We start from the raw sequence: 243,793 nt of genomic DNA, 5'->3' as shown, positions 1-243,793 counted from the left end.
GGGGATGGGGGTGGGGATGGCGATGGCGATGGGGATGGCGGTGGGGATGGGGATGAGGGTGGGGATGGCGGTGGGGGTGGGGATGGGGATGGGGGTGGGGATGGGGGGGCGCCGCGCGCCGCCGGGCCCCGCTGGCGGGGCTGGGGCGCCCTCTCGTGGTGAAAGACGGGGGTGCAGCCCCAGGGCCCAGCTCCCCGGGCCGGGGGACACGGGGCAGGGGGTGCAGGTGCGGACCGGCAGGGCGGTGAGCGATGCGGTGGCTGTTCCGCCATGCCAGCGCCGGCAGAAGCGTGGGTACCTGGCACCGGCTTCTGTAGCCATATTGCATGAAAATGTATACTATTCTGGATAATGGGTGCTTCTATTGGCTGTGTATATACCACTTTCAGTCCTCTCAGCGACGACACTGTCCCAACTGTCCCAACAGAAGAGATTTTTTTCCATCCCAGTCTGAGGGACATGCTCCTCCATCCTTCCTCAGGTGGTAATGCTGCACTTCCTTATCTCTTCCTGTATCACTAGTTTTGTGGAGTTAACAAAAGCAAAGTGGCATGGTGCTTATATAATTGAATACTTCATGTTTGTTTTTTTTTCTAGTTTTTATTTTTTCCCTTCAAAAATACCTAAACTTCGAGTTTGAAGAACAACACTTGAAGTACTTAGAATAGCACAGTTTGGTTGGAAGGGACCTACGGTGATCATCTAGTCAACTCCCAACTACTCAATTCTAGTTTTATTAAAAATTATGAACAATGCATTTGGTCTGGGAATAAAACTCTTCAGCCATGACCTGAACTATCCTTGAGGCAATGTGAGAACAATATCACATACAAATGTGCACTCATATACTACTCATGGAGGTTTTTATTGTCTTGTAGAATATCTAATGGAAATGCACCTACATGTGGGTCTTCAAGGCAGATAGCCCAGATGCCCATTTAAGCTTCCTAATGGAGAGATAAAGGGGCTATCATCATTCTTTTTTGACCTGTTTATGTGAAATTAAGGTAAAGGTGCAGTGGGTTTGGGTTTTTTGTTTGTTTGTTTGTTTTTGGTTTTAGTTTTTAGATCAAGAACTACTTATAAGGAGGGATGAAGAATTTTTTCCCACTCAGCTTCCAAAGAAAGCTGTTTCAGCCATCTTGCTGAAGCATGGCCACAGTGCTGAGGTTGGACCCCAGGCAGGTACAAGGTATAGCAAGAGGTGGCTCTGCATGTGTGGCAGGAAGGAAGTGGAGCCTTTGCTGTGATATCAACCCAGAATTTTAGTCTACTGGAGGGACATATTTTCAAGAGGATGAACATGGAGAATCATGGGATCACAGGACTGCAGGATAATCTAAGCAGAGGGGACTGCGGGAGGCCTCTGGTGCAACCTCCTCTCACAGAAGGGTTAGCTCTGAAGTCAGACCGGGCTGGTGAAGGCTTCATCCAGCCAGGGCTTAAAAACCTCGAAAGACACAAAGTGCATCATCTCTCTGGGCAACCTGTGCCTCTGCTTGGGTATCCTCATGGGAAAAAAAAATAATTATCCAATTGTAGTGGTTTAACCCTGGCTGGCAACTAAGCACCACACAGTCGCCCACTGACTGCCCCCCCAGTGGGATGGGGAGAAGAAACTGAAGGGTAAAAGTAAGAAAGAAACTTGTGGGTTGAGATAGAAACAGTTTAATAATTGATTTTTTTTTTTAATTGTTTGTTTCTGAGCACAACACCATATGGTCTGAGACATCTCTTTGGTCAGTTGGGATTAGCTATCCTGGCTGCATCCCCTCCAGCCTTCTTGTGCTCCTAACCTACTTACTGGCAGGGCAGTATGAGGAGCAGAGAAGGCCTTGATGCTGTGTAAGCACTGCTCAGTAGAAGCTAGAACATCCCTGTGTTATCGACATTGCTTTCAGCACCAGTCCAAAACACAGCCCCATACAGGCTGCTATGAAGAAATGTAACTCTATCCCAGCCAAAACCAGTACGCTAATTTTAACCTCTCTTCTTTCAGCATATACCTGCTGTTTCTCATCTTCCTGTTCCACGCTGCTGTGAAGAGCCTGGCTCCTTCTCCTCAGTGACCTCCCTGTTGGCACTGGGAGCTGCTGTTAGGTCCCCTGAAGTTATCTCTGCTCAGGCTGAACAAGCCCACTCCTCCAGCTTCTCCCTATAGGGCCAGTGCTCCAGCCCCCACCAGCTTGGTGGCCTCTGCTGAACTCGACCCAGTTAGTCAATGTTTCTCCTGTATTTGGGGCCCCAAATTTGGATGCAGTAGTCTAGATTTGGTCTAATGAATGCTAAGTAAAGAGGGTAATCACTTCCCTTGGTCTCTGGCCCTGCCACTGTTCATGCAGTCCAATATGCTGTTGGCCTTCGTTGCTGCCAGGTTCACTGCTGGCTCATGCTCAGCTTGCTGCCCACCGGCCCCCAGGGCCTTCTCCAAAGAGCTGCCCCAGGCCAGGCAGAATCAGCCTGTGCTGGCGCCAGGGGCTCTTCCTTTCCAGAAGCGGGAATTTGCATTTGTCTTCATATTTCATAAGGTTGGACCATACCCCCAGCCTGTCTAGGTCTCTCTGAATGGCCTTCTCTCAACTGTATTCATTAATCCCCCCAAATTGGTGTAATCTGCAAAATTCAATTAGAAATAGATCCATGCATGTAGGCAACGGATATGGCTACATGATTTTTTGCAGACCAACATGAGCTCACTCTTTCCCTGCTCCCAAGTGTTTATGTGGCATCCAGCCTAAGCTAATACACTTTGCCTCTCAGCAGAGCTTAATAGCTTGGGATCAGGATTGTGCTAATCACAGCTAAATAGCTTTTGGTTCAGAGCACAGGAAAATTGAGCTGCGTCTGCTTCAACGTCCCGTGTGAGTGTAATACGTAAGTCCACCAAAATGAATGTTCCATTAGCTCTGGTGGAGCTCCTGAATGAGAAACAGGCAAGCATGAAAGATGCAGTGTCTTGATAAAGTGGATCTGAACTCAGCGAAGGTGAGAAAATTGGAAGTGAGAGTATTAATCAATCTGAAGTCACTTACAAGGGCACTGAAAAGAAATCATTATCTGTCATCAAAACTGAGGACATGTTATCCTAGTTGCCTGATAGAACATCATCACCGTTTGTGATTTCCAGCATGATTTCTGGTATATTGAATAATATACCCAGCAACAGCTCCCCTAGCCTTTGACAGTCTTTGGGCTGTGTGAGTGCTCATGGGCATCGACAGAGCTGTGCACAAAAGAGCTTCCAAGTGTGCTGGTGTGGCAGGTGACGGCAGCCTTGCTTCAGGAAGGAATACACCAAGGAAAGGCATGTCAGGGTCCAGATACCAGCCTATGATAACCTAAGCAGATGTTGAAAGTGCAGAACTGGGAGTCAGATGCTATGCAGGGCAGAGAGAAGCTGAACTTCAGGGAATTGATACTCCCTGAAGAGATGCCTGATGGTTTCCAGAGGACTCCAGTTAGACCCAGAAAAGTAGAGTGACTAACAAAACGCACAGACATGAAGGGAATCTGTATATTTATAGGGATGACTAGGTTAATGATGTAACTTCTGCTCACCATTACCTTGCAACCACAGCAATTTATTATAAAGAGCAGGCATTATCAAAAATTCAATAGCTAATGTTGTTAAGAGTCAAAAAATCTAAACACATAAAGCAAACACTGGCCTTAAAGTTTCATATTCCTACAGAATAGCTAGAAATGCAGTACAGTACCCCTAGAGGAGGCCTAGAAACAACTTGGTGCTACGCCATCAGGCAACCATTGCCTGAGACACACAGGAGTGAGAAGTACCTTTGAAGGAAAGAAAGTATCAGAGCACCTATTAGAGATCAGTTTTTTCTTGTACAGCTGTCTTAGGTAACTAACAGAAAGGAAGCTTTTGAGTTTGACATTTTTGATGGGATGGGTCTGCTGGGGTCACTTTGGGCCAAATGATAGACTGTTAGGAAATGTCATGAAGCAGCTGTAGAGTGCACCCGAGTACAGTGCTACCACTGAGCCCGAGGGCTGACAGCATCACAGGTAGGGATGCCACTACAGTCATTATTTTGTTATTGTATTATTTATTTTATTTGAGAACTTCACCTAACATCTGATCCCTTAAGAGAGTCTACACTTCCCGGTAAATAAAAATATTCCTTGACAATGAAAAGGAGACAGACAGCATCACTGTAAGATTATAATGGAAAACTTCACTAATCAGAACCTTCCCATTTTGTCTGTCCACGTTTTGACGTGTGTGGCAGCCAGTTCCTGCCTATTTGTGGACCACGTGCCTGGGTGGCATGCTGAACATTGTGTGGGTGCAAAGGCACCAGGCGCAGCTTCGTTTTGGGAACAGCAGTCCATGGTCAGGCTGTGCTGGGCTCTCTGTGATCCTGGCAGAGGTCAGCACAACTTCAGGGCTCTCTCATGGCCATCAACCATTCCTTTCCGTTTTGCCTTCTACATATTTGTGTAGCCAGATGATACATCAAAGAAGAGAAAAAGCAAGGCCAGTTAGCAGCAAAATCCTACAAGAAATCCTGCTTCAGGCTGAGATGTTTCTGCAGATCATGGAGAAATCGCGTCTTCAGACCTTTGGGAACAACCTCCTGAAATGACTGCTTTGGACCCTCTACCTGATTTCAAGGGAAGGGAGAACAGGAGGTGGAGGAGGAAAGGTGGGAGAAGAACTCCATTTATACTTAACTAGTATGAAATACTAGAGGTCAGAAATAAAAAGCCACTGACTTTTAGGTGGAGCCTAAACACAATACATGAGAGAAATTGCAAGATGGCAGGGAGTAGCTCTTAAGCCAGATGAAAAGCAAGTAAGGGAAGATGAACAAGATTTTCCCCATGAGTGAGTTGTCTGATAGCGAGACCAATACACTGGTGCACAGCAGAGATGAAACACAAGGTAAAAGGCAAAGCTGGTTATCAAGTTCATGAACACTAATTTAGGAAGGTGGTTTGGAAGGAAATACTTTTTGACTTTATACTCAAGGATCAGACTCTGCTAAAAAAAAAAGTGAAAATAAACTCTGGAGTAGCCACAAAAAAAAAAGGAAAAAATGCGTGGAAAGATGAGTGTTTCTGGATGAGAAATGAATACTGTCCCATATAGCTTAAAAATATCTTCTGCTTCCTGGCTATACATGGGTATTGCTGATGATCAGTCATATTGTTCACCTTCCTTTAATAAACAAGTTAAGCAGGTTTATCTCTTCTTTCAAAGTGAACACTGCTTTTCTAACTGTATTGCGAGGGCTTCTCTGAATCCGTTCTCTGCAACTTCTTGGCACCCTGCTTAAGCAGGATTAAATCAGAATCATGTAGAACCTTGCAAATAGTTCTCACTCACTAGTAACTTCCTATTTTCTGTCTCCTGTAGATCACACTTTCCTTCTTCATGGCTGCACCACACCAGCAGATAATGTTTATCAACAACCTTTATGATAATTATTATGATTATCAAATTTTATAGATTTTTGGAAGAAACAAATAAAACTCATAAAATTACATTATATGTTTACATATAGACTGTATACATAATGTATGCATATTTTATATCTTTTAATTATTTACTGTAACAATTAATAATCTTTTCTCTGACTGCAGGATGGAGGCAGGGTGCAAGGTACAGGCTTGTTGGCACTGCAGTCGGACTCACACCACCAGTCTGCCTTCAAGCCACAGCTCAGCACCCCTCATTTCACACAGCTGGCTCTTCTACTCTGCCATGATCCCCAGTAAGCAGGTGCCGGAGAGAAAGACGAGAGATCCCTGAAATGTTTTCCTTAATTTTACTTGTATCTGTTGAGGTGTCTGGAAATTGTTACATATAGACGTTTTCCTCTTTCTCTCCTGAGCATATTTCTTTGGCATTTAAATCATGACAAAGTGTTAAACATGACTCTGCTTTGCCTGTTGAACATAATGATTAATGCTAGCTCATGCCTATATTACACTCCGCGTGATATCATGTTTGCAAAGGTATTAGCTACCATTGCTTAGGTAAAACTTCTTGAGTAGGAAAATACCCTTCATAAATAAGACTGGAAATGACACATCTCTGAGCTGATGACTGAGGAAAAGCCCCAAAAAGCACAAAACTAATTCTACATGTTTTTTTTTTTTTTTCCCCAAACACTTGCCATAAAGCTCTTCCATGCTAAACAACAAAAATAAGCCCATAGCAAGACAAGCTGAAACAGTTATTTGCATCTATGTTCACCACAACAGAGCACAAGGGAAACTCCATGCTGGCATCCTTCCAGGCAAAAGCTACACAGAGCAGCTGCCTTGAAGTGAAGTATGTATAGAAAAGTAGATAAAATGAGGAGTAACAAATTACCAGGGACATATGTTTTACCTAGAAATTTTCAAAAATAAGTTCATTTAAGAATTCAGGAGTGAAATACCTGAATGACTGTCCATGCTTGTAATTTTTTCTTCAAACCCCTTTGGCTCTCACAGGGCTGGAAAGAGACCGCTGAGACCATTTTCCAGAAAGGGTCCCAAAAGGGAGCTGAGGAACTGCAGACTGGTATGTTCAACATCTGTACAGGACACTTTTACAAGATTTCTTATAAAGAATAAAATTAGAGGACACATGAATAACTATGACATTGGGCAAAAGTCAATGTGAATGTTGTAAGTACAAATCACACCCAATTGAATAGAGATATTCCTAAAGGCATTTGAATTCACTGCCAAAGGTTTTTGAGCAATTTTAATTAGTCACAGGGTAAGACTACATGGATATCTGGATAGATGGTTAAAGACAGGAAATAAAAAGTAGCAGTAAATGGTCAATATGCATATATGAATGTGTATATGGTATGTAGTATATATATATATGCATATATATGAACCCTATTCCATTCCTAAGAAGCAGTGTAGATGCAATTCAGAGTTGCACCCTGATAGTCTAAGGGCTACAGTCCAAACTATCTGATGTGACATGGCTTCAGCCTCCTCTAAGTATCTGCTTCTATGTTGCAGCACAAAAAAACTAGTAGGCTGCAACAAGACTTTTACTATCCCATACTAAATTAACTTCAGTAGGTAGTTCCTACCCCTTGCCCCAGCACAGCCACCAACCCCCCACAAGGTTTCAAAGGTTCATCTACTGTCCATGCTGTTTCTTCATCCTCTTCAGGCCAGTCCACCCTGCTTCTTGCCTTTGCATCTTCCTTCTCTTTGTCTCTCCTCCATCTGCTTCTTCCAGGTCTCTCTTCATTAGCCACCCTTCATACAGTCCTTAGAGCTATTTAACTACTTAGCAGGAACCAGCCACAGCTGCACCCTATCCACATCATCCAACCCACCGCCCCTGAAGCCAGCCCACAGCTGTATATTATCAATGATAATTAACCTGCCTTCATTCCTCTACACTTCTACAAGGCTGGTTCTTCATGGTCCCACCAAACTGGGGAGCCAGAGCTGAGGTTTCTGCACCTTACACAGCCATTTTTGCCTTTGATGTAGAGTTTTGTCCCTCTGTAGGTGTTGCCAGTAGTAATCATAGAGAAAGCCCATCTCCTGAATTTGAACACTTGGTGTCAAAGCCAGCTCTCCACACCAGCTGTTCCCCACCTGCCTCAAGGAAATAGAGGGCTGCAGTGCACTGCAGTAGTTAATACATCTACTACCCTGGGCAAATGGGGTCAGTCAGACTGCATGGCTCTGGTCGGGCTGCATGCCATGGGCTGACAGAGTTGGCATTTACATTTTAGTTAGAGGGTGAATATGTTTCATTATTGTTTTAATTTCCCTGCTTTGAATTCTTACTTGATAACCCAGTTGTTTCATGACTTCTCCTGCCCAGATGGTACGTTAAATTTTCTGTTATAATGGTGGTACAAATGCACCAAAATATATTTTTCTTATGATTCCATTAATATTTGAAATATGCATCTATAAATTTCAGTGATGGAAAGTATAGTTAATGAAAAAGCAGCATGTCAAGCTAATCTGAGCCTAAATTAAATTCTCAAAGGGCTATAAAATTCCACACCATTGGTGGTGCTAACACTAACAGCCTGGGCTGGCAACATACTAATAACTGGCTCTAGAAGACCAGGCTGGTATTTTAATCACCCAAACACTAATAGCCTGGCCTTGCTGGCATTGTGATTGTTATGGCACTAATAGCCTGGGAAAGATGGTATTTTAATCATCGTAGATCACAGCCTAGAAATGTTAATTTTTAATATTTCTGTCTTTTTATCAAGGTTAACAAGAGGTCTACTGCAGATATGATCAATTATAAAATGCAGAAATCACTATTTTAACTTTAAAAAATATCAGACTCAAGAGTCATGGCACTCACGGTACTGGACATTTTTCAGTTAGATCACCTTTTGCATCTTTCTTCTTTTTTTAAAATTTATTTTCCCTGCAGCACCTTTAAACCACAGGTGAGTGACTTGGGACAGCTGGAGTGGGCTGTGCTGAAGCATTTGCTATATTACAGTGATCTTACTACAATATCCAACTAATGCAGTCCCAGACATTTAACCTCATACGATAAAAGCCCACTCACTATTGTTGGTATTTTAAGAAATGGATTCAGATAGTCAGCAATTCAACTTAATTTTAAGTGTCACTAATTAGTTATCTATTGAACATTCATTCATGTCAAAGAGCCCACTTAGTCTTTGCTGTTACACTAACAGGTACCAGGCAGGTCACTAACAGATGGATTTTGCAGGAAGGTTTTATAGCCAAGCTTCATTTTTATCCCCTTTAATGTGAGGTTAGGAATGCTGGGGGCTGGGGAAGTGGATTAAAGAGAAAATTGCTGGGTTTCCTCCAAGAGCTTGTGGAGTGAAATCTTGCAATGCCCAGAAAAATGTAATCAAGTCGTCTAGGAATTAGAGCTCTCTCTACAAAAATTAACTGGTTAAGATTTTGAATTCCATTTCATATTTCTCTTAATGGCTGCATCACCTCTTCTGAGATTTTCCACAAAGTTAAAGCAGTCAGAGCTCCCATATAACTTCTGATCTGTGCCCATTACGTCAATGCAATACATCGCATTTTGGGGAAGATTTCAGCTCCCCTCATTGTGGTGATGGCTGTGGGCTGCATGTGGGTGATGAAACCATTTGCCCAGCCTGGAGCACTGCATTGGCACGGTGTGTTGCAGGGGTGTGTGACAGCATGTGTTTTTGGCTGCCCCCAGCCCGGTGCTGGCTGGTGGGAGCCCAGCTCTCCCCACCCTGCCACGGCCACTGTGCTGCAAGGGGCAGCAGGAGATGTGGCTTTGTGCAGCTCCCTCTGTGGGCATCGCACAGAGGCTGCCAGCACCAGGGTTGTTGTGTGAGAGGAGGTGGCCCATCTGGGGAGGAGGGAGGTGAAACAAAAGAGGCAAAGCAAGAAGAAAGTTTCTGGCTGAGGGAGGAGGTGGGTGAACTTTATAAGGTGTCAGCCTTGTGGGTGACCCATCTGGGTAGCTGGCTGCACTTCACCCATGCTGGCACCAATAAAAGTCATGTCAAACTCAGCAGCAGCAATGAGACTTCTAATTTTACCTGGTTTTCACAGCTGGGATGGTGAATGCATCAATCAAATATTTATTTTTGCTTTTGTTTTAAAATGTCTCTGGAGGGGAAATTCAGCCTTCACCTGCTTCCCACATTGGAAGCCCAGCTGCTCTTCCAGGCTCGGTTTCCAGACACAGGGCTGCCCTCAGCTGCCATGCTTTTGTGAGAAGATTGCTAATAATGCTAGCAGTTCCCAATCTATTTTTCACTCTAGGAAGGGAATTTCAAAGGAGGACTCTTGATGCCTGCTGCTTAAAAAAGATTTGAGCACTTTGTGAGAAAATCATTTTAAAACATTTTAAAACATTCTCTTTTCAGTGTCCTGTCCTACATTGCCTTCTGTCCTCACAATGCTTCCTGTGTCATCCATGACTTCATTCTCACCCCTCTATATGGATTTTTTTCTGCTTTCAGCATCTGAGATTGATAAGCAGGGCTAATGCCACCCTGCTGACCTCTGTGGCCAGCACAGCCCGAGGCAGTTGCAACCAACACGCGTGCCCTGCTTGGGAAGCAAAAGGTGTCATTCTCAGCGTGCCACTGCATTGAAGCCAACGCTTTCGGCAGCTAAACTTAGGGGCAACACGACAGCTGTGTGAGATCATTGTGCTGCAGGAGCTTAGCCAGTGGGGCAGGGTTCTGGAGACTGGCACTGCATGTTATCCTGGCTAAACAGTCTGCTCTGCCTGGTTACAATGTCCTTTTGTTTCCTTGAACTCAGAGAGGATTTCTTACTGTGACCGTGGTGAACTTTCGTAAAGCTGAGATATGATGACCAGAAAAATATGTTTTTCCTGGTCTCTGTGGTACAGAAACCAATACTGTAGGGCCAGTTTTGTTGCTTACTTATGGTCAGTACCTCTCGACCTTTCTCTAAATATTTAGACAAGTGCTCTCAACATAAGGATGTTGGCCTCCTCTGGTAAACTGCTTGTGATAACACAAATGATTTCTATCAGATGTACTTTAACATGAAACAGGCCTTGTAAGATTAATAAATCCTTTTATACAATGCTGCAGAGGCCTCTTGGTGTTCTCAGTGTTACTTTAACCTTCAGTATGAGAGAAGTCAGCCTCAGCTCCTTGGCAGGAAACAGTTTTTATTTTTTTTAATCAAAAGCAGCAAAGTCACAGTAAAGTCCAGGAATTCTCTAAGGAGTCGTCCTCTGTCTGTATAAAGCTGCAATAGCACTGTGTTTTCTTCCTGTCAATATTTGTTTTCTCTGCCTCTGCAGGTGTTACCCTGTAGACAAGCTATTTCTAGTGCATCCTGTGCAGCCAAGGACTGCAGAGGGGAAAAGGGAGCTCCAGACTCCCAAGAAATCCCTAATCTCACACTTTCAGCCAGTCCCAAAGCTCTTGGAAAGTGCTATAGCACTGAATATAGCATTTTAAATGAAGACTGCCAGGGGTTGGAACCGTGTGTTTCTGGCTGTGGGTTGCTGGACCATGGGGAGGGACAGCACTCCACACTGGCAGGTGGAGTTCAAAGCAGCAGGACTGGCAAAGTTAGAAGAGCCTTCAAGGGAAAAGTTTCTTGGTTTTCCTTGGAGGACAACCTGACAGGTTAACATGGGTGACTAAGGTGAGAGAACGAAAAAAATCTTAGCAATGCCTTCAGTGGTCCTTTTTCTGTTAAAGGTTGTATTTGAGATCCCCAGTTCTTCTGAGGTCTGCTTTGTGCAGAGTTGATGACACAAGTAGAAGTATAAATGTGAAGTATCTAAGGAGCTAAATTTTAAAATGTGTAAGTGCTAACAGCTACCTGTGCCAACATGGAAAAAAGAAACCTAACTTGGGATGCTACTGGTAGCACATAGACTTCTGAGCCTTGATGTAATCAGCACTGATGAAATTAATCTAAGGCAGTCCTACACAGCGCCAGCATACTTTACTGTTGGTAAAGGAAAGAAGCAAAAGCAGAACAGTAATGGTATTTACTAAAGCTGCTACACAGACAGAAGTTTTCATGGGCGACTTCTTCAAATTGTGAACATTTTGACACAGCAGGATAGTTCAAGCATGAAATAAATAGGTAGAAATCCTGTTATTTCTATAATTTAAGCTGAAAGAAATGTCAAAAAAAGAAATAGTGCAGCAAAGTGTCAGGAAGTAAATCTGAATTAAACAGAACAGACCATAACATTGGATCTGTTACAGGAGATACTTACTTCAAATACATGTTATGCCTTGAGTAACACCTCTTCCAAACACCAAATTTTGCCCTTCTGTCTCAGTAGCCTTCTCCACCCGATGACTACCCCGTGCCTGCAGTTTGTATTGCACTCCTGAAACCTGAGGTTAGTCAGGACCGTGTCTCTTTAAAAAAAAAAAACACACAACACACCACACACACAAAGAAAGAAAAAAACCCCCACGCTGGGAAGGGGGAGCTAAAGCCTCTGCTGCATTGGGCTGTGTGGATACAGGGTGGCTGCAGCAGTGGTCACGCATCCCTCCACAGCCTGCTGATTTTGCGGAAGAGGGGGGGAAGGATCATTTTGCGGTCCAGATGCTGTCAAACACAAGCAACCAATGGAAGAAATGGCACAATGAGCAGACAAGCATGTGGAAGCAGTTTATGAAGAAATAGTTGAATACCGAGCTTCACCCCGGCTGATGCTGTAAGTACGAGCTCAATAGCCGATCCCGTAGCCACTGCAGTTGTTTGTGGGAGATGTTTTATGGGTGTCCCTGGTGCTTTTTGCACTCACAGGTGGAGAAAGCATTGACCGTGACGTGTTTCATAGTGTATTTTGGCAAATAACTGTATTGTCTGCGTCTCTGCAGGATTTTGGGGTGACTCGCGAGCTGCAGTGCGCTGGCAGGGTGGGTGAAGCATAGGACTCTTCGCACATGAGGTTGTTCTTTCCTGATGGCTGGCTGGGCTCTGCTCTGTAGATGTGCTAGCAGACTGCTGCAGTACCACCCTCTCTGTGCAAAGGCCTCTCTCTGAATTTCAGCGCTGCCTTCAAGCACTGGGACACAATGCATTTTTTCATGCTACAGTGGCTGACTTAATTTTAAAAAATCCTAGAATTACTTGCTACACAAACTTACTTCATGCCAAGTACTCTATTCTTAATTTTTCTGATGTATGCAGTTGTAGAAAGCTTATGAAATTCCAATAGCTTTGTGTGTTACCACTGGGAGACTGGTTCATAACATAGCTCTCCCAAAGACAGTGCCAAGTATGATTTATTACTCAAAGGAATGAATATTTTCCTATCACTGGTCTGTTTCTAGCTGAAGTAGATGTATGTATTTTTAAATGTAAACATTTGTTCTCATGGAAATCCAGCATCTTGTTCTTTGGCAAATGATTTTGTGTTTTTTATTCTGCACATGCCCTAATGATCTAGTACAGCTTTAAAAACAAGTGAAAAAGCAGAGCTAGAGCAAGTTTACTGCACTGTGTTTCTCAGCAAATTTTTTTGGTAATCAGGCAAAAATTTTTATTGTAGCTAAAACTATGCATGTCAGTGGATTAAAAAACTAAGCAATGAGTATCATCCTTGTTATTGTATGAGAATATTAATTTTGCTTTCATCTAAGTACTGCATGGTGATTTGCTTTAAACCACAGAATATGATCTATTTGATGGCCTCTGTGGTTGTACCTTGACACTTACCGAGCAGCTGCAGAAACCACTACCACTGGGAGATCTCACTCCAGCAGCAGGGGAGGTAACAGCAGGGTAGCTGGGATGAGCAGCGGTGCTGGCGTGTTAAGGAGGATGAATAGTTGATGCAAGGAGGAGTCCTTTTTCGTGCATCTCTTTTTGGGAGCTGGCAGAACTGCAGCTCCTGATGCTGGTGTCTGCATGTAGCTACGCATTTCTGCCCCTATTGCAACAATGGCCTCAGTGGGGCTGTAAGGCAGACGTTCCCTTACGCTGGGGAACCCACAAGGAAGGTTTCCCGTTGATTTTGGAGTTGCACTCACCTCGTCGTATTCTTAGGGGTATTACAGCTCCATCAGCTGTTTATTTGAAAAACAACTTCTTATTGCTTGCTACCAGAAACTGAATTGTAAGAGGCCCAATTTAGCCCTTAATGAGCTTGTAACAAAATACTGCTACCTAGGGAGTGCTCCAGCAGTGAATGTGACTGCTGAGGCTGTGGTATTGTCAGTGCTCTTTCTGTTCCTTTCTCTCCTGTGGCTGGATTGTCACCTTCCCAACACCAAGCAGCATCTCTAGCTGTAAACAGGATTTCCAAAGACTGAGAGAGTAATCATTTGCATTGTCATGTGAGTGTTTTAAGAATACAAAAAGTCAATCCCACATAGAGAATTTGTGTTCCCATGCTAAAAATGTGCAGGACCGTCACGTAATTTAATTAGATAAAATTGTTTTATAGTCTGCTTACTGTCCTGTGAAGACGGTGGGAAAAGTTCAGCTCCTGTGTGCTTCCATTGTTTTCAGTAGAATTACACTGGGGTGAATTTGGCATTTTTGGGGCTAGTTCAAAAAACTTTTCTTTCTCTGTCCATCTTTCTTAATTGTTTTCCTGTTTGTCAGGCATTAATTATTATGGCCTTCAAGGCAACAGGCCCAGATTCATAAAAAAATAATACGAAGGACCTAAGATGTCCAAGTTAGAACCATGCTTGCCTGAGGGTCCCTGTAAAATCAATGGAAAAAACAGAGGCCCTTCCAGGAAAACTGATATGTTGCATACCTAAAATTAGCCAGTGGTCATTGTACTCCACAGTGTTTGGGGCTGCATGGACCTTGCTCTCAAAAGCACAGTTTCTAACATACTAGATGAGTTTTTATGTAAAAACATTAAAAAATGTAGGGTTTTGTAATCCAAAAGAGCATTTTCTTGAAGAGTTTAGATGGTGTCTAGCTTTCCAGTTTGTTCCAAGGGTTAATACAACACATGGAATTGAGAAAAATGCATGTCAGACTTTGAAGTATTTGATCTGTTGGAAGACTTAATCTTTTTAGAAATATGTTAATTCGTTCAGCAATTTTTTTTGTTATATACACAATTAGTCATCAATTATTTCTGCCTCCGCTAAGAAATAAAAGTCACACATTAATTTGGTACACTAGGTTTTCTCTGTAAATCATACTCAGATTTTTCCTATGAGTGTATATTTAATGGATATATTTGCATTTTAGTAGTCTTGAACTAAATCTTTAAATGGGGTGCTCTAGTTTATTAACATTTTTCGTCTTCTTCTTGATCAGCCCAATAGAAGACAGTCATTATTAGGAATTTTTAGCAAGTATGTTGTTGGTTGTGATGGAGGTACACCAAAGCTGTGTGAGGGAGGAAGGAAGGTTTCACACTGCCTGTGAAGAACCTACATGTGTTTACATACAAAGAAATGTGCATCCATGAAGGTCAGACTAGAAATAAATAAGGCTTAGTTGTCTTCCCTAAACTTACCTGTAGAAATTGTCTCCATCCCGGTGAAACCAAAACAAGGCAGCATTTCTGATAGGCGATGATTACACTCAGGACATGATGGGGCAGGTGTTTTGAGCTCCTCTGGTGACCTGTCAGGATGGCACAAATGTGCCCCAGGCTCCTTTCAGTGGTAAGGTTTGGCTTCTTTTTTCTTACAGGAGAATGATACAGTTGATTGCATATCCCAGTCACCATTTATTTGAGATAAGACAGCTGGTGGAAAATAGTAAAGGTCAAAGCTTTAACACTCTGGTCTCCTGTGAAGAAGGAAATACCAATGTTAGTATTTGAATTACTAGTTTTAGTCAAAGGTTCGGTGAAGCAAAGGGAACAGCTTGTACCTTGTTTTAGGACAGGCTAATTTACCTGGCTGTTGCTTCGTTAGTTATATATGGTACACTGTGGAGCTCTGCAGCATTAACAACAACATTATTGTCGGGTTTTAACTAATGTAAGCTGAGATCCTGTAGAACATGCTAGTAGCTACAGAATGGTCTGATGCTCTTCACAAGCAGTCACCAGCTGTCGCTGAGTCCTGTTCCATAAAATCATTTGCGCTATGAAAGAAATTGCTAATGTCAGATGTCTGGAGACCTGCTGGGAGAGAAGGGGAATTACAGCTGGGCTCTCAATCCTTGCTTATGCTACCTGTGCTTTCCCCATAAACTGCTCCCTATAAACCTTCCCCTTCCTTCTCAAATTTCTCCCTCCATATTGTCTTTCTTCTCTGTCCCAGCACAATTCCTACATGAATGACCACTTCTGATCAACTCTCATGAGGGTTTTTTTTGCAACAGCAGTGTCCCTGGCCAGCCCCCATCCTCCAGCAGCATCTCACATTTCTCTTACTCCCCAAGGGTGAATTTGCAGGCTCTGGCCATATCTGTGTTACTAAATAAGAGAGCTACAGAACAAATATCTGCTCAGGTCCTTAGCTCTCTCCTTTGTGCTCAGAGGTGCAGCCAAGCTCACGCCTTGGGACCAGCACAAGCATGTGCTGAGCCAGGCACTCTGTCTAGAGCAGTCCATGAACAAGAGATGGAGCGAGCTGTCCACTGGAAGGTGATTTTTGCACTGTAGAGCATTGTGAAGTCTTTTTCCAGGCACTCATAAGTAATTTTCACTTTGTCACCTTCACGTTCATATTGCATTGGCACTGGAAACACTCGCCTGGCTCTTGGCATAGCCTTGTGTTACCGCAGCAGTCCTGTGCCGTGCAGTGTCTCAGCCTAACAGTGGTAATCCACCACAGCAAATTAGATTTAAGAATTGAAGAACTTAAAGTGTTTTCTGGTTTGTTTTGGTTACTTCTGTCAACATTAAGCTCACCTCTTTAAATCATACTGGTTGTCTGATGTTTATACAATGTATGTGTATGTACATGGGGACTTCCCCCAAACAGCAGTAGCCGTGTGGAAAACTCATCACTTTGGGACATACACGATTATATACAATAAATTACTTGGTTGCATATGTTAGAAAGCACTCCCCTACTGCAGAAAAATGGATCGTTAGAGCTGAAAGAGCTTTTCCATCTCTTCTGTGATGCCATGAAAACTGATTTATTTCAGTTTCTCATTAGCTGTGACAAGGATGATGTCAGAGAAGTTGTGCATGCCCTGTCTCATAAATAATAAATGAGAAGGACCTTGTCTCCTCTTTCTTTAATGGATCAAAGTTATAGCTGGATGGAAAAGGCACCAGCTTGCTTTATGGAACATAATGGAGTAACAAAATTGCTCAGACTCATTTGAGTGTATTGATCCCTGGGGATTCTGCCTGCCCCTTTATCTTGATATCTGGCATCTCTCTCACCATGTTGTAGAATACGACTTTGATTAAGAAGAATAACGATAAGCTCTTAAAGTTTTATTAAAAACTAGAAATAAGAGAAAAAAAGGCATGTTCTTTTTGGTTAGCCTAAACTCTGTAATATAAAAGTCTTCCAAATGCCCTTTCAGTGGAGCTTCATTTATTAATTGTTAATGTAACGACTCCAATCTGAAATGTGCTTCTCATTTCTTTCTATTACAGTGCTTGCAGCGAGAGAGAGCTTTGTTGTTATAAGCTTCTCATTAATCATAATTTTCACTAATAAGGTGCTGTTTAATCAAGTAGTTCAAAACACTCTGCAAACACTCGTGAATGCAGCTTTATGATACCCCTGTTGCTTAATATAGCTGTTTGTGAATAACATTATTTCTGTTTCATATGCTGAAATGTCCATATTCAGTCCCTTGGTCTTTTTCTTTCAGTGTTAGGCCACCTTTGTAGTATTTTTAATTAGGAAAAAAAAAAAAAAGAGCATTGAAATATGTGTTTAGAAAGTAATACCTAGTATTGGGTATGTTGTGAAGTGATAGAAGAAGAGACGACAAAGTACAGGCACACCAAATCTTGGCAGAGTTCTTCTGAGAGTATTTTTCAACAACAATTCCTGTTGTGAATGCCTCCTGCTAAATAAACAGGCTACATTTCAGTGCTTTCACACTGGTTTGCAGCATTAGCAAAGGAGTTCAGTACTCTCAGCTTTTAAAAGATTTTCTACCCACTGTCTTGGCATGCTGTATGGAGCCAATTCTCTGTGTTAATCTTGCTTCTGCAACATTTGGCATTCCTAGATGAAAATTTTCAGCATAGTGTGTCCCAGTTTAGAGACAGGCCCTCCTACTTATGAAGAAGCACTTCATACAGATAAATTCCCTGCTTAAAAGCATACTAGTCATAGAGAGAAAATGCCATACCATTTGTCATCAATTTTGGCTGACAAATGGCATAGAAATGAAAATACTTCTGGTCATGTCTGTCAAACTATTCATGCTTCTATAAGTATGTAGTGATCATAAGAGCCTGTTCCTGCTGCTTTTATATAAAACTGGACTTGGAAGAACAGAAGAGAAGAAGAAAATGTATTTATTTTTTATTAATAACAGTAACTGAGAATGAAATTTGACCTTGAAACAAACACTTCAGAAGTATTTATCTGTTGGTCTGAACAACACCCTGGCACACCAGGTAGATGAACATCAGTCATATGTCTGTCCTGGATCTTAAATATTACAGCCTCCTCTTCTGCGCTTTTGTAGTTACAGTCTTACCCTGCTGATAGCGATCCAGATGCTGCTGGGCAAATTATTTTCCTGACTTGCCACTAGACTAAGGCTGCCCTGCTCTATGCTTTCCTTGATTCCTCTCTTTTCCTAAGCATCAAGCGTAGGCTGCCTCAACCACTGTGCTTAGTTGCCAGCTGGGGTTAAACCACTATGTTGACAACACAAAAGTATTCCCAACCCATAAATACAAAATCATTTCATTCTAACCAAGAAATAAGGAGTGAATGCAGTGATCTGGTGACATGCCCCACAGGCCAATGAACTTAGTTGCTCTCAGGTAAGAGGGTAGATGTGAATGTCAGAACTCAGAGCTTCTCCCCACCCTTCCCCAGCTGCCATTTTCCAGATACACAAATTAAGAAACTCTCAGTTTAGATGTCCCAAGGGATTCCCAGGGCCTGGCTGTGCACAGAGGGCTTGGATGGGATCTCCTGGAAGAGAGCCGTGCTCTGATGTCGTAAGCTGTAAGAGCCTTCTTAGGGAGAAAACTGATCAGTCTCCAAAGCTGCCACTTCTCTGCTTGCATCTCCTTTTGGAGGGCTGCTGGAGAACCTCACTGCTCTTACGATTCATTCTTACCCACTCTGGGCTTGGTTTATTCTGGGACAATTTAAACCTATATATTTTTGTGCCCACAGAATCTAATAGGTCAAATAGGACTACTGCTTTTCCTGCGCTCATTCCTCTAATAGATTTACGAAGAATAATCTCACCTTTTCTTTGCTATCTTTTCTTCCATTCTCTTTGGCTAAAGAGGCCAGTTTCTCTTAGTCTCTGCTTAGCGGACAGGCTGTTGATTCCCATGGCGGTCCCTGTGGTTTCAAGGCATGTCTTTGGGAAACTCTCATTAGCTTCTTATTATTATCTGCCATAAAGGTGGTTCTGTATCTATGATTATTGTAATAATTTTCATCTTTTCCTGCTCAACTGATAGTTTTCAATGTGGTCAGTGTTTCTAAACTTCAGGAGATGAGATTTATGCCTTTTCCTTTCTCTGGAAGACAGTTTTTCAATGGAAGATATTAGGTTGACTGCATATTTTGTTGTATTTTAACTCATTTTGCATTTGCTTTTATGTCTTTAATTGGTCTTTCCTTTCTAAAGCCTTGCACACTCTTGACATTGCACAAAGGATCTGTAGTTGCCCAGATCACTTTTTCCCAGTCATACAGTACTAAACTCTGCTTGATTTATTAAAAGTATTTCCTACTAAAACTGTGATTTTGTATTCCAGAGTTCTTGGACAGAGATGATCTCATTTCTTCCAACCACAATGAGTTAACTCCCACCTCAGTTATGGAATTTCAGTTTCTTCAAGTTTTTTTCTACTAGCCATGTCATTTGATCTCCATATTGAATGCTAAAAATAAAAAAAATAATTAAAAAAATCTACTTACCTCTGTTACAGGTTGCGCATGAGACTTTGTAAGTAAAAAGGCCGTATCTCAAATTATGCCCAGAAATCATTTGGAAGAAGCTGTTGCTGAGTAGGAGAGGCATCATTTGGTGAAGTCGTCCACCACACACATCTGCAGTCCAAAACCGACAGGGTCCATGACATCCCTGATGATGAACCAGAGCTCAGTTTTGTTAGATGCAGTTATGTCAGCAATACACACTTGCCTCAGCTAGACATCCCTCAAAGCAGGGCTGTCTGAATATCTCATACCTCCTGAAGGAGAGAATGACTTGGCAGGGTCATGATGCTATCAAGATTATCACATCATAAGCTTTCCAGTAATTCAACATGAAAAAAGTTTTTTTTTTTGCAATAACATCTGAGGACAGGCTAAGTGTTAGGAGAAGGCTTGGCTTCTTGAATGCTCCTTTGAGAGCTGGTAATATCTTCCCCTCCTTGAAAGTGCTGGGGGTATTCTGTAACTGTAGACTTGAGATTTCCTTGTCAGGCTTTTGTCAGTCAAGTGCAGATTTCTGAGTTGTAGGTCCAAGAATTTCAAACCTTGAAGAAGATACTGCAAAACACATTCATACAGTAAATAAATAAATCACATTTATGTATATCTGATACAGTTAGTGTTTTGTGGCTATCAATCTTGCCTGAATCCAAATATCTGTAAACAAAAGGGGGAACCTCCATATAATAATAAATGCTTATTTAATGAAAAAAATATTAAGTCAGCAATTGAAACAGCTTTGCTTCTTAGGACTTTCAGATTGCTTTGATAAGCAATTTCTTCCAATTTTCATTGCCATAATAATAATAATAATAATAATAATAATAATAATAATAATAATAATGAAAAAGACCCAGAACTGTCCTTAGAAGACAGAAAGTCCAACTAAAACCACAGCTGCTCCTAACAGCAGGCTAACATCCTTCCTTCCTGGTCATCTGTGCTGCAAGGTGATCAGAGAGGAAGATGCCAGGCCAGAGAAAGTGGCAAGGCTAAGCTATCATACTGATAGCTGAGGTTACACAGTGTTCAGGGAATGGTAATGCCTAAACCAAATATTCATTTTACTGATTGAAGAAAATTTTTTTTAAAGATCTGAACCCATCTGCTCCTAATTTAAAAGTTGAAGTAAGATCAGTAGGAAGATTTGAATATAGCTAAACCCTTCACCTGAAGGTAAAGTAAAAATTATTTTTAAAACATTGTGTGAAAGGATAACTTTCCACATATAAGCATTACTTATGATAATTACTAGGAGTTTGATTTACTTAATGGGTAATAAATTTTCTAAGTATATTTTTTTCTGCTTTGGGTATTTGAACACAAAGACTTTATTATTTGTGATCATCTAAAACAAATAACCCAACTCGTATGCTGATTCAGTATACTTAAGCTTGAGTTGCCTGTTAGTAGTTTACCAGGTAAGAGGCAAAACAGGTAAAGAATTCAGGTGCCAAGATTAGGTATTCAGAATTTAGGGCATAACTGACTTTATGGTAAATAGATAATCTTCCTAAGTTCATCTTTAAAATAAGTTCATTTACTGTTTCATCTTAAGTGCATTCCTGCAAAGTGCACTTCAGGGGCACCCTTAGACTTCATGTGTCTGTTACAACGGTCTTTTGTGTACAGCACTGTATAGTGCCTTTAGGTGACCGTGAAGAGCATTAAGTTTTCCTTCTATTTCAGCCACCAGTAATGTTGCAAAACAATAATCAAGGGGTAAGCTTTCCAGGGTACTCTTGAAGAAAAGTGCTGGAGGGAGATATTTTTGTAGCGAAAAGAATCATTATAGAAATCCAAACAAAATCTAATTAAAACAAAAACAAAGAGAAGGAAATGTGTAAAAGTACTCACCACCCCCGGGGAATCGTATTTTCAGAACACTTGACCGAATACTTTTTCTTCCAGCCCTGTATCAAAAAATTCAGCTACCATAATTATACTGAAATTTTAGTGGTTTTGTACAAGGGCTTAGTTCCTATCCTGCCCTTCATCTGGTTTCTTATCAGGGACTCACAAGACTGGTGTCCCACTGTTAGATAATTCATAAACTCTTGTATTAGCAAGTTTGCACGGAACAGTGTGTTCCTATGGTGGATGGCCCAGAGTAGTTTAGACCCTAGAAACTATACAGCTGCATTAGTGTTCAGCTTGGACCTAGAGTACCCTGCTTTAGAGCAAGCAAAGCTTTTGAATTAAGCTGGGTATCTCTAAATGGCATTGTATTGTGCAATCAAGTCATAATCCATATTCCTGCTGTTTTCTTCTCTGCTTAATAGCCCCATTGTTCATATGTTTTTGACTGCAGAGATCTTCAGGTGTCTGTATTATGTTTCCTAGAAAGCCTCAGTTTCCCGTTTTCATTCGAAACCCCATTACATGGTTCAGAACTGACTCTAAACACAAATGGGTTTCCTGTTTGTCCTTTTATGTGGCACCCATTGCTTTCAGTTTCAGAGGAGAGGTCTTAAAATCTCCAAGTTTCTGGAGAACAGCAGTGAGGTTTTAACAACCTGACTCTTTCCTTCAGTTGGTTTTATTTTTTGGTTGGTTGGTTGGGGTTTTTTAAGCCTTTTTCTCCAGCTGCTCTTCATTGTTGAGAAATCACTTTGAGATACTTCTATTGGGTATCTAAATTTACTTCATCAGAATCTGATGAAAGGATTCTTTATGCATAATTCAACCACATAGTCCCAGATGGTTATTGTAAGGTCATTTGAATACCACAGGATCAAACTGTGAAGTAGTCATGTTATTACAAATAATTTTTAGAGTGTTCATATTGTTGCATATAGCCATTCTTCCTGAGTCACCTTTTCTGTAAGTGAAGTATTGCAAATCTTGTGTTAAGCACATTTACTTCTTGAGAATTGTGTTTCCCTTGTTCCTTTGAGAAAGAAAAAGATGAAGCTGGCGCAGGACCTGGTTTTTTGTTGCAAGTAACTTAGTCTTATTCTTGAGAGGAAGTGTACATTTTTTTGGCCCCTGAGACAAATTTCCCTCCACTTCATGGCTTAGGGTAGCAACCAACTAATATATCCACACAGCACTGAGCTGCAAGGAGGTACTGGCTTAATCTTGAGAACCATAGGGCTATCAGCTCTGCTTAGTGCAGTGATGGTTCGTTACTGCTTTGCTGCTTCTGATTTTGGAGCCAGCAGCTGCTACGTTTGCTTGGATAACTCTAACTCTGAACTGTTTTCCAGTACGTGCTACAGATTTATCCATACCTAATCTACTGCTTACCATTACGGCCTAACTTCACCATCTGCTGCTGGAGGCTGTCATCTCTCTTAATAATAGTTTTCTCAGTTAATTAATTTCAGTGGCTGGCAGATGACCACCACACTGTGAGACAAAGATCAGGAGAGGGGGCTCACTCAGCCTGAGGGAACTACGTAACCTTGCTGCAGATAACACACCTTAGCCTTGTTTTGGGCTTGCCCTGGGCTCCGGTGCAGGCTTTGATGAGCAATGTGTCTGTGTTCTCACCCACACTCTTGCTGGTGCAGCTTTTTTCTTTTCTGAGTCTCGTGGTTTGAGTAGATGCTAAAACTGCCTAAATCTAAACCAGATGCAATTAATTCCTAGAGCACCTTCATAAATCAGACTTTTCTTAAATACTTGGTTGGAAACCTCGTTCCTGCAGTCAAGGCTGAATAAGTTCCCAGATTTGTGATTAGCTTGGCAGAGCATTCTGTGGTTTTTGACCCCTCACTCCCCATGTGGCATATAGTCACTAGCTCAGGTTTAGCTGGAATTTTCTTTGTTTATCAAACCTCCTGCTATTCTAGGAACCTATGGCAATTATGGAGCTGCTGGTCAGTGATTATACTACTCAATGGGATCTAAGAGGGATAATTGTTGCTCTTTCTATTGCTGGTGTGGCCTTGAAACGACTAGGCACAAACAACAATATTTGGTCCGGAAAAAACCAATGACGACAAAATTGGCCCCACTTTTCATTTGTTAAATATTCTTATCCTTGTACATATATTTGTCATGTTTCATCAAAAAAGAGCAACGTCCACTGTGCCAAATACATTGAAGACATCACACTCTAGATAATCACTTTTGTACAGCTACTATCAATCTGTCCTCTGTATAAAAATCAACAGGAGTGCAGCATTTTGTTCATTATAATATTAATAGCATTATTCATAAAGTATTCCTAGTATTAATGCTATCAATAGTATAAAGTGTTGGCATTTTTGAAAGCTTTTAGTTTACTTCTAATCTTAAAATTGTGTATGATAAAGCATGAAAGCTCATGTAATGTATGACATTATAAATGCAGAGAGGTGTGCATTGCTGATGGCTCTGATTTATATTTGCTAATGGCCTGGGCTACTCATTTCAGTTGAATTTTGTACACCAAAACTGTCTGGACAATAAACATATTAAGGACATACCTACTTTACTTCCAGTATTTCTAGCTCACTGGCACATTATTGTATTACACTGTTTCAGGTCCATCTCAAATTTCTGCAGAACAGTTGTCTCTGAGAAGCAGCTCTGTACATTTGTGTGGTACCTGCAGTTGTGTGATAGCCTTGAATTTAATTTAACCTTTGATAAAAATGCATTTTGAAACCAGCTAGTATACTAGTGCATTGACAGGAACAATTTGTACTTAAGAGGTCTCTGTATTCTCTGTATTTGATAGCTGGATGGTCTTTTTCTTATGATTTAGCTGCTTGCTCTGGACTGTGCATGGGTCCTCCTATTCATAGTGAGTGTGCTCTAGGCTCATTCAGGTCTACCACTACCATTGCATGGAGGCAGATTTTAATTATGAGAATTAAGCCTGTCATATGTTTCTGCCTAAATAAATCCAGGAGAAAGCCAAATTTAGTGAAACAGTAGAACCATTCTGCATTTATAGTGGTACACTGGAGATTGCAAACTAGCCCTGAGATGACACCATAGTACTTGAGGTCAGGGATTAGACCTTGGGTATATTCAGTTTCCAGCTTGTTCTGCCTCTCTCGGCACTCATTTGCCAGCCTTCAGTTTTGCCAGGTGTCCTTGCTTTTTGCCTTTTTTAAAGGATGTTTCTGTCACACTAACAGGTTTAGAAGAAGGCACGTTTATAGTTTGTGTCATAAGGTGCATCTGCCTGTATTTGCTGGCAAAACCATTATTGGTAAAACCAAAATGATGTCATATGCATGAGGTAAAGACTTGTACATTTTCATTCAATTTACAGTTTACTGAGAAAGCATTTTGGGGGGAGAGTGAAATGTCCTGAAACAAAAAAGTGCATTTCCCCCATCCCGTTTACACATGGACTCTTTGTAGCTGTGATACTGAAAGGAGCCATGATTAGTGTGAGGTGATGGAGCCACGGCGTGTCCTTGAACCTTGAAGACAAATGGTAGGTACAGCCAAGGTTACCCGTGAATGCAGCAGATGGATGGGGCATCTTGGGCTACGCACACCCTGCTAGTGACCCAGCCATGCTGCAGCTCTGGTAAGCTCAGCTTACTCTCAGGGTATGCTGCTCACAACTGCTCTCCTGCTCGAGGATATATACCTTCTGTTGTTGTGGTCTTGTTTATTCCAACAGAGGTCAGCATAAGCAATAATGGTTTTGTGATCAAATTGTGCTTTTAAACTGTATAAAACATAAATTGAGGATTAGCTACTGCTGTGCTTTGTTCACAAATTTTCTCCACTAAACTTTGGATTGTGTTCAATAATTATGATGGTTCTTGCATGCTTCCCATGCTACTGGATGGAGTATCAACAGTTTTGATTTAGTTGTTATTGCTGAGGAAAGGAACTCAGTGTATGTGTAGTTTAGACTGTATGTAGTAGACTGTGAGTTTTAGGTTGATGCCAATATTAAAAGGATGGATAAGAAATTGAACAGATAGTCAGATAACCACTAATGATTTTCACACCAGAAATTTCTGGAATGGTATTAATATATATGTATCTACCTGATTTGCAGGTAGAATTAGGTATTTGCATAGCTGTGCCTGTGGCTTCATACCTACAACTAATTACAGGCATCCATAAAAATGAAGACTGTTTTTACAGATTGACTACTAAACCTCCTTCACCAAAATTCAATTAAAGACAGACATAAAATCCTCCAGCAAAGGTGTTTCCTTTTAAAAACTAATAAAACAGACAGTAGAATATTGGCATAGGCAATGGTTGTAACTGTTTTTTCCCAGGACAGATTTATGGTTATGTCTATACTAATAAATTCAGTGACAGAATGTTCTCAGATGCTGCAGCTCTATGTCATATAAAACTACAAAGTAACCTGTATGACCACCTCAGGCACTGAAGTGTAAGGTCAGGAAGTTAAGTATGCCAGGGTCAGTCTGTATCTGGTATCTGACAGCCAAATTGGCTCTCTTTCTTACCATAGGAGACAACATAGAGATGACTGTATCAAAATCTTTCTAGGATTGTAACGTGATCTGGTAGCAAACTGACAACACCATTTGGTCACATCCATGCTGGCAAGACCAAGCTCCTTCGAGGACTAACAGAATTATTTGCCAGTATAGAGATGTCACTTCGTACTGATATAACTTGCTCTTCTGCTAAGCAAACTGTTTATTGAATTAATAATTTTTAGACTGCTTTCAGGTATTTTGGACCTATACATTTTTCGGACAAGGTGCCATTGCCAAAAATCCTAGAAGATATTTTTATTTTCTTAGGGTGTGTCAGTACCGAGAGCAAGTAACATACCGATTCATTTGAAACAAGGGGCCTTTCAGTGTCCTGGGAGAAATACAGGAATTACTGACTTACAAAGGATTTAGCTAGAGTCTTGTCAGCATGCAAGTCATGCACAGTCCTACGTGCGAAGTCATGCACAAAATTGCAATGAATTAAAAAGCTTCCCCACAGCAACATAATAAAGGACAATCTTTGAAAGGCCAAACCCAGAAATAGAATGCAGACTGAGAAAGTGTGTCACTCACTAATTATGGAGAAGCTGTCTCTTAAAGTAATAATTAGCTTTCTATTATAAACCTATTTTTTTCTTTTTCCATCCCCAAGACAATTGAAGCTGCTCAAAACACTTTAAATGTTTTTCAGGTATGATTTTACTAATGATGTTTTAGGAAGAACATATAAGCTGGCCTAGTCTTTCAACTATGGCTGCATCATGGAGTGCCATGTCCCCCCTGAGCCTGGCTTTCCACCACAGTCAGAATACCTTTCCTGGGTGCTCCCCTCTCAACTGCAGCCCATTAAGCAGCAGGGCTGCAACGGTTTTACTTTCGATGGAATCATTCATACCTGGGCAAATGAAGCTGGATTTGCATGGCTCTTTGCTTAAGTCTGTGTTACTTAAGTATGACTTAAGTGTGGAACTTCTCTTTGAATTACATGCTAGATATACATCTCAGCATCTGTAGAGAGAAAGAATTATATTGAAGTCATTTTGTAACACATTATGCTATGTTAAATTATCTGTGATGCTTTTCACAGTAAACATGCATTCCGAAGTCATCTTCAGTCTGTATACTTTGATGTTGCATTTACTAACTGAGTAGGTAAATCCCCAAGTATTAAAAAAAATATAAATATATTTAGTTCACAAATTGTAGCCTCTTTTCTTTCATACAATTTGTATTTCAATATCATGCTTTCATAGTAAATTAATTCACCTTTTGCAATTTAGCCACAGTCGCTTCTCCTTCTGGGGCAGGAAAGAGTGTCTCTTCATTACTGTTTGAAGAGAGCCGTACAAAACTGCACATTATGGAAAAACTTGCCGACACTGTCAGAAGCTCAGAGAAGGATTTACATTTGCACATATGCAGAGCAATAATGGAATACCTCTGCTGTCCTCCCAGCTCTCTCAAGTGTATATTCCTTTGGTAATAACTTTAAATGTATATTGAATGAAATGATTTCTGCTGCTTGATAGCACATGCCTTGCCTCACTTATACACTGTTCTGGTGCTAGAAAAATTCTGTGTTTCAGCTTGAAGGAAATGGTTCCCGAAGGTATGTGCAGCAAGGGGGGATGTCGACTTATATAGCTGGGAGTGGGTATTAGCTGGGAAGACTTCGAAATCCTCCCTATGGAAAGTCATTGCAAGCTAGTTAATCTCTTCCCCTAGCGGAAAACCGTTTGAATAGAAACGCAAAATCCTTCCTCATAAATGTTTTTCCCAGCCTGTTATTTTCTTTGATGGCATAATTTTATATCAAGGTTGTACTAGATATCCTGGAGCTCCCGCCCTCCCTGCCCCCCCCCCCCTCTCTTTTTTTTTTTTTTCTTTTTTTTAATGCAGATACTAATTCAAAGAAAGAAATTGAGAACTTTCCCATTTTTCAGTGTACTTACTACAGCTACATATGTTCATTATTGTACTGATTGTGTGATACTGTACTGGAGGAAAGCAGGAAACCTCACTGCTCTTTTTCAGTTCTCCATGTGCTTAGAAGTAGTGTAATGCACAAGGCAGTTTATAATTAGTACCATGACTCAGTTAATACTGGTAACTGCAACCATGCCCTCAGAGGAAATGACTTCTCCATATCCTTCAGTTCTATACTGTTTTGCATTAATGGCCCACCCCTTTTGTCTTGTGTCTCTTCTTCCAGAACTGCTAAGCTGATGTTAAGAAGTGTCTTCTAGCAGGTGTGAGGGAAAAGACAAGTCAGACCTTGGCCCTCAGAATACTCTTCCAACTGTGCCTGCTTCCAGAAAAAAGGAAGACAAAGCAGAAACAGCAGCTTCCAGAATTCCACTCCTTCTCCAGAAGATAAATATAAATCAATTGCACAAGAACATAGCCTGAATTCAGTTAAAGAAACTAAACAAGACCTCCTTGCTTTCTGAGACCTGTCCTGTTAAGTCTGTTCCTAATTCTGTGAACAATTAAGCAAGTGGCTTTGAAAGAAAAGTGGAGAAGTAGCAGATGGTGAGGCACACAGACTTCTTTGGCAGTTCAGGGGTGGCATGAACATTGAATTGAGTTCCATATGCTTGGGCTTTCTACTGTCCACTGAGGAGGTTATGAGCCACCAAGCAAAGAAGATTAAAAAATAATTTTCTAGTCTGTAAATCCAACATCTGCTTCATGTTCCTATCGAGAAGATATCAAAGAAAAAGAGACAATGGAGATCGAGGATAAGAACAGGTAAAAAAAATAATTCACTCCTGAGAGAATTTTCTGTTAGGCTAACGTGTTCTTCCTCAGAACCCCATGGTCAGTAAGTTAAAGACTTGAGTCTGAAACTTGCCTAGTGTTTGTACAAAATTGCTACTTTTGAGGGTGAAATTAATTTCTTAAGTTATAAAATCATACATAGGTGGCAAGTTCTGCTGCATTTACTTATGAATTGTCTGTGAAATTAATGAGAACTGCTTGAAAAAATCAATCAGCCCTGTGAGTAATTAATTTATAGTCTAACATTCAATTTGCATGTACAGTCAATGTTCACTATGGCAATTTTTGAAAACACACGAAAGAAAAAGTCTTCTTCCAGCAGTTGCCTAACTTTGAATTTAACATATTGTTTTACTGGGAAGAATGTATGATCTCCCTAACAACTAAAAAGCTAAGCAAGTTCACTGTGTGAACAGTATCTAAAATCATATGAGATAAATGCTTATTTGGATGTTAAAGTTGTAATTAGAAGTGTTCTTATTTGCTGTCAGTGGGCCTGCGGGAAGACGACAACCTCCACCCTCAGCCTTGCAATCTGCAGGATCCCCGCTGGTGTGGGGATAACATGCAGCCTCTGCTTTTTCCTGTTAAGAAGAGGTGTTTTTGGATTGTGTTAGAAAGTTGTTGTTAGCAACAGCTGACTGGTGTTTCAGGGTCTGTTCCACTGGCTTCCTGAGTAATTTTGTCGTGTGTTCCTATTGCAAGGTGACTGTGGGTTGGAAAATTTGGGGGTTTGAATCTCTCTCTTTTTCTTCCAGATTACTTAACTAGGCTCTTCTAATGCAAATTTTGTACATCTGGAAAACTCTGAGGTTTAGACACTGCATAAACCATCCATGCAGCAAGCTCTTCTATAATCCAGTAAGACATGAAGGTCCTTAAAGACCTAGTTTGATGATCAGCTTGGTTGGAACCAAGGAGTGAAATAGGACCAGAGATGAAGCTACAGAACTGCCAGGGACAAGAGCTGGAAAGTATGGATTGTCCTAGGCTGAGTGGCAGGGCCAATGTTCAAGCTGGAGACTGCATTGGAGAGTGGTGGGACTGGAAAAATCAGGCTTCAGAGCTGTAAGCCAGGGAGAGGCAAGCAGACTTGACACATACTTGACTTTTACATGTGAATGGCTCAATCTGTTCTGCTAAAAGCAGATTTCTTGCAGTGAGTGTTATTCATGCTGCCAACAATTTAAAATGCTATTTTTCAATATTGACATTCTTGGATACTATTAAATGATAGGCTTTGTTCCACCAAGCTCTTAAATGACAAACGTCCTGCCACGTTGGTTATGTAGGGATTTTTGCTCATTTGGTTCCATGCAGTTTATGGTTTTTATGCAAGTCTCAGTTAAATTGAGCTTCCATCAGACTATATAGTGATATTTCAGAATCTCCATTTTTTAAAAAATTGTTTTTATTTCAGTATCAGTCAATTATAAAAAATTACACATCTCAAAGATTTTCGTACAGTATTTTACCTGAGCTTCAGCTTTAATATTGATATTGTACCTGGCTATGTTTAATGGTATTCAAGTATCAGTTTTCAAATTGGTGTGCAAATTTAGGGCTTTAGATGCCTAACTTGGTGCCTAGCTTTAGTGTGCCTTTGTGCCCTTGTGATGTTGCACCAAATTAGTTTGCTTCTCAAATTTTGGTGTATGCCCTTTGTCTAGCATGCCTTTAATCCACTGCAAATATATGGCTTTTGGGGCAGAGCCAAGCTTTTATCCTTTTTGGAGGTTTTTTGTACAGTGCCTATAATAACAAGACTGCTCCCAGCCAGAGCTTCATGGAGTTAGTGATATATATAAAAAGACTGTAACTAAAGTACAGACTTCCAATCCAGGTTTTGACTTCAAAATTTTTTAGACTTTTTCTCTTCACTATATGTATTTGCTGCTATTACATTAATTAATGGTAACAGGGTTGCAATTCCTTTATCTTGCCATTTTCATTCCTGTTCCTATCAACACACAGATGCAATGCAAATATTAAAAAGAAAAAAACCCCAGAACTTCTTTTCCAGAAAGATTGTTCCAAGATTCATCCATTACATTGTAGATGGGTTTTGCTGTGATGTTACTCTGTGTTAAGCGCATGCTGCTGTTGATCTGGTTACTATGCATCCACAAAGATCTTTGGGTACTCAGGTGCTTTGAATTGGTCAATGACCTGAGGGTGTGAGTGAGTGCACTGCAGCTCTTGCAGTGTTGGAGCTCAGATGGGGATGCAGTCACACTACAGCTTTAGTTACCACAACACATCAGCTCCTAATCCAATCTCCGCTGACTGTGAAACCCTTCACTGCTGCAATTTTTTTTTTTTTTGGTGTGGCTACTTCTGTTCCATTTAGACACAAACAGGCTAATTGAAGAGAAGTTAACACAGGATTAGTTTACTTGCACTTAAGTCATACCCATATTTCAATAGAGATTTTACATAGATTATAATAGCAGACACATTGTATCTAATCAACTCTTTCCATAAGTATGTGCAAATATAAATACTTATGCATAATAAATAAGCATACAGTCTGTTGTACATCTAAAAACCTGCTCTGTAGCCTCTATAAGTATGCTGTTCCCTGTTTCACTTTCCTTAACCTCTGTAGAAGACTCCCTTGGCTTCTACATTTCCTGCTTCTCTTGTGTCCAAATATACAGAGGTATGCCAAGGGAGATGCACACCGTATCTGTTCTGCCACACTGACAGGGATGCAAACAATGATGGCATTTCCAAAAGCACCCTGTTCCCAGCTAGTGAAAGTTTTACCATTCAATTCACTGGAAGCAGTTAGAATGTCTTTATGTCTTATCCTTGCTGAAGCTCCAGACTAGCACACCCTCCATGCTGAAAATATCACAGCTGCCTTGCGCTTTGTGTCTCAGCTCCATCAAAATGAACCAAATTAGCTCAAACAGCTCAAATGGTAAGAATTTATTAAATTGGGCAATACCATATGAACCAGGGTAAGGGGCAATTATGTAAGAAGTTTCATCAGTTAATTGGAAAGAAGAGTGAAATGCAGTGGTGGTGTAGGAGGCTGGAAGTACTTGATGATTTACCACATGCTACTTTATGTAGGACAGGACATGGAAACACAGCCTCTGATTGCCAGTGAAAGATTCTGCATCTCCTGTGTATGAGCGTGTTTGGAGCAGTATTCACTTGCAGTTGTGTGACTGGACGTGTTATGTAGCCCAGGAATCCCTTTCACTTCTCTGTGTTTTCCCAGAAGAGGATGCCCTGTGTTGGTTCTTCCCCTTTTCCTTCCTTCCTTCCTATCACTTGCCCTTACATATGGCTCAAGTTTATTCCTCTGTGCCATTCATCCTTCTGTTGTCTGAAGGATAAATTGTTGCTTGTATTTCTGTATGAAACCCTGTCATGAAGGAGACAGACCTGATACAGAGGTGGTAAAGAGCTAGCATTATCTGAAGGGATATTACTGGGTATCATCCACTCTCTGATGTACAGATCCTTGCAGAAGTACTTGAAGTTGTGGCTTTTCATAATTTAAGAAAATGATGTGTCTTGTATTTCCTTCTGTTTGATATTCTAATTTTCACCATGTACATGGGGCTTTGTTCACTGATGCCTAAAAAATACTATGAAGTTTTGGAGCATGATTAGATGCAGTATTCAGAAGCAATAGGGATGGAAAAATACTACTTGAAATGTTTAACGAATGTGTAATCTGAGGCTGCTGATCTCATTTTAATTATTGAGCAAATTTTCCTCACTTATGTAGAAAGATAATAGCTTCATTAAGTACTCCGGAGTGAAAATAAGAAAAATGTCTTAAGGTAAGATGGAACGCCTCCCCCCCCCGCCCCCCCCCGCCCCCCGATAAGCTGATTACTGTGTGTCCTAAATGGAGGTAAAAAACCTAGGCCTCGATTCATTATGGTATTTAGGAACCTAGGAACCTACATTAGGCACTGAAATCAATTTTCAAATTTAGGCTCTGCTTTTTTGATGTTTCAAGGTTAAAGTGGGTGTTCTAAATCTGGCCCTTTTATTGGCACCAGAGGCCAAAAGAAAACCCACCCATAATTTAACATATTGCTTATTAAAAATGCATACCAACAGCAATTCTTGCAACACGGTAGTCACTCCTAACGCAATTCTCTAAAGAGCAATTGAGGAGTTTAAACCAAAATGGTGATAAAAATAATCTTTTGCATAATTTGAAATACCAAGCATTTTGTACTGGTATTCTGCTGTTTGTACCATCTGGAATAGAAAACCCTGTGATGCTTAGCAATTCCCATTTGTGGAGTAATGGCTACTGTAGTATAGTTAAGAGTAAGGTTAGGTCCTCTTTTCAAAGGCTTAATTTAAAGTAGCCTTAGTAGATCTAAGTAGATCTGAGAGGAAATTTTGCTTTGGCATTTGAGAAGATTTTGAAATTTAACCATCTGTTTGTGCCTTCTTGCTCTGCTCTTTATTTGCAAAGAAAAAGTAAAACAAGTTTTATAGTTTTTTTTTTTATAAGTGCTTTCCGTTAGCATTTGCTTAGTGCTGCCAAGGAACTGGCCTGAGCATTAAAGCAGATAACTGAGATCAAAATCGTTAGATGGAAATAAATGTTTCTGGTGCCTGTGTCTTTAAATCTTTTGTTTGTTTTTAGTACTATTTCAAAAGTATCCCATTCTTTTGATATTTGATGTTTAGAAATATATCAGCTTGCAAAAGGAATAAGGTAATACTTTCCTCCAGTTCTTTAATACTTGACTAAGCCATGATCACAGAGTTGTTTTCCTTAGAAACCTATAATGGCTTCACATGTGGAATGCAGAGTAGGAGAATTGATTTAAACTCACTGCACGAATCTATAATAAAATAGTTTCAGAAAAATACTTAAATTGCACGATAGATTTTTACGACAGAACTAGATATTTTGTTTGAATCAAATGCTTCACAGGCCAGAGGGTTTTTTTGATCATTTGCACTAGATAGGTCTATAGTAATTTCAGTGATTTCTTTCAAGAAGAAATTACTTTTTTTTTTCTGTTAATGGAACTATACAAATAAAATAGAAACTTTCCAGTAAGGAGTGGCTTTCCAATGACTAGCACGTGTGTCATCAGCAAATATGTTTATTCTCAAACTTCTTGAAAAGGCATTAGTAAGCAAGGATAAAGCAAGCTCCTGGCAATGACTACAGACCAATGCAATCCGTAATCTCCGGCTAATGTGAAATACACAATGTAATGTTCAAAACATCTGTTAGAAACATTTAAGGAATCAATTTAACAATGAAGGTAAGTGCTTACTCTGTCATAGGAAGTTTTGATTTCATGTTTGGCGTGCACCATCTTAAATCTAGATGTAGTTGTTGAGTCACTGCTACTTGCCTGCCAGCACTGCAGAATGTTATTTGCTGCACTGGAAGCTACTGCAGCAGGTTTCCTCTTGCATTAGTGACCTAATCATATTTGTTTCTTATCACACCACACACTTCTTTTGCAGACTCCATTCCATCTTTCTAAGCACACTGATAAGAAAGGTAAAGGCCTTGCATCCATCTCTTTCTGCTGCTGCACACTTCTCCTTAATTATTGGCAATATGAGATGGTTCTGCTACACAGAAGTTTCTGTTTTCAGGGAACTGTCACTATGAAAATGGCTTTCATTTCATTTTATAAAAATACTTTAATGTTGCAAAGACTCTTTCCATATTTTTTTTTATTTATTGCATATTGTCTTCTTGTAAGGCTTATATGACCTCATTGTGAACCAAACAGAGCACTTCTTTATAGCCACAGGAGAATTTTCCATATGTATTTTTAAATCTAAATGCTGTTCTGCTTGGAAAAGTGGTTATAAAAATGTTATAATAGGAATTTCTATACGTAGTATTTAAAAATTCTCAAATCAGTCCCAGTCATTTTAGATTTAGAAGATTTTTTTTTCTACCTGCCGTGACTATAAAATTCCCACCTGGTCAGGTCAAATAGATTTTTTTTTTTTTTTTACATTGTCACATACAAACATTAACAGTAGTTCTGCATAACAAATACACTTGTGATAACTTTAACTAGGATTGCAGAGCTTCCATAGTTCTGTATTCCAAAGAGATAAGCAAAACTAAAAATAAAAAAAGGTTGGTTTTTTTTTTTTGTTGCAAAAATCTGCAAACTGGAACAAGTACTCCCTTTTGGTGAGACAGTGTAATTTCTATATAGTCACTTCTCTAGAACATTTTTATTTAGATACCAGGAAAAAAACAACCACCAACCAACAAGCATTTACAAAGGTCACTGTCATAAGCTGTAAAAAAGATAGAGTTTGATGATAGATAATAGGGTATGTATAAATTGCTTTGTAATAAAAAGGAGATAGATATTCTGCATTCCTTGCCAGATGAGTGGCCAGGATGTTGCTAATAGAAATCAGTGTTTTAATTAATGGAGTGGCTTTAAATTCCAATTAAGTTTCTGCAAATAGGTTTCTACTGAAACTGTACTTGGAATACTTCTACTTTTTTTCTTTTTTTTTTGTAGAGTTTGAGAAGAGCTCATTTTCCCCCACTCTTTGGATCTGGTATCAGTATTGGTGTTCATTTTCCTTATTTTTGTAACTGAAATCAGTGCCTTCTCTTGTTAGGAGGCTATGACATGAAATTGGTAATTTGAAATTTTGGCATCACTGAAATTAGCAGGAGTCTTGCTTATTATCATCAATAGCAACATCTAGTCAAGAAAAAAAATGGGATGGGGCCCCAGAAGGGGCCAGAACTCCAAGGGTAACTGGCATAGCACAGCTCACGTCTTAAAAAACTTGTCTGTGGGCCTAAACCAAAATGTCCTTATCTGTTCTTCCAGTGGAGAGTTGTCCCTGGTTTACATACCATGTTGGATCATTTTCCTGAAGACTGGTGGTTGTTATAGGTCAAAACTGCACCAAGAAGCGTGACAACAGTTAAACAGTGCAGGTGATCAAAGGGCTGCATTGGAACACATGCCCTAGTCATGTTTGCTCTTGTAATACAGCGGTACTAAGAGGATGAACATCTTGCTTCTATCTGGATGGACAGAAAAACAACCCAACCCAAGGGCAGAAATAAACAAAAGGGAAAAAAGAATTAGAAAACACATGATAAAGGAGAGGCAATGAAAGTTGTCTCATAGTAAATAGAAATGGGACATTCATTCCTGCCAGTATGAAAAAAAACAGCCTCCCTTGTAACATAAGGATCAGATTTATGAGGGGAACAGGTATGGCTAATTTCCATGAGCTCAGGATACCAGCTCCTTCCTCTGTCCAGAACCTTGCACAGCTCCAGTTCTTTATCACCAGTCCTCCCAACTCCTGCCCTGCTACTACAGAAGTCACATACTAGGCAGGGTCTGTGACACATGGAGCTTACTCCTCCCAATATTAATGTTAAATCATCACAGGACATAACCTGGAAGTATTGTCTTGTCCTGGGATGTGACATGGGTTGGGGAACTTTAGACAATCACTGACAGCAGGATTGTCTGTGCCCCTGAATGTGTCCTACCATTTGAGATGTTCGGCATAGAGAGGTGGCTGTAGCTGAGATAGCTCTGTTCCTCCCCAGGGTCCCACTCAAACAGTTGTGCATGCTTCATAAAATGCTAGATCACTCCTGTGATCCCAGTGGAGAAGAATTAGATTTTGCCAGTGTGGGCTGGTGGTTCAACTGGTCTGGAGACTATTTTAGTAGCTGATATGGATGGGACTGCATCAGGTTTCAACTCCTTCCATCTTGCTCAGTCATGCACATTTGTGCCCCTCATGCCGCACTTTTCCACAGGTATCAAGACATAAAAAGATGAACATGAGAGACTGGAAGGCAGCCTTCTCATTCCTTTGGATGTAGTGTGAAAAAATCTGTGATGACAAATGTGAAGGGGATGTAACAAAACTGAAAGTTAAAACCATGAAATGATAAAAAAAATGAACAAACTCCAAAACTAAAGCAGAGTTAGATCCATCTTGTTTAAGTTAAAATAGGGCTGGTTTGGTTGTTTTTTTATTATTTGTGGTGAAAACAGGATCAGACCCACACAATTTCTAACACCTGTTCTAACAAGCTGTAGTATTAAATATAAAAATATTACTAATGAATGAAATAAGGCACGTTGCAGCACTGGCAAAACGCTTGTCTACCTCCATACTGTGTTGGATCCTGATCCACCTGACCGTAGTGAGATTTAAGCTGCATTCCACTTTAGCAGGCTCATCTTTTCTTAGCTTGATACACTTTCTGCTCATTGTATCTTTTCCCGCTTCCACTGAAACTCTGATACTTGTTGCTGCCAGGTAGCAGTTTTAATTCCCTGTCATTGAGTAAAGTCATAACTGTTTCAATTTAGTTAGGCACTAGCACTGAGAACATGTTGGGATTAAATGGAATTGTTGGCTGGTAGTGTGTAGTCCATCTTCCTGCTCAAAGTGGGAGGATCACCAATACTGGATCAGGTCAGACATGGCTAAGCCTTGAAAATACGCCAATATGAAGACTGCCTCTAGACAACCCGTGCCAGTACCACACTACTCTCTTAGTGACAGGTTTTTTTCCTGCTGTCCAGTGTGAACCTCCGAAGCTGCAGTTTGTTGCCATTGACCCGTGTTAGCAATGCCCGTGTGGGCATTGACCCATCTTGCACTACTCAGAAGAGTTCAGTGCTATTGCCTCTGTAAACGCTCTTCAGGTAGGTGTGGGATGTTAGGGTATTGCACCTTGGTCTCCTCCTCATCAGACTAAACGAGCCCAACTCACCCATCTTCTCCCTGTCAGTCGTGTGCTCTGGGCTGACTGCGTTAGTAGTCCTCTGCCGGGATCTGGAGCCGAGGAAGCCCAAGATGTCACATTCTGGTCCCAGTATCCTAGGTCCAGACTCATCAGCACTGAGCACTCATTTCCCTCGATCTGCTTGCCACCCTCCTTCTAGAGAGGACGCTGTTGCCTCATACCCAGCCTGGTAGCCACCAGCCGCTTTGAGGCAGGGCTGCGGTTGGGCCCGTCACTGATGCACAGCCCATGGCGCAGAGCTCCGCAGGCGACAAACTTGGGGGGTTTCTGCTGGCCCCCTCAGCTCACGGGGGTCGCAGGGAGGCTAAAGCTCCATGCTCAGGAGAGAGAGCACCTTCCGGGAGTCTGGAATGGCTCAGAGGCTTACCGCGCACCCTGGAAGGTAAAGCAGAAGATCGATACCAATAAATATTGACGACCAATGAAGCGACTGGCCGAGGAGTGGAAGGATTACGTTTCCTTCAGTGCGCGGCGCCCCTGAGGAACACGGGGTTTACCAGCGGTAACTGTGTGTAACCGTGTGTGCCGCATGTGGCGGCGCCCGAGCTGCCCGCCGGCCTGCCCCGCCGCACGGGGGCGCTCGCCTGCGGCGCCGGCGGCCTCATGCCGCGCAGGCCCGGGCGGCTGCGCTCACCGCCTCGCCCCAGGGCCCCGGCAGGCGGCGGCAGCGACGAGCCCCGCGAAGCGGGCACAGGGCGGCGGGCAGCCTGCCCCAACCCCAGCCCCAGCCCAGCCGCGGGGCCGCGCAGGCAGGGCCGGGGGCGGCGGGCGGGCGCCTCTCACCCCCGCGGCAGCCGGGGCGGCCTCTCCGCCGGGCCGCTGCCCCTGCCCTCCCGCTGCGGGCCGGCCCCTCCCTGCCGCTCCGTGCGCAGCGCCGCCCTTCCCCGCGCGGGGAGCGGCACGGCGCGGCAGCAGCTAACGGGCCTTTGTGCGCCGCGGCGGGCATGTGAGTGGCGGCGGGGCGGGACGGGGGGGAGGCCGCGGCCGTGCGGCGCTGCGGGAGCGGCTCCGCTCGCAGGCTCGGCGGCTCCTTCCCCCGCCGGAGCGGGGCTGGGGGGGCAGGCGCCCGCCCGCCCATCCCTGTCGCCGTGCGGGCTGCGGCGCCCGTCTCGGGCCTCCGGGGTGCCCGAGGGCGAGGGCTGGTGGGCGGCGGGGCAGGGCGCTGCCTGCCTCTTCTCGTCCGGTGACCGTCGTGTCGTTGCAGGCTGGCCCGGGTGACCGTCCTTCATGACTGCTTGGGCTGCAGGACCTTCGAGCTGCCGCCTTCCGCGGCCGTGGGGGACGTGAAGGCGCGGATCGACGCGGAAGCCGGCTTCCCCCGCGCCGAGCAGCGGCTGTGGCAGGGCGGCAGAGAGGTGAGGGGCGGTGGGCGCCGGCGGGGCGGGCAGCCCGCACCCAGCTCCCTGCTGGGCTCGCCGGGTCCCCTGGTGCCTGGGCAGCACGGCGGGTGCGGGGCCCGCCTGGGGGGCCGGGAGGTCGTGTGGGCAGGCAGCCAACCCTCGATGTGTCAGCTTCTGTCGTTCCAGCTTTCTCGAATCTTTACTTGTATTTCTTGGCGGGGGGGCGGGGGGGGGGAGCAGAAGACTCACCAGAGAATGCTGATGTGCTTTTTCTGGCTTCCGTTCAATCCTGAATTGATTTCCTACCTGCTGGCCAGCTTCAGCAGCGGGGCTGACATCGCTATGGCAGGAAGCTTTGGCAGGTTAAAAACTGAGGCCTGGGTACGGAAGGGAGAGTCAGATGAATGAGTGACCTTGCTCTGTTGACCTCAGCCTGGGGTCCCTGCTCCAGTACTGCTTGGCGTGCTCCCAGCCAGGCTTCCGGGAAGCAGGAACCTGGAGGTACTGGTGGGATGAGATGAGTAGAGGCGAGAAGGGGAGTGGGAGGAGGCTGGAAATTGGGGTTTAATAGGGCAAGGAGACTTGCAAATACATAGGCAAGAGAAGGCTCCAGGGGCACCTTTTTGTGGCCTTTCAACCTACAAAGAGGGCTTATAAGAAAGGAGAAAGCCTTTACAGCAAGGCCTGTAGTGACAGGACAAGGGACAATAGTTTTAAACAGAGAGGGTGGATTTAGATTTGACATAAGGGATACATATTCTAGGATGAGGGTGGTGAGGCACTGCAACAGGTTGCCCGAGGAAGTTGTGGATGCTCCGTCATCAGAAATGTTCAGCCCCATCACTGGAAATGTTCAAAGACAGGTTGTATGGAGCTTTGAGTGACCTCAGTTAATGAAAGATGTCCCTGCCCATGGCAGGAGGGTCGGACTAGGTGATCTTTAAAGGTCCCTTCCAACCCAAACCATTTCACGATGCTACGAAAGAACTAGATGTTAGTAGTTATATTGCTCAAGAAGCTTTTAAGAACCTAAATGGGGAAAAGAAGTAGTCTTTGAGGGCCCAGGTTTGAAACAAACTACGCATGTAGTTTATCTTTTATTTTCTTGCCTGGTTTTATGGGTATTTGATTTTTGTTCTCTCCAGGCCTTACTGATTTGGGAAGCAGAATGTCTGTATATCACTTTCTAAAATTTGTCTGGAAGTGAATATCTGAGCAGCACTCTGTCTGGCACAGAAAGCTATCTTTTGGCAGGGAATAGTCAGTGAGCTGACTGTAATAGCTATTTGGATATTTATTTATTTTTTAATATTAAACTAGAATACATATGAGGATATTTATTCTGTACTGTAGCAATTTTGAAAATTCTTTATAAACTTTTGAACTCCTGTTTATTGAGATCAAATTATTTTTTAAATTACATAGGTAGTAGAATATTCATCAGTCAATTTTTTTTCCACTGTAAGCTGCTACGTGCCATTTACAGTTGTTAAATAAAATCCAGTATCTCTTTTTCTCATAGTTTGTTACTGTGTTAAACTCTTAATGTGAATCTATTCAACCTCCTTGTTTCTGCTGGTGTTTTGGTACAAAAGTCGTCCCTGAGAAAATTAGGTTAGTCTATCCCTTTAATTCTTCGTGATGGATTACAGCATTCTGTGGATTCCTTTTGGTTTTGTGAGTCCTGAGTAGTTGGTGTACTCAGTGTAAGCTATTTTACATCTTGAGACAAGATTACCTGAAGTATAATATTTCTGTAGGAACTCAGAATGAACACACTGTTTTTGTAAGTACTAATTAAAACTGTTGTTAAGTAAAAAGGAATACAATTTTTTTCATATTAATGTTTTCAAATTATGACTACACACTATGGATTAGGACTGTTTGTTGCTTATTAAATAGATTGTAAGAATCTATGTCTGTGTAAGCATCAGCTTTCTAGTAATTTGTTTTTACCCGTCAAAGTGGGGAAGTAGTCCTGAACTTGCTATAAACGGAGATGAACATAATAATATAATTTCACATATTAAAATTTTAGTATAGTTTACTATAAATGGAAACTAATGTGAATTGGTTAAGTTTCTAATTAGCACAGTACAACTTCTAATTCTACATTTGTTACCATGGTATACAGGATAACATTTATATGACTATTTTAGCATCATATCCTATATGACTGGGACACACATATAATGTGAAACTAGAATTGCAACAAAGCTGTTATGTGCTGTCATTACTGAACAGTTTTCCCAATGGCTGTTAAGGAATTTGTTGCTTAGTTTGCCCCAGTTTCTCTGATGTTCCAGAGAGTCCGTAGGTCTGCATGCAGAGGTAATGTGGAGGTGAGGCTGTCAAATTCTTCATAGGTGTTTCTGTCACGTACTTTAGTCTCTGCTGCTTTGAGCTGATACTGCTTAGTTTAAAACTCCTATGAAATTGCATATCCGTATGTACTTTTTGGAGTACATAGACCATGTACTTCCTGGATATGTTTATTTTCTTTACGGGCATGTACATTAGAAAAGTAAGTGCTTTAGTTGTACACTTCCAGAAGTTCCCAGAACATGCAACTTTTCAACCCCCAAAATGGCAGGCCATGGCCTGCTCTTAGACAATTGTCTCTGTAGACATTTTTTCCATTTGTTTTCAGCCATTTTTTTGTCCCATTACTAACAAAGTGATACTTCACCTGAGGAGTATCATTAGGCAAAGGAGGCCATCCTAGACATTGGATACTGAAAATGCTGCTCAAACTGAATACTTGATGTTTCAGAGGATTTGTGTACTTTTAGATAAAACCAGATTTCATGGAATAAATATGTAGGAAATGAAGGGTTTTTTTGTGTGTGGTTTTTTTTTTTTAATGCTGCATAATGTTCTGATCAAGATCTGTCTTATTTTTTATTTCAGTTATCTGATGGTATCAAGATTGTGGATCTTCAGAAGTCTCAAAATCAAGTTTTTCTAAAGCTTCAGTCAAAAGGGTTGAAAGGAGGAGGTATGAAAAATACTTGTCTCTGTTTATGAACTGGAGGGTCAAAGCGTTTTTGAATGGCATGTGGAGTTAGTTGAAATTACTCTCTTATTAAAATGAGAAGTAATTATTTTTTGTCTTAAGTCCTGGGTATCCCTTCACTTGTTCTTTTCATTATGCTCCAGGAAAATTAAACTTCTCTTTTTAGGTGTCTTGGTGTTTAATTTTTTCTTTGTAAATTCATATGTAGAAATTAGAGTATTGCTGTCCTTTGGAATCAGTAAAACTTGCCTGGCAACAGCATTAATAGTTGCCTTTTTTCATATAAAATAAGCTGAATACTTGTAAGCAATTCAGATAATGGAAGGATATCTTTTCTGTAACTACTGTGAAAAAAAACTGGAACACTGTAAAAAGCTTTTGATTTCCTCTGATTTTTGTTTGTTTGGTTTTGTTTTGATTCTCTATGTTTAGTTACATTTTTGTTACAAAAGTTTCATATCTGTTGGTATGGTATCTTGATTTAGCTTATGATACCTGAATGTCTTCAGAAATGCTCTAATTAAAATCTTTAATGATTATGTTACTTGGTTGCCAGTATTAATATTCTTTTAAACAATAACTTTATTATAAGGGAATGAAGTAAATGCTAATGGGATGAGAAGGAAACCTTTCTTTTCATGCAGATATTTTATTTGGAGTCACAAAATGTTTTATTTCTTAGCCTATGTAAGCCATGAGTGTACTGGATTAGGCTTTTCTAGTGACAGAAGAAAGTTAAATCTTTGTATGTTAGCCAGAAGTTCATATTCACATCCTCTAGAACCCGTAATGGTTAGAAAATACTTATGAAAGTGAACCTTATAGTTCTGTGGCATCAAATGAGTGTCTTTCTCTCCTTCTTGATTTTTTTGCTCTGATAATTTTTTGCTGTGTGTAGGCTGTGATAGACTACATAAAAAGCTTTTTTTTTTCTTCTCTGAGCTGTTTTGTTTGGGTTTTTTTTGCCATGCAAGTATGTGGAGAAGACAATGAAGTAGCCCTAAGGAAATCTTTCATGGGAAGGAGAAACTATTGCTGGTTTTGGTGCCTAGGAACGGAATATTTTTTTTTGAGATTTTCTTAGAGGTACCACTCTAAGCAGTCCATGTCTAGATGAAGCGCTCGCATTTTTCTGGCCCACAACTCTCATGTAAGTCAATCTAAGAGATCTGAAGGCTTTAGTATCAGCCTTTTGTGTTCATTCTGGAGTCCTTCAGTTCTGAGATTTTTTTTCCTTATAGCAAATGCATCAAGGAAAGCCCTGAATTTCTAACCTCAGGAAGTGCATGGTCAGTAGTGCCAAGCACATTGGTTGCTGAAGTACTCTGAACATCACCCATGTCACCTTTGTGTTCGCTCAACACTGGTGTCTATCAAATAATGTACAATCTTTTCATATGATCACAGAATAATTTGTCTTGGAAGGGACACCGGGTCTCTCCTCCAACTTTCTGTTCAAAGCAGGGTCAGCTCTGAGGTCAGATCAGGTTGCTCAAGGGTTGATCTTGTCAAGTTTGGAAACCCTTCAAAGATGGAGACTGCACAGGCTCTGGGCTCCTGTTCCAATGCTTGACTGCCCTTATGGTGGAAAAAGTTTCTCCTTCAGATTTGTGGAACCAGCTTTGTGTTAAATATGACCAGTGCTAATACTCAAGAAATATCAGTTCAGCCTTTGATAGGATGCAGTAAGTCATGATCTCTAGACAGGGTAGTTTTTGTGACATACGTGGAGCAGCTCTGCTCTTGGATGTAAAGAGTTAGAATGATGTGTATCTTCAGTCCTATCACTTTGAAGTTACTTGTCTTGTTTTTGTGGTTCCCATAGTGAAATGGGTAGTTTAAACACTTCCGCCTGCCTGCCCAACTTAGACTTGGAGAAGATTGGTTTCTTGGTTTTAGAGAACTTAAGAAACACCCAGGCTTTCCTACTGTTAATCAGTTCACCTTATTTTGGAAGTTTGCATAATGCATGTTGACTTCCATATACTTCTATATACTGTAAAAATAATAACAGAAGTTAGAAAACACTTTCCACTCTTTCAGCTGTAAGTTGCAATTTCTTGGGTTTTTTTTCATTGATGCTATTAAGTTACCTTAAATAAGTGATACAGAAATTTTGTAAAGACAAGACGTTTGAAGTTGTGACGATGTTCTCCCAGCAAATAGATCTATCTATCCCTTTTTTCCACATTGCTGAGGATTACATGGTTGGTTTCCTTATCATATAATTGTTTATTCTATAATAAATATAATGTGTGTATTTGAATCTGTGTGCTTGATAAACATATCTATGCAGAAGAGGGGGGAGAGAGAGATTATTTACTTTATTAACTTTAAAAGGAAGTGACAGATGGGGCATCAGTTGAGGACTGCATCACTAACATTTGTTTGGAGCACATGTTTTAGAGGGTTTGATTTAGTGAGCTGCTCTTTAGCCTCAGACTGGAGTTTGAATTGAAGCGTATTGAGTCTTTCATTCTCTTAGAGAAGAAATTCATGATGCTTGGTAGTACCTTTCTGAGACTCTTTTCCCTCCTGTGCTAAGAAGCCCAGGTACCACCAAAGCTAGCGCAAGGCCTAGCACCATGGTATGCCAGAACAGGAGATGGACGCTAGATCCAAATTGTACTGAGCTTGTGCGTAGCTTTCAGTAGGATCACCACTGGCTATAAAAAAGTTAGAGACACTCTTGCCCTAGAATACTGTCCTGCTACTTAAAAAGCCGTAGTCCTTTAGAAGTTGCTGCATTTGAACATCCAGTAGTTGGGAGTATAACTGGTGCCAAGACTTAGCTCCCAAATTTTTTTCCATCTAGATATGAAACAAGATATGTCTGCTATTTTGATAAAAATATTTATAATGTATTATTACAGTTGATTTTGGAAATACAAGATTGTACAGTATCAGGCCTTGAGTTAATTTTTTTAAAAATTTAAATCTCCCATAATTGTATAATGAGGTTGTGTGTGTGTGTGTGTGTTTGTTTGTTTTTTAATCTGAAATTAAGTGCATTGCAGCATAATACACAGATTCTTGTTTGTTTGTTATTAGGTCGTTTTGGACAAACAACTCCACCACTTGTTGATTTTCTTAAGGATATTTTAAGAAGATACCCAGAAGGAGGACAGATTCTTAAGGTATACAACAAATGGTATTTTTAGCAGTCATTTAATGTGCATGACATAATACCATTAGTTTAACACTTTCCAGTAAATCTTGCAGTTGTATCTCATTAGTTATTCATTGTAATAGAGGAGATACATGTTGCCATTTCTGTGGACAAGGCAAAGTGAGTCGTGGAATTGTGTTTTGGTTTGTTTTTTTATTCCTTGTGTTTAATGTTTCTGAGTTTGCTTGTCACAGATACCATTATAATTTATAAAATATAGATAAATAAAAGATAAATAGATAAAAATAAACACAGAAGTAATAAATAAATCAGAGACTTCATGATGTACTTTGAGTGAGCTATCAAAAATATTTATTTTGCCTATTACTTTATGGTTCATGTCTGCTATAAACTATGGTCAAACCACATAGTAGTATATAAAATTTTGGGAAGGTGTTATCTTAGTGTAAGATTAGGAGAAGCTAGGGATCTTAATACAAGATTTTGCTGTGGAGTTTCTTGGTAGCTAAATACATTTTCCTTGGTGAACTATGACAGTATCACGAAGTTTCATTATTAGATTAAGAACACTTTCAAGATGGCTTTTGAGTGGCTTTTGGGAGACTTGCTCTAGAGTGATAAGCATAATGAACCCATCAGTTTTGTATGGGCTGAAAAATATTTTTAGTCTAGACATTGGTTCTCATAGTGAAAGAATGTCACAGGATTTTCTGAACTGAGGTTAGTGTTCTTTGTGGTGTTTTATCATTGGTCCAGGAGACTGCGAAGTTTGCAACATCAGGGCATGTTACGCTGTCGTGCTCTACATTTGAATGTTGAATGTTACATGTACAAGCCTAACAATGAAAATGACAACGTTGATTTAAGCACTAAAGATTTTTTTCAGTAAATAGGATGGTGAACTGGTAGAATGGAGTTCACCTCACCTTACTTTAGATATGGCTGGAGCACCTCCCCTGTGAAGAAAAGCTGAGAAAGTTGGGGTTGTTTGGCCTGGGGAGAAGAAGGGTCTGGTGAGACATTATTGTGGCCTTCCAACATACAAAGAGGGCTTATGAGAAAGATGGAGAGACACTTTATGCCAAGGCCTGTAGTGGTGACAGGATAAGGGGCAATGGTGTTAAGCTGAAAGAGGGTAGGTTTAGATTGGACATAAGGAAGAAATATTTTAGGATGAGGATGGTGAGACACTGGAACATATTGCCTGAGGAAGTTGTGGATGCCTCATCATTGGGAATATTCAAAGTCAGGTTCAATAGAGCTTTGAGTGATCTGATCTAATGAAGGATGTCCCTGTCCATGGCAGGGGTGTCGGACTAGGTGATCTTTAAAGGTCCCTTCCAACCCAAACAGTTCTATGATCTCAAGAAATACAAATAATTCCAAATTTGTTAAATCCCACAAGGGGAAAGACAGGTGCCTATAGGAGATGATTTGTCTGATTTATCATAGCTTCCTATGCTAATGTTTGAAAGTGTCATTTTGAATTTTTTTTTTTTTTTAAGAGCGTCTGGGGTGTTTAGTTCATGGTTGGATGTTAAACTTCTCAGCCAGGATGCTTCATCACATGGCTGTTAGGAGATTTATTTCCTTAGTATATGGGAGTACTAGGTTCTAACTAATTTCATTTGGTACAGATATATGTGTATATCTATCTGTATACATAAACCACACAAATACAGATGGTGTCAGGTGATGACAGTTCCTGCTGTCTCTTGGAAGGTTTCCTTTGCAACTGTGGAACTAGAAGTTGATTAATTTAGTGTGAATGCTTAAGATAAGCATATCTTCAATTGTTTTGGCAAACTGCATCCTGGATACGTTCTGAGCAGTGTCTATGCATAGGATGGGTGCTTACATTTTTACTGTTTCCTAGTACTAGTTGAATCTGTAAGATGCATTTGAATCATGAAAGGTTCAGACCTTCTTAACAATTTAGACCCAAATTTTCATTCCAACATGAAGAAATAAGGTAATTATTCCTTAATGTCCTTAGAAATCAGATAGGTATATCTAAAAGTAGAAATGTTTCTCTTTTCAACAGTTTACAAGTTAGAGTTAACAGGCTGTTATGGAGGGATTACTACCAGGAATTTTGCTGATCTGATTGATTTCACTGTTCGGATTCTTCAAATACAATGCTATTACCGCTGAATGTAGCAGATGCTCCGTGTCCCACAGCATGAATGCAAGTCTCTGACTACATTGTGGTTTCCATACTTAGTATTTAATATTTCTAGAGGCTTTGGCTATCTTTCTGCGTCTTCTTAGATGATTGCTGTGGTCAGAATTGCGTGGGTTTTTTTTAATTAAATACTTGTGGAGATTCTTTAAAAATGTATTACTTACGCTGAACTGTGGGTATATTTCTTGCTATCTCATTGTGCTTCAAAATTATGTAAAGTGGCAATATAAACAGTATGTTTTGGTTACTTGTGTGGTATGCCTTATAGACTGAACGTATTGTCACAAAGTGAAAAGTCTAGTGGATTAGGGTTTTGAAACCAGATATTGAATAGCAAGGAGCTTATTTTACTGTCAAGAGTGTGTTAGAATGCAACCTAAATATCTGCTGCTAGGTGATGTGTTTTCCTTAAGTAAAGATTCATCTTGCTAACAAGCCTTTTATTTTTATGCATAATTTAATGGAGTTTATGTTGTATGAGTACACTGCATGTGATGTGATGTATTTACATAGCTTTTCAATTCAGCTGAGATACTTCCTTATGCCAAACTTAGATACACCCACACAAACATACACACATGTGTGTACGTGTGTTTATATATATGTACATGTGAGTGTGTATCTTTGGAGCCCTGATACACTTTGATTCAGTGTAAATAGAACATTGTGTGAAGTTCAAATTCTGTAGGGATGTATAGTCGTGCTTATGTGTCTGCAGCGTATGCTGTTGATGTAAATGTGACTGGCTAGGCATACTTTATTAATGGTAGTGTTTACAGAACTAGTTTATTGACATTTTAGTTATTGGACTTTTCCATAGCTCTCACCACTACTAATACTATTTAACAAATACTCAGTCTTAATGTAAGCCTCTTTCTATTGCATGGGCTTCATTCAACAGGTGAGATCTGTTGGCTCATGATTTACAGAGTTACTGGTCAGAACCCTTTGGCAGCCCTTTGCTGAAAGGGTGTGAGAAGTGAGCACCATGGCTTTTGAATGGTTGGTTCATACTGTGAAATGTGAACTTAAATGGAATTCAGCTGATGTAAAGAAGAGTGCTGTATATTGCCCTTTTATGACTTGTTGCTTCACTGTTGTCTTACAGCTGTTGTGTGGGCTTAGCAGTGAACATTGATATTTCTGTTGTTATAATTTTTTTGTGCTGTCTTGCATTGTTTTTAGGCTTGAGCAACTCTAATTCGGAATAATATAGCAGTAACAGTTTAGTAGCTTATTTCTCAACTTTGTAACTGTTAGTGTATGGAATTTGAGCTCCAGATTCAAATAATGTTTATAGTATTTGTCTGAATACTCCTTTTATAATGATGTCTGTTTTCTTTCAGGTAAACTGGATAAAATAATTTTGGTTGGAAAGTATGAAAACAATTACACTTGAGACAATTGCTTATTATTTTCTACAGCTTAAATTGGAGGGCCATGGCTAGAACATGTGCAACATTACTACATTATACTTTGTTTTTGTTTTTTTGCTGCCTCAGGAACTGATACAGAATGCAGAAGATGCTGGTGCTACAGAAGTTAGGTTTTTATATGATGAAACTCAGTATGGAACAGAAACTCTGTGGTCGAAGGACATGGCGCAGTATCAAGGTAAACATATTTTTTATTAATTTTGGCCGTTATTCTTCAATATGCATGTGGTTCTGTGTGTGTGGGGGGTTGCTGGTTTTTTTTCCCCCTCTCTCTTTTTTTTTTTTTTTTCTCCTTGCTGTATGGAAGTGATCACCTTATTAGGTGCATATTTTGTCTATGTCCCAATATTGTTCTTTTCCAAAGCCAGTGTGGCAGTTGAAGGCCTTAAACTGTTTTCTTGTAGATTGTCAGTAGCAGCTTTCCCACTGCTTCCAGTTAATGCTGTTTGAGAAAGCCTTCATGTTCTGCTTTATTCTAAGTCCCTTCTTCCAGGGTGACTGTGTATCCTGTGGCTTATTACCCTGGGGTCACTCGATATTCCAAAATACAGGAAGAGATTTTTAGTAGAACAAATAAAGAAGGTTTAATAGGTAAGACCTAGGAAAAAAGAATTCTTGGGGTATTAGACAGTAATTTTTAGATTTTCTGTGTATTAACCTCTACATTTTGAGAGCTATCTCCAGTTCTTAATGTAAAGATGACCCTGACCCCTTCAGCGTTCTCCAGGCAGTTCTGTTTTCTTCCCTATCTTTTTCTCTCTCATACCAAACTTTGCACCATGCTGCCTGTATATTGCAAATGGAGTTTCTTGTAACTTTCAGGTTTTTATATCTTCTAATACAGCTTTGTGTGATAGAGGTCATTTATGTATTTATCAAACAAATTAGTTTGCATAATCATCCTAAAAGGCATTCAGCATGATTTGAAGATTACAGTGATGGATGATCCACTGCATCCTGTTTCTAGCTTTTTTCAGTTGTTAATTAGCTCCATTATGTCTTCTAATTTGAATTTGTCTCACCTTCTAGACACGGGTTATTGTTATATCTTGCCATGTATTCCCTTCCAGTGGAGGTTTTATTAGACCGTGTTAGTACATCTTTCAAACATCCTTTTGATAGACTGAACAGATTGAGTTTAAGCCTTGTGCCACAGGACACTTCTTTCAGACGTTTTGCTGTTTTCTGCATTATGTTCAGTTTTTCAGAATCATTCTTTTAAAATGTGGACACCAGAACTAGATACCACATCAGAATATAAATCTCTTAAGTAGCATATACGGAGGTAAATCCATCTCCTTGCCTTTAGCTTTTGCTGCTACTCTGTATCTCCCGTTCATCACCAAGCGTAATTTGATGTCAGCTTGAATCATAGCTTTCCCATTAAATTTGCACATGCATACTTTAAAGAAATACTTTCTTAGTTCTGTAAGTTCATTTCCTAGAAATTTTAAACAATAAAATGTTTCCTTCTGCCATCTTTTTAACACTTGCCTATTTATTATAGGGCCAGCGTTTTATGCATACAATGATGCAATTTTTACCCCTGAGGACTGGCATGGTATACAGGAAATAGCAAGAAGCAGGAAGAAAGATGATCCCCTGAAAGTTGGAAGATTTGGAATTGGCTTTAATTCAGTTTATCATATAACAGGTACTCTCAGTAGATATTTTAAAATGAAAATGTTGACATTTTAAATTGTTTAATTATTTTAGATATTCATCAAACATTTAGTATTTTCTCTATAGTGCATTTTAAAATTGGATTGCTGGCTAAGTTTCCTTAAGAAGCATTCATATTTCCTAAAACTCTAGAAGGTATTATTTGGATTTTGAAGGTTTTTGGAGGAGATTTGTTTCTTCTAGTAACATCAGTACTTAGTCCCTTATACTGAAATGAACATTCATTTACAATGTCATTTCAGTTATGCACTGCTTTTTATATTATAGAGGCCTATAATATAGGGTAGATATCTAAGTAGAAAATAAGTGCAAGTTTAGACTAGACTGAAACTTTTATGCAGGTTCCTTGCATACTAAGCAGTGATTTTATTTCATGGTAGAAAGGATATTCTGTAGCAGAAGTATTTACATTTACATTTGAGAGAGGTAGTGCATACTCTTTTACAAGCTGGTAGTATTCAGTCTTGAAACCTATTATTCTGGCAAAATGTTTTACCGCTGTACAGAAGAAGCATATAGCGTAAATAGTGCTTACAGTCTACATAGTTATAATAGTACAGAATAAGAAGCAAATTTTTGCTGAAATAAGATCTTTAGCTTGTGAAGTTAGCTTGTAAGACAGGATGTTTTTTCACAATATTTTATCTAGTAGAGCATGAATAAAAGCTTAGTATGTTCAGTAGTTTGATAATTCTGGGAATTTATGCTTTTAAGTGTGCAAGATTACTGTTTGCAAGTCAAGATCTGCAAATATGAATTTAATAGAATACATCTTTAGTAATTTTTTTTCTTCCTGAAAATATTGGAAAGATAGAATTACAGAGTTGAAAAAAATTATACTTTCTGTTGCTGACTGTTTGTTAGATTTCAAATAGTTGAATGACTATTTATATGTTTAATTGCAGAATAGGGGTGTGCTTGTTTCTTCCCTGTTTATAAGCACTGAATTATAAGTTATCAGAGTCATAGAATCATATCATGTAGGTTGGAAAAGACCTTTAAGATCATTGAGTCCAACCATAATCGTAGCATTTCCAAGTCCACTATTAAACCATGTCCCTAAGTGTCACATCTACACGTCTTTTAAATACTGTGGAGATGGTGACTCAGCCACTTCCCTGGGTATTATACTCATTCATTACTGTTTTATAACATTTGGGGTATTTTTCCCCCTTTTCAAAGTTGTTCCTTAAGCCTGTATTTGAAAAATGTGTTGCTTTAGGATTATTAATAGTTGTTGTTTTTTATGTATACAGATGTCCCTAGTATTTTCAGTGGTGACCAGATTGGAATGCTTGATCCCCATCAAACCCTTTTTGGATCTCATGAATCAGGCCAGTGTTGGAATCTAAAAGAAGATAGCAAGGAAATCAATGAACTTACAGACCAGTTTGCACCCTTCATTGGTGTATTTGGCAGCACTAAGGAAACATTTAAGAATGGAAACTTTCCTGGTACCTTTTTTCGTTTCCCACTTCGTCTGCAGCCTTCCCAACTGAGCAGCAATGTTTATGACAAACAGAAGGTTTTAGAGCTGTTTGAATCTTTCAGAGCAGATGCGGACACTGTGTTGCTCTTCTTGAAGAGTGTTCAGGATGTATCATTGCATGTTAGGGAAGCTGATGGAACTGAGAGGCTGATTTTTCGAGTAACTGCTAGTGAGAACAAGGCCTTGAAACATGAAAGACCCAATTCTATCAAAATCTTAGGAACTGCAATAAATCAGTATTGTAAGGGAGTTCCAAGCAATAGCATAACATGTGTGACATACCATGTAAATATAGTTGTAGAAGATGAGAGTGTTAAAGACTCACAGAAGACTTCTTGGTTAGTATGTAATTGTGTAGGTGGTCGAGGAATGTGTACTGAATTGGACTGTTTAGCTGATGACTTGAAATTTGTTCCTGCTATTGGAATAGCTATGTCTTTATCAACTAATGGGGAAGAAAAAGCGGCTGTAGCAGACTTTTCAGGAAGAGCATTTTGTTTTCTTCCTTTGCCTCCAGGTGAAGAAAGCAAAACTGGACTCCCAGTTCATGTTAGTGGTTTCTTTGGTCTCACAGACAATAGGAGGAGCATCAAATGGCGAGAGTTGGATCAATGGAGAGATCCAGCAGCTTTGTGGAATGATCTTCTTGTGGTAAATATAGTGCCAAAGGCATATACCACCCTTATTTTGGAAGCTATCAAGCGAATGGAGACTGAGAAGAATTCAGATTTTCCATTGTCAGCTGAAAGAATTTATAGGTTATGGCCAGATGAGAATAAAATCAGGGTACCGTGGAAACCGATTGTAGTACCTCTCTTTAAAGAGCTGCTCCAGCATACAGTTATTTACTCAGTGAGTAATCAGTGGATAAAGGTAGAACAGGTGCACTTTTCTGAAATGGATGAGAGTTTGGAGTACACACAGTCTGTTCTCAACTACCTCCAGAATTCAGGGAAGCAGATTGCCAAGGTACCAGCAAACATTGCTAGTGCAGTGCATCTTACTATTTCTACTGCTAAAGCTGTGAAAAAAGTGACTCCTGCTGTAATACGGCAAGTACTGAGGAAGTGTGGGCACAGTGGACCTGCTGAAGAAAAGCTTCATCTTTTAGAATTTGTGCTTTCTGATGGAGTCTACAGTGAACTGATTGGATTGGAGCTTTTGCCATTACAGAATGGAAATTTTATTTCTTTTTCCTCATCTGTGTCAGAACAGGATGTAGTTTACATAACCTCAGAAGAATATCCCAGGTATACTTAATATTTTAAATACTGTTTGTTTGGTTTTGGTGGGGTTTTTTTTTTAGTTTAAATGTTAAAACAGAGCTTCAGACTGTTACTTGCTTATAAGCAAACAGGATGATAAGCAGCAGCCTGTACAGTAATGAAATAATGCATAGATAGAATTCATTTTTCTGTATATATGTACATGTTTGTGTGCAGATGTCTCCTTTGGAAAGTTTTACAGCTGCTGGCCATTATAATTTTATAAAGAATTGTGTGATCTAGGCTTTAAGGGAACACCTCAGGGTACATTTCAAATCACCATTTTTCTGGCAATTATAAATAGGAGGAGGTTAGAAATGTGCATACTAGGAAGTACATTAAATTAGGTAATGATAAGAGTGTTTATTAAACTTAAAGTTTGAGATTGCTTCAAGCTGGTTTGTTTTGTTTTTTTGTATGTGTGTTTTGTTTTTTTTTTTACACAACATGCTTACTTTCAGTGAAGGGCTTAGTACTAATAACATACTGGTTTCAGAAATCAAGCAGATACTACCATGGTAAGAAGCGGGCTTGTCTTTTACATCTGCTCTCCCTATGTTCTTTCCAGTCCCTCTCCAATTAATTTTTTTTCTTTGCTTATTTCCCAGCTGCATCATGTTCCAATTTGGTTCACATTTTATCAGCCAAAAGAGCTTGCACTGACACTGTACAGGAGGGGATAGCAAAGGGCAGGCTAGCTGGAGTAAGTGACCTTCAGGTCACTGGGGAGAAAGCATGGCTGTTGGTAATGGACTCAGTTTGGTTAGCCTTATAAAACCGGTAAAAAAACATGTTATACCAGGCATAAATCTACTTGTTAGCTATGATAATACAGAAACTTGAAATAGTAATGCTTTATTTGCTTCTATTGTTGCTTGCAGTAATTATTTTTAATTTGAATGTCATAAATATGATAACTGACTTACATTAGGTGTTTTAAAACCACTTTCAATTTAAGAGTTTGGCTTTTTGCACATTCAAATTTGGAGCCTGCTGAAAAGGTAAAATAAGCTCTTAAGAATTTCTGTTAACACCTGTGGAAGAACAGGATTCTGTGTTGGTTTATGTATAATTAACATACCTGCTGTCAGAATTAAACTGGATAGTTATTTTTTATTTTAGGAAGACCAAAGCCCTGAAAAACTATTTAAGTGCTAATATAAAGGAAGGGAAGCGCAGGATGAGATGACTTTTGGTGACAGTAAGATGTGAAGTCCTAGAATTACATGTTGTATTTTTTGTATGCCTTCAAAAAGAATCTTTTAAGAGAGAATAGTAGGTGCAGTTTTACTTTTGTTTTTAAGAACATAAATAGATGAAAATTATTTTCTATTCCCAGTTTTAATATAAAAAAACCCAAACAACTTGCTTAGACCTGCTTTGAAAAGAACTGTAGTTGGAAAATTAGTTTCTTACTACTCTGTGCTTCTAGATGTATGATTTATTTCATTTATAAAGAAACACCCACTGAAAGCCCTATTCTGCATATGTAAGTGATTGCTTTGCATGCAACTGTTTTGCCATGATGATTACCATGCTGGTAATGGCTGTGCAGCAACATAAATGATGCTTTGCTAAAGTGTGTTTTGTTTTGTTTTGGTTTTTTTTTGATGGTGTGATAGATCACTCTTTCCTGGCCTGGAAGGAAGGTTACTTTCTGATGACTTGAAGCCTGAGGTTCTAGCTGCTTTAAAAGAAGCTGCCAAAAGCCGAGGTAATATGTCTCGTATTCTCCATATAGTGAAACAAATTTCTAATGGTTGAACACACTAGTTGTCAACTCAGGTTTAAAGTAATGTCTCTTTTGAAATTGAGTTCACATAAACAAGTTGGTCATCAAGGTATGATAGCCCATATTGTTTGAAGTGGGCATGACACAAATGAGAATTAAATCGACAAAAAGGCAAGGGAAGAAGGATGAAAATTTACAATAAAAGAATAGATACTTGCTTAGTAAGGCATGTGTTCAAGGTTCAGTAATTTTGTTCAAATAGTATTCCGCCACTCCAGATGGTCTGAATTGTATTTTGCATATGCAATAGCTATGTCATGATTTTGGCATTGTAGATAATCTCTTACCTCACAATTGCAATGACCACATCAGTGTATTTTTTTAAACCAGGTGAAACCAGCTTAAGCATCTAGCCTCAAGCATACTGTAGATCACATAATTTCATCAAGTCTTACCTCAGTCTTAATTCATAGCTTGTAGTTGTGTCCATGTGGACCTACTGAAATACTTCCTTCCAATCTTGGTCAAAAAACTTTGTGAAGAAGTTTGCTGCATCTGTAAATAAGATGCTTCTATGTTTAATTGCCTTCACAATTTATTTTGCTTCTTTTCTGTTTGGAATTTTTCTATAATTTACCTTTCCACCCTTGGGTTTCGTTTCAAATTTACCAATCAAATGCATAGTTTTGAGTCTCAGAAGTCTTTCCATGTAAACACAATTTGCAAACAAGTCACTCGTCAGCTTATTTTTAAACAGTACAAGAATATGGTAAGCTATTCTTCAATGTCTAGAAAATGTGCTTTAAGAAAAAGATTCTTATCTCTGGGTTTTTTTTTAATTTGCTCATTTAATCAGAATTCTTTTTTAGACTGAAGATATTAGAACCAGACATAGAATACTATAAATCATTGTCTTGATTTGCTTTTCTGAATACCCTTTATCATGGTCTTCAGTCGTTCAGTCACAGTGTATTTCTTCAGTCTGTGTTCTGACCTTTCCCCTTCAATCCTTTATATGTTCTCTGTTTATTGTTCTGCTTGTTCAGTTGGAAGCCTCCTTTCTCCATGGCTTGATCATTGCTTATTATAAAAAATAATAAGAAAAAAGAAAGATAATTCTGAGACAAGATGATAAATTTTCAAAGTATGGCAAAGCGCCCATGAAAACACTGAAAGAATTGGGAGTGACTTATTGCATAGTGTAAATATTTAAAATAATATAAATTGTATAGAAGATGTGAAGTCAGTGCTGAGACTGTCAATAAATATGAAGAACAGCAAGTCTGAAACTGCAATAGAGAAAACCTTTGTTCTAAAAAGCAGAATTGTCAAAGCCTTTGGGTATATTATACGATGTGTGTCATGTATATTGTTGCAGTAGAATATGATTGTTTTAGTATTTTTTTCCTGTTACTTTTTCCAGTACTGTTTGTAATTTGTTTTAATGCAGACTATAAATTGTTGAAAGTAGTGATTGCTTTAAATTGTGCATCCAAACAGTGAATATTCTTAATCTGGGATAGAACCATAAAGAAATACTGTTTATTGTAGTAGTAATTTCTGGGACTTTAAAAGAACAGAAATATATAGGGATCAAGACAGTCACAGTGAGATTAGATGGATAGAGGATTGTATGGAAGACAAAATATTAGGTTTAAAAAATGCCAGTTCCTTGTGATGATACCTTAAATTGACTTTTGAGATGTCCTACACAATAAAATAAAAAATGGACCAAAACAACGAAAACAAAATACAGGTTTGACAGACTATATGCCATAATACATCTTAAACAGAAAAAGCAGAGGTGACTAAAATTGAAAAAACCCTATGTATTCATAAAGCAATCCCTTGCTAAGCTCCTTTTGGACATTCCTTCACTTCCAGGCTTGGTCTCTGAGTTGCAGCCAAGGCTATCTACTCTTTTTAGTTCCTGGGAAGTCTTTTGGTTGCATTTGAGGTCTTGCTTCTGTCTCTCTTCTTCCTCTGGCAGTTTCTTTGAATGATATTTTTCTAGGGACTTGTTCTTCGTTGGTAGTATTCCTCTTATTGATCAGAAGAACATATTTTTGTAAATTAATATGACAAGGTTAATTCTTCTAAATATTCTAGAAACGCTTAAGGACTTGAAGATAATCCTTTACAAGATTTTAGAGTCCTACTTTTCATTCTACCTCCTCCTAAGTTATTCTTCATTCTATTTTGCATAATTGTGAAGTACAACTGCAGTACCATAGAAGTTGTGCGTTATTATAAAAAGTATTAGAGGGGCTTTTGGTAGGTTTTGAAACCTTACCTGTTGCAAGTTTTATTTACATAGCTATAGAAATTACATCAGAGAGATTCCTGATACAGTTGCAGAAATAGAAACTTCCTTGTATTATTTGAGAAGATGGGATGCAATTTTTAGAATTGTTGTACAAAGACAACCAGATCTTGTTATCTGATTTTTTTCTCTCCTAAAATGTGTACTGTATTTTTCTAATTAATAACTGTTGCTGTATTTAGTGTGTTAATGTGTAACTCACAGGATGTTTTCTAAAAATGGATTTGATTATATTCTAGCCCAACAGCTTCTCTGGGGATTTTCAGGTATGATTATTAACGGAAGATGTACTGGTTTGGATTGAAGCTTGATATTGTGTGAATTTGGTGATGAGCTATTCTCATTACCCCAGCTTTCTTGTAAAGAGAACTTGCCAAATAGAGCTGCTAAAATATAGCTACCAAAGATTAAATAATTGAGAACCTTGTAGTTACATGGACATTATCGATATTTTAATTTGTTTATTTATATATATTTAAATTCCTATGCAGGAAGATTTCCAGTATTTTAAGATCACATGTATAGGTTTTAAAACAGGATTTCAAAAATTCTGTGCTCAAATAATGGGATTTAAGCTTAGCTTTTAAGTAGATTCTTAGCTTGCTGATCCACTGCTGCAAGTATTTCTCACTTTCACAAGGCTGCAGTGTTTACCTGTGTTTTCTGTTTAGTAGAAATAACAGAATGCATAGCTCTGTAGGCATGAACTGAAAGAAAAAAAATCTTTTCTGAAGGATATCTGACTACTGACTTCCAACAGAGCAGGGACAGTAGATAATACCTTTAATTAGACTGTTGATTTTAAGGAAATGGCAGTGCTATCTAGAGGGAAGAATGATCTGAAATTCAAATAGATTTCTTGCTTCCATTTCTGTCATTGTTTTTTATGTCATTGAGAGGTAGTGGTATTTTTATATTCTGTAGCATTTTCTTACCCCTAGACATTATGTAGTTTTTAAATATAAGCTGTCTTAATGATAATTAAGAAATAAGTGTTAAGAGGGCTTTGATAATAAGAATAAAAGCACATACAACTAAACTTAATTTCAGCATTCCTTGCACAACTGAGTTTTGTTGCTTGCCAGTTTTAGTGTAAGATCCTCTGCATCTGAACTGCTTTTTGCTATATCTAATAAATAATCCTTCAGATCTATTTGAATTTTTGCAGCTATAGACAAGCAAATACATTAGGCTCTTATTTACCACTAGGGAAATAAGTGATGTAAAGAATCAACCAAAAAAACTCCCCAGAAGTTTGAAGCTTCTACTTTGATTGTAAATCTGTAGTTGCTATGTATGCCTGAGTTATCTTAGTGTCAAACTAACAAATGCAATAACATATTTATTGTTTCCAATTTGTGTTTATTTTTATATTAATATGGAATGTATTTGCTTTTAATTAACTTCTAAAAGCAAGGGGGGCTGGTATCTGCAGTTCTATTTAACAAACCATTTTTTTTCCACAGGAAGAATAGACAGGACACATGTCAGACTTTTTTTTTTTCCTTTCTCTTTTCTTTCTTTTTTTTTTTCCCCTCCCCTAACAACCAAAAGCACTTTGTTATGTAGTACTGCTCTGTGATTTTCATATCTTTGTCCTTTTGTGGTAATTTCAGGAAGGCCATGCACTCAGCTGCAGCTTCTGAACCCAGAAAGATTTGCCCGGCTCATTAAAGAAGTTATGAATAGTGTGTGGCCTGGCAGAGACATGGTGGTACAATGGTATCCAGGTTTGGAAGACAAAAGTCACCCATCAGTTTCCTGGCTTAAGATGGTCTGGAAGAACCTGTATATACATTTTTCTGATGACTTGAGTGTGTTTGATGACATGCCGCTTATTCCCAAGACACCGCTGGAGGAAAACCAAATGTCTGTGGAACTGGTTAGATTTAGGAATCCATCACCTATCATTCTGGAAGATGAATCTGAGACTCAGCTCCCGGAATATTTAGCTGATATTATTCAGAAAGTTGGTGGAGTTGTACTTAAGAAGCTGGATATTTCTATCCAACATCCACTTATAAAAAAATACGTGCATCCACCATTACCAAGTGCTGTTTTACAAATAATGGAAAAAATGTCCTTACAGAAACTATGCAATCAGGTTGCATCATTCCCATCAACGCATAAAGATGCTCTTAGGGCATTCTTAGCGAGTTTAACTGATGCAAGTGAAAAAGAGAGAAGAATTATTCAGGAATTGCTAATATTTAAAAAAATTGAAAAATCATCTGATGAAAGTGTCCCTGTTTTTACTGGGCTAAAAGGTAGTAAGGTATTACACCACACTGCCAAAATACCTCCTGGTCTAAGATTTTCTATTCCAGTAATTGACAGCAGTGATGAAGCTACTATTCGTTTAGCTAACCTGCTAAAAATAGAACAGCTAAAGAGCACAGATTGCTTGAAATTTGTTATACAAGACATAAGAAGTGATTTTTATTCATACAGTGAAACAACACAGATAATGCAATGGGTTCTTGAAAATCTGACTTTTCTGAAAAATGAGAATACAGATGTGATAGATTGGCTGACATCACTAAAGTTTATTAAGGTTTCACAGGAAGGGGTAATGTCAGCAAATGAACTCTTTGATCCTGAGGTAGAACTTCTGCAAAATTTGTTTTATTCTGAGGAGGAAATTTGCTTCCCTCCTGCTATCTTTATGTCTTCAGATATACTTCATTCTTTGAGGCAAATAGGCTTAAAAAATGAGGCTAATCTTGAGGAAAGTGATATTCTGAGAGTGGCAAATAAAATTGAAAGTTTGCATGCGAACTCTAACACCAATCATGATTTACTGTTAAGAAAAGCTAGAACTCTTTTGATGATTTTGAACAAAAACCATACACTGCTTCACTCATCTGAAACAAAAGCTGCACTGAAAAAAATAAAATGGATTCCTGCATCTAAGGAAAGACCTCCAAATTATCCAGGATCCTTAGTTTGGAAAGGAGATCATTGTAGCCTGTGTTTGCCACCAGAAATGTGTGATATATCTCATGCAATTTTAGTTGGTTCCTCAGTTCCTCTGGTGGAAAATGTGCTGCTGGATATACAAAAAGCACTTGGCATCCCCACTAAGCCCAGCATAAAAGCAGTCTTAAAACATTTCAAGGTGGTGGTTGATTGGCACGGTTCTAAAACCTTCAGTGATGAGGACTATTATCAGTTTCAGCATATCTTGCTTGAGATTTATGGATTTATGCATGATCATCTAGAAGAAGGCAAAGAAGCTTTTAAAGCCCTGAAATTTCCCTGGGTTTGGACAGGTAAAACATTTTGTTCCCTCACACAAGCAGTGATAAAGTCAGTACCTGATCTTGATCTCCAGCCTTACCTACATTATGTGCCAAAAACTATGGCAAAATTTCACCAGTTATTTAAATACTGTGGTTCAATTGAGCAGTTAACGCCAGACCATGTTTCTATGGTCATTCAGAAAATATATCTAAAAAGTGAGCAGTGTCTCTCAGAACAAGAGAGCAAACAAAATCTTCACATTATGTTGAGCATCATAAGGTGGCTGTACAGCAATCAGATTCCTGCAAGTCTGCATACACCCATGCCACTGTACAGTGGCAAACTTCCTTACAAACTTGCAATGAGGCCAATTCATGAGTGCTGTTACTGTGATATCAAAGTTGATGACTTAAATGATTTGCTTGAAGATTCTGTTGAGCCAATAATTTTGGTGCATGAAGACATACCAATGAAAACTGCTGAGTGGTTAAATGTCCCATGCCTTAGCACAAGATTGATTAATCCAGAAAATATGGGATTTGAGCAATCTGGGCAAAGAGAGCCTCTGACTGTAAGAATTAAGAACATTTTGGAAGAATACCCTTCAATTTCAGATATCTTTAAAGAACTTCTTCAAAATGCTGATGATGCCAATGCAACAGAATGTAATTTCCTGATTGACATGAGAAGAAATATGGATATAAGGGAGAATCTTCTGGATCCAGGAATGGCAGCGTGTCATGGTCCAGCTTTGTGGTCATTCAATAATTCTGAGTTTTCAGATTCTGATTTTCTAAATATAACTCGATTAGGAGAGTCTTTAAAAAGGAGTGAAGTTGACAAAGTAGGAAAATTTGGACTGGGATTCAATTCTGTTTATCATATCACTGATGTTCCTATTATTTTGAGCCGGGAGTTCATGATTATGTTTGATCCAAATGTTAACCATATCAGTAAGCATATTAGAGATAAATCTAACCCTGGGATCAAAATCAACTGGAGTAAACAACAGAAGAGGCTGCGAAAATTTCCCAATCAGTTTAAGCCATTTATAGGAGTTTTTGGTTGCCAATTACCACTGTCTGTAGAATCTCCTTACAGCTACAAAGGAACACTTTTCAGGCTGTCCTTTAGAACTCAGCAGGAAGCTAAAGTGAGCGAAGTCAGTAGTGCATCTTACAATACAGCAGACATTTATTCTCTTGTGGACGAATTTAGCATTTGCGGTCATAGACTGATAATATTTGCTCAGAGTGTAAATTCAATGGTTTTGAAATACTTGAAAATTGAGGCAGATGATCCTGGGGTGGCACAAGATGTTGTCACTATAAAAAAAAATCTCTGTTCTTCCAAAGCCTTGACTGCACCAAATATAAGTGTTTTAAAGGAAGCAGCTAAACTCATGAAGGTCTGCAGCAGCAGTAATAAAAAGCTTCCCACTGAAACACCAAAGTCCTCGTGTATCTTGCAGATCGTAGTAGAAGAATTTCACCATGTATTCAGGCGGATTGCTGATTTACAGTCTCCACTCTTCAGAGGTACAGAAGATGACCCAGCTTCTTTCTTTGAAATGGCTAAATCGGGACAGATGAAAAGATCAGCTGATGAATTGCCACAGAAAACAGTAGATTCAACAACATGGCTTATATGTTCTTGTATGGACGTTGCAGATGCTTTAAAATTTTCATTACATGAAAGTGGACGAAGATTAGGTCTTGTTCCCTGTGGTGGAGTAGGAGTGTTGCTGTCTGAAACCCAGGATCAAAAGTGGCTTGTGAAACCTAATTGCAACACCATAGGTGAAGTGTTCTGCTATTTACCTCTACGAATAAAAACAGGCTTACCTCTTCATATAAATGGCTGCTTTGCAGTTACTTCAAATCGGAAAGAAATTTGGAAAACGGACACGAAAGGAAGGTGGAATACAGTATTCATGAGGCATGTTATTGTAAAAGCCTACATAGAAGCACTTTGTGTTCTACGTGACATGGCAATCAATGGCGAGCTAGTTGACTACAGTTACTGTGCAGTGTGGCCAGATCCTGATTCAGTTCATGATGATTTTTCTGTAATTTGTCAAGGGTTTTATGAAGACATAGCTCATATGAAAAGCAAAGAAGGAATCAAAGTATTTTCTGATGGTTTCTCTTGGGTTTCCATGAAGAACGTAAGGTTTTTAGATGACTCAATACTCAAACGACCAGATGTTGGACCATCAGCCTTTAAGATCTTTCTGAAGTACCTTAAGAGAACTGGTTCCAAAAATCTGTGTGCTGTAGATCTCCCATCTTGGGTAAAGACAGGATTTGAAGAAGCAGGATGCAAATACATATTATTGGAGAACACTTTCTCTGAGAAACAGTTCTTTTCTGAGGTATTTTTCCCTAATGTTCAGGAGATTGATGCAGAGCTGCGTGATCCTTTGATGCGTTATGTTCTCAATGAAAAAGTTGAGGAGTTCTCAGGAATTCTTCGTGTTACTCCCTGTATTCCCTGTTCGTTGGATGGACATCCATTAGTGACACCATCAAGACTGATCCATCCTGAAGGAAGAGTTGCAAAGTTATATGATGCCGAAGATGGAAGATTTCCTTATGGCACCACTCAGGATTATCTTAACCCAGTTATTTTGGTTAAACTTGTTCAGTTGGGAATGGCTAAAGATGATATTTTATGGGAAGATCTGATAGAACGTGCAGAGTCAGTAGCTGAAGTCAACAAGATTGATCATGCTGCAGCTTGTCTCAGAAGCAGTGTTATATTGAGTCTCATTGATGAAAAACTAAAATCTAGGGACACCAGAGCTAAGGAGTTTGCTGCAAAATGTCAAAGCATCCCTTTCCTTCCTTTCCTTAGCAAGCCAGCAGGCTTCTCACTGCACTGGAAAGGCAGCGATTTTCAGTCTGAAGCGATGTTTTCAGCCACTGATCTTTTCACTGCTGATCATCAAGATGTAGTTTGCTTAATACAACCAATTCTTAATGAAAATTCCCACTCCTTCAAAGGCTGTGGTGCTTTGTCATTAGCTGTCAAAGAATTTTTGGGTTTACTGAAGAAACCAGCTGTTGATTTGGTCATAAATCAGTTAGAAGAAGTTGCAAAGTCATTTGATGGTATCACATTATATCAAGAAAACATCACTAATGCTTGTTACAAATATCTGCATGAAGCAATGTTACAGAATGAGTCAGCAAAAGCTATGATAATTGAACAACTGACAAACTGTAGTTTTATTCTGGTTGAGAATGTGTATGTTGACCCAACAAAAGTCTCTTTTCATTTGAATTTTGAAGCAGCGCCCTATCTCTATCAGTTGCCTAATAAATATAAAAATAGTTTCCGTGAGCTATTTGAAAGTGTGGGTGTAAGACAGGCTTTTACAGTTGAAGATTTTGCTGTAGTTCTGGAATTAATAAACCAGGAAAGAGGGACCAAACAACTAACAGAAGACAACTTTCAGCTTTGCAGGAGAATAATTAGTGAAGGAATATGGGGCCTCATTAGAGAGAAGAAGCAGGAATTTTGTGAGAAGAAGTATGGTGAGATTTTGTTACCTGATACTCGTCTAGCACTTCTGCCTGCAAAATCTTTGTGTTACAATGACTGTCCGTGGATTAAAGTTAAAGACACAACTGTTAAATATTGTCATGGTGATATTCCAAGAGAAGTTGCAGTAAAGCTTGGAGCAATACCAAAACGCCATAAAGCTTTAGAAAGATATGCATCCAATATCTGTTTTACTACCCTTGGAACAGAATTTGGCCAGAAAGAAAAATTGACAAGTAGAATTAAAAGCATTCTTAATGCCTACCCTTCAGAAAAAGAAATGCTGAAAGAGCTCCTTCAGAATGCAGATGATGCAAAAGCTACAGAGATCTGTTTTGTGTTTGATCCTAGACAGCATCCAGCGGATAGAATATTTGATGAGAAATGGGCACCACTTCAAGGACCAGCACTGTGTGTTTACAACAATCAGCCTTTTACAGAAGATGATATTCGAGGGATTCAGAACCTTGGAAAAGGTACAAAAGTAGGAAATCCCTGCAAAACTGGACAATATGGTATAGGTTTTAATTCTGTTTATCATATTACTGATTGCCCTTCTTTCATATCTGGCAATGATATACTTTGTATTTTTGATCCTCATGCTAGATATGCACCAGGTTCAACATCAACAAGTCCTGGCCGCATGTTTAGAGATTTAGATGCAGATTTCAGAACGCAGTTCTCAGACGTACTGGACCTCTACTTAGGAGATCACTTTAAACTGGATAATTGCACAATGTTTAGGTTTCCTCTTCGAAATGGAGACATGGCGAAAGTATCAGAGATTTCCTCAGTCCCGTGCTCAGATAGAATGGTCCAAAATCTTTTAGATAAGCTGCGTACAGATGGAGCAGAACTCTTAATGTTTTTGAACCATATGGAAAAAATTTCTATTTGTGAGATAGAAAAAACAACAGGAGCACTGAATGTGCTCTATTCTGTACAAGGCAAAATCACTGATGGAGACAGACTGAAACGAAAGCAATTCCATGCATCTGTAATTGACAGTGTAACTAAAAAAAAGCAGCTAAGTGAAATACCTGTGCAACAGATTACTTACACAATGGATACGGAAGACTCTGAAGGAAATCTTACAACTTGGTTAATTTGTAACAGGTCAGGCTTTTCTGCCATGGAAAAAGTATCCAAAAGTGTGGTTTCAGCCCACAAGAATGAGGACATTACTCTTTTTCCACGTGGTGGGGTAGCAGCTTGCATTACTCACAATTACAAAAAACCCCATAGAGCGTTCTGTTTCTTACCGTTATCATTAGAAACTGGATTACCTTTTCATGTGAATGGACACTTTGCTCTGGATTCTGCAAGAAGAAATCTGTGGCGTGATGACAATGGTGTTGGAGTAAGAAGTGACTGGAATAGTAGCTTAATGACAGCACTGATAGCACCGGCCTATGTTGAACTGTTGATTCAGCTGAAGAAACGGTATTTTCCAGGCACTGATCCTACAGTATCAGTGCTGCAAAACACACCTGTTCATGTTGTGAAAGACACTTTAAAAAAATTTTTATCCTTCTTTCCGGTTAATAGACTTGATATTCAGCCGGATTGGTATTGTTTGGTGAAAGCAGTTTACAGTTGCATATATGAAGATTTGAAGCGTCTTTTACCTGTTATGCGAGCTCCAAATATCGATGGTTCTGATTTGCATTCTGCTGTTATCATCACATGGGTTAACATGTCTACTGTGAACAAAGGCAGGCCATTCTTTGACAATTTACTACAAGATGAATTGCAGCATCTCAAAAATACAGAATACAACATCACAACACGGAAGACAGTAGCTGAAAATGTTTACAGACTCAAGCATTTACTCTTAGAAATTGGATTTAATTTGGTATATAACTGTGATGAAACTGCAAATCTTTACCACTGTTTGGTAGATGCAGATATTCCTGTCACCTATGTGACACCTGCTGACGTCCGACTATTTCTGATGACATTTTCTTTTCCAGACTCTAATTGCCACATTGGAAAGTTACCCTGTCGTCTTCAGCAGACAAATTTGAAACTCTTCCATAGTCTCAAACTTCTGGTTGACTACTGTTTTAAAGATGCAGAAGAAAACGAAATTGTAATTGAGGGCTTGCCACTCCTTATTACTCTTGACAACGTTTTGCAAGTTTTTGATTCAAAGCGACCGAAGTTCCTAACGACATACCATGAACTGATTCCATCTCGCAAGGATCTCTTTATGAACACATTGTATTTGAGATACAACAGTATTTTACTTAGCAGTGAGGTAGCGAAAGTCTTTGATATCAAAAGTTTTGCTGAATTGTTATCATCTGTGTTACCTAGGGAATATAAAACTAGAAATTGTATGAAATGGAAGGAGAACTTTGCAAGTGAATCTTGGCTTAAAAATGCCTGGCATTTTATTAGTGAGTCTATAAATATTAAGGAAGAGCAAGAAGATATGCAAGCAAAATTTGATGATGTTGTTGAAACCTTGAAGGACTGGACTTTGCTCCCAGGTGTAAGGTTTACTGTCTCAGCTAATCATCTTGTTGTGCCAGAGTGTGATGTTCTGCTGCCCCTCAGCATTATGCATACAGCTGTTTTTCCAAATGCTCAGAGCGATAAAGTCTTTCATGCTTTAATGAAAACAGGCTGTATTCAGCTGGCATTGAACAAAATTTGTTCCAAAGACAGTGCTTTAGTGCCTTTGTTGTCAGGATGTACAGCAAATATAGATAATCCTTCAAGCATTCTGAAAGCCATACAACATATGATACAGACATCAACTTTTAGGACTGAAAAGTTAGCAGAAAGTGACTTTGAGGCTCTCTTAATGTACTTCAATTGCAATTTATGTCACTTGACATCTCAGGATGACATTAAAATTTTAAAGTCTCTTCCATGTTATAAATCGATCAGTGGCCGATACATCAGTATTTCAAAATATGGGATGTGTTATGTTCTCACGAAAAGCATTCCATCAGTAGAAGTAGACAGATGGACACAGTCTACTTCATCAGCTTTTCTTGAAGAGAAGGTTCATTTGAAAGATTTGTATACTGTGCTTGGCTGTGTCTCTGTGGATGATCTTGAAGTGTACTTGAAACATCTTTTGCCAAAAATTGAAAGTCTGTCTTATGATGCAAAATTAGAACACTTGATCTACTTAAAGAATAGGCTAACTAGCATTGAAGAAGCTTCAGAAATGAAAGAACAGCTGTTTGAAAAGCTTGAAGGCATTTTGATCATTCATGATGTAAGCAGTAGATTAAAACCTGCAAAATATTTTTATGACAGGACTGTGAAAGTCTTTGAAGTTATGCTTCCTGAAAAATTCTTCATACCTCAAGATTTTTTTAAGAAACTAGAGCAGCTTACAAAACCGAAAAATCAAGCTGCGTTCCTTCCATCATGGGTAACTTTTCTACGACATATCGGATTGAAATTCATAATTTCACAGCAACAGTTATTACAGTTTGCTAAGGAGATCAGCATGCGAGCGAATACAGAAAACTGGTCTAAAGAAACACTACAGAATACTGTCGATGTCCTCCTTCATCACATATTTCAAGAAAGAACTGACCTTTTGTCAGGGAATTTTCTGAAAGAATTGTCATTAATTCCTTTTCTATGCCCTGAACGAGCTCCAGCAGAATTTGTTAGATTTCATCCTCAGTATCAAGAAGTCAACGGGACACTTCCTCTTATACGATTTAATGGGGCACAGGTGAATCCTAAATTCAAACAGACTGATGTGTTGCAGTTGCTGTGGACTTCGTGTCCCATTCTTCCTGAGAAAGCAACACCTTTAAGCATCAAAGAGCAAGAGGGAAGTAGTCTTGGTGCGCAAGAACAACTCGAGCAAGTTTTAACTATGCTGAATGTTAATTTGGACCCTCCCCTGGACAAAGTTATCAATAACTGCAGGAACATATGCAATATAACAACTTTGGATGAGGACATGGTGAAAACTAGGGCTAAGGTCCTGAGAAGCATTTATGAATTTCTTAGTACAGAGAAAAGGGAATTCCGCTTTCAGCTTCGAGGTGTTTCTTTTGTAATGGTGGAAGAAGGCTGGAAGCTCCTTAAGCCTGAAGAGGTGGTAATAAACCTTGAGTATGAATCTGATTTTAAACCTTATCTTTACAAACTTCCTTTAGAACTTGGTACTTTCCATCAATTATTTAAGCATTTGGGTACTGAAGATATTATTTCAACAAAGCAATATGTTGAAGTTTTAGGTCGCATATTCAAGAGCTCTGAAGGAAAGCAATTGGATCCTAATGAAATGCGCACAGTTAAGAGAGTAGTTTCTGGCCTGTTCAAAAGTCTTCAGAATGATTCTGTCAAGGTTAGGAATGACCTTGAGAATATGAGGGATTTTGCCCTTTACCTCCCCAGTCAAGATGGTAGGTTGGTAAAGTCTAGTATCTTAGTTTTTGATGATGCACCCCATTACAAAAGCAGAATCCAAGGTAACATTGGTGTGCAAATGCTTGTTGACCTTAGCCAGTGTTACTTGGGCAAAGACCATGGTTTTCACACTAAATTGATAATGTTATTCCCTCAGAAACTGAGGCCTCGCTTACTTAGCAGTATTCTTGAAGAACAATTGGATGAAGAGTCTCCTAAAATTTGTCAGTTTGGAGCATTATGTTCTTTGCAGGGAAGGTTACAGTTACTGTTGTCTTCGGAACAGTTCATCACAGGGCTCATTAGGATTATGAAACATGAAAATGATAATGCTTTTTTAGCTAATGAAGAGAAAGCAATAAGGCTTTGCAAAGCTTTGCGAGAAGGTTTGAAAGTTTCCTGTTTTGAGAAGCTGCAAACAACATTAAGAGTTAAAGGTTTTGCTCCTATTCCCCACAGCAAAAGTGAAACATTTGCTTTCCTGAAGAGGTATGGAAATGCAGTAATACTGCTTTACATACAGCATTCTGACAGCAAAGACATAAATTTCCTGTTAGCATTAGCAATGACCTTAAAATCTGCAACCGACAACCTGATTTCTGATACCTCGTATTTAATTGCCATGCTGGGTTGTAATGATATTTACCGGATTGGTGAGAAGCTTGACAGTTTAGGAGTGAAGTATGACTCTTCTGAGCCATCAAAACTTGAACTACCAACACCTGGCACTCCTATACCATCTGAAATTCACTATACGCTTCTTATGGATCCAATGAATGTCTTTTATCCTGGTGAATATGTTGGTTACCTTGTTGATGCAGAAGGTGGTGATATATATGGATCATATCAACCAACTTACACCTATGCAATCATTGTTCAAGAGGTAGAAAGAGAAGATGATGAAAGTCCCAGTTTTCTAGGGAAGATTTACCAGATTGATATTGGATACAGTGAATATAAAATAGTGAGCTCTCTTGACTTGTACAAATTTTCAAGACCGGAGGAAAGTTCTCAAAGCAGGGATAGCGCACCTTCTACCCCAACCAGTCCTACAGAATTTCCAGCACATGGACCAAGGACAATTCCACCTCTCTTCACTGGTAGAGACAGCCACAAAACAATGTCCTCAAAACATCACTCTCCAAAAAAAATAAAGTCAAACTCATTGCCAGAAATATTAAGGGAAGTGACATCTGTGATTGAACAGGCTTGGAAGCTTCCAGAATCCGAAAGAAAAAAGATTATTAGGAGGCTCTACCTTAAATGGCATCCAGATAAAAATGCAGAGAATCTGGATATAGCTAATGAAGTTTTCAAACATTTACAGAATGAGATTAACAGGCTGGAAAAGCAGGCCTTTATGGATCAAAATATGGACAGAGCCTCGAGAAGACCATTTTCATCCTCTGCTTCTCGATTTCAGTCAGACAAATTTTCCTTTCAGAGGTTTTATACTTCATGGAATCAAGAAGCAACAAGTCACAAATCTGAAAGGCAACAGTATAAAGAAAAGTGTCCATCTTCCACGGGGCCATCTTCCTCGCAACGCTTTTTCGTCCCACCTACATTCAGGTCTGTTGGCAATCCTGTAGAGGCACGTCGATGGCTCAGGCAGGCCCGAGCTAACTTTTCAGCTGCAAGAAATGACCTTCATAAAAATGCCAACGAATGGGTATGCTTTAAGTGCTACCTTTCTACTAAACTAGCCTTGATTGCAGCTGACTACGCTGTGAAGGGCAAATCTGACAAAGACGTAAAACCAGCAGCCCTGGCACAAAAAATAGAGGAATATAGTCAGCAACTTGAAGGGCTTACAAATGATGTTCAGACATTGGAAGCTTATGGAGTAGATAGCTTAAAAACTAGGTATCCTGACTTACTTCCTTTCCCACAGATTCCCAATGACAGGTTTACTTCAGAAGTTGCTATGAGAGTGATGGAATGTACTGCTTGCATCATCATAAAACTTGAAAACTTTATACAACAAAAGGTATAAGGGATATGAAGAGTTTAGGGAACTGTTTTGTCAAGAGCTTAGGTGTTTCGTGTGATGAGATACAAATGCAACTGTGCAGATTACTGATCATCCAAGAGGTTACACATTGCCTAGCAGTTTAAAAGTGTAGTGCACAAAGGCGGACGGTACTGAAGTACTTAGAATTGAAATGTATTTAAATGTGGTTTTTTTTTTTTTTTTTTTTTTTAAACTGAGCCTGCTGTATAAGCAAACTGTAAAACATGAATATTTTTTAAAATTTGCAAGGAAACTGAGCTGCAAAAATTAGCTGTATGTACAATATTGTGATTAATTGGCATATTATTGAACTGCACTTTATATAACCAAAGCTTAGCTTTCTGTTAGAAGAAGCCTGTAATTATAACTCCTTATTAGATTTTATTTCATTTAATATAATGTTTCCAAAATGGTAATGTCAGTTTTCAGTGTACTAATCTTAAGACTGGACATACAATGAAATAGGAGATGGGATGGAAATTAAAATAATTTTGGAGGTATTGCTCCAAAGCATTTCTGTAATCTTTTGTGTTCTGTGGTTATCAGCTGGATCTGATTATCGATTTGCTGCACCATCACGTTGTGAACATTTAAAGGATAGTTCAGTACCTGTGAACTGGTACAGTTATTTTAATGCTGAATAATGATACTTGATTTAACATGCAACTTCATGTTATGCATTGATTGCATTTACTTTTATTATAAAATAATTATTTAATTTACTTTTTTTTTCTAGAGCCTGTCATCTTTTGTTTAATGAAAAATGCATGCGGATGATATAAAACTGATGAACATTATTATATGGTGTTTTATGATTTTTTTTGAACACCAAAACTGTTTTCAGACATCTAAATGCTTGAGTTTCTTTTCTTCCCCGCCCCGCCCCTGGTGTGTGTGTGCCTTTGTGTGTGTACATAAATATATATATATTTTTCCACAAACATTGATAATAGTACAATTCAGTAACCCATTTTTGGTGTACACTGAGCACTGGTTTTTGTTACATGTTTAAGGGTGCTGCAAGGTAATGCTCTTTTTATTTTGCTGTTCACTACAGCCCTAAAGAAGTCTGATTTTTAGTTCACAGTCTTTGTTTTATTGTTTGTAATACTTTTGGTAATGTCATGCAATATGTTCAACATTAGCTGTTTGTAAAAAAAACTTTAAAAAAATAAAAAAAATATGGAAGGATAATGCTAAATGGAGGGATTACTCTTTGCTGGATCAGTCACATTTGACATAAATGTTAAATGCTTTCCAGTGACAGGCTATTACAATTGTTCACTTGACAGCACAGTGAAACCATAATTTTAACTTACAGAATACAAAGGAAAATAAACCACAGTGAGCTTGCAGGGCTGATAGAGCTGTGATAGTGTTGTAATCAAAAAACAAAACAAAACCTATGATGAAGGCTTCTTCAGTTTTGTGCAAATTATAAATGGCTTGTTCTCTTCTGAAAAACCTCACAAATTGTAGTGGGAGAAAATGTGATGTTTGGAAAACAATACTGCTTCTGATTGTGAAGCCCTATTATTATTTCTGCTATTAGATAATAAGTGCCATAATTTTAATAAAGAAAAATGCAAACATGTATTTCAGTCTGATGTGTTTTGGTTTTATTAAGTAGACTAAATTTACCTATTATTTCAAGCTTTCTTTTATACAGGTAAATACACAATCTTTTTTTCAATTAATTCTGAAAAAATATACAAATATTATTAAAAAGCAAAAAGCTATTTTCTTGCAATGACAAATGTTTGCAGTTTTCTCAAAGAAATTGTACATTTTGATGGTTTTTCTTTTCAATAAATAGCATTTAAGTAAAACACAAATCATGGTGTGCCATGAAATAAATCAGTTAGTTAATTCCCTACGTTTTTTAAATAGATTCCTTTGTGGCTCTTACTTTGTGCATTGTCAGGCTGTATTCAGGGTAAGCAAAACACTAACAAAAAGAAACAGTTCCTGTGCTTTTCAGTTTAAATGGAGCTAAAACATAAGGTAGCATGCAAACAAGAGAGGAGCAACATGAACTCTCAGTTTTAGGTGAGATCTTGAGGAAGGAGATCTTTTAAGCACATAACTGAGTATTGTAAGTGACTTACGTTGCCTTACCAATATTGTTATGAACGACTAAACTGTCTGTGCAGAACTATTTTTAAAAAAAGTATTTTATTTTGTATATATTGTTGAGTGATGACACCGTGAAGAAGAAAATGGTCCCAGTTCTTAGGATCTGGAGCAATTTTAAATATTGAACCAAAGTAAGCAAGGAAACCTGAATGACACAGAAAAATTAATTTATTGTACTATTTCTGGGTTGATAGCATCAATCAGTTGCAAAAAAATTTACATATGGATGCAGAGAGACAGGCAAGAGTGTCTCAATTGCAAGTCTCTTTTCTTTTTTTAGTTGTTAACTCACTGTAACAGCTAGCCTAAAGAGTCCTCACGAGACCAGGAAATCCTATTGCGATAGAAACTGATTTCATAAGTGCCATTTAATTCCTGCATAAAAATTAAGAAATAAATAATGAAATAATTGATGCTTCCATTTGGCTCAGCTGGGAGCCTCGGGAAATGCGGAACGTTATTTGTTTCTAAGCTGGGCATGGAAGCTCAGAACAGGTAGTATGTAATGATTCTTTAGTAGGGGTGTGTAGAAGTAAATGTTAGCATGTAGGTTCCACAGAAATACGTTTTACAAGTAACTCTGCACATTACACAAGTTCACAAGGGAGAGAATGTCTTTTCAGCCAGGTATATGTCCTAGTTTATCTTCCACAAGTACCAGTAATGTGTCTAGGAAAAGCAGCTTCGGTAGTCATGTCTCCCAGGATTGTAGTTGTGAGGTTTAGCAAAGATCCTGTAGTGGTTCAGGAAACCGGTTTAACTGTACTTCCATAGCTTAAATCTAAGGAACTGCAGTTGTAATAAGCCTTGGAGGTTTCTTACTCATCTTGTGGAAGCTTTAAAAGTTTTCCTCTCAAACAATGGCATTAGCACCAATTCTAAAAAACACTTGCCTCAGCGATTGGTGACAAGATAGAGACCTTTTATCAACAAAATAGATTTTTGCATAGGCAACTACCAAAAGAAAAACAAATGGGTTTGTGGTATAAAGAGATGAAGCTTTGCAATATTTGTGCTCAAATAATCATCAAAATCAAGTTACTATGGTGATGTGAAAATCTGGATTTAAGAGCTATTAGGATAAGGATTACATTCACTTGGTACTTGGGTTGCTTTTAATGAGGCTTTAATAAAATCTACTGTAATTGCTCCAATTAAAGGAAGGTAGTATCAGCTTTGAGCTTTCCAATTGCTGGATCTGAACACGTTGAGGATGGCTGGATTGGCATTGTGGAACACAGGCAGAAGTAGTAGTTCAAAAATAGTTAAATGACAGCCACAGTAGATGTTTTCATTTGAAGACTCACATTTTTGTCACATGGAAGTGTCTGTCAATGAGTTTTTCATCAAAACTGCTTATCTTTTTTTTGGTTTGCTTTCTGGGTAATTAATTCAGTAACACTGACACAATTTTTTGCTTATTTTCACCTACTACAGATGAAAACAAAGGAATTACAGATGTCCAGTGAAATCTAATTGTAAAGCATTTTCTAAATTCTGGAAAGTGGTTTTGTAGTTGGGACCAAGATTTTTGTTCATATTTTTAAATATTGTTAATTTCACATTCTTACTCTTGGGAAGATAATTGTGTTTTAAAAATGAAAACATTAATTTAAGCTGTGTTTCATTTGAACACAAAAGAAGCAGCAGACTTTTCAAAATGTATAAAGTTTATTTAAGAACTCAGTTTTCAGTTAATTTTTGCAATTCCTTTTGCATAAATCTATAGGAAGATAGGCAAATGTCAATACTAAAGAACTGTGAAATAGAAACAAAGACGTTTTTGTTTGGGCAATCACCAATAAAGATTTACTACCATTTTAATATTTTTACTTTTCTACTGTGTAACAATCCCAACCAGTTACAAGACTGCTGTAAATAATTCTTTTTGAGGGAAAAAAAATATGCAAACAGTACAATTCATTATGCTGGGTAGTGGGTTTTTTCTTCTCCATTTGGATAACGCTTTTGAAAATAAACTACAAGTGCGTGCTCTCACTTTCCTGTGCCATAATTTTCTGTTAATCTGTAACTATTTACTGAAGTTTGATTCAAGCAGAAGCAATAATTTTGAAATATTAAGGAGAGATGGAATGACACCCACATGGAGAAACCAGAAATTATAATTCAGTGATGTATCAACTATATTGAGATTAACAACAATTCAGATCATCGCGTCAGCTGATTACACTGTGGTAACTTTGGCATAAACTTTGTTTCTCCACTAACTGCACGTAAAAGAAAAAAATCCCAAAGATATTCTTTAGTCACAAGAAGTTGCCATCCATGCTTTAAAAAACATGCACAACTGACATAATGCAACTCTACATTTTCAGTGTCAATTTTGTAGCGTAATGGAAAGAGGAATGAAATTTAAACAACGAAGGGGGCAAGCTGGTGATTTGGATGATGGCAGAACTGAGGACACAGCAGACCTCTTCAGTTTTTCTGTACTACTCAGAATCCACCTGTGAACTGAAGCAAGTCCAAAGGGTTTATCTCCACAAGAAAGGCAGCAGTTACTGCCGTGTCTAACTGAGAGGCCATAACACATAGTCGTGTTGCTAGCCAGGGAACTGCACCCCGATTTTGCTAGCTGTATGCCATGGCTTTGTAAAAATGTTATCTAAAACAGAGCAACTTCAACGTAAGAAGCGGCAACAGAAGTGGCTTACAAATACCCAGTAGTTCAGGGATTAGGTTACTGTTGTGATACATGGAAAGCCTGGATTCAATCCCTTGCTTTGTATTAACTGGCAAATCACATTTGAAAAATGTGCTTCCAAAACAGAAGCTTGAAATGCACAACTGAAAATGTTGTGTTTCCATTGCCAGCAGAATAGGCAGATTGTAACTAACATACTTACTTACAGTATCTGGCTAATATTTAGGAATTAGATTCGGTGAATGAGTAGTTTGGTATGACATGGAAGTGGGCGTGTGTTCCTTGATGTCAGAAACACAGATATGGTGACAATTCAAATGCCTAAGCAGTGGCTGGATCCTCTAAGGGCTGAAGTCCCAGTTTTGCTGTTACACTACATCTGGAAAAGACAGTAGGTAGCCCTCCACGTGACTTGTAGCAGCAGTTTTTAGGTAGCTGGCACATCCAATGGAATTTGCTGTCCTTAAGACTCATACTTTTTATCCAATGAATAACATAACTCTGCTCATAATATGGTTTGCAAAAGCTTGCACATGAAGCTGGAACCACCTAAAATGACTTTAAAGGAATGCTGAAGAGACACGTTTCCGTTGCACTCTGTCTCAGCTGAGGGCTTAGTTGAGAGAGAGATGTAGTTGAGAGACAGTTGAGAGATATAGCTGTAGAGGCGAATATTCCTCTCTGTAGGGCCAACAGCCCTGGGCGCACACCTGGATATATATGTCTAAGCCCAGGAAAAGGGGATTTCAGAAATGGAAGATGTGTGACTTCCTACTTCTCCCTTAGGGACTATGTTAGCCATCAGAGCACTCTCCAAATAGCATGGGTGACCCTGATCCACTTGCCTCCTTTGCCTGAAGGGACCCAAAAGCTAATTTTATGCACGTCTCCTACTTTTCCTATTGAAGTTCTTCTGGTTTGCATTAATTGCTGAGGGCTCCACCCTGCTAATGAAGGACAATTTCAGTATTGCACATTAGACTCATTGGATAAATTACCAAGGCTGCCCTTGGGGCAGGAATTACCCAGGGCTTTACCACAGTAACAGTGGATACTGTTAACTGGGGGCTCTTTCTCAGCTCAGTCTTTTCTGGGTACCTGGGATCATAACTGAGCGCTGCGTTTCTTTGCTTGTCCACCAGAGCTGAAGTAGCAAGTTTAAAAACCAGCACAGTCTTAGCAGTTCTTTTGTTCTGATTCTCCTGCTCGAAGGATGATGATTCTTTCCTGTAATGGATGGACATTCTGTGTTTAAATAACAACTATGAGTTAAAATCTTTCTGCAAATAGACACCAAGGCACTATGTGATAGCAACTCCTACCTGGGTAATAATATTATTAAGTGTATACAAAATAGCATCAAAGGAGTTAAAACCCCATAAGGTTTAAACAAGAGACTATTAAATCAAATCCTGCTACCCAGAGGTGTGCAAACAATTTATTTGTGTTCAGTGCAACACTGTACAGGGGAATAGGTCTGCAGTGGTGTTTCTCTACAACATCAATAAATAGTTTGGCAACTCTGGTGAGCATCTATTTTGTATCCAAAGTCCTGATGTAAAAAATAATAAAGAGTACTTTTACTCTCTCCATTTGTGATAGTCTCTCACTCTGACAGGATCAGAAATATCAGTCAACAGCTACAGATGGGAATGAAACAGTCCTCTTAATTGAATCCTGTGGGCTGCAAAAAAGGATTTTTTTTTCCCACCGCCCAAACAGTTCCTTGTGTCAGACAATCTGGAGCCACATATTATTTCTCTTTTTACTCGTCCAGCTGGCAAATTGCCTTGTTGAATTAGCATGTCCTAAAATATAAAAGGGTTTCAATGAGTATGCTGGTACAGGCAGAACAACAAACTATTGCTATTATAAAATATACTAACATATTTCTCTGCTGTACAGTGAACAGATTTGAGACACAGGGGGGAGGTATAAATGACTCCTGGAGCTTTTTGTATTAGTTATTTTTATATGAATCTCAGTAATAAGCAAATCAGCATATATGTTGCCAAATTAAAACAGAAAGCTATTAGCAAATTAACACCTTTTACATAGAACTTGTACAAATACCACATTTTTTGTATCTTGTGTTATTGCAAGAACAAAATTGCATAGACCATTTGCTGGCACTTTCTGAATTCCCCAAATAATGCGTTGTCTTAGCAAATAGTTCAAGTAGTTCCCTCAATTTAATTTCACCCACTAATGCAGTAAGTGTTTACATGTAGTGAGAGAAAAAAACCATGTAGCTCAAAAATATTAACAATGACATAATAATCTGACTGAATAATAGTTCAGCAAGGAAACATATTCCTTTTATTTTTTTAATGCTCTCTGTAAGGCTGTTTTCCAAGTGTTACTGACAGAACATATAATTTGATTCAGATCATTGTTCTGAAGTTGAAATGTTATTTGTGCTCTTCTCCTTTCACCCTGTAGTCCAGAACTGTAGATAGAGATTTGTTTCCTAAACTGAAGTACTTTGTTTTTAAAATTCTGAAAATTCTGCTTTCAGTAATGCTCTTCAGCAATAATATAAAACTGAGACTAGCAAGGGGATTGTGCAGCCTCTTCTGGTGCCTCACTGGCAGACACGACTGTATTCTTGGCAAGTGGAGCCCACGCCAGCCACCGACAAGTAGAGTTTTCCATCCGGACACACGCAGATTTCGTAGAGCCCCTGAGAAATACCAGATCCACCCCTTGTACCCTCAGGCAATTTGGGCAGTCGCACAGTTTCAGCATCGAGCAAAAGCTGCATGGGAGAAAGCATGACAAATGGGCTTGTTAGAGATAATAATGCAATAGCATGTCACAAAATGACTTTGTCTAGGCAGTGGTTTAAGAATAGCCTCCTACTGCCTATAGAGTAGTTATACACAAAGCTGCTCTGAGACTGAGGCTCTGGGCAGACACCAGAACATGGGAGGGATAATCTGGTGTCCATCCTCTTCCTTAGCAGAGACCTCTTGAAGTTCGAAAAGGACAAGTGCAAGGTCCTACATCTGGGTCAGGGAAATCCCAAGCATAGTTACAGGCCAGATGATGAGTGGATTGAAAGCAGACCTGCAGAGGACTTTGGAGTATTGGTGGATGAAAGAACAGTATGACTGGGCAATGTGCACTAGCAGCCCAGAAAGGCAATCACACCCTGGGCTGCATCAAAAGCAGCATGGCCAGCAGGTCGAGGGAGGTGATTCTCCCCCTCTACTCCACTCTCATGAGACCCACCTGGAGCGCTGTGTTCAGCTCTGGGGCCCCCAACAGAAGACAGACATGGACCTGTTGGAGCGAGTCCAGAGCAGGGCCATGAAGATGCTCAGAGGGCTGGAGCACCTCTCCTGTGAAGGCAGGCTGAGGGAGTTGGGGTGGTTCAGCTGGGAGGAGAGAAGGTTCCAGGGACATCTTTGAGCAGCCTTCCAGCACCTAAAGGAACCTCCAGGGAAGCTGGAGCAGGACTTTCTACAAGGGCATGTAGTGACAGGACAAGGGGGAATGGCTTTAAACTGAAAGAGGGCAGATTTAGGTTAGACATTAGGAAGAAATTCTTTCCTGTGAGGGTGGTGAAGCACTGGAAGAGGTTGCCCAGAGAAGTTGTGGATGCCCCATCAAGGCTAGTTCAATGCCAGGCTGGATGGGGCTTTTGAGGAAACTGGTCCAGTGGAAGGCGTCCCTGCCCATGGCAGGGGGGTTGGAACTAGGTGGTCTTTAAGGTCTCTTCCAATCCAGACCATGCTATGATTCTATGACAAGAGTCAGAGCCCCTGCCTGCACACTGAATAGTGGGACATAGATTCTGCTGCTGCTGCTGGACCCAGGTCTGTCCTCTGTCCTGTCCCAAGTGCTGGAACATCACAGCTGTGCCACCTAGTTAAGGATGGACATACAGGCTGGTCTGGAGTTCCTCTGTGGAAGAAGTGGCACTGTACAGCTTCACAGAGGGGATAAACAGGCTGTTGTGTGTTGCGTGCTGCTGCTGCTGGGGCAGCTCTTAATGATGTCTGCAGATACCTCCCTAGTTTAACAACTCTGGGACCGAGTGTCTACCTCTGGGCTGAGGACCATGCTGGGATGCCTGGGGATCACTGTGCTAGGGGGGAGCTGAGCGCTCTCAAAGTTTTATTAGAAAACATTTCTCTAAACTAATACAACATTATGTCATTTGGTAGTAGTATTTAATATGACCCCTATGTAGAAGTCTTATTATTGGCACCATTAATTTTAATATCCTAAAATCTGAGGAATTAAGAGAACTTGAAAGAAAGACTTGAAGTCATTAGCTGTATTCTGACAGCAAGATCAACCAGTTATGGAAACAGAAGAGCTTGTACTCACCACACCATCACTGCTGTGTAGTTTGATATCCATCTGGGAAAGAGCTTCAATATTCCCAGCTTGTGCTTTGATATTAATTCCTCGTGGTGCATCCATGCTCAAAGATCGAGTTGGTGATTCCAGCCTGAAAACAGGAGCAGGAAATCTGAGTAGCACATTCCCATATGTTCCTTTATTTTTGAAAAATAAGTAAATTTTGAACAAGCACTCGAAGGATCTCGCCTGAAGTCGTACAAAAGAAGCAGCTTCTTTTTTCTTCAGGCAGACTTGAAAAAGGAGGTAGCTATTTAAAAACACCAAAGTATTCAAAATGAAAAATACAGATGAATTCATAATACAGACACAAGGTATTATTTCAGAGACAACTTTATGTTATTTCAGTATAAAAGTAATGTATTCTTTAAAACTCAAACCCATTTTTTGATTCTATAGTTTGAATTTATATTCATTTTGACATAATAAGATATTGAAATTAATAAAAATAGTGCAGTCTGGAAGTCTTTTAATCAACAAGAGTTTTGACACTGCTATCAGTCTGCTATCAGTCAAGATAGCAGAACCAAGATTTCACTCTGTGTGTGTGTGTTGTTTAACTAGATGGCATCTGAAAGTTAAAACCCAGTAACTTTATCTGAAATAGAAATTATGCAATAAACCAGAAAGTTGCAAACCCTACAGTGCCACAAGATGGCAGACAGGTACTGTATTAGCTGAGTAATCACCTCGCTGGGTCAGCTGTGCAGCACTAAGGATTTTTATTTTCCAAAGAGATAAGGCTTAGTTTCTTCAGAACGTTGGTATCATTTCCACAGTAAGCAGCAGGGATAGACGTATTAATAAAAAAACATGAGAAGGAAAGAAAAAGCCTAAGCTCAGCAACAAGGTAGTGATTATATTGCTTCTTTTGACCGTCACCTAGAACTGCTTTGCCTGGAGGCACTGGGAACACTGCAGGATCAGGGTTGATACCTACTGGGTTTTGCTCCTGAATATTGGCTCACCCTCCCCAATGACACCAGCCTGAATTTTACATGATCAGCCAACATTAGCCAGATGAATATTAAGGCTAGAGAAAATGAATCAACTGGTGTCCCAGTTCACATCCATGTTACCTCTTCTATTCTGTATGTTTTCTAGAAACGTACAAAACAGTGTGGGTTCCATCCATCGTGCAGAACTCAGACATGTGCCCGGGTTCACAGGTCTGCACGTGCTCACCCACTGTGTCTTCTGGAAATGTGGAGTGGGGGGGTCTGCGCGTGCACGCACTTGCACACGCACTCCCAGCAGATGCTGTGATGGCTCCGTGCATGCTCAACAGCTGCCAGTCTGGACGAGTGGACTGTGTCCCAGCAGCTCCTTTGCTAGGTATGCATCAGGTCACGAGCCCTGACGCTGCCTGCCAATCACACGTTATAGGAATGAAATGATTTTGCACACAATCCTGATGTAGCCGTCTGTTGGGTTTCATTTACTCAGACTGCTTCAGTTCTTATTTCTTTTTGCAGTTAGCTCATTAAAACTAGAATTTAAAGAAGTCAGTTTGTGCTTGTGAGAAATTTCAGTTATATCTTAGAATACTGAAGCAGCTAAATCCAGCTGGTATCTTAAAACCTAAACCCATGATATCTGAGCACAGTCAAGCACAGCCACTGAAACTTCATTTTTTTATCCCCAAATCTGAAAATAACTCTGGCAATACTGGCCTATCACTGCTGGCCAGAGGTAGCAGACGATTCTATCTTCTTTGATCTTCAAAGGTCCCTTCCAATCCAAACCCTGTGACTCTGTGTTTCTACGATCTGCCTCTCCCCGCCATCTCCTGGGTTAGTCACCTTCAATTAGTTTAAACGTCAGATTGATAATTTAAATTCCTAATGATGGATAACTGCATCATAGCTCCATATTGGACATAACCCATGACTCTGAGATGGCATGAACTTCTGCCATGATTATGGTGAGTACAAGGGCACAAGTATGAGTCTGTTCTGTATCAGACATCTAATACAGCATTAGCAATCTTCATTAACTAGTGTTGGTGATTTAAGAACGCTATGACTTATGGGAAATCGGTTTTTCTCTGAGTGATTTACATGGGAGGTTTGTTTCATTGGGGTATTTTTCAGTGCACATTTGTATGCGTTATAAAATGGAGAATTAATGAAAGTTTGTATTTTCTATGTTTAAAATTTAATATATTTTCATAAGTTAGTGTCAAGGTAGTTGAATATAACTGTTGCCATAGTTTTAGCAAAAAGCTATAAATCTTGAAATAGCTCGTTTTTTTGTAAAGTATTTCACCTATGTAAGTAATCTATATGTAGGCATAAATTTTTATTTCTAAGCTCCACTGAACATTACAAGACAGACTGGGTAAGATTTTTGAAGAGCGTATCAGACCTGGATTTTGAAAAGCAATCAAACACTGGAGAAATATTTCTTACTTTATACCAAAATTAATGCTGGCAAGAAGCCTACAGACTTCGGAAGCATTTACAGATTTATGGTATCACTTACATATAACTTAAATTACATGGCAGAATTACATTTGCTATATTAATCACAATCCTAAATTTCTGCTGTTTATAAAAAAAAAAAGCAGTAAAAGTAAAATCACTGTAAAGCAGGGACTTTAAAGCCTTCTGGAACTATTGTGTGAGAGAGATTTTAGCAAAGGCCACATTCAGTAATACTAACGATGTGTATCTTCATACAGCATTCAAAGGTTCAGCGTCTCAGGTCTAGATGCACTAAAAGGGGAATGGGTACTTGGTGTAGAAATGATGTGAGAGTTGAACCTTGACTTTGAATGTCCCTTCTCAGTCCCCATTTGTTCCTGAAGACGCATGACTTCCTCAGTCCTTTAGACACTGACCATAAAGTTACCTAAAATTCTTCAGTGGTCCTGGCCCTGAGGCACTCCCAGTTTGTCACTGGTGGGCAGGTTTGGACTTCTCCTGTATGCTTAAAGGTCTGGGGACCACAGAACTGCCCTAGCAGAAGAGCTGAGTGATGGAGATACTTGTATGAACTCACAGCCTCTCGGGAAGATAAGAATAGAGCACTGCAATTATCAACACTGGTGGTGTTTTAAATACATATTTATAAAGCAAAATGGGCTTCTTTTTTATCAGTATCAGTGGATCTACTTGAAACAGATGATGGGAGGAAGTTGCTCTGCACTGCCGTTTGTGTCAGTCAGTCAGGAGATACACGACTATGTGCAGATAATGGCTGATAAGAAAGCTTCGGGATCTATTCCCTAGGCAATAAAAGGAGGAAGAGAGCAGGCTGGACTGAGCAAAACGTTGATGTGCGTCCCTTAAAAGTCTTGGCAAAACAATAATTTTGTTTGCTTGCAAATGCTGGAGGATGCTTGGAGACTGAGGAGACAGAAACTAATTGTCTTAAGAGTTTTTGGTCATTTTATAGTGTTTGTTTGAATTTGGGCAGTAGAATGATGAAGGATTATATTGTTATCAGTCACTTTATCTTTTAAAATTACAGGCACATAAATTACATCTAACAGAATGGAGTGATGGTCTTTATCATCTAGAGGAATTAATCTATGTAATGTACTGTCCTAAATGAGACATCTGTCACAGCCTGGATCTCATTTGGGAAGATGGATTCTGTACTTAGGAGTAGCTTCTAGGTACTGGGGTAGCTGCCAGGGGTCTATTAGCAAGTGGTGTGGTGCAAAAGGAATTGATTTGGACAGCACAACATTTGATGCCAAGGACCTGACACCCCCATTATATGTGTCCTGAGGAGTACCTGGACTTGCTGTTATCTGACCCTGAAGACTGGATGCCCAGAAAGGCTGGAGCGCATTAGGCATTCTCCAGGACAGCACAACCCCTGGATTAATTTGATCCAAATGTCATCCTGTTCACCTACCCCAAGCAGTTTCACAATGAGAACCAAGATGTGAGGAGCTCAGGCAGTTGGGAGATATCCCTCAAAAGCACATTTCTAATTTGAATTAAGACACTCATGTAGGCGTATCCCCGGAATGTGAAGCAACAGAAACCATATCTAGGCCCACTTGCAGTGTAGGTAGCTTGCCTTGCTCTCCTTCACCCCAACCCCCGCAGACATGGGTGGGGGACTAGGTGGTCCCTGCTAATATTTCACAGCTCTGTCATCTGCTGGATGTCAGTCCAACAGTAGTCTACTGCAACTAAAGCAACCGATTACAAGGAAGGTAATATTTTTATCACTGTCTTCTTCCTTGCTGGTAAGATTGTTCCAGAAGCTGACTATACTGTCCTGGCTGGCTGCCATGGAAATTTGGTGCTGAGATGTGCAGAATAATTCATGAAGGACTGTGTGAAAGTCTTCTCAGGGAACCTGGACAGCATCCAGGCTCTGGATCTGAAACCATCCCAACAGCCTAAAGGCTTGGAGATTCCCACCTTTCCCTACAAGCATATTGCTAACTCGTGGAGATACCAGATCACCAGAAATTGCTCAGATGGCTGTTTAGGGAGGACACGAGGGGAGTGACAGCCTGCTGCAGTCATGGCAAAGAAGCAGCTGATACTGCCTGTGCATGCTGCAGGAATATTGATCTCTTCTTTCATCCTGTTCTGGCAGGAGGTGGAGGGATTCCTGGTTATTCTTGTACCACAGTGCATTAGAAGGCTGGTTTCAGTACTGCAGGAGGAGCACCAGAGTCTGCTGGAGACCAGGTGCCCTACCACAGTGTGGGGTTGCTTGACTCTGAGAGGACAGAGGAATCAGTGAATTTGGGGAATAGTTTATTCCTTCCTTCTGGCCACTTTCTGTCCTTTCCATCTGATGAGTCAGCATGTCTCCTGAATTCAATGGGGACAGAATTACTCGGTATGACTTTAGATAAAAGTTCCCTACGTGTATGCATTTCTGCCAGCACCTACTTGAGGAAGAACAGGGTTACTGTAAGTGGACTGGACAGGTAGATGGACACTGCCTCTACAACCGTGGTGCACCCAACAACTGGTGTGCCCATAAATCCACACAGCTAACTCTTCCCCCCCCTTCCCCCTTGATTTTTGGTTAAAACAGGCTGATCAATTTTACCATCCAGAGAAGATTTTATGAAATGTAAGCCTGGCACTTCAATGTTAAAGGAATGGTAAAGAATTTAGCATTGTATAGTGTATTAAGTATTTGAGTTAAATATGTTCTTGTATCAGTAAAAGAGAAACACCTATGTATTTTGGTCCCAACTCAGCTTTAAGTAAAAAAGAAAAGGGCCCTTGCACACAGGAGAAAATGTCAAATACAGTGGATTCGATTTATTTTACTTTAGATCATATTATTTCACAGCATTACGTTTGTTTAGATCATTAACTGGATATTGGTCTGGTGTTCACCTGTAGGGTGGGTTCTTTTTTGTGAAGCCCTTTTAAACACTGGAAGAACACAAGGTGGGTTCAGGCAGATCCTCAGTGCTGCCTAGTTCGTAATGTCTTTTCATTACAAGTTTTTCACAAAGCTTTCTGGTATTGATTTTTATGAAAGTTCATAAAATACAGTAATCTATCACTTCCACTTCTCTAATATGCTCAGTCTTTCTCCCATAGTGGTTTAGTACAATCAAAGTAAAAGGATCCACACAAAAAGATACACTCTCTCTCTCTCTCTCTATATATATATATATATATAAAGGTTTGATTTGAAAAGAAAGTCGTATGAGGGAGCAGAAGACAATGAAAGATCCCATGCCCCTTGCTGCTTTGTAGGACTGAAGATGCAGCTTCACTCTTGTTTCTAGGCATCGATAGGGGAGCATGCATGGGAAATGCAGTATCAGAGAAAAGATTGAAGACTATGAAGAAAAAAGAGGAGATATAGAAAATGAAACTCAGAAGAGCTGAAGCTGGAATAATGGTACTTGCTCAACGGGTGTGTATTTCAATATTGTTCTTGTTTCCCTTGAACTTCCATGAAGATGCTACAGTAAAACATGATGACCACATAAGGATGTCTCCTACTTTTCTGAGTAAACAACTGTTTGACGCGCCTCTCAGTAAATGACCTCCATGACTTCTCAGAGTTAGAAAACATTTGAAAAAAAATCAGTGCTTTGACTATACTGTTCCAAGGCCAAATAAAGCCAGTACAGTGAGTCCAATAAGGTTGGCAGTTATGGCACAGAAGATCTGATCCTGCAAGCCTGCATTCCTGTGAAAGTAAGCACTGTGTGACTCCACTTGTACATGTGTACTTGTAAGACTGGGTTAATCTTTTCCTGAGATTATGAATATATGTAACTTTTCATTCCTACTTTATTTTCCTAGAATTGTAGAATAGTTTGGGTTGGAAGTGACCTTTAAAGGTCATCTAGTCCACTGCCCCTGTCATGAACAGGGACATCTTTTATCCCTCCTGGCAGGAGCAGCTGAGTGAACTGGGGTTGTTTAGTCTGGAGAAAATGAGGCTCAGGGGGGACCTTATTGCTCTCTACAACTACCTGAAAGGAGGTTGTAGGCAGATGGGGGTTGGTCTCTTTTTCCCAGGTAAGAAGTGACAGGAAACAGCCTCAAGTTGACCAGGGCAGGTTTAGATTGGGTATTCCTTCATGGAAAGGGTAGTGAAGCATTGGAACAGGCTGCCCAGGGAGATGGTGGAATCACTATCCCTGGAAGCATTCAAAAACTGTGTAGTTGCTTAGAGGCATGGTTTAGTGGTGGACTTGACAGTCCTGGATTAACAGCTGTAATTGATGATCTCAAAGGTCTTTTCCAGCCTAAATGGTTGTATAGTTCTATGTTCTTCAACTAGACCAGGCTACTCAGAGCCCATCCAACCTGGCCTTGAATGTTTTCAGGGATGGGGCATCTACCACCTGTTCAAGTATTTTACCACACTCATCGTAAAAAAATTTCTTCCTTATGTCTAGTCCAAATCTTCTAGTTTAAAACCATTACCCCTTGTCCTATTGCAACAGGTCCTGCTAAAATGTTTGTCCCCATCTTTTTACCAGCTCCTTTTAGGTGCTGAAGGGCCACAAGCAGGTCTCCTCAGAGCCTTCTCTTCTCCAGGCTGAACGACTCACAACTGTCTCAGCCTGTCTTCACAGGAGAAGTGCTCCATCCCTCTGATAATTTTTGGGGCCCTCCTCTGGACCTGCTCCAACAGGTCCATGTCTTTCATGTGCTGAGCACTCCAGAGCTGAACACAGCTCTCCTGGTAAGGTCTTAGGAGAGCAGAGAGTAGAGGGGGAGAGTCACCTCCCTTGACCTGCTGGCCACACTTCTTTTGATGGCACCCAGGATATGGTTGGCCTTCTGGGCTGTGACCACATGCCAGCTCATGTCCAGCTTTTCAACTAGCAGTATCCCCAGGCCCTTCTGCACTGGGCTGCTCTCAATCCCTTCATTCCCCAGCCTGCTCTGACCCAGGTACAGGACCTTGCACTTGTCCTTGTTGAACCTCATGAAATTCACTTGGGCTCACTTCTTGAACTTGTCCAGGTCCCTCTGGATGGCATCCCATCCCTCAGGCATGTCAACTGCACCACTCAGCTTGGTATCATCTGCAAACTTGTTGAGGGTGCACCTAGCCCGCTATGTCGTTGATGAAGATATTAAAGAGAACTGGTCCCAGTACGGGTCCCTGAGAGACACCACTTGTCACCGATCTCCATCTGGACATTGAGCTGTTGACCATTACCCTCTGGATGTGACCCAACCAATTCCTCATCCACTGAACAGTCCACCCATCAAATCTGTCTCTCTACAATCTAGAGCGAAGGATGTTGTGGGGAAACCACGTCCAAAGCCTCGCAGAAGCCCAGACAGATGACAGCCATAGCTCCTCCCTTGTCCACTGATGTAGCCACTCCATCATAGAAGGCCACTAGCTTGGTCAGGCAGGACTTGCCCTTGGTGAAGTCATGTTGGCTGTCTTCGGTCAGGTTCCTGTCCTCTATGTGCCTCAGCATAGCTTCTAGAAGGATCTCATCCATGATCTTCCCAGCCACAGAGGTGAGGCTGACAGGTCAGTAGTTCCCATGGTCCTCCTTTCTACCATTTTTCCAGTCACAAGGGACATCATCTGACTGCTATGACTTTTCAAATATCATGGAGAATGGCTTAGCAGCTACAACAGCCAGCTCCCTCAGGACTCCGGGACACATCTCATCATGTCTCTTAAACTTACAGATGTTCAGGTTTCTTTTCTTGAGGGAAACAAGAGTTAGGGGAGCAATGGCTACAGGTCTTATTACAGTCTATAAAGACACAGAAGCATTGAGGTTGCATAGGGGACAGCCTGTGAAAATGGGGCATAGAACACAGATGGTGCTGGCACGTAACCAAACAGCTTTTTCACATTAAGGAAGAAACCTTCTGATGCCTCTGGTGTACAGAAAAGGAGTCTTGCCGTGAATGCCTGCCCTCGAGTTCAAGTTTGACTTTGGAAAGGTGAAAGGGGAACTGAAATTAAATTAGGAAGTGATTGGAGGTTGTGGAGCAGAGGAAGAATAGGAAAGGTAAGAAATGAAGGAAAAAAGGCCCCAACCCACAAGCATAAAAGCAGGAAAAGGCAAATCTTTAACCTGTCAAGGAATTAATGTCATGAAAGTCAAAAAAGCAACCTAGAGGACTCTGTGGGCTTAATTGGCCTTGGTTCTCCGTAGGTGTCTGCTTTCAGCCCTGCTTTTGGAATGCATGTTAACCTTTAAAAGGCAATAGGAGTGTATTGGCTTTTCGTTTAGTCTGAAAGCAGTCTAATTCACCAGCAACATCGCTAGACCTTGTAAGAGAGTAAACCATAGGCAGAGCATGCACTAGTTACACAGGAAAAAGAGATTGTTGGCATTTATTTATGGTCCGAAACCCAGAATTTCAAACCATGTTCTCTCTTTATGAGGAAGCTGGATTCCCGTTGACACAAGCTGAGCAAAACTAAGCTGGAATTGTAGAGGCGGATAGTGAGCAGCAGGCACACACCATTGCTGGCCAATTCCCACTCATATTCACTGATTTCCCAGCAGCTTGCTGTTTTGAGGTCAGGCAAGTGGGGAGCGCGATCAGGATGTAGCAAGAAGAATATGATTACCTAAAGCTACGGATCTTGGTCTTCTGCCTTCTGGCTTTTAGTTGTTTGCCAGCAAGTCCAAAGGAAAAGAAGGACAAAACAACAGGGCTGAGACCTCAGTCTTGGTATATGCCTAATTTCTGTTTTGTTTTGTAAAATTATTTTCTTTGGAATGGCTCCTAAAATTAGATCTTCTTGCAAACAGGAAAGATGAGTTTCACAGCATGTTCCAACAACCCTGTATATCTTAAGGACATGGAAGTATTAGTATTCAACAGTAAACTCTTGAAAGCTCTTATTGAATGTCACAAAATACAAAACAGTAATGACTCATTAAATCTTCTTCCCTGATCAGTTTCTGCACAGTAATGGAAACACAGCAGTTGCTTAGTCAAGCCTTGGCACAAAATTCTGGTTTGACATACCTACTGTAAATCTTTCAAAAGCTGACCGATTTTTCTTTCTAAAGTATCCCATGTTGCATCACAAGTACTGAAATTCCTCATTTAAAGGTGGAATAATTGCTTCCTACCTGGATGACGCTGTCTTCCATATTTCTTCCGTGCACTTGGATGCTCTAAGTATGAGTTTCACTGAGTTAAACTAAATGAACTATAATGAAAAAAATTGAAAAACAGCATCTATTTTCCCCTGTCAAGTCCATTACTTGGTCAATGGTTATATTACATCATCCCAATTTTTGTAGCTTAGTTCAAGGACCCCATTTTCAAAGGGTTATTGCTCCTGGGAGTTGCCTGCATTAGGACACATACTCCATTTCAGTAAGGCTAATGTCAATACCTACATCTCCCTTAACTGAATCTCAAGTTAGTCTATTATTTATGTGACTATAAAATATAATATGCAAACCCGTATGGTTTTAATGAATCAAAATTAATTAAAAATTATTTAGAATGAAAAAAATAACTTTTATGCACTTTCTTCCAAGTGCATCTGGCTATTTCTTTGTAGACAAATTTAGAGGAAAAGTTATAGCAGCACAAGATACAGCTTAATATGAGAACTGTACTTTCAACTTAAGCATGCCAAGGCTAATACCTCTCAAAAATGAAGTTTCTCTGCCAGTAATAAAAAACATCACCATCATCTTGCGAAAATAAAGAAAAGTTGTCTGATAATATCATAAGAAAACAGTGCACAAATGAATCCAGAGACACATACTATGAGGGTGACTGTTTAAGAGGCAAGTATACATACATAGGAACTGCATTAAAGAAAAATTGGATGGAATGAAGCAGTTGTACATAAAGCACCCCATTTATCTAGTAATTATGAAGCTTTTCTAAAAACATCTTCAGTGGCACCATGTTGCAATTTGGAGACTGTAAAATAATGGAGTAATTAGTTGTAATCTGATTTTAAAATTAACTTTTTTTCTTGACTCTCTTCTGCTTATTGCTTAAATGCATTAATGAAAATGTCACTTTGGAAGGTCTATCATTTTGTCTCAAACCACTTGGGAATGTCTCAAAATGGGCTGGGCTTCGCTGGCAGTTTGTAACATCTCTTAACCTCTAAAAAATAAGTCGCAAATGCACATTGTAATGCATGGAAACATCCTGAACACTTCAACAACAGCAGAGCTACTCTGAAATAATTACTCAAGGATGTGGTAGGGTCTGCTTTTGCTGGCAACATTCTTTCTTGGGACAATAATGTTCTTGACATTTACATACATACATATACTGACAGTCCTAATGTGTGAAGCACTAGCAGTTGTTACAAGAGGGCTACTAACAGAAGTATGGGACTTTTGTATGGCATGTGTAAAACTGCTGCAGGATTTTTTCTTTTTAAAAATAATTCCTTTTGGAAAAATAAAAATATGATTAAGTATTTTTTTCTGATATCAACAAGGTGTGAAGTGTTAATAAGGTATAGTTAGTTAGCTTAAAAATTAAACTCTCAAATCTATAACACATTCTGTATGATCAAGGAAATATCTTTTTAAAAGCTGCTTACATTTATAGCTAAATTTTCTGGAGGGCACAACGTTTATTGGATTCCCCTCCCAGATGTCTGCACTGGTAAGGGATAGGAGCTCTTCATTACCTGACCACTTCATGGTTGAGTTCTCAGTTGTGGAGGTGAAAAAAAGCCCACTGAACCACTTTCCTATTTCCCTTTCTGTCAGCTCTCAGGAAGGAGCTCTCATCATAAGTGACACAGCTGGTCTTACTGTGCTTGGCTGGAATGAACAGGAGTCACAGTGAAAGGATAAAATCCCATTGATGCCAATGGAGTCAATATTTCATGAAGAGCCACTTGGTGGTGGAATAGAGAAACCAAGAAGTCAGATCATAAATACTCACTACCCTCAACTAAGCATAGCTCACCTACAGGGAATGAATTTTCTAAAGATAAAACAGTCTTAAAATGACCTTAAAGAATCCTGAGCCGCTGCAGTAATGGATTCTTAGACTTTTTGTGTGTTTTACATTAGATGATCACTGGATAGAAAAAAAAAATCATAATTAGATTCTGTGGATATATTTATTTGTCCATAGATAAAGGTATCAATTTATCCATGTATAATCCTGTATTTAAATTACTTTATCCACAAACTTACTACAGTCTTGTAACTCAGCTTGGATAGTGAGTTGGGTTTCTTACTTGTTCCACTGCTGAATCTGAGTGCCTAAATTTCAAGTATTACAACTTCAGAACCGAAGAACCCAAGAAACCAACCAGGACTGTGTTCCTTTAATGACTTCTTTGTTAAGAACTCCATGAAAGAAAAGCACAAACAATATAAGGTTTTTATCCTCTCTTATGCCTCAGGCTGTGGGCAATCTGATGATCCAAGATTAGAAGAAAAGAGAGATTGTGCTGTTTTCCTGATACAAATGTGCCGGTTTTTAAGCTTTAAGAAAGAAGTTAAATTACAAAATTTAATGGAATGGTGCAGAGCAGTACAGAAAAATCAGAAAAACCCTCAGAACAAGAATTGCTGGAGTCAATGGTACAACTGTAAAGGATAGTATACATGTGAATACAAGGATGGAAGGCTGACGCACAATTATTAGAACTAGTACAAAAAAGTCTGAATTTGATGCTATGCAGAAGGTTTTGAAGAAAGAAGAGTCAGAAAATTGATAGCAATGAAAACATCAAGACTGTACTTTGAAATTCTCAAAGTCTTTAGTGAGTATAAGACAGCTATGGATTTTTACCAACTTATAAGGAAAAAAACACTTCTTTTAGGTAAATATGATGGTGTCATGACTTTCCTGAAAGGATAAAGTTCTAGCATGGCCAGGGCCTCCAAGCTAATTACTAGCCAGGAAGCACTCATTACCTTGTGCCTGATATCAAACAGGAGCCAGTAATTGGCAGCATTTGCTAATCCTAGTTACAAGGTTATATAAACTATGATTAACAATTTAGATGAATTTATGCAATATAGGGTTACAAGTGAAAAGCTTTACTCTGGGATTTGATCATCTCCCAGCACACTGCGTGGCCTTGTTTCTTATGATGAATTTTCATTCCTTCAGAGCTTAACCAAACATGGCATAGTCGATAAGTGCACGGTTCCTCTACAAAAAAAAAAAAAAAAAAGTAGTTGCCTATACTAAGGAGTATAGGTGATCCCCCGTGCACTCTTCAAAATGAAGAGAGAGAAACAGGCAGTGCTAGGACATAATTACTCTGATCAGTTTTAGAGGTCTTTGGCTTAGGGGTGATCTCTGTGCACAAGCACAATTACAAAACCTGATCTGAATAACAGATGTTTTCAGTTCCCAAGGTTTTGTTAACAGAACTTGTTTTATGTAAGCGATATAAAAGAAATGTTCAAAGTTCTAAGACAAACGCACTTACATGTTCTCTTAAAAAGAGAATTAAACAGTAGCCAGTTTTATTGGTACTCTGAAAAGACTATGAGATTTAAAACATTTATAACCTACTCAGAAACACAGCAGACATGATTATTACAGTGTAGTTACCTGTTTACTAGTTCTCCATCCATCCTAAATATTAAGGTGTTTTTGCCTGTTTGTCCACTGTCACTCAATACAGTTGTTGAAGGAATGAAAACTAAAGATCGGAACTGAGATATGATTAAAATAGAAGCTTCTCTCAAGACTGACAGCTGTGATAAAGATGGTAAGCAGAGCTAATTCAAAAGAGGTCTCTGTGATGACCTCAATTTTATGATGTGCTGACTCTTCAGGTAATTAAAAACGGCCAAAGCTCCTCTGAATCTGATTGAATCTGGCACATCACAGATGTTTCCAGCACGGCCATCTTTTTCAAACGACTTTAATGATATTACAAAATAACTTACTGTATTATAAATTTTTACTGTCATATAATAACAGTATTTGCATCACTGTTGTAAAAAATCTGGTTAGTATTTTCATAAAATTACCCTCCAGGTTAAAATTTGCCATGCCTTTCTTTTATATATCTCAGGCTAATTTTTCTTTAATATGCAGAGGCACAGAAAGATTTCAAGCTAACTGGAATTCTTTGGTACATGCTGTTCATAGTGTCCACTTGTCCTGCATGAAAAGAAACACTCAAGTTAAGAGGGCTTTGCTGACAAGCAGGTCATACCCCTCCCCTCTGGTGATTCATTAGTACAGTGGCTGAACGCGCCAGATTCCTCACAACTGAAGTATCACAACTGCACACACAGGCTGAGGGACAGGAAAAAAAGTGTGAGTAGTGACAGTGCACATGTACAATATATCTTGGAAGAATTACTGTTGTTAGGAAATCCCTTTTTTCTTCCAGTGTTTGCCACATGCACGTCCTTACGGTGGGTGACTCCTGTTTCATGCCTCCCCCGCCAGCTCCGTTGATATACGTGCAGACAGGCGAAAGATAATGTAAGGGATGCTCTACCCAGCTCAGCATTACATCTTAGACCAGTGACAGCACAATCATAGATGTACAAATAGAGCTCCAGGTGGTCATCTGCAAGGTGTCTATAACTGTGACAATCATTAAAGAAGTTTTCACGGCAGCTTGCGCTCTGGTAGAGTATGCTGTAATCACTGATGACAAGTTCACTTTAGCAATCTCACTGAGCAGTCTGACATTGTCAGGTACTCAGTTCAACAGCGTAGGTGTAGAAATCATTGCGAGTTTGGTCTTTGCACTTCTGACATAAGCAGCCACAGAAAATACATAAATGACTGCCCCATACAGGCAGCAGAAGTAACTCTCTATTGATTTTAATGTGTTCAGTGACATCTCTGAAAAACTGAGGCTTTAGGAAGAGTATCAGCCACCTGACTGGCTTAAGTCACTTATGACAGTGGGCAGAAACCTGGCCAGTGTTCAGGGAGACCTTACCTGGCAAAAAGGACACTGACATCAGTGCATGGATCTCCCCTCCTCCTGTTATGGAGGTATCTCTCTGTTGCTCACCAGTTTCAGAGGCCAGCAGTCCTCTGCAACAGGACACATGCTGTAGGTGCTCAGGAGAGCAGCTCTGACTGCCAATACATCCATGTGCAAACAGGCTCACTAGGAGACCCGAGCCTCTGTTGCCACTGGACACCAAGTGTCCCTCCTACCTCAGGAGCGAAACCCCTTCCGTGAGAGCAGTACAGAGTCCCTCTGAAGACTCAGAATGAGAGAAGGCAGGATGACCTCATCTGCAGAGGTAAGTCTATCTCCTGTGGTCATATGGTCCGTAGGTAAGACGATATCTATGCCCTGCAGGTTCATAACTAAACTGCAATGAACAAGATTTTGCAAGAAAATGGGTCCACACAAATAGCTCATAACATAAGACAGGGAAAAGAGACTGTGCTTGGAAAATTCTTTTTGCTTTAGGATTAATATTCTCAAGTAAAATCACTGCTTAAAAGACCAGATGTGAAGCAGTACCCAAACCTTTGCTAATAAGGTATTTTTAAATACCTGAGTGAGAAACGCTTCTGAAAAGGTGATAAACATGATGCCCTGTATCATCTGATCCTTCTAAACTATGCCTTTTCACAGATTTGAAAAGATTTGAGTCCATCAGATGAATGGAAAGAAATTTGTTAAGCTTCTAAAAAAAAGTATTTGATGATGTTCTTAGTTAACCTGAATACAGTAAGGTACATGAGTGCAAATTTATATCTAGCAAATTAATGCCAGGGCTCATAGAACTGCATTGAAGTAGAAATATCTCACTAGTCAGGGAGCAGAGATGCTTTACAAACACTGAATCATAACTGCAGACTTACTTTTCCATTACATAATTCATTCTCTTCTGACTGGGCTTTTGATTTGCATAATGAATGCAAATAAAAATCACCGTACTTCAGCTAGACAGTATTTTCAGGCAATTAGCATGTAAGCATTAGTATTACTAGTATGATTAAGCAATGATCTAGCAATTATTTTTATCCTGGTTGCCTTTTATACATCTATTTCTAGATTTCCTTCATAATTCTTATGCATAGGGCCATAAAACCCCACAACTTCAGTTTTCAGCCCTTCTGTCTTATTACAGTTTAACCCTACCAAACACTTCAAAAGAAAATCATATTATCAATGGAGAATGGAAAGGATGAAAGTAAGCCTTCATAAAGAATCAGAGAGAAGTAGAAGCCATAAGAAAAGTTGAGTTATTGCATGCTACAGAAAAGAAGTGAAAAATAAAGAGGATATACTTATTCTGAATACATAGATAGGGAGGTCTACCAGCAACCCATCAGTACAGTAACCTACCTCAACCAAATACCTAGAAGGCAATAACCTGAGGGCATAATTATACAATATTCTATAACATTAAGTCAAAAGCTAGAAAATACATTCTGGTATGTTTTTAAGTGCCGGGCATAGGTATTTTATTAAAATATGAAGCAATGCTTCTGAAATTATATATTTAAGGTTTTTGTGAATGCCAATATCGTGCATTTGTTTAAAATACATGTTTCCCTGGGAAATACTGAAAGCTTTTCAGAATATACCCATACGCTGTTAAATACACCCATATATATACACACACACACATCTAAAATCATACCCTGACAAAAGCTGACTCTCTGAAACAGTGACATCATTCCTGCTATAGTGCTTTTCAGATCCAAGAAGGGTGGAATGATGTGGGCCACTTTGGAACACAGATGTAAACTCTCAGTTGAAGTACTGGCAAAATACCACAAAAGGTACTAAAAGTGATTTCCTACAGGATCTGTGCTCAGAAGGCACAGTGCTGGCTGTCAGACATCCATATACAGCAAATATGAGAACGAAGCCAGTACTCATTCATGAGCATTATATTCATTATGCAGGGTATACAGTTAGTTAATAAATGGAAAGATGACGCATCTGTAAGCACATTTCTCTAAATCTGGGAAATGCGAATGCTCAGTTCAGAAACATTCTTCTGAGACTGAAGAGGTTTGCTCATCCATTGTTTTCCCTTAGAAAACTGCAAGCCATGTGGATCACAGAAGTGAACAGTATCGAAATGACAAAACCATGTATGAATTGTGTGTTTTTCAGGGATATAAAATATAGGAGGAATAGAATAATATGCTAAATAATATTCTAAAGTGCTATAAATTATCAGAAAAACATGTTGCCATCAGACTGGAAATAGGTCTAAATGGAGACACTGGTTTTCATATAGAGACTGTTACTTGGTAACTGGGGATATAAAAGGGTACGTGTGCTGTCATGAAACTCCAGATAGTATCAGAAGAGGTTACTTCCAGTACCTAATATGGAACCTGGGGAGAAGCTGGCTTTTACGGAATTGGTATGAATATCTCTGTCTACAGCAGCCAGTTCCATTAGTTGCCGTTACGGATTTCTCACCTACATTTTGAGTCACAAGAGACACCTGAAAACAAGCTTCTATAATTCAGTTTGAATTCCTTCTTTTGGAAAGCAAGGTACCTGTTTTCATTAAAACTTTGCCATGATCCAGTCAGAGGTGGCAGCTAAACTTTAGAAAATCCCCAGAAGGTCTGACCAAGGCAAGTTCCCATCATGCCAAATGCACATCCAAGTACAATAGCTGTGGCCACTTTCATGAAGAACCACAGAAAAGGTAATGCTTTCTAACTTTTTATAATATTCTAAATAATATATATATAATATATTCTAATAGATGCTTTAATATGTATAATGCTATGTTACATACAATACAATCCTATTGATTCTGCTATTCAGCAAGGAGTTTTGAAGCATCCATCCCCTCCTCATCTTGAGGGGAATGAAAAGTGTATCTGTTATCTCTATTTACCAGACTACAAAATAGTTCAGCAGGAGTAAAAAGCTGTATTGGGGCAAAGTCTCTGTTGAACGTCAGTCTTTGCACAACCGAGTAATCTGGCAAGAAACAGAGCAAACAGAGCAGATAACCTAGTGGTCAGGACATTCATCTGGTTCTTCCTCCAGGATTACTTTTTAAATCCTAACTGGACCCCCCTGGTCTCCTCCTACTCTTGGCTGAATGCCCTAAGCACAGGAATAACTTGTGCTTCCTCTTGCTTGCTCTCCTGAGGTCCTGTGACGACACCGATGAACAGGTTCAGCCAAAGGAGAGGGAACGTGACCCAGTAGGTCGGCACTTGCTGTCACAAAGGCATTCCTGCACCTAGCAGCTGTGTAGGCACCTGACTGTATCAGGCAACTGAACTGCACAGAGAAGTAGGAGTCCAGACGTACTTCTGTTCTAACTAATTACAACTTGCTAATTTTAACCAGGTACCCCCTCAGCAGTGTTTGTGTGTGGAGGATATTTCCTGGATATATCCAAATTTTCCCATTGACGGTAAACATGTCATTGAGATGTTTGTCAGACACTGTTTTTAGGTCTCCACTAAGTCCTAAGTTTTAACAAATTTTGTAAATGGAAACCAGGTATCTTACTTAGATATAAGAACTCCAGGAAAGAAATTAAAAAGCAAGCAATGTTATTTTAAACCCAGAAAAGCTTCAATTTTGAAATGTAATTTTTTTTTTTTGTTATAACTCTTTCTACCAGCTGGAAGTAGGTGCAAGACATCTCCTTTTCTTTACGGGTGAGTCATGAATTCAATCTATTAGGCTGAAAAGGACTCTATATGCTTCCTTCAAATTACGGAATGAAAAGACCGTTACTGACCACAGTATAATTGCATTGCTCTGTCTCCATTACTTAGCTATAAAAAGATACGTTCTAACACACTTATCTGTTTCCAGAAAAGCAGTCTATCTTGAAATTCAGCATTTGGACAGGAAAGCCAGCAGAATGTGTAATTCAGAAGGCCATTTGTGTCAGCTTTGTTTGCAATCCTGCCCTAAATCTGAATGTCAGAGAATGAATGTGGCCTCTGTTCATATGACACAAGCTGAAAAGTTATGAGCATTAACAGCTTTCCAGTCAGCTCCTTGAAACATGCAACTACATTTGAAGTGGATGGGTTTTCTTGAAGCAGTTTTCCCTATATTTAATGCTGCACACCATAATGCTTTATATCACATTCACCCAGCATATCACATTCCTATGGCACAGCACAACCACTGAAGGAAAAATAGAGGAAAAATAGCAGAAGATTAATAGATGGTGAAAGTGTGGAGATAAGGCTTGAGGTGAGCAAATAGGTTATATTACCTGTAACTGGGTACTTGCTACCTTAATCTGGAAATGAAGCATATTGAACTTCAAAATAAAAGAAATACTTAAAATTGCATTTTAAATTTTCATATTGAATTGCTTTTCAGTTGGTAGATTCCTGTATTTAACAGTATGAAATGAAACAGAATATTTATAAAGCATTACAAAATAGCTATTCATTGGTAAACTTGTCTGAGCTCCTTCATAACAGCATATGCATTAATTTTGTTTACCCTGACGTTTAAGATTACCCTTGGAAGTAACCTTTTTCCAGCACAAACTTTGTAAATTGATCTTTTCTGCCTACATCTTAACTTTGCGTCTGCACTGCAGACAAAAGCATTTACTTCCCGATCCTCCCCAGAAGCCCTCCATGAAATCACTGCCATCTCTGCTTTCAGACTTGACACTGATTATGGGTAGTAAAGACAGAAAAAACCCATATTAAAAACATTAAAGGAATGAGGCATTTTGAACTACTCTAGGTAAGAGCCTGCTAGGGCATGAGCGAGTGGCGCACACATCGCACAGCTTCATGCCCTGATATTCAGCATTTTTCTTAGGGTTAAGCTAACCCCGTTTCTAGTGCAGGTGTTTAGCAGCTCTGGGGTTTTTTGAAATACTAATGTCAGTTGCAATTGTCAGTGTTGATGTGGCCACATACACACTTCCTTGACATCGTAATAATTATTAGCCAACTTCTGTAAACTCTGGAAGAATCTGTACTCCCCACTGTTTTAAGTTAACTAAAGACAGAATTGAATGGGATTTTAGTAGTTACACCTGAGCTCTGCTAACACATAGCAACATTCTAGATCAAAATATGTGTTCATAGTTGACATGGTAAAAATCACTAAAGAGATAAGCCACAGGGTAAACTCATCCATGCAGGAGAGCTTTATGAATGCTGTGAATTAGTCTTAGTGTTTTCCTTCAAATGATACCCTATTTCAAGAACAGGTGAAAAATTTATAATAATGATAGATGTATGTAGTCTGAAAAACTGTAATTGTTTTTAAACAAGTGCAGGTAAGAACTTGACACATAACATAGCATGATGGATGTAGAACAAAACTTAAGTTTTAAGCCTATTAAAATGTTCTTAATTGATGATACATTTGAAGCAAAGTAACAACCACTGAAAATAATTAATATGTATCCAATTAAAATTTGCAGAGACTGCCTTGACTTTGTAATTACAGAATTCAAAGTCTACTTTATCAAAATTGAGATAATCACAGGAAATGACAAATTTCTAACATAATGAATCCAGTCTCTACAAAACCAGACAATCTGTTCAGTACAATGCAGAATCCTTACATATTGGTCAAAGTCTGTCACATCCAAATTCTATCACAGTAGAAGGAACACTTTTTTGAAAGTGGACATCAACATGTAAAACCCAAGCTCATTCTGTCTTCAAATGCAAGCACAAGGTATCTTGCTGTAAGTAAATCTTGAATATCAAGGAGAAAATTAAAAGAAGTGTCTTAATAGTCTCCCTCTCATTTGAATTTTCAAATCGAGAATGGCAGTCACCAGGATACAGTGTTCTTGATAGCTTTAATCATCGTCCACTACTCTCTAATAGTTATCCCTACTGGAGAAGAAACACTAAGAAGAGAAGTTATGACAGAAAATAGCAAACTGCCAAAGTATGAAAGGACAGAAGTATAATTGTTAAAAAGATCCTGTTTCATTTCAAATTTTCCTTTGAACTGGCTTACAAAATGAAATATAACATGTTCATTAACAGAATGTAATTTGAGTTTATTACCTCATCATCACCAACATATAAACTGATTTGGAATACTCAAAATGGCATAGAATAACGCACAAAGAAACGGTATCCCAGAATTAAGGCTCTCCGAAACATACAAAGTAGTTTATAATGATTTTCTCAACTCAAACTGCTCTGTAGTCATACAGAGATTTGCACATTTCCAAATTTTTCTTATTAATCTGCTTCCTCAGATTGCAACTAGTTTCTAAAAATCTTAACTAATTATAGGCTGATGAGCTGCTGCAGACAAGGAACTTCTATTGTAACACAGTAGAAAGTGTCATACTTAAGTTTTCAAAGCTGAAAAATAGAAGTTTACAGAAAAACATGCCACAGTCTATTATGTGGCTTTAAATATTCACCATCAGCAATATATCATTCATAAGATTCAAAAATGCAGAGCAATGTATAATTTTTCCTTCAAAACAATAACTTGTCATGTAAAACTGAAAAAGTCATTAGTAGTTCTGTAAATGCTGTTGAAAATCCTGTGTTCAGAAAAATGTGAATATTTATCGCAAATAATGTTTACTTATTAGATTTATGTTTTTATGTATAAATTCTTACCTAAGCTGTTTAAAAGCTTCTGCTTTCACAAGTGGTGTTTCTACAGAGTGCTCAAAAAGTGCTCCTTCAGGGCCTGAAAAAAAAAAAGAAAAATGCTATATTGTAAAAACTCAAATGTAAAAAAATTGCAACAGTGATTCATATGGCCACTTTGATACCAAAAATTGAAATAAGAAAACATACTAACAATAAGACAATTAAAATACAGCTACCATCCTATCACAATATTGACAGGTAATGTAGAAGTACATGTATAAATTCTTAAAGTGAAATCTAAAAAGCCTGAAGACAAAGAAATTTTAAAATACATGGGACAACAAAATAAGTAAATAAGATTTTTACTATGTAACTTCCGTTAGAGTTAATAGAGATAATTAAAATCCCACAAAACCTTTGCAAATATTACAGACCTAAATAATCACGTTTATTTTAGACTATTCTATACATAGCACAAATTCTGGCATGTCACTTCATTAAAGATGCCCCCCTATTTTTAGGCAGACTTGCTGAATACAAAATGGTATTTATGCACATAAACCAGTAATGACTAAGGGATCAGATAGTTTATCTCTTGAAATAAAGGTAGTTTCATCCCAACAAGGAAGAAATAGTGGGCACCCAATTTCACCAGAAGCCTCCCTGTTGAACCTGAAAGCTCTCCAGGTACCTCCATTTCTGCTCTCCTGAGGACTGCAGCCATCACAGTGTCACCAGCTCAGTGGCCATCTCCCACCCAAGCTTCACTAGGATCAGGCAACTAGCTGCATTAGTACAAAAGCCCATCAGCAACAGAGATGGCTCAAAAAAGCAGCTAAACACCAGCTGCAGCAAGGGTGGAGTCTCTCACCTTCTGCTCATTGGCTTTGTGAAGGCACTCACCTACAGCTGGAGAGGCCTGAGGCTGAGTGGCTGCCTTAGAGGATTCACATATCTAAGCACTTTCCAGGTGGGTATGTAGCAAGGTACTGTGTTTTAATTGTTAGGCTATTACTCAAGGTGGCTATTCTGGCTGCTCTTTGAATTAAAAGAGAATGCAGTAACCCTCTGGAAAGAATTCAGGGCTGGAGAAAGCCTTAAGTCAGGGCTTTGGACTCCATCTAAAGAAACAAACTCTTAAGACACCTCTTGAGTGGCAGGCTGGTGAATCTGCATGCATGCATGCATGTGCATTCTTATTTAAATATTAATATCATCATAGGTAACATATTAAGTGCAAATATACATGTAAACAAAAGAAAACTGGGGGTTTTTTATGTTGTCTGGAAGACCTGATGAGATTGGGATGAAAAAGTGAAAGTACATGTAGAATCAGGCAGAGGGAAGGAAAGCCCAGGGGAAATGGATTATTAGAAAGTATGGTGCAGATGGTATAGATGTGGTATTAGATGTTATCAGGTGTCACATAAAGGGAAAAAATAATAAAAATTAGTGGGGGCAACATGGTAAAAGAGACAAAAGTAAAATCAAGAGATACCGTTAAAAATGAATACGTTGCTGAGCCAACTGATAGGAAGATAGCCCTGAGGAGGAGGACTTGGGGATGTTGGTGGAGAGAAGCTCAACATGAGCCAGCAATGTGCACCCACAGCCCAGAAAGCCAACCATGTCCTGGGCTGCACCAAAAGCAGCGTGGCCAGCAGGTTGAGGGAGGGGATTCTCACCCTCTGTTCTCATGAGACCTGGAGTACTGCATTCAGCTCTGGAGCCCCTCGCACAGGAAGGACATGGACCTGTTGGAGTGAGTCCAGAGCAGGGCCACAAAGATGCTCAGAGGGCTGGAGCACCTCTCCTGCGAAGACAGGCTGAGAGAGTTGGGGTGGTTCAGCCTGGAGAAGAGAAGGCTCCAGGGACACCTTAGAGCAGCCTTCCAGCACCTAAAGGAGCCTACAGGAAAGCTGGAGAGGGACTTTTTACAGTGTAGTGATAGGACAAGGGCAAATAGGTTTAAACCAAAAGAGGGCAGATTTAGATTAGATATCGAGAAGAAATTCTTTCCTGTGAGGGCGGTGAGGCCCTGGCACAGGTTGCCCAGAGCAGCTGTGGCTGCCCCATCCCTGGCAGTGCTCAAGGCCAGGCTGGATGGGGCTGTGAGCAGCCTGGTCTGGTGGGAGGTGTCCCTGCCCATGGCAGGGGGGTGGGACTAGGTGATCTGGAAGGTCCCTTCCAACCCAGACCATTCTGATTCTGTCACTTCATATGGGCTGGGGGAAAGTACTCAGGATGTCCTAAGCAAATATGAAATATGCTGCTTTTTGAGAAGAGCTCTAACTGAAATCATGATTCCTTAGAATGAAATCTCCTTAGCTTGGATTGAAGTGCACAGAATGTAAGAATTACCATACTAAATCCCTACATCCAGGAAGCAGGGATTTCTAAGCTTCTGTTTAAATTTTATTTAGCTGTTGATATCCTCTTCATCAATTTAGATAGGTAAGCATTTCTGGAATCGGCTAACTGGCACAAATGTAACACTGGAAAATATAAAATTCATTAATTCAGACAGGACTTTAACCCTTATTCATTAGCATTAAGATTATTTTGCAAGATAAAACCTAATGTCTGGCCTGACATAGTTAATTATTCTCCTGTTCTTGTATTTGTGCCGGTGGGTGTTACTAGGTGGCAACCTTACACATTGGAGATGATGATAAACCCCCAAACCTTAACGAATTAAATACGTTTGTCAGAAAATGCTGATTTGGTAGAACTAAGATATTTTACAGGGATAAGCTGAAATGTCAAAATGCCTGACTTGTTTTACTTGCCAGCTAAAGGTGGCAATGAATTCACGTTTCACTCTGAGCAGAGACTTCTGACATTGCGGTCCTCTGAGAATATGTCACGGTTCCTCACTGTACTTCATTCCACTACGTCCTACCTGATAATTCTTAGCTAAGCAAACATTTCACTCTTTTCTTTGCTCATATTTTCATCTTGGATTACAGTGAATAAGTTGTAATTTCAGTGAAATATATAGTGTCACAACACTATTTGTGCTAACAAAAGACTTATCTTGTCAGTAACTCTGAATGATCTCCAAACATATGATTTATCAGGGGAGATAGCCTGATCTTAATGTTTTCCAGTTGTAGCTCTGGGAAGTCTTTAGGTATGTCTGTGTTAGGAGGTAACATGACCTGAAAAGGGTGGATTTATACAGGTAATATACCTGGTGCTGAAGATCTGCTGCTCATACTATAGAGTTTTAGGGGATTTTACTTCGGACCAACTCTAGTCTCATCCTGTGGACTTCAGGCATATTTGCAGTTCTGATGAAATAAATGCATTCTTGCAGCCCATTTCACAGTTCAGGCTCTTCCAAAAGGAATCCACTGTATTCACTCCCTGGCTCCTCAATGGTATAAAACAGTGGGATGTGAGAACTGTCAGAACCAACAGATCTGCAGCACAAGTGCAGTCCTGACTGAACAAAATGCTGTTGGGGAAGCACATTTTAGTTTGATGATTGTGGAAGGCATTTTCCCCCCCCCTTATTTTGTCTTTCCTTTTTCTTACTCATGCATGCATCTCCTATACCAACATATGATCTATGGTGTGCTCTTCCACTTGAGTATGGTTTGGAATCCATTTCTTTTTCTGTTAGACAGTTTTTAAATTTTTTCAGCAATTTTCAGTATTAGTTTAGCTGTACCGTGTCATAGGATGAGGTATAATGAAGATACAAGTGAATTCCCATTCTTAGATAAGCTGCATAGTTTCTTAAAATGCCAGCTGTATGAAACTGTATAGTTTGAAATTTCATGCCTTGCTACACTGCCACATATCCTTACACAGAATGACCGTGGTGGTAGAATTTGACTGTGTGCCAATTTCTTGATATCTAAATAACAGTATCACACAGTGAGGATCTTGGCGCAGTTTCTGGATGCAAGATCCATCTCCACCTTTTTTAAGGGCTATAGGAATAGCTGAGCATTTGATAACACTGCTGTTCTGGAGAGAAAGACTTATCCATTGTCACCTGGCTAAAGAAGGTCTCACCTGCTTCTTCCCGATCAGGTGGCCTGCAGTATACAACCACCACAATGTTGCCCATGTTGAGCCACCTTCTAATCCTGACCTTATGCTTATGCTCTCCGCTGGCTCCTCATCTGTCCCAGGGCTGAGCACCATGCACTGCCACTGCTCTCACACATAAAGGGCAATTTCCCCCTCACCTTTCCAGCCCGTCCTTCTTGAAGAGCCTCTATTCCAGTGAACTATTTTGAGTGGCACATTTGTAAAGCACCTTACCTGTTTGCATGTTATAGTGTGTCATTACTGCAGATACAAGTCCTCAGGTTGAAAGCACTGAAACGGTCAGTGCATACTGGAGCAGCTCCAGGGAACCTAATGCTGTAACACTGCTTTACTGCCATTAAAAATCTAGTCTTATGTTTGCATTGTTATAAATTCTCCTGCTATGTTTGTGTGTAAGACCCACATTTTTTATTTAGTCCACTTGCTATAAACCATATAGTTTCAATTATTAGAAAGATCAGGGAAGGAAATAATCACTTCCATTAATATTTCGCAAAAGTAACATTAGTGGATACTCACAATATCATGAAATGGCATATCTAGCCATCACAGCAATAATCAGAGTAATAAAAGGTAAGTGGAGCCTAGTAGTTTAACTACATGAACACAGTCTATTACCTGCTACTGCTAACAGAATAACAAATACTGACTTCAAAAGGGAAAGACATGTCTCAAACTCAGCTGGGTGAGTTCTGTCTCCACAATAGACACCACCAGCATGGGCAGACTCTGAAAAGCTCTACTCTGTGCTCTGCCCAATTTTTATATAATGCCTCTGTCACTTTTAGAAATTCATACAATCACTACAGCACCTTTTACACAGAAGTTCACATTTGGTGATAAAAAATGAATAATGTTTGTTCGCATTTGAGATGTAGCTTGATAAGATTATAAAAGACATTATATGAACTATTTGTCTGTCTATGAAGGGGATGTGAGCTGATAAATCAGTTGCCTCTTCTAGTCCAATTTTTACATTTTTATCAAAGTCTGGACTTGTTGCATTAAAGATGACCAGATAGGCACTGAGAGATGTCAGAAACAGAAGACTGGCAAAACTGATTGGAGGATGGAATATCTATACAAAGGGAGATTTGTGAGGCCTGAGTGCAATTATGGTTGCTGAAGCCTTGTTTGAAATAAAGCAGATCCTTGTTTTAGGGATCGGCTCCTGTCTCTTGGTCCTCGATGGCCATGATGGTCTAAGCACCACTGTGGCTCACAAACAAGGCAGAGAGAACAGAGAGACTAAACTCCCCAGAGAAGCCCAATTGTATTGCTAGCTCTCAGCATGTGAAAACCAACAGCACTGGAGTCAGCACTACAACCCAGCAATTACAGCATTTAAATTAAAAAATATCTTTCTGAATGGCTTTATAAAACAGCATTGTCACTGCAGCATTCCCTCCTTGCTGGAGGAGACTGAAGCCCATGCTTCGCAGTGGTCATCTCTGGGGATCACACTCTGTCCTCTTCTTTTTGAAGGTAAACTGTGAAAGAGGATGAAATGAGAGAGCCAGAGGCAGAGCTTTGCTTTGCTGGTAGACATCAAAAGTGCTTGCTCCCAGCTGTCCCCTTAGACTAGGCACCTAACATTTTGTATGGCATTGCAAGACCGCTGTCCTGGGAGGTGGGACTGCAGGATGGAAGTCTCCTGGGTCAAGAAGGGAATTCAGCCCAGGTCTCCCACCCCCTAAAACATACACCCTGCTCTGAAAGCAGGTTTCCCCAAGTAACAAGTGATAGGATGAGATGAAACAGCCTCAAGTTGTGCCAGGGGAGGTTTAGATTGGATACAAGGAAAAATTTCTTCACTGAAAATGCAGGAGGATTCTGTTTCCAGCCAGTGCTGTGACTTTACTCCTTCTGCCATGACGATATCGTCAGTTATAAAGTGACTGGCTCTCTGCCAGCCAATACACTATTACAAGGTGGGTTTCACTGTCACCAGTGCCATCTGAATGTATAAAACCTTACCAGGACAAAATGCTGATGTTTGAAACCTCTGTAGTGGCATAACAGATGTCTGCAAAAGACATGCTACTGAAACAATATTAAAGAGGATGTAATTGGAGGACATGCTCCTTCAGGTAGCATTATTGTCATGAAGGGTTAAGCTAAGCTTCAGTTTCATACGCTTAAATCTAAATATCTATGATGTAGGTGTCACAGATGAGCTAGGGGCCCAATTTAGTTGCCTAATCATATGTACCTACTGTCATCTAAAATACCGTTGTACATCTTGTGGGGCCTCCGGCTGCCGTGATCAAAGGAAGCATCTCCTGTAGTACATAGAGTGATATCATGAGGTGTCTCACATACCCTGAGGTGTTTCAAACACTTCTGGATGCTTATGTTTTAGCATTTGAACTCAGCCACTATATTCAAGACAGATGAGCAAGTGACTGTGCTCATCCTAAAGCAGACAACGGCATTTGGTTGGCGGAAGAGCTCTCCACGTGCCAGCTCCAGGTGTCTCCTTCATGCTTGAGGCTGCACTGACTATGCTGACTGGAGGTTCAATTCAATTGTCTGAACATGGGCACCTAGACCTGTCCATGACCCCGTGGAGTATCTGAGACATTTCACTGATCATGGCTTTCCCCAGGCATTTGCTCTTTTTCGGAAAACAGGAAGATACCTCTGCTATTTTTTTCTACCACATGGGCGAGAAAATGTCTGACTGAAATCGTATGAGGTCAAACGTTTCAAATTGTTGGAAAATGACAGTTCCTGAGGTGCTGGGTTGGATTAGCTTATTCTTACACTTTTTCATTTTTCCTGAAATACCATAAATCACAGACATTTGCTCTCTGCTGTATTATATTTTAGTTCTAAACTGTTAGGTTTTCTTACAAATCTTTACTGAGCTTTTCATAATTCACATAAATGAGGAGTAAAACCAAATAGTTCACTATATTGTACATAAAAAACTGCAAAATTTTATTTGTGTATATTAAGCCTGAGGTATTCTGTTTCTTATGGCATGAACTTTTCAAAATTTATTTCACATTGATCTTGTTCTCTATCTACAATGTTTAAAAAATTATCTCAGTATGCAAAGTATTACTAATTTATCCTTCATGCTAACAGTATCATATAAATCACAATTTTAATAAATTAATTTGAAGCAAAGTAGGCATGAATCTCCTCTCACTTATATTAATTTTACACTGAAATAACCTCATTGACTTTAATGGATTTGCTTTTGAACTGTACTAAATTGTGAAAAAGAAACAGGCAATGTGTCTTTCTACAATGTCTGCTAAAGTAAACTATTATCCTTGTAGTGTAAAGATTAATATTGGACGAGTCAGAATACATGCTTTAGCATAACAATGTCTACTCGTGTATGAATGATTTTTACTTACTTTGAGCAGAGATAGACCTTTTCCAAATCAGTTAACAATTATGCAGTTTTTCATATCTTTGTTAAACATGCTTTTCTATTAAAGTTTAGCATCCCTTGGGCAAACAATAATTATTTGATATGGTTTCCTGGTTAAACAAAGTTGTAATTTCAATTAGGTTAAAAACTAAAAAACTTAAGATAACACCCTCAGGCGTAAACAAAATTTATTAACACATTTATTATAACTTAACTTTGGCTTTGAAACACTAATTGTATAGTAACTACCACATTTGTAGTTTTGCACAGTGAAATTATATGAATATATCTATTCAAATTAAGACTTCGAGATTTCAGAGGACCAATAATTAGTTAAAGTTAAACATGAGAGTTGCAATCAGGTTAAAAATATTAAAAATGTAACTGAAAACAAGCTGCAGGATAATTTCAGTATTTCCTTTGATGGACTCTTCTGCTTAAAGAGGAATCACACCTTAATGTATCTGTTTTAATGCAACCTCACACCTGGAAAATGAAGGTTGAATTTATCAGGTTATATGAAACGAAATAGCTTTTCATGCAATAACTTCGACATCTTACTTTGTAAGTGAGTACTTTGGTGATTTGCAGAAACAGTCTAAGACAAACTTGTCTTTTGACAGATGACATTTTAAACATACTACAAATACCATCCTGTGACATATGTGCTACACACAGGAATACAGTGGCTTCCACTTTGAAAGATAAAACCATATCAAAATATCAGAGAATCTGAAACATTTTCACGAATAAAACTCAAAAGAACTCAAACTGGGATATATAGAATTTTTTCAGCCTCAGTTAACAGTGTGTACTGGAAACACTAAATAATACAGAAAAAAATGTGCTAGTACAGTTCCAGTCACTACTGGCTTTAAAATAAAAATACACATATATGGACATAGGTACATATTTATATATATATAAATAATTATTATTTTGCTGTTAAAAGTTCTTACTGATTATTTATTGAAAAAGGTCAGAATATCTACAGTTTTCTATTTCCTAATGATGTAAAACGAGAACATGTGTTCACATACAATGACATATTTAAAAATGCCATTTTAATTGTACTTTTCTTGTGGCTACTATTTGGACATTTCTTAAACTATTACAAACCTGTGACTCGAAGTTTATCTGTGCCAATTACAACCTCATTTTCATCCACTGTAAAAAGTGGCTTGCCATCCTTTGAGTTGATCTGAAATTGCTGACCGTGGAATTCTACCATTTTAGGACCTGCAAAGCACAGTAGAAGAACAGAATAATTACATCAGCTTCCTTCAGTTTTCTAAAACAATTGCTAATAATTTGAATTATGGTCTTAATAATTTAGTGACTCATTTAAGTACATTAGGCATCACAAAGCACACAGATATTCTAAGGATAGTGGCCCTATAAGTACTGAAATTGGATATGTCTATTTATATGATCTAATTTGTTGTTCAAAACTGTGCCTGGAGAGTCATGCTTTCAAGTTGGGTTTCCAGGGAATTTACTAAAGCCCTCACGAATCGACTGAGACAAACATTCATGTTCTTGGTGTTGAAACTGCTAAGATTCTTTGATCTGTCTGAATCTATCTTTTTTTTTTTTTTAAACATAGAAACTAATTATCAAAGTCTCTGCAGCATCCTCCCTTTTGATTAGGGAGTCTCAAATGCTTTAAAATTACAAACATACCATACAAGAGCAGAACTCTCAGTTCCCTGTAACAAATGATAGTTTAGCTCCACATATCTAACAAATGTTACTGATTATGTTCTTGGAATTTGTTTTCAAAAAGCTACGAGAATATTTGCAATCGGATCTGGTACTCCAAAAATTAAAATGATTGTGTGCAAGACCGTCTTTATATGCTACCAGATCCTAAATTCAGTAAAACATCCTGTTTTACAGTATTGGCTTGGTAAGCAGGCATAAATCAAGCCCTTAATATTCCCCTTTCCAACAACCAGGTCAATTAAAAATTCACATCATGTAAGTTTGAATGTCTATTTGACAGGGTCATCATCTAAATCTATGTTCAGATTTAAAATTACAGAGAATAGTCAAAGCAGTTAATACTCCTTTTCAGCAATTTTTAATAAAGGTTATGCACTGACTGTGCATGGGACCCAGAGGCACTTGAGCTGCTTCCTTCCCAGTAAGAACCTGTCTTACCATGCCTGCATCCCATAAATGTTAAACATATTCCAGGCAGTAATTCTCAACAGAAATAGGATTAAATTTTTCTTTCCCATTAGATCTTATATTAAAATGGCATTAGGTGATGGATGATTGATACTGCCAAGAAATACATTCAGGTCTTTCCTAAAATCTGCATGCTAGCTAATGTGAGAGATGCATGCCATAACGTTCTATACAAATTCCTTATTGCTTCACTCAGCAGATGCAAAGTATTGCTTTAATTGCCCACCAAGTGCGGAAAGGGTTATAGAAGCCATAATGTCCTAAACTAGGACAACAATTCTAAGGCACAAAACCCAATATTGATTCTACTTGAAAAAGGTCAGGGCTGACCTCTGCAGTACATTATACTCTGTTGGACATGTGTACCCAGGTACAGCCTTACTGATCTCAAGCTGGCTCTTCTCTAAAGCTCCTTTGAAATTAGAAGAGTGTAGATTTAGATTTGATACTAGGAAAAATTTCTTTCCTGTGAGGGCGGCGAGGCCCTGGCACAGGTTGCCCAGAGCAGCTGTGGCTGCCCCATCCCTGGCAGTGCTCAAGGCCAGGCTGGATGGGGCTGTGAGCAGCCTGGTCTGGTGGGAGGTGTCCCTGCCCATGGCAGGGGGGTGGGACTAGGTGATCTTGAAGGTCCCTTCCAACCCAGACCATACTATGATTCTAAAATAGTGAGATGGCGGAAAACCAGAGAAAAATCTTAGACAGAGGAACAAGAGGCAGAACAGGATCTGTAGAAAAGTGCTCAGCCTGACTGAGCAGTAATTTTTAACAAGCTAATGAACACATCTATACCAAGAAATTAGAGAAGGCCAAAGCAGAGGAGACACAAGCACTGCCAATTTCTACTGATCCGGTTAGCATGTTCTCTGGCACTGTCTTGACCTGTGACCTCCCAGACAATGCCCCTGACCAGGGTCTGTTCCTCACAGACAGTGGGGATAAAGCTCTCCAGTTGTGGAGGGAAGTGGGTTTAGCTGAGAGTTGTGCCATGCCATCTGCCCCTGGGACAGGCTGTCGGTACAGGCCTGGTTTGGTTGCTGATGTAGACATAGCCTATCCCTACTTGCTGCATACTTTCCTATTTTAGATGTTTCTGGTCACCCTGTGAGTAACTCATTGAGGTGTTCAGCAATTTTTATTGCTTAAGAAAAGTTTGGTGCCTATTGCTCTTAACTCTTTTTTTTTTTTTTTTTTTTTTCCTGAGGAAGCATCAGGAGAATTTAAACATTGAATTTAAGCATGTAGAGGGCAGTTAGGCAGGATCTAAGATGGGTGTATTGTGAACTATATCCATTATATTTTAAAGCTAGACTTAAATAAGAAAAAAACTCTGCCAGCACTGAGAGCATTCAGTGTACATTATATACTTTCCGAAGGAGTCTCAACTGGTGGCTCTTAGAATCTAGAACTCATGGCCTTGCCCACGCTGAGTTTGCATCCAGATTTCTCTCCTGTTTGATCCTGGTCCTTACACATTCGAATAAATCTTCAAGAAGAATCTTCAGGTCCATAGTTTTCTCAAGACAAATGCCCCAGTAAAGTGGGACAAGGGCTGTCCTATAGACAATCCTCATTATCCAAGAATGGTATGGATAACTGATGTATTTTAAATCTTCAGAGAGAATGCTAGGGTAAACCAAACTTAAGTATATGTTTTATTCATGCTAGAGATGAGACATATCAGTATATGCGGAACAAACTTCAAAAAGCAATAATAGGCTTTTAAGAAATGGGAATAAATTTATATTACCAGAAGTAGCCATTAATTTCTCTTAGTTGTATTTCACAATACGTGTGCACTAGCTATACAGCAATAACACTAATTGTATTGTGATCAAAGTGAGGTTAATTGTCAACTCATAAACAGCTGCCAAATTAAATATCTGAAACTTTAATCTCTTAATTCCTAAATGCATTTTGTTTACAGCCCTAGTATATTAACTACATGTAAGTCAACTGATACTATGCAATCATACTTGTTGATAAAATCCTACAAATAAAACTTTAACATGACTGAACACAGGTTATAGCATTTGATTGCTGCCAGGGGTGTCAGAGGAATTCTCAGGTCTATAGGCTATCCTTGCTAATCAGGCTGACCAATAATTGCACATTGTTTCTTTACATTTCCTCCTTTAACACCTGCAGTTCTGATTTAGAGTTGGTACATGACCATCGCATCACAAACCTCTTGACACCAAGGATGCCACTTTAAATGATGACAAATTGTTCCAAACCTGATTGATTTATTGCCTGCAAAACAGCACACTGCTAAACAGTCTTCCTTTTTGTTTCTCCCCCTCAATCTTGACTCCCCTAGGGGTTTTCCAGGGAAGGAAAGTCTTTTGTTCAGTCAAACATTTAAATGAGTTCCCTGCTACTGCTACCTGACCTTTGAATTCCAGGCCAATATAGGACAAGATGGCAAAGAATCTTCCATCAAAAATAGGGCCTGCCATAAAATACATATCCACAAATGTTTAATGTCAATGAAATTGGTAACACGTAGGCAGGCTCTTCAAATCCAGTTAGTTCTGCCAAGTACTAAATACTTTTAGTTTGTCTTTAGACCTTTCAGAAGAAAAGGCTTTCCAACACAAAGTGACTTACTCAATTTCAGATCTTTTCTTTTCTTACTCTCTTCTGCTAGCCGTTGTTTCTGATAACCTATGGCTGTCACCTACTCTGTATGTTCACTCTTCTCCTACCACGTAGAATCAGTGAAATGTTGAATATAAGTAAAAATCCTGAGTGCTTTGGGGTATTGCTATGCAATTTCATTTTTTAGTTATTTTTACTCAATTAAAGCACCTAACTTAAAATAAGATCTCATTAAAAGTGTATTAATAATGTAATACTCCTACAGATTCAGTTCTAGTTCCACGAGTAGTAGAATACCAATAAATGTAAAGCCATTACTTTCAGAAGCATAAAAATAGCCAGATTTTCATATGGAATAGTATGGAAGTACTTGCTGATCTTTTATTAGAACGAATGCATTATTACAGAGAACATGAAGCACGCTGCATATATACATTTTATGTCCATATCACACATCTCTCATCACCTTGAAAAAACATCTCTAATACATTAATAGAAAACTTGCTGCTCCTGTTTCCTCTTTTTCTCTCAGCTCTCCTTTTATGCAATGGATGCAAAGATTATGTCCTCTCAGATCAAGGTAAAGATGCCTTACTCTCATCACTTCTTACACTTTTCTGTTCTCTATGGTTGAACCCAAGTCTAGATATCTTTAAAAAATTGGTTCTGAATGATGGTTGCAAACACTGATCATGCAGACACTGGCAACCCAAACTAGTGTTAGGTATTTAGGTGGCAGTACTTCCTGCTCTCAGAGCAATTTACTAAATTAACTAGATTAATCTAAATTTACTAGATTAACTAAACATCTTTATTCATCTAGGTAATATCCTTATAAAATACTTAAATATAAATAAATAAACTGCTTAAATATTTCACTGTAAAATGGATTATTGCATGTAGAAACCATGGCAGGAATAGGAGATCATGCTTCTCAGGCAGTGAACTGACAAAAAGGCTATGGTGTCAACTTTTCTCTCAGGCCCAATGAATCCATAATCTGTTGCACGACAAATAACTTCAACAGGAAAGGGTGAAACAGTCCTCAGACATGTAAGGTGAAAAGGAAAGTACTAAAGGAGATGAGGCATGACAATTTGAAACCCTGTATGCAGAGAAGACAGCTGATCTGAGTCTCTCATCCCTGAGCGAATACTTTAACTACTCTATCTTCTGTATAATGGATCATTCTTTTTCCTCCAATTATATATTTATTTTTGTTAAAGCAAGCCATTGGTGTATTTGCATAAGGTCAACTCCAACGCTGTTTCAGGAGTATTCTAAGCATGCCTATTGGATCTGGGCAGAGGACAATGTGAGAGGACCGATTAAACAGACGGGGCGTGGCTTGCTGTCTAGTGCTGTTATATGTACTTTGGTGTTCTTTGCCTGGCCTTCAGCTTATTTTAGATGCCACAGAGTATCTAAGACTTCTACATCAGACTAGAGAGTCTGACATGGGGTCTGTAAGCAACCTGAGCCCTTCCAGAGTCTCAGCTGAAGACTGGGCAAGATAGAATCACAGAAGAATGCAAGTCAGGGGCCACCTCTGGAGTTCACCTAGTCCTACCTCCTACTCATGGCAGGGTCAGCTTGGTTGGAAGTTAGATGAAGGTGCTCAGGGTCTTGAGGTGGAATTTTAATACCTCTGAGGAAAGAGATTCAACAGCCTCCCTGGGCAACTTGTTCCCATGGTTAACCATTCTAACAGTGGTATTACCCACCGCCCCCCTGTCCCTGCCTTCTATCCAGCTGCATTTTGCCTCACTGCAAACTACAATCATTGCCTCTTGCCCTTTGTCTGTGCACCTCTGATAAGTCTGGCTTCATCTTGTCTCTAGCCCTCCAAGTAGCAGGCAGAAGTTAGGAGCCCCCTTTAACCTTCTGCAGGTTAAAAAACCACAAATTCTTCACCCTCTTATGCTTCACATGCTTTCACTTTCTGACCTTCCTAATGGCTCCCCGTTTGAGTCTCCTCATTTTGCTCATAGCTCTGTCACACCAAAGAGGACTTAAAACAGTATTGCAGATGCAGTCCCCCAGGAGTGGAAAGGTGCAGCTATTAGACCTCTCATTGCCACAAGGTACACTGCAGATATATGTTCAAGTAGTCCACCAGGATGGAGGGTGTGTGTGTCTTCTTCTGCAGACCTGCTGCGAAAAAAGGTAGGGATCTAGCTCCTTTTGGGCCACTGAACTGCCTTTGGGAGTCTTGTTAGCTTTAAGAAGTACTGATACACTTGAAATGACTAGGATTTTAGATGTACTTAATTATCCAAATTCTATAATAGATTATAGTCACAGTAAATTTTAGCTATTTTAAGCTAACCTTCACAAATTCATCTAGCCTTAACCAATGGCCAGTAATTCAATCTTCCTATTACTTTAAAGGAACGAAGTACAGGAACTGTTCTTACCTTTAGCTACCTTCAAATTATCATCCAATGACTTACGTTAATGATTACTATACCACACAAGCCAAAATATATTTGGGGTTGCAAATTTACTGAAGACCGTGAAAGTCAAGAAGGTAGTAAAATATTTAATAATTCCCCTTTCTTCACTTACTTTGAATTCCTTTCTCCCATTGAAATACAGAGAGAATGGGGCTACTCAGATGAGTAATTGCTCTCTGATACGAGACAGGTATCCACTATCTAGTTCTTTCTCCAGATAAAAAATGATTTCCCAAACATTAGCCTTTCAGAGCTAAGCTCTGTAGACTTACATGCATATTGCTTTTCTCTGCTGGACACAGAAGAGAAGTGACAGCACAGGATTCAAATATGCTTGGCCAGGTTAAATTTCCCCTTAACTGTGATGCTGGAATATTTAAGCAAGCTGGCAATACACACAAACTACCTGATTAACTTTTAGAGGATGTTTAAAAGTCTGGCTAAAGTCAGCATTGCTGACCCTGAACATCATCACATATATCTTCACAAAGATTATCATATTTGGGGACAGGGTGTGCAAGTTTTGCTATGCTAAGTACCTTACTACACATGGTACATAGACATCAATGACATTTTTTTTGCTGAAGAGGACACTTTTCATTTGAGTCTAAATATTAAACTGTAGCTGTAATGACTGAATTACATTTTTCATAAATAAGTTTTCAAGGTGATATGCATAGCTAGCTTTAAATGTATATTGACTACTACTAACTTTTTTCTGCTGTTTGCTTCTTTTCAACATTGTATCCATTCAAGTACACAATGGTCTCACAAAAGACTAACAGCATATGCATTTACTATAAACAGAAACACATCTGCCATGGATTAAAACAGGAAATCAGAAAAGTGGGTTGGTTAAGAACCCGTAGGATGTTTTAGCAGCCACCTGTGATTCTCTAAATATTGCCTGATGTAAGACAACTAAATTTTACTTTTAAATAAAACTAGCACATATGTCGTGATAAGATCATATTCATTGGTACCGAAAAATTTTTAAACTTCTGGAAGTAAAAATCCTTACTTTAATCCCCTTGGAACAAATACTCTAAGTTCTTGATCATAGGAAGACTTAATCACCTCAAAAATACTTCAATGAAGTTTCTGATTTATCTTTTTGTTAATTACTCCTATGTTGTATCTTTCCTTCTTATAACCCAGCTGGACAGCAATTAAAATTGTGCAAATAATCATCTTCCTGCAGTAGAAGGATCTTCAAGAAATATGTTCTGGCTTTTATCTTAAAGATAAGAAAGAATTTATTTGGACAAAAATGGAGTTTTTAATGAAAGCCTTCTGGGAAAAATAAAGAAGGAAAAGCTAAATCATTTTACAATGTCATTAATTAAGTCAAGTTTATGCAACTGGCTTCAGGGTTTTCCCCGCAAGAATACCATCAAACTCTTCTTACATACATCACGCTTCATTAACACTGTTTTCTTCCTATTATGTCTCTGATGAAAAAATACCGTAACATGAAAAAAAATAATCAAAATGCTGATAAGAGAACCAGAAATGATCTGACATTGGAAAGCAGTAGTTTATAGATGGCAATTAATGCTAATGAAGCAATATATTAGGTAGTGACACTTATCTGTTTCCTTAGAATGTTGCTCCTGTTTGAAAAAAGAGGGGTGGGATAGCACAAATGCTCTCATTGTAACAGCTGTTCAGATTAATGTAATGGATATGAAAATAGTCTCTAGGCAGAATTCTGACTGTAATTCTGTTTTCAGACTGCATAAACCATTTTGATTTTTACCATATTCCCATGCTTTCTGAGTGGTGCCGATTTCATGTTTCAAAGTACAGACCAGCAATCTAAATAAATTCCCTCTAGCTTTAAAATACTTTGAAGTGAACCCCTGACCTGGAGCTACTGATATTACTGTTCCTTGGTGTAAATGATTGAACTAGGAGGAAGACCAGCAGCCCACTGTACTGGAATCTGTTCTCACAGACCTTGCATGATTTTGGAAGCCTTTTTCCTTTGTGGTTTATTGTTTTTTCTTCTGAAAAAGCCATATTACAGGCAGGACTTAGGGTCTTCTGTAAGTTGAAGTCTCCTTACATGATCCTTGAAAAATGGACCTTTTCAAAAACTGGCCCTACTTTTCAGTAAATATAGTTGGCAACATGTTGCTTTTCACCCACTTAATATTCGGGAATGGAACAACACTGCAAAAATTGACTGGATTATATTAATCTGCTTGTAGGCTATATATGTAAGCATATATTTACTCAGGTGAAGCATCATTTACTGTTTGATACCAATGTTGCTCTTAAGTATGTGATCACTGATTATATTGTCTATATGTTTCTTTTATATATATTATATATTCTTATCATTCTTTACTGAAAAAATTGAAAAATTTACACTAAGTTGCTCAGGGTGTAAATCAAAGGTGATACATTTCTTTTTTATCCTGCAACTGACCAAGGCTTTGACATAGTTAGAACAGGAATCTTGGAGACAACGGTTAGTAGCTTTCTTCAATTGCTTTCTTGGATTTCTTGGATTATCAAGATTGGATTATCTAGATATTTCAGTTCTGAAGGTTGATGAGCAAGCTGTGATAATGACATCTGAATCTTATTCATGATTTTAAAGACAGGAGCTGTTCCATTGAAAATACTTAACATCTGTTCTGTAGACATCCTTGCCCTGCCTATAAGCATCGCTCTCATGGCTTTCTTAATACCCTCTGACTCTCAGTTCTGTACCTTCCCACATCTATGCCTTGCTTAGATTCCTTTCTTGCTATCTGTGGGCCAACATGATTTTTTTAAGTTCCATTTCTCCCAGAAGTATTTTCAAAGCAATCACATCCCCATGATCCCTTAACTAAAAGTCCCATTTGCTTTTTTGCTTTAAATTATTATTTTTTAATTATTTACTTGGTTTTAATATGCATTTCGGTGATATATGAGGTTTAAATGATTTTAAAGAGGAAGTCAAACAAAATGTGTATCTGTCATCCAGAGGGATACCAAAGTAAAAAGAGTAGAGCACAGAATTTGTCTGTTTTTCTAGTTATGAACCCTATTATTTTGAAGGTATTCTTTCCCTGGCAAGCTATTAAATGTATTTGCATTCAGTGAGGCTTCTGAAAGCAGTGTAATTATGGAACACTGTCCAAACCACAATGAAGCCTATAGTATAATATAGCCTATATAGAAGCACATATAGTGCTATAATGTCCAGATAACTCCTGCAAGAAGCATGTCACGTAGGTAAACTGGGTAGCATGTAGAAATTTTAAAACAAGAGTGCTCATGGTGGAAGTTGCTTGCATTTGATGTCATTTTACTGTATCTGTGATTCATGAGGGAAACCTTTTTCATTTTTGCATAATATTTGCCTGTTGTCCTCGAGTGAGTACTTCATTGAAACTCCTCAAGTAAAGATTTGTTTCAGATCTCTCTTGTGAATTACTTCTATTAAAGACGGGGTATTTAAATCTGTCTTAGTAACATTAAAATATTTTAACAGGTCATTTAAATCCAATCTTCTATGAGTTAAAAGGTATTGTTGTTATGATCTTACAAGTGATACTGTATTATATTGTCATCTTTGGAATGATCCCAAACTTATCTATACAGCTCCTTCACAATGGCAACTACTCATATTTGTAAGATGAATAGAGTATTAAAACATAATTCCAGCATGCCGGCAACTGTGGAAGGCATTAATTCTTTAGCAAAGTCTTATGCATATGAAGTAAATCAGCCAGCCACCAATTTTTCACACTTCTTATATGGGAACATCATCTTATGCGCATGCATTTTATGACTGGCTAAGGACAATGGCTAAAAATACCGATGGTCATTTACTTTAATAGGCTATCACTTTACCCCAGCCACTGTTGTTTGACCATATATTTAGATATTAACAGAGTTCTTTATCAAGTTTTTACTGCTCTTTGAACATTTTTCTATCAGGCTAAAATTAGAATGATTTAATATTAGTAATATTTCATGTTAGTATTTACCATGGTACCAACTACACCAGACAGCACATAAGACCAATTATTAACTAAATCAATACATATAATTGCCAGTCAAAAAGATTAAACATCAAATATTTCAAATAATATGCAAATGCACTCTAGCACTTCATTTTGATGTAGTTTTGATTTTCCCAGACTCAAATCATTATTTCACCATCTTATCTAAGTACTTCTTGTAGAGCAAGCCAGAATGCTGTCAGAGAACTTCACTGCTTCAATGTTGAATGTGAAGTGGCTTTGTACACTGAACTATTTTAAAAGATTTGAGATGCAGGTCTTCCAGTCTATATTCTGCTCTTTCCTACTGGTTTCCTCATATGCTGCCTAAGCTAGATACAGCCTCTCTGCACAGCCTGACAGCCTTTTGTCTGGACAACTCTTAAGTATTTGGCTTTCCCTTAGGAAAAGGTTGAAGAGGCTTGAGATGATAGGGTACAAAAACTACTGAATGACATGTTACTGGGAATAGAGCCAGGAAAGCCAGGTGGTGAAAAGCAGAGAAATAGAATTAAATTACCAATAAGAAGGGAAAATATGAAATATGGGTGATACTTGCTATAAATGATTCACCAATGATGAGACAGTTCCCATCCAGCAGAATTCTACCTGCTAAACACCACAGTCCATATTCTACAACATTTCCATTGACCCTTCTCTGTCTATCAGGTCTTCACAAAGTTTTCTTCAATCTAGATGCCTCTAGCCTTACAGAGCAGATGTTTTAAACTTTCTGTTTATTTAAGGCAGCACATGCCATCTCACTTTCTGTACAGATCTTTGTTAACGCTCTCAGAAGACTAAGGGTAACTGGGAAGGGAAAAAAAGAAAAGATGGTCTGAGATTTGTTGTTATTTTTGCCAGGCTTAATTTTCTTAAGGTAATATCTATACCCATTGGCTGGCACAATAAGTAAAGTATCTTTCATTTCAGTAAAATATATCCTTTACACTGCTTCCAGCACTGAAGCTCTCTTTGTTAACAGGAAAGATACACTATGGGTGAGTATCTGAGACTGCTCATTTATGGACCTCAGTTACAGTACAGGTGCCAAAGTCCAAATGGGCCATATCACTCTTCAGCGCTGACATTTCCCCACCCCCCCACCCCAACAAAGTTTCTTAATTGTTCATGCAGAAACATTGTCTGAGAAGCAATACACCTTCCACCTGCCAAAGGTATGTTCTATTTCCAGCCTGAAATATGGAGGTGCCATATTTCCATAGGGACACAGTCCTTTAAGTGAATCATGACTATATTAAAATATGATGACAGAACGAGCAGCAGAAATGAGAGCAGCTTTTTTCACTTTCATGCAAAAGCACCCATTAACGATGGGGTGACTTGTCTGACAAGTGCCTAAACTCAATACAGGACCAAGTATTCATGAACATCTTTATAGCACACCTTTCCTATTAGCAGTTCTAGTTCATGCAGGCTGGACACAGCCTGTCAAACAATTCATCAGGCCTTTGGGCTACTGTGTAACATGATTTCACCTGTAAATTTCCCAGACTGGCAGGGATCAGGTTGGATAAATTAGGGTGGTGGTCCATGATTTGTTCTGTGGTCTGCTTTTCCCAAACGACCTCCTGAGAACTTCTCATCAGGCAAGATGGACACATGACCACAGTGCAGATACACATCTGGTCCCACGATGGGTAACCACAAACACTATGTAGCAGTCAGAATCAACAGCATACATATTGTGTCACAGAAATTTTGACCATGTGATGTGTTTGGTTTGGTCATGTGGTTACTGTATAGTTAATTATTGCAAACTGATTTAATAACTTTACTAATAATATGAAACTGTACATTTCATACCTTAATTCTTACCAAAATTATATATGGATGCAACTATCATGTTTTCATAAATACTTAGGGGCATCTTCTTAAGAGGAATTATTCAGATCTTTATCAATAGATTGAATAAAAAAAAAAAAATTTGAAAACATTTAAAGGCCAAATCGTGATTAACTGTATAATTATACATCTTAAGTGGAAAAGCAGGCTCCTTTGTAAGTTTTAAATTACATATTTTATCTGAAGTTTGTTTGAAAACAGTGAGGCTTGCAAAATGTTCAATAAATTGATATAATTCTTCAAACAGGAATTGCCACAGAAGTTACACAGTCTCATCAGCATGGAAAAGCTGCTCATGAATGCTCATCTGGGTCCCAGTCTAGTAAACTATTTAAGCATATCATGTTAGTCATACAGTTAAATAAGGAGAAATTTATGCTTTGCTGCATGAGGTTCTTAGAAGACACAAGTTAATTAATTGTTACATTTTCCTCCAAAGTCAATAAAAGTTGAAAAATATTAACAAAGCTAAGAAAAATTCCATTGTGTCTGACCCATATTGTTGCAATTATTGCCTGAAAAATACGATTTAAAAAGTTAAGGTCTGCTCATTCTTGCTGCCAAGATCTATCACCAACACGTAGCTAGACCTATTGATTTAACTTAGTATACCAAGGTATCTTATTGCTACCAAATATAGTAAAACATGTACATTTCCAAGTTGTGAACTGGCATTTTCTTTTAGGACATCTGCTTCAATGTATTTCTCTCTGGAATACTAGGAAATTGAGAGAGACATAGCTGTATTCTGTTGCATTTTCTTTCTATGATTTGCAACTACCAACAGACATTTACACAAGAAAGAGTAACTTCTGCAGTGACCTTTCTTGCATAACTGCAATAAAGAAGTGCTTCAAATATTTGAATTTGAATCTCCACCTATCTCCTATGAAGACAGGCTAAGAAAGTTGGGGTGCTTCAGCATGGAGAACAGAAGGCTCTGGGGACACCTTAGAGCAGCCTTCCAGCACCTAAAGGAGCCTACAGAAAAGCTGGAGAGGGACTTTTTACAGTGGCATGTAGTGATGGGAGAAGGGGGAATGGCTTTAAACTGAAAGAGGGCAGATTTAGGTTAGATATCGGGAAGAAATTCTTTCCTGTGAGGGCGGTGAGGCCCTGGCACAGGTTGCCCAGAGCAGCTGTGGCTGCCCCATCCCTGGCAGTGCTCAAGGCCAGGCTGGATGGGGCTGTGAGCAGCCTGGTCTGGTGGGAGGTGTCCCTGCCCATGGCAGTGGGGGTGGGACTAGGTGATCTGGAAGGTCCCTTCCAACCCAAACCATTCTATGATTCTATGATTTACAGAATTAACGCTTAACTGAGAAATTGAAAAGATACTGTTGGCGTTTACTGAGTGGCAGCTAGACTTTTCAAGTATTACCATAATAGTAAAAAATAATCACATATTTAGTGCTTTATTTCTTCAAAGTGCCTTTCAAATATTCATTACAATGTTTCCAAAACAGTGAAAAAGGAAAAATCATTTAGACTTACCAACATTTAATCTGCCTGTGACTTCCCCATTTGAATTGCGAGCATTCACAGTCACATTGTGAGTAGACTGGAGAAGCAGTGATGAGTCCTGAAGTATGGAGAAAGAAAAAAAAAAAAAAAAGAGTAGATTCAGCAGAATAATTAGAAATGTTAACAATTTTCAAAATTTATTCTAGTTATTACATTAAACTCAGTCACTGAAAGAGCTTTGCAGCTACAAAACCATACACAGGTGTTATCAAATAATCTGGGCATATATTTTTGATTACTTTCACTATATGAGATTTAAAAGAAGAAAAAAGTTATAGAGAATACTTCAGGTGAACAAAATCTGTGTTACTGGCCCAATGAACATGGTTGCTAACATTTTATCTTTTGGAAAAAAAAGCTTAAGTACTAGATTTACTACATTTCAATACATAATCAAGACTCCTACAGGACAGCCATTTAACTGAAGTGTGAGTACCCCAGTCTGCAAATTTATACTGTCATATTAACTTGGTGAGAAACATGCATATGCATTCTGCTTCCTCAGTGGTCCGTGCAGCCTGTAAGCTTTGGCTTGATTTTGGCACCTAGCACTGACTCTCCTGGTAAGGAAACTCACAGTGGGTGATGGAAAAAGTGGCAGGTTGGCTAGCTCAAAGCTGACTGTAATAGATGACAGTACAGATAAGAGTGTCAGTCTAAATTAAATCATCTCCTTGTCCACCACTCAGAAAGATGACAGAAGTCTATCAGCAGATTGAACAGCATCACCTGCGTGTCCACATCCCTGCATCATGATTTGAGCCTAATACACCCTATGCTGTTCCATATCTGGTGTCCCAGTATACAAAATCACATCTGAAGGTCACAAAGCAATGGCACTCATGCTCAGTTTAACTCTCCTCACAAGCTGCATCACAGCTGGGACATTTGCAGAGCAATCAGTCTCATGCCTATCCATCATTGTGTGCTACTTATGGAAGCTAGAGCATGCCAAGCAGGTGTAATTGGTATCTTTATTCATCCCTACCACACCACACCACAATCCAGACTAGCTATGGTAGGCAATTCAAACTTTCATGTCATTCTTAAGACTGCAGCCAGTGCGGAATTACTTTACCAAAACATCCCCTTGTGTTAACTCACGGCTTGGTGTTGTGCTTGTTGAACTACTCCCATCATTTCCATAACTTATTCCCAAATGTTCCACTCATACTCTACACTTCAGGCCCGTTGGAGCCTCCTCAACCTTCTCCTTGTCTTGACGAGCAGACAAGTAATTGTTTTGAAAGACCCTGCTGCCCACTGTGCCCCATCAGACTAGGCATGGACAATTAGTATGAACTGGAAAAAGAAGGTCAACAAAGATCAGGTAAATATATTACGTTTAAGTACATGTGCTAAATGACTCACAAATCTGGGCATTTTTGTTACACTTATTTGACAGCTGCTGGTTGATCTAAAAAATAAGTTAGTAATTTGTAGTATCAAAAGTAAGTGCAAATCAACTGTTTTCTAGACCTGTGGCTTCCACACGTGTATTGTTGACTAATTAGAATCTAGTAACACATTGATAAATGCTCATCTTTTATCTTTCTATGAATATCTATTAGCTAAGATGCAGCGGTGTTGCCCACAACTCTTGTGTCGGGCTCATAATGAAGCCATAAACTTGTAATAGGCTCCAGAGATGATGCACAGCAAGTAGATTTTCTGCTACATACTTTCTTAGCACTTTGGAGAACTCATTAGGTGAGAAAAGCTGTTAGGATACTGCAAGGAGAAAACTATTAAGGCAAGGGAGAAAGCTGATATGATAGCTGTGAGTGGCCCAATTCTCTAACAAACAAATTTGGAAAAAGAAATCATAACAAATAAGCAACTTTATGAGAACAAATATAAAGATGGCACTCAGGAGATCAAACTATAGCCAACTAAGCCTCCAGAGAGTTCAAATATTTTAAAAAGCAAGCAAACATACAAACAAACCCCGTCTAATAAATTATCAGTTCATAGGGGGCAGAGACATGCCATAGCCTGAAGGCTCTAATTAATGCATCCTACTAATGATCATGATGGGTCATTAAACAGCTAAGCTTATATTAGATACTGCCACACCTCTTTTATCCTATACTGTACTAAATGTATTAAGAGCTGGAAGGAATATTAAAAGAGCACGAACGGTAGTTTAACATTGCATAACGATTTTTGGGGGCAGAGGGAGTTCTTCAGTATTAGCTATTCTGGTCTTAAAAAGTTACATGTCTTATTGGATAAACACCCTTAAGGGAAATTCATTTAAGCACATAAATAGTTCTCCCACTGCCTATGAGGCAGAAGAGAATACAGCATAAGAAATAAAATGGAAATATAGATTTACTAATGGAATTTCACCCTCTAAGTAAGAGCTGTTCTGCTACTGGAAATACCTGTTGCAGAAAGAAAAAGAAAGGCTTAACAGACATCAAATATGTTGGCATTGCTTAAATTTCAGTAATCGAGCATTTTAGCAACCTCATTCTGATAAATCTATCTATATTTTCTCTTGCTATAGTGATACAAACACCAACTTTTCCCCTAGGTTCAGAAAAGTCTCATAGCTGGCTATCTCTTCTTGTTGAGGAAGATTATATGCTTGAAGTAATGAAAGAGCTATATTTGGCTTTCACTATCATTGAATACTTTATTCAGTGAAATGTCCCACTGGTTGATGACAATGTTCCTAAAACATGGCTTTATTTTGTGAGCATTTGGATTACAGATGATAGTTTTGAAAAATATTCATTTTGTTGGCCAGAAACAGATATTGCTCTACAAAAAAATTTACTGGAACAAGTTTCAGAGTTCACCTGGATATTTAAAAACCAATGCAGATTCTTTCTTCCTTCGTCTAAACCCAGTACTTCAATAAAAATTTTTCATACCATTTCCATTCTCAGTGCCATTTTAAATTCAACCTGCTTGATATTTTCTTTGACCAAGTATTTTATTCCTTTTTTATCTCAATAATAACAAAATTTTCTGCCTATGTAAAAAAGATTAAATCCTAAATCTTTTAATTTAGTCTTGCAGACTTTATATACATAAGTATATAAAGATATCATGTATTTAATATTGTTGCCCTAAAAGTGACAAAACCCGAACTTATTAGAGAAATTGTAACTTTTCCGATAGGATCCACTAGTTTTAGAAATACTGAAACCAATCTGTAATGGATGGATAAACAAAACAATCAGTTTCACAGGGAAGCCTGCATCAAAAAATAATCTCGCTAAAAATAATTTTAAAATTCTTACATACTCTTAAAATTTCAGCATTACTTACACACACTGACCTTTGTAACTCCTTTTTGAGCTACTTTTTATCATATGCCTAGGAGAAAAATGTTAATTCTACCACAGCATCAGAACATTGACCTTGCAGCTTCTAAAGCATGCAAAAAACTGTTTGCATGCACATACACCCCCCCCACATATTTCCATGACACACACACACATTTCCATGACACACACACCCACACAGACAAACCCCCACACCCACACACACCCCACATGCCCAAACCCACACCCACACATACTTCCATGACAGATGCCTGGACTTTGCCTAAATTAAACTGTTCATAAGTGCATTAATATTTCTTCAGCATTATTGAAAGACTATCTGCTTACCACTCGAGAATGGATTTCTTTGGCATAAAGAGGGAATAAGAATTCTGATTCCCCTTCCAGACGAAGGCCTTCTTTAGTAACACGCAGGTGTCCCATTCCAGTCTGAGGAGAAGATGCAAGAGTTATACGTATTTCGTTATTGTTGTTGTATTTTTTTTGTTCTTCTCATAAACTCAAAAATTTGCAGAGCTGCCTGCCTCTAGTCTATTGATAAAGATACCTATACTAATGCATTTAAAATTTTGAGAATTTGCCATTTCTTGCAGGAGTACGTTTCTTTAAGAAATTATAGCTTTTAAGAAAAATTTATAAAGGTCGGTTTTGGGGTTTTGTTGAAGAAAAAATACAGTATTACAGCCATTAAATTAAAAAGAAGTGCATTTATATTGGCTGCATTGAAATAGACTTTGTACTTGCCTTCTAAAAATGCCATGAACAATAAAATTTTACACGAGTACTCACATAAAACAAACCTTAAGTTAACATCTCAAGGTTTATTCTATTAATAATGTATTTTACAAGGAATGTAATAATTCTAACTGTATTGAAGCGACAAAGAGGGATTTTTATTTGCTTCCATTTTCAGTAATTACTTCTTTTTAATTAATTTTTCATTCCTTGGTTTATTTTTTTTTTCTGCTCTAATTGTAGGTCAAGGCTCTAAGTCTCACACTATCATCTTCTTCTCTCTTTATCACCTGCTTGTCAGTTTTTGTACCTTCCTCATTCTTAAACACTCCCTCCCAAATTTAGCCCAGTTGTGCTCTTCCAGCACATATCTTATTTCATTCTTTTTCCTTACTTTTACGATTATCATAGAATTGATAATGTGAAAAATGATTGAGGAATTACTTCAGTAAATACTGTTGACGACTTGCAAGCTTCAGCCACAAGGTATTTCACTGGTATTTAGCTAATTTGTAAAGGATTCACCACTCACTCTACCATAAAAAGTGAGAGAAAACTTTGCAAAAAATTTGCAGACTTACAGTTCAGCCACATGTGAAAATATTTCAGGTCAACTGCTTTAAACTACAGGGAGTAGGTGGAAGGGCTAAATAAAAAACAATAAATCCAGAAAGTATTTCCACTCCAAGTATTTTTCAGGTTGTCTCCACATAAGCAGAGAAGAAGAGATATATGACAGGCCACTGATGATGATACATCAATAACCTGTTCATCTAATGAATTATGCCTACCAATGATAAAAGTTAAAACTTTAAGAGATTGCCATTGTTTTCAAATATTCTACGTTCTGACAAATGAGTTTATGTATTTATCTCTATATAAAAAATGCTAAATAATGTCTAACTAGCCTTCAATGAAAAACTGCAGCTATTTGAACAGGCTTTAAGAGAGACAAAGAAACACGCTTTGTTAATTCCATAAGGTAAGAAATACTAATGTCAGCAGTTCATTCCACTGGAGAGCACAACTACGATTCCTCCTCAGCAAGGATTTATTTCAGGAGAGAGGCTTTTAGAGTAGTTATTTATGGAATATGTTACTCGGGGTCAAATATTTTACTGCTTTGAAATATATAATGTACTGACTTTTCTCAGTGGAAGCAGACACAATTTTTAAATGCTACACCATTGCAAAGCTTTTAAAAAGTACCTGGTATATACTGATACATCTCATGAGGCAAAACTAAAAAAATACCTGTGATGAGTCCCCTACGGATTTCACAATCACAATTCCTAGCCAGCATGGAGTAATTTAGAAAGATGTTTTTCTAGTGAAAACCATGGATATTTTTTTCTAATTTGTAATACAAAACAGAGATCACTTCAACACTCTAAAAACATACAAGTTTTAAGACAAACACTTTAGAAAAACATGACATGAAATGTCAGGATATTCTAAAGAAATACCACTATGAAATGGCTTTCGTTTAACTAATTTTAGGGTCTTGTTATTTGCTCTGATCTCATGCCTTTTCCCATCAGGTGAAAATAGAATATATTAGACATCAGGTTTAAACAGTTTGCATATTTTTCTGGAATATAAAGAACTAAATAAACAGTGTATTATAGAGCAAGTATTAAAAATGACATTGACAAATCTGAAATTTAAGAAGGCAGAGGAAGAAGTAGCAATTAATTCTTGCTCTGAAGCTGATGGGGAAAATTAACAAACTCCTGGGTGGCAATCTCCATCCTGCCTTTGGCTTTGCCAGGAAGAAATGTTTAGCAGAGAAAAAAACACGCTATAATGACGTTGAAAAAGAAGATTATGCAATTTACTCAGCACAGCCTTTCTAATGGATTCAGATTTTTCAGCAATGATTATTCTAAAAATGCTATATAGACAAAGGAATGTCTTTGACATCAGGAATAATATGCCATATGACAAAACTTAGCAATTAACTTATCTATACGTTCTTATTTTTCAGTAAATCCAGTCATATCACTCAGGATTACTTTGTACGTCTTCAAGTATGTCCTATTTTTGTCATCAGATTTTTCATTTAAGCATTGACACAAAGCTCACATTCTCACATATTTGAATGAGAGCCTCTTATCCATTCTCATTGACCACTGGGACGTGCAAAAACACACGGAAATTTAGACTTGGTTTACCTGCATAAGTGACTATCTGTGATGACTAACAGATAAAGTCTATAACATGCATGAGAACAAGAAAAATGTGGATTTCATATAATGATCCTCACTTCTATTACCTTTGTGACTAAACAATTATTATTTCCTTAGCATCTCAAGATTGTAAAAGTACTGAGTTATGCAGTGCTGTGATATGAGGAAATTCTATTATGCCCCTTTTATAATTGGCAAATTGAAGTTACGTGGAATATAAGAGAGGGATTTAGGATAAACAACCACCCTAATGCACTGAGATCCAATGAGAAGTTCCATGAAACAGAAGAGTATAATAGTTACACATAATCTCTTGACAACCACTCTGCTTCTTACATTACCAGTTAGGAGAAGGCAGTTATTATTTACTGAGTATTGTGACTTCCTCAGTGATGAACAACCTTGATGCTTTCAGTTTCAAGGTTTTGATTCCATTCCTATTCAAATCATTGAATTAAAATATTTCTATTATTTCTATTGACTTGGGGAAAGTGTCCAGGTATCAGTTAGATGTGGATTTTGATGCAGTTATACAATAAGCTATTGATTGTGTGTGTGGGAAGTGCTTCACTGAACATAGATATATGGCAAGTTTGGATTCTTGTTATCCTGATGTTGGTGACTGTCACTGCTTGAGTGTACTGGCCCTGAGCTGTAACACATTATTGTGCATATAGCTTTGAGACTCGTTTTCTAATTACTCTCAGCCCTCAGTGAGGCAGGGACCGAGCTGTATAGAAGAGGAGGATGAAATGGTACCTCTGTAGACACTAAGCAGATTTTGCTATTGCTGCAGGGAGTTGACTGGCATGGAAACTGCTGGCAGCTGCCAAACCCTTATGCATCAAAGATGCAATTTAGCATCAGTGTTCACAAAGGTGTGACCAGTCTTCATTTCAAAACTGCTATGCATATTCTAATTGGAGTAACAGGATGTCTTCAACCGCACTAAAAGCATTTTTCATCATTTGAATATGCTCCCGAGGACCTAAGTGCTTGTAGAAACAGAGACAAGGCCTTCTACAAAAAAATCCAGCTGAGAGTGTGTTCAAGCCTCATTAAAGCTCAACAAAACTGAATTGCTTATACAGGGGTACTCCAAACAACCTGAAATGAGTAGCCACCACTACCAGAATCCTAGGTAAGACTCACTGTGCTATGGAGCATCTGGATGGGAGGAGTGTCTTGGGTGGGTTATCATTCTTTTCGACACAACAAATATAAAATATTTTTCCTCCGAAATAATGGGAAGCAGTTCCGTCCTCCACAAAGCCAGCAGAGGAGTGCAGTACGTCCACAAGCCATGGAAAGGCCCTAAAGTTTCTTTCAAAGGACTGTAGAAGGACTAAGTCTTTCTTCAGGACCAAAAAGTTCCAAAAGCCATACTGATGGCTCTGGTGGTATGGCCACCTTCTTCTGGCTATGAATATCTGTGTCAAAGAAAAGGGAGAAATGACTGGATAAAAGCAAGTTTAACAGCATCGGTATGGCTAGTGCTAAAGGCCTGTCTTGTTAAAACAGGATGCAAGAACTTTCCCTCTTTCACCTGTTGTTATAGTGGGACCTGCTGCACTGGCCATGAAAGTCACGTGGAAGGAGATGCACAGTGCCGTAGGACTACTAGGTGTGGAAAGAAGATGTAGCTCTAGGGCTTTTGCACTCACAGCAACTTGCCCTCAGGTAGTTGAGCATCATGCTGTCTATGGATTATGGAGTCAAAACAGCATCAGATAATATTTTTGGGACTTATTTCCCAAGCCAATATAATAATGTAGAGGTCTGCTGCTGTAGGCATGTGGCTTTAAAAACAAGGATGAGGCATGAGGAACATTCATTCTGTTTACAAATAGTATTTCTAGTCACCTCAATTCAACCAGTAACTGTAACTTACGTTTTCCTGTCAATATAGAAACTGAAACACATGGGGGCTGACTATATTGGGTCAACCACTCTTCATATAATTTCATATAATTTCTTATAATTTCGTATAATTTCATATCATATCATCACTATTGCTGCACCTTCTGACTTCACTTCAACTGCAGTCCTCAGACTCCTCTGGACAACAGAAATCAAACTTCTGGTCTATGTATCAGCTAATAGCTGCACAGGAAGATGTCTATTTTCCTCTTCTGGGTAGAGATCAAATACTGGAAAGATAGGCATATCCATATATTCGCATGGTTACAACAAAAAGATCTCCAAGTTGATTCAAACACTAGCTTTAACACACACTCAATTCAAATCAAGTGGCTCCTCTCTCAGGAGTTAACAGCATGTTTAATTTGTAGTATCTGCTCCTTGAATATTCAAATTTTCCAAATATTAAAAATCCACACATGCTGTAGTTGCTGATTGGAACTGATAACGATATTAACTTCAGACTAGAGAGGGTGCAGCCTTTCCATTCAGGTAACGCCTTTTCTTACTTACAGGATACTTACATCCTACTTCTAGGCCAGCCCAGGGAAAGACCTTGGCAAGTTCAGACCAAGACATCATTTGTTGTGCCCCAAAGCTAGTTCAATTAATGGCTTTATAGATCCAGCTTTCACTGCAGTACTTCTTGCAGCAATTACTATTTGGAGAACTTGCTTTGCAAACAAGAGTGTACTGTTTCATTGAGATAATAGGTCTGTGGGTAGAGATTGTTAAAAAGCAATCAGCAAAACAGGATTGGTAATGAATCTGATGAAACTCTCTGTTTGACTTACAATATCTATTTTGGAGCTAAGTACGTGCTTGGTATAATAATAACATTACTGATGCCTCATCTCGTTTTCTGTTGCAAGGACTCTATTTCCTGGGCTCAGACAGAGAAGGTTATCCGACTCCTCTTCTTAGGTGACAGTGTAGTCTTTTCTGTCAAAGACATGGGTCAAGTCAGAGCCCTTAGCAACAGCAAGCACTCCTGGAACAGAAGTTAGTTTCACCTGGCTTAGAGCTGGATACAGACTAAAACATTCTTTACAGATACGGGTAGAAAGAGGGTAGGTAATATTCCATGATCTAGAAAAGTAGATGGCCACTTTGAACTCAGTATTTATTTGAGGAAATGAAAGATGCAAATTCATCACATAGTTGACATTTACTTAGTTTTGATAAGATTCCTTTCATAAAACAGGATTAATATTTAAGAAGCATACTGTCAAGATATTTTCAGGTCCTCCTTGTCCTGATATATACAATAACAGACTTTCTTAAGTAAAGAAAGGTATTAATTACAACAGGTATTACTCAAGAGGATAAAATGGCTTCTCAAAACAGATTCGGTTCCAGCTTCACTTCCTTGTTCAGTGAGGACCAAATTCCGTCTGTTCCTACAGACATTTCAAAGCTGGATAATACTCAGCTAATAAAAATGCCATTACATCTGGCGTTACATCTCCTGTGACTGATTTACTCAACATTAAAAAAATAGACCAATACTCCCACTGCTACATGTATTTATTCAGGAATTGAGTTTTCATAAGTTGGCTAATTCATTTTATTGTATTAACATTTGTAATTATGCAACTTAGCTAAGGAAATGGAATTAAATCTTTTCCTTTGATTTGTAAAGGTTGTCAAGAGGATTTTCTTCAGAACAACATCGCATGATCTTTATTTTTTGAATTCCTCTGTGGAATCAGGGATATTTGCACGGTGTATATGATTACACAGACTACGCATTGATTCAATATTGTAAATCCTATCATTTGTACGAGGGGATGTTTCATCTTATGGTCTCAGTGCTCTATGCCTTGTGTAAGCACACAGTGACAAGCATCTCCACCCTGACAGAATTTGCTGTCTAAATAGTCAAGATGATAAAAATGTGAGATGGAAGAAGGACAAAGAGATATTGCATTCATCACAAAGCACTGTTGAAGATGCCTCCAGCTAGCTCTGTGTGAAATTAATTAATTAAATAATTTACCTTATGTTTTGTCTTGCAATTATCATTCACATTCATTTTAAAATATCATACAAAATGGCAGCCACTGCAGTATATTACAATTAAAAACAGATCATCTCCATTAACAATCCAACTTAATTTTGAATTACCCAGACTTCCCCTCATCTTAGTATAACTGATAAATTAAAGTTTACGAGCAGAGTTTTGGTCATCTTTGCTAAAGGCCATCATGGCCACTTTTTGATTCATGGTACAAAAATTTAGTAGGAACAGATTTTATACATAAAAATATAATAATCTAATATGTTTCTCTGGTGACATTATTGATAAATGCATTTTTGTAAATCTCATCAAGCAAAATGTAAAACAAATCTGTTGAATTTTCCCTATACTGTATCACAGCAAGCTCTACTCCAGCACTGAAAATAATACCAGCTTTAAAATAATGGCATAAATATATGCTATGCATCAATAAAATGGTAGCTTACCATGTATTTGTATAAATTAATTTTACAACGTACACAAAAAATAACAGCAATGACAAGGAAATGAAATATAAAGTTGGAAAGGGTGAGAGCTTTTTGCAGTTCCTGTTGGATTACATATAGAATTGACAATTTCCAATCCATACCCTACTCCATAGTTAGGACCTGATCATATATTTTCAGATTTTTTATTTGGTTGAAGATGAAATTTTTTTTTTAAATAAAACCCTGTTTTTCACTCATGAAATAAATATTTCAACATAAAAAGCAAGGAGAAAGTTTTAGGAAATTCATGTATTTCCCAGCACAGATAATGAGGAGTTTTAAATCAATTACATTTTCATTCTGTATTGCTTAATTATTATTACACTTCATTCAACTACATTTTCCCCACAGCTTTATGTATACAGAAATGTATATTTGGAAAAGTTTAGTAGCAGCAGTCGGTGCACCTAAATATAAGGCAATTTAAGTGTGGACAAACACGACTTCTCATAATCGTTCTGTCTGAGCAGACTTGAAGGTACAGACAAGGCTTTTAACCAAAAGACATTTTAAAAGCCAAAAAAGAAGTGCTTGAGAATATATGAGACCATTGTAATATGTACGCACGTTATATACGGAGATGGCACCTGCATGCTCCCTAAAAAGGAAGTAGGTCAACTATTAGAACAAAAAATGAATCAACAAAACAGGTGATGGAGGTTTCAGGTCATTAAGGAAGTAAATGTGTGAAGACCTGATAGAGAACTGTGGAAAGCCTTTGAGGAAACAAGAATGTAAGGACTTCACATTTATTTCTGTGGACAGGGCAGGTACGTTTCTTAAACACAATGGGAAAACATGTGCTAGATAAAAAGGAATGGAAGAAATTGTAGGAGTGGTCATGTGCTTCTAGAATTTACAGGCTTGGGGATTTGTAAAAACAGTAGTAAGGCTATTAGTAAGATCTTTGTTACGTATCTGAAAGTCTTCAAAGACCTGCAGAGAATCATAGAAACCATTGGATTTTCTTGTTAATTCACACCAAGGGAAACAAAACTGGTGTATGGCTTAGCCATAGGCTATCGAATGGTTCTTCTGAAGAACTATACAGCTGGTTCTGACTCTGCCTTCTACATACTGGTCCACTATGGAAAACCTGTATGGAAACAGTTTCTGTGTGAGGTAAAAGAGAGAATCAAAAAACCAGCAGAACTCCAAAGGTATAATTCAATATGAATACTCCTGAAATTCTCTGGCAGGCAGATCTGTACATTTTAGGAGAACATATCTGTTTAATGGGAAACTGCTTATTACATAGGATTTATTGTCCTTTCCTAGTCTTGTCGTGCTCACAGGTCCCAATCTGGATGGAGGCCCTATTGTGCTAGACATTGCAGAAACACATAGAAGGTATTCATTAGCTGCAAGTACTAACATGACAGACAATACACGAACTAGAACATGACATACAAAGGGTTTAACCAAATGTATGTCTTAGGGAGCCACCATTTCCGAACAGCGGTTACTTTCCTGTCTGACTGATTTACCGAAGCTTGGCAGGCTTAGGTCATTTCAGTGTCAGTCTCAAAACTGACACGTCCCAAAAGTTGCACATGGAAAAACGGCAGTTCAGGAACTCTGCATAGTGAATGTTTCTGATCAGATGTCTGGATTTCATACATGAATGCATATGCAATTATTTGTATATGGAACACAGAAATAGGAATTAGATCCAAGTTTTCATTTTCTTCATCTTATGGTTGATTCAGTAGGCTGGGCTTGACTTTGGGTACTAAATGGCAGAGTAAGTGCATGCCACAGCATGTCCCCCATCACTGTATCAGCACCTCTTTGGGAGAGTGGATTTTGAGCAGAAGAGGGCCTGCACACATCACTCTTGTAAGCACTCAGGCGCCTGAGATCAAGGTTGGAGCTCACACGCAGGCAAGGTGCAATCAGGTATGCACTTGGATCCAGGCACTGGGAAAGAAGCCTTCAGGTCCCACATTTTGCAAATGTTATTTGTTGTCATCAGTGTGCTCAACCTCAATCTGTGTCAACCTATGTTATTCTAAGAAATGTTACAGTAATTTTTCACTCAATATGTGAATTTCTGTAATAATATTGCTGAGTAAATGATAATTTGAAGACACATTAAAAGTCTTTATGGAGATTTAACCTCTTCTATGAATATAGAATAGAATATAGCTAATAGCACTAGAAAAATCAGACTGTTTCATGGACACAGACGTTTTCCAGGTCATTCCTGAACCACACAAACTGTAAATTTCACCAGCTCTATCATTCATCACTACTATTTCCTACATTAGAACAGCTCTGCTTGCTCCTGGGAGCAAAAATACATGCCAAAAACCCAAGGAAATGTGCAGTTGAATGTTACTGATTGTGTCTGAGCTCAGAAAAGAAGGTACATCAGACCATAAGATCAGAACATCTGTTTTTCCTTTGGCAGAGTGTTTGCCAAAAGCAGCTTCATTAAGTTTTCCCATACAACTTAAAACTAGCAAAGCAGAATCAAAACCTGCAGTCAAGCCCTCACGAACTCATCTGTCCACAGACCTTACACCTGCATGTACACTAGAATCTCACTGTACTCACATCTTTGAAAACTCTTTATCAAGATTACAAATTATACCAAAACCAACATTTTTTTATTTAAACAAGTGCTCTTCCACACTCTTCCACATTTGATTCATAATATAATTCAGATTAATAAAATGCTTTAATAAAATACATTTTTATATGTACCTAAGTATATATCACAGTACTGAGAAATCTTACTTTCTTTGATAACAGCTTTTCTGCAGTAAGTATTTCAATATCTTTCAAAAACTACTCCTTCCATAAAATATTTAAATATTCACCACCTGACAGAGAAAATGGGAATGACTGTGGCCTGGTTGAAGGCAAATTATATTTAATGTATTGGAGAGATAGCAAAATACAGCTGTTCAGGATTATTCAGAGTAGAAACTATGGAATATTGGTGTTCTGATATGAAAACATTTTATTAAAAATTAGGATGAGAATTTGTGAATAATTAAATAAATATTTCATTTAATTTCAGTATTAAAAAATGTAACATTCTCAAAATGGCAACTAATTCCATGGAGCACTGTTAATCATAAAACGCATGGAAAGGCTGTACAAGTTCATTAGTGTATGTCTTTGCAGTGAAGGAGAACTCTTGCCGTGAATGAGTGTTTTTTACCACACATTTTTATTGCTGTCTGGTCTGGTTTTAAATGTTCCAAATGATTGGGCATCTCCAATTTAATAAGGCATGCTATCACACAGTCTAGTAAGTCTCAGTGTCAGAAAGTGTTACTTGATTTTCAGTTAAAATTGTGCTTTCTTAATTAATCACATTCCTAGTTTTGTATTTTTCATATTTCCTTAATTACCTCCACCTTTGATGCCTGAATTTCTAAGTGCTTAAATAGTTGTTCACGCAAGTATTTGATTATAATCAGTTGGTTTTTTTCAAAATATATATATTTAGATCAAGATCAGTATCATTGTCAGCCAACTAATGTATATATATTATATATAGTTAGCTTTTCAACATTTTTGTCATACAGTTAAATGTAAATAAATTGATATTGCTTTATAGAAGACTTTGAAAAATATTTTAAAAGAATTTTTAATACTTTTGCTGTATTCATTATTAATTGCCCATGAGAACCCAAGAAGATTAGCAGAGTGGTATGTCTGTGATAAAAAGTTTCTGGGAACAGATATATCAGTAGAGCACTCATGCCAAAAGAAGAAAATACCTGTGAATAATATTTGGAAAATCCTGTATGTTTGTCTAACTGTAGCAATTGTCCTATCTATTCTGGTGCCAGAAATATGTGTGCATAAAAAGAGAAACTGCAAGTAAAGACCATACTCTAGCCTAAATATGCACACACCTTCCAATTCTCAATGTCTATGTCTTTTAGCCCAGCTGAAGTGCAGGCATGAGAGCAGGGTAAACATTTGGCCTGTTCTTAGGAAGAACTACACTTAGAATATGCATTGGTGGATTGGACATTTTGTGCTTGGCCCTCCATATACCAAATTAATTCCTGTCACGATAAGGTGATCCACAGGTTGTTCCAAGGCTTAGTATTAGGGCTTGACTCTCCTCATGTTAGTGACTCAAACCCAAGCAAGGTTTAACGCAGATGGCAGGAGAACATGGGAATGAGTGCAGATTTGAATCACGTTTGACTGACAGTGCATCTAAAACTACAAAGACCTGTCTGCCTCTTTTACTCACACTGTGTTTAAAATTTTTGTCAGAGCAGAACTTGCGCTACATGGCAAAAACCACACTGCAGAAAGGACACTACGTATTCTGGGGAACACTCTTGTTTTATGACTATCATCAACATGAGATACTGCACAATTGCCTTGACCTATCTCATTCCAGGAGATTGTGATAGCTGTGGCATCCACAAAAACCCATGGAAACATGGGTTTCTCCATCAGAGGCTAAAACTGTTCCTGGCATTATGATAATGTAGCATAACCTAAATTATATCATAACTGAATTAATGTGGGCTTTCTGAACACGATTTGCTAGTGCATCAGAAATGGTAATCATCTGATCAGGTGCTTTTTTCACACCTCAGTTTTAAAGTACTGGCATGACAATCTATAAAATTCAACAGTGATCTAAAAATTTTGGTCCAGGGCTTCACTGATTACGATGTCGACACAATGGATCAGTATTATGGGCAAAGTTCTGACCAGGTGAGTACTAGTTCTCTATCTAATAGCAGGGTAGAACAGCTAAAGACCGTTATATTCAGGAGAAAATGTGAAATCAGTCTCATGAACTTAGTTTTCTCTAAGGAATATAAAGATAATGGAAAAGTAAAAATGTAAAAAGAAAAAAAAAACACATCAGAAATCACTGAGGCAGCAATGCAAGCAAAAGATTATAGTAGTGAAATTGTATCAGTTACGTAACAAACTGAGAAGCCAAATACCTTGTTAATGCCTCCTACTGACCAGCTAATCTCTACAAAGCTTTCAGATGCTCACTGTTGTATAAAACATTGTTATACAGATTAGCTCAACATTGTCCAACTTTTCCAAATTTTTTGCCAGTCATGCAGCCATCTAGAGTCATGCCAATATGGACTTTATATGTTGGGTAATTAGTTACGGAGACACTTAAATAATTTAAGAATTCCAAAATACAGATTTTCAAACGTCCTGTTCACTTGTCCAACAGATCTAGGAATACTAACATTTCCGAAGTTAAACTATCTGATCACCATTGGACATGAACACAATCAAAATCTCATAAGGGACCATTTTACAAATAAAGCCTACAAGGAAAAAGAGGGGCCATATGAAGAGGTACTCATGTCCTTTTACTTAAGAACAAGTGGCTGCAGGGCTCAAGTGGGTTGTTGTACTCCCGGATTAAAATTCCTCCTTTCACTGAGAAAATCTGACTTTATATCTTCTCCCAGAGTTCCATGCCCTAACCAACCGACTATAGTACATTTGATGTTGGGAATCTTTTACTCTCTAGTAGGTTTTTTTCTGCTTCATATAAATTTATTAAATATTAATTAGAGCAGAAGCTACAAGAGAAACTTCTGTCTCCAAGGTGGGTACAGTAAACGTCTGACAGCTAAAGCATGTGTTATATCCAGTCCAATACAAAATCAGTTTTTCCATGTAAATCAAGACAGTTTCAACTAGAAAGACTGAGAATTGCCCAATTCTATAGTCTATATCACAATAAGGATCTGGAAAAGAACAATGAGAGTAAGGAGTATTCTTGCGTTCAATATATTCAGTATTCCTCTAGTTAAATATTTCAGGATCTGATAGTGTCTAGGAGGATGAACTTTCATCTCATATGATAGTGTCTAGTCTAATATAGCTGATGGCCTTGAAATTAAAATGTTACAAGCTAATTAGAGTCAGTGGACGATTTTAAAATTACGCAGTCATTTTAATCAATTAAGACAACAGGGTAAAAGAGGAATATATTTTTTCCGGTGAAGCATTTATCTTGTCTTTGTCAGAAGCGTAAAACAGATTAGCAATGAGTTTTTCAGAGGAAATCAGTGGTGTAATATTATTTAGAGAAAAAAAAGAAATTCTGTCTTGGCAACATCAGATGGCCAACCACAAAACAAATCTTAAAAGCAAAAATGATATTAAAGTGCATCAATATTTCTCTTCTGTTGGGAAGCTCAAAACTGGAGGCTGTATTATATGCATGTCTAATGAGTGCTGTGTAAAGGGAGATAATAACTTCCTGGAGTCTTTGCCTCTGCCCCTGTTCATACAGCCCAGGAAACTTTTGGCCTTCGTTGCTGCCAGGTTCACTGCTGCCTCATGCTCAGCTTGCTGCCCACCGGCCCCCAGGGCCTTCTCCAAAGAGCTGCCCCAGGCCAGGCAGAATCAGCCTGTGCTGGCGCCAGGGGCTCTTCCTCTCCACAAGCAGGACTTTGCATTTGTCCCTCTTGAATTTCGTAAGGTTGGACCATACCTCCAGCCTGTCTAGGCTTCTCTGAGTGTCAGCCTGAGTCTTGAAAGTATTAAACAGTACCCCCAGACTGGTATCATCCGCAAATGTAGTGGGCAAGCATTCTGCCATCTCTTCTAAGTCATTGATAAAGTTGTTAAAAAGGATCAGTCCCAGGACAGACCCCTGCAACACTTATTACTGGCCTCCGTGTAGAGGAGGGTAACACATTAAACCCAATCTCCAGGGTCTTTTTCAAAATTTCTAATTTTCGTGCAAAACTAATTCTAGTATTACTCTGTTTCACCTTATTCACCAAGCTGAAGATTTTTTTATATTATATTTGATATAATATGTTCGAATCAGTCTTCCCTAAAACAGCTGAATATAATGAATTCACAGTGTTCTTCTCTCACATCCCCAAAAAACTTGAGACCCTGTCCACTGGAACTCTGGGAGAGAAAAAAAGAATGAGATATATCTGATCCCTGTAAATCAATTTGCACACCTTGGGGATGCTCATACATTATGTAACTGGAACAGTACGAGAAAAGGAATACATTCTCTGTTCAGGTTGCTCCCCTTTAATCTAGATTTTATGAAATGAAATTAAATTCTGTCCAGTTTAGTCATGTTCGTTTAATACTGAAGACCTCTCAAACAATGGAGTTTAGAAAAGTCTCCATCTTTCATCATTCTTCCAAATTTCTACAAGGAGATTAAAATTTATTAATCTTGCAGCATATCTATGTCTAGTTCACGTTCTCCTTTATCGGCTTAGCTTGTTTGCATTTGTCACACTGTCTGGTTTTTGGGATTGAGACAGGAGATGTGTGCATGGATTCATTCCATGCCAGAGCTTGTTGAGGCTCTGTTCATAATTTCATTATTATTTTAATCTGCAACTATGAATAGACATAGCATGTGATTTTTCTATACTGCAAGTTATTATTTAATGAAAGATTTAAGGATGCCTTCCAGAAAAAGGAAGTAGTTTTTATCATATAACAGTAACTTTGATATCTAAATAACAATTCTGTCAACTTTGAGTGGGCTCATGAAAGGGCTGTGCTATAGAACTATGCCAATCAATCACTAAAGCATCAGCACCCCTGTGCACTATACTGCAAAACTGTTTTCCTAATAGAACTACATACTACCATCATGTTATATTTAAAGCTTTCTTCGGGCACAAACTCTCTTCAGAAATGTACTATAAAAATAACTTTAAAAACGTTTATCATGTTTTTCTGAATATGTTTATCAGCCTTAGTAATACAACTTGTTTCTTGTAATATTCTACAGAGAAATACTATTTTATTAGCTATTAATATTCTAATATTGTTAACAAGGATAACATTTTAATGTATTTTTAAAAAACTGAATCTGAATACTTTTAAAGTTTTAGCTAAAAATACAGTATCTATTATTAATATTAAACATGGTAAGTAGTATAACCTCTACATAATATACCTTGAACGCATAATAAATATAAAGTGTTATCACAGCTGACAGACTAATATTTGCCAGATAACTGGTGACTGCATAAGATAATATTTCACCATTACTTTTCTATTCTTCCCAATAATGGGCATGTTTAATTGGATAAGTAGGATATATAAGAATCAACTGACTAGACAGCAAAAACTTCTCCAGCTTGGAACACCAGAACCATAAAAATCTATTTCTGTGAATATATTGTTAACTCTCTTTTTGAAACATTAACCAAAAACTTGGAGGGATAAATGCTTAATTCCATCAGGAAAAGGACCTGATGATAGTGTTGGTAATTTGTATGTGTTACACACGTTCTTTACAAATCATATTTCCTTAGACACAGGAAAGGACTGTGATGCTTCAATTATACTTCCAGACTTCAAGCATGCAATTAACATCTATATTCTTTCTTTTTTTTCTGAAGAGGGTAGCAGGGCTTTTCTGTATGATACTTCTCACACCTTCAAGAGTTACTTCTTGTCTTGACAGATATACTCCATTATAACAATACCCAGAAAAAAAAGTTCTCCGTTCTTAATGACCTCATACATACTTCTGGTGAGGACTGTGACATACACGTGTACTTTGCACAAATGTTCTTATAGCTGATAATTAGCTGAAATATAGATATTTCCCTCAGATTATCCCAAATAAGTGAAGGCATTACATTGAAGTCACTATTTAACTGGGTATGTCATGAATACCGATTTTTTAACAGAGAATTAGGACAAGTCTTATAATCACGGCATTCATAGTCCACTCTGTGAAAGAATGAAAGCCTGCACTACTCGAGCTGTTATTTCACTGCTCTTCTTGCCAAGGCGGAAGGACACTGTTCCTCAGCAGATCAAGGCATTTGGTGCCTCACAGATAACTAGTAGGAGACAGGAGTTCCTAGAAGTGAAGTTTCTGAAACTATTTTTGTTAGTCCTGACTAACAGACTGATACTAGAGAAGAAACACCTAGTTTCGTACAAAGAAACCAGACCAACAGAAAATAATTTTAAAAACTCCTTAAAAATAAAAGCCTGAGCCACACAGAAAACAATTTTTAAGTTATTCATCTTCTCTGTGATTCATGATGTGCAGTCACTAAGTGCACATCTTCCATGTGAACTGCATAACAGAAAAATTGTATGTGATCGAAGATGTTCTGCATTGTAATCTGTATGACAGTAACAGTGCTGAAAAGAATTTATGTGGGGGAAGAAATTTGATGGGAAATCAAGCACTAGCAACTATAGCAGTAAGTAGGACTTAAAAATTAACCTACTTACTTTATAGTAAGAGAAAGTATAGACATGCTTCTACGAAGATAAAATGGCCTTCACTTAGTCACAGAGGTGTAACAATGATAGATAATGGGACCTTTAACATTTTCTCCAGTAGCAGGGGCAGCGCTGTAGGAATTTACTTTTTTTTTTTTTTTCTTGTAACAAGTCTATTCAAATCTTCTGTGTATCATGACTGCATGTTAGGAGCAAATTAGCTTAACTTCAATATTCATTGATGCATTTTATTGCATTCTGACTAAAGCTACATCTTGCAGACATCTGAAAGCTACCTTTTAATCTACTACATGCAAAATTACATTATAAATATTAAAATATATATGACAGTGGAAAGTTATTAAATTTATTCCTGAAAAATATAGCTGCTTAGCCTCAAGCATGAAGTAGTAATAATTACCTCTGAGCTGTAATTAATTGGGCAAATAAATTGTTACATTTTAGATGCTGATAAAAAGGAGAAGGAAGCTAAGAAAAAACAGCGACTGCTAGCAATCTTTCAACACTAAGGAATTCTGGTTGAGATAAAAGTTACAGCAAACACACATATAAAATATAAACTAAACAGACACTGAAACAGGAAAATACATTCTCTTAGGATGGTTAGAATTCACCTTAATATAACGTATCAACAACCTCAGTATTTCAAAGATTATTACCAATACAGAGATACAGATCAGGAAGTATGTTCAAAGAGAATATACTTTCAACCGAAGTACAAATTACAGTTGAGAAGGAAGAAAAAAGAACCACCTATTGCGCACAGAGAACCTGATGTATATACAAAAACAAGGGGTGAGGCTGGGAATAGAAGAGAACATACAAAAAAATGGAAAACTAAAGAGGACACTTACTGGGGAAAACCACATCACTTTAAGAATCCAAATTGTCAAAGAAAAATTCACAACCAGGATGATAAGCAGAAGGAGAACAAACAAGTAGAGGCAACGCTTTCTCCATCCATAAATTCCAATTTTGTAGACATATTCATTCTTCGGCCTCTCTAGGCTAGTGCCTGGCGTTGTTGTAGTGTATTGTTCACGTACCATCTGCTATGTAAAGAAAAAAAAAGAGGCTGCTTAGTTGTTCAAGGTAAATTATAAATATTTATATAAAACCCCAAAGAAAATATGAAGATATAATTCTAACAGCAAGTTACTAGAAACTAGAAACTTTTATGAAGTTTTACCTGGATAGCATTTTCATCATTTCCCTTTCAAATTACATTTACATCTTACTTTTTGGTACACACGATGTGATGTTTTAATATATGGACTGCATCAATTGCCATTTTCAGGAGGCTTAAATTTATTTTATCCTATATAGAATGGCAATACTTTCTTCCCATTTTTCATAATATTCTAATTCTACCATCACAAAATATTTCATAGGATCGTATCATCATCTGTGGCTCATAGAACAATTTTATTTTACTGTAAAAATAGTTACAAGTGATAACAGTACCTTGTGAGCACAGGTTTAAAAACACTTCTATATATTCTTTCCTCAATTCAGTAATAAAATGCATTCTTTGTGTTGCAAAACTTAACTGTGTATCACTGGAATGCCAAAATATGTTAAGCTTCAGAATCTGTATATAAAGAAATGAAATGGTTCTTAATAACGTAAAGGAAATAATGATTTCTCAATTTATCAGATATTCACATTTAAAGATATATTAGCAATAAAAACATTACTTATTGGGTTTAAACAACTTCTTTCACTTTATGTTATTGTTCTTAAAGAAGCATTCTTTGAATTTAAAGAAATCTTATGAGATTGCACTTCCTTAAAATGTGAAGGTATTCACTAACTTCCACCTTTACAGCACAGAGATAACCAACAACTCAAACCATTCATTAAAGCTTAAAATTTCAGCCAAACAAATAAAATCTCAGCAGCTTACCTAGAACAACAGTGGGCAACATCTGTCTCATTTCCACCAATATAAACCAAACCAAAACAAACACAAGAGGATGTCAAAAGGAAAATTCTTATTTTAAGTTCAGGCACTTCCCATGAGCTAAGTATATCCACAGGCATCTTACATCAAAAACTGGTCAACTTTCCTACAGTATAATGTTCCCAAATGACAGTGCCTTCAGACAAGTTTCAACCAAGGTCTCCTCTCAATTCCAAATTTACTCCTGGGAATGAGATTACTGTGCTCTGCTCACACAACTTTCAAAACGTGATCATATTACATCTTTGCCTAGCTGATTAATTACTCTACGTCATTGAAGATCTTCTCAGGTCTCCTGCAGAGCTATCCTGTGTCTGTAGCAAGCTTGGGGCTCTCAGTTCTAACCCTCATCTTTAGAAAAATGCATTTTTTTGTTTCTGTAGCTTCTTATTGAACTACAAGACAGAGAATGAAAGAAAAGTTTACAATCAAAAAGAAGTTCAAGCATTATCTCTTTGCATATATATAGTAGTCATATTATTTCTGCACTTTCAAAAAGCTTTTGATTTGTTGTTTATTTACATTAAAAATGAGATGATCATCAGCAGTTCATAACGTAACTGTACTACAGCATTATGGGAAAATATTCTAAATAATTTTTGCTGCACTCAGTCTCAGTTGCTCATGATACTGTATATATAAATCTTTTTATCTGCTGAAAATATTGATTTATTAGTTGAGAATCAGATTCTGAAATAACATCACTGCAAAACATTGTAGATTTACAAGATGTTTCTTAATATTCACCACATGAACTATGCTTGTTTAAAACTATCAGATTGCATTTTTCAGTTCTGTGTATTACTCAAGCACCTGGTACTGATTATAGGATACCATTTATATGTGAGCCGCTACTACTTTTTTGCTGTTTTCCTGCTAATCATTGTATAACAAACCATATCGCTCATGCAGAAGTTTCCCTTTATTTTAAACCTATTTTAACATTCTCTGCCAAGTAAGACTAATTGGCACATTTACACATACAATGGGTTTCATAAAATGCTTACGAAAACCTTCACCCATACTTCCACAAAGATTTCTCTGAACACTAACTTACAGGATAGGATGCAGTTAACTGTTATCTGGCAACACCAACAGATCCACTTTGAGAAACAACCAGTACAGTTCTTGCTCAGATACAGTATAACTACGTAATACCCTACTATAGGGTATCCTCTGAGTTTCTTACTGTTTCCTTCATTACACATACTTGTTAGGTGTCAGTATAATAAGAAACAAGATAGATGACAGCTACAGAAATTTCTGTAGTAACAGAAGCCCCTTTCACAAGACAGACTGCTTCTGCCTGTTCCTTGGGTTGCTGTTTGCTACATCTTCAAGGCAAATTTCACAGCAGAAACACCATTGATAAAGAGTAAATTAATTCTCAGATCTTCATGTTTTTATGTCAGCCTCATCACAGTGGTCTCTGAGGCTGGGATTCATCTTACAATGTTAGATACCTAAAATTTAGCCTTCAATATTTGAGCCGGCCAACCTGGACTCTCTTTATGGTCAATGGAGATAAACCCACCCTGCTGGGAATTATTTATCTGACTTATTTCAGATGGATATTTCAGACACCTAGTGAACGGCACCTGAGACGTGTTTAACTTCTCTCCATAAAAAGAAAAATAAAGAGCCTGGGATGACTTTTTTTTATGTACATATCTACATGTTTTAGACATAAGCATTTGGTCAAACTAATTCCAACCAGAATAATTTCCAGAAGCATGTAATTTAACAGGAAGATAGGATTCTTTTGACTCCTCTTCTCCTCTGTTCCATTTTTACCCTGTAGTCAAACGTTTATTGTAGGAGTTGAGGGTTTTCCACATAATGTATTATGTACTGCTGTTTAATGAGGCAAGGTCAAAATCCATTATGCATTTCACCAAAAAGCCTATGAGTCTTGTGATTGTTTTCAGCCCTTCACAAATTCCACAGGGGAGATCTTCTCTCAGCACAGCATTGTTCCTTGCACAGATTCTTTTTTCCTGGCAGAAAACAGTTCTGCTTTTCCCGAGCATTACTAATCCTGCCAAAAATTGCTCTGGTCCTAGCAAATGGGTAATGCTAGCCTAGAGAACTGACTGCTTTGAAAAGGATTAAATTTTTCTACTTAATATAATATTTCATTATTTTTAAAGAGAATTAGTGGCCCAGTACCAAGTAATTACAGGGGAAATGCTTTAAGAATTGGTGCTATTGGACTGTTTCTTCTGGAAGAATCAGCTTCCCATATTACTAACTTACATGTTCATGAGCTGAAATCACATAGGAGAACGAGCTCAGACCTGTCTGGAGAAGTCAAGAGAGAAAGTCTTTTATAGGTTTGGGTTGTTTTAGGAAGCTGGGATGAAAGCAAAGCCTTAGACAGGCAGATCTCATGGTTGGCTGGTGAAGTCGCCCAGAGTTCAAGAGACACTCTTAGAATGGAAACAACAGATACTTAATACTATGATGAAAAATGTGACTGGAATAATCATGAAACCGTAAGTTGGTAGTGTAGGAGCATACTAAGCAGACACTAAGAAGGAAGTGGTTACCTGAACACCTGGGTGTACACAAGTTAGTGGGAGAAGCCAGAAGTTTGCAGAATGAACAATGACTTCACTAACTGTTATCCTTATACTCTCTTACATGGAGGCAGCAGAGAGTGATGGACTACAAAGAATAAGAATCATCCTGGCAACCTATAGTGCAGATAAAATGTCAATTTAGTTTCAGAATCAAAATTCTGATGTCATGCAAATGGGCCTTGAAAACATGTATTATTTGCATCAGGTCAACAATACCGTAAAAAAATCTTCTATTAATCGGAAGTGTAATTTCTTAGTATTCCTACTCAAGGGCCCACACAATCAGAAGTCAAATAAGATTAAGGTCAACTATTTGCACATTCCTTACGTATTTTTGTATATGTGGCCATAATTCATGGGCTCGAGGTCTATTATGGTAGTTTGCTATTTTAAAGTATTTTCCAATTATCATCGTCTGTTTTACTGGGATCTGTTTTTATCCAATTCTTGTCCACTTGCTGACTTAAAACAGATACTTAATACTAATTAGCTGCCAAAGATTTGTCACAGATTTTAAATGATGGTTATAACTTGTGAATTACTTGTACACTGCAGTTACTTTGACCACATGAGATTTTCTCCTGTGTTCAGGTGTAACATGTTAAAGTGTTGCATGTAATGCATGAAATACATGTCTATAGGAATATACATATGAGCTGCTGATGAAAGAGCTGTATGTTCTCTACATTGTGTTAATAAAGCTGCCCTCTAAAAATACATAGCCACGACAACATTTCCTTGTATCTATTCCACCTTTTCCCATGCAAGACCTGGAGACTGGCTGTAGAGGAATTGTAGAGGAATGAAGGCAGGTTAATTAACATTGATAATATACAGCTGTGGGCTGGCTTCAGGGGTGGTGGGTTGGCTGACGTGGATAGGGTTTAGCTGTGGCTGGTTCCTGCTAAGTAGTTAAATAGCTCTAAGGAGTGTATGAACAGGAGTATGGGATGAAGAGAGTCTTGGAAGAAGCAAAGGGAGGAGAGAGAGTGCCCTGGATGTAGGAGAGGCCCCAAGAGAAGCAGAGAGAAGAAGGGTGCCCAGATGAGGAGAGGCTGGCTGGAAGATGAGCCTCGAGAAGAAAGAATACGGATGCAGTAGAGATGAGAAGCAGGGTGGACTGGCCTGAAGAGGATGAAAAAACAGCATGGACAGCAGATGAACTTCTGAAACCTTGTGGGGGATTGGTGGCCGTGCTGGGGCAAGGCACGGGAACTACTTATTGAAGTTAAACTGGTATGGGGTGGTAAAAGCCTTCTTGTAGCTGGCTAGTTTTGAGAGTGCTGTGACAACTGGCCTCTCTGATTACCATGATTCAGAGGTCAGGCGACTTTTATATTAATACCTAGATATTGAAAAAAGTCCATTAATAATGTTACTGCTGGATTGGGTTAGTTTAGATATCAAGTTCAAAAAGCCATTCTGATAGCTCTGGAATATTAAGACAGCTGTGTTTTGAAGAAGGAATTTGCAAACTTATCAGTAAGCCTGCTTGGGAAAGCAAGCCTGAATAGGAAGCTTGTTAATCGCATTATTTTCAGAAATTATTTATCTGTAGGAATTGCTGAAGACAGAATACTATTACAATTACAGTAAGTACTCTCATTTTATTTCAATTGTAAAAACATGTTTTCACTGTTTTGTTCATAAATGGCCATGCTATTTTCTTGAATATAAATAAAATTATCCTTAATGCACAGTTCAGAACTGTACTACTGAAGTAGTTTGTCATACTGTAACTAATAATAAAATTATTAGAAAGCATGATTTAAATATAAGACTACTTAGTTGGTTAATAACCAATTAGAAATCCATTAATAGCCATAAAATTATTAGCAATTTATATTTTTGGACTGTTTCTAACTTGGGATTTTCAGCAAAGCGACAAAAAGCTTAGCATTCAAGAGAACCTTTTTTTAAATCAGAGTTAAGAAGAACTGGTGAAGTTTGAAGAAATTTGCATCATGTGGTCATACTGTATATGTTTGTTAGAAAGGGAACTTCAGTCCTCAGTGCTTCTACTCTTCCTTCTTTACATGAAGTCTATTCATTCACATGCAAGAAAGAAAATTCACAGTATGTGTGGGGATGAAAGAGGTGATAGTGCTAAACTGAAACAGTTCAGTAGAAAGACTATTTCAACCATTTAAACTAAATTCTTGTGCCACTATAAACAAACTGAAATAAAACAACCTGTCAACTCAGGCAAGTAAGAACTAATTCTATGATCTGCACAGAGTAGCTTCATGGAACATTATGCTCATTAATGTTTCTATACAATACATTGGGCTAGATGGTTATTATGGTATGAACATTACAAGTACATTAAGACTTCACACTTTAGTGGCATTCAGGCACACACAGCTCTGCCTTTGCAGAGGACAGAAATAGCCCACCAATTAACAAACAGAAGTAGGGGCAGCTGCAGTATTTTCCTGACAGAGGAAGAACAGCTGTGGCAAACGTGTTGTTCAAAGAAAGAAAAAAGAAGGGAAACTTTTGGAATCCATATGGAAAAGCTTTCAAGACAAATCAGAAAGGCAGGAAAACCTCAAACTTTCATGACTAGATGAAAATTTTCTAATTCCTTTCAACCCTTCCTCATTCCAACATATTGTATTTAATCATGCCTAACCCTGCTTTGCTGAGATCTGTGTGTTATTTAGTATATTACAGTCTGAATTGTGTCATCAGCTCAAAAAAGCTGGATCCCTGCAGCATAATTTGTGGAAACTGGCAAAGAAATTCATATGGCCTAGTTAACTGTTTGCATACCCTGCAGTGCAAATTTACATAATAACTATGACACGGTCACAATTAACAGCTTTGCATATTTTAAGTACCACTGCAATAGCTGACAGGTAGTCACTGACAACATACGATGAAGTGCAATATTAAAAATGATTATCTAATATATGTGTACTTGTGAATTCATTTACAGTAAAAATGTTTTAAAGCTGTTTTCATTTTCAACTTTTTCCTCCTTTAACAAACTCCCAAAATATTTATTGAATCAGAAAAAGTAATTTTTGTGGTACTTCCTTTAGAATCAAAAGGTCAGGCAAAAATACTAGACAGACTTTTTTTGTAATTTTTAATTTTTGCATGCTTTACTAACATTTTAATAAGTAGCTAGTTTCTGCTATGAGAATTCCCATGTCTTTCATGTAGAATGATTTAACTAAAAAAAAAAAAAGTGAATCTTCTGTCTCTGAAATTCAGTCACCATTAGAGCTAAGTTTCCTTGAATGACCTTGGGTACTGTAATGGGGGAGTAAAAATTAAAATCTCGTAATTACTTACTGTCCTGAGATTTCTAACATATATGTCACTCTGTCCTGGTAGACAACAAAATTCTTCTCAAGAAAACAAAGAACTTAGAATAACTGATGTAGAAGTGATTGGATGGTGGTGTGGGTGACACCCCAACATCTAGAAAAGTATCCCATGCACAAGGCTACTGGCTAGACCTCGTGGAGCTCTCATTGCTGTTAGAGATTTTAGAAATAAGTCTTTCAGAAGAGAGAAAAGAGAAGTCCATACAGCCATTGTTTTCACCTACCAATGAAAGACTGAGATCCAATAATGGTGTCAAGATCACTTCAGTGATTATATAAAGGACAACAAGTACACCAGGAAAATGGAAGATGCATAATGTAGTGCAATCAATATCAGAGCAATTGCAGGCTCTTCTGGCTGTGAGGTTTCTCTTGCTTTCTCTTCCCTTGATTTAAAAGTATTTACATGTGCACCAGAAGCCAGAATAGATTCATTCTGCTAGATCCCCCATTTTCTTTAATTGTGCATTTAACAAAATGTTTATAATTAAGCTAGGTATGAATTAAATTACTTATGAATCACTTAAATGCTCAAAGCTTTCAACTAATACAAACAAACAAACTAGGGACTGCTTAATCTACCTTCTTGTCATCTACAGTACAACAGAAGACAGGAATTCGTTATGGAACAATGGTGTTACTGCGTTCAGTTGTTCATGAAGTGATGAGACGTAGTCTTTGATTCATCATGTAACAGTTTTCCCAGAAAAGAATCATACAATCACAAAACCTGAAAGCTGGAAGGGACCTCTGGAGATCATCTAGTCCTATTCCCTGTTCAAAGCAAGGTTAACTTTGATACCAGAATTGGTTGCTTGTTAGACGAAAAGGTGTAACCGTAAATCACAGGAATTTATCTTCTTCAATAGCCTTAGTGTCTCTGAATAGTCCTGCTAAACTCTGATTGTCTACACTATCTGTGGCAGGCTTACATGCAACTTGAAAAAAATATTTACATTCTTTCTCAAGCTCTTAAATACTGCTTGGACTCTTCTACCGGTTGCTACATTTAGCCTCTTGTGAGTTTTGATCATTTTTACCCCGTTTGATAAAACTAACATTTTTTTATTAATACCTTCCTGCTTCTAATAACTTCTCTTGCCCTGCTTTTTAGATATACTGGTTTAGCCATAGCTTTTAAATATGTATTTATGCTGAAAATCTGATAAGGTATTTTGAAATAGTCACATGCAAAAAATTGTTTCCTTTCCACAGGCTGCTTCCCTTTTAATAGTGCCCTTTTAAAGTTACAAACAATGACTAAGATTATTTGTCTCTCATTACGCCATCAAAGATTTTTATTCTAGCATCAACATGGCCGATGTTACAATACACTCCTTGACAACAAAATGAAAGAGACCTTGTGCACTGCTCACAATTGTCAGGAAATGACTCTGCTTCCTGTGAAACTGCTCCCAAAACCAGTCATTTATGGGATCTAAAAATGTGGTCTGAATTTTGGACCTAATTATGACATTTATACTACAAAGTTAAAAGAAAAAAATACAGTTTCCTCTCAAAGTGTTTCTCGCCTACTACAGCAAGTCACAGTCATTGTAATCACCCTGATCAGGTCATTGGCAAACCATACTGACAAACAATGACTTTAATATTATCAATCATATTTATACTGTTAATATTATTATTCTTCTGTTTAGATTGCACATTCCAGTCCATGAGCATGTTGATATAACTGCTGAGTTGTTGATACCACTGCTATATCAATCTGTCTTTACAGTAAACTTCTGTTAACACATGGCACCACTTGTATGTATGTCCTATTCCATCTTTCCTGTATGTTTTTAACTTGGTGTTACCCACTGACTGTTTTCCATCTGTTATGTTTTCAACATGACTATTCAGGTTCATTTAGTTTCTTAGCTTCCTTAAGTCTAACCATTTTAATTTTCCTATTTTGAGGCTATAGAAACATGTATAAATTTCCTGTATTTCTCAGTCTTCTACCTTCAATTTAAGTAAGACTGTTCGTTCATCATATCCTACTGCCAGGTTCTTTTTTATCCTGTAGCTGAGGATGCATGTTTTCTATGACTTCCCTCTTCATATCATTCAAAATGTGCTCCTCTGCACTATTCAGCTTTCCCTCAACCTCAAGTTTAAAAAGCTCTAATCTTTTCAAAGTTATTAGGTGCGTGGTCCCATTTTGGTTAAAATGAAGATGACACTCATATTAATAGTTCCCTCCAGTTCAAAAATATTCCCAACTCCTAATGAATTTGAATCCCTTTCCTTACTCATGTACCCTTTTCTTTCCACATGGTCTTGCATGTGGTAGCAAAAGCGTTTCAAAGATTGCTACCATGGAGGATTCCTGGTCTTCACTTACCCACTCAGTCTAAGCTTTGCCTTCAGAACCTCTTTGCTAGTTTAGTTTTCTAGACTCTCAGTAGCTTTAATCCCCTCAGTTTCAAGGTTGCAGGCTGGCATCCTCTCTTGGGGTCTACTTGACTGAATCATCAATTTTGCAAAAAATACTGCTGCCCTCTTCTACCTATCAGTCAAACCCGAACAGCAGGTGCAACTACTTCTGATATAGCTTCCCCGGCTTTGCCTAGTGCTGGAATTACTGGTGCTGTAACTACATTCAGAGTGAAGAAATGAGCTGCTTTCTCCCATCTTTGTTAAAATTCTAAATATATGGCTCCTGCAGATCTGAAATCCAGCTGCAGTAGCCAGATTTGGTAAGAAAGGAAGGAAAAAAGATAAATTAGCCAGCTATGTATAAAACAGAGTTTAAAATGTGGTTCTGTTACAGTCACAGAGGGATATTTTATTCCTATTCACTTGACTAAGATTCTATGCTTAATGAGAAGTTCTGCTTCCAGCATAAAAATATAGTACATTACCTGGACCTGCAGGAAGTTTCATTCTACTTAGATGTTACTAACATAGACGCAGATGAGAAAATGGTGATTTCCAGTTTAGTATACCAACCTGAATTATATTCCACATGGCCTTCATTCTCCTAAACTTTTTTTCCTTCCCCACTTTCCCCGTCCCCCAACTTCAGGACTGTAGTAATGAAGTTTGTTTTCTATCCCAGGATGGTGCCTAGTTTAACTACCGTATTTGATTATATTCTTTCCCAAGTTGTCTTTTTGCTGGGATGCAACTCATTTCTTCGAACACTGACCCTAGTAGCTGCCTGTCTAGGAAATTAAGTTTAGAAAAAACTAATGAATCAGCCAAGATAACACATGTAGAACTTTTCCCTGACACTCTCCTCTTTCTTTGTCCCCTCCTAATAAAGAACTATTTTAATTTAAGGTGCTTCTATTGTCTTGAAAATTGGGCTGGGATGAGATTGAATCATTCCAGCTCTCAATAATATTTAAGCATGCAGAAACATTACAGTGGGGACACTGGTATCAGTAACATGTGTTAAGCCTTGCAGGACTCCTTAATATAACTCTCACTTACTTTTAAATGGAGGAGGAAACGAGGGATCTACAAGTGTTCACTTCCCAGCTACAGAACGTGTTTTACACTGGCATTAGCTCCCAGTCAGGAATTCTCCACCTGTGCAGCTTCCAGAGATCTATGCTCTTTTGCAAGTTGTTTGCTACTACATGGCTCCTTTTAATAATATTTTAGGGAAATACTGCTTATAGTTCACCCACCTGCAAGAAAGTCAGGCTAGATGTCATCTGGAGCAGTCTTAGAAAACTGAAATTAAGAATTCTTGTCTTAAAGGATGTAATCTCAGGATGGGAGAAACCCAAGGAACCCTAGTGTAGTCTACTGAGACAATGGGAGTCAAATTCAGAATAATAGTAAAGCACAGATCCTAAAAAGCTCTCTGGCTCAGGGTCCAGCAACAACTTAACCGAAAGTGTAACTCCAGTGAACTCCCAAGCTTGAAATTGCTTCCAGATTTTCAAGTCTAGGGTGGTTACATATAATGCGTTCAGAAGCCACGCAAATGGTTATAGACTGTCAATTCCACTGCCACAACTTTCATACCTTGCTCCCTGACTTGGTGCATTTTCACCCCTCCCCTAATGATAGTGATGAACAAGTCAAGAATTAAAGAATTAAGAATTCTGCTGAAGAAAAAGGAAGGATGGTCTGAGGACAGTGCGACACAAATTGCAGGGTAAGAGGAAAAGGCAACTCTCATTGCTCATGCTGGGAAGGGATGCCTGAAGCACAGAGAAGCCGCCACTTAGTTGCTACCTCAGGAATACTGGCTCCACAAATTGAGGCCTGAAAGTTAAACACAGTATTTCACATACATTTATTATTTTAGCTGATAAGAACTGTACAGTTGTGCACCTTAGCAGTGCCTTCCAAATACTAGAATGAATCACAAGGGGATGATTATCTATTCCTTTTTCATTCCTTTTTCTCACGTGTGAGCAGAAATAAGAATGAAGGGAAATAAGAATGAGATATGAATGCAGAAGATGCTATTGTTTAAAAAAATCTTTCTTGGTAGTGCTAATAAGCCTGTTTTCTGTAATCAAAACCTCAAATATATGCCTGAACAATAAATCATAGATCAATTTATTGTTCATAACACTTAAAAAATCGACTCTTAAAAAATTCCACAATAATAAATACCCTTCTTAATCAATAAATCATGTATTTTGACATGGAAGTTACAACATAAAAATAATGAAAGAAAACTAAATAGACTGGAAGAATAAGTGAGTAGCACCATAGTTAAATTCAACGCTAATGTTAAGAAGAACTGTTTAATTGTCTTTGTTTATACTGACAGGTCTTTAAATGATTAGCTTGAGCTCTGCATCACCTGTCTTGAGATAGGTAGAAGAAAGGAACAATTTTAGGCAAGGAATGCTGAGAGCTATCTTGTCCTTATGGAAAGACCAGCAGAATTGTCCTTTTTCCTCTCCCTAAAATTTAATGAAAACCCTGTCTTTATGGAAAATAAGAACAGTGCACATTTAGTCTACTATGTAAAGGGCTTTCTCACCAAAACTGACAAAACAAAATTAAATACACAGGGATGATTTGAGGATTTAATTAAGTTTTCCATCCTAAAATTATAGTCTTTACAGGATTATAAATTACACTGAGAGCTGAATACCGCTTCCTCTCTTGCTCTGATCATTTGGCCCTTCCAGGCATTAAAGGGCTTTTCTTCACATGAAAATGGAAGGTTTCCCTTCGGGCTGTCATTCTTTGCAAGTAATACAGCTTTACAATGCAATCCAGGTATTATCTGACACTCCAAGAAGAGAAACGGGGAGAAGAGTGCTGACAAATTTACAGAACTTTTACTACAAACTACCAGAGGTAGTTTTTCTTCACTAGGACTTCAGTTCTTTTATTCAGTGACAGCTAAATCATTTCCTTATTCAGAACAGACAGGCAGGCACATTACACTGGATGCAGATAAGGCCTTTCTGTTCAGTTCTTATTATAGTAATTTACTGGAAAAGTCTGGCATTGAATTCTTATGGTTGTTTGCAAGTAACTTGATGAATAAAATTTTGAATTAATCAAATTATAGAATTTTGTATAATTTTAGATATGTAAAATCCAACAATTTTTTTAGTTACAAGGCTGTGACAGTTACTGTCTACAGTATATAAATGATTTTCTGATGTGAACTCTCCCAGACATCCAATTTAAAATTATTATTAAAAATAATTGAACAATCAAGCAACACAAGAATAAGTTGAAATCATAAGTTAAACATGACAATTTAAAACACGTATTTAGTCAGACCAAGATTTAGCAACATCTTGCTGTGTATCTATCTGCCCAAGTCACTCAATAATGCAAATTAATAATAGTACCACCAGCTGTCAACACAACTTGATAAAAAAAGTTGATTAATTTCAGTACTTATCAACATCTTTGAAAGCATTCTGAATTTTTAATAACTATAGAGATTAAAATTAAAGGATTTTTTTAAACTGGTTAACATTCACGGCAATAAAGGGGAAAAAAGGAGAAAAAATTCAGCATGAACTAAGAACTAGAACATGTGTCTAATGTATCTAAAGATACTTCTTAGGATACAGCTCTATCATTGCAAAGTCTTGTAAATTTGTAAAGTATTATATAAAAATTAGCAATCCTTTTTATTTATCTGCTTCTTCATATATTAATAATAATTCTAACAATGATGTTCAAACTATTCTCTTCTCATCTCTAAGAACTATTAATTTGCTAGTCCACAGCACTTGATAGTGAATTGTTTACTAAATGAGTGAATGCAATTTCTTACAAGTCAGCTCTTCAAGCGAGTAGCTGTAAAAGAAACAATTTAAGTATTTTTTCTGAAACAGAAAACTAGCACTGAAACAAATGGGAATGTTGTAGTCTAACAGCTAGTAGTTTCTGAAATACACACAATGAGATATTCTATGCAAAGAACACAAATTAGCTCTCAAGTCAGTCCTCTCTCCTAAGAAACTGACATTCAAAAATAGACAATGCAATTACAAATCTATGGAGAAAAGGAAAGAGGAATAGTTCTTTTCTTTGCAAGTCCACTGATCCCTGCTTGACACCGACCAACATAGCATGTACATGCACTGGAAGGCTGGGTTTTCATAAATATTCAAATCAGATATTTAACATTGTCATTGCTTCACTATAATTAATAAGTGACAGTATGGCTGTGGCTTCTCTGTTTTACAGAATAAGGGAGTTAATAGTATGGATGCCAGCCACTCTATTTGTGTCTGACTCTTCCACAGGCACATTTAAATTAGTAGTACAGATCTAGCTTTTATTTTGGATTTTTTTTAAAGTACTTGACTTCACTACCATTAGAATGCTCTAAAGTCTTTCAATTTCTGTTTTATGTAGCTTCCTAGATAAACCCCCCCAAACAAACACAGAAGAACAACAAAAAAAAGAAAACATGACATACTATTCACATTGAACTGACTCATCTGCAGAGTTCTCATCTTTAGACCTAGCACAGATTTTGGTAAAACTCATTGCAGGAGCAGATGTTAGTCCTCTCTACAGACCAGGACTAGGAGAGAATGAGATACTGTGGCAGCACCATTTTCTTATTTTTATTTACAGCAGGACAGCGATAATACTAAGGAATGGCAGATTCCCTTCTGAGCATTTGGTGGAAGCGTCTTATTTCTATCCATCTGTCCCAGAAGCTGTATCAGCTCTTCCCATGTAAAACTACCAAAATTTCTGTTCTTTCTTTTTCCCTTCTCCATGCAGTAAAGTCTCAATTTCTTACTTATTTTATAGCCAGACCTAGTCTCCTTTCCTATCAGTTGCATTTGTCCCAGGTTTTGTTAAATCCTTCTCCTTCCCTACTTTCTTACAGTCTTAACATCTCTCTTTCACCCCTTATACAATCTCAGGCCTCCTTCTTATGTCCTCTGCCTCTTTGCGTCCGTTACAATTTTCTGATTCCTTTTCTCAACATATTTGTCCAGCTACGTAATGTTTTCATTTCTATCTTAAAACGTCTCCTTTCCTTCTGTTCCTTTAATCTTTATATTTGTTGGTAATTTCAGTCTCTTCGTCACATCTGCTCCTAGCCTTCCTCCCAGATCCAATACTCTTGGCTGATCAGGCTCAGTTACTGTTTCTCTTGAGAACAGGTCCCCTGTCTCTTACCTGCTTCTTTCCTCTCCTTGTTTGGCTTTTGTTCTTTCTGCTTTAAGATCCATCTCTCTTACAGAGACCAGAAGAGGTGTAGGAAAACATCTCACTGACAGTACAGATTCTTACGGGAGACAAGATCTCAGTTCCCATTTCCAGATCCAAATCTATTGCATGGAAAATTGTGCTTCACCTCTAAATTCCTATAGGATTATAACTAGTTATTCTGTGGTGATAGCACATTAATCTGGTCTGGAGAAAAGCTGCAAGAAACTAAAGCAGAAACCTAAAAGACTGCCTGAAACATTTCTCTTAGGGATGCCAAACTAACTGTGATTTTTAGGGTTAAAAAATTAGTTAAGTTTTTGAACATATTTTTACAGGGTCATAAAATGCATACCTTGTTCAGCACATACCACTCCTGATTTGCTGACTCAGGCCATTTTTTACACTAAGAATTTTCCTACCTAACATCTAGAATATTAAAGTAAGCAGGGTCAAGGGGTGTGCTGTGAACATCCGTGCTGTTCCACTGATAGCAAGCATCCTGGAATAGCTTGGCTTATATCACCTGGCACCCTGTCAGATACAGCAATGGCCACTTTATGGTCTGGGGATTGCATCAAGGAGGGCTTCCTAAAGGGCACTCCGTTTTGCTGGGGATAAGAATTAGTTACACAGCTGCAAGCTATGTCTTGGCATTTGCTGAGGATTAGCCTTTGTTAGCACGTGCTACTTACTCAAGCACCCCTCCCTGCCCCGCCCCCCCCCCCCCCAAAAAAAAAAAAACCAACAAAAAACCAAACCAAAACAAAAAACAAACCTCTGTTGAAACAAACATTATCCTCATCTGCCATGTAATGGAACTATTTCTTCTCAGTTGGTTTGTGTTAATGAAAGTTTGTGATAGCACTTAATTGATCTTAGTTAAGTCTATTGGACAGAATAGTAATAAGTTCTAAAACAGTAAGCAACAATCATTTTCCTATATAGATTAAACTTCATGGACATTTCACTACCTTTCTTTTTATAATCATTGTAATCTCAAAAAACTGTGGTGAACAAGAATGCCATCTGTTACACAGTTTTAAACCTACTTCTCAGAAAAATGTTCTTGCTTTTATAAAAGGGAAAAAAATAATTCCTCATTTGAAATAAAAAAGTTTTATAAACTTGTGACAGTCCAGATGAAGTGAATTGTTTTGCATCATGTGGTAGCTCCATCAGGCCATATAATATAACTACAATTTAAGGTTTTACTTTAAATTTGCATGTATGCACAAAAGATGTCATTCTAACTGACAGAAATTCTGGAATGTGCTCTGATATTTATAGGTTCGTTTTTCTTTCTTCCCTGCTACAGTCTTTCCAGTAACTACTCAAAACTGTAAATTATTTGATAATTTCTACCAAAGGTAAAACATACTTGTGCTATTTAAAGATATATTTCTGTTATGTATTAGAAATTGGAAGCCTGGCAAACAATTTAACATTTCAGACATTTAATGAAATTCAAATTCTTACTCTTGATAACATATCTTTATGCCACAATCTGTTATACCTGTGAAAGCAATACATTCATACCTGGAAAAAAGTGCCAGACAAAAAATAAGGACATGTGACTGCCATTCATTTCCAGACTGCTTGACAGAACTACTCCTGTATTCTCAAGTATACACTAAAATCTCCACTGTTCTCCAGGGAAAATCTCTTTCATTTGTATTTACAGTATCATTGGCAGGTCCAGAAAACTACAGCACTGTGAGACAACTACATAAACATGTATTTTTAAGACAATGCCTTTGTTCTTTAGGCAAAACTGTTTCATATTACATTACAATGGATTAGGAAGATATCTGCAATACCCTCCGAAGTCTAAGCTTATAGGACATTATTCTCCTATTCAAAAGTGGTAACTTATAACATTCTTCCCCAATTGCTTGCAAATATCTGATGGTCTCTGTTTGCCTACATTACGTTTTACATATTCATAAGAGACTTCCTTTAAAATCCCTTAAAAACCGTTTAAAAACAGAATGAAGGTCAAATTTTGGCTTAAACTGACATTATTGTTCATTTATTTATTCAAAATATCAAGATAGGGATAATCTGCCTGGGGTATTCTACCCACTCTGACATTGCTAAAATTCTCTCTATTTGCATACAAAAATTAATAGGAATTTCACATTATTCCAAGATTTATGTGTGTTTCTTATCACTATTCTACTCTGTACTCCAGCTCTTAGAAGAATGGACAGTAGGAATATATAGTTGAAGCAAAGCTAGAATTATGCAGTTAGCAATACCTAAAAGCTCTTGGGGCAAAAAATTAAGATTAAGCCATATTTGAAGGTATCATGCTTCTTTTACCAGAAACACACACAAATACCTTTTTTGCTTCTAAACATGAACGAATACCATCTGGTCTTGGTGACAGAATAATTGTTAATTTTATTGATTTGTCCCAAAATATATTCTACTGATTTCTTTATTTAGGACATTTCTTCAGAGTCATCCTTCAGAAAGAAAGGGGAACATACAGAAATTTCCCAGACTTCCTCAACGGGGAACATTGATGTTAACTCCTTTAGGATTTTCTTTTTGATAGCTCTGTTCAGGCTCATAAAATATAAAAATTCAGAGTATATCAAGTACTCAAATGTATACTATTCATATACACAAATAAATAGATGTCAATAGAAAAAACCCACAAAGGAACAAAATGCATACTGTGGACTGCATGAAGGCACCCCAAAATGCTCGTATAAAGTATTGCGTTGGCTACCTGCAGCTTCAATCATCAAAAACATTATCCTCAGTATTTGATAATTTTTAACATACATGATAACTGATTGTTAGAAGGTAACTAACCCTGCACATCTTCTGATGAAGAAGCTGTTCAAGTCTACCTTCAATTGCTAAAATGCATGGAGAAAACAAACAAAATTCAACATCAAGACAGTGATTCAGCTATGGCTAGGTACATATAAAGTTGTTCAGGAAGTACCGTAAAGCAAAGTTTCTGTCTTTATGGTCCCCCGATCAACCAATATTAATTTAACACCTACCAAAGCTGACTCGTGATACTCTAGAGTGATCTAACACAGAAATCCTTAGATGTTACAAACAGCCACAAGACATGAAGAACTGGTCCTCACTACCTCTGATCATGAAGCGGTTCAGACATGGTATTTGAACAGCCAGTTTTATGATCACAGCAATAATATTCAGAAACAAACTCAGAATTTGTGCTGGCAGGTAAGTGTTTCATCTAAGAGGAGCACTGGGAAACGGCAAACTCAAAGCCTAGTTTATGCTTACCACTTATATCAGCAGCAAAGATGAAACAAATTAGTGACAGTGCACAAAGGGAATAAAAAGAGAATAGGGTAGAGGGCCTGGGAGGTGTGTCTAAAAATCCTTTAGAAACAGCGAAGAAACAGTGAAAGCTTAATTAATTATTTGTACTATAAACAGAACTAGTAATGAGGCTTAGTTGAATACAATTTGTACCTTTTGTTCTACAAGTATCTACATCAATGTAGTAACCTTGTTACATTTGAGCTCTCCAAGCCCTTTATAAAAATTCCCTGGGCAAAATATAATACCAGTCCTAGCTAGTTTAAATTGTGTGTTCTGACGCAGTAGATGCTATTCACATGCCAACAGAATGTACCAGGACAGAGTTTTCCTTTAATGAGGGCATTACCTCACAATAAACTTGAAAAAATTTTGTTACTCTCAAAACCTCTATGCCTTCATTTTATCATACTCAAATTTGGCTGCAAAATAAAAAAAGATGGTGGGGGGTGGCAACCGTGAAGTGAATAAACAGTAAGTAGAATTTCATCAGCTTGAGAAAACATGATAGATGAAAGAAAGAATGGAAGCCTTCTTAGAGATCTCCATCACATTGCTCTCTCTGACCCTGGTCACTTCTGTTCTAGGTTGTTATATGACAGCAGTGATACTCTTTTGGTTGTACTTACTACTTTCTTCTTAACGTACTCAGTTCAGAGATGGAGGAGGAACAAAAGAAGCACGCAGGATTCAAAAGGCAGGTTGATTATGGAGTTGTACAATGCACTCTTTTGACCTCTACTTGTTTCCCCATGAATTCCAAATGTTTCTTTTCAACTAGTGGGCAATGAACTGGTGTTTTCAATGAATCATCCATTATAACCCCAGGAGCTCACTATGAAGTTCTAATAGTTCAGATACCATCACTTAGCATTTGAAAGCAAATTTGAAAGAATTTGCACATCCCATCATGTGCAAAATTTCACATCTGCCTAGACTGAATTCTATCTGCCATTTCTGTTTCTAGTCATTCAGTCTTGAAATGCCCTTCAGTGAAGTAAAAAAAGATGGAGAGTGGTAACCTGCATAGGCAACTGGTAGCTGATAGTCATTGGAGGACTTCCTTTAGCAGGAGACAGAGGCACCCATTCACTGACCTGAATTTGATGTCCTGGGAGTTCTGCTGATGGCTGAGCAATCAGATACAGGATACTGCAGAGACTTCTGAGGTTTATCCAGCCCTTGCTGCTCACCACATGGGCAAGCAATGATACTCCTAAAGATGAGCACATGAAGAGTGACTGGAGCTCTGGGGGACGGGTATAAGGGCCAGCTGATTTTCTCCCCAATCCTTCCAGTGAAAGAGAAAGATTCATATTCAGTGGTCATATCCTGCATGTTAACACCTTACTACTTAGCTGCTGTCAGAGGCAGAGCTTTGGCTTTTATGACCACAGAAGCCTCTTTAAGGAGTGAGAACTATTGAGAAGAGATGGGATCCATCTGACCAAGTTGGGCAAGAGCATGTTTGCTAACTTACTGAGGAAAGCTTTAAATTAGATACATCAGGAGAGGGTTGCTACAGCCTTAAGAGAAGTAAATGCATGGGGGGGCAGCAAAGAAGTGTCCAAGGAACAGCTGATGGAGAAGGCTCTTTCCCTTTCCTTATAAGAGAGGCACGACTGGGGCCCATCCCCAGTGTCTGTACAGAAATGAACACAGCATGGGGAACAAACGAGAGCAATTAGAATTTCACATACAGCTGCAGAGCAATGGTTCAACTGGAATTACAGAAAAACACTGGATAGCCTGCATGACTGGAATGCTGCAACAGATGGATACAAGCACTCAGGAAAGAAAGGCTGGGAAGGCAAGGAGGAAGAGGTTGTTCTGTGTGCGAAGGGCTGAGACAAATGCATACAGTTTTGCTTTGAAGCAGAAAAGGAGACATTCAGGAGGTTATGAGACAAAGGACAGATAAAAGGGCAAGTGATGTTCTGCTAAGAATTTGCTACACTCTCTGATCAGGCACAACAGAACGATGGACTAGATGATTTCTAGAGCCCCATTCCAATCTAGATTAATCTAGGATTGCAGTCTTTACAGCTGGCCTTTTATCACCATTAGTCCTTCACTTATTTCATTCTTGTGTTCTTTCAGAGATCTTTGGTGAACATCTGATTTTTAATAATACTATATATTTTATCTACATGTCCCCTATAGATAAGCTTTTTCTATAGTCTTTTTTTTTTTAAATAGATCCTTTGATGAGTACCCATGAAGTGGGGTTCTAGCACAGAAAGTGCTTCAGTTTTTTCTACAACTAACAAACAAAAATAATACATTTTGCATGCTTCTTATATCCTTCACTTCTCTGACCACTCTTTTTAGAATCCGATCATCCATTGACCATACAAACTACCAAGCAGGTTTTGGTGCTTGTCATGTTTGAAGAAAGATTTATTGTCACTTATGGTGTTCATTGTTCCTTAAACATTTTTGCCCAGCTGTATTGTTTTCAGATGTAATTTGTCAGAGTTCACAATCTTTTCTATTTTGTTCATTTGCACACAACTTCAGATTTGGGAAATATGACTTCTTGCTTCTAATTATTTCCCTTAATCTGCTGATTTGCCATGCTGAGTTACTTTTGCCCTCTCTCAAACTTTTTTTGATAGATAGCATATACCAAATCTGTCCTTCTGATATAATGCCCCTAAGTATTTTCTGGGATACTTTCAGCTTACTTTTTGGCAAGTACCTTCATCCTTACGCAGGTATTTTTGAAGCTGAGCACAAGCAGAGTGTGTTTTTTTTACTTGAAATGTACACACCAAGTACACTTTACATATTTGACATACATAATGAAATACCTTATTCTGTGTTGGGAAAAGGGTGAATCTAAGTTAAAATCTTAGATTCAGTTTTGCCAATATAGAGCTTTCATAATTTTGTATTGCAATAACATCTTTCCATGAAGAACAGGTAATCTATATTATGTCCAATTCACAAAAATTATTTTGCCCATAATCGTCCATTTACTCATTTGTCTGAAAGACGAACAGAATTTGCGATGTGTTTTTGACTGCAATTTAAAGTGTTTCAAGGGAGCTAATGTGTTTCTAATATGCACCACCATTGTACCAAGTATTTCCGATAGTAGTCCAAAAAACCTGTCTTCTCTAGATAAACATAGTAAAGTCATAATAGTTTGAATCAAAATTATATTCCCTCATAAAAGAAATAAAAACAATATCATGATTTTAAGAAACAGGAAATCTGGATGAAAAGTTCAAAGAATAATCTTAATATACTTGTTTTGCACTACAAGGTATGCAGTTTTTAATTTATTTCAAGAGTATTTATTTAGCATCCTGCTTATTTGGAAAGAACATCTAAGAACTCCCCTTAAGTCCTAACATTCAAACTTTTATTCTATCAGATCTGCAGTAGTACTCCTAACTTGGGTGATTAAATACAATTCTGACTACATTAGAGCGGTTTCTATGTCACTGGGTATCTGGACATTAAGAGAAGAACTTTATTTGAGTATTTGACAAAATGGATACATCCCATGCTGTTTGTATTGCCATTTAAATTGCTGCTCTGAATTACTTTTTTGGGTTTGGTTTTTTTTTTGTTTGTTTGTTTTTTTACTATATTACTTGGATGCTCTCGATTACTTTCAATTCCTCCTTTATCATCAATGTACAGTATCTTAAGAAAAGAAACAGCACAAAGTTTTACTTTTGCAGACAGAAAAGTTACCCTTTGCAGATCAGATCTGGTAGTTTGTTACTTCCAGTACTTTGTACAAAATTTCATTTCTTAAGGACCACTAAATGCAAGTAAGAATTGGTTTTGTGGCCTTCAGTTTTCCTTGCCTGGAGATAACACAAGGAATCTCGAAACACGGGCAGGCATAAACTTTTTTAAAACTTTTTTGTTATTTGTCATGATTTTTCTGGTTATTTATATACTATGGGGAAGGTGACAGATGTGCGAGAATTGCAAAGCTAAGTCATGGGGAGGAATGGGGAAATAATCTTCACTGAGGTTGCTGAACATACTGAAAGGATTTAAGTTCTTTATAAATGTGAAACAAATGAAAGCAATCCCACTGATGGAGAGAAATTATGAAAGAATCCCCGCTATCATAATTTTTGTGGAAGTCCACCAGACAAAAAATAATTTTAGATATGTTTAAAAAATACTATTAAAAAAAGCAATTACATCTTTTTCTATTTTTTTTTTTTTTTTTTTTTTAGAAAAGATGTGTTTTTATTTTCTAGGTGTGTGATAACAGAACCCTTCTATCATGTAACGATTACCAGCAAGGCCAAAACGTATCATTTAGAAATACTACTCCTAATGCAAGTCCTGCTTGAACAGAGCTTTTAGTAAAAGTCCTTTAACATCCTCAGTGTTGTTCTCAGGAAAAGTATTTCATGTCCTCAGTGCTGGGAAGAGGTACTTTCTGAGAGTGCAAAAAGAAACAGCTCTATTTAAGTATATAGAGAAATATGCATGAGCATAACCTTTTCTCTTTTTCCTGTTTTGCTGCTGCATTTATGAAAGTTCTAGTTCCAGGTAGCATGCTGTTATCTCTGAAGAGGCGTACTTCCAGTTCATACAGTAGACTTCAGCACGTTATGAAACAGGTAACTCCTTTCTGTGGTACTTTCCTATGCTGGTTGAGGACCTTGAAAAGCTGTTTATTTAGCCTTGCTAAGTGATTTAACATCGTAATTGGGAGTTTTACTGTTATTCTGTGAAGCTTTTCTTGAATGGTGAAGTGAAAATACACCAAAGAAATGAGGAATGAAACCAGAGGCAGAGGCTAGAGGTGAAAATTAATCCTCACGTCTTTCCTCCCTAATTCAAGTAACTGATCAGAGCCACATTTTAAAAAAAAATCTGAAAAAATACTTTGACCTTGCATATAGAAAATCACAATTGTACCTTTTTTGACAAGTCACATGAAACTAACCCAAGATTTCAAAATTCCCTTTCCTTTTCAGCAGCAAGGGATGCAAAATGCTTTCCTATGTTTACTGTGTCTCATTGTATATTTTAAATCTCTGCCCTCTTCTGAAGAATTTTAAATGTTAATGAACACAAACTGATGTGCTTCTGTTGCATTGCAGTCCTGGCCAGAACAGCTTCATTACTCATTTTTACTTACACAAGGGAAAACCAGATTAATTTAAATGTGTATTAGACACATAAGGAAATCTTCAAAAGACATGTACTACAGAAGCCTTTTTTGGTGATGTTAGTTTCAACTGTTTAGGCAGCAACTGGCTCTTAGGTTTCTTCAGCAACAGTGACAAAGCAATAATGAAATGCAAGAAACGCAGAAGATGAAGAACATGGCAAAATATATAAATACTGTTTTTGATCAGCATGCCACTTCTGGGTTTAAAACCAATAGGAAAGCCATAGCTGATCTTTCAATTTGCTGTAAAAACAAATGAAGCATAAAAAACACCCAGAAGTATGTATGCATTCCAAAATAAACTAAGAGCAAAATTTCTCATCTGACATAACTTATATACTTTTTGTATCTCAAAGTAGAGTGTTCCATAGAAAGTATTTGATCCGAAATGGAAATAAGCAGTTACCATTGTAATTATTAACTTCCAATTAAAGTTGATTTACTGATGTAAATCAAGTACTGTAATGTGAAAAGTAAGACTTATTTTTGGCATATTTCTTAATTTTAAAGATCCTAATTTGGGTAACTGGAAAACAATTCCTATTTGGATCAAATAATAAGCACATTACCTTCTCCAAGAAGTATGTCTGTAGTTCCCAAAGTTATTCTTTGGGCACACACAGGAAAAGAAATTCACAGAACACAAGTATAACTTGCCTTTTAAAACTCAAATTAGACATTGTTTGCTCGTCAAATATAGACAATAATGCCTGATATGTCAATCAGTTTTTGTAGTCTGAGATCTCTACCAGAGAAACCACCCAAAACATTAAAAAAAAAAAAAAAAAATTGTAACAGGAAAGTCTAATAACAATATTAGTATGCTATTTGCTTCCTATGTATCCACTGCAATATTATTTGCAGTTTTGCCCATGAATACTGAGCAACAAACTAGCTCCAGAGCTTTAAAATTTTTAACCATCATCTGTGAGAACAGAATTAAAGGCATTAAGACCAATTCCCTAAACTGTTCCTTGTAGGCTCAAAGAAAACTGCAGCTCATGCTGAAGTACTGGCTCTGATACACAGTTAACAAAAATTCTTCGTGGCTTTTGTGCATGCTCAGATCATTTACTACCTGCACTGTAGGCCGAATTAGACTCCTATTTCAAGAGGACAACTTCACTGTTTAGGGATCACTAATCCTGAAACCCACTTTACAGACCAGCAAAGCCTTTACTTGGAAAAGCAAGTTCCACAACAGCATAAATAAGAGGTCCCAGACATATTTAAAAACATCCTTATCTGATATGTTTGGCAGATAAATTCCATTGTGAGTCAGAGGCAAGTGGCAAAGCATTTATATTTTGATTAAAGCCCTCTGATACTTGTCAACAACAAATTAACATTTCACTAATCCCAGAATAGTGGCGGTGACTTCTCACATAAGGATTTCTCCAGGAAGAGAAAAAGCTACAAACTAGGCTTTCCTGAACTCAAATTCTGGAAAACTATGCAAGTTTCTAATGGTAAAAGAAAGATAAATAATACTAGATCTTCATTGCTGCAGGTTTACCTCATCCAGGTTTGAAGGTGGTTTGGACTGTTCTCTACTATCTGGGCAACAATACTCTGCCTAGGATAACTCTGATTCCTCAACTGCCAGTTGAGGAACAACTTTACACATATTTATGGAAAGTAATCGTGTGTCAGAAATGCTTTAGTTCAAATTACTGACAACTGAGAGACTGTTGTTAGCCTCTAGCATACAGAACTAAAGAGTGTCCTCATGGCTTTAAAATCTACTATTTCAATCTAAAAGAAAAAGATGGGTAAAATTCAGCTGAAATTCAAAATCATCTCCCATAATGTTGAAATCTATTTCAGGATGGGGAAATTGTCTTGTAAATGTTCTCATTTCTTTTTAGCTGTGAATTAACAAAATATGAAAATAGATATGTAAAAAAGAAAAAGTCTCCACAGTATAATTTAAGTACAGTAAATTAAATACTGTGAGTAGACACTTGGGGATAAGAGAAAAAGGTTAAGTAGTGGATGAATGCAGGAAACTAACTTGAGAGACATAAGTGGAGATTGTAAAATATGGGGAGAAAGCACCCAGGGAATGCTGAAGAAAGTCACAAGGGAAAGGTAGCAAAAGATAAAGCAAAGGAGGAGAGAAAAATTCTGCTTTCTGCTGCCTTTGTTTTCATTATTTTACATTCTAGCCATTTATATGCTCTACTTACTAAACAATCCTAAATCAAAGCTTATTTCTAGATAATCTTTTGTATGTTAATTTTGAATATTTACCTAAGTCATATGTTACTAGGTATCTGAGGATTTCTGATACAGGAAGACAGTAATTTTAATTATCTTAATTTAAATAGCATTTTAGATGTTTTCAACATGGCTAAAGGGATATAGCTTTGTCTTCCATAAACCTGACTCAAATCAGTTAAAACAAATTGCCAAGTGTGAATCATAACAATATCAGTTCAACAGATGTTTAAGTGAAACTAAAATTAATAAAATACATGAATCTAAATGTAAAAAAGTACTTTCACAGATCGCAAAAGTTGTTACCAACAGAATTTCAATGAAATATACAATTAAAAAAGAACATGGGGTACTCAGATAAACACAAACAGTGGTTTTATCAAATATATATAAACAGTTTTTTCTCTGTTATGACAATACATTGTCTTATACAAATTCATGAGAACTGCATTTCTGTTTGGAAGCATTATCTTCACACATGCATTGAACATAATTATTAAATGACTCATGAAATCATGCAGAATGAAATATACTATTTCATAATGCAGTTCTGTGTTTAAGCAAGATAACAGTTTTCAGAAGCATTCTTTGGTATTTTCATTAAATAGAAAATACCTACCATAACTGAACAAAACTAGGAGCAGAATGAATGTTACAGGGAAGAAAAGTTTTGTGGCTAAAAAGAAACATATTTTATCACACCAAACAGCAGGAATGGACAAATAGACAAGTTTTTTAGCATATAGCCTCTTCATCAGGTCTATTTTAGCATCTGAAACTAGAAAAATAGCCTGAAAAGTAGCATGGGCAGCACAGCTCTACCATCTCCTATGCTAGTCTTGCTGCCCATCCTATAGAAAGTTTGGCTCCATCTTCACAAAACTATATACTACATCCATCCATACTATGCAACACTTGGCTCTGGGTGCCCTCTGGGTAAACCTTCACCTCTTTATCTCTCAAATATGACTGTCTTTGTCTTTTTGTAGAACTAGAATATATGCTAGAAGTGTTGGGGTATAATATGATAGTACAAAACTTATCAGGATATTGTTACAGGAACATGGGGGGAACCAAACCTGGAGCAGCCTTGTCTGCCTAATCCATGCTGACTTTTGGGAGTGTTCACCATGCTCTCTCTTTCTTGTTTGGCACTCATGCCAAACCCTAGTCATCCTCTTCCTCCCCCACATACTGCAATCTATCCTACCATTTTCTTACCCCTACTACAAAAACTTTCACTAAGGCAAACAATAACTACTTTTTCTGCCAGTCTCCCAAATATCCTCCTGTGACCTTTCAGCTCATAGGGAATGCTGATATTAAAATAATACTCATTCTTAATTTTTGGCTTTAAACTCTGAATCTATCCATTTCCTTCTTTGAATTTCCCAGTAAAATTCAAAGTCCAATATTACAGTCAATTCTTACTGATTTATAGGAACTTATGCCAGCCCATCAGGGACTTCAAAATACTTCTAGCTACCAATCTCCCATGATATATCTTATTTGGTACACTGTGATGCCCTCCTCATACTGAATGTAGGCATGAAATCTGAAACACTGCAGATTGGATCAGCTAGTAAGACAATCAGGGGAATAATGAAGACCAGTAGGCAAATAATAATAAAGGGAATATCTTTCTGAACAAATTCTGAGTATCCCAGAAAAAATAGGCTGCAATAGACCTCTGCAGATCATCTATTCCAGTTCAGAGCTGGACTGGAACAGACCTTTGGATGCAGCTTGCCACCTACAGCCTCACTAATGCAGTTCAATCTGCAGTTAGGGTCCATTACCATAGCTGCACTCTGCTGACTTAGCCTTGATTCAAGACCATTTATTTTCTAAGAACCACTTCCATCTTATTCTGCTTTCAGCAGTCAGGAGTCACCAGAACATTTTTTTTTTTTTTTTTTTTTTTTACTGATTACTGCCCCCCACTTCAATCTCCTTATCCTGAAAACTGAGGAAACTGAGGGTGAAGTGAAACTTCGCAGACACGTCTCCTTCCATCAGCAGCCATCACTGACAGAGGATGCACGCTTCTTATAGCCCGGCCTAACAGCTTTGAAATTCAAAGTCAGACCTCTGTGAAACTTTAACTTGAAACAAAGACTGATGTACACTGCACAGCCAGCCTTTTCTGAAAGTCACTAGTATCCAGAACTAATAAACCAGTGATTGAAGAAGTCTGTATAAAATTTAGCATCTGCCACTCGCACTACTGGGAAACGCTAAGGTGAAGAAAAGGTACTAAGACTTCTTTTGTTCCTCAGAGCACTGACCACACAACAAATAAACAAGGAGGAACTGAAGAGTTTAAACAGGCATTACTACAAGCTGATTCCACCTCTACATCCCATTACTGAAAATACATATATACATCATTCTTACAGACAACCTTCAGGACATACATATGCACACACACAAACGTATTATACGTCTTAGTGAAAACCATGTATTTTATGGGTAACACCAGCAATATCCAACACTTAGCATATACCACAGTCAATTTTTAAAAATACTGATGTACTTCAGTTTATATTCCTCTTCATATTCTTATACAGAAGTAGTACTTCATCCACCTCAGAAAGATAACCAAACATGGCAGGAAATGCAGCAGCTGTTCCAACAGCTTTTGGCAGATAGACAGAAAGGTTTAATGAGAAGACTGGCCCAGGTAGCCAAAGTTACAGATGAATTAAATAGTGAGAATATTGTTACCCAAGCTGAAAATTTGAACAGGATATTGAATTAACCTGATATCCAAACTTCCATGATGCTTTTAGCCTGGTTTAATAAATAGAAAAGCAACCACACTCTATGTCACTGTCTAAATCATCTGTTTCCCATTCGTTTCCCTCCCTCCTACAATAGCTTTTGAGTTTCTAGACCAATTTCAACCAAATTAAACAGACAAGTAGAGGTCTCAGAAATACTACATTTCTACAAACTTTCTGAAAATGAGACACGAGAGAAGAAGAAACCCCATTTATGTCTTCACTGAGAGACTGCAATGGGCAAGAGGACCTTACTACACATCAGAAAACCTGTATGAGAGAAAGATCTTGTAAATGTCTCTGTTATGGAACACCTTCAGACACTGCTCGTTAAACATATAAGGCAATCAACTTTCAGAAATATATCTACAGAAAATCCAGCTTACTTAATTACAAGTCATGAAAATAATTAAAAATTGTAAGACATCAGCACCTGGGATTTGTATCTCATGTAAAAGGCATTACTTTTCACAGGAAGGAATAAATCTCACAAGGCTATTCAAGCAAGAGGATCTGCATACACCCAACTTTTCTGTACCTTTTGACAGAGGCTTGGGTTTGTATGATACACTATATCCATTTATCTCTTTCCATTGTTCATCCAAAACTCTTTTCCCTTATCTTAAAACATACATTCCTGCATGACTATTCTCAACACTAAGTATAATCACACATATAAACACACAGTATAATAAACACCAAGTATAAACACTAAGTATAATACCGCAATAAGAATTAATATTGTATCTTCACATTGCTACTAAAGCCTTAAGATTATGAATGAAAACTAAAGTAAAACCTGCTTTTAACCACTGAGTTTTCAACCAGGAAAAAGATGCATGTTATTAGCAGAAGTGTAAACGTTTAGAAAAGAGATTTTAAATGGTTCCCTCTAATGCTGGGCTTAATTTAGATGCTTTTATTTTTAATTTAATTCCATGCAGTGGTTCTTACCCTTTGGTGGTATTCTAGGACCATTTGTTTATTAGATAACAGAAAGGAGGTCTGTATCTAATATGTGAATGTCAAATTTGTTTAGAAGATAAACAGACGCCCATCTCAGCCAAAGTGGCAGCAGTTGTAACTATGCATCACAACGAAAACTTGAAAAATCTTGACTGCAAACTTTCAGAACTCTATAGCATATATTTACTATAGTTTACTCATGTGGATTACTCATCTAGATGTGGCTATGTAGGCCAGAATTCATCTCACCAAACACAGGTAACATAAGCCATACTTACCTAGGCCCCCTCCACAAACAATAGAGAGAGGCAGACACTTCTAGGATGTGATTAATGTCCTCCTCAAGTAGGAAGAGATTTAAGATAGAGATGGTGAAACCACCCACACCTATAAATAAATAAAAGGTGCCTAGCTGACTAGTGCTGATGCAGTCAAATCACATCCCTACACTTTAGCAGTACCCTGTTTTAAGAACTTATGTGCTCACTGTGATGCATGATTAAGTATGCGGTGCACCCGCTGGTGCATTTAGAGACACTAAGTATCACCCAATAAATCATTTGATAATAAGTCAGTAACCCACTACTAGTATAGTAATTTTCTTTCAGTCAGAGAAACTATTAATGAGAAAATGTATTTGAATTCAAGGAGTTTACAAACTTGTAAAAGGAGTTCTGTATACACATAGTTGTACACTCCATATTAGTTCAAGTATGCTTCACAGAAGTTAGCGCTGATTTTGGTAACAGTTCCTCAGATGGAAGGTTACTATTACACTGTCAAGCCAAAAAGAACCGTTCAGTAGAAGCATGGATCCATTCTTGCCTAAAATGAAATTTCAGTACGTGATAGATAAGCTGAAATAAATTTAGAGCTACAAAGATCAGAGGTTTACTACTGCAAATCAGATACTATGTAAGTTCAGTAATACGATATTGTAAAAGACTTAAAAAGTACTAAAAGTTAGCTTCTTAATATTACACAAGTGCAAGTTTAAACCATACAATTTCGTACTGCATTTAATTGTAAACCCAAGTATAATTAAACTATCAGAATCTAAAATAATAGTATATAAAAATGAACACTCAAATTTAGGTCCTAAAATAACTCACATAAGCATCAACACAACCCTTAAATGAGGACAGAATCAGCCTCAAATGTTGCACAGAAAATCAGATGGGGGAGAAGCTCAATACATCCATGAAAGAACAAACAAAAACCAACTCAATAATTAATATGCTAATATATTAATACAGCTATAAAAAGAAATTTTAAAAATTGTTACTTACCTTAGAGATCTGAAACAACGTGTACTTCTGAATAAACTACAATCAGTCTCTTCCCAAGAGAGAATTGTCTAACTTTTCCACTACTTTCAAATCTGGAGTGGAAGATATTTTAGGCCTGGCCAAATATCACTGGAAGAAAATTCGTTCACATGTTTGGCTATGTTTTGCATTCCATCCTGTTGCTTTGGCATACAGACACAGCTAATTATAATCTGTGACATAAGCAGCTAATTCTACTGCTAAAATGGTTGTGTACTGACTCCAGAGATTAACTGCCCCACTGTAAGACATAACCAATCCATAATGCATCCTATAATGGCCCAACCTGTCACATAATGCCAACTGCTTTATTAAAATCTGAGAATATGCAGCACTTCATAGAATCTGCACATAAAAACTATTAACACAGTTAGCTGCTAACAGTACACAATGTAAAATTAGAAGCAAAAAAGACTTCTGCTTACTTTTCCATATATAACATCGAACTAAATTTTAATAGTAGTTTTTCTGAAAACTTAATTTTAATGCTAACATTATTCTAACTATACTAGCTGGTATATAAAGTCTCTTTAAAAAAAGGAAATACATATAATAGTTCTACAATAGCACATATGAACTTTATACAATAACTACACTAACAATTATCCATCTTTCCAAAAGGTTAAGCCATTCTTGGAATTTAAGAAAGATGCATATAAATACCAAGAGATATTAAAAAAAAAGTTGCATATATTACATATTTTAAGATGATATTATAGAAATTCTGCAAACTCTTTTTTCAGTGCCATTTAAGCTTTGAGCTCTCAAATGCAGAAACAAGAATTCCAGCCCAGCATTGCTTACATTAGACTGACTACACAAACTAACCAACAGACTTTCTGTTCAACCTATGATATTTTAGAATCTGTGCTAGTAGCTGTCTGCAATTTAAAAAGCATTAAAACGTACATTAGTAAGATTTACAGAATAGAAGTTTTGTGCTATGTGAAGCACTGCAATCATCATCCATATGTTTGGAAAATTTTATTTCTCAAAGCACGTTTCCTTTTTTCTAGCCATGCACTCACAATGTTACCATGCTTTAGATATCAGACATTTAACAGCTGCGGATCATAAATTTAGGACTGACACAAATCCAACTGATCACAGGCTCACAACATACTTTTTTCCCCTTTATGAATTCTGTGGCCATTAATCCTTTATCAGACTCTGTTTACATATACAAATGGAGAAGTTATTTTCTATACAAAGGAATTAATTCACCAGTATCTGACAAAAGTGACAAATATTTTTTGTAATAAAATATTTATCAATATCTTTAAAACAGCTTTTATATTTAATCTCATGGGTTTATGAAAGATAAACTGGGATGAAAGCATTTGTATATTGTGTTAACACCAAAGATTTTCTTTAATTGAAATTCCCTGTTAAGTACTAGAGGAAGAAACTTGTAAATCCCAGATAGTTTTGAAGGGCTCATTCTTTAGGTGATCAGGTATTCATGTCCAGGGATTTCCTGTAAAATCTTCTGTCCACTCTTGGAGAAAAGCAGAGGATCACATACAACTGAATAGAAGACTCCAAAAAAGCAACATTTAACTGCATTTTATTATGTTTCCTTTTGGCATATTTGTAATTATTTGATTGCTCAATTTATAAAAAAAGATCAACTAACATAGTGCCCTGCTATAGAAAGAGATTAGATTGTATAATGCAAGAGCTCTCTATTAACTTTTGTATTATTTCCCACATGTATTTACTTTTCTTGGTCTAGCTTCATGATGTCTTTTATATGCTTTTCTACCTATCTAGTATCTGCAAATTAGAAATTCTAAAAATGAAGAGAACAAAGAAATACCTCAGTATCTTCTGAAGTTCTCATGAAGTAGGACTGAAGCAAGAGCAACTGTCAGTGAGTTCTGTATCATCTGAAGGCAGCTGTCTTCCTATTTAAATGCAAAGAATAGAAATAGAAAGAAAAGATTTTCATTAGTAAAGGGGAAGAACAAGATACATTCCTGAACTATCCTCCTGACTCTTTAACTGACAACACCTTACAAGTGATGCACCAAAATCCACAGACTAAACTTGTGGAACACAAATGAAACAATGAACACCCAGCACTGGTTTGGACTGCAAATGTTCATGACAGCACAGTCTACAGTAAATGAGAAATAAATGTTAGTCAAAAATCTATGTGAAAAATAATAAAAAATATTTCTCTTGCAATGTTAAAATTCCATCTAGCATTAGAATGCATTAGTATAATGAACTATGACTTCAGTTATGGGGTTTCATTGCATCTGTACAAAAACTAAGTCTCTGAGCCAAGGAATTATCTTCACAGTTCAAGAATGCTGATGTCCTGTTCCTCAACAGAAACTGCCAACATCCTTTTTCAATTGGATTTTGAAAGTCAATGACTGATGACTTAGTCCTAGAAAGGTAACTAAGCAAACATTTATCTTCCATTGTCAGAAACCACTCATACCAGCATGTGTCTTAATTAGCAGTACTTGCAAACTTATTCCAGGAAAAAAAAAACAATGGGAAAAGATACATATAGTGTGGTTTGAATATTATGCCATTAAAATATGTCCCTTTTTTTTAGTGCAAAAAAATAGAATTTTGACAAAAATACTGTGCACACCTAAAGATTTCAAGAACATCTGCTTATCCCTCAAAGTACAAGACAATACAATAGTGGAGATTACAATGACTACCACATATCCATTTAATTCATCTCACTAAAACAGACATAGAAGCCATTTGGTCCTATCTTTATCAACTTCTTAACTTATTCAGATATTTTTCAAGTCTGTGAGGCCATAAATGGCATAGAATGAGGAGTGGATATTGTCTTAGGTTTGGCTGGGATAGTGTTAATTTTCTTCCTAGTAGCTGGTATAATGCTGTGTTTTGGATTTAGTACCACAATAATGTTGGTAACACACTGATGTTTTAGCTGTTGCTAAGCCGTGTTTACACTAAATAAAAGATTTTTCAGCTTCTCACACCAGTCCACCAGGGAGCAGGCTGGAAGGGCATAAGCAGCTGGGAGGAGACACAGCCAGGGCAACTGACCTGAACAGGCCACAGGGATATTCCATACCATATAATGTCATGCTCAGTACGATGTCAAAAGCTGGCCAGGGGCTGCTGCTCATAAACTGTCTGGGCAATTGGTAGGCATGTGGTTAGCAACTGCATCATGCCTCACTTGCTTTGTATATTATAATTCTATTATTGTTGGTGGTGTTATTAATATTTTCCCTTCCTTTTCTGTTCTACTAAACTGTCTTTACCTCACTCATGAATTTTAATTCCCCCCCCCCCCCCCCTCAATTCTTCTCCCCATCCCACTGCAGGGAGGTGGAGGGGTGGGTGCTGGGAGCAAGCAACTAGCTGTATGGTGTTCAGCCACCTGCCAGGTTAAACCATGGCACTTCATATGCAGTATCTTTCTTTTTGTGCCCTAAAATTAGGCAGTCCATCACAGTCCCCCCTCAGGAAATAAACAAGATTCCCCAAGTCTCCTGCATTCCCAAACTTGCATTGTAACAGATAGTTAATAACAAAGTTAACTAAGAACAGAGCCTCTACTGCTGAACAACTGTAATTATGTGGCAAACAGTAAACCAGCTAAAATTAGGTTGTACAGATATATAACTCCAGATGAAACAGAAGTTTTGCCATATGAAATATTAAAAGATACCTTGATAAAAGTTCAGAAAGGTCAAGTAGTACAGCAAAAGCAATGTACATTAATGATAAAATGGCATATACTTTGGAAAAAAAGTAAAATTCACATGCAAATATATACCAATTAGAACTACCAACTGAAAAAAAAAAAATTATCTATTAGAATCACTGAATGTGAAAACCAAAACCAACCAACATGTCAAGCAATTAAAGTGGGGGGTAATTTTAATAATAGTCAGAAAACATAACAAGTGATTAGTTACTAGACATCTCTGGACTTCCAAGAACTGAGAGGAAATGTTCAAGTCTTCTCAGTTCTTGTTCTTGTGCATGTTAATCACTTGTGAGTTTGAATAATGATGCAACAAAAAAATCATCTTTTCAAAAAAGACTTTTTCCAGTTCTCCTGACTTTCCACTGCTGTTGAAGGCTCTAATATGATATGAAACAAGAACTGTTGGAAACAAATTTTTTAGTGTTTCCCTTCAAAGCATTTTGAGCTGGCTATGTGTGATGTGCCTTTTAAATTTGCAAGGGATAGGACAGCAGGCCATTTATTGACAGAGACCTTGCCCCTTCCTAAGAATAGGGCTATGGTGCATATCTAGAAAGGTACGTCATCTTCTAAACCCGAGCAAAACAGTGAGTCAAAGGAGGACTTAATCTTTCACATATAAATAGAAAGAAACATTTGAAAGTTACTGTTGTGCCTATTAAAGCTATAAAAATGCAACTGTTTTAAATAGTTACTTAAACAAGGTGGAGAATACTTGAACAGGAATCTTTGGTAAGCACAGGACCCCCAAATATACAAGGTTTTAAGAGAGATCTGCCTAGACTGTTTCATTGCATATCTATAAGGAGGTGCAAAACAGCTTTGAAACTCAGAATATTTATGTTTTATTAGAGTATGATTGAGAATAAATTACAACAGAACAATCTGAAAATGACTATGCAAGATGAGGTAAAAATAAAAGGACTTCTAAATAAGTATCTAACTGCCCAGCATGTCAGTGCAGGTCCTCATGTCTAGTTTCCAGGAATTTTTTCCATCTGTGAGCACAAACAGCTGGCTGTAGGTCTACTCCCTGATCATCCTATCAATATTTCAGCTTTGCTTCAGCTGTTAACTTCCCAGTTCCTTGCTGCCACACTCTTATCCTTTCTATCTCCTTTTTTTTTTTTTTTTGGCCACATTCTGTCACCTGCAATCTCCTCCCCATATGTTCAATGGCTCCAGACACCTCCTGTTTTAGCTGCTCTACTGACTCGTTTTTCAAATCAACATAGGCACAAAGTGAATTTACATGAAACAGACTAAAACTGTCACAAAGGGCTAGTAGGGGATTTTTTGGGTCCGGTGTTAAATGCTATCTTCTGCCTGGATTAAAAAACTATTTAATTTGTGCGGGTTTAATTCTGTATGATCCTTAAAGAGGTTAAGTAGTGAGGCAGCAAGTGAAAAGCTGCATGCATACTTTATGCTCACTGCTGTACTCTGTGCGAAGATGAGCCTGACAGACAAAAAAAAAAAAAAGATTAAAGGAATAAATGTACAATGGGACAAATTGCTTTTCTAAGAGCAAATAATCAAGCTCAGGTTTGTAGACCCTTTCAAAGACTCAACCTGAGGAGGAAAGACTAATCTGGAGTCTGTGGCTTGCATGCAGACTGGAAGACACAATGGAGAGACTGTGCTATAATAGTATCTTAAAGGCAGAAGATGTTGCCTAATGTAATACTGGGGAGAAAAAAACCCGCCAAATGTTAAATTTGTTGTTAGAAAGCAGATTTGGAATGATTTTGTATTATTGCATGGATAGTAGACTTCAAGCATTCTCCTAAATATGAAATTCAACTACTGTTGGATTGAGGAGTTAATTGTTAGCTTTTCCTCAGGAAGAAACCCAGAAATGTGTACTTTGGTTTATATGAAACTCTGCAATAGTCTGGACTTCACTGGAGTGAAGTGCTTTTTAACAGGTTCATTATTGTGTGCATTGGGATTTTTATTTTAGGATACGATTCACTGTGCAGCTACTCACAGGTCCATCTGCAAGAACTATGACAGTCAGAATAGTACATTTACAGTGTATTCTGCACAGTATGTCAAATCACTTCTACAACAGATACCAATAGCACTGGCAATCAACAGAGAACCGTGTTTCATGATCTTTGGGCATAATATTTCCTTTTATATCACTTGTCCTTTACTAAAAAAAAAAAGCAAAAACCCTAGACCCATTAAATGTCCAGAGCAGGATAGTCTAGTCTTCTGCCTTGGGATATCTGAACTGTGAAGAATTAAAGTGAAACACACAGCTGTCACCCAGTATATGTGGCTGCATAAAACAGAAAACTGAATGACTGTCCCTCCACGGTAGAGTAGGTGTGATACATCTTGGAAGGTCTGCATCTGTACCCATGTACAGATACAAACCCTAAAGAATACGATGACTTTACCACAGTCTTTTGCTTTCTTTCTAATTCTTTTATCTTCTTGCATTTTTCTTGTTTCCTTCTCTACTCACAGATGTATAGCTGATTGACAGATACAAAAGCCCCCCCCATTTTCTTTTATCAGTAAACGTTATTTTTCAGTAACATTACATTTGATTTTGACATAATAAAGAGGTGTATCTAATCTGCATTTGAAATAAAAGCATATAAAAGCATCTAGAACTCTGTTTAAATCCTGTGATTCAGTGTCTATGTCATTAGTTAGACTACTTTTTTCATTCAGTATCAGCATGCATCTTTCAAGAAAGAAAGGAAGCATGAGAGGAAAAAAATGATTAGGTAAGGCACACAAGAAGAATGTTTCTTGTTCCAAAAGACGTAGAAGAAGAGATGGAAATGTGAAAATTACAGTGCTCTGGCCAGGACACTATAACAGGAACCATGGTCCCAGAGCTCATTCCCTGACAGACTCAACACTCAGAAAGTTTTAGTTGATTGCAATTTTATATTTGTGGGATGGTCTTACTACAGACCAGCATGTATGCTCAAAGACAGAATAAGTAAGACTGGCTGTTTAGCTAGTATAAATCAAATACATTCGTTATGAGTCCTAAAGAGAACTTTTTTGAATTTCTTTTGTGTGAAAGGTTCAGTTTTCAAAATCTCAGAAGTGCTTCCAAAAAATGAAGGAAAATGTAAAAGCTAACCAAACCCAGAAGAAAATAAATAAAATTGAAGGAGTTAACGCAAAGGTATGTGTTAGTTAATGTGTAAAATGTACATAAATCTTGCTCCAAGAGAAATGACAATGTTAGTATAAACCAACAAGTGAGCAAAGCAAGCATACAGAATCTATATCCTAAATTTTATTTAGCAATAATCTAGTCAAAAAGAAGTTTTAAATATTTTCATTTTATATGATTGCTTGTATTCACAAGTTCTGTCGAATATTCAGTGTAAAAGACAAAAAGGAATAATGAAGGTTTCAGCTGTATAAGAAAGTTACATGAGTTTACAGGATCTATCACAATTAGTCCTTATATTTACACATATAAAACAGAACTTTGAAGTGAATCTGCTTAAAACTTTCCCTTACAGTGAGCTACTCAAAGTAAACTATTTTTTTTTAAAAAAGTTAGTGGAAAAAATTTCACTATAAAATATAAGGGCTTTTTTTTAATGGAGAACCTGGAAGCAGCTAAGTAAGGCAGAATATAAACAGAAGAAAGCTTACAAACAAGTCATTCCCTGCCTATTTCTCTTTGTTCAGAGAGTACCTGCTCAATGAGAAGAATCCTTGCTTTCAGACCTGATGTCTGTCCCCTCAGTAATTTTATGAGTTGCAGAAAACTCTGGAGTTTTCTTCAGAATCCAGGTTTCCATTGTATCACCTGTGAAATCTAACTTGCAGCTCTGCGACTTTACAGCAATTTCTGCTCTTGACTGTTCCGCTGAGGCTGCAGACTCCTAGACCCTTGCTGTATTCCTCTCTTTTTACTCCTTGGTAAACTTGTGTTTTCTGAAATTGTTTTTTCTGGAGTATTTTTCAGTGTCCTTATGCAATAAACAACCTTCTCTGCTTTCATGAGGTCTTACCTGATTCAGTCACTCTTACTAATGAAGCACAGCAAGTAAGAACAAGAAGATCCCGAATTAGGCAATCTGCCATACCCACCTATGTTTACATTAGGATGAATTAACTAATGGACAAAAAGATATTCTTCCCAGTAGTTTGAAAAGTATATGGCCACATTATAACCAAATTATGCGTTCTCTGAAATCACATATATTTCCACTGTTACTGAATGAAATAGTATCTTGCAGACAGTGTAGGAAAAACTTTTATCCAGTACTGATTATCTCCTGTGTTTTTTTGGTAGCCAAGAAGGCAGCATGTTCCCAAAGCATTTTATTTTTCATTCAAAACTATGCTGTAAAACTCTGAATAATTAATGACTTCCCACTTTACAAGTTGCCATTGTAAAACTGTTATGAAGTAAATTGCTCTTTATTTTGCACTCAGAATCATACTATACCCTATGAGTCATTAAAAGAATGTCAAAGAAAAAAGTCTTAGCATTTTAAAATACCAAAAATGGGGGGAGGGTGAGAAAAGGCACAATAAAAAGCATTTTCAGTATTATAAAGTAAAATAGCCTGAAAAACACATACATTAACTGTTATTTTGGAAACTAGAAATATACAGTATTTTGTAGTGTTTCCATTTTTCACTCTGGAACCAAGTTCAAGTCCCTCACTTCTAAACTGCTACAGTCAGTTTAGACCTATACCATACAGGTACAGAATCAACCCAGCAAAACAGTTCACAGAAAGAATTCCTCACCTCGAAGGCCTGGACAATCTTTGGTTAACAAAATGCAGCTACATTTGAAAATATAATTTAATTGATGATATTCCTGAGATCACTCCATAGAGACTCTGCACTGAACCAAATTTAGGAATGCCAGACTGCTGTACTTAACCCAGAGTCACTTTTCTGGATCAAGATCATTGTCCTTATCAGACAAACAATGGAAGCTCAGTGTTTAGCTGAAATCCTCAGTCTTCACCTCTTCTGATGTTCTAGGAAGACAAAAAGAAGGCCAATGGAAAGCAAGCAGAAAAAGGACAAACAGCTTTTCACACCAATCACCATAATAAAATAGGTATTTGTGCTCAGATCCATGGAAGAAACTCAAAAGAGCCTTTAAAGTGCAAGAGTAGAAGTGTACAGCAAATCATTTTTAAGAATCTGGTTTGAAATTCTGAACTTGTACAGAAGTAGAGCCTTACTACCAAAGGTTAAGACACAGCCCTTGATCCATCATATTTGTTGAGATATCATTTGCTACAAAGACTGTAAAAATAACAATTATTAATGTTAATAATATACCCCAACAATCTGTTGGCCCTACTGAGATTTTAGCTTTGCCAAAGTGCAAGGAGAAAAAATTAGGCACATGAGAAGTGTATTTAATTAGAAACTTGCCATATGGCATAAGCAAGTAAATCATAAGCGTAGCCCTTTTAGTATAGAAGGAGCTATAATCAACCAGGGAATAGACCATAAGCTATTTCTTGTTTGATTGAAATGTGTAAATTAGGCATGGGAATAGTGTAATTATCTAGTATTTTGAAGGGTTATTCATGAGGCTGAACTGTGGGCAATGACAGCAAGCAGAGTAACCATAGTAAAACCAATGGCTTAAAACTGACAGATATAAATTAATAATTTTGGCAGCCTTCAAGAATCTGACACCCTACCTTACTAAGCAAAGTTAGAATATACTTGGAAATTAGTTAGATTAGTTTAAACAAGAAGTAAAAGCACACCTAACATTCTTTCTGGAGTGCTATGTGGAGCAATGTTTATTATAATTGGGATCCCATTCTGACAGGCTATTTTGAAAAAAAAAAAAACCCAAAAAAAACCAACACCAAAAAAAGAAAAGCCAAGTACAGAAATGGGCCACAAAATGAAGTAGGCTCTACTCAGCTGCTCTCATTATGCAAAACAGGACACAACTGGTTTGATCTTAGTCATAAACATTATCAACAAATGTCTAAGTTTTTCCTTTAGTGAACTTGTGATTCATAATGGTTTCAGATTACTAGCCAAAGTAACATAAGCTATGGTTAAAAGCCCTTTTCCCTGTTATTTAGTCAAAACATCTTACTTCTTATCTTTATTCCTCACGCTTATTTAGTTTTGCATGAGCTAAACTGATAACAGCTGCATCCTACTTCGTATGACCATCTCATTTACTGCCTGGATAACTATACTACCAAGGAAGGCTGCTCCGTTTTCAGCTGTGCAGTCAAACACCCAGTCCATTAGGTATTAGAAAACAGTTGTAGAAAACCAAATATAAAGCCAAGTCACAGATCAGCCCCTCCATCAGGAAACAACTTCCAGAAATGCACTATTTCCTAAGATAAAGGTGTCTGACAGCCTTTGACCTACTCTGTTATGTTTTTAAAAACCATCAGAGCAGACAAGCACCAAAAATCAGTGTAAAAGTGTGTTACACTGGTCAGCTACTGTAAGAATGGACCCTTTTATTTACAGTATAATTACCTGCATACCCAGTTTAACCATGACATACAGCTATCTACAGTTTGTACCATTTTCTAAGGAAGTATCCTTGATGTTTCCTGGAATATTGATAGGAAGGAGCCTTAAGGGATGACCTATAACACATGAGTCATCAGTGCCAAAGCTTTCAGATTTTCAGAATGTGTACATACCTTTGGGGCTATCTTACTTTAATTGTGGTTTTAGACTTTACATTTAACTGATTTTACCTGCTTCACCGGATCCTTAAAATTTGATTCTGAGCTTGGCAAAAACATCAATACCAGACCACTTAATTTTTTATATTCTCAAACAAGCTCTAGTAGATACTTAATGTAATTCTCCTTCCTGATTGTGCTTGGATTTTAAGCTTTTTCTAAAGTCACAGACATACTAGTTTACTATCAATAGCTGGTAGTTCTTATTTCTTATACAATTTAAGAATCCTTGGCTACTTTCTATAGAATAGCCCCAAAAGAAGAAAAAAAAAAAATCAATGAAGCTGCATTTTAAAAACAGATATAGAGCTCAATACATACCTGGGTGCATGTGACTATATATAGATATCTCCCAAAACTCCCCCGCAAATCTCTATTAGTTGCCACAGGACCAAACAAACTAAATGGATGGTGGTTTTTTAGGCAACTGAAATAGTTCAGGAAGAAAAGTTCTGGCCAATACTATATTCCGATATATGTACCAGAGAATGGTACAAGAAGAGATGCAGTATTTTTGGATATTGTGTTCTCCTTTAAATTTTTAAGGCTGAATCAAGGAGGGATTGGCACTTTGACACCCAGGCTAGAAGAGAAGTTGCCTCTAGCCATACTGATTTACATGATGGGGTCCCTGAATATGTCATTAGCTGAAGACTAGGAAGTTAGGGAAGACAGAAATCAAGTGTTGCATTTGTGATAGTCAGCATCCAGCAGCACATAGGAATACTCTTTCTGCAGTGACACGGATAGCCAAGTGACTGAAAAAGTGAAGACAATGACTTACCTTCAGGTTACATACTCAGAAACTGTTTGGAAGAAGTTGAATGAAAATGTGTTTGGACTGTTGCTGGGGAAGCTGTTCAATCATTGGGGCAGATTGTAATAATGCTTCACGTGAATGCCATACAATGAGAGACTAGGACAAGAACAGGTGGTAAAGCACTGTGGGAATGTTTGACCTTATTCTGGGATCAGCTAATAGAGGTACTCTCACTGTCACAGGAGACACCCTGAACAAATAAGGAGCATTCCGAGGATGCTGTTTCAGTAGCTAATTTGCTATGTGCTATCGGCAGATACCAGTTCTGCTCATGATGCTTGACTTGGAAGTTACAGGTTAACAAGAATGGCCTTTAGGATTTTGATTATGTGTGCAACAAATTGTACACACTAAACATTTTCCAGTAACATGTTTCCCAAGATGATACAGGAAATTAGTACACCCATTTAATCATACAATGTAACCTCTACAGGAGAGGCCAATTCATAAAGTAGAATTTTCTTCATTTAATTGTATCTCTTGGCTCAAGCAGCATTTTATATCCTCATATATTGCAAAGTTCTTGTATTCTTCCCTTGCCTTTCACTGCAAAAGAACAGATTTAACCACCTCTCATTGCCAGTCACTGGTTCTCTGGCAAGAACCAGCTGCCTTCTCGATGAAATCGGTGGTGGTGGTGTTGTTTCTTCACTCATGTTCAAATAATCTGTGTGGGCAGTCTTGCATGGACACTTGGTTAATCCTCAAACCATGGCTTAGAATGGATAAATCACATGAGGATCTATATATTACATCCATATATTTTAATCAAACGCAAATGGATCAGGACACAGAGAAATATATGAAATGGTCTGCACTAAGCATTATATGTAGACATTCTGATATGGACTTTAAAGAAATACGCAATCCGTTCCTGATTAGCTAGGCTATATTCCCTTGCTCCAATAAAAAGAATGAAATAAAGTAAACATCTAATTTATGTGAATGCCATCTAAAATCTGAAGTATTCTGTTAATGTATTCTGTTAAGTACCACAAACAAGTCTGTCTATCCATACCACACATTGTTACTTTAGACTCTAGGCCGGACAAAATATCATGGATCACATGCCTTAAATTTTAAAGTTTTAACATTCACAGATGCATTAATTTTAAAATTAATTAGAAAGCTTCAGTTGTCACACTATGTTACTCCAAATTACTCACAGTGACAAAATTGGTTTCTGAAACCACAGTATTGCAGAGATTCGCACGTGTATTAGACTGTATTTTTTTGTACTTCCTACACTGCAGTGGGATCACTGGCAGATATAAGTGTAAGCATAAATTTAAACTTTCACTTAACTGCAGTCCATGTAATTATCTGTTTGGTCCATATCTGACAAGACATTTTTCAAAAAGATTCACAAATATATTAGTATGGTCTCATTGATTACATCAGTGGGTTTTGTTTGGTTTGTACTATTATTTCTACTTGTGATGCGTTCTTAAAAGTAACCCTATACCTTATATAGCTTGCTGTCTTTTCAAGCAATCATCAGCATTTGGAACAATGATTTGCATATGGTCTATAGCATATCTTTAAATCTTCTCCTTATACTAGCAAAGATAAGCAGGTAATTTGCATTTGTTAATTATTTTATGGTTTACCAAAAAATATGGAGGAAATATGTCAACGTAATTCATATTTACTTAGAGCATCAGTGTTATACACTCATTTATTTTTTAAAAAAAGTCAACATAATTAACAAAAAATATTTTTGGCTATATAAATTTTTAAATGGCACATTAAGAAAATAAATATGACAAGCAAGGACAGATTCATAGTTCCACTTCCACGCTTGGTAAAGACTAAAATTAACATGCTTACTTATATTCCTCTATGAAAAATATAACTACCTTAAAATAATTTTTTCAAATGCTCTAACTGGAAATGCCACATAAAATCAACTGCTTGTTCTGTGTAGGCCCAAGGAATAGATCCAGAGGAGAGCAAAGGACCCAATTAGCAAGATGAGCTAAAAAATAGCAAGACTAACAGATGGACACATATGGAAGCTAATAGTGTGTTAAATTCTTATTAAGTAAAGTTAAAAAAACCAAAGCAACCCTTATACTTATTTTGCATTCCCAAAAGATAACTAAGCATAATTGAGCTGTGGGTGGTTTGGTTTTTTTTTTGTCTTATTAAAACAGTAATTTTCAATTATCAATGCAGTGAAGGTTCTGTGTCATTCCCTCAGAACCAGTAATCATTTCAAACATACCACTGTAAATCTTCCACTGCCTATACAGTAAATCTTACTTTCCATGTTAAAATCTAATAGTAGCTATTGAACCCCATTTGAGATAAAATCTGCTCACATTATATTTACTTTTCAACTGCTTCAACTAATCTACAAAAATATGCAAAAAATGTAGTATAAAACCGAAATACTCACTATCTACCATGCATCTGTTGCTGAAGTAGATGATTTTACAGCTTTTTACCATAGGGCTTAATTCAAGACATAAAAATAAATTCTCTTTTCATCAAGCTCCTGTCTGTGAAACTAATGCAGCATTACATATGGGAATTCTTGTACCAGCATTCATAAACACAGCACATTGCAGCTAGGTGGAGAAACAAAGCTTATCTCCAATGTCTTTTTTACCTTCATCCAACATCTTCCGTATCTTCTCAACTGAAAGGGCTGTTACGTCTCCAGTCCCTTCTTTACACTGATATTCTTGCTTAGTTGCATTTTTGAAGTGCTTTCTCATGACTGTAGCTTTCAAAACCAAGAGGGGAAATTCTCCTTACCAGTAATGGTGTTCCTGCCTTGGATAATTCACAAGTGCATTTTAACAAAGGGTGTATTTATCCTAATCACAAAAGACTGAAGTCTTACCTTGCAGTGTTCATAGGAGAAATGCTCTGCCCCACTAACACTGCATGAAACAGAACACACACAGCTGCCATTTTTGTACCACTGCCACCTTCAATCAGTTCCTTTCAGATGCAAAGACGTATGCAGAAAAGATTTGCCTTTTCTATCTAATGTATGTATAGAACTAGAAACCACTTTCTTTGAGGGGCTCAAATAAGTATTCTAACAACAGATGATGGCTTGCACCACCCAACCATCAGTTCGAACAGCTCTATTATAAAAGTGACTGTAGACTTTGGGAATGGCGCAGTGCTTGACAGGTGGCTTTATGGCAGGATGTCTGAGGTGAGATGTTAAAGAACAGCTACTGAGGTCACTCAAGTACCAGTAATATCATAACAGGTTCAAACACATCACCACATGTGTTAGGACAAATCGCTATACCGAAACAACAGAACCCACTTCCCACAGTGGAAATGAAGACTTTGGGAAACCTTCTGTAAGGCTCATACATGCAAAGGTAAAGAACAAAACAACAGAGAGCTAGCTTGAGAAGCACAAGGCCAAAGAGCACCAGGAGGTGAATCCTCTAGATTAATGGTATTTTGATGCAATGAAGAAAGCATCAAGGAAACATACTGAGAGACATTCTGTCTTTCAGGAGGACAACACAGCAGCTGGACTACATGCTCGTTGAAGGTCTCTTCCAACTGAAGTACTCTGTTCTATTTTAACATAACTTACGTTTCTGTAACCTGGATTTCATTTGCCATACTACTGTCTCAGCACTTAGCATTAGACGCTCCTTCTGAAGCTAATCAATTGATCCTAATTCTTACTACTTTTGAAATATCAGACCTCCGAAACCCTACATAGCCTTTTTTCTACGTCTTTTCTATGATAGTATAAGTCATGTGCATTGTGCAAGACCTGTGTCATGTGAACAGATCTCAGCACAGACTGTTGCAGATCTCCAAAGACAATGCTCCTCCACGGCAAAAATTTAGCATATATTCTTACACTCTTAAGTTTTAGCCATCTGTTTATCCTTTCAGTACCCTACTACTTGTGCCATGGTTGCTCAGTTTCTTAAACTTTTGGTTAGGAAATCTCTTGAAAGCTTTCTGGAAATCTGAGGAACCTATAATCAATGAGATATTTTTTACTGATGTAATTTTCCATGTGCAGGAGCACGTGATGTCATGCATGTCAATGAAACAAACTAGTATTGCTCAAAAGGCTTATCTAAGATTTGAAAGCAAATATCTCTAGCCAGATTCCAAGCCAAAGTATACAATCATTTGCTTTATCTGGTTCTTTTCATGGCTGCTTTGCCTTCATGACACATACTTCAGAAACTTATGAATTTATCTCACTTTTACTTCTCAGGGTACAACAACAACAAAATCAGTCAAAAAGCTGCATCTAAAGCTTCCAGATGCATTGAAGAATAGAAATTACACATGACAATGCTAAAGACTGACAGAATGCAAAGAAGCTTTTATTTTAGCATCCAATTTTCTGAGAATTAAAGAACAAGTACCGAAGTGGTAGCAGTATTAAAATGAAGGTTGAAAACTGTCAACTTTTGATAGGAAGATTATTTTTAAAGTGTTAGAACTTATTCAGATGTTCCTCAGTCAAATGAGAGCAAATTAACAGCTTAGATGTTCAGGTTTAAATGGGATAGGTACACACTAAAATACAAAGAGAAAAGTCTTTAAAAAGAGGGAGTTTACAGTTTATAGAAAGGCAGAAGAAGCTATTATACGAAACAAAATTCCATAGAATTGAAATAGTTTCTATTGTAATTAGAACTACTAATGTAAAGAATGCTACTTTATTTGGATAAATTTACCTATTTAATGAGCCAGTGCAAGGAATTCTCAAATCTACTTTGGCAACCTATGTATGGTGATTTACACACTCATTCTTTTAGAAAACAACCTTGCGAATGAACCTGCATGGCTTTAGACTCTGGAGATAAAAGACAACTATCCAAATGCCTAGATTATGTAATACAACTTGGTTTCAAGGGAAATACGAAAGACTAACACAGCTTCATGAGGGTTCTAGGTAGGTCTACTGAAAATGAAAGTACTCAGAATTATTTAGAAATCCTGATACAGAAAAATGGAAGCAAACTATAAAGATGTATTTCAAGATGTAAAACAGTCTCTAAACATTCCTGAAAGAAAGACCATGCGTTTTTATCAAATATATCAGGTAGTTAAAACTGTAGGGTTGTTAATTTGTTCACTACAACCGTTACCCAATTATTCCTATCTTTCAGTGTACATTTTTTTCTTACGAAGTTTTTTTACGTACCGTTCATCATACATATGATGAAAGAAATATTAGTGGCATGTATATTTCTTTGAAACGGGATGCTTTACTCACATTCACACTGTGTGCACACCTAACTGCGCATTGCTGTCTGCACACCTATCTGGGTGAAGTAGCATGTCATCTGGATGCCTTTTGCATCAGCAGAAATATGCATCACCTTACCTTATAGCATGAAATGCAAGAAAAGAAAAAAAGGCAGCGATCGTCATTGTATTTTCAATTCCTTTTAACCCCACATCTCCTAGAAGGAGGAATTCTGAAGGAGATGTAAGGGAAGGCTAATGAATGTGCATTTAAGCAATATATACACAAAAAGGAACTTTCTCCATGTCTTTTAAGTACTTTCTAGATGTACATTCACAACACAAGCAAGCTAACAAAGCTCTGCCATACTTACTAAGTGGAAGTCGGTTTTAAAATTCTCTGAGCACATCTGCTCTGCCAAACAAATGCAGCATCAGTCCTGCACGCCTCTGCAATAACAAACTGGTTACTGAAAATATGAATGGAATGAACAATTGCCATTCTACAAACACTTAAGTTTAGTATCTCTTTTTTAACAATTTCACTGATATGGTTTGAACAAAGCAGAGGCTCAGACAGAACCACGTAGGAAGCTTTTAACCATCTGGACAGCCTCTGAACAGACACAGTGATGCCCTTTTGATTTCCTGGTAACAGAAACTGCTGTGGAAAATCATCAGAAGGGTCAATTAATCCTATCACCCTCTCTCTTTTTAAACCCCAGGCAATACTGTATGAGGAACTGTTTTCCCACCTCCACCCCCCAAAAACTCCAACCAAACCACAAACAACCCAAACACAGAAGAAAAGAAGACAGAAACATCCCGATTCCAATTCCATCCTGGAATTCCAATGCAGCTTTGGAAGTTTGAAACGATTTGGAAAAAATCCTGGCCAAGGAAACCTACTGAATAACAAAGGAAGAGACATGAGAGAGCTTACATACCTCTAACTCAGCCTGATACAGATGATAACTGTAGCTAGAACAGAAGCCTGTGACACCTAGAAATTTTGAGTGTTCTAATCAGGGTATAATTGTTATTAGTTTTTATAGGTATATTTATTATTAGTTTGCCTTGAATGCAAGTGTGTACTAAAACTACTGTAAAAAAAATGTAAAGTAAGTGTACTGCAAAAAACTAGACATTGTTATCAAAACCAATACGCAGGTATTTTGTAACATGTTGATGACACAGCCAGAGACAATGCGTAAGTATTTGTGAGCAACATGACCACCAAAAGGACAAATTAAGATACCTGCAAATGCAGTAGGCCTTCAAGTAACAACAAATCGACAAAGAACAAAACAAGCACAAGATATTAACAAGATAAGAGGATTGCAAATAGGCAGAACATCCTGTCAGATACACAAGAAGGACAACTGGAAGGAAAATAAACTAAGCAGTCTCAGGAGATGGTAAGACACTCCTTCCCCCTTTTAGGGGGAGAAAGGCAAAGAGGACAAAAACATGAGGAGGAAATACAGATGAAAAAACAAGCCTACTTCAGTTCTAGCTTCTCTTGTCAAAGGGCTTTCAAACCTAATCATTTTGATCTCAATGACTGAAACGAAGCACCATAGTCATCAGTGCTAATTGTATTGCACCATCCTCAGTTTTATATATTCACAGCTAACCTGGAATACAATTGCTAAAGACTCATATTTTCATATATGTAGTGATAATGATGTAAATACTAACTATCAACACAAACTGTGTTGTTAATTTATGAATTTGGAAAAGTTTTGCTTTAAAATTTAAAACTGGCCTGATCTGTCAGTCTTCTAAACACTCCCTTCCATCAGAGCAGCCTGCAAATCCCTGATTTTCTATATGTGTGTAGATGCATACATCTACATACACACACACATCTACATATACACACATAAGAACAACATATACTCAGAGTGGTGGAATTAGTGTGAACCTGAAGTATTCTTAATCGAGTTTTAGTTGGACATGGGAGTCCTGATCGGTAGAAAATGTTAAGCAATAGTCTACAAATAAAAAGCTATTGTATCACTCTGTTCACTCCTTTTCTGATTTACAAGGCCACCACAGCTCCTGAGGGCCGTCCTGAGTGCATGGGCTTGTAGACGTAGGGGTTACAGAGTATCAAACCAGATTTACCATTCACCACAATCCCAGAAGCCACGTAATTCACAGCAAATAAAGCTCGTTTTGCAAAAACTGACATCTTCCGCTTTGAAAAAATGATGGAGAAAGAATAGAAAGAAAACGAAGCAACACAGAAGGGAGGTCAACAGTCTATTTTCTTGTTGCAGACTAGTAGTCTATCTCTTGCTGGAAGAACTTAACAGGTGGAAAGAGATCATTTACTAGCCAAAGACCTACACTGATCAAATCTTCTTACACAAATAGTTGGTCAGGGTGGGTTAATGATAAGTGTACTGGTTTTGCCTGAGATGGAGTTAATTTTCTTCATAGCAGCTCAGATGGTGCTATGCTTTGGATCTGAGACCAAAAGAGTGGTTTGGTCTATGTTTCAGCTATTGCTGAACAGTCCCATGGCCGCCACCGTTTCTCACACTGCTACACCAACAAATGGGCTGGGGGTACATAAAAATTAGGAAAGGACACAGCCAGGACAGCTGACCTCAATTGACCAAATAGATATTCCATACTATATGACATTGTGCTCAGGAAAAACAGCTTGAGGAAAGGAGGAGGAAAAGGGGTGGCATTTGGAGTTATGGCATTTGTCTGCCCAAGCAACCATAACACAGGATGAACCCCTGCTTTCCTGGAAAAGATTAAACATCCACCTGCCAATGAGAAGCAGTGAATTAATTCCTTATTTTGGTTTGCTTGTGTGTACAGCTTTTGCTTTACCTATTAAACTGTCTTTATCTCAACTTGCAAGTTTTCCCACTTTCACCCTTCCAATTCTCTTCCCTGTCCCACTGGGGAAAGGGACCCAGCAGCTGTGTGGAGCTTAGCCACCTACTGGGGCTAACCCACAATAGTGGGAGAAACAGCAGCTCCTAGATGTGATAGCCATTCTAGACTACTTAGGGTGACATGGTTTTATTTTTAGTAACCACAGCAGTACCCCTCTGTCCCATACATGGTCTGCCTTGTGGCTAGCAGCATTGCTCTTACAGTAGGATACTGTAGTACTGGAGTAGTTACTTAACTACTTAACTAGTAGTTACTTAACTACTTAACTAGTTACAGTTACTGGAGTAGTTAAGTCCCCCATAAGTAACAGGTTGTGTCATCATGTGGCTTCCTCCAGCTGTTTAAACTACATACATATACAAAACAATACTCACATCTCTTTCTAGATATTGTAATTATTTGTCTGATCTTTGGATTGCAAGAATGTATTACTTACCTTTACATCACTAGTTGTTTACTATGCTACAGCTGTTAATTCTGAATTGTCAGGGAAATGAGACAGTATTTTATATCCATAGATTCAAAAATACATGAAAAGGTAGCAATGCCCAGAACTTCACAATACAAGAGTATCCAAGTGAGAAGAACACTGGACAGGAGGGAAAGGCATGTAAGCTGGCTGTAAGCCAGCCACAAAACGTCAAGAAACATCTACTCACATTTCTGTGCCCTGGTAACTTTCCCAGAGTCAGTCCCCTCTCCAGGCATGATCCGGTCCAGGGACTGGGAAGTTCACACCATTGGCACAACTGGCATTTTAGGACAGGGTGAAGGACTTTTATCTAAAGACATGCAGGTGCCCAGAAAATGCAAAAGCAGGTGTCAGGTACCCTAGGCTTCTACACAAAAAATTTCTAGATCTAATCTTGATCTCACGACAATAGGACAATCTAGTTCAGTTTTCTCAACCCACATTCTGTGCAGTGAGGGCTGACACTTGATGAAAGCAAACAAGCAAAGAGAACCATCCTTGGCAAGACAGCCATTTCTTCCATACTTTGCAGTACAACATGATCACAGATGCCAAATTACAAGTCATGTTAGCTCATGCTGCTGTATCCCATAAAACAGGATAACCCTAAACACTCTGGGATCACAGCTTCACCAGTGGTGACAGTTATAGCAACATCATGTCTAGGCAAGTACTGCAAACCAATGGCTTGTATAAACATACTGATGGCCATCACCTGGCATTCCAGAGGTAAGCAGTTCAAGAACAAAGCCTATGTTGTAAAAGTCCAAAGTGTTCTGAACCAGCTGCTATGCCATAGTACACTCCTACTTACCGCTCCAAAGAGTCTCAAGCTTGAGAAGAATAGACATGAACCAGTTCCCATTAATCATCTCACGAAACGGGTGTAGTCAGTGGACATATTTCTCTCTGAAGACTTTTTCTGATTACACTACATTATGTTCCCTGTTACTTATTCTCTGTTACACCTAAATCTTTTATTCTTTGCTGCACAATGATCCAGCATGAACAGACCGGCTTGAGAGTTAAACCTATCTAGTATTAATCTAGCCTGGGTGTTAGGGCATTCTCTTGGAAGATGAGGCAGTACGCTCCAATAGCCAGTAACTTTCTGCATTTGGTTTCTTGCTTCCCTGTCTCTTTCTCTAGCCTATGATCAAAAAGGTGGACAGCTCATCAACCATACCTTTTTCCAAGTTATAGTAAATAAAATTCAGTACTCCCCAGCGTAAAATAACTCCCTTGCTTCTGTTCTGAAGAAAGAATTTTGGACTTCTAAAATGTATAGCCACTGGACTATACATGTCTAACCATATGTGCATTATACACCAACCCATAAATTATTTTAAACAACTGTTGAACTATGCATAGTAGGTTATATTTAGCACAGGCAAATGCCTTCCAAAATATTCCCAATAAGAAGTACCCTTGAGAAAAGAGACACCTTGCTAGTCATTGTGAAAAGGTAACCACTCATTATGAGACTATTTGGTTTTGTGTATTTTGTAAGTTTGTATACAAAAGGCTCAATGTTATACACAGTATTTCCTTTCTTATAATCTAATAAGGATTAGATTATATTTAGTTTGGTTTTACGTAGCTTACAGCACATAAATTGCAGTTATTTATGGTACTCATTGACATCTTTCAAGAACTTTAAGAAACATAGCCCATAAATACAACTTAAATTTTTAATATAAAATCCTGAAAACAGTCTGCAAAAACACATCATAATGAAGAAATTTACATTCATTTGATTATGACCTATAATTTTTCAGGATGACAGCTTGGGCATGTGGTGTATTTGCAAAGATCATGTATTCCCCTCTCAGAAGGACAACCTCCATAGCATTTAACCTGTCCCTGACATCTGCTAATGATTATTATGTCCATTATTACCTATATATGTATCCTGCACCAAGTATTTTTCACAGTACCTTAAACAGGTATGTTTTAAGAATATCAATATTCAAAACATTTAACATTTACAAATATATAAGATCTGTTACAAGACTCTGACTTACAGTGAACTCAACAACAGAATTTGTCTTTTTACCTGTGCAATGTATGCAAAACCTGCTTTTACAATTTCTTGTAAAGAGTGCCTGCTCATTAGCAGTGCATGGGTGTAACTCACTTGACACTTATCCTACTATCAGCTACCCTCTTTTCCAGAGAACTTTCAGTGTCAAGCTACAGGATGAACTAACTGTACCAGCAATAGCAGTCCAATCAGCTTCTGGTGCCTCCTTTTCTCAGGATCTTCGGGACAGAAACCAAGGAACAAGCACTGTACTGGACAAGCCCTGCTGGTGGTGACATGTTTCCAGTGTGCTGATTTTCAAATGACCAAAAAGCTCACTTCCTATCACAGTGACAAATGCAATCTCATGCCAAAGGAGAGGTCATAAGTTTTCAGAAAAAGATAGTGGCTGGAACTAGACAGCCATCACAGAACTATCCACAGCCTTTCCACTGTATTGTCCCACAAAGATTTTTGGGAAGAGTTCAGCAGTAGGGCTAATCAATTGTTTTTGATGGCAGCAGCTTACTCCAAATTCCTTGGAGTAGCACACGTGGAACTCTACAATGAATATGGAGTTAGCCTAGTATTTCTGGAGTGGGGAAAAAATATTTTTTAAAATTTATTAACATTTTATTTTCAGCTTTGCAGCAATATAAGGGAAAAGTTTAGGCCTGGGAAGTTTGGTTAGATGCTCTTCCCTTGGCCAGTTACTGCGACCTTGTTTGTTACTTATAAAGGAAAACAAAGTTATGGTATTTTTGTTCAGTTGAAATATTTGAACTGCCTGCTAGGATTGCTTTTGATTAGTAATTACATGCAACGTCAAGCTGCTTTGACATTGTGCAGTTTTGATAAGGTGTTTCCATGGTTAAGCTACCAAAACACTATGACCTTAATGTTACTATCAACTCAAGTTTGACATAAATGGGAAAAAGTGATTTGTGTAGCCAGAAAATATTAAAAACTAAAATGTATCAGCAGGTCTAGCTGAGAAGTAAATATGTAAACAAAATATAAAAAAGTGTATGTGTGTGTTCTTATATATCTTATTAATTATATATATACACGCACATAAACAAAAAGGGGGCTGTTTGAAGCTTTTTCTGAGGTAATGTTTACTATATTACAGGATTCCATTCTGCCATACCTTGCTAAAAGTAAACAAGATAATAGGAAGGACTTGTGATAAACCAGAACATTTTTATTCCAGTTATAAACATGTTCATTCTGCCATCTATCTGCTGAAGTAACCCTGTGAATTCTCATTACAATTTCAGCATGGCTGGTTGTTAAAAAAAAAATAAATTGGGAAAGTTAAAAAAAAAGATAATTGGATTCTTACGTGATTGCAATATAGTCTGACACTTCTAAGTAGTGCTATACCTTCTGCCACTGAACAAAAGGTTACATGGCATGGGAAGTGTCTCCTGTCACTAAATAAGCTATGAGATTTATCCACTTGGCAAGCTGGGCCCTATTTAGTCTTACTGTACAGAAGTTCAACATTATAATTTTATTATAAAATCAGACACAAAACCAGAGAACAACTTCTCAGTAATATATTACTATGTACTCTCTGTATTTACATTAGATCTGTTAGATTTGCTATTAAAATGTAAGGCCAATATTCTGAGAGACACAAGGCACTCCGAATGGCATGGAATAGTGTCATGTCTTATTTAAGTATTTACTTCTATAGACAAAAAGTGAACTATTCAAGAACAGTAAGTCACCAGAACCACACCTTTAATTACATTTGTTTAATTCTGGTAAGAAGCACTCTAAGACCTCTACCCGTGAGTAGAATGTTTTCCTGCCTGTAAACAGACATTTCTGTAATGGAAAAAGTTCAAACATTTGTTAGTGGAACAGACCATAACTCAATAATGATGATGGAGAAGACATATAAAATTTAGAAATACCAAACTCATTGAAACAAACCTCATGGTTTCTTATGACAGCTGTGGTGAGAAAGACTATGTATTAATTTCCTACAGCACACTAACTACACTATTGACTCTTCAGTAAGTCAAACGTCCACACACTTCCATAACAAAATGTTTTACCTGTATCTTACTTAAAACTAATCTACAACAACCTCCTGAAACCAGTTAATGAGAAATCTTCCTCTAGGCTAAGCAAAACTTCTCTGCAGTTTCTCCTTCCAGTTATTGGAGCTCACTGTAGAATTTTGCTATGCAATGAACCCAGACACCTTTTCACTGGGCTTTCAAAATTCAACTGGCTTATGCTCAGGCAACGAACAGAAAAAGTTATCTATACTAAAGAGGAGTGATAAGATTCCTTCATAAGAGGTAAGAGATATGAAGAAAGGGGAACAGCATGCAAAAGAGAAACCAAGAAATAGGATAAGAAAAGCAAACAAAAGCAAGGGAATGAAAAAGGGTGGAGAAGATGTAAACAATCTGTAGTGGTAAAGCACACTGGCAAGGAACAACTGGAGATAATGAAATGGGAGAATACATAGAGAACTAAGCAGAAATACAAAAAAAAAAGGAAGATGAAACAGCAAGGTGGAAAAGTACACACAACCTAATGCACAACCTAAAATTCAATTCAATTTTTTCTAATTTTTAAGTGTATTGTAGAGCAGCTGACTGCCTGCAAATCCACTGAAAAGTATGTTTCAATGGCCTAGTAATAACATACATAGTTGAGAGGACAGCCTGCTAATGCCATCAGCATCTCCATTTACTGAAGCGATATAGGGCAGTGTTGCATAGGTATGGATGATGACTGATGATAACTCACATGAGGAGACAATATAATAACATTTACAGGTTTTATTGATCAAGTTTTAAAATTAAAAAGAGAAGAAGACATAAAAGTAACGGAGAAGTCATAGAGACAATGACAGTCATTTTAGCATTACATAAGCAAAAGCTATTAAAACCTTTTATCTGTCAACAGAGAGCAGAAGTATCTCATCAGAAAGGAATTTGATGCCCACTATTTCCTAGGAGTAAATAGAAAGTACTTGCTGCTACAAATCATTGGAAGCTTAAAGGTTTCGACTTTCCTTAAGAACTGAAGGGGTTTGGAACAGAGGCTTGTTCATTTACATGATTTTATAATGAGTCAATTACTGAAATTTCAACACTACTCCAGAAAATTTCATAGTCTACTTAAAAGCTGGAAAGCTACAAAAATTGTCTTGCTTAGATAACAAGTCAACACAGACTATCAGTACTACCACCTCAGTATTAACCCACAGTATCACCAAAACCACTTACTTCATTTTGGTTCTTGACTGAATAGTCAATATTCTAAGGGTCAACTACTGTGAAACAGAAGTTAATCTTTTTCTCAGTTTGTAGAGGTGAGCTCACCTCCATTTACCTACAGGAAATACTACTCCTTTTTTTCCCCTGGACACAAAAGTGTTTCAACTACTTCCACTTTAATATTTTCTGTTGGATTTGTATCTGAGCACTCTGTAACATTTACAAGTGTCATGTCATTTCCATATGCAGCCATCATCATTCAATTAAACATTTGATCCTCATAGATTTTTGAAGCATTACTTATAATGAAATCCTAAACATAATGCAGGAAAAAGAAATCTAAACTTTTCCATTTTCAGCTGCTCTACTATTAACTCAAACTCTGGTTTTAGAATCTCTTACTAAATTTTTCATAATAACCTAAGTATTTCACAGTATGTGGCAGTTCTTGAATTTAAAGTAGTTATCTGGACAGATAGAGAATATATAGCATGGAAGTTTAAGGTATATTGGCAAATACAGATGTTCAGAAATACAGATCTTTTAGTTATTTAATTAGTCTTGTTATTTAATACACTGTTACAAGAGTCCTCTTTGCATAATGTCATTGGTGTAGCATGGAAAAACTATGCCAGTAAATAAAGACAGTGCACACATCCTCTCACAGCATTGTGCTTGCTGTGTCGAACAGTTACATTGGCAGCAAAGTCACAGCAATTTCCACAATAGTTGCTGAAACTCACACACCTGCAAATATCTGCACATAGCTCTATGCAGACAGCTAACTCTAACTTCTGATTATCTCCAACGATATACAGGCTACTCTACGATCCCTAACTCTTTTGGGACATACTGGTGTTGAAGGCCAGGTGGATGGAGCTTCAGCCAACCTGGTCTAGTGGAACTCTGCCCCCCACCCCATTGGAACTAGATGATCTTAAAGGTCCTTTCCAACACAAACCATTCTATGATTCTATTCTATGATATAAAGACATTCCTTCCACGTTAAAGGAGATTTATTTCATCTGCCATAAAAGGATACCATTTCCCAGACTGTTATCACAAAATTATTATGATTTTAATATCCATTTTGAGTAGACAAACGAAACTGCTGAATATCTTTCAGACATTTTTACATACCAGCATTGTGTTCTTTCTATTATCAACAGTTTGAGTTTAAGATTCTCATTTGTTCCTGTCAACTGATTCTAGAGAATAATGATAAAGTGTTTTACAAGAAAAAGAGATAATCTTTTCTTTCCATTTGAATCACCCTATTTCCTTAATCTTCTGTGACTATTGAAGATATCACCAGTTGCCCCTATTTCTCATGCAGTACCAATTGCTTTCTTGTGACAAAAGCCTGGAGCATCTCAATTTTATCTCATTATTTTTTTCTCATTAAAGTCCTAGATTATGAAAAAGTGTAATTCAGGTATTTAATGTTAAATGAGTTTACATCTTAAACTAACAGGGGGAAAAGACATGCCAGCATCTCCTTTAGAATAATGTCTGTATTAATAAGCTATTCAAAAGGATGAACAGAAAGAATGAATTCATCTTCCAGAGTTAAAGAAAGTCACGTCAGCCTCTTCAAATATTATGAGTATCAGGCAACTTCTATGTGCTGTTTGTTGCAGCTGACTGCAGAGATTGCTTGTTACTACAACCAACTTCAGCCAATCCACTTATTGTCAGGTATGCATTTTCTTTTTTCACATGACTGCAGATAAAATAATAAAAATATTCTCACTGATGGTTTTAGTTAATTTATTGCTTTCATATAGTCATTGTCATTAAAGAATACCGTAGAAATGGAAGACAGTTAAGTAAGAAACAGTTTCTTATTGCTTGTATACATTTTTTTCATTGCTATACATACACATGTATGGCATTTTTATGCACCACAGAAAGACAGCCTGGTAATTTTGAGTCAATGAGGTCAACTGGGGCAGCATACGTATTTCATGCATTTCCAGAACCTGGAGGACTTAACAGAGTAACAACATTTTGAACCATTTCCTTTATCAATAATTTCTTGAACTCACATTCCAAACTTCCAAGATCACCGGTAGAAAAAAATGGGAGGAGAGGCCAAGATATGGAATATATCTGTTATACACATGGATACCTTTTCACAATGCAATCCCCAAAACTATGGCTCTTATTTATAGGAATAATGATTTTTTATTCATCAAATTAATGTACACGTATATATTTTGCTGTTGAAAAGTTTCAAGAAGTATCATTTTGGCTTTGGGAAATCCAAGTGCAATTCACATCAAGATTGGGAAAAAAAATCTACATGGATGTGTCTACCTGTCAGCAAAGCTGCACTCTGTCAATGGAGGTCTTTTTCAGTTGCCTAAAAAAATGTATTTTAAGTGTCTTAGGGTACCTAAACCATCTCCATGGAGCTACCAAATACGTGAGACTCCTGTTCTGCAGCAACAACTGCTGGCCGGATAGGACACCACAGGGCCCAGTGCCCATCTTCAGTAAACTAAATTGTGCCTTAATTGCCTACTTTAAAAGTTGTCTTGGAACTCTTTTCCTGAAGTTTTTATCAGCTACAAACACAAGCACAATATTTAACAAATATGCATACTGCCAATTATGCCGTTCCTCTGGTAAACAAGAAGAAAGCTGACAGGAAAATAATCTTGCAGAAAGAACACTACTGCAGATCAACCCTGAAGACAGCATGTGTGATATTCTTCAAATCTTTCCAAAGTTTTAGCAGATCTCAGTAAGTTTAAATTGGATTCAAAATTCTTCTTTAGAGTAAGTTAACAGGGAGAATCCTGTTTGTGCAGACAGTTGCACTGGTTGAGAGATACCTTGATATTAGAGCTGAAACTTCAGTAGGATCTTTATCCCTATGAAAAATCTTCATATAGGAGACATGTAAAAAAATATTTGTAGCTTCCTTGGCCCCTGTAAATATTAGTTCCATTTTTGCAACTCCTAAGAGACAGGAAAACCACACACTAGCTCAACTGCCAAGACAAATTCAGGTTCCAAGGGGTAGTCTTCTGCTAACTACTAGGTCTGTATTATCTTTTTAGAACTTTTTGGCACATTGGTAACAATATAATTGCCAGGAAAACTGAATGAATCGTAGCCATAGCTATGAGGTTAGCCTCTAGCGAACTCATCCAAAGTTGTATTCCTATAGCTTTACTAAGTATTCCAAAACCTCTCAGAGCCGCAATTTAAATGAAAACAGGATTTTGTATGCAGCCATAAAAAAAATATTTTAGTCTAGTCACTTCTGTTTTTAATTAGGATTTTCTGCACACTATGCGAAAAGACTCTTTGAGTCCATGCTCATCATTTACACAGTGAGCTGGACGCTGCAGTACTCATGGTAAAGAGACTGACCCTGAATCAGAGATTATACCTGAAAATGACAGTACAATCAATAAACCCTAATGATGGATAGATGAGAAGCAGATTTCACAGATGGCCTCGACTCTTGGATATTTGCATGAGGAGCTGATGTCTGGATAAGCATGGACCTTGAAGTAAGCCTGCCAGCCAAGAGTAGATGCAGCAAATGTCTGCTGGAAACATGGGCTGGTAAAACAAGAAAAATTTTCTGCACTTGTTCACCAGCTTGATGATAAGACTAAAGAAAACACACGAATCAGCATGCATATCCAAAAAAGATTATCTGGCAATATAAGGTCTTCAATCAATTTTGCATTCATCACAGATAAAAGTTTGGCACGCTCAAAGACATATGTGCATGTGCCAAGTATATAAGCAACCTGAGACAAGAATTTACTGGCATGCTTAGGCACACTTGCATTTTTTGTTGGAATGGGGGACTGAATGGATTTGTTATTAGCAGATTCTTGGACAGTTGAGCAAAGAATAGATGCCGGGTTTGGGTTACTGACCGAACTGGCTGCAAACTAACCTATCATTCAGACACCAGAAAGACCTATCCCAAAAATCCCTGAATACAGATCCAGGAAAAAAACCTGCCATACTTTATGCGCACTTCCAAAATATTCCAAGGAATTCAGTAAGTGTTGTTGTGCTGGTTTTGGCTAGGATAGGGTTTATTTTCTTCACAGTAGCTAGTATGGGGCTATGTTTGGATTTGTGCTGAAAACAGTGTTGATAACAGAAATGTTTTCGCTGAGCAGTGCTTACACAGAGTCAAAGCCTTTTCTGTTCCTCACTTCAACTCACCAGTGAGTGGGCTGGGGGTGCACAAGAAGCTAGGAGGGGACACAGCTGGGACAACTGAACTCAGCTGACCAAAGGGATATTCCATACTCTATGATATCATACTCAGCATATAAAGCTGGGAGAAAAAAAGGAAGGTGTGGACGTTCAAAATTACGGCGTTTGCCTTCCCAAGTAACCATTATGCATGATGGAGCCTTGCTTTCCTGGACATGGCTGAGACTTGGAGACCTCCTGCCTGCAGATGGGAAGCAGTGAATGAATGCCCTGTTTTGATTTGCTTGTGTGCATATGTGTGACTCTTGCTCTCCCTATTGAACTGTCTTTATCTAAACCCACCGGTTTTCTCACTTTTACTCTTCTGATTCTCTCCCCCATTCCACTGCAGGGGGATAAGCAAGCGGCTGTGTGGTGCTTAGTTGCTGGCCAGGCTTAAACCATGACAGCTGCATAACAGACATTGTATAATGACAGTAACAACTCCAAAAAAGTGTTAGATAGCCCCTGTGTCTTAGATAGATTACCACAAGATAATCCCAAAACTGAGAACAGTTCAGCAATCATTAGATTCGACTCAAAGATACACAGCACCATACTTAAGGGGAGGGAGGGTTGTTTTCTTTTAGTATATGTATTTCATTTGTCTCAGATTTAAGATTAACCTCCATTTACGGGAATAAGAAAGCAATGATAGTGAAAACTCTCTTACATCCATATTTCCTTAGTTATCCAAAGGCTAGTATTGCAAAAAATACAATGTATTCCTATTCTCATAAAAAGAGCCTCTAGGTAGGGATTAGAAAGGCCAGTGCAAGCTGGACAAAGAGCAGAGTCATACATATATCATAATTATACAGTATTAAGAACCCAGTAATCCATGCTGATGGGTTACTGCAGACACTTCAAAAGTGTAATGCCTTCCCCTAAAAAGGCAGGTCTGATGAGACTTCTATTTTGCTCTCTGCCATCAGTCAAATTCACTGTTAAAACAATGGCATCCGCTAACAAAAGGGTGTATGTTTTCCTTCTAGCTGGAGGGTGAGGGAGGAGCTTCACTGCTGGTCTGAGTAAAGCTGACTCTGCCTTTCTTCTGAGAAGTTAGAATTCAAGATTTCAGTAGTCTCAAGTTTGCTATAATCCTAAACATGCAATACTCAATATTAACATGAAACCAACTATACAACTTAAAATGTAGTATCTTTAATTGCATTTTCAGTTTCGTAATGTATGCCCTTGCATTAGAATCAGTAAAGACCTGTGCAATACTATAATGTCATAGATTTCAAAGCAATGTTCAGTTGCATTAAGAACTGAAGCACTTCTTCAATGCTCAACATGAAACAGTGTTTTGGAACAGGGAAAGTCCTTATTGGTATCTTGGGCAAATTCTTTGCAAAACTTGACTGAAATGTCGTGGTAATTCAACCCTTGAAAAAGTACGATGACAGAGTCTACTTACCCTACACTACAGTTTTCTTTTGGTCTTTTTTAGTGGTATTTAAACCAAGCAGTACCACAACCTAACGTCATGACTATTAATTATGTTTTAGTTCAAAGGAGTAATAAGTGATTCAGACCATCTAAATTCTGCACTGTAACTTTCTCTACACAGACTGAACAAGAAGAAAGTACTGAATGTTCTTGAATTAAAACACTTCATTTGACAAGATAATTTAATTAGATTCCAGTAGAAGGCTATGTGAACACATTCCTTTGAGACAGATGTCCATTTGCATCTGAACACAGCATCAATATCATACAGCTGAACAACGGTGGCCAAATTTTGTATACCAAGTCAGTATCTTGTCTCTAATAAAAAAGATACTTATGAAAATAATGTAAGAAACAGGTCAAGGATTGACACTTCCATCACTGGCACGTTCTTCTACTCTCTGTGCTTGAAACTGAGACCTCCTAGCCCAGGAACTGCCTCTGGACCATCTCCACCTGATGGCTACCAGTGAACTAATAGTCCATCAAAATCTATATACACTGCTTTGACTGCTTTTAATGTATGTGTCCGCTATAACATCCTGTGACAATAAGTTTGACAGCTGAATTACTTAATAATTTGTTTTATTTTATTGCTGACTGGTAATTTCACTGACTGTTATCATACAATGAGAAATGGTGAATAATGAGCCCATCTTCACCTTTTTTCTTGCCACTCAATGTCATTGACTTCTGTCACATTGCCTTTTAGCACTTCTTTTACAAACTGAAGAGCTATAATCTGTTTGATCATCTGTTGAAGAAGGTAGAGTATCTCCTTGACATGTTTTCTGTCTTTCCCCGAATTGTTTAGAAACTGGTATCTTTTTTTTTTTGACACATAATAACTGTAACTGTCTATGTTATTTAAAATTAAAAGAAACATATCCATTTTTTCCATTATATAATTTTTAAAATATTGTTCTTGGTTCTTATTCCACTAATTTGTAGTACTCCATTGATTTTTCTGACCACCACTGAGCTGTGAACTCACATTTCCAGAAAGTTATATTTAATAATTCCATTACTCCTCTTCAAGGATCCAACAGTATTCAAAAACAGATGACTAAGGGCAAGGGCTAGAGCAAAGATCCTCTGAGAAGTTACTTTAGCATCTACTGAGAATGAAAATTACATGCCCAGGAAATAATGCTGCTGTTTTAGTAGCAACTACCTTGATTAATGCACTATCATTCAGCTAAAGCTCTCACCTTCCTACTAGCTTTCTTCTTTAAATAATTTATGAATTCATTAAACAGTATATGTTCCAGTATCTCTTATCCTAACACCTCACTGGCAGTCTGTCTAGTCTGGGGTAAAAAATAACCATTTATTCCCACTCCCTTTTCCCAGGTTTTTAAGTAACTATTTGCCTTTTAGAGAATCTTCTGTCCTACAACTCAAGCTGAGAGTTTTGGGTAATAAATATTTAAATAACTTTGAGGAAATTCACTGATAGTTCTCTTGTGCATGTTCTTTATTAATGTCAGGAGGTAAAAACTAAACAGTTATCTCCTACATCATTACTCCAGAACTGTTCATGTCATATCAGACTTCAAGGAACGGGTGGGTATGCTGAAGCTTTTGACAAACTGACTATAGGAATATACATATGTGCCCTCTCATTGCTAGCAAAGGAGACCTCAATCAGATTTAGTACAAGCAACTTGGAAAGCCCACTCCTTTAGATTTTAAAGCAGCTCTTCAAAAGTGTAAACTCATTGTAGATATGTGATGGAAGAGGAGGACAGCAGCAAAAATCAAAAATACCCTTTGCAAAATACAACTTTAAACAGAGCAAGTGGAAGCAATAGATGACAACACGACAAAGGGCTTCTGTAGGGAATTTTCGTTGACAAATAGTGCCTTGTTGCATGCATTGGACTTCCTGAAACTCAAAACACTGCAATGAAGCAACTGTTTCTGTGGACACTATTGATCTTGATTCAGACAAATCCCAACCCGTGCTGTAAGCATCCATATTTTCACTGACTGGGAAAAGTGAAGAAGCACACCGTCATGCGCTTGGTTAACCTGCCAGAGAAGGGAAGCCCTGATGTCTGAAGGAATAATCACTCAATGGTCAAGTAGCTGCCATCTGAGTGAATTTACTGTAAAGTTAGTTGGAAAATATGAAGCACCAGGAATATGTATGCTATCATAAGTAGACATACTAGACACTATCATATATACCATACATATATACAGAGGTAATTTCCCAACCATAATGTTTTTTCTCACCGATGTGCACTGGGGTTTCATGCTGCTGCAATGAATCTGGTGGAATCACAACATGGGTGTCTGTGTAATTGCCTCAAATAATTTTACAGACTGATAGGAATAGGAGAAGATTCTTCACATTGACAAAACCATTAAGGTTGTTCAATTAGACTTGTCTTACACTGACCAAAGCAATTAAAAAACTTGCTGGGATGACCTTGCATTAGCCAGTCAGTGAACTAAGGGAAGGAGATCCCACTGTCTGCAAGGCTTAGTAAACTATCACATGCCTGAAAAGATCCTAAGAAGCCCTCTGAACCTCCTCCTAGGTCTGTGAAGAACACAGGTCATCCAACCATGAATGTCCCAAGAGAAGTAATAATATGACCTTGCACTTCAGACAAAAAGATGGCTCTGGCCAGTGACAAGACATAGTAAATGGTTTTCTAAAAACCGAACCTTCTTTCTAAAGAATAGAAGGCTTTAGAACCTAGTGTCAGCTCAAATAATGAGGTGGTGGCAGGCCACCTCTGGACTTCCACAATGGTTATACCATACCCTTTTCAAGACTGGTTACAGTCTTCTTTCTCAAATAATTTTGAGGAGTCTCTGTTTTGAAAGTAGAGTGGGAGATTCCAGAAAAAATTATTTAATCAGCCAGATCTTTCCATTTCAATTCCTTTTTCTTGGTGTTTGATTCAAATACTTGCAGGTTTTGAAATCAGCACCAGGTAAAAACTGAGTACTTTTTATTTATGTGTGCATGCACCTCTGTGAAAAATGTATATAAAAAAATGCAGGCATCTTCAAATCTCCTAGCAAAAATCTTCATGCAAAACTTCATAGCCTGAAGAAGTGTTGTGTCTAAAGAAATCAAGCCAGGGAAACACTATTATGCTATGATTTTTCACAAATTACATTTTTCATACATAAAGTTGCAAATCAGTTTGCAATTCCTCATTAACAAAGAAATTTTATTTTGGGAAAACTGCCATATAGTTATGTAAATAATTTCCCTGTTTCTAAAGCCAAATAAATTGCTAAGTTTAGCATAAATATATATATATGCTGTTCTGTATTTTTTTAATTAGTGTGTTTTTTTGTTTTGTACACATTACTCAGTTTCTTGAATCCTGAAACTTTCCTCAGAACTCCTACTCTAAAAGCTATCTAATCTTCTACAACAAAAGAAACATGTTTTTACCAGTACCTTTTATGATAATGAAGAACAATGGCATTCACTATACAAAATCTAAATTCCACAGATCAGCTCTTAGAAAAGAAATAGAAGCTGTATCTCCAGGTTTATACAGACATGATATGATGAAGTGTTCAGAATTGCTTATAATAAATGTTAATCTTCAGAAGTAGTGAACTCTTAATGCATAACCACTGTAATTATTAAGGTGTTTTTGTATGACATACATATTTTGCAGTTTCGAAAAGTAATTCTTCAATTTCAGAGGCTGATACACATCATGTGGCTTAAATTAACGGCAATATTGACAAATATATTAATTTGGAACATCAGTGAGTGTTTCCACTGAAGTGCAACAACAAAAAAAAAAAATTACATGTTCAGTATCACTCTGTTATACCTAAACCTGCATGTATTAGCAGAAGGCAGGTAAATTTAACATCAAATTTAATATAATGACAATTTGTAAGGGACTGTAGACTGGTAAGATTTTCAGGGACATACACCCCTAACAGAGAATCAGTTTTAACACTATTCGTAGTTTTCTTCTAACATTTTCATAAACGAATACAAATGTTGACCTTTATGACTCCTAGAAATTATCTAAAACATAGTAGTTAATCAAACAGCTCAATAATTTGACATATTCTACCCCATTATCTGGCGACTAATGTCACTATGAATAATTGTCAGAAACTAAAAAGCAAAACTGTTACTTATATTACCTTGGTAATTTTCATGAGGTTTGCAGACTGCATTTTAATTACAAATAGTACACATGAAATGATTGCAAGGTACACTGCCCAGGAGTGTTTTGACCTGACATTCAGGAAAAGGTATTTGGTTGGTCAGTGAAAACTATTGTATTAAAAAGCATTTCTAAACTAGAAGCCTTAAGAGCACCTACTTTCTGCGTAAGCTGTGATGTTTTGTAACAAAACCTGTATAACAGAAATATATACTACTTCTGCTTTGGGCTTTATAATAGTTGGCAAAAGACAGTAATACCCATATTTATACAGTCATATAATACCTGTGGATGGAAACCCATTGCATTGGTTTTATTTAAAAAATAGGCTACAATACCATATTCAGAGAATCATTATCACCAATACATTGACAAACCAGAAGACTTTCTTAAGAGAGGCTCCTCCAGTCTGTCCTGATAGATAAGTAATATAACTTTATTAATAACTTCAATGAGAGAGTATACCTGTCAAATCCAAGCATGACATTAGCCCAAGAACTAGAAATCCCAGCATACAGGACTAAAATTCAGAATGATCATGCTAAACTGAAGACAAGATCAAGGAGAAAATTAAGATGTAATTCAAGAAGGTAAATGGTTTAGCTAAGAATAATCAACTGAGAAAATACAGGATGAGGACAAATAATATATATCTGTTCTTCAGAATGGTATTTTAGTGGTTAGTTACCAAGAGCTAAAAGTGATCAGCAATAGAATATTCTTGCATAAAAGACAGCAGACTGCCTCGAAGTGTAAACTCATCTTTACAGATTAGTTACTAGTAAGGTTATGGCTTTTTTTCTTTATAGAGGGTACGTTACCCAAGGAGTACAGAAGAACTGAAAGGAATTCATTAGAAAATATTAACTACCAGACATCTTGAAAAGGTGACACAAAAGAAAAAATTAAACTGTGTGGAGATGTAACAGAAGACAGGGAAAAAAAACCAGAAAGGATGTGCAAAGTGAAAGCTCACTCTGCTCATTCTGCAGAATACTATTTGTTTGAGGCCACCCAAAGGAATCCTTTCCCAAAAGCTAGCCTTCACTTTCTACAGGCTTATAGTATGTACTCCTCAGTGCCTGGGTGTTGAACTAGTAACTCAGATGGAATTTTCTTAAGTCAGTATTCCATTTTGTATCAGTCTCCTGCTTCTACAGAAACACTACACTCAGTTAACTAGTTTCACCATGATTTTACCTAGCCCAACCACACCAGACAGGTTTAACAATGAAGTTAACAAACATTCTATTATGGTTCAAGAGAAGCCTTCAAGAGAAGGCTTTAAAGTAGGGCAGCACAAGGTTTGTGAACAGAACTACAACAAAAATACTGTATATGCAACCATAACTTTCAGGTAAAAGCAAATACCTCAACTGTTTCACCAGGTATACCTTTACCCCAAATCTTCAAGGTATGCAGTATCTTCAAAAGCTGGTAACTTGGTAACTTAGTTTTTACAGCAAAAGTTCATGTCCAAAGAACCCTCAATTCCTAAATTCCTTCTCTTTCTCTTTTCCTTTTAAAAAAACTTACCACACAATGACATTTTATATGCCTCCCTTGCTTCACCTGACCATTTTTATTGCTTAAGATTTCACGTGAGGTAAAAGAATATTTGTTCAACACAGTTATGTTTAAGCTCCTGGCTTCTAATATGAACTCAGCTTTTTAATAGCAATAGCTACATACCATGTGGACATGTTATCAGAACAGAAAGCTTAGGAGCAAACAAAGCTTTTTGCTTCAGTATGTTATAAAAAGGCAAAATTCCATACTCCACCCCTGCATAGCTTAAGTGCTGCATCAACAGCACTTTTCTGAGTTTAACTGAGATGCCAATATAAAAATTAATTCAAATACCTGTTTACATTACTGAGCACTAAATCCACAGGCATCCAAATATTAAACCTGTACTCAAAATCTTAAATTAGACCCTAAATTACTACTTTAAATCCTTATTACCTCTTAGTTACATCCTAGCAGTCATTTTACAAGCAATGTATTCACTTTCACAGAAACACATTGAAGTTAGTCAATGACAGTTTAGAATGACACCTCTTAATGCACTACACATGCTCACTCCTATGCAAACCAAGTTTTAACTGTCATGCTGTCAAGAAAAATGATAATTCCCTAGTTATATCTACCTTTTCAAGATATTAAGAACTACAGAACATTTTACAATAGAAAATTGTTTCGTATGTTTAATAAAATCTGCCACTTGCATGAAAGCCCAGAGAGATGCTACATATGAATGTGACAATGAAAAGAAAAAACCCCAAACCCAACCAAAGAACAAAACACACAAATGTGGGAAGCATTTCAAATTTTGTACATGCCCATACTTCTCTTTCCTAAGCCCTCTCTCAGCTTAATGCAATACAGAAGTCCATTAATAAAAAACTGAGCGTACATAAAGCAGTCTCAGAGCTGCACTGGGTCATTAACTGTGATAGACCTTCTTAGGGAATGTAACTGTGTGTTTATTAACAGAAGTCCCAATCTGAAAATCACCTTTAGTGCCTTATCAATGTCCAACGAACATATAGCCATTACCTGCAGTAACATATGTATGCTGCTCAATATAGTCTGCTTTTGAATGGTCCCCTAAATTCAGTTCCAAATTTGTTATATTATTAAAAATACCCACAAAACCCAAAGAAACAACAACAACAAAAAAAAAAACCCAAAACAAACAAAGCCAGAAAGCTATATACATACTTCCCTGACCTAATGACATCAAGCCCATTGCATATAAGTTTTTCCATTGGCTTCTGCAACATTGTGGGATTACCTTGGAACTTGAAAATTTGGAAGTAAAATTACTGCAGCTGGTTAATTCTTAAAGTAGATTATCTCTGGCTTAACCAAGGGAGTTAGTGCACAACATTCTCTACAAGAGGGACCTCACCTTATTGGAAATTACTTTAAATCTTTTTACTCTCAGGGCAGCTTGCAATGTACACTTCCCTGCTTCGGCTGGTAAGGAAGGAGGCTTTTGAAGGTATAGGGGTTTCTATTTGTTTTTCTTTAAGATGGTTCAGTGTTGTTTTTTCACTTTGTAGCAAAGGTACTTAGAACCTCTGTGGTGCACTCGGGTTCACTTTTTATTCCTTAAATGACTTTAGAAGAGCTAAGCAAAAATTACGAATCTAACTTACTGTCCTTTATATGAATTATGAGCAAAGAGGGAAGAAAATAATTGTGAAACATTTAAAGTGGGATTTAATCTCCAACAGTGTTAATGATAATCCACGTATGTTATTAAAAGTTTATACTTGAACCACAAACGTTCAGTTAAAAAGCCCCAGCAAAGTGTGATTCAAAAAGAACAGCGGTGCATTTACAGTTATGTCACACAACACAACAAACGTGCTTAAGTCTCAAGTGTGGTGCTATGCGTTTCTTTCTGGTTAGATTTTGTTGATCGTTTTCTTTTCCTAAAACTACCTAAGCTGGCACAAGGAGGCAAGCAAATTTCACAGAAGACTAGTATGTAGCTATTAAAGCCGCCGACATTATACCCCTAAGAATACTTAATCCCACCTCTCCCTAACGAATGGCAGCTCAGCACACAACAGCGAAACAAGTTCAGGGAACTGCTGGAGTAGCGCTCCCGCCACGCGGAGGGAAGCTGCGGCACCCGCTGCCCGCCCGCAACAGCGCTGCACGCCGACCCGCCCCCCCGCCGGGCTGCGCCCCCCTCCCCGCGCACAGCCCCCGCGGCGACCCGCGCCCGCTTCTCTCGGCCCCTCACCCCCGCTGGAAACTTTCTGCCGGCCGCAGCACCACCGCCGCCGCCCAGCCGCAGGCGCTGAGGTAAGGGGGTCCCCGCCACACCAACGCCACACTTCCCAGCCCTTCCCCGCCTCGCCCCCGGCGGGAAAAGCATGGCTTCAGAGGCACGGCCGAGTTTCTAGAACACGAAGCGCGTCCCGCCGAGTAAACCGATGTGCCACCCCCACACCGCGGGCTGCCTCCGCGCCTTCCTTCTCTGCCCGCCGCCCCTCGGCGAGCAGCGGCAGGGTAACTTTCCAGGCGACGCTTGCCGTCTCCCGCCACTTGAGGCGGGACGGGACGGGACGGGGACGGGGACGAGGCGCGCGCAGCGGAGGGGGAAGGCGTGCGGGGCGGTTACCTGCTGTCCCCGCTCGGCTGCAGGGCAGGGCAGAGTCCCCGCGGTCCCCTTCATGCCCGAGGGGCCGGCGAACCGGCCCTGAGGCGCAAGTCTTCATCCAGCTTGCTCCCGGCCGACAGCGCCTCCTTCTCTCGTCCTGGCGGGGCGGCAGCCCCGGGCGCAGGGCGGGCGCCGCTCGCAGCCTCGCCGGCGCGGCGGGGAGGGAGGGCAGAACCGAGGGAAGGAGGAGCAGAGGCCGAGCGAGGGGCGGGGGAGGCGGTGTGCCCTCCCTCTCTCCTCCCCGCGCCGCCGGCTCCCTCCCCGCCCGGCCGCCGCGAGGGAGGCGGGACGGCGGCGGCTGAGGGGGCGCGCGCTTCCCGCCGCGCGTCCCGCTCCCCCCGCGGCTGCAGGCGCCCGGCGCGGCCCCACACGCCGCAGCCCCGCGGTTCTGAGGGGGGGAGGTGCGGGGCGCTCCCCCCCGCCACCGCCGCCCCGCCGCGGCCCTGTCTTCCCCGTCTTTCGCGGACGGCGGGTCCCCAGGGCCCTTGGCCGCCGGCGGGGAGGGTAGGGCGGGGCGGGGAACAGCCAGCGCCTCTGGAGAGCGCCCCCGGCCCGCTCGGCGCTCCGCAGGCTGCTCCTGGGCGGGGGCCGGCGGCCGGGCAGAGGGGTGGGCTCGGGGTGGGCACGGTCGGGGTCGGGAGCAGTTTTCCTGGAAGGCTCTGGGATACGCGGTAGGAGGCGGGGCAGGGCAGGGGCTGTGGAGGGCACCAAAGGAGCAGGGGTGGGTGCCGGAGGAGGACGGGGGAATACGTGATTGGGAAATCTGGGAGAAGAAGAAGGGATCTGGGAGAAAGGAAAGAAGAAAACTGCTCATGACAGAGAAGAGTGGCTTGCAGATTGGGAAGACAAATGATAAATATTTTTTTCCTTTCTGACGAATTCTGAATGATGTACAGAAAGGCTGAGCGGAATGAATACCAATGGGGTAACTGAAAAAGAGAAAGCAGTAGGAAAAGATTGTGAGGCAACAAAGGAGAAAATGTATTATGGGTGAGAGCAAAGGCAGGGGTTTGGAAGGTGAAAAGAATGATGAGATACGGGGTTTGGGGAAGCCAAAATTGTATAGGGCTTAGGAGGAAATGCATGTGAAGCTGAGATGATGGGTATGGAGAAGTCAGGCTGCTTTATCATGGGGGTTAGAAAAAATTGCTGCCGAGGAAGGGACTTTAATTTAAAAGGGATTTTAATTATGAGAAATATGCACGAGTGAAAGCATTGGAAAAGCAAGAAATAACAAGCACTGCAGGAATAGTTGGACAAGAAGGGACTTGGATATCAAGAACAAGTCACAGCTTGAAAGAGCTAGCAAATTCAAGCAGAACGCATGGAAGTGTTTGGTTGAAAGGAGTGGCAGTATTGGTTGTATATGGAATAGAAAGTACACTGTCCATAAACTTTTTCTGTAAGAATTGTGCAGTGTATCTTGCCGTTCTGTGGCAAATCACCTTATACCATATGAGTAGTGGAGAGCTGGATTCCAGCTTTCCAGACTGAACTCACCTTTACAACCAGTGTAGCAAAGTGAATCCTAAACATCCAGGAGCAGCAGTAAAAACAGGAGTGCCTACAGACTTGATGTCATCTTAGTCTTTGGAGAGCAGAATTGAGTTTTAACTTTTAGCCAACCCATGTGAAGCACATATGGGCATATAGATTCATTACTTTTAATGTTTGCTGGTGGGAAGGGAAGCTCATGCTGCTGAACTGAACTGCTGATGGTAGTTCATGAATGACTCCTGTCCCTTAAGTGGAAAATGACTGAGATATGGGATAGGATACACACAGGGATGAATGAACCTGGAACAGGAATTACTGGGTTTACACTGAAGTGTGTCATTAAAGTATTTACTGCAGAACGAGAGGAGGAAATGCTGAACATCAGACCCATCTCTTAATCCAGATTACCATTTTATGTGCAGAATAATCCCTTCCTCTGTTGACTTTCTGCAACTTTCTGGCATGACCTACAACAGTTTAAAGCGTTTCTCTTTTTCAGAGTCTCATTCCAGTCTTTTCCAACCCCTTGTCTCTCAGCTGTTCTGGGACAGCTGTAGTGAACTGTAGTGAACTTGTGTCTGGCACAAGACTTATGTTTTATGAGTGATTTACAATAATCAAAGTATTGTAGGCACGAACTAGCCAGGACATAGACTGGATTAAAAAAACAAACAAACAAACAACACCAAAAAAAAAGCTACCTGCTTTAGTGTAGGACTATGTAATCCGTATCTTTCCCTTTGGTTTTCTCTCATCATTATTCTTCCTGCCCTCCGTTGTGCAGAATCCTTCTTATGGCTCATCAATCCTACCACTGTACCAATGTCTAAAAATAATTTAAAATATTTTGTATTTATAGATACTTTTACAATATCTATAAAAGCTTTACCAGACACCTGGAGGATCATACTTCAGTAGCCACAAAAATGGTATGCCAGTCTGGACTTCAAGGTGCTGTTGTAGTATTGGTGAAAATAATAATGATAAATAATAAATGTTTAGCTGGTTGTTCATAGGAGTTGAAAGCTCCCTGGACTTGCCTGTGAAGTTGGTACTCAAGACAGATGAAAATCTTGTACATATGAAAGAAAGAGAGCTCAGCATTTTCAAGTTATTTGAGCTTGGTTGTCCCTGTTTTTTTGGTGGTCATTATGAAGATCTGTAGCTAATCGTGAAATCTTTTGTTAAAGGCCCCACTCAGAGGTGCTATTTGCTACCTGTTTGTATTGTGTGTAACAAATCTTTTTTGCTCCCTGGAATCTCAATTTGAGATAATGTACTACAAATTTTTTTTCCTGGATACACTAGCAAGTTAAATCAAAATCAGTGGAAAATGCAGTCATTTTCTTAAAGTATGTACTTGCTAACATACCATAATGTGCATGGATTTGTACATCTAAAATATGATTTAAAAAAACATTGGTGCAAGTAAAATACAGTATGTTTTAATGACTGGGACAGCAGTAGAATTTGATATGCTGATCACCTGGTCTCAAAGGTAGTAGTGATTTGTGCAAAAGAATCTGTTCCATTAAAAATGAAATATCATATTACTGATAGCAACTATACAATCCCTGAAGAAATCTGGTTTATTTTGAGTGACTGTATTCACTTGCCTTTGAAGACAGATTTCTTGTACAATGGAGCAAGCAATGAGTAAGATACAAATGTAAAGACATTTGGTTTTGTAATTAACTGCCTAACATGTTAATCAGTTAGGTTTTGTGGCATCTATACCATCATGTAAACAGTTGAGTTCACCTTCTCCTTCCCCACCTGTCCCTGTCCCCCATCCACCCTGCACTGGCCACGTTGCTTATGTATTTTTTTGGATTCCTACTCAGTTGTAACAGCAGCTAAATGACTTTCCCAATAAAGAAACTCAAGGTCAGACTTGGGAATAGCTCATACTGACAGCATGGATCCACCTGTAGATAGCTGGCTCATAGCAGCTTATTCATCGTTCTCCAAAAATGAAACCATTAAGTTATTGTATGACTTTTCATTGTGCTGTCATGTGCCATGCTGCCATTAAGCTGCCAACATACTGCTACCCTTCAAAAATACATGTACTGGACTGTGAAATAGCCATGTCGTTTCTGGGAAATCTCTCTGGTGCATGCTACGTATCCAATACAGTTGTTTAAGCACTTATATAAAAAAAAAAAAAAAAGCAGCATGTTTTGGTGGTTTATGCGTGAGTGATCAACTTCCTTCTGAGAAAAAAATCTTAGGTGGTTTTATGAGGCCATCTCCCTGGACACCATCCAAACTGGGTAAGTTCAAAGGCCCAAAAATTCAAGGTGGTCTACCTCAGGACTAGAGGATGCAGCTCTGTATCATTACCTGCTTCTTCTCTGAGACCTATACAAAATATAAAGCAGTCGCCTTCTACCAAGCCCTTAACAGCATATTATCCCCTTCAAGAAAGACAAGCTATCTGAGCTCTGTGGTTAGTTATCAGTAATAGCTCCCCTTTTGAAATCTGAGGACAGGATGACAAGGTCGCGTTCAGACCCACTGACCATGAAAAGGACCCAGCCTAGGTATGAGCTCCAGAGGACTGAAGCCTTTGGGCAGCTGTACTACTTATAACCCTGAGCTCCTGAGGCATGTAGAAATTCAAACATACTCCTCTTCAGTTTTCCTGTTGCCCATTATATTCCTTAGGCAGCGCTTGGAATCCATCATTCTCTCTTGAAGTTGTTTAAACTCAAAGTTTAAATGGCATAGCCTACAAAAAGCCAAGTGTAACACTTAAGCATTCTGGAGAGTGTTTTTGGAGATTCCTGGCTACCCATGTTGGTTCTATAGGAGCTTAGGCAATAATTTGAGGATTCATTTGTAAGTAACTGAGGTTTGCAGCTTTTTCTGGCACCTTCTCCACTGGGTCCAACCAAGAGGAAACCCAAATAGGATAGTTTCCTTGGTTTTCATTCCCGGCAGGCAGTAGGGATGAGGACCATTCCAAATCACATTCCCTCTGTCTAGGACATTTTCTCCCAAATTATCCCTTCAGACTTTGCATGCCTGCCTTGCTCCCTTTTTTCTTTCATTCCTCTTGCCTTCCCCCCCCCCCCCCCTTATTTTTGAATGTACACTTTCAAAGATTTCCTGCTTTGATGGATTTTTACTGTAATTAATTCAGACTACATATTTTGCTTGTCTTTTTTTACCTTTTAGATCTGACCAATATGAATTGCACTGTTAGCAAAGTATACACAGTTCTCATTTCTACCAGTTCTATACCAGTTTATATCGTATTATTTTCTTCTCAGTTACTGTTTTATCTTTTTTTTTCCTCTATCTGTGGAGAAAGGAATAAACTAATAAGATTTTAAATGCCATATCACAGTTCTAAATAAGGTATTATTCATTAAAAATAACCTTTTAGTATGACACATCTTGTTACAATAGGGCACACATTGACCGTAAGTTATTTTTTTAATTAAAATTTTTAAATTTTGTTTTTACTCTATCAGCTTAAACAAAAGCAGTCAGTGATACAATATTGTTGGATAAGTGTTTTGGTAGTGTCACAGTAAAAGTGGTTCAGAAGCATGGAAGAGTTATTGTAAAGCAATTGTAGTAGAGTGGCAATTACTTGTAAAAGTCATTGTTTCACAATTATGTATATTAAATAGTGTATTATATTTAAACTGGTTAACTACAACAACTAAGAATTACTTATCTTTTTTTGAAAAATGGATTTCCTGAACTTACTAGGGTCTTTCTGTCTGTAGTCGTACAAAGAAGATAAATCTCTGTTACAGGTGTTCTAGCAGTGGCTGTAAACAAACCCCTTAATGTCCTTCTGAAAACTGAGTTTACAACATCATTAACAAGATTTTTTTTGTTTGTTTGGGTGTTTTTTTTCTGTCTAAATAGTACTCTGTCTCTTGCCAAATTGCTATGGACGTGCATGTAGCATAACAGTTTTATTTTCAAGCCTTTACTGTCAGCCTCACAATGTCCTTCTGGGACACTATATAGGGAAATGTGAATTCCTTGGGGTCTTGTAGTGTTAATCAGTACTTTTGAAATTTCTTTTGCACTATTATTCAAACTTTAGGAAGAACTTCAGAAGTCTGGAAGAGGAATCATTTTTGTTTCGTTAACTTGCTAATTCTTTGTTATCCAGATGAATGCATGCCCACTATATGTCTTTTAAATGTACCAAGTAATGGTAATAAAAAATCTAGTGCTTCAGCTATGTTACTACATTGATTGTTATTTTAAATCATTTTTATACTGTGCAGTAGTTGTGCTGGAATTACTTCTATCATGTGTTATATCTGTCATAATATTTTAAGTTACATTGTTATGTGCATCTTTGTTTCACTTAGGTTTTGCTTTTAAGAATATAGATGACACCTCCCTGTAAGAAGCACAAGGAAAGTAAATAAAAATAAAGAAAGCAAATATTGTTCATTACAAAAATCAAGAGAGAGAAATTAATACACAGTAGTACTAACATGAACATGTCATGAATTCTACCCTATTTGAAGGCTGTTAGGAATATATACAACTCACTTCAGCTGTTGTACTGAATATATTCAGTTATGTTAATGGCTAAATATTTACAGGTTGGAACATTATTTTATATACAGTAATGCATAGAAAAAATTCCTTGGAAATACCTAAAGATAAAACCATTTAGAATAGTTCATGAGAATCAGTACAGGATTCATTAGAAGTGTATCAGGTCTCACTCCACAGTCTCACACACTGCCCTGTGCCATTGTTTCTGTCCTGACTAAAACAGAAAAATTTGGACTGTTATGAAATCCTCATACAATTTGGAGTCTTTCAGAATTGCATATACTTAATTAAAGAAACTTTCACTTTTTAATCTAAAGGCTGCGAGGTGAGTGACAGAGTACACTCCAAATTTTCCCTTCTGTGCTCATAGAATGATTTCTATTCTATGTTCTTACAGAAGTTCAGAAAGATTCTGAAGATAGATTCCAGTGTGACAGATCACTTACAACTTGTAAAAAAATATATGAGCTTGTAAGAGCCCTCAGTCTTGTGTTTCTGCTGTTCTGAAACACAATAGACAGGTGTATTTTCCCACTGAAAAGGAAGGTATTGTAGCAAATGGCAGCCAGAATAAAATAGCTACTTTAGAATTGCAGCTACCTCTGCAAAATTAAAATGCAATTCCAGGAAAGTGTAAGAATTTTCAGTAACAGTAATTGAGATTATTTAATCATGAAGAAAGCCACTATTAAATCACAGAACTCTTTAACGTATTTTCTCTGTTAAAAAAAAAAAAGTATCTCAGCCTTTATTTTAATATTAGATATACATATTTTTTCTTAAACAAAAATGAGACAGGCTTTCCTTCTGTGTAACTAGTGCCAGATATAAAGTTTTGTTGCAAAATATAAATTAATTTAGGGTTAATGTGATAAAAAATGTAGGAGTTGCTTATATAGGCATAAAGTGAGAAAAATATTTCAAAATCTCCTCTAAACCCCCACTATTCCCAATTCTGCTTCAGCTTTTCAACCTTCTGTGTTACAAAAAGCATAAATGTAGTTTCTGATTAACTTGTTATTTCTAGGATCTGCATTTCCACTGTTGAATTTGTGAGCATGTTCGTTTTATCCTTTAGAATAGCAAACAGTGAAGGAAAGAAGGGTTAAATATCCTTCCATGGGCAGTGTTTGTTACGTCTCTGCTTAATCTATGTGTTACTTTAGATTTCACTATGGGAATCCTATCTTTGATTGTACGTTGTGTATGGCTTAGATACCTAACACATGTTCCTGTATTTCATACTGGGAACTAGAGTCTCCATTAGCTATGAATATTAACTGAAATCCTATGCATTCTATATGTATATCTGAAGCTGTATACTTAGAATTACCTTCATAGAACCATAGAGTAGTTCAGATGGAAAAGGAGCTCTGAAGGTCATCTTAGTCTGCTCCATACTCAAAGCAGGTCTAATTAGGTCAGGTCGCTCCAGGCCATGTCAAGCTGAGCCTTGAACACCTACAAATCTGTAGACAACCTCTCGGGGCAATCTGTTCCGAGACTGGATAACCCTCAAGGTAATTTCCCCCCACTAATATTTAATCAGAATTTCCTGTGTTCCAATCTGTGTTTTGTTTCCTCTCACTGTACCCCAGTGTACCTCCAAGAAGGGTCTGGTTCCACATTTCCTGTATCTGCAGATCAATTTTATTTCCCTAAAATCCATTAGTGGTTATATTTCTAAGTGATGAAGGAGCCAACTGTCCATTTATTTATATAAGATATTGGGAGAAGCAGAGCCACCATTTTTCCTCTGAGTCTTTAATAGAAGCACTCAGAGTGCTCTGTGCAGAGCTTCCATGTTGGGTACTTTGGGCTGCTGAGTCTATTTCACTTCGGCTCAGGTGGGCTCTCAGCACTGAGCTGTGGAAGCTGAGTTGTTCTGAATACATGTAGGTTTTCAAACTTGGTGACCAGAGAGCTTTACATCAAATCAGGAACCCAGTAATGTTAGGTGCACCAAAGAGATTTTTTAGCCACAGTTTTGTCTTAGGCACCTAATACCCATGCAAATGTCGGGTCAGTTGGCTAACTGTAGGGTCCAGTGCTCTTTGATATGCCCTAAGGGTATCTTACCCGGCACCCAGCTGCCACTCCAGCAGTGCACAGCTTCCCTCTATGTCCTTTGTCATTTTTCCAGCCCCACATGGATTTCTTGGACAACCTAAGACATCTCAAATTACATGAGACACTTGTATGTGGGTGTATGCTTAAGCCCATTATTAGTGTTTTGCTCCAGTTCTAAGGGTGGGTTCAGTTTCAGATTAGGAAACCTACATGCAAGTGCCCATATATATCAAACTGTAAACTAAAGGCTTAAACTTCTGTTATCATCAGTGGGGATCTGGAACTTTATTCATTTGCTTATGCAATTAATTGAGCATGGTGTGCTCTAGCATATCCAAGGCAGCCATGGGATCTAAAAGATGTGAGATCGGATTTGTGGGAAACCACTGTCCTCCTGGGTTGGCAGCTGCATGCCAGTTACAACATCCTACAGGATCTCAAATTGAAGTAAATGTTTCCTGGCTAGTTGAAAACTTGTTACATTCTTATTTCTTTCTTCACTTCGGGATATACTGCGGAAAATTTTTCCCCGTTCTGCTACTTCTGCTTCACTGTGTATGTCACCCTGCTGTCACCGTTCAATTATCACTTAATTGAAAATGAGCTTGAGTATGAATTGCATGCTTTATCAAAATTAATCTAAACATAAATTTTAGTTCAATAACATACTTTGATGTCATTCAGTGTTACTAGTAAAGATACTATGCATTTTCCATACTTCAATGATACTTACTTCAAATCAATGAATAAATATTTCATTAAATATGCGACAAAAACATAACAAAAAATACAATTCCTTCCTTACACCCAGTTTTTGTAGCACATGGAATGTGTTTTGCAGACTTTTTCTCCAGTTTTGTTAGGTGCAGTTGCTTCCTGTTTTCCTATCTTCCTTTTAGTCATCTTTCTTTAAGGTTTCAAATAAATATGTATAATGCATCTACTTATATATATATAGACATACATTTATCTTTTGCAATGTATACAGCAATAAATCATCTCATTAAGTAATTTGAGGGGTACATAATGAGCATCTTTGGGACATAAACTTTATTGTACATATGAGCTGAAGTCTTCATAACTATCCTTGAAAGTCTTTTTAGACTAGTGGGATTAATTACATATCTCACAGATGCCTGTCATGCACTCTGTTTACACTATAGGGAAATGAAATAGGATAGTTAATTTTCTTTTATTCTGTTAAAATGCCAAGGTTTAATTAAACTGCTTCAGCTTAAGTATTGCACAGCTACTTTCAGCTGTCATGAAGCATACTAGAAATTGATTTGCCGTTGCCTACATGCCCAAGAAGGCATTCAGCAGGCATTGTAATTTCATTCAAAATTGTTTTTATTAATGATAGCTGCTTTGCAATTTCTAAAATTTGTACGAGAAACAGAGTGTATTAAAATAAGTTTCATCCATATGCTCAGGGAGTAAAAACAATGCAAGTGCCAAATAACTGAAATTTATATTCAGTTTTGAATTAACATCTGGGTTTTGCTTTTATATAAGATTTTTATAATACTAAAATTTCATGCATTTTTTAAGATTTTACATAATTATTTCAGTTATACAATAACAATTAGGCAATGTCATGAATTAGCAAAATAATTGCAAAGCAATAAAGCCATCATTTTTACAATTATGAGAAATAATAACATATCAACAGACAATGAAAACTAACCACCTGCTTGAAGCAATACCTATTTATCCGTAATGTATAATATCCATGATACTGAGGATTTTCAAAAACGTTGGCAAAAGTAACATTAAGGTTTCTCACTTCAAGCACTCTGTACCCAACCTTCAGTGATCTGAGAAAAACAGCAACCATTCTGGACAAGAGAATGCAGCAGCCACTGAATCTGCATTTCCATCTAGAAAAGCACAAAGCCAAAAGCTCAATATACAGGGAGGCTCTCAGCGCTCTCGTTAAACGCTCAGGGAAAACTGGTGTTAACAAAACCCTTTTTTTCCTTTACCACTCATGTGGAGTAGGCTGTGTTTCTAGTGAAAGCTCTTGCTGAAGTCTGTGCGCAGCCTGCTTTCAGCATGCACAGAACTGCCTAGAGCTTGGCAGTATTAAGTATCAGCTTCTGCGCTAGTGAAAATTTAATGATTTCACATGAAATTTAATAATTTGCATAGGAATAATTGCATAATAGGAGTAATAATAAAACTAGTGCTGTCTGCACGGGTCTCACTCCCTGGGTTGGGATCCTATATTAGGCCCATTATTGGGATTTTGTGTTTGATCCAAGCTTCCTGCTTTGCCTTCCACAAAGATAGTAAAAAAAAATTTATTTCTGTGGCTCTGATTAGCATGGCATCATTTGGAAAGTTGTGTTTCTCAGATGCCAGGAAAGCATAAAAATTCTGAAATTTTTAGTCAAGGTACTGAGGGCTTTTGATCCCAACCTACAATTTAACTGTGGATAAAGTGTTTAAATGAGTGGGAGAATGAGGTTCAAATACCTAATTCAAATCAGACAGAAGCTGAAGCTGTTTCCCAGTCAGTTCCCTTTAGCCCGGTTAGAGACATCTAATTCTTTTTGAAAGGCTGAGCTTGGATTCATTTTCCTACTTGTAGTTTGTGCTGCCTAACTTACTTTGTCTCTTGCTTGTTATGCAAGCAGACCTTCTTTCTTGTCTACCCTTTCCCTCCCCAAGTATTAAGCAATTAATCTGAGGATGTGGTTTACAACAGCAACAACCTATTAATTGAGCTTTGAGCTTTTATGCACCTCTCATCAGGGTATGCATGTGAGGTGAGAGTGCATACCTCTGAGAGTGGTACATACAACTGCAGATATAATGAAAAATTACATTGTGATGATCTTATCAAAACACGGTGGCAGAACAAATTAATTTTAGGAAACTGAATGTAGGCTTCTAGGATATAGTTAATTGTATTAACTATTAAAGCAAAGTAAATTGAATCTTTAGGGACTACAGCAATAGAGAATTTTATAGTATTTTGATAAGGTAAAGGGAAGTGATCTATATATTACATGTGTGGCCTTCACCGATTGTTTTTTTAATAAACATTGGGCTATTAAAACAGTCACAACTGTGTAGAAACTGTTGTATAATATTTTAGTTTGAGAACCAAGTGGAATAACTGGTTTTAAATATCCAATATCATTTTGGGAACAGTGGGAGGTAGATCATCATATGGTATAAATTGGCATGAATCCTTTCCTTTTCTTGGATGCGATGCTGATGAGAATCTGGGCTATAGCCTTTAGACATGAAGAGTTAAACCAGAAAGAAAAACTCCTTTTATGCACACCCATCAAACACTTCAGTGATATTTCATTTAAAATAAAAAACTTCAGCTGACATAACACACCTTAAGATCTCCAAGTAAAATTTTCCTCATAGTTGTGTGGTTTCTGGAACAGTAGAGATCCTTGCATTTTAATTTGCCAAGGTTTGTCTACCACACTTGGTTTATTTTAAAAGCACATGCCATGAAGCTGAAAATACTTTTCTGGGAGATTACCTTCACTTTTTCCCCTTGCTTCAACTGTTGTCTGCCTCAGATACAGTAAGTGTCATTATTTCATACTTGTTCATGCAGAGATGCATTTAATAGGCTCACACGAAAAGTGATCATTAGTTGATTGACTGTAGCTTGATTGCCTGTGGATAACTCTTATAGGTTTATTTGTTCATTTCAGCAAGGAATGGAAGCCTCTACACCTCAGTCTGCACATTTATGAAGACAGCTTTTATTGGCTTGGGGAAACACTCATACAATAACAAAATGACCAGTACAAAATGTTCAGGTAATTATATCTTCAATAACACATGGGTATTCATAGATAAACACATAATAAACAGAGAACAGAGCACAGAGGAAGAAAGCATTGAACATAGTCAGTTAGTAGTCAACTTAGGCAATAAAGCTAGAGATAGTTCCAGAGCTGTAAGCAAATAGTGTTTGATATTTTTTGAGGAACTAAATGCTGTGGAAGAGAAAAAAGTCTTTTAAGTGGTGTATGGATAAAGAGCTGGGGAAGGATGATAATGATGGGGGGAAACGAGACTGCAACTGCACTGAGGTAAATAAATAGGAATTACTTGTCCAAGTACAAGATGGTTTTTTTGGTGGAAAAGTGAAAAATTTCAAAAAATATCTTTAGAATGAAAATACCACCCTCTAATAAAATGCAAGCGATTTAATTAGTATTTACGTTCTGTATTTTAATAAGTAGTTCTGAAAATAATATGATAAAATAAAAATAGATTATACCTACATTGTTTTAACTATTGGAAACATTTATGGTTTTTTCTTTATACACCTGATTATTTTAATAAATTGAAAAAATTGCACAAAAGCACTTGGTTTATTTGTTGTTGCTTTATATTATGTGCACGAATCCTCCTGACATTAAAAAAATTAACATTTTTCCTACAATTAAGTTAAAATTTCCTGAAGTTTCCTAATAATAGTCTGTAAGATCTGTATTCTCAGTACCAGTCCCATACCAAATGTCTCAAGAATGTGTGTAGTTTTGGATGTTCCAATAGAGTGAAAAAGATCCTTTTATTTTGCTTTATGGTCAATATTTTAGGAGCATAATCAAATAGAACATGTAAACTTTCTTGTAAGAAGGCTCTGTCCAGGGTGCCAGGGTTGATCAAGAAGTAAAACATACAAGTGGTAACTTAAGGTACTCACAACATAAAGACATCTATAAAATACGAAAAATAAAACATCTAGATCTATCAACAATTTTGGGCAGGCTGTTTTCTGAAGATATATTAGGCAACTTGTTAGCAGGATGCAATAATACTTTAGAACATTGTTTTCAAGATTCCTTGGGAAATTTCTAGTCTTTGGGAGAGGAAGGAAGGCCTCAGATATGCTTCAAGAAATGTTCAGCAAGAACCTGTTATAACCTTTAACCAATGATTCTAGAACGAGTTGGTAGAGGGACACTGTTTGTTCTTAGTGTTGTGACAAGCAAAGATGCCTTGCTTTCTCAGTCTGCTTTCACTGGTACCAGCCCTGTGCACGCACACACACACAATTCTTCTTAATCAGTCTGCCTGCCTGTCAGCACACCTACATGTTCATGATGCTTCTCTGCATTAACAGGATTTGTGAGTGTATTTGTAAAGAAAAGCAAATAGATTTAGTCTCACATAATAGATTTTAGGAGCTATGTATTCTTCTCATCACTCTTATGAATCAGTCCTGGAAGTTTCCTTGTTTTCCTATTTCTGTTTATCTTTAAATTTCAATATACATTTATTATTTCTTACAGCTTTGCATAGAACTTTTTACAAGTTAAAAGGGTGCTTTTATCAGGTTGCTGATAGAATAATGGGAATTGAAATTAATCTGAGCAAAAAGATAATTTTTGTGTTTCTTTTATGACCCAGGTGGAATGAAGTAGCAATAAAAGGGGTGAAAGCAGCATACAAGCTAGTTTGTAGATGTGTGTAATGTAGTCAGTCATTTCAGAGTGAGTAGCAAACAGCCATCATTCAGAAATTTAATTTTAAACAGTTTTTTACTGTGATGTTAGTTTGACATTTTGCCATAACTCAGCACAAGTGCTCATGGGATTAAACCAGATAGTGCATTTTTCTTAAACTGGCAGAATTATTTGCTCCTTTGTGCAATTCATATCTCTCTCTATTGACTATAGAGAAAGCCTGGACTATGTAAAGGTCTTGAATAAGACTAGATATGTAAATGGGGATAAAATGAGGAAACGAGAATCCTAAACAGTGTATGAAATTTTTTATAAATTGTTTCCACTGACAATATTTGAAAAAGCAAGGCCTTTTTATGCTGGGTAATGTTTGCACACGTGTTAGCATATGGCTCCATAACATGTCTGTGACATAACTACAGTATGTTTACTTGCAGAGGTTCTCCCAGTGATGCACTGATGTTATAAGCACTACTTAGGTATCACAAAAAAGTAAACAAAATTATGGTATTTTGTGCTGATCTATCATGCCCATTCCCACCAAGACAAATTCTGGGGGGAGTAGGACTGCTAGCATTATAATTTTAGTGGTACGAACAGTACTGTAGCATTAGCTCTAGGGACACATTGCAGCCCCATTAGTTTTATCTTCCCATGATTGAATAGGAGAGCTCTTCTGCAGATGAAATTGTTCCACATATGCTTTGTTGGGTAATTTGGGCATTCTGAGTAACAGTTGAAGAGAACAGGGAGAGTACTCTGTTTCAACTCAATACAGTTCTGCTGAAGAAGGTATTTCATGAGGATTGTCCTGACAGATGCTCCATCTCATTAATTGTAACAATCTAATTAAATGCATGCAGTAGAAAAAGACTCAGTCAAACGCTCACATAGTAACTCTCTTGTCTGTACAGTGTCTCTTCGGAGTTGGCTCCAGCTTAATTATGAGAGTTGTGGAGTGTTGATGCGCAGCGCAGGGTAGTTGCATCCTGTTTTCCCAGACCACACCATCTTTCTCTTAGTGTTAGTTTCAGTCCGATAGTATCACTGGCGTGTCTCACCAGAGGTCATCACAGAAGCATGCTGCCACCTGGCTGTCATTATGAGACTAGATTAATTTGAAGATTAACTTTTAACACAAAAAGTAGTATCTGACCAATTACTGAGCTTCATGGCCTCAGAGATCCCTTTTTATGTACAGCTCTTCTATCACCACAAGTTTCCTAATCGAACATTGAACACTTTTCTGCATCACAGTGCATCTTCAGAGATGTTGTAATGATGCTGGTCAGTGCTGATACCTTAATTCCATTTCAGTTTTTCTCTGATTAATACATGTGTAATATTTTTCTTATGGCAACTGTCTCCACATAAGAGACTTTATTTTCTTCCTTAGACTTAATGAAAATCATATGTGTGGTATGTTTTGCTGATATCTTATTCTTTATCATTTGGAATTCATGCAGGTAATGGTGCATAATATAGCAGAACAGACTGACATATGGATCACAAAAGAATAATGGCCTATTCCTTGGAGAATATAGAGATCATCTGGTCTTCCCATTTATACTTTTAAGTAACTGAGAAAATAGATTAGCCTATATTGAGAATTTAGTACGTAGTGAATGAAAAATATAACATGAGATTAGTGGGTCATACAAATTGAATACAACATATTTGCTTGATGAAGAGTAACATGTCTTAATGATTTTTTCACACCCTTCAGCCTCTGGACTATAAACCTAGTTTGAATCTTGGTTTGAAACAGTGTGGAGGGGCCAGTTAGGAGAGCAAATTCAGAACTGCTATGGTATTTTTGACAATTTTCATTGAATGTAAGTGAAAGTAATAGAACCTCATATTACTTGGAAAAGGGGTATTAACTAGTTCTGATGCACAGATCTGTCCTAGTTTTTAAAATTGCTCTGGATTTATATGGGATAAAATCTGAGTACAGAGCGCATAGATCACAGATTGCAGCCATAAGACAGGGAGCTTGCATGTGTTCTCTGCCTCTGGAAAGACAGACACAATGATTAGGTAAAAGGAACAGGATGAATCTCGGAGGAAAGGAAGCGATGTAAGTTATGCAAAGAGCAACTGATTAATGTAAACACATTGTAAGTAAATAATTGATTAATAGGCATGACTAATACATGAATTAAGTCATATTTTTCAGCTGAAAACACTATGGTTTCACATTTTAAAACTGTGTAATTACAGTGATTATGTATGCAAATCAGGTAATGATACATACAAGTAGCCACTTAGATGCACATCTAGCCATTTGCATATAAATTTGCATGCAATCACATTATAGGCTCATTAAGTACAGAACTTTGATTAATTTTGTGGGCACTGCCATTCTCTGAATGAGGTAGATCCTCAGAGAAAAGTAATATATGACCGTACAGTTAAAAAGGTGCCTAAGCACCTGAAAACAGATTTAAAGTTACACAGACAAACCTTAATTCTGACATTTTCTAACCTCTGCATGGTTAATTTTACAGCCTTAATGTTTTTGGTTCTTTTAAAATTGCTTTTAAATTGTGTAATTAGTGTTCAGACTGAGCCATACATATAAGCATTAATTTTTATGTCTAAACAGATTTTTAAGATGAGATCACTGTCCTCCTGATTTTGAAATTTACTGTTCTTCAGGACACTTTAGACTGGGTGAATTTTAACTGATTTGCAAAAAGGGTGGCATTTTCAAAATCACATAAGTAACTTTGAAGCCAGTTCCATTTTCACAATATGACTTAGTCATTTAAAATCAAAGTCCTGGAGACTGCCACTGGGGTTAAGACTCTGGATCACTTGCATGTCTCTGGATACCCTGTCCAAATCTCTTTGTTCCTAAATGTCTAAGGAGCATACTTTAATAGTTGTATAATTACTTAAAATATTTATGGGTCATCAATGAGAATTTAATGTTATGTTGTTATTTGACATATAAATTGCTTATGGCTACCTCTATCTAAATGCCTTTTCAAATTGGCCTTAAATCACTTGAAAAAAATTGTAACTTCAAATTCCAATTAACTTAGGTACTTTACAATATTGACTCAATGTATTAACTCTCCAGATTTTAGTGGTTTTCATCAGTCATCCATCAAAAAAATAAATAACAAAGTAGTTTGAAATCTTGATCTTTAATCCTCACAGTAACCGCTGTAGCATGAAGACCTTCGGAGGAAAATCTGGAGAACTGGGGTCTGAGTTTCTACTTGATTTTTCTTTAATCCATAAATATTCCCCATTGTCTGTGATTTGAAAATATTCTAAAATGTAAAGTGTTATTGAAGAAGAGCAGTCCCTAGGTTCTAAAAGGTACCCGCAAGTCCCACAAACAATCATCTGTTGGTTAATCATGTACCACTTTCACTTTTTAAGTATTTTTATGACAGATTTTATCTTCTCCCATGCTTGTGATAAAATTTTTGAGTCTACAGTTAAAGTGGAAATCTGTGAGACTTCCATGGGTGCCTGCAACTGTTAGTTTTAATGTTATGTCAGTTTGGATATTCTTGCCTCAATTAACAATTAGAAGAGGCTATTGGATCAATAGTATTTCAGGGTTCACAGCTGTGATATATAATGTCTGAAGCTCAGTGAACCTTGAACCCTTTGTCAGCTGTTGCTCTTGAATAGCCTTCAAAAAGAAAATCACATTTTAAATCTGAAAAGACAGCTTTGTTACCTTTTAGTGGTGGAATAAGACTGAGGAGAATAGAACAAATTGTTTGTGTGGACTTCTGTCAGTAAGCTTTTTCCTGATGAACTTCACTCCTTTTCACAAAAGAGAAAACCCCTCTTTGTGTTAGTCCATGAAATATTCAGTCAGGCCATATAGTTTGGCTTTCATTCAAAGTTGTGATTGCTTTTGAAAGGAGGCTCAGTGTTTGTAAATATCACTGAGTCACAGAACAGCTGAGATCGGAAGGGACCTCTGGAGATCATCTAGTCCAACAGGGGTCAGCTAAAGCCAGTTGCTGAGGGCCATCTCCAGTCAGGTTTTGAGTATCTCCAAGGATGGAGGCTCCACAACCATTCTGGTCAACCTGTGCCAGTACTTGACCACATTCATAATAAAAAAGCTTCTTCATAAGTTTGAGTGGAATTTCTTGAGTTTGTGCTCATTGCCTCTTGTCCTGTCACTGTGCACCACTGGAAGAGTCTAGCTCTGTCTTTTTTACTAACCTCCCATCCAGGCCTTAGAAACATGGACCACATTCCCCATGAACATCCTCTTCTTGAGGCTAAACGTCCCTTCTCACTCACTTGTATGTCAGATGCTTCAATTCCTTAAATCCCTTCAGTCACCTTTGTGGCTCTTCACTGGACTCACTCCAGTATGGCCATGTCTTTCTTGTACTGGAGAGCCCAACAGTGAACACAGCATGCCAGAGGTGGCCTCACCAGTGCAGAACAGAGGGGAAAGATGACCTCCCTCAGCTAGCTGGCAGTGTTCTCCCTAATGGCGGCCGGGATGGTCCTGATCTTCTTTGATGCAAGGATGCATCACTGGCCCATTTCTCCTGCCTGTTGAGTTCCCTCTCAATAGCAGCACAACTATCTGGTGTACCAACTTTCCTCCCAGTTTTGTATCTGAGGGTGCACTCTATCCCATTGTCCAGCTCATTAATGAAGTTGTTAAACAATATTGACTCAGTACTGGCCCCTGGGGTGCTCCACTAGTGGGTGGCCTCCAGGTGGATTTCCTGTCACTGGTCATAATGCTTTCAGACTGGTAGTTTAGCCAGTCTACCTCATTGTCTGCTTACCTATCCTGTATTCCATCAATTTGTCCTTCAGTATGTTATGGGATACAGCATTGAAACACTTGCTAAAGTCAAGGTAAACAGCACCCAATGCTCTTTTTTTTGTCCACCAAGATAGTAATTTTATGACAGAATGCTGTCAGATTGGTTAGGTTTTCCTTTTGTAGATCCATGCTGACTACTCCCAGTCACCATCTTGCCCTTCATATGTTTGGAAATGGCTTCCAGGAGTATATGATCCATCACTTTTCTAGAGATTTGAGGTAGGGCTGACTGGCCTGTAGTTCCTGCCTTGCCTTTCTCAAAGATAGGAGTGATACTTCCTTTCTTCCAGTCCTCAGGAGCCTTGTTCAAGTACCATGACCTTTCAAAGATGATGAGTGGCCTTGAAATCATAGAATCGTAGAATGGTTTGTGTTGGAAGGGACCTTTCGAGGTCATCTACTCCAGCCCCCGCTTCCATGAGCAGGAGACATCTTCAACTAGACCAGGTTGCTCAGAGCCCCGTCCAACCTGACCTTGAATGTTTCCAGGCATGGGGCATCTACCACCTCTCTGGGCAACTTGTTCCAATGTTTCACCACCCTCATTTTAAAAACTTTCTTCCTTATATCTAGTCTGAAGCTACTCTCTTTTAGTTTAAAACCATTACTCCTTGTCCTGTAGCCACTCAAGTCCCGTGTGCAGCTTGTTTGCTGATCAGGATGCTACCCTAATCCACCTCTATCAAGGGTAAACCTTCCTTGCTCCAGACTTTCGCTCTGATCTCAGTGGCATGGGATTCCTAAAGAAAAGTCTTATCAGCAAACAGTGAATAAGGTACTAAGTACCTCGGTCTTTTCCAAGCCCTTTGTCACCAGGTCACCTGTCCCATTCAGCAGCAGGACTGCATTTCCCCTGGTCTTCCTTTTGCTGCTAATACACCTGTAGAAGCCTTTCGTGCCCTTCAAGTCCCTTCTCCCCAGATTCAACTCCAGATAGGCTTTGACTTTCCTAATCCTGTCATTGTATGCTTGGACAGTGTTTCTAGCACGTGTTCCTCCTTCCACCTCTTGTACATGTCCTTCTGATGTTTTAGTCAGAGCTCCTTCTCACCCATGCAGGCCTCCTGCCACTGTTGTGTGACTTCTTGTGCATGGGGATGGGCCATTCTTGAGCATGGAGGAGATGGTCCTCGAAAGTCGATCAGCTCTCCAGGACCCTTCATCTCTCCAGGATGGTCTCCCATGAGATACTTCCAAGCAAATCCCTGAACAGATTAAAATCTGCTCTTCTGAAGTGCAGGGTTGTGATCCTGTTATTTGCCTTTTTTCCTCTTCTCAGGAGGAACCCTCTCTCTCTTTTTTTTAAAAAAGCTTCTTTTTGTTTGTTTCTTTGTTTCTTTTTAAAGAACTGTGTTATATGGGTCCTAAAGCCCATTAATTACTTGCAAGTATCGGAGGAATGTTAATTGTAACAGAAAGTTACAATTCTTGAAGACAGAAAATATGGTATACTTAATACTTAAATTGTAGTTTGGCTGATTCTTGGAAGACTTGTGATGAAATCACATAGCAGGAGAACTGAAAAAATAGTAATAAACTAGGAGAATAGGTGCTGTGTTGGAATGAAACATTATTGTTGGCAATGACTTTTAGGCATATTCCTATTATCCCCATATGCAGTACAAGGAAATAGCTGATGCTTTTAAAGGAGACGAAAGGTTATTTTACTTCTCATGGATATCACTGCTTAATAGAAAACAAATGAGAATCACTTGCTACAAAAATCAACATTTAAAATGCATTTCATTTGGTGGTAAATAGAGCAAAGCATACATGATAAACAAGTTCTCTTATTTTGTAATATATTCAGAACAGGACTGTATATATATTTAAGCTTATACAGGACCTTGAATATTTTAATAGCAAACTAGAAACTAAGAATAGTAGTAGTAATGAATATTAAACATCCATGTTAAAGCATGAACTAAGAAATTCTTCCTTTGCAGTGATCTCCAAGACATTTCCCTGTGCTACACATAGATACATACACACAACCTGCATTCAGTATGTAAACTACATATATTTATATCTTTTTGCTCAGTTCCAATGACATATGAAGCCAGTTTTTCCTTTTCTATGTGTAGGGTACTCATACATTCCTGAAGCGATATGATAGTTCCAGAATGTGTTTAAATGATAAGGTTTTATTTAAAAGTATCCATTGTATAATAAAAACTAATTTGCATTAATATAATGAGGTATTTAGTCTAAATTATTCTAGTGAGAGTGGCTATGAAAATTGTTTTGAAGGATTTATTTTCCACTTATGAGTTTCTTTCTTAATGAGGATTACATCCTCAAAGGAGAACAAGTAATTGATAAAAATAGTTTTTTGCCTTTCAGTATTTTCACTTCCATTATCTTATTCTAGAATAAGATGTTAAATCTTTACAATTCAAGACAATGAAATAATAACCATCCCTAAATCCTTACTGTAGTCAAAGAGTAATTTTAAATTGTCAGCTACTGGCATTGTAATACTCACCTCACACAGTTGTTCAAAGTCTCCGAATTTTCTTTGTGGCTTTGTTCAATTATATGGAAGCAGTTCTCATTTGATTATATTATACAACGAAAACAAGTCTCTGGATTTGCCACTAGCTTGTGGCTTTATTAATATTGTAATAAAGTAATTACAACCCAGTGATGGGGCTTGACTACTGCTGAAAAGTCATAAATCCAAAGCAAACACAAAAATCAGCTGTTTTGTGCATGTATGTAGTACTCCTTGGGTGCATCCACGGTCAGTTTTGCCTACATCAGAGCTGAAGTGTATAATCTAACTTGTCTGCCATTCACCTTGCAGGTACCTCCTAGGAGGCCAGAGAAACAAAATTCTGGATGAGATCAGTGGTGCAGGCTGAGGTAGAGAAAGGAAACTATTTTCATATTTTGCCTTTTTTTTCCCCCTCCTTTAACCATAAACTATAACACTGTTTCTTTTGTCTTAGTTCAAAACATGGTTAAAGATAATTTGTTCAAATCTTAAAGTCAGAATAAAGACCTCTAATGAGTTTGTCTTAGTGTTATATCTGGTATTGTGAGCTAATTAATGTTAGTATTTAGATAAATAATTTGTTTGGGGTCAAGCCTTCTAAAATAATGTAGTTAATGAAAAAGTACAAATAGGAAATCTTCTTTGCCTAGATTCTGCCCTGCTTTAGTCTCCAAGACATCAAAGCAACATTTATTTTTCATTAACTGTCATCTAGTTAAAGAAAACAATTATTAAAGATAATCACCATTAGAATACATGAACTTGGTAAAACCTTTTTCAAAAATTATAACAACATTTTTCATGCACTTTATGAAGTGCTTGTTGCTGTTTGGCCTTGGCCTGTGATTTTGACAGGTGGAATCACACTTGTTGGGTACATGATCTAGGAACGTATGTATCTGTCATGGAAAACTTATGCTCCCAAATGGGATAATATTGATGTCCCAGTAGGCAGTACTCCCTTGTCTGAACTCACAGGATTAGAAAGCACTGTAATGTCCAGGTTTTCAACCTTTTGATTAGTTTGGATGTGGAAGACCACCTTTAGTTAAAAAAAAAAGAAAAGGTTTCATATTATTCTTGCAAGAATTCAGGTTCTGAACAGTGTAGTGCAGAAAAATGTAAATTAACTTGCTAATGCCTTCCTAAGCTTTGTGTTCCTGTATTGACTATCCAGAATAATGTTTTGTTGCTATGTTTTTTGAACTAATGCTTCAAATCTGTATGCTTTTTAACAGGAGATAAAGAGTGCCTTACACTTCAAAACACATGCTTACAAAGTGTTCTGCTTTCCATTTAAAACTCAGGCAAGTTCAGCAAAAAACTTTCAAATCTCATATATATGTATATACACACACATACATAAAGTAATTACTGTGTATTTTTCAGGAAAACTATTTGCAAATAAGTGTTTTATCTGCATGCTTCTAAGTAGAATTAAATAGGTGATGTAGTTATTCTAATGCAGAAGTTTCTTGTATAATTCAGATTTAACCTTATTGCTAAAAATTCTTTCCTTTGTATCCTTGGAAAAATTGCTAGACTTTCTATGGCATCTAGGTTATACTGTATCTCAATTTTGAGAAGGAACAATAGTCAGTTCTGGGAAGGGGCAAACAGAATTAAGAGTTAAATGAACATTTTAAAGACATCTAGAATGTCTGTTTTTGAGAAAGGGATTTCTGAACTTTGGAAGAAATCCAATGCAAGCAATTTATTAAGTGTTCGAGGGATATGTAGTGGGAAATTACAAACTGCTTAGTTTATCATCAGTTGTAAGAAAGAATTAAGTATGATTCTAACAGATAAAAGGATTCAGATAGAGGATCTTGTTTAAAAATAGTTTCACTGCCATTAAATGGCCAACATTCCACAAGGAAAATAGTCAGGTTTTCATTTATATGAAGCTTTTTTATGGATGGTATCTAAACAGAAAAGCTGGTGACCAAAAATAAGTGTTTGTTTTCTTCAGAAATTATTCTCTAAAATCTTAATATTACAATAATAACCTTTAGAATTATTGGTAAGCAGTTCTGTTTTCCTTAATGGAACAGTTCCCAAGTGTGTACAAGGAACAGAATGAAGAAGTCCTTCTTCTTTCTTCCTGACCTTGTCTACATGTGCTGGTCAGGTTCTTCAGGCCGCAGATATTTCCAACTAACAAGGAAGATTGTTTATCCATAATTGACTTTGAAATGTTACAATAAATTTTTGTGCCTTATCATACTTTACTCAATTGTTTCCTGATTATCTGACCACCAGCTTTATTCAAAGGCTGTGCCCGCAGTATTCAAGACCATCAGGACTGTGTCATGGGTCTTCCTTTTTCCTGACAACTGTTGTCTCTTGGTGCAGGGTACTGGAATTGTACATAACGACTTCGCTCTGGTCTGTGTCAAATGGGAAAAAAGGCCTTTGTCTTAAAGTACTCTCTAAAGAGAAAATTAACTTCATTGTGGAGCTCTGGGTCCATTTTGAGCCCATCTTCAATAGCAATTTTTACATTAAAAGATATACAGTTATGTATATTTATGTGTGCAATCTACACATCAAAAAGTAACTGATTGATTGTAATAGGTCTGTTGCTTGGAGGCTTTAGGTACAATTGTCTAGGTGACTAAAACTGGAGAAAAGATAATTGTGATACTGCCATGTAACAAAACAGTTGTAAAAATAGTCTTTTATCTCTTGAGTGTGTCAGAAAAGCTGGTTTGAGTGCCTGAGCTGCAGTCCCAAGCAGCAATGCGGTAGCGTTCTACGGTATCATTATAAAACTGCAGTGGGAGAGAGTGTTGCCACGAGAGATACTCTGAGGACCTGACTGACAAAACCGGAACAGTCCTTTTTCATTAGTACATCGTTTAGTTAGGAGCTGGGAGAGACCAACTGCACTGAGGCCAGGCCACTGTTACTGCAGGCAATCATGCCTGACAGGTCTCTTTAGAAACTTAACAATGTTGATTTTAGGTAATGAGAGATTCGTTCATCCCACACCAAAGCTATCCCTAGCGTAGTTCCAATGCAATTACTTTTACTCCCATTTATGGTCTGATTTATTGAATTACCAACAAATTTCTGACAGAACTGGCATTTTGCTTCCATGCTGCTGCCTTTAGATCACCTGATGTATGTGACTATGGACAAATAACAGATTGTCTTTGGGATATCTTTGGAAGCTGAGTTGGGTTGAAGTTACACTCCTCTGGACAACAGAGCCAGCCTAAGTACTCTTGCTAGGTTTATTTTCAGTGTGATTAAGTTTTGCCTGTGGTTGTACCAACATTTGTTCCAGTACAACAGTAAGACAGGCGGTGGGCAGAGTAATGTTGTTCAATAAGTGTAAGCTCATGGTAGCAGCCCGGCAGACACACGTCTAACAAAGGCCTAAATTGGTAGCTGGGGCATTCAAAAGACTGGGCGAAGCAACTGGGGTGTGGTGAGTTACTTTCTTTACTGAGATATGGCTTCTGGGGCTGGCTTTTCTGTGAACAGAGCAATTGCAGTGGATGCTCCTTTTCAGGACTTAAGTACTAGCTTATTTTCTATATTCACATTACAGTGTGTGGAGTGTCATGACTCCAGCTGTCAACAGTTGCCCAGTATTTCCAAATAATCTAAGCTCAAGAACTGGACTCGTGCTTTCAACGAACTAGGGGACTTTCAGGTAGAAGCAGCTATTTTTAAAGCAATTTTTAGTGTTCTGAAGTGGGGTTAGACTGTCCATGTAAACATTGATTATTCCAACCCTACACCATTCTGGTTTGTGTAAGGAATTTTGTTGATAACTTTCTTTTGAGTGTATTCAAAAGAAAAAATAGGAGGAGGATGTGGTGGTGCTATTTAAAACTTGACTGGCCATTTGAAAAACGAATTTGTCTCTTAAGTACAATACTCTACTTTTTGTGTTGTTCTGTAACTAAGCCTACCTATTTGGTAGCAGAAGTTAAGCATGATGAACTATTCAAGAAGAAAGGGAATGAATACACAAAAGAAAAAAAAAAGAAAGCATGATTAAGCTGCAGGGATGAACTCTCAGTATTATCATGGCGTTTAAATAATTTCTTAATGTATAGAGTGGCTAGTCTTTTAGACTACTTCATGCTTCCCAGTTTCACAGAATCATGAAGTGGTTGAGGTTGGAAGAGATTACTAGAGGTCATCTTGACCAACCCCATGCTCAAGCAGTGCCACCTAGAGCTGGTTGCCAAGGATCATGTCAAGACAGCTTTTGAACATCTTCAAGGATGGAGATTCCACAGCCTCTCTGGGCAACTTGTGCCCCTGCTTGGTCACCGTCACTGTAAAAAAGTGTTTCCTGGTGTTCAGACAGAGCCTCCTGTGTTTCCGTTGGTGCCCGTTGCCTCTTAACCTGAATTTGGATTTCTATTGCTCTTTCTTAATTTGTTAAATTCTGTTGTTCTGTGAATTGGCAGTTGAATTTTCAAGCCCAACTTAAATATTTTAAAATTGAAGAGAACTTTTCAATTTGGCCTAGATGTTTCTTTCTTTAATCTCAACACTATTCTGTCAAGAAAACACCTTCCTTTTGGTAGACATTTTTCTACACTCCTCGTGTTAATTCTAAATCCTAACTAATCCATGTTAAAATATTTCTGGGTCAAAGTCACACTTTTACCAAAGTAATCCTGTTTTGAGGATTCAAACTTGGTGCATAAAGTCTCAGCTGGCCTTCAACAGAAAAGACCTTTGCATTTAGAATGTGTATTTTACACATCAATAAATTACCAAAATACCCTACCACTGAATATATCGATAGGTGTGAAATCTGCAGTCCCTAAAACCAGTTGGGTTTTGCCGTTTCAATTGGGATAAACACAAGCCATTCAAACTAAGTATCTGTGATTTAGTAGCATAAGAGCTATTAACTTTCTGTGGGATTTAGACTTGTAAGTTACAAAAGTTCTTGAGAAATTTTCTGAGACCTCTGTGAAATATACTGTGGCTAGATATAATGAAGTAACTAATTATCAAGTGTAACTTTTTTTCTGGAATATGAGGTATTCTATAATAAACTACTAATCCAATTGAAAACTGTAATTACTAAAAACTGTTTGCTTCCATCAGATTTCAAATGTCATCAAAGCCCTTCTCTGACCTTATACTTTGCTGTCTGATACTTTATTTTTGTCACAGAATGGTGGTACAGGCTTATGAAGATGACTCATTTAACAAAAGGAAAATTAAATTAAGAAGTAGGACTTCATACAGTCTTGCTTCCTTAGACTTCAAAGATGAAGTGAAACTGTTTCAAAGCTTTCAAATAGCTAAATTATTCTCACTGCAGTTTTTACTGATTCTTTATCGTCTCATCTGTGAGGTTTACATTAATCATAGCTGGAGACTTAGGCTCCAAGATGTAGCCACGCTTAGGAACACGGCGTTCTGAGGCCAGCTCTTTAAACATTCAGTTCTCCCCTAAAACAGTTGTTTAGCATCTTTCTGTGGAGTAGAAAGGCTGCAGTGGGAATCTATTCCACCTGTTTTAGGCAGCTGTCATGACTGGAACGAAAGGATTGCCCCATGTAGTGCCCATCTCTTCCTACTGACCTAGAGGGAGTCCCGGAGGCTTGTTTAGATGGGACATACAGGTACTGCAGGTTTAGCACGAGACACTAATCCCTCACAGCTGAAATACAATGTAATTTAATGTCTCCACCCTCACAGCTGAAATACAATGTAATTTAATGTCTCCAACCTCACAGCTGAAATACAATGTAATTTAATGTCTCCAAAGGGTCTCTGGCTGTGTGTGTGCAGAGGAAACACATTTTCTCACATTTATCTCCTGTTCTGCTTGCTGTTAGTGGTATAACCTCTATTGATACCAGCTGTACTGCCTCCAGTCCACACAAACCAATGCGGCCATTTTTGTCTGCCAAAGGATCAGAAGAATCCAAGTACAAAAGAATGGTGTATTTCCCTGAAACTGGCCAGGTTTTGTTGAGTTGAAGCCACACTTTAGTCATCATGCTGCTTACATAGGGGTTAGAAAAATAAATAGCTTTTCCTATTCCTTTAGAAACAGAGCATGGATAAAGACAGGATAAATAAAACATTGTATGTCCTTGTTCTCAAGGAGAAAGTGATCATTCTTTTTGCAGAAAGTAGTGGCTTAGATTGCTTGATACCATATGAAATATGTCACCTGAGTCAGTGCTGACTTCCATATACCAGGTTGTGAAAATGATGCTAATTCAGTACAATTGCAAACCAAAGCAGAATGTGGCTAAGCTTGTCATTCAAATGAAACATTCTGGTATTGATAGTACCACATACTGAAAGCAGAGCAACTTGTGTAGTATTAAAGAATGTATAAATAATAAAATAATTAATAGTATTTTCATACAGACATTTCAAATATTTTACATTGTCTGATTTAGTGAACTAAGCACATAGTATACATTTCTGAATATTGCACTTATTGATAATCTTTGGGGTTTTCCCCACAGATTTCAATGGCAAATGAGACAATTTTGATCCGTGCTCTGACTGACTGCCCAACCCAGATCATGCAGTTCTACAGCTGTGCTTCAAGTCCTGCTTCAAACTGGTAACTTCTCATTGGACACATGTCCTTCCAGAGGGATCACCAACCTTGATCCACAAAATTCGAGACCCACCCAAACATCTTAGCAGACCTTTCCAAACTTGCTAATTATCTTCAGTTTTGATGACATATGAGTAGGGAACTGAGCCAGTACACAGTGTCTGAGACTTTGGTCAGGTATGAAGAAGAAAACCCAAAGCAAGTCAAAATTACATTTTTGCTCCACTTCAGCTAATTTCTACCTTCTGTAAGACTGCAGATATTGGAAATGTGTTCTAGAGTTCAAAATATGGAAAAAATACTCTCTAAAAAATTTTGCCAGCTCATAATACCATAACACAAAGCCAGCTATAATGTGAATTTATAATTACAGTTACCAGATGACAGTTTCATGTAATAAGAGTAAATCTTTTTTAAAAAAAAGCTGGTGTGTTGCTTAGTAATAAACAGAAGACTGCCAGCTGACCAAGGAAAACACTGTCAGAAATAGAAAAGTATTTGTAAAAAAAATTCTGAAAGACATACTAATATAAAATGCTAGTCTCATCTCCCTTTTCTCCCTGTACCTTTAACCATAGAATTTAATTTTTCCTCCTTTGCTAAAAAACTGTCATTTTCTATCCTAACTTTTGCAACATAGGTCCAAACTACTGCCTTAATTAAACAAAAGAAAACACAAAATTCTAAAAATTCCTTATGTGATTCAATAAAGTTATTCATATCTGTAGCATACACACAAGTCAAAGTAAGATAAATCTATTTTACTAACAAAAATAAATTTGTTGCTGACTTCAGACCCTGTAATGACTAATAAATGCAGTGAAAGCATAAAATCTGTTCCCTTCTTAATATGCTGTAACTTTTTCCACCACTGCAAAGCCCAAGGAGTTTTGATAACTTTCAAAGTTCTGTTGATCTTAACCTTTGCAAAACTATGATACAGTGGTAGTATCTTCTCCATATTTGGAAGATTCCTATGAATATATAAACATTCACCATTCCATATTCCTAGTTTAGCCTTTTTCGTGTTCAAGGTGTTTTTCATATTGTTCTTTTTTTCTTCTAAAGTGAAAAAAAAATCCAAAACACTGATACATTATCCCTCCAAAATGGCAAACAAAATACAGCAACTGACCCAACCTCAGCATTTTTAGGGTTTTCAGTACACTTTTTAAAATAGTTCTTATTATCAAAATAACATGGGTTGGGCTCTACTTTAACTTTTCAGGGTCATGCTATTAGAATGATAAAGTGTCAAGAAATCCTGCAGATACTTGTGGAGCTCTGTAAGGATGCAAGAGTCTGGTCACACATTATTAATTGCAGCATGAGTCTCTAAATTAGCTTATCAGGCAGGTTAACTGGCAACAGCAACTACCACAAAACCTCAATTACAACCACCTTCTTTCATGTAAAGATTAAGAACAGCTGAAAACTTGAAAATTATTTTGCATTACAAGTAAGCAAATTGGTAACTAGAGAAAAACAGGTATCAGAAATGAAATATAAAACTGCAAATGCTTTTAAATGGTAAAAATTAATTTTAGCTAGGTTATCTATCCTACAGTTGCAACCATTCTCCTGTGAAATTTCTTATAATGAACTCATTTGAAGTTAGCAATGCCTCTATATAAATCTTGTTCCTCTGAAAAGAAAAAAGGAAGACTCAGAATTTCCATTAGTTGTTCCCAGTTAAAACTCAACACTGTAATTTTTTTTATATCAATGCTGTTTCCCAAGACTGATGTTGAAGTGAATTAACAACATCTTATTTTATTCCCATGTCACGAAGTGTCTCACATCTTCTGGGTCCTCACAATGAGATCCAAAAATGAAGCTGAATATAAAGCAAGCAAGCACAGAATTATTCCTACCTCTATAGGGGGAGGTTTTTTCCCTACTGCTTCTGTGCTTGTTTTCTTTCTGGGCTTACTGAGACTAAGAACCTGTGCCAGTGTAATTCTTCTTGAGTGGAGGAAAGTGAGCTGGATGTTGGTGTCCTCTGCCCTGTGACTCAGTGCTCCCTGTTATACTGACTGGAATTTGAAACAGATCATTAGATTTCTTCTACAGTTTAAAACTTTTATAAGCATAGACACACCATGGGAGTGTGCCCACATGATGACCTGTTGCAGCTTGTGCTTGTCATCTTGTATTAATAGGAGAGAAATAGCGAAGTTAGGTGTTAAACATGAGTAGCTGTAGGCAGCATATGAATTTTTGTGTATAATCTATGGAAATGCCACTGCAGCTGTGAATGTCAGTTCCATTACATCAGAGGCGGAACTCTGCCAGAGCTGCTGTATCCTCTGTGGCAGAGGATAATGTTTTATGTATTGTGGTCTCTCTACTAAACAAGATGCTTCTTCTAAAAGGTGCTTCTCTGTGTTTTGTTTCTGCTATTTTGTCTTTCGTGGACAGTATAGACAAATTTAGGGGGTGGAGGAAAGGTCTGTGGAGTTACGTCTGCATGCATTTGCTTCAATAATTAGTCTGGCTTTCAAGAGCCATGAGCAGGCTGCTGCCTACTCCTGGAGACTGGATCAGTGACAAATCAGCTGTTTGATTTCACCGGACTGTTCAGCATGAAGTGTTTCTTGTGCTTCTTAAGTATTTATGTAAGAAAATGCAATCTAAAATCTATAAAGAATTTTAAAAAGATGTGTCAAGCTAGTCATCAGACCTTAATATATATCACAAAAAAGAAAATAGAAATATATATAATAATGAAACATTAAAACAGGATGTAAAGACAAATGACTTTTTTTAACCTATGCATACCACATTCCTCCCTGCATGGGGAGCAGACTTGAAGTCTATGCTAAGTACATATTTACCTAGGAAATAAATTCTGACTCCGTGTCACGGTTTGATGTTGGTTTTCACATCTCTGCTTAAAAGTTATAGTCACTGTCTCTACCAGCAGCTAAGCTGTTAATTCATCCCAGTAGCTCTGCTCTGCTAGCTGGAGATCTAGCAGCAAGGCAGAAATGTTGCTAGCAAGGAAACTCATATACCAGGAGATACCTGTTCCTCCTTTCCCTGCTGCAGAGATGAACACAGCTTTTCTCCTAAAGGGAGGTGCCCTTCTCCAGATTCTTTCTAGCCCCCAGGTGGACCCCTTTCAGATGACACAGGAGTCCAGAAATCTCTGTTACCTGACAAAATCTTTGGGTTCATCTTCTTGGTTGCAAACCTAGCAATCTTAACATCAGCATCTGCACAGGTTCCCTACCAGGAGTTATGGAGCGTTATGCTGCCTTCTCAAAAAAAGAAAAAAAAAAAAAAAAAAAGAAGAAATTTACTTGCCAAAGGGTATGACTCAGAGTTTTAAAGGGATTTAGAGCAAAGTAAAAGTCATGCAGAGCAGGAAGGTTTCATGTGATTAAAGGCAGATGGCTACAGCTGGACTAGTCACAGTGGTCATGCTTCATTGTCAGAGAAGAGACATAGACCTGTCTGATCTGGGGTGATCTAAAAGCCTTTAGTTCTTCCTCATGACTTTGAATGATCCAAAAGTGAGCTCCTCAGAAGTAAGTGTGCATGTTGTAGTCACCTAAAGTTAGGCAATGAGAATGTCACCCATTCTGTTCCACCTTTGTCAGCTTCCAGTCTGCTCACCACGAATTTGGGCATCTCAGCCTTTCTGA

The 243,793-nt window shown here is 38.0% G+C and overlaps 2 protein-coding genes across 9 annotated transcripts; one reads left to right on the top strand and one right to left on the bottom strand.

Annotated features, from left to right (window-relative positions):
• Nucleotides 1-11,963: 11,963 nt before the first annotated feature.
• SACS (sacsin molecular chaperone) lies at nucleotides 11,964-72,065 on the top strand. Of its 2 annotated transcripts, XM_055701359.1 has the most exons (10): nucleotides 11,964-12,163; nucleotides 28,083-28,621; nucleotides 38,641-38,791; nucleotides 41,687-41,774; nucleotides 44,844-44,929; nucleotides 48,610-48,721; nucleotides 50,051-50,197; nucleotides 51,483-52,965; nucleotides 54,603-54,694; nucleotides 58,652-72,065. In XM_055701359.1, the coding sequence occupies exons 2-10, from the start codon at nucleotides 28,599-28,601 to the stop codon at nucleotides 70,210-70,212; spliced, it is 13,743 nt and encodes a 4,580-aa protein (XP_055557334.1). In that variant the 5' UTR covers nucleotides 11,964-12,163; nucleotides 28,083-28,598; the 3' UTR covers nucleotides 70,213-72,065. The 2 variants fall into 2 exon arrangements, with proteins under 2 accessions (XP_055557334.1, XP_055557335.1); XM_055701360.1 differs by lacking the exons at nucleotides 11,964-12,163; nucleotides 28,083-28,621 and adding an exon at nucleotides 38,081-38,382.
• Nucleotides 72,066-74,018: 1,953 nt separating this feature from the next.
• Nucleotides 74,019-212,851, bottom strand: SGCG (sarcoglycan gamma). 7 transcript variants are annotated; one of them, XM_055701366.1, is made up of 11 exons: nucleotides 212,650-212,851; nucleotides 175,368-175,455; nucleotides 173,510-173,638; nucleotides 143,737-143,863; nucleotides 143,127-143,324; nucleotides 126,020-126,121; nucleotides 122,364-122,451; nucleotides 108,875-108,994; nucleotides 100,327-100,399; nucleotides 79,370-79,493; nucleotides 74,019-77,789 (listed from the first exon to the last, which is right to left on the bottom strand). In XM_055701366.1, exons 5-11 carry the CDS (start codon nucleotides 143,319-143,321, stop codon nucleotides 77,616-77,618), a joined length of 876 nt encoding a protein of 291 aa, XP_055557341.1. In that variant the 5' UTR covers nucleotides 143,322-143,324; nucleotides 143,737-143,863; nucleotides 173,510-173,638; nucleotides 175,368-175,455; nucleotides 212,650-212,851; the 3' UTR covers nucleotides 74,019-77,615. The 7 variants fall into 7 exon arrangements, with proteins under 7 accessions (XP_055557341.1, XP_055557343.1, XP_055557339.1 ...); XM_055701368.1 differs by lacking the exon at nucleotides 143,737-143,863; XM_055701364.1 differs by lacking the exon at nucleotides 173,510-173,638.
• Nucleotides 212,852-243,793: the final 30,942 nt, after the last annotated feature.

This window comes from Falco cherrug, chromosome 2 (genome assembly GCF_023634085.1).
Source record: "Falco cherrug isolate bFalChe1 chromosome 2, bFalChe1.pri, whole genome shotgun sequence".
Lineage (NCBI taxonomy): Eukaryota > Metazoa > Chordata > Aves > Falconiformes > Falconidae > Falco > Falco cherrug.
Note: the sequence above shows the minus strand (reverse complement) of the source record. Positions and strands in the feature narration are given on the sequence as shown.

Excerpts from the sequence above, each read along its gene's own strand:
- SACS (XM_055701359.1), top strand. The coding sequence starts at position 28,599 with ATGGAGATCGAGGATAAGAACAG. Across the intron at positions 28,622-38,640 it reads GAGATCGAGGATAAGAACAG|GCTGGCCCGGGTGACCGTCC; the intron begins GTAAAAAAAATA and ends GTGTCGTTGCAG. Across the intron at positions 48,722-50,050 it reads GGACATGGCGCAGTATCAAG|GGCCAGCGTTTTATGCATAC; the intron begins GTAAACATATTT and ends TATTTATTATAG.
- SGCG (XM_055701362.1), bottom strand. The coding sequence starts at position 175,391 with ATGAGAACTTCAGAAGATACTGAG. Across the intron at positions 126,122-143,126 it reads AAGTGATGTGGTTTTCCCCA|ACTGGAATGGGACACCTGCG; the intron begins GTAAGTGTCCTC and ends TCTTCTCCTCAG. Across the intron at positions 122,452-126,019 it reads AAGAAATCCATTCTCGAGTG|GACTCATCACTGCTTCTCCA; the intron begins GTAAGCAGATAG and ends TCCATACTTCAG.